The 238,032-nt window shown below is 34.7% G+C and overlaps 13 protein-coding genes and 1 pseudogene across 27 annotated transcripts; 6 read left to right on the top strand and 8 right to left on the bottom strand.

Moving 5' to 3' along the window:
* Positions 1-40: 40 nt before the first annotated feature.
* Positions 41-1,955, bottom strand: LOC131673805 (GATA zinc finger domain-containing protein 14-like; the record flags this gene model as incomplete). Its single annotated transcript, XM_058952100.1, has 3 exons — positions 1,835-1,955; positions 1,682-1,744; positions 41-1,600 (listed from the first exon to the last, which is right to left on the bottom strand). Coding segments are annotated over exons 1-3 (1,674 nt in total), but the record flags the coding sequence as incomplete, so codon positions are not given.
* Positions 1,956-2,428: 473 nt separating this feature from the next.
* Positions 2,429-14,905, bottom strand: LOC131673800 (putative uncharacterized protein DDB_G0282133). Of its 2 annotated transcripts, XM_058952092.1 has the most exons (9): positions 14,768-14,905; positions 12,200-14,016; positions 11,691-11,922; positions 11,523-11,578; positions 11,210-11,382; positions 10,908-11,095; positions 5,769-5,864; positions 3,063-3,265; positions 2,429-2,512 (listed from the first exon to the last, which is right to left on the bottom strand). In XM_058952092.1, the coding sequence occupies exons 1-9, from the start codon at positions 14,796-14,798 to the stop codon at positions 2,492-2,494; spliced, it is 2,817 nt and encodes a 938-aa protein (XP_058808075.1). In that variant the 5' UTR covers positions 14,799-14,905; the 3' UTR covers positions 2,429-2,491. The 2 variants fall into 2 exon arrangements, with proteins under 2 accessions (XP_058808075.1, XP_058808076.1); XM_058952093.1 differs by lacking the exon at positions 5,769-5,864.
* A 34,389-nt stretch (positions 14,906-49,294) lies between these two features.
* Positions 49,295-116,120, top strand: LOC131673802 (trace amine-associated receptor 9-like). Of its 2 annotated transcripts, none has more exons than XM_058952098.1 (8): positions 49,295-49,588; positions 52,789-52,914; positions 90,169-90,285; positions 95,155-95,294; positions 95,893-96,040; positions 108,315-108,569; positions 110,505-110,604; positions 111,394-116,120. In XM_058952098.1, exons 1-8 carry the CDS (start codon positions 49,361-49,363, stop codon positions 111,507-111,509), a joined length of 1,230 nt encoding a protein of 409 aa, XP_058808081.1. In that variant the 5' UTR covers positions 49,295-49,360; the 3' UTR covers positions 111,510-116,120. The 2 variants fall into 2 exon arrangements, with proteins under 2 accessions (XP_058808081.1, XP_058808079.1); XM_058952096.1 differs by having other exon boundaries at positions 95,140-95,294.
* LOC131673801 (uncharacterized) lies at positions 65,662-67,975 on the bottom strand. 2 transcript variants are annotated; one of them, XM_058952095.1, is made up of 4 exons: positions 67,829-67,975; positions 66,890-67,614; positions 66,291-66,804; positions 65,662-66,187 (listed from the first exon to the last, which is right to left on the bottom strand). In XM_058952095.1, exons 2-4 carry the CDS (start codon positions 67,590-67,592, stop codon positions 66,142-66,144), a joined length of 1,263 nt encoding a protein of 420 aa, XP_058808078.1. In that variant the 5' UTR covers positions 67,593-67,614; positions 67,829-67,975; the 3' UTR covers positions 65,662-66,141. The 2 variants fall into 2 exon arrangements, with proteins under 2 accessions (XP_058808078.1, XP_058808077.1); XM_058952094.1 differs by having other exon boundaries at positions 67,834-67,975.
* Positions 116,121-119,129: 3,009 nt separating the features above from the next.
* Positions 119,130-121,382, top strand: LOC131673811 (syntaxin-8-like). Its single transcript, XM_058952114.1, has 6 exons — positions 119,130-119,593; positions 119,665-119,735; positions 119,809-120,003; positions 120,378-120,640; positions 120,706-120,798; positions 120,897-121,382. Exons 2-6 carry the CDS (start codon positions 119,701-119,703, stop codon positions 121,055-121,057), a joined length of 747 nt encoding a protein of 248 aa, XP_058808097.1. The 5' UTR covers positions 119,130-119,593; positions 119,665-119,700; the 3' UTR covers positions 121,058-121,382.
* A 99-nt stretch (positions 121,383-121,481) lies between these two features.
* Positions 121,482-125,051, bottom strand: LOC131673810 (uncharacterized). Its single transcript, XM_058952113.1, has 9 exons — positions 124,880-125,051; positions 124,320-124,486; positions 123,697-124,239; positions 123,396-123,632; positions 123,199-123,325; positions 122,742-123,126; positions 122,396-122,676; positions 122,191-122,322; positions 121,482-122,121 (listed from the first exon to the last, which is right to left on the bottom strand). The coding sequence occupies exons 1-9, from the start codon at positions 124,969-124,971 to the stop codon at positions 121,908-121,910; spliced, it is 2,178 nt and encodes a 725-aa protein (XP_058808096.1). The 5' UTR covers positions 124,972-125,051; the 3' UTR covers positions 121,482-121,907.
* A 519-nt stretch (positions 125,052-125,570) lies between these two features.
* LOC131673809 (protein mothers against dpp-like) lies at positions 125,571-131,104 on the bottom strand. Of its 4 annotated transcripts, XM_058952110.1 has the most exons (5): positions 131,006-131,104; positions 130,900-130,934; positions 127,947-128,099; positions 126,596-127,769; positions 125,571-126,524 (listed from the first exon to the last, which is right to left on the bottom strand). In XM_058952110.1, the coding sequence occupies exons 3-5, from the start codon at positions 128,035-128,037 to the stop codon at positions 126,365-126,367; spliced, it is 1,425 nt and encodes a 474-aa protein (XP_058808093.1). In that variant the 5' UTR covers positions 128,038-128,099; positions 130,900-130,934; positions 131,006-131,104; the 3' UTR covers positions 125,571-126,364. The 4 variants fall into 4 exon arrangements, with proteins under 4 accessions (XP_058808093.1, XP_058808095.1, XP_058808092.1 ...); XM_058952112.1 differs by having other exon boundaries at positions 130,905-131,057; XM_058952109.1 differs by lacking the exons at positions 130,900-130,934; positions 131,006-131,104 and adding an exon at positions 128,565-129,015.
* Positions 131,105-131,187: 83 nt separating this feature from the next.
* Positions 131,188-134,608, top strand: LOC131673808 (ADP-dependent glucokinase-like). Its single transcript, XM_058952108.1, has 5 exons — positions 131,188-131,307; positions 131,649-131,990; positions 132,111-132,398; positions 132,469-133,054; positions 133,437-134,608. The coding sequence occupies exons 2-5, from the start codon at positions 131,662-131,664 to the stop codon at positions 133,677-133,679; spliced, it is 1,446 nt and encodes a 481-aa protein (XP_058808091.1). The 5' UTR covers positions 131,188-131,307; positions 131,649-131,661; the 3' UTR covers positions 133,680-134,608.
* Positions 134,609-136,025: 1,417 nt separating this feature from the next.
* On the bottom strand, positions 136,026-144,373 carry LOC131673806 (zinc finger matrin-type protein CG9776-like). 6 transcript variants are annotated; one of them, XM_058952107.1, is made up of 14 exons: positions 144,142-144,373; positions 143,388-143,680; positions 143,165-143,314; positions 142,475-142,676; positions 142,001-142,179; positions 141,386-141,706; positions 140,736-140,841; positions 139,620-139,738; positions 138,981-139,350; positions 138,330-138,753; positions 137,688-138,043; positions 137,197-137,606; positions 136,971-137,118; positions 136,026-136,898 (listed from the first exon to the last, which is right to left on the bottom strand). In XM_058952107.1, the coding sequence occupies exons 2-14, from the start codon at positions 143,658-143,660 to the stop codon at positions 136,666-136,668; spliced, it is 3,291 nt and encodes a 1,096-aa protein (XP_058808090.1). In that variant the 5' UTR covers positions 143,661-143,680; positions 144,142-144,373; the 3' UTR covers positions 136,026-136,665. The 6 variants fall into 6 exon arrangements, with proteins under 6 accessions (XP_058808090.1, XP_058808085.1, XP_058808089.1 ...); XM_058952102.1 differs by having other exon boundaries at positions 136,026-137,118; XM_058952106.1 differs by having other exon boundaries at positions 136,026-137,118; positions 142,001-142,170.
* A 1,162-nt stretch (positions 144,374-145,535) lies between these two features.
* Positions 145,536-166,469, top strand: LOC131673804 (protein stoned-B-like). The gene is made up of 16 exons (XM_058952099.1): positions 145,536-145,708; positions 151,331-151,690; positions 151,742-153,871; positions 153,904-154,248; positions 154,357-154,960; positions 155,201-155,495; positions 155,909-156,090; positions 156,160-156,331; positions 156,399-156,606; positions 156,681-157,175; positions 158,091-158,325; positions 158,392-158,560; positions 158,636-158,750; positions 158,864-159,182; positions 159,784-159,994; positions 161,465-166,469. The coding sequence occupies exons 2-16, from the start codon at positions 151,361-151,363 to the stop codon at positions 161,622-161,624; spliced, it is 5,970 nt and encodes a 1,989-aa protein (XP_058808082.1). The 5' UTR covers positions 145,536-145,708; positions 151,331-151,360; the 3' UTR covers positions 161,625-166,469.
* A 1,990-nt stretch (positions 166,470-168,459) lies between these two features.
* LOC131673812 (tubulin-specific chaperone cofactor E-like protein) lies at positions 168,460-190,761 on the top strand. Its single transcript, XM_058952115.1, has 8 exons — positions 168,460-168,729; positions 185,542-185,928; positions 186,496-186,904; positions 186,967-187,202; positions 187,639-187,808; positions 188,037-188,145; positions 188,223-188,327; positions 188,496-190,761. Exons 2-8 carry the CDS (start codon positions 185,554-185,556, stop codon positions 188,649-188,651), a joined length of 1,560 nt encoding a protein of 519 aa, XP_058808098.1. The 5' UTR covers positions 168,460-168,729; positions 185,542-185,553; the 3' UTR covers positions 188,652-190,761.
* A 3,861-nt stretch (positions 190,762-194,622) lies between these two features.
* Positions 194,623-225,743, top strand: LOC131673798 (uncharacterized). Of its 4 annotated transcripts, none has more exons than XM_058952087.1 (14): positions 194,623-194,822; positions 204,118-204,187; positions 209,869-209,983; positions 211,480-211,669; positions 212,776-213,118; positions 213,184-213,487; positions 213,745-213,987; positions 216,246-216,587; positions 216,648-216,905; positions 217,526-217,692; positions 218,389-218,847; positions 218,914-219,355; positions 220,576-220,796; positions 222,555-225,743. In XM_058952087.1, the coding sequence occupies exons 3-14, from the start codon at positions 209,894-209,896 to the stop codon at positions 222,706-222,708; spliced, it is 3,213 nt and encodes a 1,070-aa protein (XP_058808070.1). In that variant the 5' UTR covers positions 194,623-194,822; positions 204,118-204,187; positions 209,869-209,893; the 3' UTR covers positions 222,709-225,743. The 4 variants fall into 4 exon arrangements, with proteins under 4 accessions (XP_058808070.1, XP_058808072.1, XP_058808069.1 ...); XM_058952089.1 differs by lacking the exon at positions 204,118-204,187 and adding an exon at positions 222,205-222,224 and having other exon boundaries at positions 222,555-225,742; XM_058952086.1 differs by lacking the exon at positions 204,118-204,187 and having other exon boundaries at positions 222,555-225,742.
* Positions 225,744-227,294: 1,551 nt separating this feature from the next.
* Positions 227,295-228,057, bottom strand: LOC131673799 (uncharacterized). The gene is made up of 3 exons (XM_058952091.1): positions 227,914-228,057; positions 227,622-227,709; positions 227,295-227,551 (listed from the first exon to the last, which is right to left on the bottom strand). The coding sequence occupies exons 1-3, from the start codon at positions 228,036-228,038 to the stop codon at positions 227,354-227,356; spliced, it is 411 nt and encodes a 136-aa protein (XP_058808074.1). The 5' UTR covers positions 228,039-228,057; the 3' UTR covers positions 227,295-227,353.
* Positions 228,058-229,140: 1,083 nt separating this feature from the next.
* On the bottom strand, positions 229,141-231,677 carry LOC131673803 (uncharacterized; annotated as a pseudogene).
* Between the last annotated feature and the right edge of the window lie 6,355 nt (positions 231,678-238,032).

Genomic DNA, 238,032 nt, shown 5'->3' with positions numbered 1-238,032 from the left:
TAAGTGTTTGATGAATGCCATCATGGACATTATGGCCAACATTATCAACTACGTTTTTCAATGCATGAAGCCTGTCATGAATTTGCTCATGGATATTATGGCCAACATTACCGATTACATTTTTTAAATCATGAACTCTGTCATGAATGCCATCATGGACTTCATGGGCAACATTATGAACTGCGTCACCAACTTTATGAATTCTTTCATGAATGCCATCGTGGATTTGATGGCCAACATTATGAACTGCGTTACCGACTTCATGAATTCGTTTATGAATGTTATCATGGACATTATGACCAACATTATCGTTTTCATGACTATCGGTGTGTTGCATATTATTCGGTGAATTGTTATTTCCAGATAAGATGATTGATCCATCGGGAAGAACATTTCCAATCTGACTGGCAGTGTTAAATCCATTATTAATGCCAGCCTGAACTGTAGGGCGAATAGTACCAACTACGTATCCTAAATCATTAATTCCTTTTTGAATCCAAGGTTGGACTTGATGGCCAACATTATTGATTCCCCTATTAGCTGTGTCTTCTGCCACATTCGGTAAGTTGCTGTTTCCAGATAAGATGATTGATCCATCAGGAAGAACATTTCCAATCTGACCGGCAGTGTTAATTCCGTTCTTAATGCCATCCTGAACCGTATGGCCAACATTACCAACTACGTTTCCTAACTCATTAATTCCTTTTTGAATCCCAGTTTGGACTTGATGACCAACATTATTGATTCCACTATTAGCCGTGTCTTCCGCCACATTCCGTAAGTTGCTGTTTCCAGATAAGATGATTGATCCATCGGGAAGAACATTTCCAATCTGACTGGCAGTGTTAAATCCATTATTAATGCCAGCCTGAACTGTAGGGCGAATAGTATTAACTACGTATCCTAAATCATTAATTCCTTTTTGAATCCCAGCTTGGACTTGATAACCAACATTATTGATTCCACTATTAGCGGCGTATCTTGCGTCGTTCAATAAGTTACTGCCTCCAGATATGACGAGAGATCCATCGGGAAGAACGTTTCCTATCTGATTAGCAGTGTTAATTCCGTTTTTAATGGCACCCTGCACTTTAGGAGTAAGGTTATCAACTATATCTTCTAACTTATTAATTCCTTTTGGACTGACACTTTGGACTTGATGGTTACCATTATTGGTTCCACTACTATCGATGTCTCTTACGGCAATCAATAATTTATTGTCTTGAGATGCACTGTGTGAGCTATCGGGAATAACATCTCCAGTCTGACCGTTTATATTATTCTGCACATTAGAGCCAATCGATCGACTCGACCGTTTTTGTACAGCGTCGAGTTGATTGTTCAAATACTCATGAACTTTGGTCAAGTCCTTGATGGATTTTTTGAGAGCTGTTACTTGATATTCGGTGATCGTATCGGCAAGCTTTACATTGAATTCCTCAAATTTATCTTTGCTTTGTCCGCATAATTTCTGGCCTTGGTCTGTAAAATTGCAAATATCATTGTGAGCCGTTTTGAATGGCTTTTCCAAATCTTCACTGGCATTCTTTACAGTTTGGCCAACTTTATTAAACCAATCAAGTTGAGCATCAAGTTTTGGCTGAAAATATATTAGATTTCATTATTATATTCAACTAAATTTATGATTGTTTTTTTTTCTATATCGAAAGAGTAATCTTACGCTGTTTACTTCGACGTTGAGATCTCTCGAATTTTCATCATTTTCCTCAGCTTTTGAACTAGCCTAACAAAATTTGAATAACGAATGAAAATTACTACATATAAAATAATAAATGCAATAAATACGCATAAGTTCTAATTGTGAAATGCTTACCAACAGGCAGGAGCTACCGAAGAGAGCAAAGATGAAAATTTTACCTAACATCTTGAAGAAATTTCGTTTGTCAACTGACAATCACATAGTATGATCCGTATTATATACCCCAAGAATCACTCGTTACACGTATTTCGGTTATTTGCACAAGATAAAAATAGGCTACATTATGCTTCACTTGTATTTGTCTTGTAGTATGAAAAATTATTTGATTCTGTCCCAAGAAATAACGCGCGAATGATATATTTCACGCTCCGACGCGATAAGACGAGGGAATATATAATGAATATTGATTTTGCACATTTGAGTTTTGTCTAGGAAAAACTATAAGTTTTCCAGTTGATATTTTTGACGAAAAGAAATAGTTTGAATGTTATATAATAAATCTGAGCATAGAATGTCAACTAATGAAACCAAAGTTAGAAATAGCCAGATCATCGTCAGAGAAAAGATTATCTATTTCTGCGAAAACATTAACCTGCTATAAGTCAATGGTAGATTGTATAGTATTTCATCATACGTTATACGATTACTCGGATAATACGCTTTCCAGATACACTTGAATAAATTTACTTCTTACTGCGTAGCATGATTATCTTAAGAAGTTTTCTTGGCATGATTATTTTCTATTTTACGTGATTCTCATTACTTCGAATATTATTGAGTTATTTTTATTATCTGAAAATTTATGAAAAAATATGAAAAAAAACGATTCTATTAGCAGATGATTGGCGCGTGAACTAGATCTGAAAAGGTGCTTTCTGTATTAGATATAACGAATCAATTGTCAATTTTTTTTAGAACGTTTGCCATACTTGTGTCAATAGACATTAGCATTTTAAAGAGATATATTATTTTCTTTTTTTCTATACGACAATTTTCTGCTTTTTAATAGTTAAGCATGTTTTGTTTACATTGATCAATCAAATAAATGAAAGTGAAAACGAGACTATCTTGAAGTCTATGTGTAAACAAGGCACATGACATCGAAAAATCAACTCAGCATTTATCGCGCTCACATATTGCGTATTTGAGTTTGTAACTTTTTTGATTTGTTCTACTATCTGTTATCAATTCAGATTGGAAAACACTACCAGGCGTTTTAATATGAAACACGCGTGGTCTTTCCGTTCAAAGTCACGTCAAGTGATATTCAAAATATGAAATTTCTCAAAAACGCAATGAATAAAAGCCTAATCATATGATTTTTTAAAGACTATATACTTACCCTATCGAGTCTGAGTGCCAGATGAAGTCCCGTAGGATCGAGTACAGCACATAGTGAACGATCTTCATGGCCACAGTCACGTTGTGCTCGTTCGAGATCACGACGTATATCATCGGTCTCACGGCCCAACTCAGCTGCAAATTCACGTGCACGATCCGCTCGCTTCAGCAAACCGTCCGTCTTGTATGCTAATTCTTGCGAACCTAAAATAATCCACGACGTTAATTTATTCAAAATGAACAGCAAAATTATGGACAAAGCCGTGGAAAGTTTACCCGTCAAGCAAAAGAAAGCAAAGAAAATTCCATTGGACAAGCCCGAAGCAACGTTTGTTAAAGTAAATTTGAACTTGCCAAGAAACTTTTCTGTACTTAATAATCGCCTGTGTATATAAATGAAAAGACGTGAAAAATGTTAAACTTAACATCGGCTATACAACGTAAAAGAGGTGGGCAGCCTTGATATTGCGTCGAGGGTCAACGAAATTGCCGCGGGGTGCTCAATCGAGTTTCGCTCGCGTTTGCGAGCATTAATCAATCGTTAGTTATATCTTGGACGGCGTTTTTTTTTTAATTACAAATGTTACACGCAGTTTGATAAAGTTTAATGACTAGTCACGGAAGTCGTTTCATAGTAAAACATACTGGGCTTATTTAATCATCAACATTCAAAACGTCTTGAATTGATATTATTATTCATAATGTCAAAATGCTACAAGGAGGGAATTCGTTGACCGTAGGAGCTTGAAATATTTGAAAACTGTTGTATCGCTAAATTAACAATTCCAGTACGTCTCGAAACTTTTCAGAAAGAAATTTAATAAGCACCGAATTCTCAGCTCTCACTCATAATTATCGAACAAACGGAAAAGCTCAAATTTCATTCGCTCCAAAACAATAAAACAACAATCCATGCAAAACGCAACACATTGATGTGAAATTCAAATCAATGTGAAATGGGTAAGTAAAGTTAGCGAAAAGAAATAAACAGCGGCAAAGCCCTGGGGCGCACAGATGAAAAGGAAAAGAAAGAAATTTTGAGTCTAGTGCACACCGAAGCGGAAAGCTCTGGCTCTATCACGGCGTTCAGCGCTAATTCACTTAATATTCAGTTAGTAACTCAGCGGGGCTCCGGAACTAAGTGAGCTGACGATCGAGCAGACCACTGGCCGTATAGCACCCATGCATAGTCAAGTTGACTAGAGGATTTTTATTGTGATAGAAATTTAAGCTGATATTTTTAAAATTTTTTTATAGAGTAAAAATTTCGTTTTAATTAAAGGATGAAATTTTTTCCAAGGCAAAGATCTCTTTACTGCAAATGAAAAAATGGACTTATCATGAGTTATAAACATTGCTCAAATGATAAATTTTTGTCTTGAATTGCAATTGAAAAAAAGGTTATTCAATTGGAATGATAATTTAAGAACCTCACTCGAAATGCGTAAGCGTAAACTCGCAAATCATCTAAGAATAGACTAATTTAATAATAATTTACAAAAAGCATACAACGAGTGATCTCACAGAAAATATTTTACTGTATTTAACTAAATTATACATTGATGTAACTAATTATAATTATTGATGTAACCTAATTAATTGAACTGCCATAAACGTAATTTACAGAAACTTGCTTCGACATCCACTGATGCAAAATAGTTGTTTTGACCTCTAATGACGGATTGTCAAACGAACGTTCAAAGGCGCCAGTTAAACTAAAGATATATCTTCTTACGCGGTAAATAACGGCTTTCTTTTTAATCAAACTAATTTTGTAGCCTTTGTGCATTGCGATATACAGTAAGAGGTGATGCTAAAGAAATCTAACGCAACTGTGTCTAAATGAATTCTTCAGAAATCGTAACAAATTAGTTCCAGTTTCAGCTGAAGCCAACGGCTCGAAGAAAATTACGTCGCACGACTTTAAGAAAGAGAATGGAGAATATTACGGAACTTGGAAAAATTCCGTCAAATGTATAAAAGCAGTGGTGCAGTAGCAGCAGTGGCGTCGAGGAAATAAATCACGCGCGAGGGAATATTCGACTAGTTGGAAGTTTCTCAGTGGCTCGACAGCTCGAAAACGCAAACGCCGCCGAACTTTTCATACTCGCAGGAATATGTCACACGTACTGTCATCTGGCTATTTGATTTTTCGATACGCGCAAGTAAATCGTTTTATTTTATATACAGGATTCTCTCTCTCTCTCTCTCTCTCTTGAGCTTTCTGCTTTGAATGATTGAATAGTAGGGTTTGCATGAATATTTAACATTTAGACAACTTCTGGTCGGAATATTCAATTCGGATTTAAAGTTGATGGCAGAAGCGTATATTCGCTTATAAAATAATTCAGAAGGGGTGATAAAGACACGCATTTGTGAAAATCGTTGATGCGAAAGATGCAAGATCAATTATAATACAATTAGCTGCTAAATTTTTCATCGAATATCAGTATCAATGATTGAAATTTCGTTGAATGCAATCCACGTAAATTAATTAGAAACGTATTTATATCTTGATCTCTCAAAGCTTTCCTTCGAGTATTTTTCTCTTGCATCACATTCCATTCAAAAATAAAAGAAATCTCTGCACAAATTGAGTGGCAATAATAACTCGCCGTGGAAAATAACAGTAAATTAGATTTTAAAAGGCGGGCACGTGAATAAAAAGGCGCTTAATAGGCGACTTTATAATGCGGAAAAGGCTTACTGTTAGCAACGTCCATTAGCGCCTCGAGCGCGATGTCCACTCCAGTCTCCTGTGACAGTTGCACTTGCACTGGCTTACCCAGCAATTCCTCAACGTCTGTAAATAAACAATATTCAGACGATAATTTTTAAACCATGGTACATTGAAGATTTAATTTCTCTTTTGAAAAGCTTAACAAAACGAAGGGCAATAGGAAGAAATTTGCTATGTCACGCTTATTACTTTTGCGTTAGAAACGTGACTAGCAACTTTTACTCTGTTGTACCATCTTTCGCTACACGGTATTTGCATAGATCATATTTACGAGCGAAAATTCAAGTCATTATCAACATTGATATTTGATAGTCCAAAAATTCTCAATTTTTCTTACGCGTATATAAATTATTTAGTTAAAGTTATCCAGTAGCTGAGTCAGCTTCATTGTCTATCACAGTAAAATAGAAAAAAGAAAAAGAATAAAAACTTTCCATCGTGCCACGCAATAGCGTCACCGTAGTCTTGCCAATCGTGACCTACATTAGACGCAAGCCTACAAGCATGGTATGCTCGTATTTAACCGGACGTTCATTAGACGCTCACATGTGGGTATATATATATATATATATATGGATTAGTTTCGACGTGCGAGTTGATGGAGGGTAGTCCACTTTTTCAGCCTGCAAGCTCGGATTTCCAATTATCGAAATTAAGCGAGGTCAAGAGAGCTGATCGAATTTTTGGTCATTAAAACTTGGAGATTCGATAGTTTTACCAAAAGTGATGGATTATCGAGAAAGACTTGTTATAGATAAGTTTGATTTGCGATTACTATTTTTTTTTGTAGTTTGGATCAGTTTCATTTTGGTTCAAGTTCCCATTAATCAGTTATGTGAAATGAAGTTGATGTACGCCGATTATGTTTCAAAGTACTTTTCCAATCTCATTATTAATGTAAGTAATATACATCTTTACATTGATAAATTGTTGAAAGACCGACAAGTTAAAAATAAATCGATCGACTCTTATCATGATATTCTACTCTTTATCCCCAATGAATGACGAAAGAGAGAGCCAGACAGAGAGACAGAGAGAGAGAGAGAGAGAGAGAGAGAGAGAGAGAGACAGAGACAGAGAGAGACAGAGAGAGAGAGAGAGCAAGAGGCGTAAACCGAGGAACAACGAGTGGCATTAAGCGAGGTAGGCAATTGAGGTGTCGGATTCCCTCTCCTCTCTTCGCTCTCTCAGCGATCGATCGATCGAATTGCCTGAACAATTTCGATTACGCGTTCCTCACTCGCCGGAATTTCTCGCGGTTCGCATCCTAATGGATTCGATGCATGTTGTGTTTCCAAAGCGTTCGCTAACTATCCAACGCGTGGTTTTGCGATGATTTATGAATGATTTTCTTTTCACTTACGTGGATTACTGCTGCTGCGTGGCTACAAGATTTTCAAGGTAATAGCCGAATTTTGGAATGTTTGTTCGCATTATTGAATATGTACTTTTAAGTATTTTTATTATTTTGTTTTTGTCGATACGACCAAAACTCGATTCCCGTTAAAATATAAAAAGTCAATGAGTTTGTTTGCATACAAAATGAAGTAATTAAAAAGACCGCAATTAAATTATTGCTAATGAGATTCGAGGCCAAACTAAAAGTAAAGTTTTCATGATATGGGGTCTCGCGTATCGTGGCCAATTAACCTAATAAACTATCGGTTGGAAATGCAAGGGCGATTGCATAAATCAGCGAGATACCAAGCCAGAGAGGGGGGGGGGGGAGAGAAAGAGAAAATGCTCTCTAATCTCCGTAGCCTTGAACCACTAACGAAAGACGCTAGTTCAAGTTGATGATGCATGCGCAACGCCCAGATTACATAGCTTGTTGTTCATCGAAGGTTTCGTTTTAGAACCGAAGGTTAATTCAAACTCTCTTAAACTTTGATCGGCTGGGTCAAGTGCTTCTATTATTTTTTATTTTATTTTTACGCTTCTAGTTGAAGTTATTAATACTAAGAAATTGGTTTGTTAAATTAATTTTTTGTTCAATAAAAAAAAAATAATTTATCAAAGTAGATCATTTCCGGCTATTTAATACATTTTTTCGATATGATATCATGCGAAAATGCGAAGTCTATGTGTACACACAGGAAAATTTTTTATCGGCTTCACGCTGTTTACTTAGAATGATTGATTGATCATCAAATTGTATATCAATATAAACATTTGTTCGACAGTCAATTTTTCGTCTCGTCCATTGACAGTTCCTGTCACATACATGTCAAATTTTCTTATTTTATTTACCAAATCTATGGTTCAATACACTCTACGTATAGAGTATTCATCATTCGAAATTGACAAGGAATGCTAATAAAAGCGTTAAATGCAAACGTGAATTTTCAATTAATAATACCGATAAATAATTGTGTAAAAAAATCTATAGAAATAGAAATTTTCAGAAACAATTAAAACCAATTAAAAAATGTGTGATAATTTTCGAAGAAAAACAAACTGCAAATTGTGGACAGTTTTATTGAACAAAAAACGTAATGATAAATGAGAAATACAAATTTTTATTTTAAGAATGAAACATTCTTTTTATAATTTTCAATCTTTCGAAGTAAAACAAAGTTCTTTGAATTATTTCTTATTTTTCATAGCCAGAAGATTTTTAGAATTTTCGGAAACATCAGTTTGCTTGACGGACATCACCTTTGATTTTTCAGGAATGAAGCAAAACAAACAATGTCACCCACCCTCTACCAAAAGTAATCGCGAGCTATTTGAATTTGCCTCCGTAGATTAATTCTCCGAGCGAACTGCAGATAGAAACATAATATCCCTCCCTCCACCTGAAAGCGGAAGCTGTCTCAATTTCGAGAGTACTCAGCGCGCGCGCGCGAAAGATCAATAACCTAAAGGTCGGGGAATGTAAGACTCGAAATATCTCGCGCGAGCACACGAAGGGTAGGAGTCTAGCGTCGTGTAATCCGATTTGCCCGTAAGGTAGTAGCCTACGGGCCACTTCTGTCTCTCTCTCCTCTCTCTCGCAAGCTTTCCAAATCAACTCGGACTGCTTAGTGTGTTAGCTCGGACATCACGTATAAAAGTTGAATTTCATGGGGGTGTGGAGACGCATCAGGATTTATTTTATTGCACAATCATTTTGGATTGCTAACGTGACATATTGGATAAATATTAAGATGTTCGAAATGTACGAGGGTAACATGATACAAAAGTCTCGACGCTATACATTTAATCGACTTGTATCTTGAATATTTTTTTTTAGCTAAACAAGTTTGATGAGGCATTTGAATAATAATTTATAAAACAAACTATCAAACAATAACAAAAAAAGTCAAAATGTTTTCGGCAACAGAACACCTGTTCACGGTCGTACGAATTTAACATTCCATAAACAGCTGAGACCGAGGGAAAGAGAGATAGAGAGGGTCCTTGCATTTTCCATCGTGACCAAGTTAACAAACAAGTGAAAAGTGCGAGCAAGCAAGCGCTACACGTGCAATTGGCTTCCGCCGCCTTTTCTTACGAGTTTCAACTTCTTTTCTTGCTCTCCACGGCGCACCAGTTGTAAAGGGAAAAGAAAAAAACGAAACAAAGAAAGGGAGAGAGAATGGCTTCTCTTTCTCTTTTGTGCTACGTGATTTTGGCTTAGTTGGCTTGCAATTAAAGTGCCGAGAGTGATCGAGTGCGGTGTTTTGTTAGTTTTCTTTTTTTTTTTACCGTCATTGCAGTTTGGATTAGAATGATGACAAGCAGAAGATACATTTTAAGATCTACTGTATGAATAGATAATAAATTAAATTAATAATCTATTTTAATTCGAATTTTCTGACCTTCGTAAATTATTTATTTATTCGTCAAGAGTTTTGAATGTTGAGCAGAAGATTTTAAATCTTGATGATTTTACATACTTTTGAACAAGTATGAAGAACAACTTTACTAACTTTATTTTAATGGAACTAAAAACCTTTGTAATCACTGTCTTTTCCGTGCTAGCGAAACCATAATTCAACAGATTTATAAATTAAATAAATTAAATTTTTTCCTTATTTTCAATAGGCGGTCAGTAACATGTTAATTTCAGCTTCGCTAAGCAAAAAATAGTATACGACCCATGGCCACGATATTAGTGAGCTCATAGCTCGGTTTTGCCTCGGGTGCTAATTTACACACGCTATGGAATTGCCAAATACCTTCGTGGCTATGGGTTATAATCTACTATTTATTTGTCCAGTGAGACCGAAACTAACACGTTACCAACCGAGCCGCAGCCGGGAAACGCTATTTTCGGGCCGTAGATAAAAAAATAGTATGTGAAACATTTCGACTCAGTTTTCAATGCTTACATGCAATGGACTTACCAATACTCTCCTGCCCTAAGTACGTAATTTACTATATTTTAAAAACTGCGTTTGCAACTCTTGTTTTTAAATTAAAATCTTTCTGCTTTCGTCGCAAGGTTATGTACGTTATGTCAGTTGTATCAAAAAATTTTCTGACCGATTAAAAGATTCAACAAAACACGCGAATTCTTTCTTGCCATTGCGATGGAAGAATCAAACAAAGATCTCATTCCAACGCCTCACTTTTGTAGTCGTGTTTCGAATTATTTACGCGTCGCATAAATTGGACAGTTTGTAGCCGCAACTTTGTATAGTTCGACGCTCGGTTGCACTTTTCTCTGGCGCAACTTTTGCGCGGCTTAGCTACTACAGCACGAGTAGTAAAAGTAACCGGAAAAGTCCTTTTACGCGGCCATGGAAGTTCCGACAGTTGGAATACTTTTTGCTCACGAACGCTTGCATTTCAAAAGAATCTCAAATGAGTTGCGTAAACGAGCATTTTTGCCAAATATAGTTGTTGAAATGGACGAAATTTCTATGATTTTTCACATGTACTATTACGTTTTTTCTACTCAAACATTGTTTTATGTCTATTAAAAATTAACATAACCAAAGCTTTTTGGTGACTGACTATTTACTTTCTAATGAAACTACTTTGAAATGTCAAAGATATAAAAATTTATTTATGTCACCGATGAAAATAAAATGCATGCCAATCAAATATCAATTCAAAAATCACGAAACCCGATGGATTAGAATAGAACCGAGAACTGAAAAAAGTAGAAAAACTCACTATCGAGATCAGCAAGTATGGCTTCGCTGGCGACATCAAGGCTACGCGTAAGACACTTTCTCAGTTGGCCAGCAGTGCCTGCGTGATAGTCTCTGAGATCCTGTATCACTGCTTCCACTGTCTTGGGAATCGTCTTTATACCTATGCTCACCTCCTCGTTACAGACTAGCATTGTTACCGCGCACACTCTGCAATCGGTTATGCAATCTTCATATTTTTCACATGATGCTCAAAATTATGAGATAGGTAAAGCGAAAACTTTATAGATGTGAACGATGGAATAAGGAAAAGCAATCGCTTACAGAATCGTTAAAGTGTATAAACAGAGGAAGAATGTCATTGATCTACGGCGTTTACGCCTATAATTGTAACGGCTTGACCGACAGCATAACCAGAATTCAGTGCTGGGCACAATGAGCATTAAAATGATCATCATAACTATAACAGCGATGAAAAGGATTTCCAGATATATCATCTGTAAAAAATTATTGCAACCATTACATTTTTATAATGTTTTAAAAATCCGACTGAAGTTAGTTTTATATTCAGTCAAAGACTGAGTTATAAAGAAAATTACAGAATAATGGAAAAGTAAAAAGGAATTTTTATAATCACCTGTCCAATTAACGTTGATACCCTTATTTTACCCTCTATAGAGTCTTTCAGAATATCTTTGATTCATATAAATGAAGATGTTTGGATTCCCATATAATAATTAAAAAGAAGTGTTAATCAAAGAAAATTATAAATTAATAAAGTGTTAATTGAAATTCTATCAACTACCTATTGGAACATCTTTTGGTTGAATGAAAGATAGAAAATAACGTAGAAAATCAAAGACAAATATTCCTTTGTCAAGATGAAGTGTGGCCATTCTGTATCTTTCAATACCTGTTTTATTCGGAAAGATTAGTTTAGGTCTGTTTTCTTCCCAGTCTCTTAAAACCGTGAAAGTCATCAAATGTGATATATTTGATTCTTTTCGAGGTTCTATGGTTGTGTAATCATCCGTTATCTACCAAAAGAAATTTGTTTGATGTAAGTTCAATATTCTTAAATACTACGTGAAGTATCATTTTTTTTACTTTTTTTTTCATAAAATAAAAATCTTCGTATTTCTCTATCAATTGTCATTTTACACACATAACCGCTAAACTTTCTAGCTAGTTTTCTTTAAGCAGGCTCGATACAAAATAAATACTCTAATATTTTTTAAACTCACTAGTATTGAATAATAAAAGGCTCGAAAACAGTTGTTAGATCTATTTTAAATTATAGTCTAGGTAATATACCTTTTCATCTGGATATTTATCATAGTTTAGATCCTTGACTTTGGGCACGACATGTAGATCATCATCTCTGTACCGATTTGGTATATGGCTACTAATTTTCCTGTTATAATTCCTGTCGCTCAGACGTTCATCGGGATGGAGATTACTTCCAAGTCGTCGTTCAGGTAAAGGATCACTGTGTGGTCCAAAATCTCGATTACTTGCTGGTTGATTAGAATGTAATTTCTCATGATGATCTCTTGGAGGTAATTTACTTGCACTTGCGTCACTTGTATGTTTTTCCGAATATATATCATCTGAATGTTCTTTTAGAGGATGCTGGTCGAAATTTAAGTCATCATTATGTTCATCAGGTAAAATCCTGTCCCGATAGTTAGTATATTTATCATTGTTCGTACGTCTATCAGAATTTTGGTCTTTATAGTCTCTATCAAACGATGAATAATAAGGATCTTTATAGTAGTTTGGATGTGAATGTTCATCATCATGAAGATCTTTAAAATGTCTTTTAGAATTTTGATCAATTGGATTTTGTTCAGAACGTGTGTCATGCATGTGATGATAGTCTATTGGATCATTTAATTTATGGTCTACTAAGCTTTTTACTGGATGTAAATCCTCGACACGTTTATCAATACTTCCTCTAGTTTCATCATGACCAACATTTTTGTTTTCATTAAAATTGTTGGCGTAATTTTCAGTTCCATGTTGTTCCAAAGGTTGAACTTCCAAACTTTTATCAATGACTTCCATTATTTTATCATCAGGGTTTCTATTTGAGTTTGTATTTAAAGGATAGACATTCAAATTTTCATCTGAATTACTTGTTTCAAGGTCAAGACCAGTAATTTGGTCGTGATCATTTTTTGTTTTATTATTATCCAAATGACGACTTTGAGGCCGGCTTTGTATATTTTTGTTTTGATTGTCATTGTCCATTCCTAAACCGCGATCAGTATTGAAACGATTCAATAGATGATTTTGTTCATTTTTTTCTCGATTAATATTCGATCGTTGATAATCAATCTTTTTATCATCATTGAAATGAGTTTTTAAATAATCCCATTCATTCTTTCGATCAATATTTATGTTATCGTGATCAAAATTCGCTTTCAGAGTATGATCTTCATCAAAACGATTCCGTGGACGAGTCCGTTCATATTTTTCTAGGTTATAGTTTTCACGAACGTTTTCGAAATCCGTTTTTGAAATCGAAACATGATCATCATAAGGGTTTAATGGATGATCACGTATATCTTTCCCTTGGTCATTATGTTCAGTACTAAGATCATATCTTCGGTTTTCATTTAAGTAATGGCTTGATGGATCAAACTTTACTCTGTCATTATTACCATTCACGTAATCAAGTCTATCATCTCCCTTTGAGCTATAATCGTCATTTGGGTAGCTATTCGCTGAATGACGCTGATTATTTTTAGTTTGCTCTCGCCTGAAATAATCACCACTGGCTCCTGTAAGAAACCTTCGATCATGATCTAGATGTCGACTTGACGCATGACCTTGAGAATCTTTATTCTGATTGTTATCTACATTATCATTTTGACTCGCTACTTTGGGAAGCTCATATCGTCGATTTATTTTACTACCCCCAGAATAACTATCATAACGACGATCACTTGAAAATCTATTAAATCTCTGCTGCTCCTCTTTCGGCTTGTTATTGGCTGCTTCATCGACACGGCTGGCATTTGTTGGATGAAAACTGACGAAACCATCGGTTGTCGTGCAGTTCAACGTAGAGGTTACGGCATCCTCCGATGATGCTGGACTCAATGATGACACCAACACAGCGAGACCTGTTAATAAAAGACATTTTAAATGTTTATTATTGATTTATTGTTCAAGTATCGCCGAGACGATGTGAAGCCTCAGAAAATCATCATTCAGGTCGAAGAAGCAGTTTGTACGCGATCTAGTTCAACATCGCATATTACCGGTCAGGTTTAACGGTATAGTCACTGCACAGTGCAATATTTACAATACTATATATGTATTCCATAATCCCTGCCTGGAATGAAAATGTAGGCTCTGTTGAGCTATACAGATTTCAGTTTCCTTTCGCATGTTTTCACGATTTATTGATCCGTCGGATGTTCTTAAAATGGAATCCGATAAATTCAAAACAATATTGAGTTACGAAGCATCGCATACCATTTTTTATATTATTTATAATATACATTGATTATTTTTAAATCGAAAAAAGTAGTTCTGGAAAAAGTGTATAAAAAGTATATTCTTCAACTCTTTACTATAAAAAGTCTGCTAAAGTCATAAGTTTTAAGGTTTCAAGATAAATTCACATATTAGGTTAATATTTATTTTTGTTATCGCAAAGTTATTTTAGTATTGAACGGCCAAGTATCGATTCCAGAATTTATGAAATGCATGCATATTGTAAAAAGTTCCAGTGAGTCATAGAAAAATTATTGAAACTTACAAGCTTGCTTTATAAAACAATTGGTAATTGTAATTACCGACTCCCACTAAAAAAACTGCATCACCATTCAAATTTTAAATGAAACAGTGATATTCAAAATGACTAATTACCAGCAAGATGTAGTAAGCGAATGAGCCTCATGCCTCACCAGCTAACGATGAGGCCGCTAAGCAGCCAAAACAGCACGAAGAAGAGGAGCAGTGCCACGCAAACGATTGACCGCGGAATTGTCGCGGGTGCGATGTAGCGGAGCAGCAGCCGCACACTACAAGTTATCTCCCAACTCGTCGTTTCGCTTCGAGAAGGCTTCCGCACGAAACCTTGCAAGCTCACACCGTCGTGTTGTCGAACTCCCTCAACCCCCTCCACCCACTACCCGCCTCCTCACTTTTCTAACGCTATCTGGGTTAAAACGACGTTGTAATGTTGCTTGGGGGAGCAGCTGCGTGCGATTTCGTCGAATTCCAATTTGATGATTGAGGTTACTATGAGTCGCGAATCACTTACACTAATACAAGTTATTTTAATTGTATAAAGCTGAGCGGCTCCGCGAATTGCTTTGCGTAGGATGAGAATTATGGGACATTTATTTCGAGCGTCTCGATAAGCATTCAGCTATAGAGTAGGAATGTTCGACGAAAGAATAGAACTACTTTTGCGCATGAATCGACCGTCTGTATGAAGCGTTCCAACTGGTTACCTAATCAAAGATATAAAAAGGTTTTATCGATTTGGATTAGGATTAGTAAAGTCTAATTCGTGGGTACAACTTTATCCTTTCTCATCCTAAGCCTATGACGAGCAAGCTTAATATACTTATATAATAAACTTTGCATTAAACTTTATATATTGACAATTTCAGTGCAAAAAATTATAAGAAATAATTCGCCAGAATGACAAAAGCAAATGAAAAATTATGCAAATAACGAACGAATACTTTATTAACTAAAAATAATTCTTCATTTACAATTCATTAATTTACAAAAGAATCTACACACGCCAACAATTAGTTATTAATAAACTGGCACTCTGACCGTCATTAAAATGCTGATTCGTTAAACTACCGAAATTCCGTGCCTTGTCAAAAAGCACATCACGAGCAAGGAAAATCTCATTCCCGTATGCAAAGAGGTTTTGGAAAACGCTCGACGTCACGCGACAGAAATACATACGGCCGTAAAACATCTCTCCCGCGCGTCCTCGTCAATTACGATAGTTAATGACGGATGTGCGGCAGAACAAGCAGCATGAAAATAATTACAGGAGTGAACCGATAGGGAGACACTTTAAAAGCCGCACAGAGCGGCACTAGAGAGTCAAGTATTAGTTTGAGTCGATCGATAGCCTTGCGGAGTCTGCATTTTAGTCTTGGTACACACGTGTACGTACATCAGCAAGGCCTTTGTTTGCGACACGACTGAGGCAAGCCTGCGTGCCCGCTACTTTTGTTGCTTTGTCGGTTTTGGCTGGCGGCAAGGCAATATTTTTGTTTTCCGCGCGCGTTGGCAGATTTCTACTCGCGATGGGATTAACCGCGCGATAACTACGTTGAGTCAGATCAAATCTAACGGAAGCAATAGAATTTGGGATCAATATCAACGGCATTTTGAATTTTCCGTGCGATTTGTCAACACTTCGTCACTGACTGGAGAGTAGTTTTATATTGCGTAACTCTAACTCGAGCGAAAGGCTTATTTCGGCAAACTATCGAAAAATATTTTGAGCGCAAAAGTATCTCGACGCAATCAACTATCTCTGGAGCAGCGAGTGCGAGTGGTATTATAGATGCAAACGAGGCGACTGGCTTTGGGCTTATTCGAAATCAGCGCACGGCTTTATCGGGAGAGAGCTCGCAAGGGGGGTATATAACTTGCACATACACACACCAACTCGCGAGCTTAAGGCGACGATTAGCTTTGCTACAGACGAGCGAGCCTATTATGCGCTCGCTCTTGCCGTGCCCATATTATGTGCAAACGCCCGACTGAGATCGTTTCGCTTTTTTCAAATAAAGCGTCTTTTTATCAGTGAAAATCCTTCGAACGAAAATTTTATATCGATATTGTCAACATGGATAAACACAAATGTTCACTATTCTTTTTATGAATTTAGAGCTCCTTTCGTCCATTCCGAAAAAAATTGTCAACTCTCCAAGTTTTACCGCAGCGTATACTGCTGCACAAATGCATAATTTTTTTTCCCCTTGTAACGTTAGTACAGAGAAAATTTAATGTAAGTAGATGGTAATGTAAACAAAGTTTTTATCCTAGATTATTTTTTGAACTCGTATGTTTTTGATTAAATTAAATTATTCATTTCGAGTTATTAGATTCTGTCCTCGAGGTAAACAATCAACTTTAATAATGTTTACTTTTATAATCACGCAATAAAACACTTAAAAACTTTTACAAGGTCTCGCGAAAAAAAACTGAACAATATATCTGAATAATTTATTATAAATTAACATTATTTGCTCAATTCGTATGGCTGATCTTGTTAGGTACATATCACTAATTTGCGTTAATGATTAATTGTAACGTTGCATGGTGATCAACATATTTTCTGATGAATCGATGCACACACTCTCGTGAAAGATATCGTTGTCTCGTTAAACAATACATAAGCGATTTAATCGTGTAAATACGCACCAAGTTTATTACCGATAATTATGCGGTTAGATGGTTTATTGTTGACGGCAAACTTATGGCTCCACAAATCGGACTGAATAATTGGCTTAAGCCGTTTAACGCGCTTAATCTATGATTTTTGTTACTCTGAATTTTATCATTTTAATAATCATTCTTTTTTGGTGATAAACTTTTATTTGAATTTCAACGATTGAAAATAAGTAAAATTGTGTATAAAAACGGCAATAAAATTAATCTACAGAGAAGAAAAATTTAATTTTGACTTTTAAAAAATTTACATATCTATCGAAAACCTATCCGAACGGATTTTTCCAAGCTTAGATTCAATTGATTCCAGATATAAAAAAAGAAAGCGATTCACGAGCATCATTTTTTTCAAAGTCAATCTCCGAAAAGTCGATCGTGCATATATACGAGTAATTTTCTAGAACCTTTTATTTATCGCCCTAATATAAATTTTTTTTTAATTTTAAAGCATACTTAAATAACTTCGTTTTTTCATCTTTACAGTCAATGAGAAAAAGGAAACCATCGTAGTTACCTAATATTTTGAAATATAATTTTTTTACAGTTCAATAAACAAAATAAACATGGATCATAATAACATCTTTTGTAATTAACAAAAGAATCTGTATGTATATTCATATAACCAATATAATCCATATAATAACAATTTATCGCGATATATTGTAGCTACTTTACTATTAATATAATTAAATTTCCGATAAAAAATAGCCTGTAATTAAAAATTGAAAATAAAATTGAATCACAATTTTCATTATAATAAAAAAGAAAAAATTTATTAAGTAATAAATAATCATTCAATTTTACTAGCATAATTTTAAATATTAGAACAAAAAATTATGGCTATATAAGTTGACAAAAACATTATATTGTATAAAGAAAAGATAATTTATAATCAATAATTATGACTGTGAATGGTAAAATCAAAAGTTATATAAAAGTACTCATATAATGTTGTTGAAAAATGTTCACGAAAGGTTCACTAAAAAGCCGCTTACGATTCTCGTCGTGCCCGCACACCAAAATGAATCTCTTCAGCTTGCGAGTTTTATATACGTACGTTTTTTGATTTATATTAAAACGCAGGAACTCATGAAACTGTTGGTGATGTTTTTATAAAGAAATAAAGGGAATTTCCAGGGGGGGGGGAGAAAATACATTAAAATTATTTAGCAAATGTTTATTGTTTTATCATTATAAATAATAAATAAATAATTATACTTATATAACTTCGAAAAACTAACAGAGAATCAGATCAGTGGTAAAAATTACGCTGTATTTAACAAATGATGTATTTCAGTTACCCGTAAATCTGAATTAAGCAAAGATATGAATTCAAATGAAAATAACTGTGAAGGGGAGTTGAGCAGAAGATCAAGATTGCACGTCGGAACTGCATCACGATAATATAAGATGCACAGCTTAAAGGATCTTCAGCTATCTTTCCACCCACACGTTTGGAGGAATGTCTCCCACGAGAGTATTTCCACTTTCTGCGAAACTCAATATCTAATCCATACGAATTTGCAATGAATCTTGTTTTTACTTTTTTTTGCGTCGAAAATTTATAGTTTTGGCAAAAAAAAAAACAAAACAAAAAAATAATACAAATGGAATTGGCAATATATTCGAGTTGAGACACTTGACTTGAGAGGAGGGTTGCACATACAGGACGCGCTTGCTTGCGCGTGCGACTCGCCACCCCCGCTTCTAAAGAGCTGGGACTCGACTAGGCGCCACTGCCGCGTGAGAGTAGAGTCAGTGCGTCGTCAGCCTCCGACAACGCTGCGCCGCGATTTAAACGCTGCCAACAAACACCCCGTTCGTCTTCTTTTACCACGATCGTAGGGGGAATATAACTTTATATATGGTTTTCGCTCGTTGGTGTGTACGAAGAGAAATAATAAAATAAACGAATGTTTTTTTTATATATTGTGATTTATAAAAAATTGTTTGAGTGCGGATATTTACCTTTAAATCCTGTGCTTGACATTTTTTGAGATGATATTATAGTGAGGAAGATGATAATCTTGCATAGACTATTGTACAAGAAGTAAGATTTTTTCGGTTACTCGAATAAAAATTATATGAAAATTATTCAAATTTATCATTAAAAAATATTATTGTAATTAAAAATCGATGTGTAAGTTCGTTTTATCAATCAACATAAGAAATAATAAATAATGAATTGATCATTAGTATTAATTGAAATACAATGTCTTGTAATAAGTAAATATTATACGGATAAACTTTTATACAAATGATAACTCTTGAACGAGAGGGCGAAGCATTGGGAGCGAAGAAATCTCTCGACTGAATTTGAAAGTCCCATCGAGGGGATCTCGGAATCACTTATTCAAACAGTTTACAAGGGAATAAATGTAGTGATCTCAAATTAATGGGGCATTACGGAAGTAGTCGTAAAAAGACAGGTGCTTTCCCGAGGATGATCGCTGATAAATTTTATAGCCACGATTTCGTCGAGTTTTATTGCGCTAAGCTGCTCTTCTTCGTCGCCGTAAGATTTCCTGAAAATCGGCTGCAAAAAAAAAGAAAACGCGCGTTTTCACAAAGCCTCTAATTATATTATGTATGCGGAATAGTGAAGCGGGTACGGCATGAATTTTTCCTAGCGAGGCCAACGGGCAGACAATTTGACTCGAGTTCCAAGTTGGAAAACTTGCAATGCTGTTGATACCCCTATCGACGAGTGCTCTTAATTACTCGATACTTTGATGGCATCCTGACATTTGCCACAAAATTTTTAAGTGGCTCTTTATTCCCATCAATCTTAATTAGGCCGTGCTTTATTTCAACGACTGTTTTTCATCTTCGCTCGCATGAACATTTTTTTTCGAGAGACGCCAGTGAATAAAAATTATTCTTTCTTAGTTGTTGATCTATTTTCTACACATCTTATACATTTTTGATAATCAAAAATATCCAAAAAAACGAACTTGAAAATGTGAGCTTAATAATATTTCTTGCGGGCTTTACGAAACTTCCGAATTTTCTATTTTTTTTTTTTAATTGAGAGTTTCATTACTTTTGCATATAATTCCGTAGAGTCTCATTAGACGTTCGTGTACTTGAGAGATGAACAAGATGATGAGCACGAGAAAAAGATCATATTGCTGCTTTTTCAAATTATGAAGTTTTTGGATGGTTTCCTAATTTTCTTTTGTTTGTATTAATATAAAAGATATTAGGTTGACTTTGATTATAAAATATATGTTCAGTTGAATTCGTAAATATTTAATACGAAAATAAATTATAAAATAAAATCGTCTTAGGAACCAAATTAATGTCACTTTATAAAAACATATAAAGTTTTTTTTTAAATTTATAATCTCTTTGCTACAAATGAAAAACAGCGAACAAATTAGCAATAACATTTTGATGAAATTCTCTTAAACTTCCACGTAATCTCAACTCCCATTTGCACGCACGTAAAGTTCTTAGTGGGCTCATTAGAACGTCTTCTGGATTTCTGCCTTCGACTCTACAGGCAAAATCAAATTGGCCGCTTTCGTCATCGCCGTTGACGTATTTTATTGAGAATACGCGGTCTTTGGATTTCTTCGTGCACGGATAAGTCACGATGATTGAATTTCACCAGTCCCCCGGAAAATCTTCGCTTGAGCGATTGCGCATACGTGCTACCGATTATTTTTTATTGTTTGTGAATGAAAGGATGCTTCGAAGTTTAGGGCTCATAATGAATATACAGAGCACAATGGGACGACCGAAGAATTTACATGTGCATGCCGCGCGGCTTCGAAACTTTGTGGAGAATGCCAAGTTTCAAAATAACATAGAAACAATATGATATCCTACTGCAAGTTGTGTGTAGTTTGAATGTGCGTGAAATTGTATAGTTGTGAATTGCAGCTTTATGATCTGTTTAACTTCGCACTTCTTGGTTAAGGCTATAACTTAACGTTTTCATTAGAAGGTGAATTCGTGTAAAAGTATCGTTTTATTTGCCTCCGTTTTTGTCTTGGTCTGTTTATACATAATTGTCGATTTTAGCAATTTTTGTATTATCTGTAAACTAAATATTGTTGTGATTATTTTGATTTTTACTAACCTCCGAGTTTGTGGTGAATAATTTTTTAAATTAGAGGATAATTTATAATTATAAGTGAATAAATAGTGAGTATATCAATACAATTAGCACAAAAAAATTGCTCAAAGAAAACATTGAAGATTTAGATTTTGCATGTATATGCTTTAGTGGTTTCATTGACCAGGATTAAAAGGTTGGTAAACGATTTATACTTTACCCGCACATGCGGTCAGATATGCACATGGTAATTAATTTTATTACCTGAACTTTTCTCTTATCTCTTTTGCTTATCACATTGTTAATCAATACCAGACTTTTCTCACGCTACTCAGACTTATCCGAACAAACCGTATAATATTTCATATCACCATAATGTCAAATTACATAATACTCCGCATGCAATTAACCGAGCGGTTAACCCGATTGACATCTCCACGAGTCAAGTTTACAAAGTCGAGAATTTTTCATTACCGAGTTACAAAAAAAAGAGCAGCAGTTCAGTCAGTCGGTAAATTGACGCCGCAATGTGTGACTTCAATGTTCATGGTGCAAAATGGGTTTAATCGACGAAAAAGAGAAAAAAAAAACAGATTCCAGAAACAAATGGGAGTATCGCTGCCGTATTCGCGTGAATTTAATATGAATGCACGGGCGAGAACGATAAGGCTGAATATAGGCGCGTGCGCGCGCGCGCGAGTGTATATAAGGCAATAATGGAGAACGAAAAACAGGCTTGTATCTTTTTTTGTTTGGAAGATTCTTACGCTTTCTGTAGTGAATATTGAGGAATTCGAAAACAGGAGATTATTGGAAACGTTCTTTATTCAAGCAGTAAATGGATAACGGTATATCACGAAATACAAGATGTCGATATGATATTTAAATTTTGTATTTTGCGACCGGGGTTCACGCCCAAAAATGGACTTTTGAATTTGTGACTATATCAATTTTTTTTCATAGTATACTGAAAAAATTGATATTAAATGGCATATTCTTTATAAAACAACATATTCTTCTTTCTAATTACTCGTTTAATTTCAACCTAATTCACCTTTCACTATAAGATTATTTGAATTCAAAAGAATCTGTACAAGATCTGTTAAATCTTTTCTTTAATGAGAGAAAACAATGAAACGGTAATGACTTAATTGAAAAAGCCAAAAAGGAAATTTGAATTGCTTGAAAGAATAAACGAAACGTCCGTCCGAGCGTAGGCGGATGCAGTTTCAGTTGACACCTTCATTATACTGCAAGGCTCTTTTCTTCCTTTTCCTCTCGGGAAAATTGGTTTAGGTTTTTGCTGGGTTTAAAGTACGAATTTGCAAAGACAAGGGTTTTTTGTTAGAAGGACGATCTCCTTTCTTTTCATGACAATACAGAAGATGTTAATTTGGAAATGAAGTATCCTTGATTACAATTGTATAAAATGATTGTAAAAACTTAATTTGTTGTTTTTATAATAACAAATTAATGACGTTGACACGAAATATACAAAACTAATGATCTTTTAGATGTAAATTTCCGTAAAGGTTCTCTTGTTAATAAAAATCATATTGTATTAAATTGATTTCAATATATGTAATTAAACATTAAAAAAAAATATTTTAGCGTGAATACTTATACACAATTTCATTTATTGAGGCTTCATGATGCTTCGACCGGATAATGCTTTCAAAGTGACCAAACCTGTTTTTGTTACATGAGACAAAAAATTGATGATTCCCTTACAAGTGTTACTTAATGATATTTAAAAGTGGCCGGGAGTGGGAAACGTTACATGAATTTTAACAAAACACGATCGATTTTATTCAGATTTGCAAAAATAAATCATAAATAAATGTCGTTATTGAAGGTTGCAACTAACGCTATATTTCTTTTGTAGGCTTTTTGTTAAAAATACAAATGAATACGCCTTACACAACAGTGAATGTTTTTCAATACGCAAGATAAAAGTACCAAAAGTCACAAAGAGTTACTTCATTTTGTGCATAAAAACATGAATTATAATCGTATAGACAGTCTACAACATGATTGCTGACAAGTAAAAAATAAATATCTGATAACGCCTTGCGTGTATGTGAATCCGACAAAACGAGCGTACTTGAAAATCAAGTGCGGCCGGCTCTCTTTATATGCCGACCGCTTCCTACTTTCACTTTTCAGCTTGGCGCTCGGTAGTTCGCTCGCTCTGTTTTTCTCCTTTCTTTTTTTCTTTTTTTGTTTGGTAAACGATGCATTAATTTACGCCAGCGTAAAACAAAGAGCAACCACGAGTGCAGTTAATTGAAAATCGATTTTGCGGACGTTTTGGGATTCATTAAGTGAAATGCGAGCTTTCGGTTGCTTGGCCATTGCGAAAATTGTATGAGGGAGAAAAAACAGATTGTGCCGGAAGACAATATGTTTCAGTAGATATTCAAAGTTCGAACATGAATGATGGTTAAACAAGCTTGTAAACTAGTTATTTTTTTTTATCATTATAAAGTTTATATGGATATCGCTTTATTCTTAGACATGATAATTTGGAGTATCTATTAGCTCATCACAGCTTATAGATTGAAGTTTCATATTACTGACTTCTTAAGTAGATTCAGCTTTCTTAAAGTTTTCGAAAGATCTAACAGGTATAAGAAGTTGAGATATCAACTAATATTAAACTTATACATAGTTTAACATGAATATCGTAATTCCTAAATATTTATTTTTTAAATTCATTTTTCTTGTTTTATTGTAAGAGAATGGATTTGCCAAGGTCAGAATTACTTTCATATAATTCAGATCAAAATTTTCTCTCTTTTCGCAACATGAGTTGAATTCAGAACAAGTTTGCAAGCTCAGAAGTTATGTAATATTATATTCTTTTAAAATGCATTCGTTTGCCATTTGTTACACAACCATAATTAATATATATATTTTTTGCATCTATTACTTTTCAGCATGGAATAAATTTGGCATACGCTCTTTTGATTTATTTTTCACCAAAACAAAATTATACATTTCGCTAAACCAAATTAAATAATTTTGTTTTCGCAGAATAGGTTTCATTTCCAACTAAAAATTATGTAGAGAAATTAACAACCATAAAATTTTTGTAGTTAGCTTTATTCATTAAAACATATTTGATTTAGTAAAGCAGAAAATTTAAATAGGTCAGCTGAACTGGCATGGAATGAACAACTACACAATTGAAGTCATTCGCTTGCATGAAAAACATTTTTTAAATAAATGTAATTCATTTCTACAAATTGTCATTGAATGACACACAATTGAAGAGAGCGTGCATTATCTATAAAATAAGATCACTTAAACACCATTTCATCGCACATTACATTTTTTCATTAAATTTAATGATTATTTGAGAAGTAATCGTTCCCTACAGAATTCCGAAAACCATTGAGCAAGCCAGGATAATTATAGTGGTGGTAGGTTAGGTAATTTCAGTAATGTATCCATAGAGTGTAGTTATGATTAGTTATATGGTACATATAGCGATATAAATTTCAAAGATTTGTAGTGCACCGTTTAAATTTGATAAGAATGAATCTCAAATGTAAGACTCTAAATCACAGAACAAAATGTTGCTTTAATTTTACAAATGGTGAAAATACGTATTAATTCAGATTAATACGTATTTTCACCATTTGTAAAATAATTTAGAGATGGATATTTAGAGGCATGAATATTTTCATAGAAATACTTTACTTAATGCTTTTATGTGACCAAGATTATTATAATTACCGTATTTTCTTTGAAAAATTTTCACTTTTAAAACTATAAATATAACTTATACAACATTTCTTTTCTTGTCAGAAATTATATAATACGAAAGGCCCGTATCAGTAATAAATAAAATCGTCATTTGAAATGTAAATAAACTCATCGATTGAAATACAAATTCATATCAAATTAATATATTTAATTACCCTAGTTCGTGTCAGTGGCAAATCGACTTGAAAGATTAAATATTATCGCAAAATATCAATCAATACACGTAACGAATGAAACCTACCAAAAAGCAACATTCAATTACCTCATCGCGTATCGTTGTCCTTTTTATCTTTATTGAATATGAATCCAACTTGTGTAATAAGCCAACGAACGCGTAAGCACAATCGCGTGCTCTCATTTTTGTCGAGAAAGTCGATCTCACCCAATAAGATGCACCCGAGAATAATCACAACTACCTCATCGACAGAGAAAAAAAATCGTATAAAAGCCGTGGCTTCGCACTCCGACAGCATCAGTTTCGCATCTCGTTGCAATCAAGAAACAACGCGCAGTCGCCATGTATAAGCTTGCGATCCTTTTGGTCACTGTGGCTGCGGCCAAGGCTGGGTTCCTACACGGCAACGACCACGGCGGTGCTCTGGTAGAGGAATCCTTCGCTGCGCCAGCCTTCACGCCGGCTGCCTTGCCGCTATCGGCAGTTCCCGCACCAGTCTACGGTCCACCGTTGAGAGCTGCGGCTCCGATTTCATTTGGGGCACCGATTGCATTCCCCGCACCGTCTTACGCTGCTCCCATTGTCAAGGCTCCATCTTACGCTTCTCCAATCGCATTGCCTGCGCCAACTTACGGAGCATCAGCGCCGATTTTCAGACCTTCTCTGGCTGCCGCTGTTCCGGCTCCAATTTATGGTGCACCTGCTGCATTGCCTATTAATACAGGCTTGAATAGCTGGTAGATCTCTTAGTCTAGTCAAATCGTCATGTACATTTATTCGCTTTTAATGCGTAATTAAAATGAACGAGTTTGAAGTGTAGTTAACGCGAAAATTGTGTTATCAATGAGGATGATCTTTCAATAAAATTTGCATTTATTTTATTTAAATTTGTATTTATTCCATTTTGTTTTCTTTTCATTCTTCTTTTGAAAAATTTCAAGCGTAAAGATTAATCTGTCTAATAAGAAGTGTTGAATACATAATTCAAAGTTTTGTGAGACAATTTCTGTATCTGTGTATCTACATTGGCCTATCCCAACTGTGCAAAGATTAAGAATTCAATTAGGAAGCTGACTTGTGTGTATCAAACTCATAAAAGCATTTTTTAACAAAAATTTATCGAAGCTATATTTTTAAAAATATTACACTTAACAAATAAATTGAAAATAAAGATTCAGCTGTTTTTTCCGTTGGAATTATTTTTTCACTTAGTTAAGTGACCATGATTAATATATATGAAAAAATCCGTTATCTATAGCGGTATTTATTCGGTATTGAATATCAAAACTGTGCCTCGAGGAAATATATAAGTATATTATAACAATTCAAGATTATAATTGATTTCTTCCGTTGTTCCATTTCACTGTAATTGGTTGCGATGGTTCTTTGGTTGAAGAAATGATTGGAACTGATACCGACGACTTTATACAGATTCGGTTAAAAGATTAAAATGCGTATTCAGAAGAATTGCATAATGTGAAATTTGACGATGGGACGGCGGGGAACATAATGGAAATCACAGCGATGGTCGATAATATGCTTTCGGGATTTCGCCAATCGAACCAAATGAAAGTCATTCTGGATGTGATTCATCCATTTCGAGAGTCTGTACACTTTCGCTTTTTTGATCTGCTATACGATTGCAGGATACATCGAATCGCATGTGTAAAAATTGGATTGCATTCGTAGCCTTGCACGCCCAAAGAGGAGACATTTACTCTTGCTTTTTTGTCTTCATTGTCTTTCTTTGTTTGTATACGGTTTTGTTGACCTTCGCCTCGCATCAGCAAGTGAAAACTATTTATTCAAACACTTGTATAAAAGCTTACCACTGGACCAGCATTAGTTGCCGTCTATTTCAGTTCGAAGAAACATCGAAAGCCATGTTCCAATTTGTAATTTTGTTCGTCTGCTTGGCCGCTGTACAAGCTTAGTTTTAACGCCTTTGGCGACTGCGGCTCCAGCACCTACCGTTCGTCCAGTTCCCCCGGTGGCTACTGCACCGATCGCTCGCCCCGCTGTTGTGGTTGCTCCAGCTCCAATCTCATCCGCTCGTCCAATCAACGGCGTTGCATGGTCAACTTCGATGCTGACTTAGGATTATTGTCACATCTACTCAGTACCTGCATACCTATACGTAGGGCTTTTGGAATTAAAATGAAGATTGCTCTGTATTTGACATACCAGGCTGGTATTTGTGGAATTATAAAAATCAAGCAATTACTTTAATTATCTCAAGTAATCTATACCTTGACTTTTGACAGCGTTTCGTTGATTTGTTTTCCAACCTCATCAGGTTCAACTGAAGAATTTTTCAAGATTAGTTGCGCTGGATTTGACGAGGTTGGAAGACAAACCAGCGAAACACTATCAACATTAAATTGAGCGGAGATAGTTTTTATTTAGAGTATTTGGGTGTCACTCTCTTATTTCTTTGCTCTAGAATTTTGCAAGATTTAATATGATCGAGAGTAATCATATACAACTAAACTCAACTTTATATTACAGTAGAGCTACTTATGGAACAGAATTCTTTCTTTGGATTACCATTTACACTGTTTCATGCAATCTGAAAAAAAATTGAAACTTATAATATACAATATGAAAATTTTAATGCTTATTTTTTATTTAATTTATTTAGATGTTGCAAAATATATAACAGCATATAACAATATATTTAGCAACATCTAAATAACAGTCAAACAAATATTTTGTTGGTATTGATGTCATAAACAGACATCAGACATCAGATATATATTAAAAAAGTACGATAAGAAGAGTGGTTTAGGTAATAACTTGGCACAAAATTTATTGAGTGATATTGAAAATTTATTATTAAATTTTTATAGTTTTACTGATACCAGACTAGTGTACAAAATGTAGAAAGAATACTAAGATGACATGATTAGATTTTCATGTATATGGCTTGTAGGTACTGAATAGAGTTAACAAAACAAAATTCTAAGCTTTTAATATTAAAATTCAGTATCCATTTCAACTGTTACGCATAGCGTAAAATTAGAAAATCTTATTCGGGATATTTAGATTTAATATCCGTATCCGTATCCGTATCCATATCCGCAAGCACCAAAAGCACATGGGCTCCTGAGGATGGGTGCGGATGACAAGACTGGAGCTGGGGCAGCAGCTAAGAAAGGAGCAGAGCGGATGATCGGTGCCGGTGCCAGAAGAGGAGCCGAGCGGATGATTGGTGCTGGTGCCAAAAGAGGAGCCGAGCGGTAGATCGTGCTAGTAGTGATGACTGGAGATTCACGGATGATTGTCGTTGGGGCCAAAGCTGGCAACGGTGCTGAGATGGCTAATGGAGCAGCAGTACCAGCCAAGAAACCTGGTTTCGGCTCAGCATAGACGACAGCCATGCAGGCGAACAATACTGCAAACTTGAACATGATTATGAGTTGTTGCGATGATTCTCTTACTAAAGTAAGATCGAAACTGATGCCGTATCGTTGTATGTTGACAGCTTTTATACAGAACAGTGGGTACACTGCTATTCGCGTACGCTCGACGGTAAATCCTGTTTGCTGGGTGGGGAGATGGGCGTGGATGTCAGATGTTCTGTAGGATAAACTGGATAAACTGGTCGATATAATAATACTATTGCATTCTAATATGAATTTTTTTGATATCGATGTCCTTGATTATTATCAGAAATTTAAGCTTTGTCAAAAGTCGAAAATCCGCAAAATTTTGCTAAAGTAAATCCTATTCAAACAAAATCACTGATATGGAACAATCTGCTTAGCAACCGAATAGTCAATTTTATAATATAAACAAGTGGGTTTCAGTAAATGAATCTTTTACGAAAGGGTTTCTCATTTAGAAAAGATTTGTAATAATGCCATTCCTTTACTGATAAATTTTTCTTCGATGTCCTTCACTTTAATTCTTTAAATTATCGTATATGAACTAGTGAATTTTATATTTTATATCTTTTTGATAAAAAATATTGATTTCAATCTTTAGGTAGATCTGTTGTTTTCACGGTTTTTTACATAAACGTAAAATTTTGAATACGCAAGTCTCCGATTCCAAGGTCATCTATTGTTTGTCAAACTCCAAAGAAAGTACAAACTTTTTCAAAACTTTTTATTTTGTATTTCAAAACATCATATAAATGTTCTAACTACTCAATAAGTAGCAAAATAGTTTGCGGACATTTTACAGTTAGGTGTTTTTTCATGCAAAATTGACAGAATTCCGCCAGTCAAAGATTATAACCAAAGTTCCAAGAGCAATTTTCAAAAATGTTAAATAAAACTTTCTACATCAATATTAGAATAATTCGTCACAATCAAAAAGTCAAGAGTAAGAAAGTGCCAGCAGAAAATAAATTCAATTTTAAAAAAAATATTTTTTCGAGGGTCATACATTATTATAAATTATTTTTCAAAAGTTTTGAAGATTCAAATTTTCATTGCGTTTTGAAAAATTCTACATTTTCATAGATGCAGTTATATTTTGAACAAATCCAATAATTGAAAATTATTTTCACCAGAAAATATAACAAAAACAGAATATATAATATAAATACTATATGCATTATACGTAATCTAAATATAACGATTATCGACGAGATTCGTTGTACAAACCGTATACAATTCTTTCACGTTACAACTCCACCATCATTTAAGCCATCATTGACCTTCATATACGTAAAAAGCACGCCTTCTCCTGCCCTGTACGAAAGCAGGTACTTTCGGATTATGCAATTCCTCTGCAAAGTTTCGACCGACTCATCCGGGATATAAGGCGCCTGGCCTTGCAGCTATTTTGTATAAAAGCTACGAGCTCACATCCCATCGACATCAGTTTCGATTTTGCTCTAGTAAGAGAATCATCGCAGCAATTTGCAACCATGTTCAAACTCACAGTATTGTTCGTCTGCATGGCCGCCGTCTATGCTGAGCCGAAACCAGGTTTCTTGGCTGGCGCCACTGCTCCATTGGCCATCGCAGCCCCATTACCAGTTGCTACTCCTCTGCTAACATCAGCACCAATCATCCGCTCAGCTCCTCTTCTGGCATCAGCACCAATTTTTCGCTCTGCTCCTCTCTTGGCTGCTGCCCCAGCTCCACTCTTCACTTCCGCGCCCATCCTCAGGAACCCATGTGCTTTCGGTGCTTGTGGGTACGGATATGGATACGCATATTAAATTTTAATTTGCCAAACGAGAAGATCTTATCATTGTTCACGTTCAAACTATCATAGACCTGTGAAGATTTGTAATACAAAAGTAGGATAATACATGCGTTAATTGCAATGTACTATATTTTGGATTGGTATCAATATAAATGGAAAATTTTCGAAATAAATCCTTAATTTTATAGTAACTTATGTTTTATTTATTATATTCAACCTACCAATCTACTTTTAATTAGTAGACATTCTGAATTCTTCTGATAGCTACATCAAATTCTTTAATTTATGTAAGTAATGAAAACACTTTAATTTATGTACTGTAATTTTTTCCATTACTATTTACTTAACTGTAGTCTCAATCAAACTGTTTCATTACAATACATAAAAATAAAATCTAGGTAATATTTCGTACTTTGAGGTTTTATTACCTTTTAGTTTGTTTTACTATCGAGACTTATGAATAAATTTATAATTAAGTTTAGAAATATGTTACCGAAGTTAGTCATGTAATATTAAGATTAATATGAAAAAAAATTTCAGTTTTAAATTCTAATAACATACATAGTATGAAGTATTTAGAATAAATAATTGTTTCATGTGACATTTAGCTTAAAAATTGTCCCAACTTCAATAGAATTGTTCCAACAATTCGTCAAATGTAAGACATTTTCTGCATCACTGTAGCCACAACTGTGCAAAACTAATGGAAAAATATTTCGACATTTTTAATGTCACTTATTGCACGTATACAACGATAAAATTTATATATAAGAATTTTCTTTGGCCTAACCAATTGTACAGTATACAAAATTAATATTTATCTTTTTTTAGCACAATGTCTTATGAGCTATTGTTTATCCATTGAAATAATTCGATTCATATAATATTCAGTATTTCGTAACAAAATTTTTCTTTGAGTATATTGTCTGATTTTTACTATTTATAAAAGATCTATATAATTTTAATTTTATCACAAATTTATGCACAATAAGATGTCAAAAATATAATTGAATGCTTTAACTTAATTTTTTTTCGTAAACTTGAAAGCAATAAACTTGAAAAAGTTTACATTCATAATTAAACGTGTTTTTTTGAACTACTACGATATTTTTACGTAATAATAAAAACTATATAAATTGATTTGGTGGCCAATTGTTTAAGCTATAAAAACTAATGGAATTGAATTTTACTACATATTCGAACATTGATGATGGACAATAAAAACACATTATTTTATTTTAATTTATCATTACACATAAAGTAATATTCAAATTTAAAAAATCACGGAATAGATCATTATAGATATAATTAATTTTATACTGGATTTATATGTTGTTCAAGAAATTTCTTAATTTTTGAGCTTTACCTAGACGGCCTATTCAATTATTTGACGAAAAAAAATGCCCCCCGTCATGCCTTTCTATAACCTTAAGAAGCTTCTTAATCGCATCGAACGCTTTCATGAGTCTTATACTAGATTTATGATTCCGGATCATTTCTGCACCTGCTCATCGTATATAAGCAGTGATTTATTGAAGCTTCGAAATCAGTTTCGAACATCCTCGTACAATAGAACAATCGTAGAAATCGTGTTTAAGTTCGTAACACTGTTGGCCTGCTTAGGTATTGTCTATACAGTTCCTAAACCAGAATTTTGGGCCGCTGAACCTTTGCCCATCTCAGGCTCATTGTTAACACCCGCATCAATCATGCGCTCGACTCCTTTGTTGGCACCTGCACCAATCATTCGTATGGCTTCAATTTTTGCTGAACCAGCACCGATCATTCGTACTACCTCGTTCGTCCGTTGATACATTGAGTCTCCTTTTATCAGCTTCGTGCCTCTGTTAAATTGGACAATATTATCTAATATTCAGATTATTTGATTTTTCATCGGAGTTGGATCATAAATAAATAAATAAATGTTATATTTTACATGACAAAAATTTTGGAATTATTATTAGCACTCGTTAATCCTTTCTGTGTCTAATATTTAATAAAAGTCATTTAAAAAATTTGGAAAATCTAACCATAATCTTTATAATCTTTGCAATAAAATTATCGCGTAATCTTTATCTCAACTCAATGAACATATGATTTCTATTTTAAAGTTTTTTTTAAATTTTTAAAAAATATATAAAAATAACAATCTAATTTACCATCACAGTTTTCCATTTGTAGATAGATTATAACGACAGAATAATTGGGTTATAAGCAACAGTGAAACAAGCATCAATAATCAAAATTTATATAGACGATCATGTTATGATTTATTTTTTGGTCTATTACACATTCTGGACGATGAGTTTGAAAGGGTGCTTGCTTCAATGTCACGCTCCTTTAATAATTTTCTTTTTTCGTTTCCGATTCCAAGGATATGTAGCTACTGTATCGATTTGTGTCTTTCGGAAATTTATACCATATAAGAGTACCCGACATGAGTGAACGGCAAACTCGTTCTTTAGGAAAATCGGAAAAACTTATTGTTTATTTATTGGCATTAGTTTTTATAATTTATCAGTAATAATAGTCTTTAAGATTTTTAACACGCTCTTCTTCAATTTTATTTCAAATCATTCACACATAACATAACTCGAAGACTGTTGAATCCAATGTTATTATAAGGTCAAAGATCTCCACGTGTATTAAATTTAAAAAAAACTTTCAATATGTATAAAAATCGACATTTAATACTCTTACGTCATTCGTACCACACAAAAGTCAAACGTACAAATCTTTGTTACGTATTTGTCGAATATCACTAACACACATATCTCGGACAATGAAGTTTTTATAATTTATATTTGCTCCTTATTTCAAAACTACATTATTACCTTTGCAAAGGATATTTGAACGTGGTAAAAATGCATTTCGGTACCGGGATCGAAGGTTAACCTGCGGGGAATCGTTTCCGCGATCCAGCGAACAGTAGCTGCAGCGAAACAAGGTCGCGCCAGCAGTACGTTGATCGCGGAATCGTTCAAGGTTGTTCGCTCGCGATCACTGCGAAAGTTAATTTCTTGCGCCAGCCTGCAATGATCGTTCAGTATAATGTCCGATTATGCAGTTGCGTTTTGCACCTTCGGTATGCGCGCATGGAGACGAGTGTGATTATGGAGTGACGCGAGTGTTATCTTTTTTTCTTTTGTGCGAGAGAGCCCGAGTTTCAATGCTGCGTCTTGAGCGCAGTCAAGAACGAGGCTGACTGACGTTCGCGCGAAAATTTCGCTTGATCCTCTCGTTGTTCAGCGCCGTGCATCTGAAACGAAAACATGCACAGCCACCGCAGCAAAACGTCACGATCCACTTAGCAATTCGTACGCGGCTTCAACGACGAATGATATAAAATCTCGGTCTCGATGCGAAGTGCTACGCCAAGCCAAAGCTAACAAAACATCTCGTGGGTTTGGAAAAGAGGGAAAGGACAAGCTCGGTGGATAGCGGAGTAAAAAGGGAGCTTTAAATCGCTCCGCCATGCGTATACAGTGTCGGCTCCGCACGGACATTACTCGATAATTTATATGGCTCGGGGGTGCGAGCAAAAAACTAGCGACCTATTTTTTGACAACTAATTTTCATGCCCTCTATTCTATCTTCTTTTGGCCGTCTCTCTTGGTGCGTATGTTAATCGAAGACGGTTTTGATTCTTTTATTTATTGGGTAAGGGGGGGGGGGGTGCACAAATGATACATGCGCTGGCTCTGTTTTGGATTTGTAGTGGTAGAATGGGAAACAGTTGTGTGTGTGTGTATGTACCGTGAAATTTAAATCCCCCGACGTAGGAAGTGCGGCCTCGCTTGAACGATGTAGCGAAAATATCGCGGAATTATTGAGACCTTTCTCTCTGTGTTTCTCATGTCACGGATGTGTTCTTGTTTCTTCTTTTTTTCTGTACGTTGTGAGTTATTGTGTGTACTAGTTGCAAAAACGACGATCACAAAATAACTATATCTTTAAATTTTCATGTTGAAATTCAAACCGAATTTTTCAGAGTAAAATCGCGAACTTTCCTTTTCGTGAAATTGAAATACCCACAGTATATAAGTGGAACACATATTTAATGCGTTCGTATTGGCGTTTTAATAATTCATGAGGTTAAAAAGAGAATTTGCATGAAGAGCTTTTTCGCACGTTCTCGTATTGTAAAAGAAAAAAAAAGCAGAGACCGTTCTATTATCCGACAAATGGGTAGAGTTTTTAAGACCTCGCATGAATTGACCATGAGTTTAAATCATATCTGCCGTTTCATCGCGTATCTATGCATACAAAAAAGAATGCAGTGGACTTATATATGATTTACAATCTTTATCGAACGAGGAAAATTTTTTATAGCGATAAAGGGAAATTGTAGAAACTTCGATATCAAAGGAAAACATTATGATGGCTCTTTGTAAAAAGGTATTCTATTCAGTGTTACGGTTGAACCTTTAATAAATTCTTTGAAAATAATCAAGTATCCAATAAAAAACAAATATTACGTGTCCAATAAAAATTTTAATTGAAACTCCATTGGATATTGTTTTCTAGTGCTAAACATTTTTTTCTGCATCATACCGACTTGATAAAAAATTCATTAACTGCTTCTCATCGCCAAGAGAAAATAGGAAGCAAAGAGCTTCTTCAAAGTTAATTACAAGCATTTAATGTGAAATTACAGCGTTCGGTCTTGGAAATCCGTAATTGGACTGGTAAACAAGAGCTTGAAAGTAACTTGCTCTCAAGAATCTAAGAGTGAGCAACTCTCAGTAGCGCGCCGTCAAACTGTTGATCGTGTCCCCTGCGGCTAGTGGCTAATCCTTGTGTAATCGGTCAAAGTCCTCAAGTCTCCTAATCTCCACACTTTCGTGTACTTCCAGATTAGAAGTCAATTCTCAGGCTTTCATGTGTCTTGATTGAGATTTGAAATTTTAGAAAGATTTCGGTAATTGTTCTGTGCTAAGAATGTTATATCTAATGCGATATTCTACTTTTCTACTGTAGTTTAGTGTCAGTCGTGACAATAAATTTTTTTTAAATTAACAACTTTTCTCCTAAAGCTAGCTTGTGAAAGATATTTTATTTGAAAATATCGATTTTCATAAGACAATGATCGATTTGGCGGACGCATTATTAAAACCATTAGGTTTACGATTCATGTAACATTAACCAACATTATGCACTCTTCTGTGACAAATTCATTAACAACTCAAATGGCAATAAATCATAAGTCTACATATGAATATGCACACGAAAAAAAATTCTCAAGTAGAAAGAGATAGTTTCTTTTTATTCGAGCACAAAAAAATCTCAAGATCTATAAGAAAATTACTATGAAATCTGCAAAATATTTGGAAAATCTTTCAAGCAGTGTACCTTACATCATTTTTATTGAATTCAAAAAAGTTCGAGTATGATTTTGAATTATCATGAACTATAAAGAATACTGCAAGTGTGAGGGATGAAAATCAAAGGCACTGCATCTATTGTCCTCGTGTCAAATTGAAAAAGCGTGCGTCTCGAAGGAGAGGTAGCGTCGCAAAGAAAATTGAAGAAAAGATATAGGGTCGGTTCCCTTGAGTTCTAGGTTTTCTTACAATTCACAAGTGACGACGAGTTTATTGCCGCACAGGGGACGCACATCGAGATTCGATACTTGACCCGTAACATTGCAAAATCTTTTTGTATCGCAACATCACGGTTTTCTCCGAATCCCTATTTTTCTTGAACAATTTTTACATAATTAAAAATTTCATTTATGGAATATTTCACTCAGAGCTCTTATTTCGAAGATTTAATACGTTTTTCCCGTGATAGGGAAAAAAGTACCCTACATGTAAAAAAATTGATTTACGAGAACAATTGTCGCGACCTCATTCTCTAAATTGTCGCGTAAATCGAGGAGCGTAGAAGAGATAAAGCTTCCAAATTTCTGTAGCTATAGCTCACAAAGTATTTTATTTTTTAACGACAGTTTCAAACTTCTTATTTGTTAAAATCACTATTTAACTTTTTCTGAATGGTAGTGATTGTCACATCGGCTATCTCTCTCTCTCTCTCTCTCTCTCTCTCTCTCTCTCTCTCTCTCTCTCTCTCTCTTATATTTAATATATTTAAATATTTAAATTTTGAAAGGATAAAATATGAAATATATATTTTTCTTTTCATTCGCTTTTCATACTTCAAAATACATACATAATTCTCAAAAAATCGATGACTTGCATGAATCATAATCTTCCATTCAATAAAGATATTATTCAAACACTTCAGGGCTTTTTCACAACGCTCATGCTTTTGTAAATATACTTAACCTAATATAAACTGTAAACATCCAATTAACCAACTGAAAGAAAGAATCACAAACCTTGACAAAAATGTATAATAGCTTGTATTAATCCATAAAATAAACGTATTCCTATATTATCATCATCTAAACAATAAAAAAATAACTTAATGTTGACCATAACTCGTCATCATTGGCCTTGCACATTAAACCGGTCATGCAACAATTTTATTAATTAGAGCCACTTATAGTAATGTACAATTAGTCGCGGCTCTTTTGCATTTAGGATCGTGTCTAATGTCATAAGTGTAATTGAAGGTCTGAAGGACAACCACAAATAGAAGGGAAAAAAAACAATTAAAATAAGTAAGAGGATCTTTAATGCAAATGCAGTTATTTATTGAAAGCCTCGAGTGCTGAGATAATTGTTAGCAAGTTCATTTATGACGATCTATGTTTTTTGCATAAAAATATCTCTAAACCATTGTACTTGAAACTTCAATGCTATTTTTTTTTGTATAATATATTTATATTTTTATCAGTAATGATATATCTCTAAATATCATTATAATTTATTTATACGACAAAAATAAGGAATTTTCAAATAAAAAAATGTGCATAAATTTCGCGATACTGTAAATTTATAACTATTTGCATTATATGTTGTAAGAGTTAGATTACCAAACTTTTGTAACAATACCATGAATAACTTTTTATTTATTAGTTAATCAATATTGTGAAAATTTTATAATATTATAATATATAGCATTTCATGAAACATAAAAAACAAATTTTTTCAAATAAGAAAATAATTCTTGTTTTTGAATTTTTTCTGACAGTTTTCTTTTCACCATTTCATTTGAAAAATTTTCTAAGTAGTTTGCATTATCGAATGAACCTCTCATTTCGTAGAAACTGGCTTATTTTTCCGACCGAGCGAATAATTATCTCACAAAATTTTATGTGCCAATATCGAGGTAAATGCACAAATTCAGCTAAATTTTTCTTTCTCGCTTGGCACGAAAAAGCTTGACGCTGCTGGTCGCAGGTTCAAAGCCGTCGATGTACTTTCGGTAATTACATTAGCGGAAATTTACGTTATTGATTTAATATCTCAATTAGCAGCTGAGCGTAACCGATTGAATTACGCGTGGTAATGCCTGTTAACGCTGATCGCCAACGTCTCTCGCCACCCGCACCTATAATCTATTGAAAAATGTGCGGAGCATAAATTTTAATAAAGCTATCATAAATTTCTCGTAGAGCTCGTGTCCTTCATAAATTTTCAATGTTTGAAAATTACACGAAAGATTTGGCCACTTTGAATACACTTGCTAAACTTGCCTATTGATTTTAGAGTTGACTATTAATATTATTTTATTATCTCGCTAAATCCTGAAACTGCACTGATAAAAATATTATCGCTGTTTTGTTCAATGTAACGATTTTTTTCAATGAAATGCTGTCATCAATAAACGTTGGACTGTAATATTAGGATCAATAATTACAATGTACATATATCTCAAAATCAAAATCAATCGTACAATTAACATAATTAGTAAGGAATGTAAATAGACTATATTCTTTTAAAAAATTATTTAATTGCATAGAAATGAGAGTTGAATGTGAAAATCTAACGTTAAGGCAGTATAAACTTCAGGATATCGCGTGCGCATTAATCGAACGCGAAGAGAGGGACAGAGGTAGGAGCCTATTAGACATATGGCTAAACTCATTGGAGCTTTAGCGAGATCGCTCGTGCTCCCAGTCTCTCGCAATCTCCGCGCCGCGAATGAGAGACCGCAGTCTTGATTGGCCTCGGCCATTGTGTGTGCTCTCTCTCTCTCTCACACACACACACACATACACACGTATACACACTCACATAGCGTGAATTTCGTTTTCGTGCCAATCCTGCTGAATATATTACTGCACAAAATTGTCGTAAAGCAAATTGCGTTTTGATTCTCTAACGAGTGTATTTGGATGGTATAGAGAAGTTTTTTCGGTCAGCTAACGATATTCAGTCGAATGGGAAATGTCACATTGACTTAAAAGGATTACACAGGGAAAAGGCTGAAAAAAAGAAATATTGCTTTCATACTGAATATCTGTTAAATGTCAATAAGAAGCTCCTTTCACAATGGCCCATCAATATCTAGTAAGTGGCAGTCGACGTGACAAGCGTCAATCAGCAAAAATTGAACTTTTCTGACACTAAAAATGAAATCGAGGCCCCCTCTTTCACTTGGAATTTGACGACGGTTTGACAGGCGCACGCTCATAAAAGAAAATGGAAACCATCGACGACGTTATCGTGGCTTTTCAACCAAATTGTCTCGTAATTTTACTACGGAAACTTCATTACAGCACGGAAACTTGTTGGCTTATTCGATTACAGATAAAGGTGTAAAATTTTTTTTTATCGCTGTCCATCATTGCAAATTTTAAGTAGCTGCAAGTATCGTTAATGAAGGATTGCGTAATTCATAATTGAAATCCGAGTGGATTTTTTAACAATAAAATTCAACAACTTATTATTGTACTGTTTTATATTATAATATTACAAAAACTAAAAACATATTCTTTTCACTACTATTACTTGCTTTACAAACAGCCAAAATTCTTTTGATCGCCAAAGAAAATCTGGCAAGTGCGAAGATTTTTAAAAGGAAAGGGTGTGAGGCGAAACTTTGTCTCGCTGCCTTATTGAACGTTTGGAAACGATGTATAACAGCTAGTCTAACTTGGGTCGTAAGAATGTCACACGATATATTGTCGCACGTTCTGGGAAAATTCATATTAAGATCTATTATTGAAAACATTTTTATCGAATTTTACTAAAGTTTGAATTTAAGTAATTTTACAAATTTTTAATTACGAACAATTTGTGTTTCCAAAAAAATGTTCGTATAGCAAAACAGTGAGTTTGTAAGAAAAAACATGGTTGTCGAAAAAAAGGTATAAACTTCCATTCACACGTTAGACGAGCCAGATTGAATTAATTATCCTCGAAAGTTGAAGTTAACTGTTTGGCTGCCGTCTTTGAAAAGCTTTAAGCGTAGAATGTAATAAAGTTCCACCCGGTTCTAAGGGTTTCTGAGACTTGACTTTAAATTTTAGAGCTTAAGTTTCCGACGCACCGGCTGCTGATAATGGAATTCACGATCAAAGGACATTAAAATCTAACGATGCACTAGAAACTTACATTTTCCGAAACAAAGAATTCTTCGCTCCAACATCTGCGGAAAACTTCCAAAATATTTGAGCATAAAGCATCTCTTTCAATGAATAATAAAAAAAAATCAAATGAAAGACAATTGTCGCACTTGAAATATATCAACGAATTACTCGAGCCGATAACCACGACCATCCGTTCTCGATTAGAGAGAGATGGAGAGAGGGGGAGAGAGAGATGGAGAGAGAGAGAGAGAGAGAGAGAGGGAGAGTACGCTTTTATGTACCTGCCTGTTTGCAAGCCCGAGAGGGCTTAACGAATTTATCAAGTCTCCCCGAATTTTTCTTCCACTTGTTTACTATTGACGCTCACGCGCACACGCTACATGAAATATCGCTCTCAAGCACCGAAAAAATTTTTGTTTATTTGGGAAGAGGGGGGAAGGGAAGAGAGAGGAAGAGGATCGAAAAACGAATAAGTCTTTTTAATTGTTTTTCTACTGTTATGTTCGTTTATATCTTCATTTTTAGAACGTGAATATATACATTGGAAAATGGTGATAGGAATTGTTATTGTCAATGTTTGCCGCTGCTGTAAAATAATTGAATCGTTTTTTAAATCGTTCAATATTCGACAAAAATGATTCACTGCAAGTTATCATTTCATGCGTGAATAAAAGATGCACTAAGTGAAATTAAAAAGATTTCCTTTAAAACGTATGTATATTTATCTTTTAAATATACACGCTCGCTTTGATTTCCGCAAAGAACATCTATATTTCGCGAGTATGCTGATTCTCGTAGAAATTCCAGTGTAACGCTCGCGGAATTCCTTCACAAAAAAGAGAGAGAGAAAGAGAGAGAGAGAGAGAGAGAGAGAGAGAAAACACGTATTCTCTATTCGAGAGTATTGTAATCGAAAGAAAGGAAAAGGACATGAAGAGAATTCCCACCAAAATCACGGAAAGTTAACGTAAAAGAAACACGCATAGAGAAGACTACAATAAAAAAAAGAGAAGCAAATGCCGCGGACGAAAAAGTTCTGCTGGCGGCCGCAGACGGTTTTACGAGTGCGAATTCACCTTTTACGACGCCCCCATACCGAACGAAAAGGAAACTGGCCTCAGGCTCTTTTCATTCTACACCGAGAGCTATGAATTCACACGTGCACACAGAGATCCGCTGCTAGTAGTGGTTTTTTGTTCGTTGTTGATTTTTTATTTGCTCTGAAAATCGAGAGTTATTTGCGCGACCTATTGTCGTTTGCATTATACACATCGTGTGAATAATCGCAGCGCTATTCCGAGAGGCCAGTTTGACCCACCTAATAGTATATCGCAGATTTGGTCAGGCGGAATGAAATTGAGAATATTAATGAGATTTACTTTGATTAATTGAGTTATTGAAGTTTATCAATATTACGTCATTCAGCACAAAAATTTTCGAAGGATTTAATCTTCAATATCTTACTTATTTTCTTATGACGAATTAAAATTATTTAATTACAAATTTGTCTGTCAAATTCCAAGTTAATTTTTCAGAAAAACTATTGAATGTAATCAAATATTTAATTAAAACGAAACATTATGAATTTGCTATTTTTTTTTAATTTCAAGTGAAAAGTTCAATACAAAATTAAAAACAACTTCAACACCTCAGCGAATATTAACAGTTAAAAAAACTTGCGAGACGTATAATCGTGTTAAACACTTGGCAAAACTTTCTTTGTTCTCGAAATTTAAAGGTTCGCATACTTTCAACGTGAGCTTCAAATACTCTCTTGCCTCGAGGCACTTGGCCATTATCCTCTCGTTCTCTTTGCGTATGGGTGTTTTCTCGGGATCAATGCCCCGAAAATAAATTATGCTTGCGATAACTCTTGAATCAGAATGTTTAGCACGTGAAACTTTACGTGCTTGTGCGTTTGTTTGTAAAATTTGTATTTATCGCTGTCCCCGAAACTTATTTATTGTCTTTATTTACATGTAATGTAAAGTTACATAATAGTAATCTTTTATATTGTAACATTATTACATTTATTGGACATAAAAAAATTTGATAAAGCTACATTTCGAAAATTGTATGCTATATGTATCTATGTATTTTTATATACAACAACAAAAAAACCGAAAAAAAACATTTTTCATTATCCATAAAATACTCATTCTTAGGTTGAGATTTACCATAACACCACCAAAAGAGATAAGCCATGTGCATCTCAAGGCATCTCACCACAAGAGAAAAAGAAGAAAACTTTCAGGAGCCTCTTTTTCATTCAAGCGAATATCCCGCAAAGTTTACCCATGAGACTCTTACCACAAGCGGCGAAAGTGTAACGTCGTATCTCACTAATGCCTGCAAGAGTTGCTGATTCAAGTTCAACATACGTTTTCTTCGCTAACTTTCTTTTCTCTCTTTAGGTAATTCCTTTGAATTCTCTCTTCACCTTTTACACATTACTCGATAAAATGGAACGCATTCACGTCGATTTTCATACGCTAATCCCTCGTATGCTTTAGCCTCTTTGAGTAAGCAAAACCTATCCAGAAAATATCATATTGAAGCTCTTTCACTTCCAATCGAATGATGTACCAATCGGAATTTTCGGGCTTTGCACGGACGAATTTTTTGTTCAGGTGGAAAGGCGCAAACTTTAAAAACCTTTCATTCTCTTTTTGTATCATCTACTATTTCATACGTGTTTGACAGGAATATGTTTCTACAGTTAACAATTCGTTATTCTACGGTTTTATAGAGTTTGTTAAAAGGAGTAATAAAAAAGAAAATATTTTCCGATGTAAAATCGATGTACACGTAAATCCAAGTTCCAAGAAAAGCAAAAAACTATGAAAAAAACTAATGAATTTCGAAGTGGATTTTTTCGTAACAATGTCGTTAACTACCATAGCCATACACTGTAGATTGTTATGTATCCATAAAAATATAAAATGTCATTTTCTATGAAATGGAAAATTTCAAAGTTTTATGAAACACAAAATGTTTACTTTCATCTATAAAATACATTTGTTTCTATAAAATTTTGTTTGTTTAAAGAAATTTGAAACAAACTGACATCTAATAATATAATTTCTTTAAAAACATAATAAACATTTAATAAAATCACAATATCAATTCCAAAACTCTGAAACAATGCCATGAACCTCGCATAACAAAGCCCTTTCACGATCCCAAATACATGACTCCTCGTAACTTTACTGAAGCCTAAGCGCGGCGTTGACTTACCATAATGAGTAGCAATCGTCTGCAGGGTAAGGCGCGTGCCAGGTTACAAGCTATCAACCTCCTCCCATTTTCTCTCTCATGCACGCACACCTGCGAGTCGAAAAAGTGTACTTGGTATGTATGAGATCCCTTTGCTGATAGTTGCATGCGAAACCGCAACGCTTTAAGCAAGCTCCACTGAATTCCACTTGTCACTCGCATGCTTGACTGAGTCGGTGAGTCGCTTGCGCTTTATCTCAAGTTCCCAGGTTGATTTACTTTTATTGCAAGTTTAGAATATTTTTGAAATTTAATGAGAAACGTTCAATAATATTTATATAGAATGAAATGCGATAGGTGCTTCAATTTTTTTAGCACTTGGAAAGGCATACAATATATCTACGTTAAGCGTTAAAAAGTTACTTTAGACGAGTGACCTTATACCTTGTCAATACTATATTAAGTGTAACTTATAGCTAGCGTCATACGATTCCAGCGGGGTCCATTTATTTCTTTAAAATCGTCAGTCATTTGTAAATATCCCACGAAACTTGATTATCAATGGCAAATCATCTGTTACCTATGGCCTCAAAAGTAAGTTGGATCTTTTAGTCTGAGCTACAAACTATCGCGCATCTTTCATCTTTACCGTCGGATCTAAGTCGAATTTATCGTCACGAATTTATCCTCCGAGATATCCGTTCGTCACTTTCTGTGCAGAGCTCCATTCTTACTTGGCTCGAATTTTTTCTCTTTTTTTCTCTTTTTCTCTGGGCGCATACTAACGCGCTACTTCGCTTTTCCTCCTTTATCTTGTTTCGAATAGAGTGTGCGCGCGCAATCTGCGAAGAAAAGTGGGCGTTGCTCGCAAAGAAAAAGGGAGACAAAGGCAAGGAGAGGATCAGATTTATGCCCTGGTTGCAATTGCTAAGAGAGCGAAATTTTTGACGCTGAGACTTCATTTTTTTCTCTTTTACTTTGGTAATCAATACGCCCGATTTTCTGCTGATTCGGCTGGAAATTTGGCATTTATTTAGTTTGAGATTCTAATGGCGTTGATATCTGATTTTGACGTTGAAAAAGAAAGAATGGTGGATGAACCTTCACGAACGATTCGAAAGAGAAATTTGGTAAAATTGTATGTACAAAATGATGAAGTGTATACCATAAAAATTAATAATTTATAATTTTTTTGTTACCAGTGAATTCCTGATCATGCATTATCAAAAACCCTTACAGGAAAAGGGTGAGGCTTTGTGTTCAAATTTGTAAATGAAAACTAATTTTGAAAGGAAGCGAAAAATAATTTTTTGTTAATTATCAACGCGACTTCCCTCTCCCAAGAAATTATGCTCTCGGAATTAAAAGTCTTGAAAGTTGTAAGCTTAAAAGCTTTGATACTGTAATTGCAGAGATTTTTCGTCAAGCCCATTGCGTGTTTTAGCTGGACGTACTTGGAAAGTTTCTAGTATGTTTGTCTAGCTTTGAGGTCTTAAAAATTCTAACTTCATTTGGCCAAAAGGGAGTCACGTGACAGGCATCTAGTTGACGACAGTTGATCAAGAGTTTAGGGCAAGCTTAGTCTTACAACATTAAAAGCTTCTTGAAAGCTTTAATTATTGAGAAAATCATTCTTAATCGAAAATATTAAACTTGCATCAAGCAACTTCTATTCCGCAAAGCTCTTTCTGCACAATACAGCCTTGCAAATACACTCCCCTGTGAAAAAGGAGAAGAGGAATCTCCTTTACCTCGCTGCTCCGGTAGTTCAAGCTTCTTCCTGCGGCTTGGGCGAGCCGTCGAAAGTTCTTCAGAGTATATGGTCTGCTACACATACATATATAGCCGCGAGGCGATTGCTTTGCTCTTTTTTTCAACCGTCGTCGCGGTGTCGAACTGTTTGCTGTTTGCTCGTCTATAGTAATACATATACACACAGCCGTCGGCGCTTTTTTCTAGCGCGCAAAAGAGCTTGTTTGTCGGACTCGTATGACCTCGAGACTTCTTGTGTAATACGACCGGTTTATTCATAGCAGGTAGGACAGACTGATACGTTGGAGTTTACGGATTTCGAATGGAATTTTTGTTTTTTGAATAGTAAATTTGACAGAAAAGTGTATTAAGGGTTTTGAACTAAATTAATGCTTGATTACTGATTGTTGAGTAACTTTTTTGAAACTTTAAAAATCAAAATTCGAATGTATAACGTAAATTCTAAAAAATATAAACTACTTGAAATAATCATAAAACATTATAAAAAATTTAATATACAATTTTATTATCTACAATGTATTAAATTTTGAAAAATACAAACAGTTATTTAAACAATCGGTTTCCATTAGTTCCAAGCTGGTTGAGCAGTACACCCCCGAAAAATAACGAGTCTATCACCGACTGTACGAGCATTGCGAGAGGGTTCTCTCAATACACAGCATAGATCGCGCGAGGGTGGGTAAGAAAGTGCAAGTAGCGCTGGATGAATCAGCCGTAATGGTCACCACGTGTACAGAGGGTTAAAGCGGAGCTATCACGTGTTGCAAGGACGTGTAGTCTCTATAAGCAATTGCTATGCCCATCGCGCGCAGCCCGTTCAACAATGAGATCGCTTTCGGACGCGCGTGCACGTGCCTTATCGGTCTTTCACCGCAAGAGACTCAAGTGTTCCTCGCTTCTTTCCCTTGCTGCCCCGTCCTCCCGTGCACCGAGGATTTGAATTGTTCGCCAAGGCCCACTTATTCTTCCGTCGTCTGTTCCGGCTAATTTTGCCGTTGTGTCTGTATATTCGAATGTTTTCTTAATGTTTTGAAGAAATTTTTATTTTTTGTTAGCTTATTCATGATTTTGCTTACATGACATTGGAATGACTCACACGTGAAACTTATTTATTTATTTATTTAGTTTTATTTCGATGTTGCGAATTTATTTTTAATAAAATAATTTTTCAAACGTCGAAGTGCTGAATTTTATATGTGCATAGAGTACCATAGAAACTGTATTAAATTTTATGACAAGTAGAAGAGCTAACGTACAATTTACTAGAAGAACGTATGAATTAGTATTGAGATTTTAAATTATGTTAATAACCATTTTGATCTTCAGCGTAATTTTAAAGGAATCATTTTTATTTCCGCAAACTTACATTACACGAGAAAATTGAATTTATTCGAATGTAATCATACAAATGTATCACAAAATGGCGTAGCTCACTTGCAAACAATTTTTTAATTTTAAAAATGAATAAATAAAAAAAACAGTTCAGATAGCTCGAAACCTTCAATCTACGACACGTCACCTTGAAACGAGGTATTTCTCGCTAGCATTTATAGATAGACTAGAGAACGCATAATACCATTTATTGCACAGAATAGCCAAAGAAGCAGAGTAGTCTCTCTTTTTTTTAGAGAGAGAGAGAGAGAGAGAGAGAGGAAGACGGTAGGGAGGTTGAAACTTCTTAAATCGCTTGGACTAAGCCGACTTTATCCCGCCCTAGTGTGTATATGCCTTCTTCTTCTTCTTTCTTTGTTTCTTTGTCTCTCTAGATTCCTTTCAGCTACTGCGCCCAGGGATTTTAACTCCATGCACACCCAAGCCGCTTTTCAACTGACTGCACGAGACACGTAATCTTGCATATGAGATGCTTCGGCTATGTCGTTCGAGTTTTCCTCTCTATTGTTGGTTGTTTTTCAAATTTGATGACAATGAAATACGAATAGGAAAATTTACAGTCAAAAATTTGCAAAGTGCGATCTCTCATAAACGGCTTTTTATTGATTTTCGAATTTAATTGAATCGTTTATTTTCATGTATGCTTCTACAATTGTAAGCCTGAAAGTTACAGTAAATAACTAAAAACGCTTCCAACTTATACTTAACTCATTTATATTTATCAAAAATACTATTAATAAAAAAATTTTCTAGTTCGTTACGTTACACGAATTTTTCTTCAGCTGTTTGTAAGCTTTTAAAATATTTAAAGTAAATAACGTAAAATTTATAGAGTATCAGAAAAACGTAAAAAAAGAATATCAGGAAAAAGATTTCTCAATAACATCTCGATAAATAAAAAAAAAATTTTAGTTAGAATTTTCAGATTTAGGATATAAAAAAAAGGAAATTAAAAGGAATAAAGAAAATAATATTCGTTAAAAATAATTCAAAAATTCTAAAAAGTATGAATGAGTGTTATTAAAACGATTACCATTGCAACAAACGAAAATAAAGTCATGTGATTTAGAAAATCTGTAGGATGTTTTTTAATGATTATCTTAAAGAATTTCCATAGAAAGCTATTATGAATATATCTTGTTATCATCGATGACGCAAAAATATTCATTTCTTTCAAAATTATAAGCTCAGAAATCATTACCCGAAATTGTCCAATTTCCCACTGGTCATAATACTTTGTCGAATGTCATGGCTTTAACTTAACCGAAATCCATTTTATCAAACACACTACCATTAGAGAACCCAGTCCAACCACTTTGAGAATCATTCGTTGTCTAGCTCTCTCAATTAAAAACCTAAATCTTCATTAAGCCGTCATTATCCAAGGCGCATTGGGGTGAAAAAATTAACGAGACAAAAGTGAATGGAGAACCCGATTAAATCGAATGGTAGACGAAAAAAAAATATCAAAGAGAGAAACCGTGGTTGGCTGGTGGTGCTGCCGGTCACGTTTTAATTGTACGCTCCGCCGAAAGACGCTAAGGACTTCGTTAACTACCCTCTCATTATGCAGGAGACTTTTCTTTTATTTTCTCTCGTTCTCGATTAATAGCAACGCGCTGCCTCGCGTTAATTTTCGTAGCTGCACTTTTGGTTCCGTACGAATAATTATTGAGTGCTGACGGTATGTGGTTGGCATGTGTTGGTTTGCCGCAATGCATCTTCCCTTTTTTTTCTCGTTCCGATACTTTCTTCCTCTCTTTGTCCCAATGTTGTTTGGTATAGATTGTTTTGTTTCTTTCGATAATTTTGCATCTTTGATGCTATTCAGCTGAAATGAATAGACAGTTTGCAACTTAATTGGAAAAATCAATTCATTGTTATTATTTTTTTATGTATAAACATTTGTATTATTGTAACAAAAGGTTTTGCATTCAAAAATTAGCTAGAATCATCGAAAAATCTGATGATCTTTCGGTATAATAAGGTAGGGAAACCCGTAATTAAGGAGCGAAACCGAGTCACAAAAGCTGTCGATGAAAGTCGATAAGTCGCTTCGTCTTTGCGAGTAGTAGTAAAGCTCCGTATCTCGTCAGACGTTACGACATCTAATCCTTGGCGCTTCTTGCTTACAGATTATCCGTCGTGGAGCAGACGCGTTAAAGGATGCTGCAGCGGATCAGTGACATTGACGCGACGACTAAAAGGTCAACGAAATCGAACCCTCTAAGGGTTGCTGGACCAAAAGGGCGAAGCTGAGAAATTGACGGAACGAAAAATAGAAAGGAGACCATCGGGGCGAGTGGCAAAAAGCACAGCTCCGCATTCGGTGAGTCATAGAAAATAAACGAGTAAATACTCAAGATTATCAGCGTTTTCTTTCGCACTCCAGAAAGATTTTTGTCCTATTGACGATTTTCATCTTCATAAAAGATTTATCGTTCACATTTGATAATTTTAATATTTGGCTTGGGAAATGTTATAAAATTAATTTTATTATTATTATTATTGAAACTCACGTGCAATGGTCCAGAAGTATACTTACATTTGCCATAATATTAATTTTTTAACTAAAAAATAATGCTTATTTGCGTTACAATCTTAATGATGACTTCTTTGAATCCAAGAAAATTTCGATAAAATAACCTAATAACCCAAAACTTTGAGAAAAAATTTAGCTCGAGTGATGAAATAAAAAACGCGCTAAAAATGAGAACGATTATTTTTCATTTGAAGAGCGCTTTCTGGTTTCTTAGTTTGAGTAGTGTACAGTTTGAGCACCTATATTCCGCTCGATTCAAAATCATAAAAGAAATGCTCTTCCTTCCGTCACAGCACTTCATTTATCCATGATCCCCTTGCACTTAATCGAGTGTAAACAAAGTCGTAGTACCAGCATTTTCCTTTTGAACAGCAGCGGCGACGATGCGCACGGGGCGTGAAGGTCGATTGCGTGGAGGCGGCAACCGTAGTAGGCAAAGCAGCAGCGGCAGGAAAAGGAGGGGCGCCCAAGGAGCGCTCTGTCGCAGGAGGATGATAGATCACAAGCAGCACATCTTGGTGGCGCCGGCACTGAGCAACAGCAGCTGCTGGCGCAATTTGCCCGGTGGTCATTTCGAGGCGCACTGGCAGAACCCTGGCGTCTATGAGATCGTGCGCGCCACTCTCGTGCTCGGCCTTAGCCTCGGTATACTCTTCGCTAATCTACTCGTCATTTGCGTCATCAATAGTCGGAGGTATCACAAGTACATACACGCGCAGGTGAGTTTTCTAATTTGCGGGCAAATGCTGATTTTGATAATGGTGCAAAAATCATGATGCAAAGCGCGATCGAACGTCCGACTGCTGGTCAATTTTTAGCGCGCCCGTGTAAGCCGCTGCTCACGCGAAACAGCAAAGCGCACGCTGGAACTTAACGAATCCGTTTGCTCCATCTCCACGATTAAGAAATGGTGCGATGAAAGAGAAGCCGAATGATCGATGGGCTGCCGTGAAAACATTTCTCGCGCGGTTCGCCGCGTAGTCGACGCAGTCTTGTTTTTAAACGCGCGAACCGAGCGCGTCCGCGATACGAACCGTTCAGGTCGCCGTGGCGATGAGGCAGACGTGTAAGTCTCGGAATCAGCTATACCTATCGCGTGAAGCGCCAACTCCAAAAGCGATTCGCGAGTTTTCGTCTCGAGTTGCGTACTCATAGAACCGACCTTCGTAGAATTAAATCGCCCGGGTGAGAGGAGGCAGCATTCGCTGTATACTTTGCTTTTAGCGCGAGGGCGGGAAAAAGGAGAGAGAGAGAGAGAAAGCCAACTTGGAGAGCTGCTGCGCTGATTCGATAAAGGCTGGAACGCACGGCCGTGAGTGCCTGTCGTAGGTCGTTTCGCTGTATTTCATAATTACGCCGTCCTGGTACAGCTCTCACCCTATCGGCTAAACACGTATGAATCGGTTAGCATGGGATTACGCAAGTGCAAGAAAGTGAGTCGCGCGTGTATTGTTACGTTTGCATGGCAGAGCACACGAGAAAATATACTTAACGGCCATTACCTTTATATTGCGAAAGGAACATTTTTCGATAATTGCACTTAATTGACCTTTCAAACTCTGATTCCTCATGTATTTTTCGTTGTTATACTACCTCGCGTGAGCTAAAAAATCATTGGACCTATTAAATTTACGCTCGTTTGAAAGAAAACCTCGTGATCGAGACGACTCGGTGATAACGGAGCTCGGAGCCAATGTGGTCTGGTTCATCATCGAATTTTCATAATTTTCATAATTTTCATAGCGTCTGCATGCATGTACGTATAAAGGCACGTTTTATCTTAGTACGTGCTGCAGCGTTGTCGAATTTCATGAATATGCGAATCTCTAACGTTTCTATACTAAACGCATCCAAATGCATAGACACACATACACACTTGAAGCTTGTTCGTTCACCCGTGTGAGATCGCGTCTTCGTTATATACGCCAAGCGTTACAATAACTTTATGTAGATTTCTAATGAGCCTCGTACCTATTCCCTAGCTACGCTACTAGCTATTTCATACGTTTTCGCCAACTTGACACGATGTAGATTTTGATGGCAAATAGAGCCTGCAAATGTGGGGCTTTGTCAATGACGAATATTCATGCGAGTAATTTTCTGAAATTCTGCTTCTCTAAAAATTCATGCAGTATAATACATGTAAGTAATAGATTGAAACTGAATATTTTAGAAAATTCCTAGACTTTCCGTTATCAAACAATGAAGTTTACGTTATCTTAGATCTCAAACCGCTTACTTGAAGGCGTCACTGACGCTGACACGCGTCTGGCAGTCTATCTCGAGGCAAGATCGTCGACGTCAATCCGCGTACCTACATGCTCATATGCTCTATAAATCGTTTCTTAATATCTTTCAAATCGGGAGATGTGTTAAGGCTTTAGCTTGGGCTTTATACTCGAGATTACAAGTCAGCAACGGCATCTCAAAGTCTCATTTTCTGGTAATACATGAAATTTTCCACCGAATCTTGAATATTTATAGCACATTATTAAATATTACAATCTTGTTTGTCGGAAACGCGAACTTGCCCAAAACTGAACTTGTAACTGTACAACTAGTAATATCTGTATATAGTCAAACACGTGTATGTCCAAAATTGCTTCACCTTGTAAGTTGTTTTGAGTCGATCGAAATTAGTTGACATGTTGAGAGCGACCTGATTTAAACATGGCTCATATTTTTTATTTATTTATTTTTTCAAATTTCTAAAAAAAATCATTATTAATCGTGCAAAAACTGTTTCAGCAACGAATCGTTTTGAAAATATGTTAGGGACTAGGAGAGCTGAAATGATAGTAGAAAATATGTATATTTTTGTGTGATTAAATTTTTTTTTATTGAAATTCTATAGAAATTTTATAGAAACCCCATTGGAGAAAGTTTGGCAAATACCAACATCCAACAAACAAACTAAACTACAAACAAAATACAAACGAAAAGACTAAACGGCTATAATACTCGAAAGCGATTTATCTATCTCCATAGACGATGCGCAATTTAGTGCCCAACTTGGCTGACATAGTAACTTATTTCCGTCTTTACCGGGGTACTACTCTATTTGGGCCTAGATGCGCGCGCATAGGTCACGCACCCAGATGCTTCCTGATCCTTCTTCCCACTAGCTTTCTTGCTCGTCAGCATACCAGACCAAGGATCAGTCTTGCAGTTCCTCCATCTCGTACCTGGCTGAACTGCAATTCCCAAAAGCAGAACTTCTAGCGAGGTCTAACAGCTTTCAGGAGCTTACTCCTGGAGCTGGCGGCTTCACGACCACGACAATGCCTTTGCGCTCGTGCACGTTCGTTTGAGTCTTAAACCACGAGAGAAAGAAAATCGGAACTTTAAAAATGAAAACAATGCATTATTCACGTAAAGCTATTGAAATAGTCGAGTCACTTATCTTTATTTTTAGTCATGTAACGCACGCTAATATTCATTGAATATAACTATCGCAACTTAAAACGAGAAAACATCTCGACGCAAAACACGGAGACGGGCAGGCGCGAAGAAAATACAGTGTTCGATTAGGCACGTAAAAACGGCGTATTAGATGTTCATTGAATATTTGCCAATGGTCATTTGAAAATCTTTGACGAACTATTGAAAATCGAGAAATTATATTACAACCCTGCACATGCTAATGTAAATAAACATTAAATTCTAGATAAAATATTGGTACTATTATTCCGAAGGATCAATATTGATATTTGTATCGTGCAGACATTACAAACCTTGTAAGATATTATGGAAGAACGTCCATCATTTTGATTTTATAGTTATCGTTGTATTGATTATCTAAATTTTTAATTTGGAAAGTTAAAATAATAAAAATAAAGACTTTTGCACCATTTTCTATATTCTAAAACTTCCCTTCAATAGCATGTAGACATAAATGTTGTAATTCTGTTATATTCAGCCAAGGTACCTGCTAACAAGCTTGGCGAGCAACGATTTAGCGATTGGGTTACTGGTCACGCCCTTTGGCTTCATACCTGCAGTCTACAGCTGTTGGCCCTACGGCGAACTCGTCTGTCAAATTCAGGTTAGCGTTAGTGTACTTTTAAGAATTATTTTGCATGACTGATGAACGTAGACCATCAATATGAGGATTAGAAATAATGATTTTTCAATTATTGTTGAATTTGAAAAAAAAAAATTATCCTCTCACAACTGAACGATCAACATTCACAAAGTTTTTCAAGCGAAAAAAAAGCAACGATTTTCTATCAAAGACAAAAAAAAACAGCATTATCAGAATCTAAGGTAAAGAGGTGCAAAGAAGGCGTCTTCCTTTCAAGCCATCGGAGAAAAAAAAAGACAGCGCGTTAGCTTTCTCTCTCTCAAGAGAAATCTTAATTCAATCTCGACGTCGAGGCCGAGCAACCTCGTTAATTCCCGCCAATAACTCTTTCATTGGGCTAATAAACCAAGTCGGGCGTTTCATCTTACTTTTTCCAACCGACGACATGCTCTCTTGGCTCTTGAAGTGTAGCAGCGAGTTTTTCTTCTCGTTACAACTTTTCTTGTTTCCTCTCTCCCTCTCCTCGTCTTCCCTTGCTTTTGTTCTTGCAACTCCGAATGTATTCCGTTCTTCCCGTTTTTTTTTCTCCTACGCGCCCATACTTTATTTATAATTAAATGGCTTGCATGTACCTCCGCTCGAGTGCTCGTTCTGTTTTTTTTTTTCATTTCCATTTGTAAAATTTGCACAAGTTCCTACGAGCTTTCATAATATATTCAATATGAAATTCATCTAAAAAACAAATGATGCTATCATTTAATCAGCTCAATATTATCATGAAGAATTTTCATGAAATAATTTTCTAGATTCTATTCGTCTGACTGACCAAATAAAAAGAAAAACAAACAAAGGATCAACACATTAAAGCGCAAGTAGCATCGCGTAATCTTCAGATGCTCTCGTTTATTTTTTATTTTTCTTGCCTGGCTGACTCTTAATTCGACTCCTAATTTACCGTCGTCGCGAGCAACGAGTTTCGCGCCGGGTCGGAAATTGCCGTCAGGTGCTCGGGCCACTTCCGGCTGCGCGTTATCGAGTTCCTGGCGATAATCTCTCTCTCTCTCTCTCTCTCTCTTTCTCTCTCTCTCTCTTTTTCTCTCTTCTGATTTGTGACTCAACGGTCTTCTTACCTATATTTCACCATTTCTGGCTTTAGCCAGTGGAGGCGTTTAGGGTCAGAAACTAGCTGTGGCGCATTAATTTATTTTAACGATGGCTTTTATTTATGATTCGAATATTCTCTCCACTACCACTGACCTAAGATCTATGTCTCCTTTTACGAATGCATCGTGTAATGATTTACTCCTTGAAGTTTCGGTACAAGATTTCTTTTTACAATAGCGGTTGCTGGAAGCAAGCCAATGATTGTGCTTTCGTTCTTATATTCTTGATCATTTGAATGGAGATTTTTTTTAATTCTTATCTTCGCTCACATTATTTTTATGCATTAATAGGATGTTTGTTGTCGAAAATATATCTTTCAATAATATTGCTACAGCGAGGGTTGACTTTGATGTGAGAAATCGATGAGATTATTCGCGTGCCATGTGTGTAAGCAACATTAAATACCTATCGAATTTTGGCCCGAAATTAAACAAAAATTGAAAAATATACTTTTGTTTAGTAAATAAATATTGAAAAAATTAAAGTTTCAATAAAGTATTCAATACTAAGCAGCATTCCTTTCAATTTAAGTCTCATGAGATACAAAATAGACCTGGTAATGAATGCAATCAAATTTCGCGCGTTCAAAAAAATGTTGCTCCAAAACTCTCAAAGCAAGAAATGACTAAGCTTTCACGCCGAGAAAGTAATAGATACCACAGCGTGAATTCTACCGACATTGTTTGCACTTGTGGTATGCAAACAAGTTATTAGCCCTTTTAATAATGCAGTCTACGAAAGCGAGTTTTTCCTTTCTCTCTTTTCGTCGACTCGATGCTCAATGAATGCCGAATGAGGCAGCCTAAGGCTTTTGTTCTTTAGCAGTGCCGTGCTATGTTCGAAGAATTTCTGAAGGAATGTCGAGGAGAATCTCGATTTCACTAGGGGTGCGGAGAGTTTTAATGAAATTATTAAATTGTTTTGTTTCACAATGCAGCTGTTGAATATTTTATTCTATTTGAATATTTCGAAGCTATTCTTTGTAAAGTAACAAATGTCAACTTTCATTCAATGTAAAATGCAATTTTTCGTTATGAATGTAAAAATGACGCAATTTAACAAACTTTGTTCGACTCGGAGTCAGAGTTTTCTTCATTTAACATAATTTTTTAATTCTAAGTATTCTTAGCTTTAATGTATATCTTAATAATGCAATATGAAAACATATTAAAAGTTTTGAACATGATTATATCTATAGAACGCAAATTTGATGTATCTCTCGCTTCATTACGTGGAATGGAATGTGTTGTAATAGAGTATAATAGTTACAAAATTGTTCGGGGAGATATCGGAATTAAATTTTTTCGTTTTTTAATCGATTATATTATTTGTTAATGTCTGAAAAATATATTTCAATCTGATTTGTACTATTTAGGGCGAGATAAAGTGGAAATAAGTGATTTAGAACAATGAACTTGGTACTAAGTAAAAACAACTGATTGGAAATAAATTGAATAACAAAATTTACCGTAAACGTGAGATTGCAAACTATCGAGTGCAGGGATGACCGATCTGGTTGAACGTCAGAACCCGTCTGTCTTCAGCCCTATGTGTGTCCACGGAAAGAGGCGTCGCGACCTAAAGGCCCCAAATTTTCGTGTCCCACTAAGCATTTTCGCGCGGTCTATAAGTCTGGCGACACGACTTCGACGGCGGTTCACTTCCTGCCTTGTTCGATAGAAGGAAACGGAAATCTGTGATCCTCTCGTCGTTTCTTTTGTTTTTCAAATGAAGCTGTGTGTTACGGGTTGCTCTTGATTACATAAGAGCTTACTTACGAGTCTGAGGGCGGTGATAGCGAACTTGAGATGTGCTTTTACCCGTGTGAATCCCCCGGAGACGCACCCAGAGCGTCTCTACTGAATACGCCCGTGGCAATCATCTTCGTCGCCAATACTCGTTGCTGGCCGTATTTTTCCGTTTACAAACTTATCGCTGCGCCGTGTTGCTCCGCACACTCGCACTCTGCTTCAACTCGCCGCGCGATATTCGCGTAATTTCTGATTGGACTGTGACTACGAATCGCTCATACACTCGTTTGGCGCTTTGCGCGCCGAGCGCAGACCGTCTGATTTTCATTGTCGGAGAGGCAAGTATGTAGTGAAACAGGAGGCGCACACGTGTACGCCGATTTGCCCGAAGCTGCCTGATCCCTTTCCTGTGCTCAAGCGATAAGATCTCCTCGATAGCGCGTCGTCGACTGCTGGCCGAGGGACACTTCGGTTATCCGTTCTCTTTATCCGTTTTTGTTTTTTCTTTTCTTTTTTGTTTCACGCGTGATGGATCGACTAGCATGACAAACATAATCACTCCACGTGCCTTGATATTCGAGGCTTTCATGTGCTTATAAAGATTATCTCGCTCATTGACTGAACGTTCGGAACAAATAGATTATTACATTTTAGTGCGCTTCTGTACATAAATATTATTTTTTCTACAAAAAGTCATTTCGATTGAATAAAATTATTTTTTTTAATTCTTCATTAAATATAGCATTATTCAAACTGATTGAATGCAAAAAATGTATACTATTCAAATAACTCTACAGCCCGCAAATAAACGGTAACGCGTCCAATTACAGGTTACTATGAAGAAAAGCTTTATCGATAAGAGTTGACTCGTGCTCGAGTGGATATTTTACCGAGGTAGCCGCAACCAAGGTCAATACACTAGCGGTTGTCCGTGAAAATAAAAACGTTTGATCTTAGGGATAGAAGGTCAAGAAGACAAGATGCGATCGTTTTTTTTATTTATAGGGCATTGATGATCGAAGCTTTCGATAAATTAGTTCACACTGCTGATGTTTTTCTTCCTTGTTCTTTGCTTGACACTCTACTTGATTGAATACTTGATCGGATTTTGTATTCTATCTTCTATGTTTAGGCTCTGTAACTGTAAAAACATTTGAGCATCTATCGTTCTTTTTCACGTTTAATTTGGAAGTTAACGATTAAAGTATTATTGCGTTTGGATTTTATGAGTTGCGCTGCACGAATTTGTAAATTGTCAAAATTAAAAAAATATTCAACACAATTACGTTGAAAAGTCTGCTGACTATTTCCTGCGGTCGTAACCTCTATCAGCTTTTACTGCAAAAAAAGAACGGTCATATCAGTGTGACACGAGATTCGCGTAAAATTTTAGAACCTATAATTTTTTTGTTTTTCGGTGAGGCGTACATTGATTTTAATCATGATGTTTTACTCTCCGTAAATTACGTGCCTTTGTCGACATTTACGTCGGATGCGATGATTTTTTTTCTTCTACAGTTGGTTGTAAAGCTGAGAAAAGATTGATTTACGAGTTAAATCGCGTTTTATAGTCTTTTTTTATAGTTTTTAATCGGCGGCGGTGGAACATATGTACCGCAGAGAAAAGAATACATTTTGCAGGTTGGAATCGTAGTAAAAAAGCTGAGAAAATGACGATGGTAAAAAGCAATAATTAGGATGATAAAAATGAAAATATGAAATGGTACTTTTGAGGATTTTTATTGTAGTGAAGAGAAGTGTCGACAGGACAACAGACTACACTGCGTGAAATGAAGTCGCTGCAAATACATGGACGCATAAAGGAAGCGTGATGGTCCATTAAAACCGAACACTCCTCGTTAGCATAAACCGCAACGCGATGGTACAACTTTGGCTCGTCGTTCAAGCAAACACACGGACACTCGAGAAGTTTTGCCAGCGATTAGCGGGAGCAGCATCGAAAGATCCCTCCCTCCCGCGTGCGGGTGTGGCTTTAATTGAATGATGCTCGCTGAAGCGATAAAGCGCGGATCACACGTGCTGCGCGGCTGTAAAGTAACCGAGGGCGCTGTATTAATATGCACGACAGGTGTACGCAAGCGTTGCTCTTCCCCCCACGCTTACGTTTTGTTTATTAATGGCAAGCAAGCAAGCTCTTAATTAAGGAAGTTTGTGTTGCGCCGAGATATTATATCGCAGCTGGTAATTGCCTGTGGTGCGTTCAGTATTGTTCACATTTATTTGCGAATTATGAGTATTAAATAAGTGTTAATCACGGAGATTTTACGAATAATGGCAAAAGTTATTTCAAATCAAATTTTAAATCTCATTTTTTCAAGTCCTCTATTCTTTATCAATATGATTATGTCATGATTATGTCATTCATCTGTATTCCAGATAACTTTCCTTATTCTCACGTTGAATTTCATCGACTTCTATTATTTTGATATATTCATTTCCGCCTATACATTGCCGGTGATCTACTTTGCCCCCCCCCGGCAAAATTAGTAAAAACTTTAAAGTTCAATGTCTCTGGTAAAAATTAACGTACAGAGTCGCTCAGGGGCGCATTTGAAAGGTTTTTCCAGAACTTTCAAATGATATGACTCATGGATGCCATCAATTGTTTTTTAATTTTTTACAAGTAATAATTCAACATTGAAAATTTGGAAAATTTTTTGTTAAGTTTGAAAATATGCCAAATCTGGGAAAAAATCTTACAAAAATTTGAGTTAGAGCATCTTTTAGCTTTGATTAAGCTCTAATTGAATCACTGGTCAAAAAATTATTTTCGTCAAAACCGACGCGCGCACGGGCATTTTTTCCGGGAAGTAACAGTTTTTTTAAACATTTTTTTATCTCCGTAAATTCTAAAAACTTAAAAAAATATATAGGAGAAAAAATGTTTATTTTTACAAGTGAAATACTGCACTATTTTCTTTAAATTTTTTCGAAAAATAATTTTTGACGATTTAAAAAAAATTTTTTTCGCACTGGTACGCCAAAAAGATGAAAAACTACATCAAATTTTTTTTTTCACTCATTCAATATTATTCCATAATAAATATCATTAATTTTGCTAAAAAAAGAGAAAAATTTTTCTAAAACAAAAAAAAAGAAAATTCATTTTTTTGAAAAATTCATGACATTTATTATGGAATAATAGTAAATGTGTGAAAAAAAATTTGATGTAGTTTTTCATCTTTTTGGCGTACCAATTGAGAAAAAAAAATAGTGCAGTATTCCACTTGCAAAAATAAACATTTTTTCTCCTATATATTTTTTTGAATTTTTAGAATTTATGGTGATAAAAAATGTTTAAAAAAACTGTCACTTGCTGAAAAAAATGCCTGTGCGCGCGTCGGTTTTGACGAAAATTATTTTTTGACTAGTGATTCAATTAGAGCTTGATCAAAGCTAAAAAATACTCTAACTCAAATTTTTGTAAGATTTTTTTTCTAGATATGGCAAATTTTCAAAGTTAGCAAAAAATTTTCCGAATTTTTTATGTTGAATTATTACTCGCAAAAAATTAAAAAACAATCATTGGCATCCATGAGTCATACCATTAGATTCTCAAATAACATTTGTAAACACTCTAAAAGCATAATTCCTTGCTTTCGTCCTCTGAAATAGATACACGTGATTCAATTCGAAATATAAATATGCCGAGAATTCTCATCGCATTGATCAATATACTTTAGACACGTAGATGTCAAAAGGATATACTCGTCACTGCCATCAGTAAATTATGTTCGTGACATGTGCGCTTCAGGTGTGCCAGTCCCTGGGCTGAAAGATTCGTGCAGATGAGACTTATCCTAAACAATAATTCTCAACTCTCCTTCTTCGGCACGTACGGGGAAACCCGCAACTTTCTCTCTGGCCAGATGTACACAATACCAGGTAGAGGAACGATGCGCTATTTAGAGCGTGTTTAGGTAGCCTGCTATCTTTGAAGGATGGCTTCCCTTTCTAGCCACTCTGATTGGTTCCCCTCCGTCGAGGCCTAATTAGTCAAGGGTGTTTCCTTCGTCTTTTCTCGATGAAAATTGCTGAACGAGTTTGTCTTTAGCTACTACTCGCGATAAGCGATGTCGCTGCGTGTAAGGATCAAGTGCTTGCTTGTGAGTATGAGTGAGTGTTTGGCGGTGTGATCACCGCTTAATCGGATCCGACCAACGACGCAAGGGCTATTCGGCGACACGGGCCTAGCTGAGGATAGGTGCGATATCCCCAGATGTGTCTCTACCTCTTGAGCAACGCTGTCACCTTGGACAGAGCGGTTCACCTCGTCTATAAGGCCAAGGTAATAAGGTCTGTGCCCTTTTTAAAACGTTGGTGCTACGTAGCCCTAGGAAACATCTTCCTTTCGCACAGTGAGTACAAGCGGCGTCGTCGTAGCAAGCGAGCGACGTATAACGAACTATCGTATAGTGTAAGTAATTTTGTACGCGTACCCTGAATGGCTTTTCCCCCAACTGTGACTGGGGTTATTTTAATGTCGGCTAGGTCTCTCGCTTTCTGTAATTAAACTAAATCAAACTAAAGGCGTTCTTCTGATTGTAATCCACACATTCCCCTCTTTAATTAAATTAGATTTTTTTCTTCTTTTTTCTTTCCTTGTTTATTAATTACGAACAATTAAAACAAATTATGTAATTTAGCTTGCTTGACATGCTTGTAGGACGTTGACCACGTGCTTTTTTTTGCCTCGGATGTCGAATTGTACGCATCTCATGGTTTCGCATGTTGTCACGCGATCGTGAGTGATCGGAACTGGCGATATCAAGTCGCTCGTTATGTTCGACAAGGTCCTTATTTCACCTGCGGAATTATCAAAAAAGCTTGGTAGATATTATCTTGTTTCTGTTGGCAAGGTGCGAGTTTGGCACGAGCAAAAGCTTTCGAATCTGAATAATCTTGGCGCTTGAAATGTAAGCAGCCTTACCTCTGCCATTGACTTGGTAAACTGCAAGTGAGCGAGTTGCGATATTTCCATCGACGACGATATAACCGCCTACGGACTGAGCCAAACTCACAGACCGACAGTCATCATGCACGATCCATTCGTGTTGTTCTCTCACCACGTATCCCCCTTCATCGAAAGCCATCGTGTAAGCTTTCTCTTGGCACATCGCGCTACGGCCAATAATTATTCACAGCAATCTCGAAACTCGTTTCGTTGGCGACAATCGCACGCGCGATCATCGTCGTCACGTCATCGCTGATCTGTGCTACGTGCAATTGGCATGAGTTCAAGTTCAGAATAGCGAATCTCTTATGTTTTTCGACTTGGTATATCAAAACAATGTTGTCAGTGCCGAAAATGCGCAACTCAAGTACTTCACCTTTGTCAAAGTTGAAGCTGCAGGAGCGCAGGTGTCTTGCGCTGTCGAGAAAAGATTGCCGCTCAATTCTCTTGGAAGAAAGTGCAGTGCCGATCATGGCAGTAACCGAATACTAATAGCGGACTATCTTCATATAGATTGAACAGTCTTTCCTTCAAGAGCTTGATTTAGATGTATCGAGTAGCTATTCGATGTGTCGATTGCTCTTGAGCTCGTAATGGAACTCAGTAGCAAAAGCATTGCTTCTTTCCGAAGTAATATCGCGATGGATGTTTCTTTTTATTCACTTATCGAAAAAAGATTTCTGCCGTAGAAATTGACAATTTTCTGAAATTACTTTAGAGAATACAAGTTTTCTTATTTTAAGAAATGTTTAATTAAAAACTTCATTTTATGTGAAATAATGATTGTTATTGAATCAATAGCATATTTCAAGTCAGACTAGAGAACTTTTTAAAATGTTTGCTTCTTTACTTTTTACATTTAAATAATCGAAAACGAACTGTAGAAAACATTTTTTTTATTTCGTAGCCGTGATATTTATAAAAAGTTCATTCTTATCTAATTGATTAAAAGTTAAAAAGAATTAATTAAACTCGCAGTCGATCTGGAAATAAAAGTTGACCTTCCAGCAAGTGAACGCAACTAAAGCAATACAAGAAATCATATAAGAAATATTCATCAGTTTCGTAATAAGAGATAATTCATAAATCTAAAGAAAGCGTCGGTAATTCAAATAAAAGTTTGATTGATTGAAAGCTATTGAAAGCTGGAAATCACAACAAGTCTTCACGAACATTCCAACTTGTCATTTGACCATTTTAGATAAGATTACTTAAAATATAAAACAATAACTGCTATTGCTCGATTTATTTTGTAGTGTAAAGTGTATTGTATTGTTGCAGCATTATATAGAGTATTATGAATCCCCAAATTAAACATAGTACATTGATGATGTAATGCGAATGATATAAGAAGAGCAGAATTTTCCTTTTTCTTATAAAATTCCTATCATAAGTATTAGAAATTTCTGCCAGCAAGATAAATCACACTTACTTACAAGGTGTGTCGTTGGGACATAAATCGGAAAAGCAATGATTCCATCCATACTTCAAGAAAAAATGTAAGCTTTCTATTACAAATCCATCTCTTTGTGTACAGATTCAACTTTCAATAACATTATTTCCAACATATTTTCCCGTAGTGTCAAATTTCCATATGTTACTAGCAAAGCGGTAAGTTGGGATACATTTCTTTATTTTATCATCACGAGAATCGGTAGTTAACACTAAAAAAATCGTCTCTCGACAAGTTGAAAATATTTAACAAATGTATAAGATTAGCGAGATTTAGCACCTTTTCGATCTTAATATTACCATCAAGGTCAAATTATATGTAAGTGATGTTTCCGATAACCGTGTAGAAAACTGTCAATAATTGATGCGTTCACTTTATTTGCTTTTTCAATCTGTTATCGATAGCTGAAAACTCTCTTATCATATCAGATCTAAAATTCGAATTGAGTTAATGATTCATTGTATTTAAAAAAAATAATTTGTCTAAGCTTGCAGTCATTATCAATCAAGTAAAACCAAAGTGTTTTATTCATCGGACGAGTAAAATCGATTGCCTAGTAATCCTTGCTCGGAGATTTTGATAAAGCAGTGAAGTTATATGGTGTACCTATCCAATTTCTAATGTTTACAACATTTTCACTCAAATCTCACGTACGAGAAAATTGGCATTCAAAGCTCATCGAATCATGAACTATGATATCAATCGTTTCGTTATCAGCTCCCGACATGTATGAAGATTTAATATCCAAATCACCAACCTTTATATAGGCAGTCTACAGTTCACGAAATTCATTATTACACACCAGTCTTTGTCGTGTTCATTACTCCATTTCAGTAGAGCTTTTTTACTGTCAATTGCGAGAAGACGGTCGGAAGGTCGGATGCAATTTCTCCTAGTGCCAGAGAAATAATAACGGCAATATTGCAGAAAAGCAAATTGTGTTGATCATTCAATTTTTTAGAATTTAGTCTATCAGTTTCTAGCAGTAGACAAGCTGTGCATTCATTAGCTAGGGATTCAGTTTGTTCCAAAATATCATATACGAGGTTTCAATCGATAAAACTACCATTTCCTTTTGGTATCAGATTACTATGTCTTTGGAAAGCATGATGCACAAAATAATTTTTAAAACCGCTAACGTGAATTACAGTTACGCGTGAAATTTCAATAGCGATTATTTCTTTGATTACAACCAGTTTACTTACGTATTTCTGAAATCACGATTATAAATAAGAATTTCGTAAAAATTAGATTTTATTTAAATAGATAAATTGATTAATAAAAAATGTACAAGAGCGTAAAGCAAAGAGGCTACGTTTCTTACTCTTATCTGATAAAATGATTTAAAGTTCATACTCCGCAACGAAAGAAAAATGTTTAGTTTCATGCGATCAGATAATGCTCACGCTATACGTATGCTCTAAAAATTCTAATAAAACTTACCTACCATTCACTTCAACTCAACATATATATAAATATTTAATGACGATTTGCGCTAAGGTCTTTATCCGTCGGTGTACGATTACATTCGTGCAAGAGAGAAGATACTAGTTCTATGAACGCAATTACTGTGCACTGATGATTGAAATAAGATGGTTTCATTGTTGATCTTCATCTGACCAGCCAGTCGTGACTGTTAAAATAACTTTTCATCGCAAACATTCATCGCACTAGGTATAATTTATTCAATAAATGAGTTTATAAAATTAATAAGAATTTCACAAAAAAATACGATATTTTTTTCACGCAATCTCATCAAATGAGGTCCAAACGTGACAGACAAATAACTTAAATTATCATCTGCTTATCATAAATACACATAACGTATATTAGGACACATATTAGAGAAGCAAAATTCCTGTTTTTCATTCACGTGAAAGTATTATGTACTAATGATAAACCCACGACTAGAACAAATGAACGTACTGATACTTATATAAACAACAATTCATCTTTAGCATCTAAATACCAGTAATATCAATTTACATAAGAGCGTAAGTAATATTCGATTCTGTCGTATAGCAAACTGTCAGCAGTTGATATGTCAATGAAACATCAATAGCTTCTTCTAATCTATGATTGTTAGCCGGAAACACCTTTATCACATCTATCTCGCCTGAAATAGAAGCATTATTATCAATTGATGCATAAAAAATTTCATAATTTATTTTTATTTTTCACCCTTTTCGTTAACTTTGTAAACGCGAAGTGTTTTATTTAATTGCTCAGTGTAATCAACTGCTAGATGATTTTTATTTTTCGACCGCATCAAAGAAATTATATTGTATGGAATCTTCAATCATTCTTTCATGTCTTCCATAACATTACCATCGAGAACTAATGTACATTTACAAACAGTCGACCTACGCCGAAAACTCTGAATTTTTCATGATGATATCAATTGAATTTTCGTTAGTTCCTGTTACGTACGAAGACTGAATCTTAAAGTCGTCGACCCTGAGGTAGATGGCACTATAGTTGGAAAAATCAACTATTGCATATCGACTACTATCATTTTTATTTTTCCACTTTAAAAGCCCTTTTCCAACCTTGAATGCGTAAAAATCAAAGTCATGGCCGACTTTCCCACGACTTTCGGTAGAAAAAAGAGCTATGTTGCATAACAGTAAATGCTCGCCTTGTTTACTTAATAGCTTGTTAGTTTTTAATGCAAGAGAATATTTGCGTTCATCAGCTGTTGGTTCAATTTGATCACAAGTGCTGTAAATTAAACCTGGAGCATTGGAAATAACTCGATCTCGAGAAAAGTTACTTCGTTTTTCTAACATGTGAGGAATAGGAGTTAAATTGAAGCCGCTGGCACTGACTATGATCGAGATTATCAATACAACAGCTTCAGTAAACTTACCGAATGAACACTTGAGATGTTCATGTACAACTGATGCACTGATCAGTTGTAACTAAATATATCGTATGGATAGTTTACAGTGATTTGCATTCTGCAATGCTTTTCTGCTGGTTATTAATTGGTAGAAGCAAAGAAAAACGCATCGATCTCATGGATTGAATTTATCTACGTGTAACTTTCTCAATAGTAAAGTTATTTTTTATTCTTACAAACTCGTTCTGATCATTATTTGACAGGAAATGTGGTAGTAATTTAATTGAGATTAGAAAAAGATCACAGTTTAATACAAGTGAGCAGAGGATACACATGACACACTTATGAATGCATGTATCGCGTCGATCAATGACAATTATGCAAGTAATAAAAAATGATTACGTGTTACCGATTGTACGATGCAGCCCTACTAGCGGTTAAATACAGAACTGACTTAGATCATTAGTGGCTTGAAACTCAATAATAGTGAAGTTATTTCTATTACTGAATAAAAATTATAGTCGTTGAAACAATGCTAGGGTAATTTTTTTTTGTTTAGTGTGCAATGTAATAAAAATAAGCATTTATCATTTCAATGAACTTTATCATAATTAGCTAAGAGTTGATTATTGTTTGTTTCAGGTTAGAAGACATTATATTTGGAATGACCATTGATTGTGTAAGTGTTTTACAGCTTTTCATAAAACTGATTTTACAGCATTCATTAGCATGTTGTTTATTTAAATGAAGTATATAAAAATATTTTAATCACTCTTGCTAAGATTATAAAGTTATTAAAAAATTTTATTTGTCATTCTTTATTAAAATTGAACAAAAAATATAAATATACTGCCATATGTAATGAAAAAAATTATATAAATTAATTATAAAAGCTCAACGGCGACGATAGAGATTCTTTGGTTCCTTGTGCAATATAAATTTTCATACCTACAATTTATTTGCGTCTGAATGTTCTAACACATGATATATTTCCTAATTATAGAAATTTTCTTTCATGTATGAAATATAATAATGTGTGAATTTTCAAACGCATTATTTCAGATTATGCCAGCCAAAATCTCCGATATATTCCCCTGCGTATCGTATCGCTGAAATTCGATCGTAATAACATAAATAAACATTTAGAAATAAGAAAAGAAGTAACAGAATAATTTTACACTCTACATAAATAACAGTAATAACATAATTCACCCGCTTAAATCTTTCTTCGTGAAACAATTCACTTCGACGCTCACTCGGCCATCTGTTCCTCGATAATCGCACACATAAGATAAACAAATATTTTTGTTTTCATTTCTGACGAAATGAATGGCATCCAAATTGAACCTGTCACCACATTTCAATTGTGCTATTTCCAATGATTTTAGGATTTGCGTCACTGGATCGAAAATTCTGAGCGAAAAATATTTTTCATCGCCGGTCAGACATTCTTCGACAAAATCAATCTTTGAACAATTGATGGTGAGTAATAGAAAGCCACCATCGGGAAGATTGAATACTTTAGCGGAATGCAAGTATGTGAAATCTATTGGCTTGAAATTTGTCTCAATCTTCAATGCACCATGGTGATCAAATTGCCCGCACGTTAAATTTGAATAGTTCAAGGCACATACGGTTAGAAGTTTGTGAGTTGACGATACTGTTATCTTATTGGATTGTGGGTGAAGATTTCCTGCCGGATATTCCTTAAGTATTTTAACTAGACCTTTATCAAGCATAACAACGAAAAAAGTCTTAGCGATTAGCGAGAATTTCATATAGTTCCATTTGTAACTAACTGTCGTACTTACCATTACTGTCGACTTTGTACACTCGAACAAATGTTTTGTTTATGACAGAGTTCGTATCAACAACCAAACGTTTTCCACTAGCAATATGAACGATATCAATAATATCGTTATATTCGTCAACCCAATTGGTAGGATTTTGAATAACGTTGCCGTTCACGTCTACAATCATTCGGCACCACTTTGCACGCAAACAAGGACTTTCTTTTCTATTATCTTGCACAATGACGTCAAAAGTGCCATTGAAAGGTGCGCTTATTTTATTCAAACTGACTTTCCAGTCATCGTGGATCTTCGGATATACGACTCTACAATCTGAAAAATTAACAATGGCAAATCTGTTGTAACGACTTAAGAATTGTAAGATAACTGTATTTTCGTCGAGGGCGTAAATATTTTTGACTCTGTTCACGGGCATACTACTGGACCTGATAGTAATATCACAAAAACGCAAATGGTCGTACGAATCAGGTGGTTCGTTGGTTTCAACGATCAGAGTACAACTACAATCGTAGCTCGTCTCATTGTTGTCGCATACACCGTATACTAATCGTGAACTCGGCTGTTCGTGTGTATCTTGAAAGAGCTCCGTTGAGAATGGCAATATGTGCGTTATCGTTTGCACTTTGATACATGAGATTTCTATCACTTGCGATACGATCAAGACGGAGACCAATATTAGCATTATTTTTTCACTCGTCTTCATCCTACTTGTTTTTTTCGTAATACTGAAAAAGAAAGTTTTTGTAATAAATAGCTCCGAAAGCAATAAAAAGAATTATTGTCACAAATAAATTAAATCCGGTTAGATAATATAAGACATTGAAATGGTGTTATTGTTCTGTCTGTGTACGTAGGAACGAACAAAAATCAGCTGCCGATAAAAATCTACAACATATAGCGAACGTATCGTTTGCAAACAAATTTAAAAAAAAAACATACATTACCAAATGTAATTTGATTGCGTTTTTCCGTCCAAACCTGCTTATTTCGCGGATTGGATAAAATAATATCTAATGAAAATACACGTGCTCGCTTCTGAATTACCCTCTGACTCCGACACTAGCAGCCCACGCTTCGTTTTCCCACTGCGACCTCTGACGTTACAAGGGTTGAGGCCCCTTTTCAGGTACTCATATCTGCGCGCGCACATCTTTATTAACCGGTAAATTTAAACTTTCATTCTTGCAATGTATCAAAGTTAATATCGATTTTTTAATAGCGTTAATGTAAGTGTGTAAAACAGTGCTGTATATTCATTTGATTACGAAATTATTTATGTCTAAGTCAACCAATAATTAAACTTACCAAAATTCAAACACCCACGATGCAATGATAATAATATAATTTATTTTTAAAAATATTCTAGATAAAATGTACTTGTTGAAGTAAATTTGACGAAAAAAATACAATGTGCACTAGCGTGAATAGAAAACGTCTTGAGATAAGATAAAAGAGATTCAACGTTCAGATACAGCAGAATAACAAATAATTATTGAGAGAACAATCACTTCTCTCTCCATCGTGGGTGGAAAACCTCTACACGTTGTCAGTGAACAGAGCATACAACTTATAACTACTTTGTTTTTTTCTTCGTTCTTATCCCATTCATTTCCAGAACGGAAAATAGATAAGCATTACGTAAATATGTGACCGAGAAAGTAGAATATTATTACGACGTTATCATTGATTGAAATATTTCCATATATATAAGAATACGATGCTTTGATGAATTTTCCCATTAAAATAAATTTGACATACAAGAGAAAAGAAGTAATTATTAATACAACGTGACTGAATTGTAGTATATTGCAAAGAAAGAAATTTAATATTTTCTTACCTGATTGCACTAAAGAAAACCTTAATATTTTTCTCTTCACCTCATATGAGTAATAATTATTGTCTGATAATTTTTGATTATACCGACATCAATTTTATAACCTTCTAAAGCTTTGGAGGTGAAGTTATAAATGCGTGGATGGTTTAAGTTACTCGATGTGTGGGTCGTTAAAGCGATAGAACGTTCACGAAGATAAGTTCCTTGAAGATAAATTCACACTTGCGTCGATTTATCTTCAACACGATACTGATTACAAAACTCGAAGAGGACTCAGCTCCAATTGTATTGCTGACAAAGTTTTGAAAAGAACAGTGTTGGAACAAGTCTTATGCTAATCACTCAAAAGGAATTTTCAGGTGTGATCGATTACATTTAAGTAACGATATTAGTAAGTAAGTTATATATAAGTAACGAGATGGATCGATTATCACTCATCCGTTATATCCTCTAAGCGAACGTACATCGTATCTTCAGGAAGAGTTTCAATTTTTGCATGCTTCTTGATTCAAATTATACGTTTTTTTCAATTACACACTTGAAATGCGCGCGCCGTCGGCGGAAAGCAGAGCGCGAGAGTATAATGTAGGTCGACGGACAGTAAGCGAACGAACGAGAAGAGAGAAAGCTTGGTGGGCGAGTCGAGAGTGTGTGCCGGCCATCTTGAGGTTCGGCGAAAATCAGAATGCTGCAGATCGGGCAAACGGGATCTGTTGCGCTCGATCACCGTAGGGAAGTAACCGAGCAGCGTTATAAGTGAAGAGAGAACTAGTTTGGCGCGCACGTGCTTCCTATGATCGGACGGCTCCGGACAATCGACGGCAAAGGAGCGTCGGATCGTAAGCACACCCAGCCAACAGCCAGCAGGGTACCTCGTTAGACAGCCATTACCCCAGTGAGCGTTAACCAACATCTCGGTGTGCTCGACTACCCGCCAGCGGCGCACTTAAATCATCACCCCGACGCGCCTTGTTGTCAACAGCTGCGGCTCATCGTCTACGCTATCATCGCCGACGATGAGTTCTCTCTCTCCCCTGTATCAGGTCTGCGTTTGGATGCCATCGTTTGGTAGAGCGCTTGGTGAGCATGAGTGCTGTCAAGCCGCTATAATCTACAAATGGACCGGTACTTCTTTTACTGCGTTGGGCGCAACCGTTGGGAAGTTGATTTGCCAACGGTCGCACATATACTCAATACGACGCAAATGAACGCGGTTTGATTTTTATTTCAGTGAGTATTGCAGCGGTCTGCCAATTTTTGATAAAAACATGAAGCATAAGTCGAGTTTTTATCGAAAACAAATTGATTATAATTCTTGTGTCGACCTCGTTCACTGTTCGTCTCTTCACCTGCATGAGGTTAGAGCAATCTCTTCACCTTCCTTCCCAGAGCAATAAAAAAAGTTTGTAACGAAGGAGAGAAAGAGAGAGAAAGAAGTCGTGGACTAGTCGAAATCCAGCAAATACGGCTTAACTGTTGAAGCTAAGCAAACGTTAAGGTTAACTTCATCAGTTGTTTTTCTCTTATCACATCGCACAACAAGCACAGTATTTTCTTTTCAATTACGAAGGAATTTAAAAATCAATGCACACATTTAACTAACTAATTCATTTTTTAGATTATAACTGTCCTTCTGTCCAGGTTAACTTTTTTTACAAAAAGAAGTTTATTTACTTTATTTGCATAGAACTTCATACCGTTTCAATCATTCCACGATATTTGTCAAGAAACCGCCACTTCGAAGATTGTGCTTTTCAATAAATATAAGAATTTTAATTCAGTAAAATGCACATTCATTTCTAACTTCAATATGCCATTCGAATCTCATTGCCCACAATTTACATCCAAATTAATTTGCAGAAAAAACTGTTAATTGATGAGATATCACTGAGACTGATAAATTATTATTTTCAGGGTCATCTATTTTCTTGCGAAAGCTCTGATGCTTTTCATTGAATCTGTTATCTACACTCATTTATCAATTGACATTTTATATATTTAATATTTTTAATAATCAGCAATCGTATTTCGTTCTTACACTTTTACGTATAAAAATACGTTTGAAGGTAGCTCTATTATTCAAAATCATGGACTGATGCAGAAGTTAAGTTAACGAATCTACATAGCTAATTACGATATCATCTTCAAGCCACTTCTTTGATCATCTATATAATGATATCTTCCGAGTTAATTTTTGCATCCTTCAGAGCCACTATAAATTTGAAACTTATTGTGGCTGTTAAGGATGATATCAAAAGCATTATTAATAACAGGGTATATCTTAAATCTATAAATATTAAATGATCAAATAAATCAATCGACCTCTTTTTAATAAAATTTCTAGATTTTACTGGAACCTTACAGGGTTTCCCCGAGTTATCTTTCATATGGATAAAGCAAACCCAGGAAACTAAATCTGGACTAAAAAGGATGCATAATCATTCTATAAAAATCTGCTGGGATAGTCATGAGATTTTGAATAGAGTTCTATGCAGGCGGAAGATGTAGTATATGCAGCGATATTATTATCTACGAGATTCATAATTTTTCCGGGAATATATCGTTTGATCTTCTGTGGATTTTACAAGAAGACAGCGAGATGTTCTTAACTGTGAGAAAAGTATAAAAATAAATAAATTATATTATAAGAAAATTCATTTTCGATTTGTATTTTGTAATTTTCCAATTTCGATACAGTCGATCGTACTTTATTAAAAATTACGGTTAGCATGACGATTATACTTGTCCAAATGAAACTGTACTAAATACAAGACCATAGATAACAATGGTCTTGGCATATAATCAGCGAGGCAAACGCGTATTGTACATTGCGACACAACTTTTTGTCATTACAAGAAAAGTACCTTGTTTGTAACTGTATACAACATTACATTAACTTAAAATGCACCAGCAATGTCAACTTTTATTGACATTAAATATTTTATATTGAGTATCATCTGAACAACAGCATACAGAAACAAATAGGATTCAATTTCATTGGGAAATTTATACATTCGATTTTTAATATTTTATTAAAATTTGACGTATCTTTTATATTCCACTTTATTTGTTAATTAAATATTACTTTGCAGAATCTCGTTTTCGTTCTACTATATAAATATTGTGCAGATATTATACTTTCTAAATTATCAATATTTACTCAAATTAATTTACTGATTCAAATCAACGTAATAAAACTTTGAAATTTATTTTTTAATAAGTTAAACTCTATGAATTGATTTTATATTGAGGTTCTTTTATATCGATACAATTTACGTGAATAGTAAATTTACCTTATTTATAAACAAGTTGGCTTCTTACGACCTCAAGATAATTGATTTCTAATTATACTTTAATAGTTAATACCACTGCATTTTCTATTAGGTCACTCAATGTATTACAATTTGAAATTCTTCGACTTTGTAACAAATGAGTATACTTCACTACAAAATCCATAGATAAAAGATAGGTAATAATCTCCATTTTCTTGTTGAAAAAATCGTTACACAAAGGAATTTTTGCGAGAGCTTCATACTTTAATAAATTATGTCATTTTCAACTGTCCCAATTCTTGTCCAATAGAGCTAATTTTTTCAACAAGTAATATTTGTTACACTCATTGTAAATAGTATAATCAATGATAGATGATAATCAATACAAACATAATTACTAGAAATAATCTACCATTAGATAAATTCTGTTCAAGTGAAGATGGTCGTTGACTGACTTTACATCTTCGCCAAGCTGGATTAAAGTTAATCGGTTTTGTACGAGGAAAATAGGATGAACTTTTTTCGGTTTTGATTTTACAGGAATAGATGTAATGACCACTAGATTTTTTATGTTTAAAAATACACTTCATTTCTTTATTTACCAGAAATCGCTATCATGAAAACAAACAACATCAAGTACGGCACTTTCATTTCGTTGCGTCGCATACGATAAGCACATTCCATCTTCGTTATTTACAAAGAAATGTAGTAGCTTGGGATCAACTCGATTTGGTTTTATGCATTCGAACTTTCCAAATTTATTTCCAATAGCATCAATTTTATAAACAAAAAACGAATCTTTCACTTCAGAACAATTCTTTTGATGTTGTTCCAAGCATTCAACGATTACCAATAAGAAGCCACCATTAGGCAAATTGTGAATATTCAAGGATTGTACATCTAAATGTTTGTGGATGGGTAAAGTTACCTCGAAACTTTTATTACCATCTAACTCGAATTGTCCACAGGTTAAAGATGCATTAAGTGCGGAGCAAGTAGTTAGAAGGTGGTATGTTGTTGACACTATCAAACGATTATAATTTATTGTATGATGAGGTTTATGTAGCGGTTTTATCCACAAATGTTTGATCAAACCTGAAGTTTATTTTATAATTACTGGTTGAAGAATATAATTTTTATCTGCTATTTGTTTAAAATTCAACTCACCCTTCTCATCAACAGCGTAAATGCGAGCCAGAGATTGATCAAGTTCGTCAACGACTAGTCGTCCTAAAATTGGTGTGTGCATAGTTGCAATTAAATTGGCAAGTCCATCAAACCACTTTGTAGTTTTAGTAATCATGTTTCCCTCAGTATCAACTACTGTTTTACATGGTGCTTCAATAGTACAAAAATTATCTCCATCTGTGGTAATAATATCAAACAAATCATTAAAAGGAGCAGTAACGATAGCATTTTTGGGTTCGATATCCATCTTCACAGGCACAGCTCGACAGTTATCAAAATGAAGAACAAAGAATTTAAAGGACTTTGCGTTCTCTAATGTCAGAACGGCTTTATTTTTGTTTATTGCTACAACACTTTGAGCATTATATTCATCTTGTGTATCGACATTATCCAGGTGAAGTATAAAATGACAAAATCGTTGGTGATCTGGTGAAGTAATAGGTTCGACATTTTCTAAACCGAACGTGCAGTGATCTTGGAGTTTATTTCCATATGTTTTCATTTCAAAACAAGTTCCGTAGACCTGACCTGGATTAGTTATAAATTTTGTATCTTGAATGAATTCTCCAGTTTTTAATTGATGTTTTAAAGTTTTAACTTTAAATCCATCTACTGTTGCGATGAATAAAAACAGTGTCACCAATCCAGCTAATACTCTCATAGTTTTTTTTCAGGTATCATATATTTATAAGTTTAATTTATGAAAACAAAAGTTATGTTAATAAAAAATAAATTTCGAAATTTATTAAATTATTTTCATTATAATACGCCAATATAAAATTTAAGTGTAAAATTTAAGTGTCAAACCTTGACTGACGAATATTAAAACTAGAAACGATCAGCAATCACGGATGTCTTATCGGAGCTTCCACAGTATGATGTCTTTTTTAATACAAAACATAATTAATTTAATAGGCAGTGACATCATTCGCTTGCAAGTTTTATCGAGAGATAATAAGGTCTTATCACCGACACAGTTATTCAAATTAAATAAATGACGTAACATTTTTTAGGTACGAGAATGGATGCGTGAATATACTGTTATTGAAATAAATAGTGAATTTATATAAGAAACAACATAATTTTTACTTTTCTTACTTTTACAAAAATGTGAAATATTGAATTTTCAAGGTATCAATTAAAATAAATACACATCGTATTCATTACAGACATAGATAACTCTATAGTGGATATTGCGATTTCAAATGTTCTATCAACTTTACATGTTCTGCAAATGAATGTATTAAAAAGTTTGATGTGATAACAAAAATATTTTGATTATGTATAATATATATGTTTATCATACACAAGTACATTTGTCAAAATATTTAGATTTTTTCAGTAAAAATCACAACTTGGTTTTTGAAAATGCCGTAATTATACTACTAAAATGATTTATAAAAATATACTAGCAAAATCAGCATCTTCGAAATATATACATTTTCATAAATGATACCATTATAAAATGTACGATAACTTTATAAATTAGTAAGACACATTTTGTGTCGTTCATTACATAAAAATACAATTATTTCGCTTTGATATGTTACTAATTTGTAGTATTCAATGACCCTAATTTTCTTCCAACATTGTCTAAATTCTTTACGAACATATGACTATTATTTTTTTCACACTTGTTTTACATTATTCTCTGTATAACATAAGATAATTACTAATATGAAACTTTCATCTAGTAAATTATGAACTTTCGAAGTATATATTAAGACAATTTTGTCGTGTTTCCAAACTTCAATAATCTCACTGTCTTCGTGAAATCAACCATACGTGCCCCATAATAAGCTTATCTTCAATATCAAAAATCAATCTGCAATACTTTGACTACAATACACAGATGTTTTTGCTTCTTTCGTCACAATAATATCAAATATATCATCTTCTGAAGCTACCACTCTTGGATATTTAAATTTCATTGTTACCTCAACAGATTCACAATGGGCAAAATGTAATATATAATATGCTTTTTATTCTTTATATACATAGTTAGAAAAACTTCGTTCTTATCTATATCAGATATTTTTAGTGGGATATAGTAATTTTTCTCATAGTAGTCAACAGAATTTATCAAAGTGAAATTATGAATTCGGAAGTAATTTTTCGAATAGACATCTTCACTGGTTTCCATGGTGAAAATTTATCTTGAATTAAATGCCGTTTATTTTCCATCTGACTTTCTTGATCGGTTAAGATGCGATTTTCTAGTAATGAAAAGCTGTGAAAAATGACGTTTAATATTACAACAAGCATTAAAGCTTTATCTTGAGTTAATTTTATATTAAATGGATTCATTAACTAATTTTTTGATTTTAAACAATCGACATATATTTTTCATAAAGACTGTAGCATCGCTATACATTCCAATATCAGTTTATTACAGCGTTTGGATAATAGTATCCAATATATTTTTATAACAACTTATTTGAAAAAAAAAATAGTATAATTTTAAAGTATGGTAAAACCCATGGTATTCTATATTAAGTAATAATTATATTTACTGATCATTGAAAGCTACTGATACGAAATGTTTGTGATTCCATTATCTCGACCTTAATGGGGTTTGAATTATCAAGTGGAACAAGATGTGACGTTATACTAATTATGAATTTGTCTATTTTATATGGTATATTAGAAGTCGGAAAATGATAGCTGTTCCATTAACGGACATCGAAAATCTCTAAGGGTAAGTAAGACCAATATACGACGCGTACATATGAAAACTGAAGTTTAATTTCAAATATAATTTTAATAAAATCGTTATGTAATTATTACTATATATTATATTATTATACTTTACATTATGTAATTATTTGCAAATTAAATAAAATTAAAATTTAAGACAGAATAAATATTAAATGATATAAATGAAAGAATGGATAATTTTTAAAATTAAATTAGCTAATTTTAAAAATTAGCGTAATTGAAAACTATTATAAACCTTATTGCTCGTACAATTATGTTCAAATACAAATGTACGTTCTTTAACTTGTATAATAATTGTATATGCGATTTATTCAACTAAATAAATTAATGTATTTTCTACCAATAAATAAAAATATTTAAATTATATTTGATTTGGTCTGAGTATTATTGTAATAATTAACATCGTAACAATTTAGTATAAATCATAAATACTATATAAACTATGACATTCAAAAAATGTATTAAAATCTTCATCAGTATAGCAGAAAATAGTAATCAGAGTGTTATCCATATCTGAACCTTTCAACCACTCAACACATAAGGTAAGATATTCATATCTTCATTCTCATAGAAATGCAATTTATCTGAAAAAACTCTGACTAGTTTATTAACCTTTATTGTATCAAGTTACTTGCCTTGAGAATCAATTTTAGATAGAATTGGTTGCTATCTCTTACACAAAATTCGTATCACTGAATTAATTCGTACTGACTGGTTTTATTCGTTTCTACATATAACCTGTGAATGATTCTGGAACTTGATTGTTTTTCTTGCAACTATTGAAGGATAAACATGATTAGAAACAAATCTCAACCATCGAATTATTATGCTATTAGACCTTAAATCTCTTAGCGTTGATAATACTGATAGTGCATTAACATGCAATATCTTGCAAGCTAATAATAGCAGGATAATTGATGTTTTGTAAGACATGATTTACTCGTTGATTTTATAATAGCTGTTAACATAATACTAAAATCCTAAATGAGTTTCTTTTTCTGTATTTTTGATAATCATAGCAGAAGATAGATATGGAAATTAATAATATTTAATGTATGTATTATCAGGTTTTAAAGTTGATTGGTAATATAAATATTTGTCTTTTCTTTGTCAAACAATTCGTAGTATTAAATTAAAACCACCTCCAGGGAGATTATAAATTCCGTGTATGGTATGCTCTTTAGTTAGATGAAGAATGTGTATTTCAAACTCCATATCATCGTTCTAATTTAATTAAACGCAAATATATATTGTAGAATCATTGTTCGTATCAGCACAAGCGGTTAGTAATTTATGCTTTGGAGATACCATCATAATGCTGCCTATCGGAATTGGATAACGTGTGACTAAAACCTTCATTTAACCTGTTTTATCAACTGTTTTAACAGCAGGTAGAAAGAGGAGTATAGGCTATAATCTGCGCGACAATATGCGAGGGTTAATAAATTTTCGAAGACTCGTAAAGAATCATCTATGGGACACGCGGAGATGACGAATATGAAGGGCAGAAGAGGGAGTCGTGAAGGAGAAATCCGTAATATATTTTTCTTTCCTTTTTTTTCTTTTCAAGACTCAACTATGCATATATATTATTAACTTTAAGACAATTATTATAACACTTATAGATGATTGTTTTTGACCCTATATATTTGCTGGATTACAAAAATTACGATTTTATGTTAAATAGTAATTGAATATATTTCCGGGATTTGCAAATACAGAATTTTAATAGGTTACTTGATATCATTATTTCAAGTTGAAGTAATTTATAAAAACTATTAAAACTGTAATGTATAAAAAAAGATTGTAATTTGCACAGATGCTTCGTTAAGAGTTGAGAGTGGTGTTAAAATTTTGACTATATAGTGTATATGTAATTGAGAAAATATCATATCTCTCATCAAAGAGTCTACCGTATCATATCGAAATTACAATTTTCCTCACAAAACATTAACATATTTCTCATCCATAAACTAATCCAATAGAGCCATTCATAAAAATTATTCATCGTGTTATAAAATTAATCTTTATATACAATAATTTTTTAACAACAGTTCTATCAAAAAAATTTGTTCTCAAAGTGAAATATATAAATTATCACTACTTTTAATAATATTTCTCCTGAAAAATTCATACTTTATACAAGAGCCTTTGAAAAAATGACGAAAACAAATCAAACAATCGAATGAAAAAAATACATCCTTTTATGTTATAGGCATCTCTTGCGGTTATGCGACTGAATGGATCGGACAAGTGAAGACGGCATTGAAATGCCCACATATATCAAACACACGGACGCGAAAGGAAGGCTCGGTTATAATTTATCGTGCGAAATGGTTTGATAAGGGCGTATATCGAGAATAAACTACAGGGAGGCCATTGCACTAAGCTCAAAAGTGTCTCCAAAACCAACGAACTAGAAATAATTTCTGAATTTTTCAGTTGATCCTATTCAACAATCAGCATTTCTCGGAGCACCAATTTCTTGATATAAAAAATTTTTATATAACTCATAAACCAATAACCGAACTTTTTAAAAATTTTATATTTTTGTATTTTTTATATATTCAGTTGATCTTATTGAACAACTAGCATTATTCGGAGCAATAATTTCTGATAAAAGAAATTTTTATATAATCTATATAACCCATATATTCCAATAACTCATATAACTCAATAACCCGAAACCAATAACCTAACTTTTTACAAATACCTAGATTTTTGTACGCGACACAAAAAATCTATAACCAAACTTTATATTTGTGAAGATCATAATATACATACTGATGCCTTGAGAAACACATCCTGCGTTGCATTCTTTGAGATCGCACGTGTATCCATAAACTATAAGAAAGATAAATAAAAATAAAAATAAACATTTACGTGAAGATAAATTACTTTGAAAAAAGAATGTTATAGTTTCCAAATTTCAATCATCAATTAGCTTCAGTTATCTTATTATTTACGTCATTTAAAGATAGCTAGATTGACGTCTTAACAAAATTACGATATTAAACAAATATGCGTATAATTTAGCAATTTTTAACGTAGTCATTTCGAATAGCTAGTCATACGAAATAATAAACATTAAGTTCAGATAACTAATATTATAATTGCAGTTGCATAGTAAATTATTATTAATCTATTTATAAATTATAAGAAAATTCAAAAAGTTTGCTTTTTTAAATGTTATATGTAAATTAAGGACGCTTTGCAATACAAATCAGAACTATTACGGTTATACTTAATACAAAAATCATAATTATCTTATCTTTGAGAGTAACGACTGCAATAACGAGCAGAAGAAAAGCAAGGAATTTCATATTTGTAAATTTGATATCTGTTTTATACGAGTTAACTTCGTAACAAACTGACTCGTTATGATCAACGTAAACCAAGTTTGGCTTTTATATAGTATTGGAACTATGATCGTATAATTTAGTATAAGCGTTGCTATGTGCATCGTTTAATACATGATCGACAGATGAAACTTTTGCATTAGAAATAAGATTTTCCTTCTTCGTGATAAAAATTATAAACTATTTCCTCTAGCGCTTCAAGGAAATTCAAGATTTTTTTGCACATATACCAATGTGCGGATTGTGCAGTTGTGTGATTGCAATGGTTTCCACATTATAGCGTTCTCCTATATTCCTGAGATATACATTAATTTCCAACTTGAAGTCTTTTGAATATGTGAATATAATAATAATGCAATAACTAGTTGAAAATTATTTTATACAAATATCATATTATTTCTTTAAAACATTTTTTCATACTTTTTCTTATTTGTACTTGGTTATATAGAGATTTTCAAATAAGTATAAAAAGAAAAACATGAGCAATTAGAAATAAATTCCTGCAAATTTTTAAATGCTAAAAAAATATTTTTAGAAAATTCAGTCATGTTCAATATCGGGAAAAACCTTATTTATAATTTAGATATGGTTTTCCAAGAAAACAAAGAAAGTTGTTTGATAATGATAAACACGACAAAATTATCGCAAGCAATGCGTAATGAAAAGCTTAAAAAAATTTAATTTTCAACTTATCGATTCCAATGATTGTTGTGATGAGAAAGATAACGATCAATTATTATAAATGATATTATAAATTATAATTATAAAATAATTATAAAATTTAAAGACACCGAATGATAACTTTAACCAGAAAAATTGTTACAATTAATCGATGTCGGTCTAATCATTATAATCTCAATCCGTCTCTAGCTAGAATGAATTTAGTTGCTGAACCCAATTGTTCTGATCAAGAATTCATTCAGGACCTAGACCACATTATTTGGCAATGCTCGCTCTTAAATAACCAGCGCTCACTGCTGATTTCCAATATTACAAAATTAGGTTTACAACTCCCAATGAAAACATCACTAGTTCTACTGGAACCTAATATCCCAGCAGCTAAGTTCATCCTAGAATTTTTTAACAAATGTAATATAAAATTGTAATATAAATTATAATGTATAAAATGTAATATAAATTAATTAAGTAATTCCGTTATTAAATAATTTTGTATAGCAAATAAATCTTTATGAAGATTTAAAGCTTGATAATAAAAAAAAACCAGAAAAAAACACAGCTCTATCATTAATTACCGATGTTTACATTTTTTCTTTTACAGGAAAACTTTGAGCTACTTTGTTTATGTGCACTCGACCAATCCATACAAGGAAAATAATTTACCTAGGCTATGATAGGAGAAGGAAATACTTTGAATCTTTGACTGCTTACTGCATTACGTATGAAAACAGTTACTATTTTTACGAAATATTTTAAATATCAGTTTCGCATTTTAAGTGTAACTTTAATAATGAGCAATCTTAAAAATAAATAATCATTTTATCTATTGCGTATTATGTTTGTCTCATCATCAATGAGAATATTTTCTTAAACTTCGTGGAAAATTAAATCTATATCGCAATTAAGGATTTTGTATACACTAAATCATAATTATGAATTAATTCTTTCCTTTCAACTTCAGTAATACACTAAATTTATTTTCTGATTATTAAAGCTCCTTTATTCTAATGTTATCAGAAGTCACTGCATTAGCGAGATAAAAACAAAGAAAAACTGCGTCAAAGCGTTCGGCATATTTTGGTTATAAAATTTTCAGTAAGTTGTTACTTTATTTATGGTGATAGTAAATTTTAAATACGTGTACTCTCCTCTGCTGGTCTTCAAGAAAGTAGTGAAAATCGTCATTAAGAAAATGAAGTATGTTACAGGAACCTATCTTATCGATTTTGTTATTCTTTTTCAATTTTAAACTATTTGTAAATATCTGACCCAACTCCCTTTTTTTAAGGAAAGAAATCGCACCAGATATTCAGAAAAAGTTGAAAATTGAAACAGAATAACCAAAACCTACGAAGATATCCTTAAAACTGCAGTGCTATGGGCCGTAACGTATTTTATACGGTCTCCTGTGGCTCCGTGATCTTTTTAATAAATGAATGGTTGGTTTAAGTAATTAGAAGGAGGGAGTTATGGATTTGAGAAATAGTGCAATCACGCAACTACATTATGCACAGTTTAGTTGTAAACAATATTAAATTTTATTTCGCAGAAGAGAACATTAGAGGAAATAATCTGTAATGTTTATCAAACAAAAGAAAAATTTCATTTTTCTTAGTCAACAAATTTTTGCTTAATAATATCATACGCGGAAAGTTGCATAGACTAGCTTATACTAAATAGTGCGATTGCAGTCATTACTGTCGAAGGTAAGGTGTTTATAATTTTTTCATTAAATATAGTTATAACAAGAAATCTTCTTTCATTACATATATTTAACAATTCTGATGTGCATTACAGCATTAAATGTGACATTAGTACAAACCAAATCTTTTATGTAACAAAAGCACGTTGAGTCAACATTTATTTTATTATTATTATTATTAATTTATAATTAGTTATTGAAAATATTGATATGAATCATTGCTTTGCAATTGTTCGTCAATTTAAATGCATCGTAAATTTGCTCTAAGTTAGACATAAATTTGGATAGGTTTGGCCTTGCTTTCGTGGCAAAAAAAATGAAATGTAAAGAGATGACTGTTAATTCATTTTTGACAACTATACAATATTTTTTTCTCAAATTGTATAAAATATAACATTACTTTATTTTACGTAGATGATTGATTAAATTCATGTTCATCTTTATTACAGTTTACGGCTACACATGTGATCCGAAAGAGTGCAACGCAGGATGTGTTTCTCGTGGCAACCAGTACGGATATTGTGATCTCCCAACGCTATGTATGTGCGTTGCAAAGGGCTAAATATCAGCTAAATATTATATTTAATAGTTTATTCAGTTATGATCAAATATATATCCAAATCTTCAAAATTAAACTTAACAGATGTAGCCTCTTACTGTATACTGTAGAAAAATGTAGATAATGCCTTGCATTAAATTTATTAAATACTGTGTAACGCAGCCAAATGTCTATGATAAATTTCAACTTTTCGAGAAGTCTTAAATTAATGTATAAGCAGTTTTACTATTTTAGTCATTTCGCAAAGATGAAATCGAGTGAAATTAAATAATAACAAATAAGCTATTGCTAATGAAAATTGTGTTTATCAATAACAACATGAATTAATTTGCATTCATTTAAATATCTAATAATCTCATTAGCTTTGGCTAATCTTTTATAATTTTCCGTTATTGCATATCATTTAGATTGTAAACATTTTTATTGTACGTACAATATCAAGAGAACAGTCTCGTGAGTCAGTTTACAGAAGTAAGTTTTCATCAATTTACAGAAGTAATTATATAAGTATCTTATAATTTACAAATGCAAGCTCTAATCTTTATTCATTGCCGAAAAAATGAATTTTATCTTGAACTTCATCTTTAATGCACTGCCGCTGTGTTATTCTTATATACTCGAGCGTCGACTAAGCTCAATTAAAAAAACACCTTCTTAATATTTCAAAATATATTAACTGTAGTGTATAGACAGTAGCCGTCGACTTTTTGAATTTTTCCACGACATCCATAAATTTCGTGCTACGTCATTTTGTTTCAGTAAAATATTACGTATACACGGCATTAAAAAGTCTATTCAGTCTATATATCATCGCAGCCATTTAAAATACATTTAAAAAATTTTAATTGATGTACGTCCTTCAAATCACACGGTAAATTCTTTATTTTGCAAGCACACGATATCCAGATTCAATTGGCCATTATTATCGAATCCATCCGCTAAATACGGTTATGAAAAACACAAAAAAACACATTTTCTTGACTGACAAAAAAATGAAGTCTTTCTAGAACGGCGTTTCCCTTAAATTGTGTTATTTCAAGTGTTCTACTACATTGTCCAGAAGAATCTATTTTCTTCACAAATATGTTTTCTCGGCTATACTGACAATCATTTTCCGTGTTATTCAAACACTCGGTATACAGTAGCATTATTCCACCTTCTGGTAAATTTAATTAAACACTTTCATCGAATGCAGATGAGTAACGTAGACTATGGTCAGATTTGTTTCGAGCACAAGAAAACCCATAAAGTCAAATTACCCGCACGTTATATTTAAATTAACAGCGGCACAGGCAGTTAAAAGCTGATGCGTCGTCGAAGCTGTTATTTTATAACCAGTTGAAGCGTCGTAGTCAGTTGGATATGATTTCAAGGTCGCAATATCTCCTAGAAATGAAATAAACACCTCTTTCCAATTTGCCAATCATTATTTGTTGTCTATTCACCATTGTCACCAACAGCCGAAATCTGCATTGCGGGATCTAAAAACGTCGACGGTGTACTGACCAACAAACGACCTCTGACCGATGACTACATCGCGGCATACTCATTTCGATAATAACGAGGCCATTTGTGTGCTTTCAAGATCACGCTACCATTGAAATCCATTATCAATCGACAGTCGGAAAAACATTTCTCATTGTCATCAATTCCAATCAAATCAAAAATATTGTTGAGTGGCGCGAGAACTCTTACGGATGACAAATCGTTACTTAAATCGACGCTTTGACTATGGCAATCGGAAAAGCGCAAGAAAGTCAGACTAGACGAACTATACTCTTTCGGTAATATCACAGCTGTGTCGTCGTCCAAAGTTACGACATTTCGTTGAAAGGTATGGCCAGAACTTTGTCTTTTCACCGAGACGGAACATAAATGTATGTGTTCGGGTTTAGCTACTGCTTTTTCGGTTTCCATGAACATTTTGCAAGTGAATATATCGAAAGAACTTGAATTCAAATTGCACACATAGTAAACAAGGCTTGGATTGGCATAATTAGTTTTGTCACTGATTAGAACTGAATCTGGTTTGATACTTCAACCGAAATCCACATGTTGCGTCATTCTTGTAAATCTCATACCGATTATCACACTGCTGAGTTGCGCTATGATACACACAATTAGAATTGTTTTGTACATTTTGCCGATTCACGTAATTTTATGAGTTGTTTAAACACCGATGAAGTGATTCAAACTAACTTTGCGATAACAGAATCTGTTTGTTATATTGAGCAATGTATAATACAAAAATGCTTACGTTTCGGAAAGCTTAAAGGGAAAAATCTTGTCAATGATAAACTAAGGCACGTTCTTATCAGGTCAATGACTTATGAATAGATTGATATGAGTACAACTGTGACCTATATGGCGATATACATATTGTAAAAACAATGTACCTTATTTACGATTTGAATTTTGTAATAATTTTGAAAGATGCCTTTATGACCCGATTAATAGAATGAAAAATGAAGTATTTAAAATTTAATTATAGATTTTCATGATTACAATAACGGCTATTAGATAAAAAATAATTAAGTATTATTTCAAAGTATAGTCACAGAAATAATATTCACATTGAAATTAAAAAAAATTAAAGTAGTTGGTAATACAAATTATCAATGAGATCAGCGAGTTTTTTACACCTTGCATTTATTCACTACTACCAACTTCTATCACTTTTATAAGAATTTCCTTTTTTTTTAAACAAATAATTTTTAGAATAACTTTTGCATGTTCATCGAATTTTGAATTTTTATAATGTGGTTGAGAAAAACAATATTCTCTTCTTTTGTTGATAAAGAAATGGATTTTTTTATAACATCACCGCCTGTAAATTGCATTAGTCTTAAGACCTTGAATTGCTGTCCCAAAAAGTTCACTTTAGTTACGTATACATCAATAAAATAACTAGGATATCGATTCGTAACACTAGATGCAGGATACAAACAATTGGTATATAATAAAAGAAAACCACTCTCAGGTAAATTGAAAATTGTCATACTATGAAGACATGCTGGTCCGTCAACATCTACAGCGACTTCAAATTTTAATTTACCTTCGAAATTGAATTGAAAACAGGTTGCTATGAAATTAACCACAGAGCAGATAGTTAGCAGCTGATGTGTCAATGAGTATGCTATACCATTTTTCAAATTGTACTGAGAATCTACCGGATATTCCTTTAGAACGGTGATGTCTCGTAAAAAAGTTATATTTCAGCATTTTGCAATAAACATCGATTTGTTACGAATATTTGTAACCTCTTTCAACAAATACACTTTTCAACATACGTAAGATGTTTACTTGTTTGAAGAATCAATCAAACTAATTTCTGTTACCAGATGCTTGGTATTTTACAGACTTGAGATAAAAATATTCCCAATGATTTAGGGAAACCGAATATAATCACTAGCGATTAAATGCTGGCGACAAATTTATCAGAATCATGACGTTGTATTTTGCGATAACAAAATTTCAAATCTCGTGCATTTCTGCTCCTAATTTCTTCTTCGATTTCTCGACTCACATAAGCACAAACGTCAAGTTAGAAGCAGCGACGTGGTTAGCCGCTCGCACATGCTGTTCACTCGCTCTCTTTTACTCGGCGTTCATCTAGCCAGTAACAGCTCTTCTCTTCGCCCTCAGCATCACCGGCTTGCAAGAACGCCAAGTGTCAGCTATAACGATTCCAAGGTCGTCCACCATCGCTGTTCAGCCATGTTCGCCTGAGCAACGGCTCGCAACGTTGCCAGCACGACTTCGGATCTACCACGGCATCGAGTGCATCAAGATTGAGGCGTCGTCGATCGTCGCATCGAGGAAGCCTCGACGTCGCATGATTAAACCAGCAGGGACTCCACAATCGTCCAGCGTTCGCTCCCTACCGATTATTCGTAACGCCTTGCAACCGCTTTGATCGTCAGGAAAAATTTTATAACTTAAAAATTATTACTCAGAAACGTGGACAAGTTGCGTGAATCTAATATCAAATCTTAGAATTGTTCAAAGTGCAAGCTAAAGATTGATGGTTTACGATATTTCACGAGTTTCCGAATATAGAACGTTACTAAGAAAAATGTAACGATACGATCGTACGATTAATGTTAAAATGTAAACTACTTCGTGAATAAACACGATTCATGAGAGCTATTCAATTGTTTGCGCCTTTATTCCTGCACGTTGTTCCTTGATCCCTCATTTCGGGTACATTATTGTAACCTTTTATTCATTCATAGTTCCGATTATATTAATTATCATCTGCGTATTCTCTAAATCCCCTTTTGTTATCATGTATACATACAACATTTAACTGTTGATTTTTGCAGATAGCAATCAGGCAAGTCAAAAATAATCCAATAAGGTATCGACTATTTGTAATTGTATATAAGCAACGAATGACGAGTGTAATCTATGATTGAAAAGTGACGGTTTTTTTATTTCATAACACTATTGTTTGGTAACTTCATCAAAATTATTACTATTAATCAAACTATTTAGTTATGCAACAACTTCATTTCCATCCTAGACAACCCCGACAAACTCTAACGAAAAGCCTAACTTGACTCAAAACTTTGGGAACCTAGTACGAGCCAGAGTTGAAAAAAAGATGCATAAAAAGCGAGATACATGCAAAAGCATAATTCACTTTCGGGAAGGGCGAGCTGCGTAACACATCCGATTATCTGCGGTGGTGTGGCGTCTCGCGCGCGCGCTCGGAGACTGGCGACGCCGATAACCAGGTGAAGGTCCCGCCGCGTAGTAGAAAGGAGGCCGTATAGCCAAAAGCGTAACCTCCCGACGATGCGGCGGCGGATTATCCAGTTGCTTTTTTTTTATCGTCTCTCGTGTTTGCAACTGGCCCTATGCCAAAACAGTTGCCATGGTAACCTACCTTAAATCTTTCTCTCTACTACTCTCCTGTGCTGTTCAAACCTTTCGAGTGGACGCCTGCGTTGGGGACGCTGGATTTTTGTACGTTTAATGATTTCTCATTCTGCGAATGAAGTAGCTACAGTGAAGAGAGATTTGATTACATGAATTATGAAGTGTCTTATCGTTGATTATACTATTTTTTGCTAGAATATAAAATGAATTTTAGGTAGTTTGAGGTACAATAAATTCTCGGAATGATCATTTTGTCTAAATTTATCGTAATAAAAGAAAAGAAATTTCAATCCATTGACTGAAATTTTAGTCAAATAAAAACTCTATTTTTATTTTTATATTTTTTCCAAATATTTATTCATATAGTTAATGAATGTATGATGTATAAATAAATTACTAAGTGGTTGTTATGGGAATGGAATAATGAACAACGTTAGAACAATAGATTAGTAATTTATGTTAATTGAGTACATTATTTATTCGGCTCCTATAACATTTTTATTAATTTTTCATAAAAATTATTAGACAAATTTTCTTCTAAATACTGGAGAGAAAGAAGTCACTTTTAACACCCATTATCGTAAAGAATTTAAATAAAAATATTTTATTTCTCCAAAAGAATACAATAATATCGAAAGTGTAACTCCAATTTTTTTTAAATAAAAGCACATTGCTCTATACCTAAATTCCTATTAAAAAAACAACCAATTGTCTTGGAATGAAAATAAGTTCACATTAAAAAGCCATTTGTGTCCTTGCCGCCACTAATCAGCACTACAGCGCGTTAGAATTTTCTAAACTAGACGGAAGCCCTTTGGAACAAACAAAAAATAGAAGTTAAGTGCGCGGAGTTTAGTTTTGTTTTTAGTCGGAGAAATATGGTAATGCGCGCTCGTGTGTTTTGCACCCGTTGAATGCGGCACGTCGCGGATTAATCTTCTGAATTTAGTAGATCTCGAGGATTAAGTCTCGTTGATGCGAGTGTCCTGAACTTAAATGGCCTTATCTACCGTAGTGAGTATGCTAAGGTTTATTACGACTGAATGTTAAGTTTGTGATGCTGTTAAGGTTCCTATTTTGTCAAGTTTCTTAAGGCATTAGCAATTTAACAATGAAATATTTTTGTTCTAACTAAACACACTAAAAGCATTCGAGTAAAGAGGTTTGGGAATTCAGAAGTGTACAAACATATGGGTTACGTCACAATTATTCAAGAACTAGATATGGAAAAAATACGTTAACGGATTTTCTTAGCAACGCTTCTTTCTGCAAAAATGAGCTAAGGATCAGTAGTATCTAACAAGTTTTCCCACAGTCAACATTAAGGCAATTTTTTTCGTAATGAAATTTAATAAAACCCTAAATAAAATGTTTGTATTCATATTTCACAATAGTTAACAAAGACATACAGTATAATGATGGTAACGCAAAGACAATGTTCATTAATTTACTCTAGTTGGCAGATAAACGTGTTAAAAATGCATACTTGGACTTTTCATTGAATGTACACGTAGACAGAAATACAAAGTGACTTGACGTTCAATAAAAAGAAAAAATCGGCGAGATAGGATAGGAAAAAGCCGTACGGATATAAGGGAAGCGTAGGCATGCGAGATATTTCTATTTATGCGCTATCACGTGAGTACGTGTACGTCTGCTCGCAAACACAAGCGCTCTAGGCGTGAAAAAAAATCGATACACGAGCGCGTGTTGGACAATTGGAAGAGCAAAAAGTTGATTCTTCTTTTGTGTCAACTTGCAGTCAATGCATTCGTGCGACCTGTATCGTTCATTGAAGTGATTTTGAAAAGAAACACGAGTCTGATTTATTATTTTTTTTTTTGTTTTTCGCCGCTCTACGGCAAACCCGCGCGAGAGTAACTGTAAGAAACCTTTTACTCGACGAAAAGCTAAGCGGTTTTTACGTTTGGAACGTGCGCCAACATCGTACGGTGATATAACTATAATTTCAGATCTTCCACAAAGTAAGTGCCGCCAGTGCGAGTAGCAAACAAAAAAACCAAACGCGTGGCGCGTCCGAGCCCAAAAGAAAGCGCCTTGGACGAATTCAAACGGAGCCCAAAGCGTGAAAAATAACTTTTTGATCGTGGCAATATAAATGTCGTACGATCGATCGATCGGGCGTGCGCGAGCTTCAACAAGTTGACCGACAGCGAAAAATAATTCCCCTCTCGCGACGACGTGGGCCATTAATCTAAGGGGATTTTACGCGATCGCGACGGCGCGAACAAAAAATTTTTACGGACGTCGTTACGCCGACTGTTTTAACATCGTTATCTGACGACGAGCTGAGAAAAAACAGTTTTTCGACGGTTCATTATTTTCCCCGAAGTACGGAAAAGTCCATTTTTTTTACGCCTCTCGTAAAAGCCGCATGTGTGTTTTTTTTTCAGAACGTACCCCAAACTGCAAGAATATCTCAGATTCAAAATGGCAACGTTCGAAAGACGGCCTGGCGAGAAGGGTTCTCGAATAGGAAATGGAGAAAGCGTATAGAGTCTGGGTGTGGGTTAAATTATTGCACGGAAATCGGTTATCGCACGCAAGCGATTCATTATGCGACCCGTCATCCGAACTTCGCGCTCGTTTCCTCTACGTAACTTCTCGCTGAAACCCTTTTGCTGCCAAACTTCACTGATGAAACAAAATTTTTATTTCGTAAAAATGACGCCTACACAATACCGATTTTTTGTTTTGTTTTTAATACCGATAGGCGGAAATTTATATTGATAGAGCTTATATCGCGCGACGTAAATCCCCGTCAAACATGATGACTTTGCTCGGTGGCGGAGCATACGAGACTTTATTACAGCATTTTTACGAAGACATTTATTACCAATCATTACGAATAGCGTACTTTCATCGCGAAGAACTCGCCTATAATCGCAAATAATCAAAGTGCATAAACGACCTCATTAACCCATAGCGAATCTATATAACGCGGAATCCATATCGTCTCGCTGCCCCCTCAACAGAACTCAATTAATCCTCTCTTCAACTATGATGGCGATAATCATAATAATCTCTATATACGGCGATTGAAATGAGGCTCTGTGTGTTGCAGGCATTACTGAGGGGTGCACTGACCCAGCAGAGTGCTGTGATCCTAGTTTGCATGGCCATCGACAGATATATGTGCATGCTACATCCACAGCGGTACTTCCGTAAGTCTTCGAAAAAGGTAAGTCTTTGTATCGAGGCACGTTAAACATGCTTCATATTTTCCATCGTTCATTCATTGGATGGTGTGCGAAACGCCTTGTTTGGTTGATATCAGTTCCTTTTTCTGTTGTTCGATAGCGAAGCCAAAACTGTGGTTTATAGGTCACGATTTAATCGTTGATGGTTTTTGCAGGGAAATTTACGACCGCTCCCCTTCAATTTTTATCGAAAACTCGAGACAACAAAGTTTTTAAATGAATTGTTTTACTATTTGTGTTCGAAAACACGTGAATGTATTTTTTACACCCTGTCAATATTATAATTTATTTGCTGCTCAAAGAGGTTAAGATTAAAAAATATTTTCCAACTATGTGTTACAATACAAGACCAAATTGACAATGAATAGCCTGTACTTTTTCAGGCAATAAATCAGTTTACCAAACCACGCGCGCATATAAACCTCTCTACAATGATTAAAAGTTACATAATGCAATGCCAAGTCATTGTTTACGCACGAAATGAAACACGAGCTGCGAGTGTCCCTTGCATAATTAACGTTTCAATCAAGTTTTCGCGTAGCGAATTGGCTCGGAATCAAGTTAAACAGCGTGAAATTTTGAGTTACATATATATGCTTCTGTCACTTCTTTTTGTTTTTGCGTACACTGATGCGATTTTATTTAAATCTAACTATTATAAATAATTGAAATGTTTAAAAGTGGTTGAGTTGATTAAGAAATGACACGAAATCGTAAATAAACTGAAATATTTAAAAAAATTTTTATTTTCAGAGTTTGTTATCGTCAGAATTTTTTAATTTTGTACTTGAAGAAATTAACTAAACCAAAAATCTCAAGTTTATAAAACTGATATATATGAAAATTTTGTATAACCAATAACTAGTTAAGATAAAATTCAATTTTCCACAAATATCTTCAATAATTTACAATGTTTCAACATTATCTGCTTCGGCCTTGTAAATGAAAAAACTGGAAAACATTAACGTTAGAAATAAAAGAAATTATTTAAATTTTAAAAATAGCTTAGAGAAATGATTTCTCTTTCAAGCCTGTCCATTCGCATTTACAGAAAAGGACCTATTTCATAATTAACATCACTTTTTCATTTTACTTACCAAACATCTTTATCACTGACAAAAATATATGTCGCGTCACCAATAACAATCGAACAAATAACACACCCCTTTATCTCCCGCTAATATTTCAAGCCAACTTAGCTTTTATCGGTAAGGACATAACACAAAATGCAAATTTGCCAAGAGTCGAATTCAGGGCGTGAAATATTGACGCGATTATCTCGATAGCTAAGACGAAAATCCAGTTATACAACTCTATCTCTCTCTCTCTCTCTCACTCACTCACTGTTAGGAGACAAAGGCGAGCCTAGCGAATTATCAGCGTGGAGCGTATTCACTCATTAGCTATCAAGCCACGCGCACGTCTTGCGACGTATCCCATTACGTATTAGCTTCTATCAAGGCTTTTGGTAATTGAGATGGCATACGTAATTCAAAGTTTTTTCTTGCCAGACTGCATTTACCTCGACCAAAGTTTTATAACGAAAATGTTCTCGTTTCATATAAATGAAAATGAAATCCACAATCTTTTTCCACAGTTTAATTACTTCGTTATCGGCATCGCAAAGCTCCAATATTTCAGTAGAAAAGGCCACTCTCGCAAGCCTGAGAATTTGATACGGTTCTATTCTCTGGCGACGATTCAATTCTCACGTGGGCGAACGTTGTTTATCCCTTCATACGCGTCAGATTAGTCAGTTGGATTTTTCGTTCGGAGCCAGTTCCTTTTGCTTTTTTCTTTTTCGAATTGGAAGGCAATCTTGATGGATTAAATATTTCTGTTGCGTAGATAGCAGATTATTGAAATCTGACTGATGAGATTATTGTGATATTATATCAAAGAATCAAGTTTCTTTTGAATGGTTTTTAATAAAATATCAGATTTTCGAAGGTAGACCATCCTCATTCAAAACTAACAACCTTTGATCAATAAATGGGACAGCCATGTAACCCAAAGTTCTGATTTATACAAATCATCTTTGCAGTTCCACAAGCTCTGCATAGTTGTTGGACTTTGATTGAACAGTATTCTCAAGTATCTAATTGTAACTTTGTTCATTATACTCGGTATAGTCCGACTAGTAATAACTGTTCTATACATAAATGTGTAGCACACGCGTATAATGTTAACGCTTCCATTGAAAAATATAATTTCTGAATGACAAACACTTGAATGAAAACCAGCGCGTTTCTTTTTTTTTCTGGAAAATTCTTCGTTAATCACATGTACAATGCCACGCCGTTACACTTTCGTCCTTTGGCGAGCATTTGACAACAGCTTTTATGGTCCGACGGGTCTTTCTCACACAGTCTGCCAACTCTCTCTCGCTCTCGCCTTATTTCGTGTCCGCTTGAATCGTAGCTCGACAGTCTTACGAGCCTTGAATTCCTTGTGCCCAGGAAATTGTCTGGTTAGATGTTTCAAGTATGGGTGTGGTCGCCTGAAATTGTTTCGTTCTTAATTTTTTTTGTTATTTATGATAATTGAAGATTCTACTTTGATGTACTTCTAATTATAAGTTTCATTAAATATTCATTGGAATGTTTAAGTGGTTCTTCTTGTTTAATTAGTTAAGCTGGAATACTTATTGTGCAAATTGTACAAAATTTCCAATGTGTTTTTTTGTCGCAAATTGAATAAGAAAACTTGCCAGTAAATAAAATTTTTTTAAAGTAGAATTTCTGGCATTTTACAAAGTTATTTCTAAATCAGTTGTACTTCATATCAAGACATAGGAGTAGTAAAGTTTCTCTACTGAAATAAAATTTTCTCATCTAAGAAATATGAGTTAAGTTTTTTCAGCAAAACTTAATATGTTTGAAATGTTCAAAATTACAAAACTAAATGGAGTTTAAAAAATCTCTATTGATTTTATCATATGTTAGTCACACAAAATATGGCGGAGACGTGAGCAAAAGAAAACCGAGCAGGTAAGCCCCTTGTTTTTGGAAACTTTCCAGAAGTGCACGTGAATACACCCAAATGCAAAGGATAAGCGAGGTCAGTTGAGAAAAGATTAAATAGTGTGAAAAAAGTTTATATATGGCTTGCATTATATTTTTAATATGAATTATAGTGAGTTAGACGTTAAAAGGAATAATTCGCAAAATCCACCGACAATAAACATTAGGCAACTAACTCTTTCTTTCTTTCACATTCAATGCCACTTGTTCCGAAAAGATAATTTTCACGTTCGTGAACGAGCAAACACTGAGAAGAATGATGTTTCGCTTTAAATCGTGCGTTGAACTCATCACTGGAAGCGACATGACTCTCTTTCAAACGCACCACACAATTTCCAGTTGAGCGTTTGAATGCAAAACAGAACAAGTTAAATCGCTTAACCGAAGCATGTGAGACCCTGAACGAGTTCTAAAGTCTTTTTCTTTTAAAAAATAAATTAGATTGTTGTTATTGCGTACAACCCATAAAGCATACAATAATAAATAAATTCGAAACATAAATAAATCACAACTGTCACATATAATCTTCACCGCAAAAATGGGAATGACTAAAAACGAGGGTACTCAACGAACAAAAATAGTGCATGAATAAATCGGCAGAATTGCGAGCGAGAGAGAGAGAGAGAGAGAGAGAGAGAGAGAGAGAGAGAGAGAGAGAGAGAGAGAGAGAGAGAGAGAGAGAGAGGGAGGGAGAGAGAAGTGGCTATGCGGCTGACATTCTCAGGCTACACGAGCACTGCATTCCCTCTCTCTCTCTCTTTCTCTCCTCCCCTTTTAATGACCGGACGTTCGTGCGCGTGGGATGGCAAACGGTGAGTTTTGATGGGCGCGATGTCCGCTTTTACGGTTACGCCGATGATCGGCTGTGATTTGTTTGGGACGAAGGCTGTTTACTACGGTAAATGCTAGTTTTATTTTTAACCAAACTTGATTTTGTGGTGTACTTAATTGAATTTGAATCTAAGCGTATAATTTACTGTGTTGAAGATGTACAAGTTGTTTTCAATTTTTGAGTTTCAAAATATCACAAACCTTTCAAATTTCATCTAAAAATTTTGAAGTTTATCAACGGTGTTTCGATCGGTATTAAATACGACTTCGCTGGATTTCTACTAGAAAAGAATAGCCATTTAGATAAGATATTGCTCATTGCCCGACTGAACACGCACTACACTACTTGCCGAACGACCGCACACGATGGAAAAAAAAAACAAATGCTACGGCGATTTATTAGGGTTAGCCAATGTTTTCGTTTTCTAACAATCTGTTCGTGGCTATATGTTTTTTACTCTTTCGTTTTCACTCTTATCACTTTGATTGGATTTTCTGCTCTACTCCCAACTAACATCCAGTAGATTTGCGCACCAGTGAGTTTTGGCTATCGATGGCTAGAAACAAAAAAAATTCGAATTTTCGTTATATTGATCCACTCAAATACAAAAAATCTGAGCCATTATACTATTACATCAAAATAAAATCGAAGCTATTAATGGTATTTCTTCATTTTATCTACGTACATGCATTTATTTCTCAAAATATAAACTAATGTGAAAGTCTATGTATTACATAGTCGAAATTTTGAAAAGTAGTATATATCAAAAATTGGTCAGACGACTCTGTCAGTTTAATAAAATAGAATCGCCCAAAAATAAAAGAAATTCAATGATTTTTCAACTCAAAAAAACCTGAACCTTACAAGGCGTCTACACATCGATAGTTCACGTAGACCATGTGCTGTTATAATTTTTTTATGCCGCTTGCTTCTCTCACACTGCGCTCGCTTGGCAACGTCGCTCGCTCTCTCACGAGCAGTATTACATGCGGCAGGGCTGCGTGGCGATAATGTCGACTACGTGGATTGCCAGCGTGGCTATATTTGGCAGCCTGGTGCTGCCTAAAGGTGGCTACTACTTCAATGACACTGGTTTACTTGCTTGCGAGCCTTTTTTTGACAAAGCGTCGTTTAGGTAATGTAGTTATTTACTTTGTTTAACGCTAAGAAAAAAAGTATTTGGATGAAAAATAAGATAATGTAATTAATTCTCGTCAAGATATTTATCAACTATTAACAAATAATTATTTAATATTGATGAATAATTTTTCAATTATCAATGAATGTTTATAGAACATAAAAGATAATTTCATTTGTAATTTGGCAAATGTGAAATTATGAAGTAACTCGATAGAGATTTTACCTAAAACATTGCACAAATAATTCTATTTTACAGACTTAATAAACTTCCTGTATTCGGAAGTGTTTTTAACAAAACGTTTATTTGATGTAGAGTAATTTTTATTAAATAAGTGTTATAAACATAAAATGCAAATTAAATAAACATTTTTTTTTAAATCTTTCAATCTTTGGTTATACACATTTCGTGTTAAATAATTTAGATGGTTTAAAAACTTGAAATTAACGTTCAAGATAATAAAAATGCAAAATATAAGTAACCAACGAAAAGAAAAAAAAGTGCATACTAAAGTTATTGATAAGTGTAAAACACTGAGAAAGTAAAGTTAAAAAAAAAGAATTTGAGCTCGAACGCTGCTCGCTGAATTTTTCAGGATACTGGCGTGCTGCTGCTTCTATTTCCCGACGACGATGGCCCTGATGTACTTCTACGGCTCGGCCTTTCACGTGAACAAACTCCGCCTGAAGAGGGTAGTTTGCGTCAACACACCCGAAGTCGTTGGCGCCGGCCACATCGAGCGGGTAAGCATACAACGCTTTCCTTTTTTAATTGACCTACTCGCGCTCTCTCACTCACTCTCTCGCGCCATCCCAAATCGTCAAAGTGAATGTTTAACAGTCTCAAGATGAGCTGGATTTTTCCTGCACTGTTTCAGGTAATAACCGCGAGACGCTTAAAATGTTCATCTTTATCAAAGTTACGTATAGTCATCATTCGACTCACTGTTATTTGGAATCTCCATTCAGCGAAATTTTACGCGATATGCGAGTATTTGCTAAGAAACCGAATTGAAAACGTAATTGAATACTCTATCACCAGTCGTAAAACTCAAGCAAGTCAATAAAAAGCGTACGTAACCTCGTCAATTACTGTAGACAGTCTCGCTATACGACAGAGTGCGCATTCATAATCCCACCTTTGCATCAACGATAATTGAAGCCATTGCCGCGACTGAGGTCTGTGTAATTAGCCCGAGGCTTACACCGAGCTTTTCCGCGTTAAAAAAGAAAATTAAGTGCGGAGATGTGTACATGTAGCTCGAGGCTGATGTAATGACATTTTTCTATACGATGAAGAGAGAATAATGTGACTCTTAGTTATCTTAGTAAGCTATGTGCTACAGTTTTACGGAGGTTGTACTTCAAACTTATTAAAAAATGGAGCTTCTTTCAAAGGAATAGTAAACTTTGAATAGATCGACATTTCTTTTATTTTTCAACCGGCTTGTCGATAAAACGATGTATCTTGTCAAATTTACGTGAGCGCTGGAAAGCTTGCCAAACTTTTCACTATTGACTAGAACTTTGAAAGTTCGGTGTAGATGTAGACTTTATTTCCAACGGACTTTGACTTCCAGTAACCTGCAGTTCTATTTTATGACAGTTAATCATCAAAATGTCAATTATCGCTGACTTTAAATACTCTGGAGTAGATACTTTTTTATAATTAACAATGTGAAACTTTTGACCATGAAAAGTTAATTAAGTGCAAAGTAAACTTCATATCTTACCGAGTTGAAAGTCAATCATAACTTATTGTGTACCGAATTCATCCAATTTTAAAGCTAGTTTCTATGCTGTGGAAAATTACATAAAAGTACAGCATAGTCTACGTTGACGGTAGTTTATTGTTGGCTCGGTAGACAGAAGAATATCGATTAGTTGATTCAGGGAAGTGAAAAATATCAAATTTTAAATCGAAATACTAATTGAAACAAAAGGTGATTTTAAAACTTACAAAATACGAAATAGCAAATCTAAAAGCTGTCCATCACTCCGCGTCACGTAATCCTCTTTCATACTATAATCAAAAGCGCAAACTCCATTTTATTGTGAAACAAAGTTCGCGAATCCCCATCGAAAGATATCTATATATTTTGTTCGCAAGACAAATAAGTAACGACGAGTCAAAAATTCCAATAAGTCTGGCTACATTTGTCCGCAACTTCACTTCTTAATGGTACTTCGTATTCCTCTTCGTTTTCCGAGCGGTAATACGATTTTTCCTTAGCGGAGGATGCCTTCAGTTTTCGTTCGATTTTCTTTCCCCCCTCCTCCAACTTGGAGAGCTTCACTATTCTGCTGCTCGAGTTTTTTAATTAAATACTCGGTAAAAGTTTCTCTCTCTCTCTCTATTAATCACGCCGAATTGATAGGAAATCAAAATGATTTTCGAATTCATCTGACACGAAAAATATTGCAAAACCTTTCTGAAGAAAAAAAAATTATTTTTTATTACGACTATCTATATGAATAAAACAAATCTTGTACGAAAAGTCAAGTTGTAATAGGAAGACAAATGTACTTTTATCGCACGACTTCTATTGGCGTATAAGCTTGTTATATTTCAATATTGTTGGAGCTACACACAGAAAGACATCGCATACCGACAACAATTTTCCATACGCTGAAACATGCACAGACACATACGCGCGTCTCTTCTATATCTCTCTCTTACCTTTAAAGTTTCCCGAAAGCGGAAACTGATATTGACATTTCTCCCTCGACCTTACTGAAATGTTAGACAAGATAAACAATCAAGCTCACTTTGATATGGCACGTACGTGTGTGGGGCACTATTGACAGAATGGCCTTGTTCCTCGTGAATGTAATGCGATTGAAAAATTGCATGCCAAGTTAGGCAAAATTAATGTTTTTTATTTTCATCCTTCCCAGTGTTGGGAAGAAATTTTAATTATATATTTTTACTGGATATGACCTTCCTCGTTACCCGCTGGTTTTGAAAAGATAAATACACGACTTCTAAAGCAAACACTCGACATTTGAAATATTCACTCGACAAACTCAGAGTCACTTGAAACAACGACTAAATACTTGACAAACGTCGATAATAATCTCACACAATCGCCAAGAAAGTCCACAGGCAGATACACACACGAGATAATACCCCGACATAATACTCGCCCTAGTTTTTTCTTTTTTTCGGGCGAGCGATATTTTCCTTAGCGGGTGGCCCACTTAGCCAGCGATCCGCTGCGCGTGAACGATAATCCACCCAAAAATGCGCTTGCTGGCCAAAGGGAAAGAACAAAAAAAAAGCAAACGAAATCAGTTAACTGGAAGATGTTGAGAAGTTACGAGCTCTCCTATAGTGAAAGTTAATTTGTGAGGTTTGATCGGGATAACTTTATAGAGGGAGATAGCTCTCTTTTATCTTTTCGGTGGACTGAAAGTTTTTTTTTCAGTTAGCCCTTTCTCTGTTTCTATGGAGCGGAAAGTTTTTTTTTAGATAAGATGGAGTTTAAATTTGTCAGTGGATATGTAACTGATTCTATTGTTGAAGCGAAGATTATGCGAACTGTATTTAGCAATTTAAAATTCTTTCTTCATTTACCTATCTACAATTGTGAAGGTAATTAAGGAATACATTTTCGTACAAACCGAACTACTCTGAATTAGCAATATTACCAACTTGTTCGATAATTACAAACTTTGTACTGAGTTCCAAACTTCTATAATTATTGAAATAATTTTCAAAAAGCAAAAAACTAGAGATTTCATCGAAAATAAAAAATAATAAAAGATCATTTCGAAAGTTCAGTCAGCGAAAAAGCTCGAGACGATTAACATCCAATATCCTTGTAATACTGTCTATATTGGGTGCGAGGAATACCCGACGGCAAAAGCGAGTAGTCGAGTGCGAGTTTCGCGAACAAGGCCGGAAGTGCACTTTTACTCGCGTGTCGGATACGTTGGAGTTTTGCTGTACGTTCTCGAAACGATTTCTGAAAATTTTCGAGCGCTGAAGTTGGCTTGGTTTTTTGTTTATTTGAAATCCAAAATTTTTGAATGGCCGTTGTTGGTAATTTGTTTTTAAGTTATCGAGATGAAATGTGCATCGAAGCGAACAGTCATAAATGTGCTCGAATTTGACAAACACCCCGACTGAAATAAAAAGCAAAAATAACGCCATCGAGTTTGCTTCAATCCATTTTAACGAAGCTGCATTATCCACGCATTCTTTTAATCCTCTATTTATTCTTCCTTCTTGTTCGTTCTCTACGCTGTCCTTTGTTCTTCGTGAGAGTTGCGTTCTCGTTTTCAAAGTTTCTGTTTGTCTTCGCTCGCGCTCGTCGGGACTGCTACGTCGCCGCGCTTCATCGCCTTTTATTTTTGCCTGCACTGTTCTGCTATTCGTTTCGTCGGAGTCTCTCCGCTAATTCGGTTCTATGGCCTCATAATGTTTGCAAATGTATGCGTGGCAAAGCTGCTTTTTTAAAGGGAAATTAATTTTCTTCAAGGATACATTGACAATAGACATTATTCAAACGTATTCTAACGTTGAGAAACCTTTTTAAAAATACATCAACGGAAATTTTCACAAAACATATAAAAAAAAGTTGGAATTTTGCCAACAAAATCACAAGTAACAAAGCGTGAATATACTTTTGTTCTAAAACGCATCGCTTCACTCGCGATTTTCCAGCAAATCTTTTTCTGTCTTCGAGCGCTGTCGGCGAGTTTTTCTTTCGTTTTCCATTCAAGCGAGTCTTGCCCGCGCGCACTTAACCCACTTTGCCGTTCGCTCGCAAGTTAACGAGCCGTGGTCAATTTCCAAGGCAGCCGATCGCACCCACCTCGCGGAAATTGTTGAACGAATGAAAAACTTTTTACACACGCTTCGCGATAATCAGTCCTGTTGTTTCCACAAGGTTGACTCCTTACCAAAAGTAAATACCAGTAAATGACTTATTTGGCAATGGAACATTATCAATTTTACTTTCTTTAAACACGATGTTATTCATAAGTACACAAGTGTATAATTTCTAGTCATCGCTGAGAGAAATTTATATATATAATAAGAATTTCAATAGTAATATTTAGTAGTTAAAATTGATAGATCGCCGTCCAAATTGCAAGTCACATAAAAATTTATTATTATTTACATGGCAATTTTTTCAAACTATAGTCACTTGTTATTTCACAGAATGTAGTCGAAATGCTCACTTTGCGTTATACACAATAATTATTTGAAGAATTCAAACAATGAGCCTGTGATGATTTTGCAAAGTTGCGAATTAGAAAGAAAGTTGATTTTAGTGAAATCAATTTTTACATTACTTGAAAATCTTCATGTATTTTCAGAAACGCGATCATTGAACGAGCATAATTCCTGCATAAAGCTTTTTCTTTGTTTTTGAATATCGAAAATATAGTTTTTTTTTAATTTTATGTATTAGTCGTTCCGAAAAACAATCACTAGATCAACAACAACAAAGAAATAATCTAGATATCAGAACATAAATTTCAGTATATGTAGTAAAGTTTCAGTACGAACGTTTTTAAAGATTTTCTAAATTATTAAATATATTTATTAGGCAATAGATATGATTACATGTTGGATTTAGGAAAGAATAATCTAAAATCTAAGAAAATGAAAAGGTTACGATTAGAACAAATCGGTTCAGTAAATGCTTCGTCTAATGTCGATAAAAAAGTTACCAAACCAACAGAAATTTGGAAATACTTTTTCAATAATACATCTTTTCATGGAGTAAGATATTGGTTAGACGATAATTTTTCACGGTTCGAGCGGATGTTTTGGAAAGTTATTAGTTTGCTTGGATTCGCTACTGCAATATACATTATTTACATATTATATGGGAAATTTCAAGTAAATTTTTATTACACGATGAAAACTTATTGTACAGCAGTAATAATTAATTTTTACCAAGGCTAGGAAAACAGATATAATAATTGACAAGCTCCAAACTCATTCTTATGAAGTTCCATTTCCAAGCGTTACAATTTGTCCTCCAATTCAACCAACTATTGAAGACATTGATAGAATTGTTGAAGTACACTTTTTGAACAGCACTGAGAAGGAAAAAAGTGTTATTAAACAAATTGTTCCAAAAATGTTTAATTCGTCAATTGAATATTATAACAACCTTGACTACATTTTTGAAAATTTGGATTTGGGACAAATAACGGGTAAGTGAAAAAGCTTCGTTAGATTTTTATTTGTATAACGAGTCTTAAATTTACAGCCGACTTAAATTTAAATGGAAGTTTACTTAAATTTTTGCCAAATTGCAAAGATATTTTTTTTCACTGTATATGGGATTTAGAGAAGATAAATTGTTGCGATCATCTTCACATTCAAACAACTAATTTTGGATATTGTTTTTCATTCAATTCACAAACGTCAATAAATGTGTCGAATTCACAACCTAAAAGGGCATCTTCAACGGGACCGAAAAGTGGATTACAAATTACTATGAAATCACCTTTGTTTGGTAAATTAACTTGTAAATTAACCATCACAAACAATATATTCAATTTTTCAGTAAAGATTATTATGAAGTAATTTTGAAGCACGACTTTACGATCATATGTCGGGCAAACAGATTAAAAAGTGATAAAATTAATTTACAGTAAAAAGACAAATTCCACTAATTATACAAGATCCATTCACATGGCCGCGTTCTGGACTTTATGTAAATCTTGATAATCAGTATGAAATATCCGTCAAATTTTCATCTCTTCATTCTGCACATAACGTATTACAATTAGAAAATATTTCTAATCCACCATGCAAGTATAACAATGGAACATATAGATTGATCAATTGTCAAGATGATTGTTTTAGGAAACATTTTATAAAACGATGTGGGTGCATACTAACTCGTTTTTTTGACCGTAAGAAAACAATATTTTATTATCCAAGTACAAATGTACCAAACACGAATCAAAATTATTTACTTTTTAATGATTGTCTAGACGAGTCAAATAAATGTAAGATAAAAGATGTCGAATGTATTTCGTGGATTATTAGTAATTATAACACTTTTATCAATTACTCTTGAACGAAACGATCTCTTTCAATTATTAATATTCCCGTTATAGGAAATATGCCGAAATATCGGACAAAATATGCACAGTTCAAGGACATAGATTGTAAATGTGCAGAAGATTGCGAATATAACAAATACGTTATTTCCATGATTGATCGACCAGATACAAAAAATACCCTTTCCTTAGATATATACTTTGACAGAAAGGCCGGAATTCGATACAAAAGAATAATCATTGTGTCAAACCTAGATATGATAGGTAAAAATTAAGACTTCTATTTCAAGTTAGTTATCGACAAATAAATTAATTAAAATACATGTTTTAATAGTTCAATTTGGCGGTATCTTCGCATTATTCGTTGGTGGATCTTTACTTGCTCTCATGGAGTTTGTACATGCATTCTTAAAAATCATTTTTTTTTGGATTCATCGATTTTATAAACTAAAATTTTTAAAGTAGCATTGTCTTCTTTACTCAAATGTACTTACACAGTAGTTACAGTTCGACTAGATTCTATTGCATATACGTATTCAGTACAAGCGACTTACACAAGTGGGTTTACAAAGCAATTTATTCACTTTGCAATTTTCGAGCAATTACAAGCTATCAAGACAGTTATTTTGTAATGATTTAATTTCAACAAACCTTAGATTTTGTGATAAATTTCAAAATTTTATGTCGCAGTTGGCAATCATAATTATATAGACAAGCATCTGCCACACCACTACTACTAACCATCGTTTCTGCATAGTTTGCTACTCTTCTGACATGTCTGTCCGATAAAAATATTGCTGCTGTAAAACTCATTTATTCTATGCAGATCAAAAAATGAAAAAATTGGTCTTGACAGATTTTTTTAACAAAAAGAATAAAAATAATTTGGAGGAAAAAGTAACAAAACCGAAAGATATTTGGAAATATTTTTGTCAAAACTCGTCTTTTCATGGAATAAAATACTGCTTAGATAATCAACTATCACTAATCGATCATATAGTATGGTTAATAGTTTTCTTAGGAGGATTCGTTTCGGCGACCTATATTATTTACTTACTATACGGCAATTATCAAGTAATTATCGGTAACGTAAATTTCACATAATTTTTTTTATATAATTAGTTTCTTTTTAATTCAAGAATAGAAAGATTAATGTTGTCATTGACGAGCTTCAAGCCAATCTGTCAACAGTTCCATTTCCGAGCATCACAATTTGCCCAATTAATAAAGCCAGCGACAAATACATAAATGCAACTGTAGAGGAACTATTACCACATAATACTGAAAAGTTCAAGAACATTGTTAAAGAAATACTTTATCACATATCTGATATAAACATAGCAAAATTTGATCTTTTTGAATTCAATTTCACAAATTTAGAACTGGAAGAGATGAGTGGTAAGATGGAATGTAATTAACACGTAGAGGACCACATGACTCATATCGGTTATATCTTCTATTTATTTTTTTTCCATATTTGATTTATGATGAAATCAACTCAAATTGTAAAAAACACTATTTTACTAATACATTATAAAGATAAGTATTCAAAAAATATTTCGTCTATGAGACTGTTTTTATAAATTGAAAGCTTATCAAACAACACTTCAAACACGACAAACTTTTAAAAGTAGATAAAATTCATTATCATCCTTAACGTGTTTATTCATCTAGTTTTCAAGTAAAACATCAAATAATTTTTTTTATGTCAAAGTAAATTTGACACAAGCGATGATTTTGATGACACCAAAATGCAACGAAATTTTATACAACTGCACTTTCGGTTACAAGAAAGAAAATTGCTGCGACATATTTGATCTTGAAAAAACGTATTACGGATTTTGCTATTCGTTCAATTCGAAAACTGCAGAAAATAGCTCAATAACTCACTCAGAGCCCAAAAAAGTTCACTTTTCTGAATCTAAGAGCGGATTGACAGTCACTCTTAAATCACCTATGTTTGGTAAAGTATTTTTATTATATAAAGTATTTTATAATTCATACAGATATTAGACAATAAAAAATAATGCATTTATTTGAGTATTAGACAATATACGAGCAGATTTAATGATAGAAGATTCGTATGAGATCCCAACGAAAGGTGATATCATTAGTTTTGGTCGTCACTATGAAATTCCCCTAAGATTTATTTCAATTTATGCGGAACCCGATGTTTTAAAATTAGAAGATCTTCCGAATGCACCATGTAAATATACAAATGGGACTTACAGAATGAGTAATTGCAGAGATCGCCAATTTCTGAAATATATTCAAATTCATTGCAATTGTACACCAACAGCATTTTTTGACAGTAAGCATGCAATTCGTGTTTTGTTTCCATCGATAGCAACTTTTAATTGAAACAAATTGTAGAACGTTCGGGCGATGCACGTGAATGGGAATTAAAAGATTTGAAATGTATTACAGAATTCATTGGTAGGTATCTGCTGATATAAAAATTTTCTAACTAAAATATCAAAATAGATAATATACCGACAAGCGTATTTTTTGTTGTTTTAATTGGCTAAATACAAATCCGTTGACAGATTTGCTTCACCATTCTCCAATTTTTTCAAATCGTGAAAAATTCTAGATTCAAAACAACAGAAATCTAACAAATCTAATTTTTTAAACACGGTGATAAATAGACGAATCTGGAGGGTGATAGAGCAATTTTGATTTTCGATTTTGATTCAGCGGGTCAAAATTCCGGGGAACGGATACGCGGCATGCCTAAGTTAGAGGCTTTTGTTTCTTGCACGTGCCAATTTTATTATTTGGATTCTAGGTAATATCAAGAAATTTATGTATCAGCATTCTGATGTCCCGGGAACAAATTGGAACTGTCCAGTCAGCTGTGCAAATAATAAGTACAATTATTTCATGATTGATCATATTGCTAAAAATGATACACTGTCTTTGGACATACACTTTGACAGTAGGACTGGAATTCGATACAAAAGAATAATTGTGGTGGATGATTTCGATATGCTGGGTAACATCTTGACATTATCAATTTGAATCTTATTGTTGTTGTTTTATAATGTTTGTTATTTTAGTTCAATTTGGAGGAATTTTTGGGTTATTCGTTGGTGGTTCACTTCTTACTCTCATGGAAATTGTACATACTTTATTCAAAAGTATCTGTTTCTGGATTTATTACTTTTTCAAGCAGACTTTTAGAAAAAATAAAATCAAAGTCAACCACAATGTTTCCATCATACCGTTTACGCATTAAATTAAGAAAAGTTCTACAACGGAAGTAATTGTCAACATTGCATATACTTTTATTCGAAAAAATTGTTTTATTCTAATTACGATAGTAATAAGAAAGTGCTAATGTATAATAATCTTTTTCAACATTCTTGTGCACTAATTTATAAAGTATGTATCTCCCGCAATATCAACTGCACTATGTCTGAAAATAATTAATAAACTATAGAACTCATTAAATTGATTCTGATTAATATTTCATTTATTTGCCTCAATCATAATCACATTACAACTGCTTTCCGCAATCGACTAATGCAAATCACAAGAAACTCATTATTAAGATCATAACGAGATCAACAAGTAGTCGAGGAAAGAGAAACCAGTAAGTTACCTATCAAAATGTCAAACTTTTTTATGAAGAAAAAAAATCCAAGCACAAAGCTGCAGATGGTTACAAAAGAACGCGACATTTTGCGATTTCTTTCAAGCATCTCGCGACTTTCATCCATTCTCGATAACAACTTTCTTTTAGGGTAATTGGCTCGGAGACGTCATTCAAGTGCGAGTAAACCTATAAGGCTGATTATTCAGAAAGTTTTAACTTTATATTGAAGTCTTTTTGTCCGAACATTGGATTAAAAAAAATTGTATTTCTACAAATACGAACAATATAAAAATGAGCTCAAGCAAGTATTCTCATATCAACAAATTTTATCGTGCAGAAATTACATGCACTCGACGTATTCATGATCACATATAACGAAAAGCAAAAGTCGGAAAGCAAATAAAAGTAAAAAAACAGCTCTAACAAACGCCTGTACCTAACAATATTCATAATGACACATTCATTCCTCTCGAGGAGTCAAGTCCTCGCGAAATTAATTAGAGGTGCACTCTCTCGCAAATTGAAAGATGAGAAACTAAGGGAGAGAGGGAGGGAGGGAGGGAGAAAGAGAGATAGAGAGAGAGAGCAAAAAAATCATCGAGGATGAATTTCTCTGTGATCGATAGAAAACCGAGGGATAACATTGACATATATTCCCGAGCTCAAAATGAATAAAAAAAATGAGAGCGAGTTTAATATTTGCACATCGAAGATGCCGACTTCATGAACTCTACGACTTGTTTATTTCTTTTCTTTCTTCTTGATACTTCCTTCATTTCGTATTTTGTGAGTAAGTAAAACTTTTTTTTGCATTCAAGAATTACACAATCTCGACAGTCACGAAACGAAAAGCAACTTAGATGTACAGCTAAGAATATTTTTTATTTTAAGAGTAATAAAAAATTTCATGAATGTTCACTTTGGCAACATGTTTGTTGCTTACACTGGTTTAATTAAAGATAACTTGATATTACAGCTCCATAATGAATTTGGAGTAATTTTAATTAAAAATATTTAAGCTATTTTTACTCTATTATAAACATATCAAATTGAAAAGTGTTCAATATCAAGGCAGGTATTTTTTAAAACTACTAAACAAACTTATTATTATGTATTTTGTACATAAAACTATATTTAATTTTGAAAGCTACAACACGTGAACAACTAAAATTGTAATTATAATGAATGTTTTTAACCTAATCTAGAAATATCTAGAAAACCTTTTAATTTTATTGAAAAACCCCCGAATACAGATAGTATATCAACGTAACGAAATGAAAAAAAAATAGAATCGACGAGTGCACTTTTCATGTTAAGATTAATCCCAACAGCGCTCAGCTAAATATTCTGTAAAAAGGAGTTTATAGCTTGAAAAGCTATGTCGGCATCTATAGTGCTGGTAAAAAGCTAGATGAAACGTTTTTCTTACGTAAAAATCATTCAAACCTGTCGCATAAATTGATTGATTTATGATTTTAACAAAATATCTTTCCTTTTAATTATTTTTCAAAGGGTTAAAAACATGTCTTTTTAACGAGACGCTCAATCAACATTACCTAAGCCACGTTCTAATTAAAACAAGTAACACACGACAAGCATGGGAATTCCAACAATATAAAATACGTTCAATTAACCGAACAAAATCAGCAAAGCTGGCAAGTGTAATACTCTCCTAAATCCCTCTTGAGATACATAATCTTCACGATGAAACGCGTAACGCGGATGCGACTCTATTAGCTCTAAAACGATGTTAAATCCTTTACGGACTTTCATCAGTGGCTTCAGTGGCTTTCCCTTTTTTCCCTATCTTCGCTAAACAAAGCTTCGCTTTACAAGGATGAAAGAGTTTTACTCTACCACCAGCGTCAGCTAAAAAAGACGAAAAAGTAAAAGAAGTAGTGTAAGCCCTTAGTGGCTGTAAAAGAGGCATGGTTAACGCAGATGCTAAGTTTGACGGTAAAAGGATTATATATACGGGGAAGGTCTCTGTTCTTTTGCCTTCTTTTTTTTTTTTTTGAGGATGCTGCACTCTTCAAAAGTAGTCTTTCTGCCATTCTTCCCGTGTAATCTGCATTTGAGAGTGAGAGAGAGAGAGAGAGAGAGTGAAGTGACCATACTACCTGAAAGCGTTGCATATTGCTTTGGTTTTAATTTGCGTCGGATGCTCCTTCAATTTTATTTATGTACGAAACTACGATTGTGTTTCGGGTAAACGCTTGATTCACCGCTCAACTCGAGCGAATCTCCAATTAATCAAGCACTCAGTTGCTGCGTCTTTTCATACGCGAGCACGGACTGCCGTGAAGGTGCCAAAATTCGGACGTACGTTAACAATCAACGGAGCGTGCATGTGCGTGCTTTTGTCAACTTGATGAAATGTTGCAGTTAATGTTGCACGAGCGCCAACTGTCGACCGCTGCCTCGAGGACAATGGCCGCGATGAGCCTTGGCTTTATCGTGATGGTCACACCTTGGACGATTCAGGAAGTGGTTGCCGCTTGCACAGGAAGCAAACCGCCGGCCTTCCTTGACTTCATTGCTACTTGGCTCTCGCTATCCAACAGCTTTTGGAATCCCTTCCTCTACTGGCTCCTCAACAATCACTTTCGTAGAATCTCCCGCGAGATTATTTACACTAGGGTAAGCTCAATTTTCATTGCTTATTATCAACGAAGCACGTCAAAGGAAACATGTTTCTAGTTATAGAAAGAACTTTTGGTTCCTATCGCATTTACTATTAAAGTAATTCATCAATGCTGCATTTTCTGAGAAAATTTGTAGTAGATAAAAATTTTGTTTTTGCAATTATGTAATCAAGAAATATTTTCTACGTTGAAAAATATTTTTACAAGAATGAAACAAGGTTCATAAACTTTTTTGCTCTTTCTTGATATAATTAAATTCAAATAACTTCAGTTTTATCGTTACTTTAAGCTTACATACAATGAGAAACGATTTTCTTCACAAGAAAAAAGCTAGGTGCAATTTACAACGCGGCAATTAGCATCTCGATGGCAAAAAATAAAACAATTGATACGAAGGGAACGAGTAAGGGATAGGAAACGATGAAGGGGAAAAACGGAGAAAAAACTACTCTTCGCAGAGGGTAAACGCTGTTACAGTTGTTCGGTAATGAAATTTTTTTCAACGTCGTTCTCAACTCGCTTTTTTACCCTGCTCTGTTACGATATCCAACGGAGCAACGCTACTAATCTTACTGAAAAAAATAATTTAGGAAAAACCTCACTTGATAAGAAACAATAACGAAAAATTACATATATACGGGATTTAAAAATTGTTGTCAATGAAAAAATAACCGAGATTTACGAGATGAAAGAAAAAGAGTACGCAAAGACCTTGCGAGAAAAAAAAAAAGAATTAACAAGCCATTGACGGGGAAAAAGAACAAAACGAGAGAGGCTCGAGACGGAAAATCCAAGTGAGCGTTCGAGTGTTCGAGTAGGTGGAGGATTAAAGTTCGACACGCCAAGACTAGAGTTCTTTTTCCTCAATGGAGGAAAAAGAATACGAAAAGGGGGAGGGTAACCGTGAAAAGTCGGTCGTCTATATAGATATAAAACTCGTTGAGACATTTGTCGCGTAGAATTGAAAAGAAGCACTTCCGTATTTTTAAAAAAGTTAATTGTTTTGTTACATTTTTATGCTTGTTCGGCAAACGTTATTTTATCGAGTAGAATTATGATTGGGTGACCACATGGAACATTTGGGTCGGTTTTTGTCGTTGATAGCTCGATAAATCAATTTATATTTTTTCTCAGGCCACTTCTAACATCATAAAAAAATCAACATCAGTATCTCTTTAAAAGCCCTCGAAAAGGTATCAAATGCCTATAAAACTAAACGACACTCTACAGAACGCGACGCCACGCAAGTAAGACTACAGAGTAAAAAAAAAGACGAAATAACGGCGTTTTCCCTATTTAGTGTGGAAGAGATAGACTTTTTCGCGTCTTGCAACCGCGACTTTACACCTCATGAATTTTCTGAAAAGCGCATCGTTAGCCCGTAAATCTTTGATTACGCGAGCCGTCCTTGTTTACCCAGGAAAAGGTCCCAGAGATAGAGATATTAGCGAGTCATTGTTGGAAATTTAAAGCGAAACGAGACTCGAGACCAAATAATGGGAATAATAGGTTATTCTGACTTTTCTGTTTCTCTCTATTTTTCTCATGAAGCTCTGATAAACTCTCATGATTTCATGTATAGGATTTTCTCGTGATAAGGAGAGAATAAAAAATAAGAAGAATGTTATTACAGAGTACTCAGTGGATTTTCATTTTTTCATTGTATTGTAATGCAAGTAAGATTTTTTACGTGGGTTTCAACCTAAAATTAATTATGTCTTATAAATGTATTAGTTAATAACTATCAGAACTGATTGAACTTTATTGATTATATTTACTACGTTACATAAAAATAATAAGCAATATAACAAAAATGCAATTAGGTTATCGTAAATAATTGGAAACATAAAATACAGCATTTCGCTACAATTGAAAATTAACAAAATATATTTTATATCCATTCCATATAACTTTACACTTTATGTTATAGTTATTGTGCAGACCAAAGCCGATGGGGCCGAAGCAGCATTGCTGCGCAACGAGCACTGCTGGTTTCGACGTTTGCAGTATTGGTGGGTTGGACTTGTCAGGTAAAGCCAAAAACATAATTTAATTTTAACTCAGGCAACATTAATTGAAGGTGGCCTGAACGTTTTACAATCACCAACGTTAGGCAAATTACAGATGATTAATACGAGGACAACAAATATTTACTGAACGCAGACGATAGATCCCGGAAATTAATTCATCAGTTTGTGATTATTTTCCAAAGGGCTACTATTGCAAATCGATTAGTTGAAAACCGATACACGTCAAACTTGACGATTATTTCATTCATTTTCAATTGCGTGATGTTTACGAGCAGTGTACATTTTAATTAGACAAGAAATTAAAAAATAACTGTTGATCGACTAAACATAGTCTTGATCTACTACAAAATTGTTGTTCCGCATCTAAGACCTACTATTCAGTAGAGTCAATGAATGAAAAATATTTTTTTACTCTTCCATATGAAACTTAGAAGACTAAAAAAAAACTTATCAAAATTTCCAATCTGACAAAACTGAGGGTTCTCTGCTTACATCTTTTAAATTGTGCGATTTATAAAAAGTCAATGTAGTTACTTTAACTTATAGTAGTCGTATGTGTAGTCAGCCGTTTTGATGGATCACTGGAAAGAATCCAATAGATCATAGGTCTCACTAAATCGGCATATCTTCTACTCATAATTCAAAATTCTATCCAACTTTTAGATTATTCAGAATACGATAATTTTTTTAAAACTTTCAAAATACTTACTAACAAGAAATTGAACTTCATAATCACTGAAAGTTCTTTTGGTCACCTGAACAATTTAAAAATAAACGTAACGTTTTTAGGTCTCGAGCGTTATTCAATGGACCGTTGTTCCCTGGCTCATTGTTCGAATCTTTCACTGGCAACAACACCTCCAGTTCCATGGGAAATGACACCAGGTGGTGTATTGATTACGTGAGGACGGGACGCCGCCACGCAAACGGACTCGCCGCTGGAGGAATTAGCGGCCGAGGACGATGTCAGTTAGTACAGCGTGGCGGCGCTGCCAGGCTGTGAGGATCTCGTAATGCAAGCACTCGTCGGCAGACGACAACAGAGAGACAGCCGTCGTCGTCGGCATCATCGTCGACACCGGCAGGAACAGCAACGTCCACGAAGGAATGTCAGATCATTTAGAGCCGCATGGGTATCTGGTGAACAACGACTCGTTGTTCTTGGATGGGGTCATGCCGATTGTTTGGCTTTTCTTCTGGTACGCAATGGTGCTGCATACGCCTGCGTTTTTTCTAGAGGGCGCCATGGTGCTGCCGCCACCATTGAACGGTTATCGTGAATCGTTATACTTGCCAGCGGCACGGTTATCGTGCAGCTTTAGACGTTCATGTGTTGCAATTCTGTTATTTTTTAATATAAGTATGTACTTTGTTACTTGAAGTTGGTTGTTGTGGTGAGTTCAATTTTCAAGTTTGATTGCTGTTGAGAATATGGTTGATTAAGCGTTAGAAAAATAACACTAGGTAAATGAGACTGGCAAAAGTCAAATGTTTAACTTCCTTCATTCTAAGATTTTAAGGAACATTTTTTGCAAGTGCGAGCTGGAAATTATAAAAATATATTGTTTTGTAAATTAAAAGATTTATTATTAAAATTGTTTGATCGAGCTTAGTTATTTTAATAAACTAATAAAATATGACTTGCGGATTCGATTTTTAATCCAAGTAAACTCGATGAAAATTTGATTGGTCGATCAAAAAATTTACTGAGTAGAAAAATTTGATCTCAATTAAGGAAACAATAACTACTTACTATATATGCAATATCAGGAAAAGAAGCGAATAGAGGCATCTACAATTCGAAATTGTTTTTCATAACGTAAAGATTCCATTAGAATTCAATGGAGATTGAGATCGATAAACATAAATGTCAAGCAATTTAATAGTCTATAATAATAAAAAATAATTTGAATTAAATTTTATATAGAAGAAAACACTTAGATAATCATATATCATGGTTGCCATTTCACTGTATTTAATAAAAAGAAATCAAAAGATTGTGTCTTAATTCATAATCAATGTTTTTTTTCAATTTTTGAAAGATAATAAGCACTTTTTTATTTTCTGAAAATAGCAGAACAAACTAACATATTTTTCTATTTGTCTGATAAGATATCCATTATTCAAATATATTAAACATTATATTCTATGATTAAAGCATACTTTTAAATATTGCGTTACGCATATCATTGTAAAGGTTCATATAACACATAACTTATTCTAAATATATTGTGAAAAATTAAATTAAGTATTTGGTAATGAAAGGTTAATGTATGTTGAAGCTATTCATTCAGTTGGAATTAATGTTGAACATTAATATTGTTAATCACAAATGAGAAAAGAAGAAATGCGCTGGACGATGTTTGTAAAATTATAATCGTATGATAACGAATATGTGAATCTCATTGATTAATTGGCGATTTTTTCGCCGTATTAGAAACATTTACCATGTGTCGAAGCAATATTTGCTTATTTGCACCGGTACAAAGCATAATGAATTATTTTGATTACATGCTAATGAGTAATTATAATCGCAATTATTGTCGTAATTTTTACAATTGAATAAAAATGTCATAAAAGTCACAATAAAAAACCACATAAGGGGTAGTTTTAATTTGGTTATTCAACGTGAAATTTTAAAACCGTGTTAATTAGAAATAATAATTTTTTTCAATAAAAGTTGCACTTGTAAATAATAAAGTTCACGTATGCGTCACTGCCCCTTTGATATAACTCCTTTGGAAATCATAAATTTTGCCATTTATTAAAAAAAAAAGAATATGAACAAATTCTACATATATTTCAGCACGAACGTATGAAAATGATTTTTTGTAAGATAGCGACACAATAAATGAAATAAACATAACTAGCCGATGAAAATACAATTAATTATTATATATAGATATATTAAAACGAAGCACGATTGAGCATGAGTAAATAAATATATGTAAGTATGATATGGAATAATTAAAAAATTAATCATTAATGAATTGATTATTAAGTAAGAAACATTTTTTTTAGAACAAGCGTTGAAATATGCCTTAACATGGAAACTAAAAATAATGAGATTTTGAACTTTGAAATGCAACAAATTGGGTACAGATAGAATTGTAAAGATGTTTGTAGAATAAAAATTTTAAACAGAAAACTCCTTTGTATTGAGTAAATAATCAACATTTCAGAATTTAAAATGTTACTGTTTTTGAACTTAAGGCGATCGCCGAAATTTACTTCTGCTTCCATTTTAGTTGTAAACATTAGTCATTTTTACTTTTGTATTATTATTTCCAAATAAGCTTGTACAATACAAAGATATCTCAATAATTTTAACTGTAGTTCAAAATCATGTAAAATAAAAATTAAGTAGAAAATTTATAGTTATGAAAATGCGATTGATCTTTGGTAATTTTATTGATTTGTTTGATAAAATTTTTTGTCAAATCTTTATAAATCATAACTTGAAACTTTTATGTTGTTATAACTACTATACACTATCAATTTTCGTGTTTCTTATTAAGGTAAATCCAGGCAAAGAGCATCTCGTGCGTAAAACGAATCAGTCCGATAATTATATAGATAGCGCGCTGGGCGTTGCTTACAGTATTGTAATGTAATGGTACCTACTATATGCCATACTTAATTTATTTCTCTGAGTGTACTGTGAGAAGTGATTGTCGATATACATATTTCCAAGCATAATCTTTTGATTTTAACAGGCATGTATGTCGTTCTATTTTTAGATTATGACTAGTGAATGAACGCGGAAACAATTTTTATATTTCAATTTCCATTGTATTATTAGAATCCTCATTGAATTTGGATATTCATTGATTATTTTATTAATGAAGTGAGTTAAAGTGAAACTTTTACTTCCGAGCAAAACGAATCATGGGAAAAAAGATGATCCGTTTTGCCCAACTTGAAAAATTCGGCTTCTTTTATTATTGTATGTATATTTCAAGGATTAATTTTGTTTACAGAATGATTTACACGTATAAACGAAAAACAGTTCATGCTAGTTGGTTGGAGGATACCGTTCACCACTTGGCACGACATATTTTGATAGATAGTGTTCGTAAAAAAAAGGGTAATTTAAAATAGTTTTCAACGAAGAGCAAGACGAAGAACTTTATAAATACATAAAGAAATGGATTTGTTATTTTTCCGATGTGACCTGAATTAAATTTCAAAAACTTGCATATAATTATACGGAGGCATGCAAAGTTAAGCGTCCATTCAAAAATGAAATTGCTGATGATGATTGGTGTATTAGTTTTAAAAAACGGAACTCTGAAATTACTCTCTGCAATCCAAAATCTCTTGCTCTAGCTAGGGGTTTTAATTGATCACAAGTTGAAAATTTTTAATTTTTACTATGGGTGATAATTAAAGAAAAATCTATCGATGGTACAATGATTTATAACAAGAATAAAAGAGGAAACCGTTCAACTAGTAATAAAACACCTGAAATGTTAACAGTAAAGAGAATAAAGCAAGTAGATTTTACCACCACATCATCCTTGCACGAAAGAGAATGCAAAATCGTTTATTAGATGATGTTCCTGCTGGCTCTAGAGGTTACGTCAGTGGTAGCGGTTGGGTGAACGGACCAATCTTTTTTTGAATAGCTTAAGTTTTTTGCTATAAATGTTCGTCTAAACGAAAATCATATAACTTTATTATCCTTTGCGCTACATACAAGAAATAAGATCAACCATTAGATGTTTCCGCGTAGGGACCTATCAAAAAGTTCTTTGAAGAAGAAGTATAGATAAATTTCAAAAAACCATCTTGGAATGACGATCATCTAGAATGATATGTTCAAACTATTTAATGGAGCTTATGTGCGAGGAGTAACCGTTCAAGGTACTATAAAAGGTTTTCTTAAGCCAAGAATTTGGTAATATGATACTAATGTCTTCAATGATGAATAGTATGCTCTTACTAATCTCACGAATCGTACTTTAGATTAAAAAGAAAAATCAACAGATTTTGTTGTAAATAAATTAGATTCTCATGTTGACTTGCCTGTTAATATTCATTTTGAAATATTAGTTTCATCTAAGATCAGACCAATACCATCAAAACAGCGAAAGCAAATAAAAAATAAGTATAAAAGTGAAGTTGAATTTGATGCTCTGAAAAAGAGAGTTAAAAGAGATAAAAAAGTGTTATTGTTCATTTTGCAACAAGAAATACAAGGATGGATCCCCCAAAAGTAGATCCAATTTTATCAATGTTCTAATTGAGTACACGAAGACGGCGTCGAACATTTCTATTGTGATAATTGTAATTCTTATATATAAGTTTTTTTAGTTAATATTAATTATATATTGTTCATGTTAGCTTATGTAATTATAGAGCTTACAAAAGCTGTTAGAAATGATTTATTTATTGTAATTCATTTTGCCCGACCATATTTTAGTCCGAGCAAAAAGGATCACGTTTCTGTACATTTATTTAAATAACTGTTATTGTTTTCTTTTCCAAGTTAACTATTGTGTTATGTAATACAAATGCCATAATATATAAATAAATTATGACATATTGAAATATGTTAAAATTAGGTTGCTTTTATATCAATTGTCCCTCACCAATCCGTTTTGCCCAGAATTCCCCTATCAAAATATTTTCGGTGCATCATTGTTATGTTAACAGTAAATTATAACTACAATTTTTTTTTACAATTTTTCGCGAATTCGTTCACAGTTGATCAAATTTATACACTTGTTAAATTTCTGATATTGTAGTAATATTTTTATTATAGGTGTAATAAGCAATAGTTGTAATTTTTACAATTATATAAAAATATCATAAATATCATGATAAGGAAGCCAGGAGTAGTTTTAATGTGTTGCATAACACGAATATTTTATTGTAAAACATATTGTGATGTTTTACGCGAGATAAAATTGAATAATTTACTTTCCACTGAGAGGATTTTAGTAAATTTTTATTTCGTTGAAATAAAATAGCTGATAATTAAAAAAAGCGGTTAATTAATAGAAGAAAAATAAAAAAAGTTACTCTTTAACAAACCAAGCGTATGCTAACAAACCAGATTAGATCAGATCAATCAGCAGATCATGTGCCATCAAATAAAATTTGAGAAAACATAATAAAAATAAACGTGTAAAAGTAATATCAAAGCTCAGCAAATCATAAAAATGAGCTGCAACGCGTGAAATCGAAACGAGCGAAATTTGCGCACAATAGCGTATAAACCATGTGCACACATACGCCCACCATCAACATGAACTGCCAAATGCCTGTTGCATGTGTAACTAAGTATACTTGAAGGATTCCGCGTGGAAATATTATTAGTTATTTTCCAACGTAGATATAGGGCTTTCAAATATCGATTCAAAATATTTCAAATTTGTTCTTAATTAATTATCTTTTAAAATAATTTTCAAATTATCATTATTTCTTAAATGTGATTACTTTCATTTTTATTATTTTAGAATAAAAGCTTACCAACTACTAAAACCAAATACTTACCGTCAATGATTTTTAAACAAATAATACAATCCTCCATATACGTTAAACGTGTGGTCCTACATTTCTATATTATAATGATTGAAGAGAGAAGAAAAGAGTAATGGTGTTCGCAACCACAGCGAAAATGACAAGTGCAAAGCGCAAGTGCGCGCATATACAATAAATAACACACACGCACGCACACAGACTCACACATACACATGTACGCAAATAGTGATCTCATGATAACTTAACATAGACGAATGGTAAGAGCTCAGCGTTAATATTGTTTGACCTATATTTTTAATAATTCCGTCTGATTTATTTATATTATTGTCCGGACATACGAAATATAATTGTATTTGTATTTAGAATACATTTTTTGTGCAAGCGAGATGTGCTAAATGCGTGTGAGAGAAGGGTGTGTATTATCGATTGTTGTAATTATATGTGGCAACCATGTGAGATTGGCTCGACGTTGATGCTGACTTTTCGGTTAATTTGTATCGCTCTATCCCTATACGTCGATTTGTAATTACGCTTGAACAATGGCGTTGATTACTGCCGCTTTCATATTACAAATTTATTACACTACTGCGCTGCTATCAATGTCAATTGTTTTAATTGCAGAACGTCGACTTGAAAAGTCAATTTCAATGTTGAGTTTTGAAAAAAAAATGCGAGTACGTATGTGATGTTAAGACCGAATTGTAACTTACTGTCGGCATGCATGTATATAAGCTTAGTTATGACAATTAAATTAATTTATTGATTAAACCCGTCGTTTCTTTGTTATTTAATCCTTCCTGAAAGTTTTAAAAACGTAACTAATTGAAATCCAAAATTGAAATAATATTAATATTCTATGCTAATTAGCGGATTTTCAAATGAACACTTACCCGTTTGCAATACTAATAAATACATATTGAATGAATAAATATACGTTATGATAATTGATTATGAGAACAATAAATTTTAGTTTGCAAAATCACATTTATAATTTAGAATTATATCCATGAATATCTAACTTAATCAATGAAAAAATATTCTCTTATAATCCATATCAAAATATAAGATTACTTAAATGCATTCATTGAACAATAAAATTCCTATTCTATCAATAACTCAAGAAAGATAAAAAATGATAGTTCTAAATTAGATGGCGGTGGGTCTCTGACTAAAAGTACTGAAACGTCGATAAGCCCATACTCAGGCATGAATATGAATCCACCTATTATTAATTAAATTAAGTATTGTGACCATATCTAATCAAAAATTAATTACACTTTTAATATAAACTGCTCAGATATTATTTCGCGACCTACGAAATTTAAAATCCAAATTATTTTCGACGATTGAGCATCGATTGATCGATAATTGATAGCATCAAATGAGCTTTTTCTGGCAAGTTGTGAAGTGGTGTGGGCACAACTTGCCAAAATAAATCCTCAGCTTAATTTCGGTTCATATGATCGATGTTCCATTCTCGAAAATAAATGGAATTTTAAACTTCGCGGGTCGCGAACAATTGTCCAGGCAGAGTGTATATACACACGCATGCACATACACACACACACACACACACTGTAAAAAAATACATTTGTATAATAAGTATCTAATAGTAAAATTGGAACTGATGTCTAACTCTGAGTGTAGTACTTTTACTAGTCTCATACTAGTAAAATTATAAATTCTAGTAAATTTACAATTCATCTTGTAAAATTACTTCTCTGAGACTAGTAATTTAACGATAACCGAAATCTTAGCTTTTTTTATAAAAATACTAGCTAATAACTATAAAACTTACTAGCTGCTAGCGATTTCACTGCTCTCAGAATAGGTCCGTTTCGTGTCCAATATTCTCATACTAGTGATTTTACAAAAGTATTATTTTACAGTATTGCCCGGACATTAATTCGCAACCCGCGAAGTTCAAATTCCAATTATTCTCAACGATGGAGCATCGATGACATCAAATGGATTTTTTCTGGCTAATTATAAAATTGCGTGGGGATAAGTTGCCAAAATCGCTCTTAACCTAACGTTGATTAATGTCACAAATGCTCCATCTAATCGTCAAAAATTTATCCACATAAACTTACGAGTCATAACCACTTGTGACATCATTCTTGATTTGGATTATTTCTTCACATGAATAAGTACAAGTACGTGTATAAAAAAATATATACACATCAGGCATCATAATCGTGAAACCTTGTGATTTCGGAGCATACTACTTATTTTAGCTTCTAATATAAAACGTATTTAGTCCATAATGAAACTTAGTGCTCCATAATTCACTTTTCCTCTCGAGAACATGTGATGAGCTAACAAAATAGTGCGTCAACGCAAGCGTTTGCGCTTTGACAGCACTGCTCTCATCTAACTACGAAAGAAAGAAACAAAAAGAAAGACGTTTTAGATCTAAACGGCGTGTATGAATCAACAGCGTGGTTGAATTTTTAGTCACACGAAAGAGCACATAAGAAATATAACATTTAATAAGAAGGTACGTCGATTTCAATTAACTGAAGTTTTTTTCTCGACAAGATTCATTTATATCAGCATTGATTTTACCAGTTTAATCGAGTTAGCAGTTTTTGAAGCATAACGAAGATGACTCTTGTTTACATTGATGGCAATGATCCATGGTAGTGTACTCACAATGAGATTATTTACTTTTTGCTTTGATTGTGGATAGTATTTTTTTGCTTTCACATATAGGCTCAACGAATATGAGGCCTGCGATAACTTGTTCAGGGAGATTATGGAGCAGCTGACTCTGAGGAATAAAGAATCAAGAGTGTCTCAGACTTATGCCAGTCTCTCTGCACAAATTCGTATAAGATTAAACCAGTATAGTAGTCAAATAAGAAAACTAAAAGGAAAAGTTAATGAAGCTTTTAGACAGCGAATTATGTATCCTTAAAATTGTATGTTTTTAAAGATTTTAATTGTAAAACTAGATGTGATCTGTGATGTTATTCACAGCTTTAAAATTCAATATTAGGTTGAAAAAGAATACATATGACATAAGAAGTAAAATGAGTCATGATAATTTACATTCTTCAATGTCAATTATTTATCAAGTTTCATCAAATGAATTTCATAGATTGATTTATATTATTACAATATTCTGAAATTGCAATATTCTTATATTCATGAAAGACAGAAATTAATTACAACCATTTCCTTGATTATTGATTTATTGATAAACCATTACATTTAATTAATAAAATTAATTAAAAAATTAATATATTCACATACTTTCCTTACATCCAAATCCTTAATAGTACAACAGAAGAAGCAGAAAGGAGAAATAGACAAATAGAACAACTTATGAGCCGAGAAATTCAAATTCAAAAACTTATGGATTCAAAAATGAACGAATTAGCACAGTCAAGATCAAGATTATTCGGCAATCCATCAACTTCTGCCTTTGCAGATGGTGGAACCACCAATTGGGGTATTGACGACAATGAGGAACCTCTTATTGACATTGGTGATCGACCTAGTGTTTCTGACTTGAAAGCTCAAAAACAGCATTTGCTTCAGCGTAAGTTAGAATTATATTTTTTATATTTGCTAGCAAAGTTTTAATGTGTATTAATGTAATTTCAGAGCAAGAAGAAGGCTTGGAGCAACTTTCTAAAATAATTTCGAGGCAAAAGCAGATTGCACAAACTATACATACAGAAGTGGATTATCATAATGGTAAAATACTTCCTCTATGATTTCTTAAAAAATTATATATTTATATTGACATATTTATTAACTTTTTACCTAATGATGATTTGCTTTTTGTATTTTAGAAATAATTGATGATCTAGCGGACCATATGGATAGAACGGATCAACGTCTGATTGAGGGAAGTCGCGAAGTCCGAACAGTTAGTCGGAAAGACAGAGTATGGCCTTACTGGCTCATCATTATTATACTCTTTATCATTATAATTGCTTGTGCGTTAGCTTGAAAATAACGTACTTGTATTAGGATTATTGACAGATTGACAGATTTTTATTATATGTAATAATTATTCGTACTGCATTTCACCCTTCACTAATACCTTTATCTGTGATGAAATTTTGTAAATACAGAATCTTATAGTATTTTCATATTTTTCTCATGTTCTGCGAAGGCTCGCAAAAACGTTGCAATAATTGGTGTAATCATTGTCATAAAATTATTAATTATTAATTGTAAAGCGTACTAAACTGTTATCGATTTTGTTCATCGTCATGGTGGAAACAAAAGCTGGAAGTTTTGTAAAAATTTATCATTAAAAACATTTAAAATCATTAATCTCGAAATTATTTGCTTGAAGTAGATTTTATGAATTTGTAAATAAATTTTGTAAGTTTTTAAATGAAAGAAACAAATTTATCTTAACGTCTAATGAAGTTTATAATAAATAGGTATATAATTTTCGTGATTATTAAAGTAAAAAATTGCTTCTAATGTGATGGAAATGATTGTTACTCAAGAAATTTTGGTAAACCAATGAAAAAATACAATAATTACAGTATCGATACGTTTTATATTTACAATGTGTATTCTTACATAAATTAAATTGGTGATTTAACATGAAGCATACAACAGTATCATTGTCAAAGCTTCTAGTCGCAAAAAAATCTCAATCCTTTACAACAGATTTTCTCGTGTAAGACAATCAATATTATCATACAGTTTTACTCGTACTAAAAAATTAACTTCCGTCCGTCGAATCCCAATAAAATGTCCATACCATCAACAACAAAAAATACTACTCTCTGTCTATCACAATTTCCGATTATTTAGGTTCAACGAATTCCCTTCATGATAATTTAGTTAAGGTTGAGGCTTTTCAGAAGAGCTTTTAAGCTTGGATCTCTGCCACGAAATCGTCTGAAAACTTCGCTCGAATGTACGCTACCACCCAACGATAAAAATGTTTCTTTATAACGCTTGGCAATTTTCCGTTGATGTTCTTCATCGCCAACTGGTGCTTCTTGAAAAGCACTGTATACGTCCGCGGCAAGCATTCGCGACCACAGTTCACTAAAATTGAAATTTTAGATATTAGTTATGTACTTTGGTTAATTTCAATTTATAATTTAGGACACAAACCTGTAATACGCAGCACCCATATTGTCAACAAATATCCCATCCCATGAACATACATGAGAATCTTTTTTATCTTCGGGGAAAACAAAATGTCTCTTCCAACACCTCTTCATGATCCATTCCCATGGCCGCATTCTGTGATTTTATTTCGAATATCAGTAATACTTATAAAATATATCAAAAACTACTTATTTCAAAATCAACTCACATCACATGCAAATCAAGATCGAATTTAGAAAGGTACAATTCCTTGCACAAATTATATCCAGACATATGAGTACGCGATTGACGTAAATTTTGTATAGTGTCATCATCGAGGGATTCACCCGTTTCACGGTGACAACTAATTTGTTTTAACACGTCAGGTTCATAAGCCCAATGAGCCAATACATTTTTACTTGTGCCATATGCGTCCCATTCGACATTCGAAAGTCCCGCAGTTTCTGACGATTTTGTCGTTGTCAAAATCTGCTGCAGCATATGACCAAACTGCAATAAATTACAAAATAATAAATCATGGTTCTTAATTATAAAGTAAAAAATAATCTTCTTACATTTCCAAACAATGCCTGCACAGCGTTGAAAGTGAGCATCGACGGTTTGCCATCCTTAGGCGGTTGGAAATTGAACACAATCGACGTGAGAGGTATATTACCACTGATTTCACTTTTATTTCTGATAAGTAGCACCCAACCTGAATGCCTATTGACTGAAAGCTTTTCTTCGCCACGTGCGTATGGATCAAAATAAAAACTACCTCTAGGCTCAGTAGAGGATATGTCGAGATCGTAAACGTCAAAAAAACGTACATCCTTATGCCACACATCCACCTTTTGCCGCTCAACTATCTCCACATTAAATAAATTCTTTAGTAAGTTAAACAAACCTTCCATAACTTTTGGTAAAGGAAAGTATTCTTTTAAGATTTCGTCGTCGTAGCTGAAAATTTGTATTTAAATTAAATTTATATTTATTTTGAAAAATATACTAAATACAAGGATATGGTCTTACTTGTATAACGATCGTTTTTGCTTTCTGATCCAGTATGGTACGTCCCATTGTTCCATGTGGCCGTCGAAACCACGTTCTTTGGCAAAGGCTGTGAGCTCGTTGATTTCTTCTTCTTGTCGTGGAAACGCTGTTTAATAATCAGTTTATTAATTTTATTCATTCATGTACTTTCCTGTGACATAAGTTATTAAACGTACCTGATTGTAAGAGAGTATCCAGAAATTCGTAAACTGTTTCCAAGCTTCCAGCCATTTTAGTTGACATACTCATGTCAGCAAAACTTTTGAACCCCAAGTATTTTGCCATTTCATGTCTGTCATTAGTTATTCCACTTACAAGGGAACTAGTTTCCAACATATGATCTCCATAACCTGAGCACCTTAAAACTTTTGCCCTCCAGAGATTCCACCTTGATGCAGAATCTGGACAATATTCTGTAAGACCAAGAAAAGTATTGTTCAATATAATGTATAATTATCATACATTTTACTAATTTACCCATAAATGTTTGGAAAATTTGAGGATTAAGTGTAATTATCCAGGGCCCAACTTCATATTGTGTTGGGTCAACAGCAACAAGTTTTAAAAATTCATCTGGAAAACCTTTCATTTTGTTGGCATCTGTGATTTTTTGTTTGACCAGCTTCGTTGCATATTGAACTTTCTGTCGGAACTCGTCGCTTCTTCTGTTAATTCTTTTAAGGCATTCTTGAAAAAAGTAATAATCTTTACTTTTCAAATCTAGTCCATTTAATTTACCCTCCAGTAAAAATTTTGTCAAAATACGCTTTTGTTCTTCTGTCCAGTTCTGGTCACCTTTTTCATTATGTTTCTTACATGCTTGATAAATTGGTTTACTGTTATACTTTTGACAAATTGCTAACCATGCCCTTTTTTGAATGTGCAGATAGTTTTGTGTTGGCATGAGTGATTGATTTCCAAAATATAAAATCTTTGAAACACCCCAAGTAGTTTGTAGAGGCATTTCAAACTTTTCGATTGGCTCCAACACATCACTAAATATGTTGATATTTTCTGGTTCTAAAAAATATAAGACAGCAAATTATATTTTATGTTTAACTAAAAAATTAATTAATTGAAATCATTCGTGCAATCCTTACCTGCACATTCCTTTTCTATGGACTTCAATCCTTGTTCAAATTCAATACTTTGCTTCCCTACAGCTGCTATACATTTTTCAATTGTTACTTTATTGAATTCAGGAAGTAAAGTTTCTTCTTTCAGTAAAGGATTTTTTTCTGGTAAATCTTCACCAATTTCAGGTAAGCTAAATAAAATGAAAAAACAATTTATAAGAAACTTGTAAGCTTTGAAAATAGAATTTAAGATGTTTGACAATAATGCCTCTAAGCATAATAATAGAAATATGTAGCAGTATCTATCTTTAATTAGTTTGAAAATTAATTATATAGAAGAAAAATCTATTATGATTGTGTGAAGGTATGATCATTTATATCCTTATACACTACAAAAAAATATGTCCAAAAAATGGTTACTAAGTTGAAAATGAAAAATTTAACATTTTTATCGTTTTCTACAAAAATTATGAAAATTGTCATCAACATTTGAGATGATGAGAAATTACATTGTTTTAATTAACATTATAAAATAGCTTTGTAATAAAAGTGAAATTGATTTAACCTCAAAATAATGAACTTACAGAACGTAAAAACCGCTATCACTTCGACGTGGAGTTTTTAAGAGATTAGTTCGTATGGAAAAGATCCTCCTTGCACAGAAGAGGGCCGTCATAATGTATCGCTACGATGAAACTAAACTAAATAAACTTCAACTATTTACATACATTTTTCAACATGCGATCGTCTGCAGCAAGAAACCTCGCTGCAAGCATGATACAATGTATATAGGTTTGGGTTGCTCATTCATTCGGTCATTTAAACATTGGAATTATGACCGTCATTAGGAATTTTTGAAGTTTGCGGTTTTGCATGGTTGTCGGGAAAGAATGAAGATGAAATGTAGTGTATTATATTTTTAAATATAAATTATATGTAAATAAAATTATACACTTTATAGATAGATAGACATTGTATTCAGAATTCCAGATGCGATTTAAGATTATTATGAAAAAAAATGATTATAATATAACAAAATTATTATAATGAAATGTACGATGCAATGTAAAACATGAAAATATTCTATTCAAATAAGATGATTAAGGTACTTTGCTAAAGTGACTATGAAATGGTTGATTACTTTTTATTTAAAAAAAGAATTTTAATCTTGTTCTTGAAACAATAAAATGTAGGATTCTTAAATCTTAAGGACTGGAACTTACCGAAAGTAAAAATCTTTGATGTTTTTGTATATACATATAATATATATTTATTTCTCAATGAAAAAAAAAATCTCTTACAAATATAATTATAACAAAGTCCATAATTAATATTTTTTTAATTCTTTTTCGAAATTTTCAATGTATAGATATTCGTATATCTGTAAAAATATATCGAACGTCCGCTTAAAATTATTATCGATATGTTATTATTCTATTCAAGGCACGAGACCATTGACGTTTATTCTGTACATAAGTAAAATAATTTATATACGTGTACGTACTATTTTAAACTGATTGCCTCTTATACGCTGTTAAACTTACGTTCTAACAGAAGAAGTCACTGTAAAATAATTGTCAATTAGAAGACTACAATATATTGCAAGTACATTTTTTATATAATCAAATTGATATCACAAATAACAATCAAATCTTTAAAGATTTCTCAATAACATTTCATAATGACTTCTAAACTTTCGCTAAAAAAACGTAATTACTTTATAATTCACTAATCAACTGTACAACAACTAAATTTTAATTTGAGAGTATTTACCGGCGTGAAATGTTCAAAGAACAACTACAAATTTTATTTTGTTTGTACGGCAACAAAACGCATCCAAATAAATGTTAATCCTAGCGTTAAGCACAACATAAGTAATCTTACGTGTTTTAAAAATTCCAAGTCTTTTTAAAATCAGTACATTTTAAGCTCATTTTATCAAATATTGCACTGTAAAAAAGTATATGCATCAATTAAAAGCTATACATCGTTCTACGTAAATATGGCATCTTGATTATCCTTTTTCATCGTATACAAAAGTTTCTCGGTAAGTATACGGTATGTTTTTTTTACGAAACCGAGCTGATGGCGTTGTGCGGCGTACCCATACGAGTAAGAACATTATCTAGCCATTGTAGAGGTCCATTTAAGTGCATTTCAATCCAGCATGGTGTTGAAGTTACATCTTGGCGGTGATACTCAGCTCCCCATCCTTTTACAAAAGACATTCTGCAACAGATTCATTTACATTAAAAATTTCTCACTGTCAATTGATTAATCATTGCAAAATTACAATTTACCTAATTGTGCACATCTTTGTAAGTTCGTAGACGGCTTCAAAACCATGACACACACTTTGTGCTAAAAGATCAGCAAATAGTTGATTGTCGAAGATTTTGAGCGAGCAAGTAGGTGGTATCTTGATAACAGTACTCAAGTGAAAACCGCGTTGATGATTACAATTCCTAGACTGTACAAAAATTGCCGAATCAGAGTTACACTCAGCAAACAGAGCACCTCCAACATAATGCAGTTGCACTCCTTTCCCAATATGTCTTCTCGTGTTCTCGATCGTGGAATTACGATTAACGTTAGATAACTGTCCCAAGCAAAATCTGGCAGAATTATTACGAGGATCGGTAAAACCATCAACTATGACCGAAGGTGACTGACAGTGAAATACTTCGCCTACCCGACAATTAAGTTCATAGTAGGCAATGGAAGCCCAATATCTTGGTTCCTGATAAGGCACTGGAGCAACATCCTGATTGTTACTGATATCCATAGCCATCATAGAATTAGGTGACGGCGATTGTCCATACTGAGAGCCATCTTCTGATGGAGAATAAGCAGGTGGTGGAGTTTCAGAAAGGCCATTATTGGCTCCATAAGGATTATGGCTATGATTATTTGCTGTGTTGATTGGGCTTGATACTGAACCATACGAAGAAACTGGTGAACTACCACTACCATCCATACTACTTGGACTGTTTCCCAGACCAGTGTTGAAGTCATTAGAATAGTATGACATATTCTGTGGCATAGCTGATTCACTGTGCTGCTGAAAAGTCATTGGCAATCTGCCAGGTGCAAACTCTGAGTGTCTAGGTACAAGAACAGGAGGCAGCACTGGACTCTCAACACGTTTGTAATGATATGGATTGATGCACACCTCTTTTTGTTTGGCTGAAAATGGATATTGACACATTTCTAGAGGTTTCAATTCGTGATGGGATTGCAAATCTGGCCATCTCCACACTCTGCAGTAGATCACGTGAGGTAGACCTTTGCGATGTGATACCTGTAATCTTCCATCAAGACTCCTGGGGATAGTTATACATTTACTTGGTGTTCCTGGATTACTAACAGCTCTTTCAAGCTCCTCAAAAGCACCTTTCTTCTTTTTTAGCTTTTTTACCAAAGATTCTACTGCTTTTTCAGCCCACTTTTCATCTTCGTCACCTTGCTTCCAACCTAGAAATGAATGTTTTTATTTACATATTAAAATTTAACAAAGTCATTATTAATTATTGTGATTTATCTCATAAATATTAAAAAATTTATTAGGTGTATATAGGGTAATAATGGATTGTCTGCTGAAAAACTTGGTGGAATACAAATATACAAATAGAAATAAAGTTTTAAATTTACCTAAAAGTTTCTTGACAGCTGGACTGGTGAACGAGAACAAATTATTGAGCGAGGCCATAGGGCCTGATCTCGAGGATCTTTCCTCGTCCATGATTGCGCCGATTTTTCGTTGTTATCGCCTCCCGTGATCCAGTGTTCTGTTCTACGACTTCACTGAGTGAAACAAACAAATAAAATAGACACTGATAAGTTCGTGATTGACAGAGAACAGAAGGCAACAACTTTCTTCAACACACGCGCGCAGGGTGATACTTTTCTAAAAATAGTCGAAGAGGACGAATGCTAAGATGGCGAATTAATAGTTTCTGATTTTTTTTGCTTATATATACATCGCATCGTCGTGAGATTCTAAGAGAAGAAATATTAAACAGCAGACAAAAAGCTTATCGCGATTGCGACAGAGCGCGCGCGGAAAAATCGGAGCGCGCGCTTTTTTTACGCCTCTCTTTGTCTCACTCTCACTCTCTAACGTCGTCGTCTAATCTTAAGAAAGACAGAGAGAATGAGAGGCTTTGATTTGTTCTCGACTCCGAAGCTGTTTATTGGGCGTATTGAAATGCCTTTACGTATTGCTGTCATGATTGCTGTTACAAAATCATATACGAGAAACACACGCACGGATTTACATGTATTTGCATAAGAATTTTGTTGAAGTTTCCGTGATCGTTCATTTCATGCCGTGTATAGCTGCAAAATAAGCTTCTTTCTGGTAGTCAAAGTTTTATTTGTAATCTGATAGCTCGCCTGATAAAAAAAACGAAGACACGCTTTGGTATTAATGTACCACACGTATTTTATCTTAACACTTGTCGAATAACTAAAAAAATTTTAAATCATCAAATGTTTGCCATACAGTAAGACACGAAAATTACATTACACACAAACTTTTTTAAAAGAATAAAAACAAAAAGGACAAAAAAAGTAGACTCGAATAACAGGCCAGCAGCAGTAACACGACGAACGTAATATACTTCTGAGAAATCAAGAGGAGAGTTTCTCGAGTGGATCTCTCGAAAAATCGGCTGCCCACTCCGCAGCACTTCTGAGCGGCAACTGACGCGCGCGCGAGAGACTCAGAAGCTGGCGCCGTTCGGGCGGCACCAGTTTATACGTTGCTTGCTTGCTGTCGGGTGGGAGAAGGGACGCCCTTGAGAAAGAAAGAGAAGAATCAAGGCGCAGGTAGATGGAATGCTTATATATATCCCTCTCGGTTCTTTAACGCAGGTGAAATTTTTGAAAGAGAGAGAACGTGAGTATAGTGAAACTGATGCTCCCTACAGTGAGATTATTATGCTACGTTCGCCCTTTGTCTGCGCTTTTAAGAGTTTTCCGACCATGCGAGGAATTCGAACGAATGCTGCTGCTGAGGCATTATGCAAGTCGCGCACAAATGCGTGTGATGTGCGTTGGTTCAGTGGCGAGATCGGTTTTCAGGTATAGGTACTTATAACCGTGACGCACGAGAGGTGATACGATTAATAAAGATGATGATATTTCCTTCTTCTCTTTTTTCTTATTGGTAGAAACTCGTTTCGATCTTATATTGGCTGCGATCAGCGAGATGGAAAATGTTGATGTGCAAGTTAGTGATTTATTCTGAACGATAATATTAAATTACCTATATATATATATATATATATAGGAATAGACATTCGTAGATTTTAGAGTTGATTTGCTTCAAACAAACTATTTTTATGGATAAATATCAGAACATATATACTATACGGCGTGCTAAAAACCTGTTTTCACGTCTATACGCATCACAAGTTCCATTCATCTCGTAAATTACCCCCGAAAACCGTCATATTCGAAGCTCTATTACACTTTATAAAACGATATAACCTCGCAAATACCAAGAAAAAAGCGGAGCCACGCGACAACACGGTTGTGCAAGGGTGAGAAAGCGGAAATCCGGGCGGTATGGTTATCATCGGAAGACGCCCTATAAAGGGAGGACAAGCGGAGAGAGACGACACACCGCATGTAAGCATCTGGTGACCATCAGGCCCCAAGGGCGCAAGATCTCTGTGGTTTCACAATGTGGGGCGCATAAGAGAAAGCCATGAAGTCTTCGAATGGCTTTATCAAGATTGAGGATTATAACACTTTAATTGTGTTATTGCTCGCTTATTTGAGAACCGTAAAAATCAAAATTATTTGCTTGATTTATTTCAAATAGTTCGCTAAGTATTTCGTTATATTTTTCAAAGATTGAAGAAAGATAATAACACGGCTGTAGATAAAAATGAATAATCTCTATCATACTTGTTTAATTACTGTGAAAGTAGTCAATCCGTGTCAAAAAGAACTTCGAGAAGAAATCCAAAGATATCCTTAATTTTTTATTCCTCTACGCTAATTGTAAATAAAATACAACTATAAATACCCGGAGAAATGATAAAAACACAAGGAAAAGTGTGTCAGTTGGTACAGTAAATATTTTAATAATACGAGCACTCTGACTCAAAACATATAAGGAAAAAGTAAAGCCTACAATAAATGGAGACCCTATATCTCATCCCCTGTATGCACTGTTATGTAAACATGTTCTCACGCGTGGTGTGTGATAATTATAAATAATTTCGGCGACGACGTCGCTATTTTTTGCTGTCCAGAATATAGTCCGACCTACTACTTGAAAAACCTTTAACGATCAATTTCCTTTTATCATCGCGAACAAGAGAAAAACATCGAAAATAACACACATGTACCAGCGAGAGACGAGAGATGCCAAAGATGAATACTACTCAATCAATTCATCTATGGAAATGCATCATTTGTTTTTTGAGGTTATATTTACACGACGACATATTCAGAACATCAATACTCTCTATAAATATAGCCGAGCAAGAAAAGTTCTATTCTCCAAAAAAAATATACGGCACTCATACTGATGAGCAATGCTACACCTACTTGTTAATATATCTAGAAAGAAGTACGAGAAAAAACTTACCTAACCTCAAACTCCTGTCTGTTATACAGCGTCAACTTGAAAAACAGAAAATAAAGTACACTTGACTTGGAAAAGTAATAAAAATTAGCTACGCAAAACTACACACTTGCGATCCAGTGAAGCAGATAGGCTATCTTATATACGTCACGCGGATGACATTGCGTTGTCCTGCTCAGCTGTTGCTCTTACGTACAATACATACGCGAACACACCGCTATAGCAATAGCGCCATCATGTCGTTACTCGCCGACCGTTGTGGTCGTGAGTCGTGACGCCAGAGTCCGGCTCGTGGCTCTAGTGTGTCGTCTTGTGTCGCTGTAGGAACTCGGACCGCTTAACCTCCTCCTCCCTTTCTCCTTACTCCCCGAAAGCCCGAAAACTACTAAGCTTGCACCCCACTACGAAAAGGTGGGATATACATTTTTTCTTTAACTGATATTCAACTGCTTTGTTAAGAAAAAGGCACTACATATGTTCGTAGAAAGTACAGTATTTTAGGTCTGGCGTGAATTGCAATTTTGTTTGATGAATAATTAGTCAACAAACTTTGATAGCCAATTTCGATGATTTATCCATTAAAACATTTATCTAAAAAATTTTTAATGTTTAAGTTGAAAACTATAGCAATTAATAACAAACAATTATAAATTTTCCTAACAATTAAAATAAAGTAGATAACTTGTTGCAAATACTTTGATATACATTCTAGCAATCAATATAACTGCATAAAGTTTATAAAAATTTTACAGATCAAGTACAAAAATGGGCTACAGCAAACTGAAATTGGGGACATTCTTGGCAGTATTGGCTGTTCTTTTGGCCCTCTATTTTAGAAATTCAGATAATATACTGCAAAAGAAATTACATTCGGTACTTAAGGCATTAGAGAATTTGGAGAAAAAACATGTGATTCACCCAAGGCCAAGAGTTGCAATTGGATATGGTATTTGTACTGATGTATATATAGAAGCAAATAACCTATTAGAATACAATGAAGATATTGGAGAACCACAGCACTACAATGAAATTAATAATAAAGAAGAGTTACTGAAAAGTTTTGCTTATTATTTCAGACATGGAGCTGCTGCTGAGTAAGTATATTTTTAATACTTTGCAGTTTTGAGTTTCTTCATAAGTACAAATCCTTATTTCATGAGTCAATTATTTATAAAATTATTTATTCAAACAGCTCATTCTTTCCAATATTGCAGACGCTATATGTCCAATGATACCCTATTTGATAATCTTGTGGCAGCGGCCCGTTCATATCCGTCCTCATACACAACCATCGGTGGCAATGCTGCCCTTATGGCTATGAGATTGGTTCGTGAAGGTTGCGATGTTGTTTTGGCTGCAAGAATGACTCACTCGTTGTTACAAATGATTCCTGAGGCTATAACTGTCGTCGGTGGTAAAGCTAAGCGGGATGATATTCACCTAGTTCTAGAGTACAAGAGAGGAGAAACTTGGGGTCCTTACACTACTGGTCGTGCAAATAGGTGATTTTCATTTATAGTAATAGAAGTGAAAACAGGGTTGGATATGTTTATTACTGAATATAATTTGCAGATACATTATACACAATGACAAATTAAATCCAGAAGCCAGTGGATTGGAAGAGTTGGAAAAGATTCTTCCTGAATTCAACCCACACCTTTTAATTATTAGTGGACTTCAGATGATGGACAATTATCCTTTCAAGCAGGGCGAGAGAGCATCCAGACTACAAAAAGTACATGAACAGATGATCAAACAACCGAAATCTATGAAAATACATTTTGAATTAGCATCCTATGCAGGAGAAGAGTTGGTGATGGAATTGAATAAGCTTATCATCCCATATGCTGACAGCTTAGGCATGAATGAACAAGAAATAGCAAATCTCTACAATTCTATGTACTACGGAAACATCTCATTAGTAGCTGATTCAACTCCAAGGGTAGCTGTTGTTCTTGATCAGATGAGAGCACTATTCAAATTGATTAGGTCAAGAGGTGATGGAATAAATAAAGCAAGACCATTGACTAGGATTCATGTTCATACTCTGGCTTATCAAGCTATATTGACTGTGAAAGATTCAATTTGGAAAAATACCATGGCTGCTGCTGCCAAAGCATCTTTAACTGCTCATCGACATGTCTGTAGTGTCAGTGAGGTAAGCTGAGTTTTTGTACAGCTGCCGACTAATTTCTCATCATCTATCGGTATCAGTAATCTAACAAAGACGACGACGCGACACCCAGTTATCGTGCTTCTCATGTTAATGTCAAACAATTAAATCTCAAATTAACTACCTGAATACAACACGCGGAGTCAATTTATTTACAGATAACTTTGTAATGATTTATTTACGAATAAAAAAAACCAGATTCAACAGATTTCGTCATTTAAAAAATATTAGCAAAATTTCACGTATAAAACTCATACAAGTAACATTATCAAAATTCATAATTTATTTTTAAAAAAGTACTCGTCGATCTCAATAATTTACTTCATCTTAGAATCTAAAAAAATAATGCGGAAATTAAAAATTACAGATCGACCTCCAGAAAGCAACGTTAATAATGGACGACAGCTTCACTACATCCATATTATCAGGAACGAGAATCCCATTGAACGTCGACAAGCCAGTAGCCTGTTGGAACGAAGTATTCCATGTTGGTGGTCGTCGAATTCCCGTTGATATATGCGTTGCTCCTGTTCTTGTCTGCACTGAAGCTAGTCAGACTGCTGGAGGTGGTGATAATATCTCCAGTGCCGGTCTTGCACTTCAAATTTAGAACTATGTGAGAACATTTTTAGTTTGAGAACGTTGATGAAAAAATGCTAACTTTTTTTCATTTTTGTATGTCTGTTGGCAATTACAATGTTTCTGAAAGTATATGAGATTTAATCAGTGTTCTCAAGCTCATATTATAAGATGAAAGACACAATTTTTCGAAGAACTAGTTTCTTTTTTGTACTTTCGACGACGAAACTTTCGGTTGAGAACATTCAATTTTGATATATTACTGTACAATGACACTTTGAACGTTGTGCTTAACGAAGAATACTTACACTAGAGAAGTTTCTACTCGAACTCATTGAACCAAAAACTTGATATTTGCCATAAGAAATAACGTTTTAATTATGATTGCTTCATTGGTTGATTAGAGTAGATCTTGTTCTTTTGAAAGTCTATGTTCATTCAATTGAATGAAATTTTTACTTAAAATATAATACACATTAATATAATACACATTATTGGCACTTTTGCTTTTAGTGTACCTTGAAAATCGAAATATTTTTTTTGCTGTTAATTATTGTCACTCATTGCTGTTATTTCAAAAACTACGTTCATGTGTTTAATTTTTACTTTAATCAATATCTACATATGGAATCTGAAGATACTTAACACCAAGTAACTATAAATTAGTACTCGAAATACCAAATTATTATACAGGGTGGCCCATTTTAAGTGATCCACTCAGATATCTAGATTGGAGTGAGTTTTATCGAAAAAAGTTTCAGACAAAAGTTACTCAACTTTGAAGGGGCCATGTTTCTATGACCTTGGATTTGACCTTGGAGGTCATGTTCAAGGTCATTTCAAGGTCAACTTTGTTTTTTTAAATAGGAACCCCCATTTTTGACCCCGGATTCGGAAAGAGCGGGAAATTTTACGTCCAAAACGGTATTTTTAAATTTTTTTTCATGGCCTAGAGAAGGTCGATTTAAGGTCAAATGCTTGAAAAACTGCCTAAAAGCGTTTTTTTAATTTTTAAGATATCGAAAAATGACCTCTACAAAATTTGTTCAGAATAGAGTGGGTCACCCAATGCACCAAAAACCTTTGACCTTTAACCTCATTTTGAAGGTCATTTCAAGGTCGAAGTGTTTTTTGTAATGGAAACCCCTCTTTTTGACCCCGGATTCGCACATAGCGCGAAACTCAACACAATACCTTATCCAAACGTCGGATTTCGCGCTATGTGCGTATCCGGGGTTAAAAAGAGGGATTTCCATTACAAAAAACACTTCGACCTTGAAATGACCTTCAAAATGAGGTTAAAGGTCAAAGGTTTTTGGTGCATTGGGTGGCCCAGTCTATTCTGAACAAATTTTGTAGAGGTCATTTTTCGATATCTTAAAAATTAAAAAAACGCTTTTAGGCAGTTTTTCAAACATTTGACCTTAAATCGACCTTCTCTAGGCCATGAAAAAAAATTTAAAAATACCGTTTTGGACGTAAAATTTCCCGCTCTTTCCGAATCCGGGGTCAAAAATGGGGGTTCCTATTTAAAAAAACAAAGTTGACCTTGAAATGACCTTGAACATGACCTCCAAGGTCAAATCCAAGGTCATAGAAACATGGCCCCCTCAAAGTTGAGGAACTTTTGTCTGAAACTTTTTTCGATAAAACTCACTCCAATCTAGATATCTGAGTGGATCACTTAAAATGGGCCACCTTGTATATACTATTTTAAACTTTAAACCAGATAATGTTAGTTAGAATTAAGAAAACTTAAGCAATGGAAGATGGTAAAAGAATAGTAAAAGTGCCAATTTTATTGTTTGTAAGTGCTCGATGTAGTTTTGACATGGTTTTCTGCGCGGCCTCTGTAAAACACTTTGCCATATAGGAGACTTGTAGGTACCAAAATAGATTCCAACACAGCAGCATTTCCTTGTAATCCATTCCTTTCTTTCTATTCCCACACCGACTGATTGTGATGCGCCTATAATAAATGCAGCGCGTTATAGCATTTAAAAGACATTATTTTGCGCGACAAAAAAAGAAATTATATACATGTTTATTAGCCTAAAACCTAAGAATGGAGTGAGTGTTTTATTCAAATATGATTTTTGTAATTACAAGTATTTAGAGTATTCAAGTGTTCTGTACAAATGAAGGTATATACAAACATATAATTTTGTAATATTTTCTGTTCCTTTTTTTTAGAATTTTAGTAGCATTCCATTTTCAGAATTGTTTTAATGATACGATTTGTAATGCTAAAAGACTTTGCAAAGCTTCAATAATGTACTTCAATGCAAAACAAGAAAAGGATTGTTATAGCAGGTTAAGAATAAGGTAAAATTAAAAAAAAATCTTATCCAAATGGTTGTATCGCTTATTTCTGTATTTATATATTTATATCTTGTGTTTCAATCCTGAACAAGATTCATTACAAAATAACAATAAGAGCCACAATTTCGCCCATATAATAGGTCCATTCGAAAAACGTCCACTTTGTGTCAGACATTGTTATCTTATCGTTATAGCTCAAAATGAATTGTATTTTAACTTTTACATCCGCATCAATTAAATTTTAAAAAATACTATTCTGATACGTGCAATAAAGAACATTGACATGAAAAACGTCTCGCGAACTAACATCTGTACAAATGAGAAGAGATAGAGAGAGAAAATTTAAGGCAGAATGCAATTAAAAGCAAAGATAATTTCGTCTGAAACACAAAAAAAACTACAAACTACATACACTGCATTTCTTACGTAAACACTAATTCTTCCATGATATTAAAAAAGTCTATAAACTTTGTTTTTTTTTCACCACTTCCAAATGCACGACGTCGCTGTTAAAATTTTCGTTCGTTTGCAAAGTTCGACATGACTTGAAACTGTACCAAATTACTTACTTATTCGTTTAATTATTAATTATTAAACAATTTCTAATTATTAGAAAAATTGGTTAAATAAAGTCAAATTCCCCTGGAATGTACTTTCGCCCTTCGCAAACAAACGAAAACCGTGTAGACGTTCCTTTACAGGATGGTATCACCTTCGTCAATACCAAGCATCTTAAGGTCGTCAGGTCCCGCAGATTCATCAGGTTCTTGTTGGGTAATTTCCGGTGGTGGTTGGTCCATGTAGTCAGGGCCGTAACCAACACATCCCAACATGCTGTACATCGAGCCGTACATTATCGACGTCTCTTGAGCCTCTCGAGCTGCTTGTTCAGCAGCTAATCGTGCAGCTTTTTCTTCTGGCGTCTCTTCTTTAGGGAAAATTATGTCGAGAGCTTCTTGTAAGTCTACTGGTAATGGAGCACCATCAGCACGTTTCTCACCTTCCACAGCTGCGACTGGTTCTTCGGTTGCCATGACCGATGGCATTTCCGATGTGACTGGAATTGTAGGTGGTGGTGCACTGTACATGTTTGGTGGGGGTATTTGCATCTGATGCATGTACGGCATTGATTGCATCGTCGGTGGTGGCTATGGATAAAATTAAATCGTTTCAAAGTACTATATTTGATATCTCATAAGCAAATGTAGAATCAATTCGACATTTACCTGATTAGTAGGATGTAAAAATGTATTTGCAACTCCAGTGACGAACGGTGGAGGTGGACCTTGCGGTGTAAATGACGTTGGTAATGGATCTGCCTTTGGTGGATATCCGGGTGGAGGTAGACTGGTATTTGGAATTACTGGTGGTGGTTTGCTTAAATCGGTGTTAGGTACTACCTCCTTGATAGGATCGACGTTTTGCTCAATTACAGTATCTTCTGATTGATCTTCAATTTCCATATCAACAGGTTCAGCTGTCGACATGCCGTTTGACTTCTCATCATCTTTTTTGTTCTTGTCATTTTTTTCATTCAAGATTGGTGGTGGTGGAGCTACGAGGATTTTCATCTGACCTTTTGGTTGAGTAGTTGGTAAAACGACTGGTGTGGCAAGCTTTGGCACGTGTACTACACCTAAAAATTTAAATAATATTATGAGTTTTACGTAAAAATAACAAATAAATTAAAATAGCAACGATATATGTTGTCATTTACCAGGTGGATTAATGATATCACTGGGCACTTTAGGAGTATCTTCAAATTTGCTTTGAGCATATGGCAATGGTGCCACTTCCTTTTCGGGCAGCTTTGGATCGTCTTTCTTCTTGAACAACGGCAATCTCCCAATAAATGGTAACTTACCTTTCATTACTTGCGATTGCCCTTTCTTGGAGTTGGAATTACTTGAATCTTTCTTAGATTTGTCGTTACTTTTTTTCTCGTCGTTCGAGTCGTCATCACCACGACGTTTGTTGCCGTATTTATCGAAGCCACGCTTTGGACTATATTCGCGACTATGGCGAGGTGAATCTGAACCTCTATACCTGCCACTCCTACTGTCGTAGTATTCTCTGCGAAAGGTTAAATAAAAAGCTTTATAAAGACGATACTTAATGTAAGAAATAAATTAATTTTAATCTTAAGTTAAAGTGAGATTTTTGTTTAGTTTTAATAAAGTAAAGTGAGACAAGCTTTGATTTGACAAACGAGTAGAACAAAATGAAAAAGAATGAAAAAATCGAATTCTCTGTTTTGTTTGGAAATAAATAAAATCTTTATTTGAGTGTAGTTAGTTAACAAAATTGAAAAAATTACAAAAGCTCATGTCACACCCTCTCAATATTTCTTCTCTCTCACCTATCGCGTCCACCACGACGACGATCGTCACGATAGCGGTCGTCCCTGTAGCTACGCTTGTAGTCATCATCACGTTTATCCCATTTGCCACCGTATTCGCGTCTGTCGTCTTTGTACTTATCGGTACTTCGGCTACTATCCCTCTCGTCATCCTTATCTTTATCGGTCTTTACTGGTTGCACTTGTTGTTTTGTCCAAAAACCCATATGTGGCTTTGGTATGTCTTCGGGTGGTTTGACCGGTGCCACAGGAACTGGTTGAGGAGCGACTTTGGATTCTTCATCTTTTTTGATCCAGAAAGGTTTTGATGGTTCTTTTGGACCCCAAGCTTGCAATTCTCCATCAGTGTTGTCGGATAGTTTGCTGTCTTCCGGTTTCGGTTTCAGCTTGTTATGATGGTTATCTGATGGAAGGTTAACTGAGCCTGTAAATATTTGAAATTTTTGTCACACGTTAATTTCACAAATGAATTTAGTTCCTAAATCCACATTGTTCAATTATTCAATAGCTTAAAAGTTTTTCAATAACAATATACTCTTAAAGTAATTACAAACTTATCCTATGAAATTAATTTTCGATATATAATATTTTGCTTATTTTTGACGTCAATGAAAGTTCGGTATTAATAGATAACATTTGGAATGTACGTACCTTTGTATTCATACATGTCTACCTCATGATGATGCGCCACCTGATTTGAGCTCTTTCCTTTATTCCTCATGGCTACTCGAATACTCTTGGATGGATCATCTACCATCGAAGGCCCATTGCCGTTGTTCGTGTCAGATTCATTGCTGTCGGTGTCACTGGACGATTCCGAGTTGCTACTTTTTGTCTTGCGTTTTTTTGATTTTTTCTTGTTTTTCTTTGCCTTCTTCGACTTTTTAGGCTTAGCTACTGGAACTTCCTCTTTTTGTTTCTGGATCTCCATTTGAATTTGCTTATTCTTCTCATCAGAGAAAGCTTTTTCACGGTCAGCCATCCAATCCGTTTCCCAGTGTGGATTTTGTTCTACAAATCGCTGTACAAAAATAATAATGTATATTAAATATATGTTTTTATTAAAACTTATTCGTGCAAATTGTTACAAGCACTCACAAGTCATAGCAATGAATAGTTATTTAATATTTAATATTAAAGAAAATATTAGAAAATGAAAAGTAGAATACTTTTCAATCATTCATCAATTTAAAAAACGTTGTTCGCCTTTTGTAAAAAAATTACAATAAAATAATTCTTTTATACAAAAATATGTTTTTTTCTTTGGATAAAAATAGCAAAACTATTTACACTGTAGTTCTCGGAATGTCGACGAGACTTCAAGTGCAGACTGGCACAATGAAGATCACCGATCCAAGCGTTGCAAAGTCTGCAATACCATGCGGTAGCCGGGCTGAAGAACTGCAAGCCTGCGGAAAAAATCATAAAAGGACCACGGTTAAGCAAATTAACAGGAAAATTTATTACATTTATGAATCATAATGTTATTTATCAAGTTTCATGTAGACAATGACCTTGTGCTCATCTCGCGCATAATCACAGACTGAAAGCAAAGGATGATTTTTTTTTCGTTAAAAGATAGATTGCCGGTGGATATTTTACTTATAGAGCTAGAAAAATATAATTAATATATATAGGTGACGTCCATGCTCTGCGAGAAATGTTCCTTAAAAAAGGTCGTAAAATTACAGGGATGGCGTGGAAAAATACTTCTTTATTTGGTTTATTGTATACATATTTTTTTACAAGCAATAAATAGCTATTCATATTCGAAAACTTAAATAAAAAAATAGTATAAAAATATATGTATTAATTTTTATGTAATACATAAATCGGAGCACTGATACAATTGAAGCATCGCTAGCAATGTATACACACGCCACATGCGTCTATTATATCTTCTTTGATAAGCACTCATCACTTCAATTTTTTTTTTTTTTTTTTCACAACTACGATGTTAAACACAAATCGAATTTAAAATGGAATTTTAAATAAGCACTGTACATAAAAAGAGAATCACTCACGAGTACCAAGAATATTCACTTGTTTCCGCACTTTTATACTTCTCTTAACCGAACACTTCTAATACTCTTCTGGCAAGTATCAATAAATACTTTTTGAAGCCTTTTCGTACAGCTATATTTAGGGAAAGTAAATAAACAAATAAACAAACATATGTAAGTCCGACAATCGTTCAACACCCAAAGGACAGTGAAGAATGTAAAAAATCGCACCTGTATTTGTGTAAAAGTACATGGTAATGATCTAATAATTCCGCTGGCATATATTTATTTTTTAATGTCTTCAATACATACCGGGTACACGCGACAGTGTCGGTGCGAACTCTACGGAATGTTTCTATATAATTAGTTAAGAGAATATGATTATTCATTGGTATGTTCGTACCTTTAATTGGTGTTCTTTTCGTCGGCAGTCCTGGATAAAATGGCACTTCCTTCTCCGGTCCTCCGTGCTTGTCATCGTGCCATGGCATATCGACTATCTTACGCTCCTGAAACAGAAAATAAATTTATAGTAATATTGTGCTCCTTTCAATTACGTTAAGCAATAAACATTTATCTTTTACATATTTAACAAAACTTTCTTCAAAAATGAAATTAATGAAACTTGAATAAAGTTTCAGTCGACACTAAGTCATCTAGTAAATGTTCATGCTTTGCTTTTAATTTCACGAACATTTTGTTCAATTTAACCCAATCGTTGTTGTTGTAAAATCTACACGAAGAGGTGGTGACTTATACGTATACATTACTTCTTTGAACAATTATTCATTTACGGTCTAATGTTTCGAAAGGAGAAATAAAGCCGTGAAACACGAAAATTACTGATAGACAAATAAAATAGATTATTTGAAATGAGGATCACGTTCCATTTATTCGCATCGATTCAATATCTTAGAAACATGATAATAATAATACGAACAACTTAAAAAAAAAGCCCATTTGCAGTCGATGAAAATAAAATTTTCAACGTTACTGATACATTAAAATCAACTATATATATTGATTGTTAGTAATGAAGAGAATTCAACTTACCAAGCAAGTTTCTTTATGCTCATTGCAATGAAGATGATTTAAATATTCTTTAGCAGTTTTCGGAAAGATGTCACAAGTTTTGCACCAGTGCATTTCCGGATCATAATGAACGAAGTTGTAAGCTGGTCTCTCATCTTCTTTATCTTCGGAGCGTGGTGATTCGGCAATCTTTTTAGCGTCCTCTTTTGGACTTTTTGATCGATTAACTGCGTCAGGTTTGTACTTGACTTTCAAATCATCAACAGTAACTTTGTCGCCGATTATTCCAGTTAACATGTCGATTACGTTGTGTATGGATTTCATTTTATTTTGAATCTCGACCTGTGAAACAAGATCATATTCGATACTAGAACATGTTTCTCTCGGGAAATGCGAATAAAAAAAAGTATTTTTAAAATTCGAATAAACCAACTGTCTACCTTTTGCGACTCTGTTCTACCATATTGTATGTAAGCACGAGTTGCGCACAAACAATATATGTATTTTTTAACGAGCTATTATAAGTTATATTGCAACCTTTCAAGAACTAAAATTATTTTCGAACATTGAAAAGTATTAAAAAATATCGATGTTTTTTCTGGCATGAATGATAATATGTTGAAAATGGTAACGAACCTGTAGTTTTTGATTCTCCTTGATGATACGATTGTTTTCCCTTCCACCCTCGTTATCGATCTCCTCGTACTGCTTGCGTAAAATTTCCAATTCCCTCTGTAGCCTCACCGTCTTCTTCAGATACTCTTCACGTTGTTTTGCTAGCGTGGCTTTCTGCTGCTTTAACTCGGCTGCAATTGCTGTTTGTTATAGAGCATGTATTAATTATATAAGCATTACTGCATGCGGGTTTGAAAAGAGCAGCTACTACTTTTTTTCATACATTTAATTTTTCAATCGGAAATGAATTATTTTGAATGTATTTAAAAATAAGGACTTAGCAATAACTATTCAAGTTAACTACTTGTAACTGTCAATACATAACATCCATAATCTAGCCAAAGAATAAATACTCAGGGAACAAAAAATTCATAATACATGAAAAAAAAAAGCAGCTACTACGATAAAAAATGAAAAACTTCATAAACGACGCACCTTCTTTCTTGGCTTCCTCGGGTCTACCAGTGGCAGCAAGTAGTGCCTGTGCGGCAGCCACTGTTGGATCGACGACTCTTTGTTGTTGCGTTGGTGCCACAGCGGCAGCAGCAGCCGCTGCCGCTTGAGCTGCAACTGCTGCTGCTTGTTGTTGGGTGCTATAGGGCATATTGCCTTGCCAGTTTGCTGGTGGCGGATAGTCCTGCGAATTAATGGCAAATACTTCGCTCAATCTTGTCCTACTCTTACACCAGTATATATACAAGAAAGTACAATAACGACAGTAGCCCGAGAATCTTTTCTTTTTTTCGGTTTCGATATGACTTTCTTGGCTTTTCTTACCTTTTGCTGCTTGTTTTTATTCAATGCAATTTCATTTATCTTATCTGATATTTCATCATATTTCTATGTAAAAAAAGAGTGAAGTGGATTTTTGACGACTGTATATACTTACACTCTTGAACACTTAAACAATGTCTATACCAAACTTGCTGTGCAACTTTTGTTTTTTGAAAATAAACTTAAATGTTCTTTTTTTGTGTGTGACCTATTAATTGTAAAACACTACCAACAATAATGAACAGGAACATTATGATAGAGTTGAAGCAGAGAAGATCATGCGTTGATACTCCAATTTTCCTGGTTAAGAATTGAAATTGAAAATCGTTCTAGAACAAAACTTCAACTTACATTTCTGTAGCCTGTAGGTGCTTGAGGTTGATAATTGGCTGCATTGTATTCCGGATAGGCTGCATTATAGTTGTAATTGTAGTTTCCATAGCCTTGGCCATATGGAATTGGTGGTGGTGGTTGACTGGTATTTGGTGGTGGAGGAGCTTGCTATAAGAAATAATTATGTTACACGACAAAAATTCCATTTAAAAATATCTATACACAAAAGTTACCAACTAACATTGTATCGAGCAATCACTGGTGGTGGATAACTGGTATTAGGTGGATTGGAAGCTTTGTTAGAGGGCATAGTAGATTTCCAGTCACTTTCTTTGGAGTTTTCTTTTCTCCTAGATATCATTTCTCTCTCACTAGATCTTGAACGTGATCTAGACCTTCTATATCGTCTCCTCGGTGATGGAGATCTGTCATACTTTTTGGATCGTCTTCTCAATCCATCAGATTCTTCACTTGGACTCCGAGGTCCTCTCCTTCTTGACTCAGATTCCATCATTTTGTAAACTTATTGTTTAACTAAACAAAAGAAAAATGTCAATCACTCAACAATTTGCTGTACCATTTCAGCATTAGAGCAAAAGGAGTGTCGGAAATAGGCGTACAATTGGTGCCAAACAATGATTAGGCTACAATTATCAGTGTAGCCGGCCATTATATGACATCTAAAGCTAGTAAATAATTCAGGCACATGCAACAAAACAATCGATGTACTATTAATTCTAAAAAAACTAACGAGGTTATCGCTCTGAACGAAGAAAATTGAATTATCTGCAAAGCGACGAAATCGAATCAATGAAGGTCAATTATCTTACTCTACCGAGAAAAAGATAGATGAAAGTAGCGTCGGCCATTGAAATCGAGTCGAGTGGAACTAAAATCACCATCGTACGCGTGCGTTGTGCGCGCGCCGGGCGACAGAAGTCCACCATTTCTTCAACGGACATTAACCTTCATTATTAAACTTTTTGGAGACTTACTTTGCGTGATGAAATTATACAGCAATTCCACATGAAGTGCGTTTGAATTAAAACTTTTCGGCACTTAATAAATCGTCGTCGCTTAATGATTACGGATAAAATATGTAACGAGCGAATGTCGAACGCTTCGAACGTGTAAAGCCAGAAGTATTTTAACACAGCCAGCTACGTGCTTCTAGCTACCACCTTTTCATCTCTGCTCGTGTCCCGAGTCCCGACGAAATTGCTTGGCTTGTTCCTTTTTTCTGTTAGCAGCGATACTGACGCATGCGCGTTAGGGACAATGGGAAAAAAGATGGTTATAGATGGCACTGGAAAAGCAAAATTTGTTTGTATCGACGATTTTTTAAATTTGAATTTTTTAGATAAGAACACTTTTTTTAACAAAACATTTATCAATGGTGTTTATTAATTAATATTAAAAACTAAATTTCCCAAGATTAATTAATGCACGATCAAACTAAATGTATCTCATATGTCCAATTATTTTCTTTTTTAACTGTGAATTAAAAAAATTTATTAGTTTCTGCCATCTGCTCCAGAATACGAAAGCTACGCGACTAATATGACTTTGATAAAGCAATGAAGGCTTTCTAAATAAAGAGACATAAGACGTCGAACAACGAACATCGGACGAGTACTAAGATTATCAAGTTAAAAAATAAATTGTTGTTTAACATCTGGGTGTTTCGGTGATTGCGCAGGATGTGAGTATCATAAAAAATATAGAATCATACTGTACTAACATTATTAGTACATAATATATCATTTGACTATCTTTTCTCGCCATGATAAACATCTGATGGCCGATGTCCGACGTCTTGTTTTGTAAAAAGTCGTTATAAATAAAAAGTTTTCAATATTGTATAAAATGATTATCTCAAAAAAAGAAATATTTTATTATTATTATTTTATTATTTTACATTATTTTACAGCACCAAAAAACTTTATTATTTAAAAAATTCTCAAAATTTGGTGCATTTTTAAAGAAAATTTATACAGATAAACATTTTTCTTAAATTTTTTCGTTAAAATATTAAAAAGAAAATATACTAATTATTTCGATTGTGTTTACTTAGAATAAAGTAATAATTCAATAAACTCGAAAGTAGAAAAAAAGCAAATTTATAGGGGCAAAACAATGTAGGATTTGCACACTCGCCCAAAGCAAAAATCTCACATTCGATTGTCCCTCGCAGTGAGAAGTGATGATCCTGACCCCCCTCCTTACCCCACCTTTACAAGCCCAAGCAAGATATAAGCCGCTGGCGCAGCTCAGAGGGAGGGTGGGTGGTTATGATAAAGCGCGCCGACGCAAAGGATATGGCACATGCGCCGTTCCGCACTGTACTAGCTCCCCGTTGCGTTTTAGTAAAGTCGATCGATGCTGGAAATAGCGCACGGCGACCTACGGATAGCTGCTGCTCTGCCTCTCTCGTTCTCGTCTTTTTTAAGTTGCATTTTATTCGGCTCGACGGGAATTCGCTACAACGAGGGGCTGTGCGTTTTAATCACCGTGGTGACATGACGCGGAAAAAATGCTCGGCTGGTTAATGGCCCGACAATCGTAAGTACATTTCAATACGTACGTAGAGAAGCATGCCGCTCTTTAGGTGGTGAACGAGTGAGAGATGATCGATGCCCACCATGTAGTCAAAGAGATTTGCATGTGCGCGCTTTCTCTCTCTTTCTCCACCAAGCATAGTCGACTGCTAAAACTGGCTGAGAATACAACTGTGTTTTGTGTGTGGCAGGTGAGACTGCAATCAAGGTCGATCATTCTTTTTTTCTAATTCCTGTGCGGATGCTGAATGTTAATTGTTGCGGGATATGTGCGTGGCCTTGAAGTTTGCTCCTGAAAGAGCGTGCGACATTCTTATTTTTGGCAATGATGGACTTGTGCACGTGAAGTTTGGCGAATTATTTTTTATTCCGCGATTTGAGTGTAAAAACTTTCTCGCTATTATGCACGCAAATAGCCTAACCCTATTAGAAGATCGCATGAAAGGAAAAAGCTTTCGAGACATTGACTTGGAGTTATTTAAAAGAAATCATGCTCGCGGCGAATAATTTCATGGTGCGTGAAAAGTCTCCAATGGGTAATCGAATGAGCGAATGGACAATTATTGAGCCGTGCACTTCGGTATAGTTTTCCGTTCGAGTAACATTAAAATTTTTTTTTTTCAATCATCGACTTTTCACTTGGCAGAAAGTCGATCCAATGAGAAGACTTGATAAGCAATCGCGCTAGCAAGTTCCTTATGAGCTTCTGCGCTTTCCTTCCTTTCGTCGTTTCTGCCGCGCGTTCAAATTGAAATTTTCCATTGAGACTTGAGATTGCTTCTTCTCTCTTGGCTTTAATTCTCTTCAAGTGGCGCTTCATGGCAACCGCTCGAGGTGATTTGCGCAATGACACCAACAGAAAGAAAAAGTTATCTTCGATCATTGTTACATCTACTCATTTTCCGTTAGGACCCTGTTACTTGTAGCAATCTGTTGATCTTTACTGAAAAACTTTGATATACTGCGGATTTTTCGCGTGTTGAAATTTTACTCGCTAAGAATAAGACTTTCCTTTCTTTGCTCAACACTTTTCAAGGGGGGCAGGAGGGAGGAGTACCTTAGTTATAACTCTGGCTGGATTTCATTAGTTCGTTTGCTGTGCACATAACGCAGCTGAAACGCTCACAGCTTTTCATTAATCAACGCTTCGCGAGCAAATATAGAACAAAATGCTTCGAAATAAAAACAAAATGCGTGCATAATGAAAACCTCGCGTGCATAAAAATATAAAAGTTTTTTAGTGTTATTATACACTCCCTCATCTATTATTAGATTTGTTGGTACTTAAAGGCTCCTCGTTTGGCATGCAGGACAATTGCCTACCAATTTATTCGCCACAAGCACTATGCGCACCGCGGGCTTTCGCGCGGAGTTATTCATTCTCACGTGCTGGAATAGGAATGAAAAAGGTATCAAGCCTAATCGTCACGGAGCAGTGGAACAACGTGGCCGGCGTGCGTTGCGCAGGCACGCATCGAAAGCGAGAGTAAAGGAGGAAGGGAAGGGGGAGGGTGAATTGCGAGGGCCACTCCTTCTCCCCCCCCCCTCCGGCCCCCTCCCTTATTTTAGCTCCCGCACACGACACTTTCGTTTCGGCCGAAGACGAGGATCGATCGTCTCCCCGCAGGCGTTCTGCTGCTTCTGCTGCTGCTGAGTGTAAACGAGAAATTTTATTGTATGTGTTTCCTACTTTGTCGATAATATGAAAATTTCGAGGTCTTTTTCTCCTGTTGGATTGTGGATTTGTTGTTATTGCTAATCGATTCCTCGTTGTAGATATGAGGTTTTGTTTTTATCCTTGGATTTATTTTATCTCAATTGAGTCTCGCTGAAAAAAGATTATATGGGCTAGCTAGATAAACGCTGCGAATTGACGATGTGAAAGTGTACCGATGAAATTTCTTTTTTCTGAGTGTTGAATGAAAGAATTCAGTGTTTGTACATTATTGTCAATATTGTTGTATGTGTAACCAAACGCACGTACACTCGTAGTTTGAATTGTCCTTTGTTCTATTTATAAAATCCAATCAAACAAATATCGTATTTCCATAAACATAACAAATATTCAATAAAAACCGGGCTATTACGACCTTTTGAATAAATTTCTATGATAAAAAAGATAGTCCATTATACGAACCCCTTAAACTTAATTTTATGACCGTGAATTAACAGAACATCGCGCAGTAAATTCCAAAATAAAATCTTATCAGTCTTGCAAATATCTCGCTCGTCGAAGAAAAAGTACATCTCAATCTCAAAAAACGCGCCGTAACGTTTTAAGAGTCTCTCGACTAACGAACTCTAATTAACCAAACTACCATCGCACGACGACGATAGTGAAGTGGCATTATCACTTGTGCACTCGCAAAAATTGTATCAGAAGAATATCACACGAATGCTTTGGTTTTACAGATCTTGTGAATATCAGAAATAACGATAAAGGAGTGCTGTTCTTACGCGACACGCTTAATAGTTCATGTTTCTTGCGGAAATTAAATTATTCTCGCGCGTGCGAAAAGATTGTTTTGTGTGCTAATTAGATGGATTCACTGAATTTTTTGTTATAAATGCAAGATAGGTGCAAGACACCACGGCGTTTGATGTAATGCTGAATAGGATGTACTAACTCTATAACTCTTTGTTAACTGTCACGGTCATTATTTGGTCTAGTAACGTGAATGAACAGTTCAGTTTGAGCTTAAATTATAAATTTAACTCAGCTGAATGTAAAATGAATTTCTGTTGGTATCAGTGATCATCTGATTCTTACACTAACTTTCGAAATTTTTTACGCAAACGCTTTAAAAAAAATTATATCATCACATTTCGATGGAGACAATGCAATTGAAAGAATTTTCATTTATCCTACCTCGATCACTGTATCCGATATAAAAAAATTAAGCAGACTTTCTCAATACTTCGTCGAACATTAGTAAGTAGTCAAACTTACGCACTCTAAAAAAACGGTAAATGAATTCTCGTTCACCAAAAACGAATGTTTGTCGCCATAATAATCCCCTCGTTGTACCTACAGTCATGGCCTTGAGCTTGCTAAAAGCGCACCTGAGCGTGAACCCTTGTATATTTGACAAGACAATCCCCACCCCCAACAAAAAAATACTTAAGGAGAGGGAGAAATAGAAACGAGCTGTCCCGACCGGTTTCCTAGGGGTGGCGCGCTCGTGGGTAGCTATGCGGCCTAATCGATATGAGTGTGCAACGACGCCCACCTGATCTTTTCTCTCTTGGGCTTCAACAATCCACTCTCCCCTACCCCCGAATTATTTTATTGATGAGTATGCGCACATGTGTGTTGCTCTCCTTTTTTTAGTTTTTCTCGGCGATGCGAGATTTTTTTGTGATATTTGATGTAGAGAATTGTTGAAAAACATTCGGCAAAAAAAAGAGCTTTTATAAGCATTGGACATAGTATTGTAATACAATTAACGTAATCTGATAATTAATAGAAACAGCGAAAACAGCATACTTTAACATATATAATTAATTGGTTTCAAGCTTCTTGGAAAGTTTCTATATCGAAATATGTAATAATTAAAATTTGCAATAAAATTCGAACTACAGCTGATTTCTAAATGATATTTCAATGTATAAAAAAAATATTCTATCATTTCTTTTTTTTCAAGAACCAAGTAAGCGAGTGAATATATAATCACTGTAATGAGAGTTAGGTCAAATTTAATAATCGACTCTTCGATTTCACTACGTATTATAGTTCTCTAACCATACGACTTGACTCTCTTTTGTTCTCTCTTTTCCTCTCTCAAAGGACAAGTGCAACGACACATGACGGGTATGGGCGATCAATCGCACTGTATACTCTTTTTTTCTCTTAGATTACGCTTCTAAAGCCCGCATCAATCAATTAGAATGTCATGTACGTGCAACGGAAATTACAACATCGCAGCTGAGTAAATAAATAATCGACAAAGTTATTTCCATCCTTTTTTTAAAAAAGATCTTTACGTCGGTGGGGGTTAATTATTGATTTAAATACTGCAGTGAGCCTTCTTCTAACAATCGATATTCTCCTCTTTATATACACATACCTACCTGCTTTTCTATCTTTGTTCTCTCTCTCTCTCTCTCTTTCTCTCTCTCTCTCTTTCTCTCTCTCTCTCTCTTTCTCTCTCTCATACGCTCTTTTTCTCTCTTTCAGTCGATTTGCAATACATTAGCATTGATTTATTGAAAGTGTTTATGTGGACTTTGAGTTTTTTTTACACTTGTTAGCGTCGCGTGGCTTTATTTTTCTGTATGACGTATTTTCCAATTCGATATTACGTATGGATGAGCAGAACGTTTGCGATTGATTTTTTTTTATTTCTTTGTGCCTTAAAGCTTATAGCAAAAATAGACTTGCAGTGTACTAGGGATGAACGGTGATTTGATAGAAAGATGAATCGCTTTCTTCGTACATCCGATATAAACGTTTAACTTCGTAGAGTAAATGTTGAACGTTCACAATACTTTACTTTTTGATTACACATGAACTTTACGTATTTTTAGTTTTACTTCTTCAAATTCATTTACATACCTAAACCGAAGACTAAAAGACAAATAAGGTAAAAATAACGCGAAGAAACTGTAGAGAAAACAAATGCCCCAAAGTGATTATACCGAGAGTGTGTTAACGAAAAATGTAATAGTAGTATTGTGGACACCACGTGTAGAGAGAAATGGAATCGAGACTATCCTTCTGTCCGATCAGTTTGGCATCGAGTCAAGTTTACACTGACATATATTCCGCGTGTGGCTTTACTTTCACGATTATTGATTGAAATTTACTTTGCCGCAAGGTGAGCCATTGCTCAGGGTCCCTGAGCAATGGCTGAGTGTAAATATAAAAAATTGAATGTTACATTGAATATTCATGTACACATTGTAAGTTGCATGACAATTGCTTTCATTAAGATTGTTAAATGAAAACCCCGAAATGTTGTCGAAAGATGATGATCGCCTTAACATTATATTATTCCCGTAGGAAATGTTAGAGCAGTAGTAATATTTAAAAAAAAACGTAGAAAGTCGGCGCAATATTCGCAAAAACCCAAATGAGACAAGTAAGGCCAAATAAGTTTTAATTAATCATACAGAAAAAAACTTACTTGAATCTAACTGATGGTGTGCTTATGCTTGTTCCTGTAATTTTGATCCTGTAAAAGTTGTTTAACTAAACTGTACTATTGTAAAATAATATCTGAATGCTTGATATTATGTTTGCTTGGAAGTTGCTAGCAAACCAATTTGCTAGGATAACTTCTTGCACTTTTATCGTATGCCAAGAGAAAAAATTTGATATGCCCTTAACCTTTTCTATTCTAATTGCTTTAACCAGAAAATAATTATTTTTAATAAAAGATAATCAATAAAAAAATGAACTATTTAAAAAAATTTATAATATATCATGAATAATATGTTATAAAAAAGCTGTTGTCAACATTTCCGTAAACTAATTATAATAATATATAACGTGTTTGTGATATTTTTCAATATTTAAATTTAAAAAATTGATTAGCTAGATTCAAAAAAAAGTTTATTTTCTTTTTACTAATTCACTAACCGAAACGTATATTCAAATAAAAATATCTTATGTAATAATTTACAGAGGCCTCCACACCACGTTAGCTCTTAGAGGATGCACAAGCTAGCTAAGGGCCTGAAAAAAAAGAAAAAGCAGAAGAAGGGCAAGAAGGGAGAGGACGACGAGGAGTTCGATCCAGAGGAGCTTGAGCGTTACAGACGCGAACGAGCGGAGGCCCAACAAAAGCAAGCCGAGGAAGCAAGCACCACTGAGGCTGCTACTGCTGCAACCGGTAACGACGAGTGGAAGAAATTCCAGGCACTCACATCGGGTATCGACTCAGTTCTCAAAAAGACTCAAGACGACTTAGATCGTATCAAGTCAACCTCGTTCTTCCAACGCAAGGCGCCGGAGCCCGAACCTGATCCTGAGGAATCACCCGAGGTTATTGCCAAGAAACAAGAATTAGCCAAACGTTACGCTGGTTTTGACGAGCAAGGTAATCCCATCGAAGTCAAAGACGAACCCGAGGAGGAAACAGTTAAACCTCTACCCGTGACCGAGGATGGTATTGTAGAAGTACCTGACGACGACGAGTTCGAGGAAGAAGATGATATCTTCGACACAGATTACATTGAGACACTCCAAAAAGTTGTTCAGGAGGTCCAATTAGCATACATTCCAGAAAGTCCTACAGAGGAAGAATTAGGTGACGATCCTTTCGATACTAGCAACGCAGATAAAGTACTCAAGACTGTCGACAAGAAGGGCAGAAAAGTAGTTAGTTTGGGCAATGCTGTTGAAGTACTTGCTGGACGCGTTGATTATCAGAGTACCTGTAAAATTGGACGTAATAGACCACGAATAAATAGAGATCTCTTATTAGAAAGCTTTGACGCTGACGCAGAGCCTATACCTTCAAATAATACAGAAACAGAACCTATTGAAGTTGAAAAAACATTATTAGACGACGACAGTGATTTGCCTGACATTCCAATAGACTTAACTCAACTTCCACCAGTATCGCCTAGACCTATCACACCTGCAGCAAACGAAGAAACTGATAACGATTTGAACAAACCGTTGGACATATCTGAATTTGAAAGCTTCAAAGACAAGACACTATTGGACGAAGTTCCAACATTAGACGACGACGAATTCGATTTAACTGCCCCAGACGAGACAGTCGTTTTAGAAGAACCTGAGGATCCATTTGCTGCTAAGGAACCGGAGGATCTTGGTTTCCAGGAAGAGATAATTGAAGCTTGTTTCGAAGCTGCGAGTATCATCAACGAAGACGATCCCTTTGACACTACTATCGCAGCGAACATCTTACCTGGCAAAACAGAACTCAAATTTATTGAGAAAGAACTCGAACAGGTTCCCATATCTGAAGTATCGATATCTCTTACAGATCCTAGTGGATTGAAATGTGATTATGAAACTGGATTATTAAAGAATCAATCAAATAGTCTTAGTGTTACAAAGAAAGACTTACTAGGAGGTTCAGCCACAGATTTAAGTCAGTTAGCAGATAAACCTATCAAACCAGTTGAGGAGATCTCATACGTCGATCCATTTGATACCTCAAATATCCAAGAATTACCTCCGGGAAGAACAGAACTCAAAGTTCTTGAAAAAGAACTTTTAGGTGAAAAGAAAACACCGACGCTAGACGATCTAGAAGACGACGATTTTGATCCTAGAGCAGAGGAAAAGAAAGCAGCACCACCGATAAGACCACCACCGATTACTCCTAAGGTTCCTGTTGCCGTACAAGCTGACGAAGAAGTTCCAAGAATTAGTGGTAGAAAACCATCCAGACCAGAAGCTCTTGACATTGCTCCGAAGATAGTTGCCTTTAATATACCAACACCTAAACCAGATCTTCTAGCATCTAGTGAAGAAGAAAAAGCATTACCAAGTAAACCTCTAACACCTTATTATCCTCAAAAATCGATCGAAGAAGTCCTTCCAACAGAAGACGAAGTAGACGGTTCTGACATCGATCCTTTCGATACAAGTTTTGTAGCAAATACTGCACCTGGAAAAACAGAATTGAAAATTATTGAATCGGAACTTTTAGCTGAGGAATCTGTTATTGGAATTTCACATAGTGTCAGTGATCAAGATTTAGAGTCAAGAGATAAACCACTTCCGCAAAATCGTAGGCAAAGTGACTTTGGTACCGTGACAGGTCGACCTCAAATTATCAAAAGCTCTGAGGTTATAGAATCGCTTATAAATAAAAGAAAAGCACTTGACAAGAGGCAAGATAGTATTTTAGACACCGACGTTGAAGTTGCAGGTGAACCTTTAGCTCCAAACGTCAAACCGAGTACGATCGAAGAAGAAGTTGAACTCTCTTACAAAGATCCCTTTGACACATCTATTGCGGAGAATATTTTGCCAGGAAAAGCTGAATTGAAAATTCTTGAGAACGAATTGAGTCAGATTCCGGAACCAGAACCAGTTAAACCACATCCAGTTATCGAACTCGTCGCAAAGAAACTCTATTCTGTCGACGAAGATCCAGATTTCGATCCTAGAGCTGAAGAGAAAGATATATTGTGTCAGGATATCGGAGAAGCACCCGCTGATAAAATTCTCACACCAATCCAGGACTAAGTGAAAAAAAAACTGTGTGAATTGTTGAACTAAATTTCTCGTTAAAAATGGATTCCAAAGGAGGGAATCCATTTCTTATGGACGATTATTCCGCCGGAGCAGAAGCAGGACCACCTACATCAAATCCCTTCCTACAGGATTTTGGCGATCCTAATCCGGTTTCTACCAATACTGATGCCAATCCATTCTTAAGTTTTGTGGCTGATACATCGTATCAAGCTTCTGCTACTGACTATACAAATCCATTTGCTTCATTCGGTGCTCCTGAAGCAGCAGCTGTACCTGGACCCGAACAAAATATTTTTATCACACCCGAAGTGGCATCTGTACCACCTACGACAACGGTGAATATCTTCGAAGAATCATCAGTCCAGGTAAATTTGTCAATTCTAACCCGAACCCTATAGATGTTTTTATTAATAATTTTTTTATTATTATTCCATTAAACAATTAATTATAAAAATCAATGCAACTTATAACAGGTAACAAGTCCACCACAATCAATACATGATACGTCACCACCAAACAAACCATCACGTCCGCTACCACCACCGAGACCAGGCGCACCACCACCCCCGCCGCGCAACACAAAAGATCTGATCCTATCGGTGACGGGAGCTATGGACGAGACCTCGAATCAGATGCTGGATCGGTTGCAAGCAACACGAACGCCGAGTCCAACGCTGATGCACTCGCCGTCACCAACGCCGGAGCACAGCTTCGCCGACCTCCTCGACGTTGATGGCAGCGTGCCGGATCTCGTGCATGACGTTACATCCAAACAACAACCATCATCTGCCACACAAGATATGCTGGGTTTGTTCGATGCGCCGGCACCACCGTCAACTGATCAGCAACCTGTAGTCAATGCTAACTTTACAACTGGGTTAACGGAGACACAAGGCCAAGTGGAAATGACGGTGGCGTCGTCGACATCGGATGAGATACCAGCTACGGACGCGCCGCCCTTAACGTCGGTGTTGTCGGATAATCCGTTCTCCGATGTCGGACCGACGGAGGGTCATGTCGATCTTGGTCTCGTTCAAGATAAAAGGCCTTCCCTCACAAGTGGATCACCAGTTGCTGGTTTGTATGATTTTGTTGACTAGCCATTTTACCCACATCACTACTAGTTTAACTCTACGGAATATATATGAAACTTTTTTAAGTTATTAAAATTATTACTAAATAAAGGGTCTACTACAAATTAGGAAGCTAAAATTAATCACTAAATTTTATTTTTTAATGCTTAAAAAATCTTGATCATTAGCTATTTATATGCTTTTAAGTCACAATTACAACTAATTTATCCTTATTGAAATTTAGCAGAAGCCGTTGCAATGGAAATGCCAGAAGTAATACCTACAGCCGTAGTTGAGCCAACGGTACAAGAACAAGTTCCGTCATCTGGTTATTTCAACGATTTGTCAACAACAGACACCTTCCAAACGCCGGGTCCTCCGCCGAAACCACCAAAACCAGCACCACCACCACCTCCAACTCGTGGTGCTAATGCCAGCACCGGTGGTAGCGGCTTTGCTGACCTTTTTGGTGCTCCTGCACAAAATGTTGCACCGGTTAGCCCTATCACAGCTACTGAATTTCCTGTCGTTGGATACGGGTAAGAATGCACAAAGATATTTTTTGTTTGATCTTCAAATTATAAGTTGTTCAGAACGTCAAAAGTGCTATTTTGATCATTATTTATTAATATAAATTAAATTAAAGTAAATTAAAGTATTTGTATAATTTTTATATAAATTTGTATAATACAAATAGTGGATTTTCAGGGCAAATTAAAATGTAAATTACATTGGCGTTATTCGTATACGAGTAATTAAGATTATGAGCTTTTTAATTGCTTACGTAGTTGATGATGTAGTGAGATGAAAGTTACCCTAAGTATAAAAGTTCTGGTTTTAATTAAATAAAATAAGTTGAAATCCTTTTATATTTAGTGAGACTATAATTATAATACTTTAAGTTATTATATTTAAATTATTACATAAAAAAATTTTACATTTTCATTCATAGGGCAGAAAACTCGACTTTTGAAACAACAACACAATCCGCCGAGAACACAAGTGACGCCTTCGATGCATTCGCATCCAAATTCGATAAAGCAGCAGAGTCTACGAGTACTGGAGCTGATCCATTTTATGATCCATTCACTGGTGGATCGGCCGGTCATACAGCCATGGATACAAGTAGCGATGGTGATTTACTTCAATCTTTAGATTTTGTTGTAATAAATTTAATTATTACTTCTCGTTTGTGATTTTTAGTTTGGGGTGATTCATCGGCAGTGTCAAAATCAGGGCCAGTGTCTGGCTTCGACGATGAAGATGGCGCAGGTTTTGATTCGTTTCTCAGCATGACTGCACCACCACCAGACGTTACACCCAGGAGACATTCACGTGACTCCGACGAGGGTCCTGACTTCACTATCCACATCAAGTAAGAGTTCTGCTTTTTGCAATTTGAAATTTAACAATTGTCTGAAATTAATTTTTGTAAATTGTAGGCCAAAAGAAGGCGGCGATCAATATGGAATGGTCGAAGGAGGTCCAGTGCCTGTTTTAGCACCACCACCTAAGAGCCCGATGAATGCTGCCTATGCTGATAGCTCACCACGATTCAATCCTTTTGACAAAACTGGTTTCGCTGTTCAAGATGCTGCATTGCCAACCGAAGGTGCTCTACCATCGGAATTGACTAGAACAGATTCTCAAGTGAGTACTTTTTCTGTAAACATTTTTTCCATAACTACGTTAAACTGTGAAATAAAAAAAAATTATTTTTGAAGGAAACACCACCAACACCATTGTTCGACGAAGATTTAAGTCAACCGCTCGAGGATTTTCCACGCATCCATTACGATGGTGAAAGTTGGGAGATGCAGTTACGTATGCCAATCAAAAAGAAAATCACTGGACAACGTTTCTGGAAGAAGATCTTCGTAACCCTCGTTTATCAAGGCGACAATCCAATTTTACAAATCTTTAATAACAAGGGTGACAAGGATCCATTTCAAGAATTGCCGTTGCTGGCTTGCTACTCGGTCTCAGAAATTGCGGCCCAGCAGTATGACCAGTACGGCAAGATATTCACCGTGAAACTACAGTATATATTCTACAAAGAAAGACCAGGCGTTAGACCTGGTCAAGTCACTAAAGCTGGTAGAATTACCGATAAACTCAGTCAGTTCGCTGCTTATGCTATTCAAGGAGATTATCAAGGTGTTAAGGAGTTTGGTAGTGATTTGAAGAAACTTGGATTGCCTGTTGAACATGCTCCTCAGGTATGGTTTCGATGTTCATTAGCTATTTATTATTTCTCTCTGTTCTCACGCGTTTTCAAGTTCAGCAAAGATTTAAACCTTTGTATTTGAAGATGAGCGGCATTTTTTTTCTTTTTCGCTACACAATTATTTTTGAATATTGCATGTAGAATTTTCGAATAAAAATGATTGTGGTAATAAGATTGTTAAAGACAAAAATGATTTTATGCTTTCTTCAAATTGCTTGGATTCGTTACCAAAAAATTTTTTTGAAAGTTGATTGATTTAATTTTTTTTTATGGTAACGTCCTCAAGTATTTATCTTTATGGATGTTTCTGATATGACTTCGAAGAGACTCTCTTACGTGGACAATGTTCCATGCAAAAAAGCCTCCTGGTCGTCATATTGGCCAAACAATTCCATTGAATTCATGGCTTTAATCTTGTTTAACTTGACAAACGTTTATTATATGTGTAATCCACACTTTTATCCTCTCTCTCAAGTGACTAACATTATTGATACGCAGTCAGCGATATATTACTTTCATTTTCTAGCTTGAAAGTAAGTAAACTGAGATTGAAAAAAAAGATCAAAATCATCATGTCGTGCTCAAAGCTTAGTCTTTTTCTTTAATTTTTTCCTTCATAGATTTTGAATTTGGCTAGCAAAGCTTAGTCCATAAAACTTTTTGTTTGATTGTTCAAAATAATTTCACAACAGAATGAATCATTAAACTTGCACAATGTGTTTTGATTACACATCATCATCGTCGTGTGCAAGATGCTTAAAGCATTCACTCAGTTAATGAAAAAGCAATAATATTATACATTTTCAATATATTCATTGCTTTCTTATCGATAATCTATTCATTCATTTTAGCATTCACTCTTAATTAAATAAAAAAAATGTCACTATCTACACGCCTTTCTTCGCAGATGTCACAGTTGTTTAAACTGGGGTCCATGAGTTATGAGGATCTCAAACAATTCTCAGTAACGATCGAGGAAGCCTTGTTCCGATTGAACGTCCATCGTGATCGAGCTTTAACGTACAAAATGGAAGAAGTTCAAATTAGCGTCGTCGACGAAATTTATGTCGAACAGAACTGGGAAGGACATGTAGAGAAACAAATCGCGAGAGTTAGATTGTTCTTCCTTGGATTTTTGTCTGGTAAATTGTTGTTTTAAAAGAATAAGCTAAATCTAACAACATAATTATTAAACCATTGGATTTCAGGTATGCCTGACGTGGAATTAGGAGTAAATGATATCCGAAGACAGGGAAAAGAAGTTGTCGGCAGGCACGACATCATTCCCGTAGCAACCGAAGAGTGGATTAGACTTGAGAATGTTGAATTTCATTCGTGCATACAACAGGATGAGTTTGAGAAAACGAAAATTATTAAGTATGTTTAATTAATACATATATAGTCTAACTTCTGTTAATAATACTAACGGGTTCTTTTACTAAAAAAACAAAGATTTAAACCACCGGATGCATGTTACATCGAGTTGTTGAGGTTCCGTGTGAGGCCACCAAAAAATCGTGAATTGCCGTTACAACTGAAAGCTGTTATGTGTGTCACTGGTAACAAGGTAACTAATAAAATCACCGATTCATTCAATATTCCAAGCTCACTAAATAATAACTTTATCAATTAGATTCCAACCAAAATTCTAATTTATTTTTGTAATACAATGACGTACAGGTCGAACTGCGTGCCGACATTCTCGTGCCAGGCTTTGCATCTCGCAAACTCGGTCGAGTCCCATGCGAAGACGTAATGGTTCGATTTCCTATACCTGAATGTTGGATCTACTTATTCCGTGTTGAGAAACATTTTAGATATGGTTCGGTCAAATCGGCACATAGGCGCACCGGTAAAGTTAAAGGCATTGAACGTATTCTTGGTGCTATGGAAACGTTAGATTCGCAACTTATGGAGACAACTTCTGGACAAGCCAAGTATGAACATCAACATAGAGCTATTGTTTGGAGAATGCCAAGGTTACCTAAGGAAGGACAGGGTAAGTCTTTGTTAAATAATTAAGTAGATTTTTATTGAATTTTGAATTAAATCTTGAAGAAATCTTTTATACAATACAATTACATTAACAATTTTTTTAATGATATAGAATTTTGACAACTGTTTAAGCTAAACAGGGACATTTATCGTATAGAACACAAAGTCCACAGTTGTATAGTAGGTTCCCTATTTAGGTCATCGAATAAAGATTCGCGCGTGCGTTCATTGCATAGATTTCCTATAATGAGTTAGCGATAAGCAGACGGCAATGAGATGCTCAGATAGAATTTTCAAGTTGCGAGCGAATATTGATCAATAACAACAGAGGCGAGCTTGTTTTACTGATTGTCCTACTTTTTTCTTTGTGCTCTGAAACTTTCAATTTAATTTCCCTTGTAAGCTCAGGGTGTGGTTAGCTTGTTAATTATAGTGACGGGTACTATCATTCGTCATAATTTTCATTCATTTTTTTGCTATTTAATTTCCATTACTCATATGACGCTTCGAAAACCGCGATTTATCACAAAATACAATCTCGCATAACATATACCCTAACTTTTCTAAAAAAAGAAACTTGATAAAAAAACTTGGTGTATCTCCAGGCGCTTACACAACTCACCAGCTGGTTTGTCGTATGAACCTGACCTCGTACGACCAGATTCCGGAGAAGCTTGCCGAGTATTGCTATGTTGAGTTTACAATGCCGGCAACGCAAGTCTCACACACGACTGCACGCAGTGTCAGCTTCCAGAATTACGACGGTGATGAGCCGCCTGAGAAATATGTGAGAAATCTATCGCGTCACGAGTACAGGTAAACCTCTTTCTTCCTGCGATTATCTTCAAAAGGATTGCACCTTTTTTTGTAATTGTGTGAGCTTATTCGGAAACTAGCAATTGAATTGACGAACGAAAAACAACGATGTGTGTATGTGTGCGTGTGTGTGTTCATATGAAAATAGTCATTAGGCTCTTAATCAGAAATGCAATATCTTAAATAAAATTACGATAAAAGCAATACTTATGATTTATGGTACCCGTGAGAGTAATTTATAATCTCATGTGATGCATTTTCTATCACAAATAATTATGAGCAGTTGTAAATACTCACACAAAACTGAATCTCCATAATCTTCACTAATGCATTCGATATTTTTACGTTTTTCATAATATTTTTACCTAAAAGTGATTCGTGACTTTCGTAAAGAAATAACATGTGAGTGCAACACAATTTAAAAATCTTGAATATGAAAATTAAAAAATCTTAGTAAAATTGTTTTTTAATATCGTTACGCATTGTCACATAGTTATATAATTTTTTTTCTTTCTAATGGTTAAACATAAGTTCAAATAACATATCACATATAAAAAAATTGAAATATTAAAATTATAAATATTTTATTTTTCTATAAATTTTACAAAGGTGTAAAGAAAAATTATGAATCAGTCCTGATTTTTTAAGTGAAAAACAACATTGAATGCGTAAAATGTTTATGAAATGGTAAAGGTGATTTTTTTATATATTTAAAAGTTTTGAAAAATCGTAAAATTTTTCATGATACTCTTAAAGAAGTAAACCCTCACGGTTGATAGATTATGAAATATTTTCGTCTTTCATGTATAGTTACAAATATAGAAATATATAATATAAGTATAAATATTTAAAAAAATTAATCAGCTATAGTCTATGCAAATATCGTTTTTTATATTCAATATTAATAAAATACATCTTTAATTCAACCAACTTTCCACTATTAAAATGAATAAAACACAAGAAACACACACACATACACACAACATTTTCTTATTCAACTGTAAAGATTTTCGCGACAATTGAGACGTAAATCCATAAATGCCATTAAAAAAAGCATCCACTTCCGACGCTCATTAATTGTAGAAACGATGGCCTCAAGCGCAACTATGCATAAATTTCAAAGTAAACGCTTGTAAAGTGCAACGCAACCAAAGCGAAGAAAAAATATTATGTATAGATGGCATACTTGTGAAAGTTTTTAGACTTTCGAGAAACCTTTGACTGATTTAACGTGTCTGGCTTTTGCGCAATAAAATCTGTGCATGCGCATCATGATTAGCTAACGTGATAGAGTACGAAAAAACTTTATAATACATATCTACACGCTTAAATTTTGAGTTGAAGGTCTTGAAAACAATATAAATTGGTGATTCGAATGCAAAGCTCGCTATGTGTAATAAATTCTTTGATGCAATCATTGTGCTGCGTGACAACTAATAATAATCAGAGTGATTAATTGTTTCTTCGTAGAGTTGGAATCGAGCATACGGTAGGGGAAGGTCCAGGTGCATATGTAGCAGCAACGTCGATATCGACGCCAAAGAAAACGGCAACGATACCAGAATCAGGCGGTGAGTCGCACGACGAATCGACCGAACACGCGGCATCCGACTCAGACTCGTCCGATTAAATATCATCACTTGAAGATTCCGCAAGTATATGTTAATAAAGTTGTCTACTTGGAAGATCGAGCATGTTTTCAATTTCGGGGAAAGTTTGATTTGTTGGCAAGAACGTTTGGTAAACAAGATTTTTTCTCTTTTTCCATATAAGTATAAATACAGTATGTGTTATTGTCACAAAGGAAAAAAAAACCTAAAATAAAACAAAACAACGTTAGTGTTGTATGAATAACATTCAAATTCTCCAATGATGAAGAGAACAGCCAAGTCAATTGAAGAAGAAACTCAGTTTTCCTCCTCAATCACGCCTTCTTTCGTCAAATTGAACTTTCTTCGATGTAATTGGTTCATCATTCACGCAGACAACGAAAGCATCCATGACAACAAATCGTTCGTTATATTGTAGTGAATTTCCGCTTTGACAAAAATCTTATGTAGCGGTAAAATAAATTTTGTTTTTCTCGTCGCTGTAGTTATATACAATGAGGTGCATTCGTTGTTCATTCCTCAGTTTTAGAAGAAGCTATAATCCCCTCCCCTTGAGCTGTGAATTGACAACGACGCGAGAGTCAGAAACAAAAAAGTAGTTACTTATATACATTCCAAGGGATATAAGCGATTGTACGTGCCTCGTTGATTCGCAAGGACAATACAAACGGAACACATACATACAGATACACATAGATTTTTCGTTTCTGCGTTCGTTCTGCAATTATTGTTGCACCTGATGAGACTGTCTCGATTTTCGAACTCACGCGCATTCCTATATAAACGTATATATCTCGCTTAGAGTTCCTCTAAATAGCCCACCGAATAGAGAATCATCAATCATCGAACTTGCCTTTGACGTTTTAAAATTTACCCGAGAAACAATGTATATTATAAATGAATTTAACAAACAAAGTCTACTGTGTAGCCTCATGTTGTTGTTGTTTCAATATATATAAATAACTCTATATATATATATATATATATATATATATATATATATATATATAGAGAGATCACGCTTGCCATAGTGTTATAACATTCCTGAAAAAAAATGAACAAAAAAAAAATAACAAGTAAAAGTTGTTGTTGAGTCGTACTTGTATTCTTGTCTTGAAGTATGTTGCGAGAGTGCCACGTATGTTTTTAATTTTTGTTTGCGGTGCCTAGGTGTCTTGTGTGAGAATCCCCCGATATAAAAGAAATTATAATCTTTTTAGCATTTAAGGAGTGGACGTAACTTTCACCTATCTTATAATAATCGAAAGAGCCTAAATCATTTTGTTGACAAAAAAACGATAATATCTAACCCTAAGCAATATTTTTCATACATGATGACCGATTGAAACCTTTCGAAAATTAAACTTAAAATTAGTTTATTTAAGCTCTTTCTTTCGATCTGTGTATCATTAGATTCGAGCGAAAGTAATCAATTTAGTCGTATGAGCTTCTTTTCTTTTAATAATTATTTTTGTTTTTCCCAATTATTCTCGCGTCAGATGCGCTGAGTACGACGCTAAATACACAGCTAAACCAAATACTAGTCATTTAAGCAGATCGTTAGCCAAGTAAGTTAAAATATACGACGCGACAGCAGCGTCGCACCTCAACAGTACTTAAAACAAATAAATAAAATAATGCGCTTCTAGATATCCCCCTCCTCTCCCCCTTTCACATATCTCAATGCGTTGCATATATGTGTAAAAATTGTAGTTGTTTAAGGATGATAATCATGTAAGTTTCATTTATGAAGTTAGTTTGATTTTGACGTTTTTCGTCTCGTTCCTGAACAACAAAAAGGGAAGAGAAAGAAGAGTAAGCTTCTAGTCACATTTATCGCGAATATCGATGAACCTCGTCGTATAACGCGAATAAAGTCCTTAGCTCGTAAGAATATAGATTGTAAGGTAGAGTTAATAGACTTTTTTTTATTCACCAGTTGATTTTTGTTTTTTTTTACAAGGCATCTTTGTTATCGTTTTGAAAGATTTTTTTATTTGTTCTTTTATATTCATTGCTTTTGCAGATTCTGTGTGCCATAGAACCAAGCGATTTGTTTAAATAAAAGTATTTTTAGTGAGTAATATAGATTCTTATCGAACATAATTGTGATAATTAGATAAGCATAAATTCAGTTGAACTTCAATTGTTGCAATAATTAAGTAAGTAAGATTATTAATTGTGCATTTATTTTGCAGTGCATACAAGTGGTCATAAATTGTAATTCCAAAACTTAGGAATTTGATTCGTTCCGTCTTCTAGATAATATTAGACGTTATAAATTTTCAGACGAATAACGGAACATTTTTTCTTTAGGCCAGAAAAACGTAACGCGTATAAAATATATATTTAGATTCATAATAACACATATAAAATTAGAAATACATAGTGAAACCTAGTCCTCCGTCGTAGCCAAAACATGTAACACGTGCATAATCCTCGGCCATATACATCGTTATACATGTAAAAAGAAGTAACACGTTAGTTTTGTTTTCACATGAAAACACTTGAAATCGGGTCAGTCTTGTAGCTTCAAGCAATACAGAGACTTTATTTTGCTACGTGATTTACGGGATTGTTGAAAATGTTGAAAAACGAAGAAAATAAATCTGCCTCTGGAATATTTTTATATGTGAATGACGAAAAAACAAATATGAAAAACTCAGCCTTATTATGTTTTTGTAATATCGTTTTTTGCTTTGTTCTTGGATTCTCTACTTATTTTGTTCAAAAAATAATATATGCAACAATAAAAACCTTAAGAAGTATTATCAATTTTTTAAAACAATGTTTATTGATAAGCTGTGAAGTTGTTTTTTTGTACAAATTACTTTTATTCGAAAATGATGCAAAGTAAGATGTAATAATGAAAAGCTCTATGAAAGGAGTTTTTTAACGAAAACTTGCGAATATAAAAAATGCGAGTATTCAGCTTGTGATCTCAGTACCGTAATCGTGCACATGTAATTGCAAAATGAACATACAAATAATAAAAAGATATGTCTCATCTGTGGACAAATGGTAATGGATAATAATTAAATATATACTAATCATATTAATAAGGCGCGTCGAGAAAGACAAAAAAAAATGTATGACCACCACAATAGTAATAAAAATTCATAAGTTGAACCTATATCCACTAAAAAATGTAAGTCTAATTTACATAAATTGTATGAAATTATAGTGGAATTACCCAAAGTAACTTTAGGGTAAAATAAAATTGCGACGTGTTTTGATGATAGTTTCCGAACAAAAAGAGTGAAAGCATCCGGTCGATCAGAAAACTCTTTGAGCATAGCAAAAAAATGCAAAACTTATACGATATATACATAATGTAAATTACATTAGATTTTAAGAATAAATCCTCACTTGTGACTTAACGTTACACAATTGACAACAGCAATGAAAGTAACGGCAGATGCTTAAAATTATTACACGCAAATAACTAAACAGATAAAAGCATACATACACATATACACACCAAAGAATAAGACATTGATAATGTTATCGTATATTAATCAATGAGAGCCAACGGTGGAGTTCTGTAAAGTGTTACCGAACAATTTTAAGAACGCGTATAATATAAAATCTCTTTTCTGGTGAGAGTATAACGAGACGCAGCATGTCCCTCTTCATCCTCCTCCGCATTATAAGTCGTGTGACGAAAGAATGTGCAGCTATGTGCATGTCACGGGAAGATCATAAGTTAAAGAAACATCTGTTACGACAAATTGCACTATAATTAGATGAATCCAATAAACAATTGTAACAAATCTGAAGTTAAATTGCAGAATTAAGATATATATAAATAAAGTTTCATGATGTACCTAAACAAACTTATAATCAAATCTTGTCTGTTCAAAAATAACGTTGACGAAGGAGAAAATTTTTTTTTTTTTCAATGTACAACGGTTTGGTTGTTTGTGGGTGTGTATATACTACGGCGTAGTTAGAACACAAGAAATGCTACTTTGATAAACAAAAATAAAATATATATAAACATATATATACCCTGGGCGCTGCGCTTCGGCTAATTTTCTTTCATTTCTTTTTTTTTTTTTAGTTGCCAATGAAAAACCTCGATTCTATAATACTGTTGTGTTGTCTGGTCGTATATATTCTACATAATGTACTGAGGTTCGTTTTTATTCGAGAAAACGACCAAGTTTATGAATATATCAATGCATTGGCACACATTCTAGGACAAGAAAGTACCACCACAAGAAAAATCCTTTATATATACCTATACATATTCAATTAACAACATGTAAACTAATAATGAGTATCAATTTCACTAACTATAAAGTTTCAATAAGTAACAAAAAATGATTCAAGCGACACGCATACAATCTATAAGAATGAAATATTCGCAAAAAGTTATAAATATCTTGTGTACGGTGAAAATGGAGGTCGCAACCTCATCAAGTTGTATATCGATTTAACGGTGTGTAATGTATATCATGTTTGCTCGACGTACACATTAGTTAAAAAAAAATAATTCCAAAAGTTAAGATTAATTATTATTCAAAAAGTTATATAAAAATGAAGCCTGTACATGTATCATGGAAACCCTAGCTCTATATACTCCATTTTTGTTTTTTTCTGTGCGTAATGATGATGACAGAGAGAAAGAATGTAACGATGTAGAGTTGATGATGACAATGTATTCTTGTGTATGTATCATATGGCAAAAAGAATTATATGCATAACGGTTTAGCGAGTATTATGCAAAATAAAAAAAATACCAAGGAAACAAAGAGATAAAATAAATAACAAAAGCAGGAGCAGCGAATGATGAACCACTGTTAGCTGAAGAAAACCATCGATAAATTCTATGTATCGATAAATAATATAAAATTGTTTAAGTGATAATGAGTTTTCATTTTGTGCCCTGATAATAAATTTATTGTCTTGCGATCGATTTCAGTTTCGTCCTTCGATATACATAACGACAGATTATTCTGATTCAACTTCTATTCAGCAACTTTTCTTCGAACTGCAAAAAATGTTGATGAATAATAAAAGAATAGCGATGGAATATTTACATCAGTCCAGGCTTTCAAAATTATAAACCACTTTATAACCTCGAGCTCTTGACAACAATCGAAAAATTTCTCATTGATCCTTCAACAACCTACCAAAAAAAAATCTACCAAACAAAGATCTACGAAACACCATCGGTCGTCGATTCTTCCGTAAGTACATTTTACTACATTTACTCATCGTCAGCTGCAATCGCGCTCGAACCAAGTCTTATCAAGTTCAAGCCCGTAAAGAGCGTCGACGAAGGAGAGTCTCATTAGCTTTTATTTGACCTTCCGCTCCCTCGAAACGCACACTTCCCCATCATCGGCGGTCTTACCTTGAACGTGCGCGCGCGCCGACAATTTGATTATTTTTGCCGCGTGATTGGCGAGTCTACGCTTGCCTAGGCTAGCTCCTATTGCAAACGCAATCGTGTACGAATACTTTCATCCTGAACCACGCATCTCTCTCTCTCTCTTTCTATCTCGCTTGGCCACAATAACTCAACATTAATTCGCCACGAGTGAGAAGGAGAGTGGCGCGAGCATGGTATTGTATTCAAATGTCATGGCTACGCGTGCTTGCGATCGAGTGAGAAGAAACCAGCGCGCGATGTACCTTATAAACGTCAAAACCCACTTCCCATCGCATTGTCATCGACGCACGCACTCGTCTATCAATGTCACGCAATGAACCGTACGATTCGCGCGCGCCCCTTTTCATAAACATTTTCCGTCATTTTTTGCACACGCGAGCTTTCATCGCGACGGGCTTATCTAGGCCGCGCGCGTTGCATTTCTTAAATTGAGCTTTCAGAGGCACTAGCCGTGTACAGGGTGCACTGACTTGCGAGCCAAGCGCGGTCGATAAGCACCTACATCCAACGTGAACAACATTACGTGTCGAGCCACGTTTCCTCTATCGAAAAAGCTGCTACGCGCGCGCGCCAATTGAATTTTTCACACAAGTCCGAGCGGTGAATCAACGCGGGACGGAACTAGGAAACTGCGGTAACACACATCTGCAAGGTGTGCAATCGTACTTGACGATCGTCGATCCAATCGAGATAAGAGACAGATTTGTTTGTTCTCCCGGCTCGCTAACTCCACTTTGTTGTCGAATGCTAAATACCTGCTTTGTTATTCATTTGACCTTTTCCCCGATCAAGCGTGCGTGAGTATTTCAAGTTTGACAATTAAACAGTACTTTAAAGCCTTTGTTTCGTGAATTAAATTACATCAGTTGAATTTACAATCGAAAAACCAACGATGTCTCTCTCAAGCGAACGACTTGAGTCGAATGATCACGGTGTAAAATATATCACGGCGACTTTCCGCAAACCCAACTAATTGTAAGTGGAAATTCAGCATTACACGAAACAGTTACCATAATTAAAGCTGTCACTCGCACAAGAAACCCTAACGTGATAAATTAATCGTTCACCTTTTCTTTACGACTCCGACTTTGTAGTAGATCTTGACAACGATCTTGACATCTCGCCAATTTGTATGCACGAATAATAATTTTACGAGCCTCCTCTCTCCCTCTTGCAAAGCTCCTCGACGAGGAGAAAAACGCAAGTAGCGCGAAACTCGAACGCGTTCAAATGCCCCCAAACGGCAAAATCCCTTTTTAAAAAAAAAAGCGTTAACAAAAGAAGCAAAACAAAGGTGTCGACCAAGCATAACGCGCGCGCGTAAGAGAGAGAGGCAGTCGGTCGATCGACAGCCGCAGCAGTGTCCTTCTCTTTCTCCCGTTCCCCCTACCAGGCACCTTCCTCCTATATTTCGCGTCGAGGTGCAGCGTAGCAGTCAGCGTGCAGCAGGCAGCGCCGCGCTCAGCTGTTTGCTGTTTACTAGCGTCAAACAAAGGCACTCAGTCGAGTGCTGGACGCCGCAGTGCGCGCTTTTGCTCGCGTTCGCTCGAGAAATTACCTAATTTCCCCTTTCCCTCGTCGTGTCATCGATGTGCGCTGAATAGTGAACACGAGTGCGACTGTACAAGTGGCATAGTGGCATTTCTTTTTTTTTTCTTTTGGTTGTCGTCCAGTGTGTTCCACCGTATACAGGCAGAGGCCTTTGCTGCGCAACAGCCAACACAGTGAGTAGCTTTTCTGCGCCGTTCTCTTTGTATATATGTGTGCAGAGGGAAAAACTGGTTATTCGTCTATTTTTTTTCTGTCGCTGTCGCTTATCTCGCGTGAGCACGCGTGATAATCAGCGAAGCAAATTTTCAATTCGTTTTGCGTCGAAATGAAACGGTCCGCCTGAGGCAGTATGTTTGGACTCGGGTACGGTGCAACTTATCGATTGGCACTGTACCGCGCAAAGGCGCTTTTCTTCTAGTGCTTTTCCCGACAAGAAAACACCGATTGGTCGTGGCGAATTTGCAGTTGGAAAAATTAGGGACCTCAACAAAAATAATTTTGTCGAGGAAACTTGGACGAACGTAATGAAAAGTCATTAAAAGACGATTGACATAGATCGCAGGGAGGAAGTTGATAATGGCACACGCACGCAAGCAAGTCAAGTTCAAGATAATTTAATAACAAGCAGTGGCGTGGGAAAAAGCGCAGACGTAACGGTGTCGCGAGATAAGTTTTGCAAAACCTCGCTCGATACATTGTTGTGTGCTTTTTCACGCTGACATTTGCACAAGAAGCGTTGCGCAAAGTTGCACGTATAGTCTTGTCCACACCCTGTCTTTCTCTCGATTCTTTTCCGCGGAGAGACAAATATATAGGGCTATACGCGCGCAAGCTTTCAAGAGAGGCCCTGACCTCATTCACCTCGCGTTGCCAGCGCCGTGCGCATCCCATTTTATTATACACCTACCCGGCAAAACAGATAACTACCACCGGAAAGCTTATTTCAGTGGTGATGGGTTTAGATTATACTTTTTTTTTTAAGGCTGACCTGCGTGATGGGCTTCATTTTTGTGTGGAGCGAACGTGTAATGGATAATTCGTTTGAAATTATATCTTAGATAGCGAAGTAACGATATACTATTAGAACTTGATTTGTTTTATACAAAACTATAACATCAATCTTTCGAAAATATATTTTTCAAGTGATGAAAGTACATCACGAGAAACACTTTGAAATACATCTTGCGTCTGTGAATCATCATCGTGCGAAAACTATGGAAGTAATTCAAACCGTCAATTTAACATGTTGAACAGTGCAGCTCATAGATATACATTGCACTTGCGGAAGCAGTCGACTGATCAATTGGCAAGTAACTACGATTTTACGTAACGAGCAATGTCCGAGCGACGAAAGTCGCGTACATCTATTTTCGCGCGCTCCGTTTTTAAAAACACGGAGCTTTTCCTTCAAGGTTACAAGCAAATGTCTGACCGACAAAATTTTTTTTTTCCTTACGTCATGCTTGTCATCGTTTTAGATACACGTGCTCGTCTTTCCGATCAAACATTGATTCCGACTCCTATTTATTTGTTTGATGTCAAACATTGCTTCAAGGCTGCTGCTGGTTGTCAAATAATTGCGCGTAACGATGTTCTCTATTTTTAGTTCTTTTGCTATTTAGTTTTGAAATTTTCTTCCTTGTAATCGCGTGTATTTTAAAATTGAAACGATGTCTAAGGTAGTTTATTGATAGCTCGATATCAATTATACATTTTTGTTACCCAATGTTACTCTTTCGCAACGAAAACACCATAATTAATACCAGCCGAAAAGTATGTTCGTCGACCGTCACTTTCAGCACGATCAATCAGTTTTATCATACGAAAAAATACATACACACGTGATATACATTAATTGCCATCACGTGTAAGCTTATATCTCTTGTTGTTTGGGTTCGTTAAACTCAGACGGTGTGTTAGTTTTTTTCTTCGTTTGAATTTACAAGACTTTCCAAAGGATACTCATACATACAGGTGGCATTGGCCCTACCTTTGCATACTCCACCGTCTCTTTTTGCTTCTTTTTTCTTTTCGCTCGAGGTCATTTTCTTTTTCGTATCATGGTTGTCTTATTGTACGATATCGAGTGGTTTTAATGTTATTATATCGGACAATTTCATATACTCTAAATTTAATTTATTTGAACTTACGTTATTTGCATATAATTATATTTCATTTATATTGCTTACCGACATTCATTTATAATCCACTCATTGTATTCAATCTAAGTAATTCTACGAAAGGCAGTGCCTCGCAGAGTCGTTGAGATGGTGTCGATTTATCTCTTTGTGCCCTACAGTCCACTCTACTAGTTTACGCGTTTCTCGTGGTCTCCTCATGGTTAAAATGTGTTACCCCGACGGCGCATAAGCCACACAACTGAGCCACGATCACGTTATCGTGACTATCGCCTATGTTTTGGTTCGACACTCGTCTCATTTTTCCGCTTTTCTTTTTTTTATTGCTTTTAAGATGAAGAGTGACGAAAGTGGCAAGAGTCGGCGGTCAGTTTGCTGAGAGCCTTCGACGAGCTTGTACGCTCTCAGTTGTATCCTCCGTCAATTCATGAAATTAAACCTGATCATTCTGTCTTTAAATTCATCAAATTTTCCTATCAAATCACCTTTTGTACTGAATTAATTTTCATACGAAAAGCACAGACACTGTGCCAAAGAAACACTTATCGTGCGCACATATATCACAATAATTTGAAGAGATGATTTACGTTGTGAGAAATAGAATAAAATGCGTATGACAACAAAATTTATAATGTCTACGAAAACTTTCCAAGGTTAAACATTATTTAACGCTTCGTTTATTTAGCGGAAACGACAAATTCGTTTTTTTTGGTTTTCACTGGATTATTGATAAGAAATTGCGCTGTTGTCGAACTGATAGCAAACAATTGTTGAATTACTCGCCATTTTGTTTTTCTGCACTTAGTTATTGCGTTTCAAATTGCGCTTTCGTAACAAGTAAAACACGCTGTTATCAAAGTAAACATTTTGAAAAAACGAATGGATTTATAAACATACCGTAAATGCAAAAGTGAATACTTATTTTTGCACGCTTTCTCACCGTATTATCGATTTGATAGTCGCTAGTCACGAGTGCATATATACGCGAGCAGAACTAGTTACATTTGGATTCTCGATAGCACATTACAAAGTTTCTTGGCGATCGTTGATAAGACAATATTGTAAGTATTTAAATTTGCACTGGCAATTGTGTCTGTTAGTTTTATTAGCTTACACTTAACGTGTAAATCGATCTATAGTTATTAAAGAAATATAATCTTTAAAGATTAGATTGTAGAATTGCGCACTTGTACTCGTAGTGATAAGAGTTGAATTAAATGATAAGATTGTTAAATGCATCTCCAATTTACATAAGAGACACTTTAATGTTATTGGTAGAAGAAAAAAAAATCTATCTTTTGTCATTCTAATGCGCTTGTAGAGCTCTTTTTGAAAATAAATTTACATAAATCAGCAGTATATCTGCGTCTTGAAGAAAAATACGAAAGCTGAAAAAGCGTCAAGCCGCGGCTGCGTTATGAGTTTCTTGCCCTGCATTTTTTCTAGGCATCCGCGTGTATCGGAAACGTTTTGTTCATCTCGCACGCAGACTTAAAACTTTCCGTTTTTGCTTTTGTCAGCATGATTGTAATTGCATTGCGTGGAGATAACGAGCGTGGTTTTTTTTATTGTGTCAAGTATATGGCAGTGTGAATCATTAAAAGTTGATTTGTTTGAACGATCAATTTCATTTATTTTTTGCCTAACGTCGTGTTTGTAGGTAAGATTTCTAGGCTGAACTTTTTCCTCAATGTTTACTTTCAATAAGCCTCTTACTTCCATTTCGTTTATTTAAAGCCCAATCGAATACTTGAACGAGAAAATCCCCCCTCGACCTCGTGCATAAAGGCATTTCGAAAACTGCGCACGAAAGATAAAGAGATCCAAAGCGACTTGTATTATAGGTAGACGCACGTTTCACGACTATTGCGTCTTGTGTATATATGGAAATCGGAGAAGGGTAACGACAATTCAGTGCCCGTGGGCACGTGCTTCACGAAACAAATAACAAAAGTAAATCCAGCGCGTGTGAATCTCACTGAACGTGCCGAATCATTCGTTATTATTTTTTCGAACATTCGCTCAATAAACTGCGAGCAATGTTTGAAAAAGGGGCAGTCCTTGAACGGGTCGTAAATTTCACAAAACGCTGTTAGTCGGAAGATCGAAGTATAAAAGCGTTGCGCGTTTGATATAATATATACATATATATTTTCCTCTGGAGACACTTCCACGATTTGTTTATGTAACGTCCGCATTTCTTGCTCAAGTGTTAGCCATAATTTTCCGGAGTGAATATACATATGTACATTGGACTCGCGCATTCGTTGATTGCTTTTTACCTCGCTGAAAATAGAACGCGCCATTGGAATTGCCCCGCGGTGAGATTGGGGATTTCACTTCTGCCGATTGACTTTACGAGCGCGCATTGTCAAATGGTAAAAGGATTTTACTTTCTATGAACATCCATCCTTATCAGCTCCATCTTTGGGCCTGCAGTGACAAAGCTTCGGCACCGCTAACATTTGTTACTAATACTCTGTGTTTTAACAAAAATCGCGAGTGTGCTCGATAAATCAACGCCGCGCGAAAGTAAAAAGATTTAGTATTGTACGTGTAATGTCGTCAGCGCGTTGAATTGCGCAACAAGTTTTTCGAGCTGCCCGGGGCAACGAATGCTGTACAAGTCAAATAGCCTGCCTGTGTGTACAATTCAAGATCAGTCGCAGGCGCGAACGAATTGCATGAAAATCGGTAGTAGAATCAGCTGCGTAAATTCCAGATGGCGCCAATTGGAAATATAAAGCGTAGTAAGCAAGCGGCAGCGCGAGACAGTCGACGATTTCGAAAGGGAGAACTGGAAAACTGAAGTGAACGCGCGCCGCGCGCTCGCTATCGGTGTGTCTAATATCGAGTTATATAGATAGCAACAGCGCCATGTATATATAGATTGATCGCGTCGATTACGAAATTTTCAATGAATAAAAGGTTTTTTTTGATAATTCCTCCTTGCAGTCGATGTTTATGTTGTTTAGAAATGTATTACTATTTCCGTAGTCATTCAAATTAATTTGCTCTGATCTTGTTTTGTAATCACGACGTATTTATTCAATATATGTTATCAAGACAACGTTGATGGTAGTTGTTTAAAATACTTAACAGAGGTTTGTGCAGCGTTTTAACGTTATGCAAGCTTAAATGTGAATCGATTGAAAATGCTGCCATTATCTTACTGAATTCGAATGGATTGAAGGAAATTGTGTAAGATAGATACAACTATTTCATCAGTCGTTTTATAGAATTAGAGTAGTCATCTTGGAGTGAAATAATGTTTCATAAATTATTACGACATTTATTACGACAATCGAAAACGTAAATGTATTAGTTTAACTTTTTTTACTTCGTTTGAGTTTTTGTCATAGTTTCAATACAGCATGTTATCGTCCATTATGGTGTTTGTTTATATTTTGATCATTTTCCTAATTTTTAATTTTATATAATTTTCACTGTTGAGGTTCTAATTGGAACTAATTTGAGGTTGTCCAAAATGTCAACCTTTACATGTACATTTTTCAGAATTTCAACCGAACTATACGAAAGGAAGTATAACTTATCAAAAAAACTATAACGTTAGTTTACTTATACCATTGATTCAAATTTCGATAATTTTTGTGGTTCCGGCTAACTGAAGTACTGAACTACTGAAAAATAGTTATAGGTTATTCAAAAATCTTAATTTTAACATGTTTTAAAATGAATGAAATTATTATTTATAAATAACTTAATTTAAAGTATCATTTATTGAAACAGTTTTAATGTCATTTATTTCATTCTATATTCTATTTTGAGGTTATATTGGAAACCAGATCGAGTTTATTCAGAAACTTAACCTCAAATTCAAAATATTAAAAAAATTAAACTAAACAAAAGTATCAACGATTGCAGTATATTGATTCAAAATTATTTAAAACAAAAAAAATGTATGTATGCATGTACATATATATAAATGAGAAATATATTATATAAATATCCTAAGTATGACAATTTGTAATATAAAAGCAAGACAAACAGATCGATCGACACCTAGAATCAAACAATAATCATTCAGCTATTTTTACGGATATTCCTTATATATCGAAGGCTTAACTTGGACTCGTAAGAAATAATGCGATCAGCAAGAAAAACAACGTCGACAAACGAGGCCTATAAACGTAGGAGCTCGCAGTTGACCAAAAGAAGCGAGCGAAGGGAGGAAAAAAGGGACAAAGGATGTATGTTGTATAGTATACAGGCATGCATATATATATATACAGGAGGGAGAGCACGCGTTATATGTACAGTTTCACAGGTTCACCGGCGATGCGAGACCACGCGTCGATCTCGCCCGACGAACAAAGACCGCGAGAGTGATGCTCACTGGTACGTCATTTTTCCTCTTTTTCCCACCTTGATTGTCGTATTTTCTAATTGGATTTTATTCCTACAGTACTTTACCACAGAAATTTGCTTTTTGATAAATTGTGCATGTCGGAGCACTGATATAAAAGCATTAAATAAAAACTGTAAACTTGATACAAAATGACACTTATCCAGTTGAGAAAACCAAGATAGCGACAATTTTCATCTTTAAGAAAGCTTATTTCATTATTTTAATTTGTTGTTGCACGTGTAAAATGATAACATACCTATTCGCTGAGAAAAACAAGCCATATGCTCAATAAAAGTGAGAAAAAAAAAGAAATAAAAACGCTACAAATAAGCACAAAGTTAATTGAATGAATAATGCACAAGCGTCTGGCGTGTGTCAGAAGTATGAACTGGAAGTGGAAGGCGTGTGTATATAAATAAAATTGAATGCGTACCCCCCACCCCTTTCTCTCTCTCTCATTCTCGCAGTTGTTGGCTAATTTGCATGAATTTCGATGATAATCGACGCGACTCTTTTTGAATTCGCAATTAGGCGATTCATTTTTCTTCGTTTATCTTTGAGTTGCTGACACTTTGGAAGCGGAAAAGTATGTTTTCCCAATTGTCACGGGAAATTTTTTAAACAGAATTTCATTTATTCTCTCGACAGTTAGGTATCAACTTACTAAAGAAAGTGATAATAAATTATCAACTCAATAATTTCTAGTCACTGAGAAATATCGCACAAAAACGACGAAAAGACAGTTAAATTTTGCAACCGCGATCGTACAATGAAAACGCAACTACGCTCACAAACACTACCGCGAAACATCCCGCAAAAGTTCAATGCTCTAAGTATGTGTACAACCAACCTTTGCCATATAATAGCACTAAAAATAATCATACCTGCGTGTATTGAAGGGAGATGAGTCACACAGCATTAGTGAAAAAAATCATCGTGCAAGCCAGTCGATCGGCTCAAGGCCGTCGCGTCTTATACTCGAATAGTCGTGTGGCACACGTATGTATACACACACAGATACAAGCACACTGCTATTGTGTTCTAGCGATAAGCTATGCAATAAAAAAAGGGAAGCTAATGAGTTGGATCCGTTTAATAGATGAATGAAGGGTTGTTTTTGATTATCTTGGTAATGTTTCATTGTTCGATTGTGATGAATATGTTTGAATTTTCATCTGCTTTATAATTGACCAATCAATTTATTGATTGACGTGATTTCTTGAAAATAACTAATTTTTTTTCTTTCTGATTCAGGTAAGTGCTTGTAGATTTCCTCGATATACGTAAGTTTACGAACAATTGATCATCATCATTCACAACCAAAAATAATGAAGTCTTGTAATTTACGCTCGTGTCTTGTGTGCAGCACACGTCCTTCGTAAAATACAGCGAGTGCTAATTGCGTAAAAGTCGAAGAAGTTAAAGTTTGTAAAGTGGTGAAAGGAGGTTCAGTTATGTGCAGGATGTTTTTTAGTTTTGTTGTTCGGAACATAAAGTTGAAAATGAATGCTGGCTTTATTTTGAAAAAAAAATCAGCGACTGATGGCGAAAAGTCAACTTCTCGTAAGACTGGTTTGAAAATTTCGAATTTTCCTGTTGTGTTCGCGAAACTCGTTTTCGACTTCCACAATAATCAACGGAAACTTGAAACACCGAGCTAAAGTTAACGCTGCCTACGTTTTCTTGGTCTTAGATCATATGAACGCCCTATGATTGTCTCGCATTCGCAAGACCTATATTCCGATTTTCCTCAATAAATATAGCTAAATTCACCGAAAAGCTAAATGTAGAGTCCGCGCTAGTTTGTCAATTCTGCAAATTAAGAATTCATTTTTTCATTGGATCGACGCGGTTAGACCTCAATTTATCGTCGAGGTGAAAATGAGAAACAGAAGGAAAAAAAATTGTAACGGATGAAATGAAACCTGCAATGTGCATGCGCGGAACAAGGCAGATATATGGGAAAGAATGTAGATCGCCCGAGCGCGCGCATCGAAATAGAAAGTAAAATGAGAATATGAAGGTAGAAAAAAAATAAAAATAATGGCTAGTTATCTTTGCTACTTACTAACCCGTGATGAGTCATGAAATTTTATATTAGTTATTTGGAAAATACTTTTCTTCTTTGCCGAAATTGGGACGATATAGACAATGTAAAATCAGCGAGAATATGTGAAACTGCACAGTAGATTCTTTTGAAGTATCATCATGAACTGCAAAATTGTTTTTTCTTAATGTTGCTACGTTCCTTTTAAAAATTTCATTAATCAAGAAAAATGTTCCTTAAATAAGAAATTTGTTTCGTCAATCACGCGACTAAGGAAGTTTTGCTCTCTGATAATTATTATTACTATACATTTTATAACAAAAAACTTTCTAAAGAGCGTTCAAAGTGGCTATACCGTATGAAAAACTATTTTACAATAATTTTCTGAAAACAAAAATTATCCCAAACCAGAACAAAAAATCAAACAGAAAAAAAAAACACGATCATCGTATGTAAGCGGGGCAGCGAGCCAAACACGTGCAATTCAATTCGCACTAGCTGACATTTCGCAAGCTTGACCACCGGTTCATCACTACGCGTGTGTGTATATATTTATAGAGCCAATGTAGAGCGAACTCCCGTAGCGTGAGCTTGCGCGCGCGAAAGCCACTTTTATGACGCGATCGACGAAAGTTAAGCCCACGTCGGATCGAATGACGAAAGCTTCAAAGAAGACCGGAATAAGGAGCACGTTTATTGTCTTTCATTGCGAGGCCTCTAGATACGGATTCTGAATATACATATGCAGTTTGCTTTTTTTTACGATCGGACCATAAATGTGAAGCTTTTATATCAGATGATTTGGAAGATCGTTCGAAGTGTGGATAGGGACGGGAAAGTTAAGCGAATTAAGAGCACCGAAAACTTTACTGAGCATAGTAATATTAGTTTAGAACTAATGAAATAAAATATTTCGATGAAATTGTAATTTTGATCATGTGGAACTTTTCTTTAATGTATTAAAACTTATTATTTTAGGATTAAGAAATGATTGCTTTGGTATTTTTGTTAAAGTTACAAAAGTATCTAACATTTAATTGCAGTAGTTTTTATTGTAGTTACTTGAAAAGTTCAATTCTAATGTCCTAAAAGATGCTAATGATGAAAAAAGTCAATCTATAGTCAATATGTATATATAATTTGTAAAAGATAAATTGTCCTTATATTTTATCTATGAAAAATAATGCAATGAATGCACTCACCATAAATTATTATTTCCCTCGGGTAGACATTAAAAATAAAGTGAATGTCTCAAAACTACAAATATAACAATTAAAAACGAATATTTAGACGCATATTCATTCAGAATGGCGATTGAACGCGATATATTAATTAATCTTAGAATTGCGATCATCATCGATTGAGTTTCAAGAACTCTGCGGTTAAAAGCCTTGGCCAGAAGAAAGACGAGATTAGAAAGGGAAGCTCTTAGCATGGTGACGATAATGTAGGTTAAGCAAAAAAACACACCCTAATCCTTTTTGTCGGTTTGGCGTTGAGCAACTTTGAACTCGAGTTTCTTTTTTAATATTCGAATACGTCGTTGACGATAGTTCTATTTACGTAAAAAATGGTTCACGTCTCGGACGTATAACGCAAGTGAAAGTAGAATCATCAACTGTGAATTTTTTTTTCTAGAGGTTATTGGAAATTATCGTAGTCACACGTAATGAACCATCGAGGAACATAATTAAGATTGATTGTTTTGGCGTTCGTTAGTAACGTGTAATTAAATTCATAAATTTAATCGAAAAGAAGCATTTTAATGAGTTTTGATAAGGCTTTTAATGGCACATTGATTTTAATCAAGGGGATCCTTTGATTACATTAAGATTTTTTCTTTTAAAAATAGAAATTGAGCGCTGAAAATACTGTTTAGTCATACGCTTGTAGATCGCCTCAATCGCGCAAGCAACTAACCGTGATCATTGAAAAATTTACCGGTTCGTGTTTTTTTTTCCTTTTTGTGTCTATGAGAAATTTCTCTTCAAGTAAAGAAAACCCGGAACTGAATGATCAATTTTGTTATTGGTTCTTATAAATCAGAGGCTATTTTTCTTTAATTTGTTTTTAATAGTAGCTATTGTGAATTTCATCACTCATAAAACGATTCTATAAACCACAAAATAACAATAAATCCTTCATGATGGAAATGAAAGTAGAAGCCACCTCTAAAGAGTTTGTAACATCGATATACTTACTTATTCATGATATACGTATTCTTCGAATGAAAGATGGTCGAACGGCCACACAACAATCGGTATTTTATTTCCGCTAGCGCATGTACGCAAATGAACAAAAAGTAACGTGTATCGCGCATCGAATTAAGTTTTCCCACTAGGGAATCCCTCGAACCGTAACAAAGTCATAGCATCTGTTCGCCCCGTGCAAAAACAAGTAAATAATAATAAAAATACTGCACCTGCGCGATGTAACTCAGGCGTGACATTCAAACAAATTTTCTCCGTTCTATCACTCGACGGACAAAATACACAATTCTCATTAATACATTATGCGGCATCGACACGTGCACTATTACAAAGCAAGTGGAAGTTGGGATTGATTGGAGGGATTCAGAGTCGAGAAAGCGCGAAGATCTGGAATTTATTAGCTACAATTTGTGATGTATTGCCTTGTTAAATGTTGGTAAATTGCTTTCAAAAACGAATGACTTTAGCGCGCTGTTTGTTTATTTCAGAACTGAAGTGAATTTTAGGTAATGGAATATCTAGTTATACATGAAACTATATGAACTCGAGGTTGAGGATTTTTTGAGATATGTACGTATCAACTGAATAATATAAAGTGTATGTCAGTAAATACCTAATGTAAAAGTCGTTCTACGATTTATTCAAGTTTCATATGAAAAAATTTCATATGAAATTTCAAATGTGTAACAATGAAATTTTATATTAATCAGCTGAATAGAATGACAACAAGATTTCGCCGATAAGAGAAATGAAAATTGAAGTATTAACAAAAGAACATCAAAAATATCGATGAGTACGCGATTCCCAAACGAAATTTTGCAAGAGTCCATGAAAACTCGAATCATCGCGAAAGAAATTTCCCTTTCAACTTGGGATAAGTAACACTTCGCTTCTTTTTTCTCAGCCTTGGCGTACGTTACGTTACGTTCTATATTTACAAGCTTAAACAGGCGCTCGCGTTGTGTTAGTGTGTGCCCAATAGTAAGAGTGTCTTCGTATATAATGAAGTATGAGGCCTCGGCTTTCTTCTCGCTTTTCTCGCTGTGCGCATCCGTCACACGTTTCGCGTAATAATTCGGCCATAAAGCCCTTGCTACAATTGGATTCTAGGTCGCTGCGACTGCTACTCCGGTTCCATCTGGCGCAGGGTCAAGGCAACATAATTTTCCGGATTTAGATTCCCGTGTAGTATCTACGCGCGTGTGTTCCCATTAATTAAGTGGATCGCGAATCGTTAAGATTACTATCGATAATCGATTGTTGTATACACGGAATGTAATGTAACAATTTGTATTCGGTTTTTTCTCTTCTTTTCATTATGACATCGTTGCCCATAAAGATGGAATCAATATGATTATGTTCGATCGTAATTATATTGTACTATGATCATTTCTATTCTAGTCAATTTTGTTGATCATTAGCAAACGGAGCTTCAACGGTTTCATAAGAAATTTATTCTTTTCAAGTTTTCTTACATTTTTTCGGGAATAAGACTCTTTCAATAATGAAAGTTGATGTTATAATATTAATGCACTATTATTTCCAAAGAAGTGTTTCGCGTAAGGCGAAATCATCCCATATAAGATTGTTCGATGGTTAAATATAAACCTAGTAGCATATTGACTAACAATAATCTAAGTATCAGTTGCTAACTTTTCCCATCGTACTTCGACTTTCAACGAATCTCACGCCCACAAAAGCGTACCGACCGTCGATAAAATCGGTCAAAAAATCGACATTCGATCCTCCTTCTTCACCCTATCATTTACAAATAATAACAATGATAAAGTCTACACTCATCGAAGTAGTGCATAAGTATAAGTTATCTATCGCAAAGATCGAGGATACACACACACACCCACACACACACACAATGTGCGACGACGACTTTCGCGTGCTTAGTTGCTGCTGTAGTTGCCAGGGTAAGCAAGAGCCTTAGAGAAAGTTAATTTCGCATGGCCGTTGAACCGATCGCGGATTACGTAGGAGAGTAGATGCCTGTGTGCGCGCGCTAGTTGGTGGACGACACACGTGCATGCACACTCGCTTAGTTGATGCTATATAATGGTACCGTGTACACTCGCACGTTCGGCACGGCGATTGTAATGGGCCACTTTAGGATATCTAGCGGACGGCGAGGGTTATTGAGGCTAGTTTCGAGAAAGAGCTATTGTTGGTTTTTTTTTCTTATAATTACCATCGTTATTTTATGTATTAGTATTTTTCGTGGAAGTTCGCGGTAATGAATTTTCTTTTTTATTGAAGTTATTTATATTTAGTTTTATTATGAATCGTGGTATTTCAATTGAAATGTTGAGTGTAAATTGATTTTGACGTGAAAATGATGAATAATAGAATGGATTTTTATAGTGTCAATATCAATTTTTATCGTTATTGCTCAGACATCAATAGATATGCTTTCTATTAAAAATGCTTACTCTCAAAAAACAGTTGTCGTACAACAAAATAGAATATTTTCACCAAAAACAAATTTCTTGTTTTGAGAAAAATTGATTTGAATGTACAACATTTGAGAACTTTCTTCAAAAGTGTAAAGGTGTAATTTCACACACTAATCACCGATTTTAATTTTTAAGTTAATCTACGATAATTTTCACTTGCAAATGCCAAAAGTAAAATCTGCGCTTTAAGTTCTAAGTGCTCTATTTACTTTACTATGAAACTTTGATTTTAGAACTTATCGTAATCATACCATCAACATCATAATAATTTAAATGTTGTATTTAAACAATGACTATTCTTATCCAAACATTTCAACCTCGTTTAAATATAAATAAAATCGTTTAAAAAGTTAAATAAAATCCATTTCATGCAACATTCATTCCAAGACGATTTGTAGGTATGTTGTAACCACCGCCGTATCCATGGCAACAAAAGAGATCCATAGATCTCTCGGTAAATTCGAATCCACATCGACGAGGAAACATCGCACATAATCAAGAAATCGTGCTTCGTACGAATTTTCACTCACTTATCGCGTGCAGCTCGCGTGTCTGTGTGTATAGATCTCCCGCGGATTTGTCTGACGCAAGCATGCAACTACAACCTGCATGAGATATTGTTTACTCTAAAATGAAAATAAAAGAAAAGAATGTTGTTTCTGGAGGATGACACTTTTTTTTTAAAAAAAGAGTCACTAACGGCTCTTGCTAGGCCGCAAAACAAAAGCCTAGAAAGACACAGTGAGAGGTCTATCTGGGTCTCCAAGCACTTATGCATGCTTCAACAGCAGAGCCGCGCGGATCTAATCATCCGCGAGTGCCGCCCGCGCAAAAGCGACTATTGCGTCTCCCTGTTCCGCGTGATACTTTTTAAAACTCTTCAACTCTTCTTTTGTAGACGAATGTGGTTTGAGGTTAGTAAAGATGTTTCTTCTTGTCATTTATTGGATTACCTTCTAGACGATATTCATTTTAGCAGTTGCTTTTTATGCAGTAAATCCAAGCGGTTTACGAGAAACATGATACAATAAATTTATGTGATGCGTCAATTTGTCCCGATTAAATGATTGCTAATTAGTTTTCGGAACCAAACCTACGTTACTTTTGAATGTTGAATTTAAAACATGGTTATACAAACTAGACTATGCGTGACAATACCGCTTTAAAAGGAATATAAATGATACAGCTCGATCAAAAAAAAACGTTAGTTTATTAATGCGTATTGAAATAAATGATATTATTTCGGTTGTAATTATAATTTTGGCTGAGACTTGTGAAAACTTAAACAAAAGAAATCATTAGGAAAACGCAAATGTGTACATAAAGGATGTCCGGGCTCTCACTGAAAGAAAAATTGAGTGCGTCTGCAATAACAGATGCACGAGGTACTAGAATCTGGTCTGACCATATTCGCTATCTGTAAGGTCGCGCTCATTGACTTTTTGCCGCTTGGAAAACCGGTCGTCGACTGCAAAAACGTCCGCAAACGCTTTACGTACTCTCGCTCTGTACTCCATTGCGCGCCCACGCCGTTGTACATGTATATATATCTGCGTATTGCAAGTACAAGAATTTGAAGAAAACGACAAGTTCTAAAATCAAAGCTTCATAGTAAAGTAAATAGTGGGGCACTTAAAGCTTAAAGTGTAGATTTAACTTTTGGCATTTGCAAGTGAAAATTTTCGTAGAATAACTTGAATCGGTGACTAATGCGTGAAATGGCATGTTTACACTTTTTTTTCCATTGAATTGGCACCTTGATAATGTTCATTTTTGGTCGGCGAAGGTCTTGCGGGGCGAACAAAGGACTTTGAGCTACAATTTATTTCGAATTGAAAGGTACCAACAATGTTTTATCGAAAAAGTGAATTTTCATATCATCTCTATATGACAAAATATATAAAAAGTCATTCACTGTTACAATAATTTTTACAATTTATTGAACGAAAGCCTCACGAGATAAAAATTTTCGCTCGCCAAAAATTAAAAACGTCATTCTCATGAAAAACTATCCAATCGCGTCCAGCCGACCATGAGCAATAATAAAAAGAAACAGTGAAACTTTCTTGCATCTCCTCGGTATCACTGAAAAGCAGTTAATAGAATACATAGAAACTCAAAGGGACTCGCGATATAAATCGTCTCTACTGCATGAAGAGAAAAACGAAAAAAAGAGTATCGGTGAGGAAACAAAAGAGAACGTATGAATACAGGACACGCTGTGCTTGCTGCCGCGCACAGTAGTGAGAGCAGCAGCAGCAGCACACAATTTGTAATATCGCTGCTGCGGCGCGCTCAGCGCAGAGAGAAAACGTGCAGCAGCGCGCGAGCTAGAGAGTTTTGTTTTCCGGTTGGTCGTGGAAAAAAAAGTCACCGCGCGCTTGATGTGTGTGTTTAAAAGCTGCAGCAGGATATTTCGCAACTCGTCACTCTTCTCTTTATTTCTCTTTTGCTTTCGTTGAGTAACGTTCGTGAAAATTCTTCCCTGCACTCCGTGCGCGGGGACTCGCTTCAAACTCTCGTCCCGCACTCGTCGCATCGAAAAATCAAGTCAGATACCTGTGCGAGAAAGTAATTCAGCCTCGCGTAGACGTTGGCGCTCGAGCGGAGCGAGGGTAGAGAGACCTAACGTCGAAATGTACTATGTATTATTTTTGTAAATTATTGAAAGATTTTGATCTCGAGTGTATGTGATTTATGTAAGATGTAGGTGGTTACTCTTTGAGATTGCAACTGGATATGCGCTTACTGTTTTCGCGATAAGATCGAAATAGGCGGAACGGGTATCTCAGGATATTTTTTCACGGATGCGTCGAAGAAAATGATCGTGTGTGTTTTGGCTATATTTATAGATAAATTTATCAGGCTGTATTGTTCGTGATGTTTTTTGCGTTGAACGACTTAACTTAAACAAGCGGTATTATTGCGTGGAGGTAATTGATAAAGAACGTTTAAGCTACATTTATATTTAAACCATCAATTAATATATAAGCATGTCAATCCAACGAGCTCTAAAAAGAAGTTTTACTTGCGGTTCGAGTATTACCGATCAAGAAAGGCCATTACAATATGGCATAAAATCGTGATTGGAATTCGCATCTTCACCGATAGAAACATAAAAGCAACTGGCGCGTTACACAATTTCAATCAGTGAGATTTGCATCTGAGCAAACAATGCGCAACGAAAAAGCCGCCATTCTCGATAAATCTTTTTTACATTTTAAGATATACACACATGTATATCGAAGTACTTTCAGAAGACGAGCAACATCAGCATATTGCACAAAGATTGAATAATCCATCAAACGCAAATGGACGCGCGTTCGAATTGCCGTTTGATTGTTAGTGAGTAATCGGCGCTTGTTCCCCATTTCGATTCAACACCCAAGCAAAAATCAATCTCCGTTAATGCCTTTGCTGCGATATATGAGTTGAGCTAGAAAAAAAATACTTTTAAATTCTAATCTACTTACTTGAATAGTTGCACTGCCTATCATTTATTTATTTCAGCGCTATCGTTAGTTTTTAAATTGTATAGTATCTCAAGTTCAGTGAGACAATTACTTTAACATTTGTTTTCACAGTGTTCAACGAAGATTTTCTTACAGATTTTTCTTTAATTTACACCGAGCGAACGTGATAAATTCTGCTATTACATCTATTATTTACAATCTAACCAATGCATAAAAGAAAAAGATTTGTTTAAAGTGTAAAAGTCATGAAATTAAAAAAATATAAAGTGAAATTTGTTGTTTCCAGAATGCAGTGAAGATGCCGTCATTGCTAGAAGCGTTGGAGCTGAAGTACGGCGACACAGCGCCGTCCGAGTGCTGCCTTACCGACGACGAACAGGAACCACCGCAATTGAGTGGTTCACCGCGCAGCGCTGCCCTATCAGTCAGCATTTTCATCCCAAAAAAGTCACCAAGACACACGGTGCCAGCTCTCCTCGTATTGCAAGACTGTGACATCGAGTGTGCGGGTGGAGATGATGAGAAGTTACGCAACAAATGTCGCAATGTCGAAGAACTCGATTTAGCTCAGAATAAACTCTCTAAGTGGGATGAAGTTTTCGGAATTCTAAGGCATATGCCGAAAATCAAATTCGTCAACTTGAGCTTCAACAGTTTGCCAGAAGCGCTTGAGGTAAGGATGAATGCTTCATAGGACATTTGGTTTCTCTTTCTTCTCAAAGTTTTTCGTGATTTTGGATTGTTTACTAATCAAGTTACGAAATTGACGTTACTATAATGCTGGGAATTCAAGTTGATTACTAGTGAGTAAAGCGCAAATTATTAAGGAAATCTCATATCAAATGTTGCCAAATATGAGGATAAACAATGGATATTTATCTTATTTTGGGAATATTGGATTATATCATTCATACTATTGTCTAATTTTCTATGAATCCATAATAATAAACGGAAAAAATAAATGATCCAAAAATATTTTTACACAGCATGTACAAACCTTCACTGAAATATTTGTGAAAAGCATTTTATACGTTTGATCTCCTAAGATTTAACCATGTGCACCCAAGAAGTTTGAAACTCCAAAACCGAAAAGTTTGCCAAGCTTTACTACTTTTTCAATTCGCGCTCAATGATTCCGTCTATGCCAGACATTCCTACGACTTCCTAAGCGCGTACACGGGCTTCTTATTCGTACGATCTCAATTCATAACTTTTCAGACTCTTTCTTCTTCTTCCACAGATAAAAGACGGTAAATATGACGCACTACGCAATCTGGTATTAAACGGCACGAGAGTATCTTGGTCGACAGTGCAAGGTTTGGTACGTCTGCTGCGTAACCTCGAGGAATTACACTTATCACTCAACGAGTACAAGACAGTTGATTTAGGATGTGAGAAGCCAGAAAATCGTAATCATACTCTTAGGAGGCTTCATTTCACCGGCAATCCAGTGGAGTTTTGGAGCGAAATATCCAAACTCGGTTTTGCTTTTCCGGCGTTAGAAAGCCTTGTACTGGCTGAATGTCCGATTAGATCACTTGATAATGAGGAAAAACAGGGTCTTGAAAACACGGAAAATGAGGATACGGAAAATATGAATCATATTGTTGAGAGAAATGGTGGAATGCAAAGGGTTGAAAACGGCAAAGGTGAATAATTCAAAATGAAATGACCACTTCTTCATGTGACCATTAATGTCTTGTTTTCTCAGTTACAGGCAATCGTAATTTCGAAGAGGATGACATGATGCCTAATTATCTCAACGGAACTGAATCGACGTGCGAAGCCGACGACTGTATGAAAGCTAATGCAGCTCATGATCCCTTTAGATTGCTTAGGTTTCTTAACGTTAATGGCACATTACTCTCGACGTGGGATGACATCGATAAACTCGCTCGTTTTCCTCAACTCAAATCCCTTAGGATTCAAGGCTGCCCGCTCTTCGAGGTATACGATGGTTTTGTTTTGTAGCTGGCGTGAGATACTCATAGAACGGTTCATGAGATGCTTTCTCTAAAATTATCGAAAATTAACAAACTAAAGTTACTTAATAGTAACTCTGCGTAACTTTTGGCTGTGATACTTGGATCATTCGTGTCTAACCCTTAGACTTTACATATTTTTATAAAAAATATTTGATTTCAATAAAATCAATAAATTTTTGCCTAAACTATGCAAATAAGCTTAATCAATATTGGATCAATAAACGTTAAAGACAAACTACAATTTGTAGCATTGTCAATCAAAAGCAGTTATCACAACGTCAGGTCTTTCTAAGGTCGTTAATAAGGTTCATTTCTATCGTAAAGAGCTTTACAACCTTGATCCGTCGGTACAATAGAAAATCTGAAGTGAAATTCCTTTTCTATTTGCTATTTGACAGAGCCCACGCGAATACACAGAGCACGAACGACGTCAGTTGCTGATAGCGCGTCTACCCAACGTGGAGACCCTGAACGGTGGAGGCGTCATTTCGTCGCAAGAGCGCGAGGACGCTGAAAGAGCCTTCATACGCTACTACATGGATAAACCGGAACCCGAACGGCCCGAAAGGTCAGCCTCCAATTTCTCTCTCGTTTTTCCTTATTTGTCGTGTGACTTTTTGATTTTTGCATGCGTTGATCTACGACATTGTGAAGGTTTCCTTTTCTAGCATAAATGTCGACCAGAACCATATTATTTTGTTGAAAAACAGTCATTTTTTATTGCTACTCTTTATTGACTATCATACTGCGATATAGTTATTCCTCCATTGATTGTTATTAAATATTTAATTTACAGGTACACGGAGTTGGTTGGCATCCATGGAAAACTAGATCCGCTCGTAAACGTCGATTTGACGCCAGAAAAGAGGGTCAAAGTTAAATTTAGCTATGGTGACCTAGTCGAGGTATGACTTTCCTCTCTGCTTGGCATTTCTGTTGTTTTGTTATTGAATTTTTTTTTATTGACGAATTGATTTTACAGGTGAGGTCGGTGGACGTTTACAGAACGGTGTTCGAACTGAAAACTAAATTAGAATCAATGGTGAAAATTCCTGCAAATCGCATGAGGCTATTCTACATCGACCAGGTTTGCATTTGCATTATAACTTCTTTAAAAACCATACTACTCTTTCGAAAAACATGTTGCATAATCTTGATTAGAGACTTGATATATAATATACCATTTAGAATTAATATTAAAAAGCATATGTTCATTAAAATAAAAATGTCTAAGTCTAACATTTTATTTCTACAGGAACTGCGATCTCAGTACGGTCCAGAAGAGATGCTGTATCCAAATAAGCAACTCTATCGATATAACATCCGAAACGGCGACGAGATAATAATTGACAGTAAAGTTAATCGTTATGTGTCCTCGTCGACGACTCAGCAGTCTTCCATGCGTTCCTGAGTCGTCGTCACGGATATCGACGACTGTGTCAGCGCGTCAAACTAAGTGATGATTTTTTATATCTGCTTATCATTTTTTCATAAGTATTAACCTTCGTAGCGCTCGATTTTTCAAGGGCTAATTTAAATAAAAATGCCGTCCGGTGATTTTGACCGGTCAGGTTGTCAAATCAAAAAAGAACAACAAAAGTAATCCGTGTAACCCGCAGGTGCAAAGAAAAAGAGAATTATTTTTTTAAGTGCGAGTAATTGGATTTGTAAGAAGGATAAGAATGAAAATTTACCTATGTGTGTATGTTCACTATACGCAGAAATCTATTAATTTGCTGTTCTAAATGAATATGGCGTAGCAATGTTTTTTTTCTGTGATAGTGTTCAGAGGTAAAATTCATGCAATTGCATGCAATCGGAGTTATTGCGATTCTTCTTGTACAGATCTGAATGACGAATGAATATCGATGTCACTTATTTTGTTCGTGATATAATATCATTATTGTCTTTTGTTCATAAGTTCGGCTGAACAGAGGAAATTATATGCATCGATAGTTTTTTCTTTCCGCCGCGCTAAAAGTTGTTAGTTGTCACTGAGTACTTACAACTACTATAATGTTTATTATCGCTATAGGGTTAATATTATTTAACAGAAAATGATGGTAAAATCTAAGAATGTTAGTTTGTATTTACAATCAATGAAATACGTATTTGTAGTCAATTAACAATGCAGACATTCAACGAATTTGAAAAGGAATATTATGTGTATTCAATTAAGGGCATTCTCAAAAAAACAAAAAAATTATTTTTAACACTCAGAAACTAAAACGTGGATTGACAGAATAGCCTTGAAGAGTCATTTTCTAGTGCCTGCAAAAATAGCGTTAAGTAAATTTTGGAGCGAGCAAGTTTCAAATCTTCACCGCTATTAAAAAAACAATGCCGAAGAGACGAATACTCCGAAATCTTCTTAAGCTTCCACACTTATACGTGTACACTTCTTTTTGTAACACTGCCCTGTGTAAATATTTCTCGTGATTCTACATACTCGTATCTTTTTTTCTTGGCAAACCAAACAACAAGACAACTGTGTAACAAAAAGAAACTTCTCTAGTCTCGATATGATTTTTTTTCTTCTTGATAAATCAAAATTTTTTACACTTTCCGAAATTTACTGAAAGTTACAAAATGCGAAATAAAAGTAAAATAAATAAATCAGAAGCAAGACTACGGACGCTGCTTTAACAAATGCGCTGGTACAAGAAAAGAAGAGAACGATGATTTTCCGTACTACTGTTAGGGAATTTCAAGAGTAAGGTGAAAAAGAAAATTAACTAAACAAAAAAGAGACAAATTGTTAGTATCGTATAAAACTTGGTGCGATCTCGTTGTGTAGATTTTGTTACTTTGCTTTTTGTTAGTCTTTTTTGTACTTATAAAAATAATATTTTGTCAATATACTTTTATATTATACCTTCAAAAAATCAAGACATCTGAACTTATCAACAATAAACTGCCATTGTGCGTTCTCTAATATCCAGCTATTTGTCAAATATCCATATACGTGATTTTTACGACAAGATATTACTTTTACAAGTAGTCCGTGTATATAGATAATTCACTTACTTTATTGTTATATTCTTTATTTTCTTGATGTTTTTGATTTAAAAAAAGAAATGTTTTATATCTATTGGAATGAATAAAATTTTCGTTTGAATGAGCATTTTCATTTTGTCGAAAATGATCTGTTTGAATTCGTGACTTTATGTGATCGAGTAAGAAAGTGTTAATCGAGCGACGAATAACTGTGTACAAAAAATAAATCATAATAAGAAAAAACCTGTATGATTAACTGCCGCATAAGAGAATTACTGTCATCTTCATTGCGATTAATTTTTTTCTCTCTTTTTTTATTGAACTATATATGATAAATAACAGTGATGCTTTTTACATATTGTAAAATATTTATATATTTTAATTGAAGCTACAAGAGATAAGCTTCTTTGTAGTTTGATTTTACTTGGAAGAAGATTCTTTTGATGTATTTATTGAGCTCTTCCATTATCAATTTATTAAGTTAAGTGTGATCCTATTAAGTGATAAAAAAAAAGTTAAATAAAGTGGCTTAAACATTTAATACAGTGAAATTCATTTAAACTTCACATACTTTTTATTATTTGTTTAATAAAAATTTTCTCTTTTTATTATTATTATAATTAGAACTTAATTATTGAATATGATCTAAAAGAAATTGTCATAAAAATTGACATTAGCAAGTGAACAATCAGTTTGCTACTGAAGAAATTGAAATTCTATAAACTATTAATAATTACATCAATATTAATATATTAACACAGAAAGCTTCTATAATGAAAAAGTTCGATTACGCCATTTAAAAATGAGAAATATTATTTTTAATAGATCGAACAAAAATATTAAATAATGGATGACGAGAAAAAATTATTAATCAAAAAGTCATTGATTAACAATTCATTTTTTATAAACTATATATATATATCTAAGTGAAACTTAATTAGTAACCGCATAATTCATTGAAATTTAATATTAAACTGTTTATAAATAATTGAAGTCTGAATGGCTCATTAATCGATCCTATTAGCGTGTCCAAGATCAATATAGATCAATAGTTTTGTTTAAAGACATCCTTGCAAAATATTTGCTAACTGATTTTAAGTTTAAATTTTCTAATCACAAAGTTTCAAAAGAATATTTTTTACCGTGTAGCAGCAAAGAGTATTAGTATGGACTCATGATCAACCCTAGAGATATTCAGATGAAAACAAAGTTCTACTAAGTTTTAATTAGTTGCATCTTGGGAAAGTTATCTATAAGACGTTAGAGTCAATTTCTGTAATTCCGAAAATAACATTTAAAATTCTTGATTCTGGTTTATGAAAAGCCTATTTCAATGCTCTCTTGCAGAGTGTAAGTACATCATTGTTGCATCATCGCGCCTGATGCAAAGCCTCCATAAAAGCGCGAATTAATTGGCGATTTTAATTTAGATCGTCCTTTACCAGTTCCAATTTGTCGATTAATTGAATTTTAATTAATCCCGTAGATCGTCACATGACCGCGCTACTGACACTTACTTCGAAAGTAATTTTATTTAGTTTAATTACTTGAAAAGTTCAAATATTTCTTAATAGACACCTGCAGACGTTTTGATCGATCTCTTTATGTCAGTATAACTTCCCGATTGAATATTGTGAATTACATGAGTATAGAAATGTAGTTTGTTAATTTTTGAAAATCTTAGTAACATGCAAATTAACCGGATGAATCATAGGATATGGCTTAAATCTATCTAAACATAAATTTTATATTCTATGCAGCGAAATTTTGACGCTAAAACTTTTTAAATAAAAAATTTACCCTTGTTTCAAACTAAAATTCGTATAGTTACGTTTCACAAATAATCCTAAAATCAACTCTTTTATCTAATTGAGCAAACATGTGCATTCGAATGTCCGTGTATTTTCGTTGATTCGATTCCAATGCAAGCAGCAATTACGTAAAGTGAAATTTCGCTCTTTCAGTCCAATGATAACATGTTCTCAATAAATCTCTCATCTCAAGGTACCATATTGTCAGTACAAGAATAATGTTTCGTATCGATAGAATTATACGAAAAAACCTCATTTAGCTTCAACATTCAGTTTTGGCGCATGAATCGAAACTCTCTCTCCCTCTCTCTACCTCTATATATAACTTCTTGTAGCTAAGTTGCGGCGTATTGAATTAACTAACCGATCTTCCCCTCTTTTGAACGTATAAACTGCGATTCAAGCCCAAACGCGTATATAGCTTGTAATTTTACTATTTGATTTAGTATTAACTCAGGCTTTTATGCTTTAGATTGAGGTGTTTTTATTTTTCTTTGTAAATTAGTTAGTAATTTATGGGCTCAATTTTTCTTTAAAAGTGAGAATGACATCGATATTTTTTTTTTTGGAATCAGATTGCCCAAAATTAATGCTCTTCAATATAAAATATTGATAATGTCTTACTTTAAATTCCATTTATATTTTTCGAATATCAACTAACATTAAACTAGTGGTCTGAAATTTTTTGAGAAAATCGAAACGTTCTACTCGTACTGAGTAATTTTGATATAGTCTAATTAAAAATAAGTCTATTAAAAACTTCCTATGTATAATATTATGAATTAAGACGTTTCTTTTGTTACATTATCTTAAAAGTTTCAAATTTAATATCATTTCCAAAATCAAGTACCAATTAAAACCACACACCACTATGCAATTCAACCTACTCCATTCATATGCTAACTTTGTTGCCCTTAGTTGGGAGAATTCCTGGAACCAGCCAGCGAATAGGGTTAATCTTGCAAATCATTGGGTTCCATTATCAACAGGGGAACGCATGCCTAAACAAGCATCCACACACACTCACACACACACAACTCGACCAAACACAGACGAAATTAGAACAGGCGAGCGGGTGCGCGTTCAATCCTTAACGCTCGTCTTGTTCAAACAAAAGCCCCGCAAACGATAAACCAACTAAACTGCGCTACTTCAAACTGTGTCTTTTTTTTCTCTCATGTTTGGCTCGTTACGATTTGTTGAACGATTGAGCTGACACTGTTCACTTATTGAGATAATACATTTGATAATCCAAGCACAATTAATAAGATTTTTGAAAAACAACTACTAAATCAAGCTCAGCGTTTGCTATTTTCTTTTTGAAAATTGAAAATTCTATCGTAGTTCTATAGGAATCGTTATGCCACCTGTAAAATTATACATCTGCGCGTGCGGAGTTAAAGAAAAATAGTAAATAAGATCATTTTTATTCAGATAATTTGAACGGCAGAAATACTGGTTGAAATTTCAAAGTAGATTTTCGTGGAAGAAAGAAAATGAGGAAGATGATACTAAGCGGATTTCGAGTTGCAGTATTTTTTACTTCAAACTTACGCACCTCGCGAAAATAATTCTTGACGTAACAATCGTTATCCTGGAAAATAGAAAAGAAGAAAAATGTTTTTTTTTCTCCCCCCCCCCCCCCCCCCTCTGTCTCCCTCTCTCTCTCTGCTTCGCAATTAACCACAAGCTACAATAATAAATCGCCGACACACGAGAAATATTGGATACGCCTGTGTGCGTGGTGGCTCATTTAAAATGCGAGTGGAATAGCCGAGGGGAGAAAGCGAAAAAACGCTCGTACGCATACATACATGCACATATTCTATGCTCCTCGGCCCCTCTTTCTCGATTATCGTAGCTTGGAGTCAGCATGTAGACGATCGATGCTAAGGCCATGTATTTTTCTTTTCATTTGGAGATCGTTCCTGCCTTATTTAAATAATGGATAAATGATAATTTAATTAGCTTATCGTTTTTAATGCATTATGGTGAAAAAATTATATTCTTAGTCGTTAAAAAGGAAAGGTGAATTGTAAAGACGAAAAGAACAGTGAGCTAATAAAGTCACGGATAAGTTGAATGAGAAGAAGCTAAGTTGAGTGTTTACGCGAGACTCGCGAGAAAATACGGTAATTAGTAGTCAAAGTTTAAGTAAATTTTACACGCACGAGTGCTAGTCGCGTCGAAGTAACTTCGATGATCGAGAATTAATTACGAGTATCTGTCATTAAATGTGTTCGTAATTAATTGTAAGGTTTGGGAAAGAACATGAGAGGACAAATAATCAACGAAAGAATCGATCGCAATTTATTTTGCAAATTGCAATCAATTATTACCAAGGTCAGAACCAAGACTAGTAATTCGTAAAATCCACTGCCGTTCAAAGCAGCGCCCAACACTTTGCCTGCCAATAAGACTATCGCAAGCTCGTTCACGCGCGATCCCCTCAACGAGTGGCGCCGTCTATGCTTCGCTCACGCAGGCCGAGCCAAAAGCTTGTGTGTATGATACTGGGGAGCTTCGAACTCGGCCAAGCAAAGCAAGCGAGCAAGCAGTCGCCGCTGCGTCGTCGCCAGCGGCGTACGTGTGCGTGCGCTCCGATGAGCAAACGACAAAAAGGGAAAAACAGTTGTTGTGTTAAAACCGCGAGAGAGGAAGAGATAGATCGGTGTATTGTTGCGTGATGGTGTGATCCATTCGCTTTGTTCTTCGGTTCTTTTCAATTTTGCCGCGGAGGGCATGGCGAATCGTAGGTGACATCGGGAAGCCATGTAAGTGAAAAAAAAAAAAAACAAATTCACGCTTCGTAGAGAGAACAACATAACGAAGTGCAGGAAGACCATGTTGTCTCTAAACAACTCTCCCGTGTGACGGTCACGAGACTGGGAAAGGTTAATTTTGTTGATGTATTTCGTAATGGCTTGCGTAAGAAAAAAAGTACACGTGGATGGCGAGAACGAGAAGTTTATTGTTCTTTTTTTTTTGTTATTTTTACACTCGTATTGAAAATTTTGAGAGATGAGTGTGGAGCTTGTACAACTGGCGAAAATAGCTACCTACAAACAGAGTAAAAATTCGAAATATCATTTGCTTGGGTGCTGGATCGACGTTGTACAATAATGTACTCGGCAAACTCGTGCTTCCCGATTAAAAATCGAAGAAGTCAAGTGTATATTCTTTACCTTAAAAAATTATCAACTATGGTGAAACAATCTACAGATACACAAGCTATTTTACCGCAAAAAAAGCACGCGAGGCTTATTGTACAGTGACGGTCAGACAGAGAGAGAGAGAGAGAGAGAGAGTGAGTGAGAGAGAGAGAGCGAGAAAGAGAGAGACAGTAAAGGGAAAAGAGGGGAACCTCACCCCTACAAGCGGAGCACTGACTCTCTCTCTCTCCGACCTCGTCCTCGTCAGGGGTGCAGTTTTCGACCTCGTGCCGCCGATCGATCGCTCGAGACGCGCCGCTTTCTCTCTCGTGTTGTACGTGTCTGCGGCCTTTTTTCTTGTTTCTCCATAAGGGATATAACGTTGTCTTGGGTGTGCGCGCGCGCGTGTGTATGTACGTGTGTTCGTTCATGTGTGCACCGCGTGAAGTTTCTTTTTTGATGAAAGTTTAGGCTCGCAAGATAAACTCGCGCCAAAGGCGATCGATTGCAGTCTTGGTTGCTAGAGAACTTCTGTTCGTTTGATAAGATTGAAGGTTGATGAATTTGCCGTATGAGTTATAGAATTTTAAGATGAAGAAATTGCGAGATTATTGATGTGTAAAGCATCGTAACAATTCGGATGAGTCGCGGATTAATTTGCATCAATTACAATTGTGCAATCTGTCGATTTTCGGTTTCAATAATTACTTTTTATTCGGCTCTCAATTAATGTATAACCATACTATCGTCTACGTACGTGATTCAATTTCTAACAATTCCATAAAATAAAACGATCAATTTCCCTTTACGTATATAAATGATGCTGCACGCACTTCTTTACGAGAACCTCGACAAACTATTATTAGGATAGATTCCATCGCTGTGCGTCCTTAATATAACTGTATTTATGGAACAACAACGTTGAACGGAAAGTCGATATTTTCTCTTAAAGGGAAGTAAAAATGTAGCAATGTTGTAATCGCGCCGTTAGAGCAATGAGTTCAATGAGTTGATAAAACTTATATGTACGTGAAACATGAGATTTACTTTGTAGGGTCGGTAGACCCTAAAATATTTTTTCTTTCCATGTCTGTGTAGTATATTACTTTTTAAACATTGAAAAATATTATCTTAAAATGTTTCTTGCGTGAAAATGGACTTAGTTACTGCCGTTATATACCTTTGGGCGTTTTAACACTTTTTTTTCGTACAAAGACTAAAAATATGTAGGCGGAGTGCTTTGAAAGCTGTGTGATGAAGATTACTTTTTTTCAGCGAGTAGCAGGTTTGCGACGCGGGTCATAAAAAAATAGAGAGTGTAAGGAAACATTGAGTATTTGCGATTGTAGGTGGGAAGATAAATATCCTAGTAGATTAATGACTCAAAGTAGATCAATGACCGCTGAAACATAAATCATATGATTTAATTATGCAACACGCACAACCAAACTTTAATACACCCACAAAAGTTCGTTGACTTGCCACCTTTCGATTCTCGAGTATTAAGCACGATACATATTTCATCCTCCTAAAAATGTGTGTCCCGAAATTCATGTATACGTGTATTGATCTGCGACCTGCAATACATCCATTTCTTTTTCCGTTCATTATCGATTGCTATGTAAAATATTCAAAATTTGCTATAACGAAGATGCTGCTAAATCCTTCTAAATCTGACATTGCCACTGAGGATTTTAGCCTTTTGATCGAATTTTATATAGGTCAAGAGCTTCCGATACTTTGATTAATGGGCCAAAAATGTATATTTTGATGTTCAATTTAGATTCGTATATATATATATTATTCTTCACCAATTCGCAGTTAATGGATTCATTGTCAGAAATTTTCTAAAGTTTATGCGCTTTTGTTTATGTTATCTCGATATATAATAGCATGTATTTCGTAAAGTTGCGATAGCAATCTGCATTATTTTTTGATCGCTTAGAGATATACTTTACATTTTCATGAAACACACTCAAGCATACTCTTATCATAAATATATCTTTATTAGCTTAATTGAGATGAAAAGTAAAAGACATTTAAGAATTTGAATATATTATATTCATTAAATTTAATGAAATGTAATGCAATTTCATAAGGCATTTGGAAAAAACTATTTTCATCAAAAATGGCATATGAGAAGCCTTTTATCGAGAGAAAGCCTTCAAACACCTTTTTCACTAGAATTTTCCAATAAAATTGAAATTGATGAAATTTAGAACACGTTTTTCATGCCGAAACATTTATAATGTCAGACCATTTAACAATCCAACTATCATTCGTCTTGTCAATAATTTAAGTCGCACATACGAGAAAAATCGTAAACATCATCTAAAATTACCCTAATAATTATATTACATGCCTACATGAAATTTTCAAGGGAGCAGAAATTCAAATAAATTTAATAAATTACATAGATTTTTCAGACGGTGGTAAATAAAATTTTAAGGAAAATCGTCACAACATTTTTAAACGGCTGATATACCGCGAGGTACCCGTGAAGTACACTTCCATAAATATTACCACAACATATATAAAGCCGCAGGCTCGCGAACTCTTTTTTGTCGAGAGTGCGTCTTTGAAGACATTTTTTAATAATGTCTCCTTTGGAGATTAGAGATTACGAAGCCTCAAAGTCATACGCTTGGAGGCAAGATTTAGCACAGGAAATTTTGCTCTCGCTCGCTCAAGCAGTCAGTTTTATGACAGCGGAAGATGTAACTTGAACTCACTCTCTACTGTGCCGCTTTATTGATACTTGTTGGTGAAATTTCTTTTCTGAGAAATTTTCGTATTGGTTATTTTAAAAATCTTTTTTATTTTGATGTATTTGAATGAATTATATGAGCTTTTTTAAGCAATTCAGGTTAGGAGAGTGAACCATTCTTTCAGTATACATTAACGCTGTTTGGATGACTTTTCAATACCAATAAATTAGTAACATGTGACGGCTTTGAAACAGAATACTTCATTCTTCAATTAATATCGTACATGTAAAATTGAAAAACTTTTTAGTTAAAACTAAATCGTACTTGTTTTATTTAGATCCACTGTTTCATCAATACTGCTTTTATTTGATAAAAAAACATTTTAATAATATAGGTAACAATATCAGTTGAATATGACAATTGACACGACAAAAAATATCTGAAAACACTTAAATCCATTTAGATTTATTTAAAGATGTGATTCTTTTTGCTCGACGTCTACATTTTTTTCTACTCGTTTGTATCTGTGTTCCAGAAAATCATTACATGGGCAAAAATAACGACCGCGCTTATTTTTCTTTCAAGCAAGAGAGAAAGAGAAAGATAAATCTTTGACGGCCGCTAAGTGTCAAAGTCGTCACTATGTCGTGGCGCGTTGCATGAATATAGGTGACAATAGATGAGACAAATGAACGAGTCAGTTGTTGTGAATGCTACTTTGATTTTTTCAAATGAGATTTCATTTTATTTATAACAATTTTTTTATATTTATCGAATTTTAATCATTTTTTACGTAAATGACGAAAATAATTAAAATCCGATCTGAAAAGAAAGACGATTTTACGCAAAGTTTGTAGAATTCACATTTGTGTTAATTCAAGTTTTGCATTTATAGATTTACAAGTTAAATCTCCAATTATTTTTAACTAACATGATGTACAACTTAGTATTTTTGAAATTTCAAAAGACAATGTAGCTACATTATTTCAAGTTAAAAATAATGCAATGTCTTCATTATATATTTTAGCAAGTTCGCGTTATTTGTGTTGTGTAACCTCGTTTAATAAGCCTGTTTTCTAAAAAAAAGTATTTTTATATATATATTTAATTTTTTCCATCTACGATGACACTGTTACCTAATAATTGTCACTCGAATAATTAGCTTTTTAACGTTGTCGCGTACAACGGAATACACCAATTATTTAGCGGCAAAGAGGAAAAGAAAAAGTTACCCAACTCAACAGATCATTCTTAGTCTGGTTAGTGCGATTGATGTACAATTTGTTTTCAAAGACGCCTCGAGCGCCCATCGAATTTCCAGGAAAGCTGCATTTGAAGCACGAGCGCGCGGCTCGTTTTTATCCACCGATAAATCCTGTGACCTACAAGTGCCGAGAAAAACTTTTATACCTGTCGCCGTAAAGTCGATAGTTAAAGACCAATGAGAAAAAATAAAAACAATCTTTTTCGATGGCATTAGTTATTAATATTTTTTTCACATCTCGTTTTTCCTAAGGAAAAAAACTAGAACGCGCGTGATTATAATATTGCAACGAGGCAGATGAATACACACATATCCACGTGAATGTTTCTCATTTTTTTTTTTACACTGGAGACTTTTCAGATGACTCATCGGCTCATAAAAGATGTTGTCCTGTTTAATTATTCACAGACAGATGAATAATCTTGTTATAAGTATAAAGTTTTTATATGAAATACTTCTTAGGCATTGAACAGTACACTTTCCCAAAAATATTTAGCAAATCATGTATTACAGAAAAAGTTATACTTGGACTACCCTCCAAGAAAAAAATGTTAGCAAACCGTCCCCCAAAAGTCTTAGTAGTCTCTTCCGTATAAAACAACGCACTTTCCCCTCGTAATAGAGGCAAAAAAGAGAGAAAACAAAGTATTCCGGAACAGTAAGCTCGCAAAAAAGTAGGCGTAGATAAAGTTGCGGCGTGAGAGGGCGTCAAATAAGAAGAACGTGCGAGATTACGACGATAAATTTTTTCTAGTAGACCCTTGGCGTATTTTTTTTTCCATGCTAGAGTAAGTTTAGTATGTCTGGAAGTGATGTGACTGAAGAATTTTTTTTTTTCGTAGTTTTTCTTTATTGATTTGATTGAAAATTCGTTATAACCACATGGATGAATAAATTAAAGTGAAAAAAATTCTGTGTAACTTGATTTTCATCAATAGGGTTTCGCCTGAAAATGGCTTTCTTGAAAAGGTTCTTGCCGAGATATTCTCCATTGACTAGTGTACATTAGAAAATCATACAATTCTCATATATTTAACTAAAAGTTTTTAAATAATGTGCTTTCTTAAAATATACAGTAAGCGACACAGAAATATTTTGTCAGTTACGCGCAATCTCGTTGATCGAATGGCTATGTAATAATAAAATACAAATACTATTGAAAATTGTCCTTCGCGTTTCGCGAGCGCGTGTCACACATTTTATAACCCACTGATTTCAACGTCAAAAATGTGTTCACCCTCTTTGATACTTTTTTGAATAAAAACAATTATAGCAGCGAAAACTGCTGCGACCTCTTGAATGTCAAAAAATGGAATAGTCGTATGACCTATATCAGGGATAAAGTTGGATGTTGCTTGCTCGAGAGGCACCATGTAGCCTAGTTGAAAGGTGACAGACGTAATCAGTATTGTTAACACGTTACAATCGTCTGCGTTCCTTTTTCAACTAACATTTTTATAATAGTTATTTATTTCCAACTGATCACGTATTGTGTTAAGAATACGGCTTCAGTATAATTATGCAGTATTGTGATAAAGTGATCTAATTTCCACAATGTTGAAATCACCGTCCGATATGGGTGTAAATTTTGAAAGTACTATTATAATGTGTCTCTTGTAGTCTTTCATTGATCCACCTAAAAACAATTCTCTCTAATTACACAATGTAAAAATTCAAAGGTCATCAGCGTTTATAGTAATTTGTTTCTTTCTTTGCTATCTTTTCTTTTTGTTTATGTGTAGAATGATCCATTCTCTTCAATGAGTATAATGTTGAAATTTATTAAAGATAATTATTACATTTTGTCGAAAAAGTTTTTCAAATATGACAATTCACACATTCATTATTAGTTGGAGCTGTTGTTGCATTGAACCGGCCACTGATACGATCAATGTGATCTCAATTTACATGTACAGATCTCGCGTATTCCTGCTGCCAAAGTCTGCAATTGAATTTCTGCCATTGTAGTCTCATACATCATAGAATTCAGGAAGATCATTATTTTTTCTGGAATTGAGGATTTTATAATGAAGTATCAACGTTCACAAAGTATGAATTTTGAAAACTAAGAAATGAATTGTCAAGCAGATGTGCGTTATATAGCTAGTAAAATTGTGCAAATGTAGTCTTCACATTCTCGTAGCTGGTTGCCGTTGGTACGTTCGTAACTGAATATTCGTTAATATTAGCGGATTTCGTTATTTACGTATGAATTATTATTATAAGCACATGAAAAATCTTTTTTTAGTAAAATCATAATTACTTCAACGAAGAGTAGACTATACGGCCTCTCGTTAATTTCATGATCATTAATATTCTGTTAATTAACATTTTATTTTTTCAAAAAAGTTTTGCAAATTTAATGCAAGCTTCCTCTTTAATATGACAGTATTCCAACGTGAAACATTAATCGAAAACCACGAAATATATTGGCTCATATTCTCCAACTTGTCAAGAAGTAATACTTGAGAAAAAATGAAACGCTTTCTCTGTTTTTGTGGCGAAAGTTATTAGACAGCAGCATGTATCAACTTGAAAAAATATTATTAAAGTCGTAACCAACTGTATAAAAAGTTTTAAATACATGGTGGTGTTAATTGAGTTGTAAATTTTTTATGCAACAATGTAAGTTTGTGAGTTTACAAAATTTTCGATTTCAACTGAGTTTTTATAAATAAATTTAAGGTTGGAAAATATCCAGAGTAACGAACGTTCCGAATTATGTTATCGAACGTAATATAAAAAGTATAAATTATTCACTTTATTATTGTCATAAAATAAGTGAAACTTTAAAAGATACTACAATTTTCTTCATATCAGAGCTTATTTTTTAAACAGTTTTTAGTTCAAGTCTATTATACAAAATGCATTTATATTTTACATAATAAAGCAAAATCAGAATTGAAATTATGCATGCGAGTATAAAAAAATCATTTATAATACTGTGGCATACGCGTATTGAAAAAAAAAATCGTTTTCTAGCGCGAAACTTAAGTATACCTTTAGTTGTTATAAGAATAGTTTATAATATCAGAGAATATGTGCGATGAAATATTTACTTTTAAACGATAATTTTCTCTTCTTCACTTGTAATTGCAGATACAAAAGACTTTTTAACGAGGGAATTTCATTTAGCTCTTAATTATGCCTTATATTTCACTAAAGAATTCCCTCCATTGCTTGCTGCATAACTTTGAATAATTTGCTTAAATTAAATATCCTAGCCAGAGTATGTTCCACCATTAACTAAGGGGTCATTCAAATTTCTTTTATATAAATGATCCATATATGTATATTTTCACGCGGTTTAAATAGATAATTGTATAAGAAAGACTATATTTTCAATCTAAGTAATAATCGTTTGTGAATCTAATAATATACTGTTAGCCAGCTTACTTGATTTTCCTATATCATTAGTAGCTTTAAAAGTCTGTTTTATGATATCATAAATAGTAGACATATGCAGTGGGCATGGCGATTATGAGATAATCTGTACACGTTAAAATTGCTAGTGGTTGCATAATGACTATAACGCGGAATATTGTTCCACAAAATTACAATAAGTTAATCTCGTATAAGAAAGTCAAATACTTCGGGAGTCAAAATATTTTCATGAGATTTTTTCTAACTTTATTTATTAGTTAATAAGCTTCATCAAAATACGATAAGTTCACATACTAAATAAGTTTCCTTGTTTCCTTTGATTAATTTCATGTTTGACGAGTACTTCTTTTATTGATATCAAACGATATAACAACTATTATTAATAAATAAAATCGATATGTAAGGAGAAAAATGTAAATAAAAATTCTGGCTGAGTTTCATCAAGATTTTATAATTTTTTCTTTCAACGTTTGTTTCATTTGATTTCAACAATTTACTTGTAAAATAAGTTATTCGTTGAATAATCCATTTCATTATTTCGGATAAGTCACGCATGTGCTGTTGATAATCTCTTATAATTTGTTTTATTCGTCAAGTTTTGCTATAGTTACTATACAAAAACAAATCCATAAATCCTTTTCATTACTTTATACATAATTCTGTTGTATTGCAGGGTAACTTCAATCAGAAGTTTCTGTATTTTCGAAATTTCAATAAGAGTATTGAGTTGCGCTTTTCAAGTGTACCAGTTAGCTTATCCTGCACAACAAAATCTCTTTGGCGAAAACTACTGTGATGGATATAAAATACCCGAATTTTATTTGAATAAAATTCAACTGGAAGTTCTTTGAAGTGTATTTCAGTGGTCTTCAGCTCAAGAATACGTGACATTTTCTATTCACGTGCTATTCAAACAATAGAGTAGGAAATATAAGCGTATAAATCGCGCTTGAACAAAAAAAAATTATTCCCCCCCCCCCCCCCCCAAATATTATATTTAGTCATCTAAAATTAACTTCATTTCACTCCTGAAGAAACAAAAATTATTCATTTCACATCGTACTTTCATAATCCAATCGAGTCAACTAATGACTAATAAGGTTTGACCAAAGTCTTTTAGTATCGGGTGCGTGGAGAAAGGTTAATTTCGAATGTGCATAAATCGATTGGTGGAGTGAGTTTAGCCGCAGCCAAGCGGGAGCGATACCTAGTTGTGCACACAATCCCAACCCCTTACCCGTTGATTTCTTTTTTTGCACATTTGACTGGAAATTTGGGCGGAGTGAAATCGCGTGTTCGTAGCTCGATAAACGACTGGATTTTTTTCTCTGGGAAATGCTTTTACCCCCTTGTTTCCATGAATATTTCATGCAGGTAACAAGCTTTCCGTCGATAATTATGATTACATTGTTTGAAATATTTGAGAAGAAACATAATATCTTATCGAATTCTAACTTTATTAACGGAACTATAATGAACAGAGTTTTTTTTTTATTATACATAGTCTAGCATTTTATTTTAAAAGTTTCTGTAACTCGATTATTTTATCTTCTTCTTTCAGTTACTTGGCACTTCTTTTCTCTTCTTTACAGAACACAACGCTTTATTTATTGGGGCAAATGCTTTCAAATGTAAGTAATTTAAAAAAAAAGTATCAAACACTTTTCTTAACATTCAATGATACTGCATTGAAGTACGTTCGATTCATATATTACAGAAGAAAAGCTGCTTTGACATAATTTTTCTCCTGTATCTCCAAGATATTTCTCACCAACAATGGCAAATGTTATTAAGTTCGATAAATCCTCTTAGTGAAAAGTTTTCTCGAAGGCATTTTTCGCTGCAATTGCGAAATGTAAAAGCGTGCATCGCGTTCAAAACCCATAAGCGAAACTTACATTCGACCGTTCTATACCTCTGACACACGAAAAAGTGCGTTTGAAAAAATCATGCAAATTGCCCTCGCAGTACACGTTCGATCGTGCACGAAAAAAGCAAAATAATAATTCAGCGTGCGCTATCTCGCATTTCCTTTCAGAAGCTTCTTCCATCCCTTCCTCATTACTTAGCCATCCATTCTCGCACAAACAAAGGTGCAAAGTGAGATATATATATATTCGAGTGACTTATAGGAGGAGAGAAGGCGTCGGCCTTTCATCTCTTGCTCTCCTGTGCTTGCGTGTCCCAGTTATCGACGTGTCGGTCCCCGGCTTGGTGTGCATACGATGCTCGATAATTCAGTTGCGATGTACATGCAACCTCTATAGGTATACGCGATTGAAATGCTAGGTCACGTGTATGCCTATGATTTCACATCGTTATGGCGATTTACCATGTCTAACGAGATTTTATTGAAAAATCGTTAGGCGAAGAATGCGGCCGGGAAAGGATTTTTCTTTTAATATAAACGTCTAGCAACTTGGTGTCTTGTTGAAAATTTAGCGTTGGCTGTAAGCGCAGTAATAAGATTTTTTCCGCTTGTATGAAAAGTGTCGCTTCCTTTATTAAGCGTAAATAATTGTGTGTTCTTAAAAAAGGAAATTAATGTGAGACACAATGTTCGGAATTAGAAAGAAAGGCGGAAATCAAGACTCGAATGTTTTTAAATACGAATCGTGTGCCGTTATTAAAAATTTAAGTTAATAAATGTGCAAAAGTATTTATAATGAATTGCGTTCAAGAAAACAATTGTGGAGAACCTAATTACACAAGCAGTAGAGTCGTCAAAGCCCGCAATGGAACAAAACCTCTAATTTCACTGAACAATACAATTCAACTATGTACGAAAAAGGAATTAAAAATTAGTTCGAACAAGAAAAGCAGAGTAGGGTTAGCCGTAAGAAAGAAGTTCTAGCTGAAATAAAAGTAAATAAAAAACTGTGTTATGACTTAAATTCTTTTTTGTTATTAAAAGGGTTCACTAAGCTCTCTCTCTCTCTCTCTCTTCATCTCACATTGAAATTTTAAGGACAAGCAAAAGAGCTGTTTCATTGTAGTGAACCGCATCTGTGGAGGGTGGAAAACACTAAATTATAAATGGAAATGTTATCTATAGCGCTACTTTCTTTCAACCACATAAACCTTTCTGTGGGAATAAATAAACTTCCATTATTTAGCGCCATATAAATCTTATATGCAAGGGAAAAGGAAATCGAAGTACTGTGTCAAAGAGAAAAGGCATCACACACTGAGTGATCACTACACCCAAGCTAAAAAGACGCAAAAGCCGCACGCTATTGGCACGATTCCATCGACGACAGAGCTAAGTTCTTGATTTCACTCTCTTTCTCCACCCATTTGATATTACGTTGCTATATAGAGAAGGTTACAGGAAAATTCTTGCGTACGACGACACATTCTTACGTATAGATATAGCATGTGATTTTGAATGGTCGGCTTGTGAAGATTCGCTCCATACAGTGTGTACTCCGATATTGTTCGCTCTCTCTCTCTCTCTTTCTCTCTAGTTTCATAAAATTTCTATAGCGTGTTTCCGCTATGGTTATTCTCACCCCCCCCCCCCCCCCCCGCTTTTTATGATTGTTATTGTAATTTCGATATGGCTTCTCTCTGTGCATACTATTGTGAAATACATACGTTTAGATAGTTTTTGTTTTTTCTATATTTGAACTATTGAGACATGGTAATATTATGCAAATTAACAATAGGAATGTTATATGGAACGTAATAACCTTATTCTGCAGTAATTTTTATTAAACTAATAATACACTCAATACACTTTGGAGTGGAATAATATTGTTTGATACGTGTTTTAATAAAATAATGTGAATTTTTTACGAAAATAATGAAACATTATAGGAATAAAATATTTGGCAAAGCAAAATTTAAAATAAGTGAAACGACGAATATTTCAGTTAACAATGAAAATATCGTTTTCCGGTAATAAAAAAGAACATATTTAACAAAGTATCAAATAAAAAATATCCGGAAATAGTTAGTCCTTGAATGAAAATTCTCATGTAACTCACTGCAAAAAAAAAAAAAACTTAGTATTCCACGCGCTATAGACTTGCAAAATATTTGTCACGCATTTCTTTTCAAAACCAGCAGCATTTCACTCCATTCGTCTATTGAAATGAATTCACGTGGAAAAAAGAATCTCTCTGACAAAAAAAATCGTAAAACGGGCCCTTTTCATGTGACTATATAGTTGAGAATTTGGGTCAACGTTCAAGTCCTTGAAAGCTTGTGCACTTACGTAAAAGTCGCGTCGTCGCTTAGACTTTAATTAGACCGAAGCAGAGCTTTTCCGTACTTGTGTGTTGTGTTAGAGCCAGTTTTTGTCTTCTCAAGCTCATATATGACAAGATGAAAAGATTTGAGTGAGTCGACATATATTCGCGTGATTTCTATCTTACGCGAGCTTTCATATATTTTTCTCTTCTAATAATAATTACTGTTGTGTGCAAAGAAAATCCAATGACGTTTGCAATTGTAGTTTCATTTCATCTTGTGAACGAAGGTAATTTTTCTTGACAAACAAAATTTAGATTTGCCCGAGTGTTATTTGGAATTGCAATTAGTTATTTGGAAGACCACTTTGATACAACGTTGCGCGCTTGTTTTAATTAGTTTCTCCGTTGCTGCTTATAATTTCCTGCATATCGATTTCATTCGCTCGACGTAGCAGCAACACTCATACTCAAGTTTTATGAATTTAATTTTCCATTTCACGAAGCACTATTGTGATTTGGAGTAAATTGAGTATTTGGCACATTCACAAATTACTTACATCTATACGAACTATACGAATTAAACTGCGCAAACTCTCTCGTTCTCGCACCGAGACTAAACTCGTTTCATTTCATTGGAGCACGTGGCGAAGAGTTGACTACAAGTTCAATCCTTGAGCTTGCGAAGTCGATAATTAATTAAAAGTTAGAAAAAGAAATTAGCAATCTCTTGATCATTGGAACAGCGTGTTTGGAATAGTGGACGGATGTGTTAGTTTCTTTTTTTAACTTTACGAGTAATAGTGTATTGATTCTTAGATGGTATCAATCTAACCTTTTATGATCTTGACTGATAGTTGTTTATTGTTGTATTTACATTGTACGTATTTTAACTGTAGTAATAGCAAAACATGCAATTATTGATTTGCTTAAAATATATAAAGTAAAAAGTTATAATTTTTTTTATACCAATTACTTCACTTCTTACTTTTTCAGTATTATTATTCAATTGTACTCTTATTCACTTTTAACAAGGTTCTTGCTATTTATTTAATCGACGGATTTCTTTTCTTTAACAAATAATTTTGGAGTAAAAATTTAAGTAATTTTTATAGCGATAATTCTTTTGAATATACTTAATTTGAATATACTCGATTCAAATAAAACTTGTTCCAATGTTTGATTAACATAGATTTTTCATAATAATAGATGAATAATTAAATACTTTAGACAACCTTTCATATATAATTCGCTAACTACAGAGACATTCAAATTATTTATCAATTCACGTTTTATATTAAAAAATGCCATGAGATCTTTTCAGTATGAAAAATGTGGTAACTTAATTTTCATTCATCAATAAACTAGTAAGTTTTTGTATTAAAAAATTAATTTTCTATCAATTTTTCAGTAGTATCTCTGAACTATAAAAATGTAATTAGTTTTTCTAAATTCATTAACATGTAATTGAATTACAAACCACCAATCAGGACTACAACAATATAAGTCAAATGAAGCTGTAAATAATAATAAAAATCAATTCATAACACCTATTTAATACATCTAAAGCACGCCAACGAAAGAATTGAATTCAATCGATTGGCCTTAATGAACGAGAGCGAGAGCTCGAAGCTCTTTGCGCGAGTGATTAGCTTCAGCTTTCTTGATTAGCAGTATATAAAGATACCAGATTACGTGCGAGCTGCGTTCTCTTGTCTGAAGATAAAAAAGGATACAATGAAGGCTCCGATTATTTCCTAAGGGTTTTAATTCGGACTGTTACGCCAATTAATTTTTATGATTATATTTCTTCTCAGAGGAAACTATGTTACGCGAGAGGAATCGCTTATTCAAAATCACGCCAGGTAAAATTTATCGTCTAACAAATACAATCTTGTTATAAACTTTGCTTAATAAACGAACGTCACTCTTCATTTTTCCAAACAGACATAAAAGCGAAAAAAATGAAATACGTGAAACCAAAAAAGAATTTATTATTGTATCAAAATGACGTAGAAAAGCGTAAAGGAGCAGATAACCTCCGTGTCGTTTGATTTATCTTACTTCTCGTAGAATAAGCTCTCAGTAGCGGTAGATCTAAAGAATATAAAAAAATGTTCCTTTAAGAAACTTGAAAGCAAGTTTTAAACTAGTTTAAGAACGAATGATGAAGAGGTACGCTAGTATGCAATTGACTCCGCCATTCATTCGCCTTCTTTTACCATAATACTTTTTGTCTAAAGAGAGTTCTCTGAAGATATTCGGCAGGAAGATTTTTAACTGTACTTGTCGTTGCCTGTCTTTCTCTCGCGGCTGATATCGATTTGATAGAAGTCTATGTTGATGGAAAGAAAGTAGGAGAGAAAGAGAGAGAGTACCAAACCTAAAAGTCTCGACGCCGTGGAAAATACCTGAATTTTATATTAATTTCAAATAAAGTCTCAGCGCAGACGCGGATGTGTGTATTTTTTTATGTAATTTGAGATAGTAGAAAAACTCTCTCTCTCTCTCTCTCTTTCTCTCTCTCTCGGGTATATGTTAGATAGAACTAGCGAATTTACACGCTATCAATGAATTAAAGTGTTGTCTTTGGCCTAGTGATCGAACTCACACGATCACGCGTTTTTTGCACGCAATTTTCGATGCGATTGTGAACATATTTAATGATATTGTGAATATCAATTACTTCGTATATTAGTGAATGGAATAACTTACGATATTATAATTAGTAACTTTACACCTACGTACCGTTAAAAAATCACGTTTTGTTTCCCCGAATAGTTAATTGTATATCAAAAAAATCTTTTTCGATGTTGTATTTCTTAACAACATTTTTTTTTAATGAAACAAATTGTTCTGAAATTTATTTTGTAAGTTTGTTGAATTTACGAATGTTTATTTTCTCTGATTAAAAAAAGCGTCTTCTTTTATAGATGTTGTTCTTTTGTGTTAATCGATATGACAATCGTATCTCTTAATGATTCATAATTGATTCTACGACTGAAAGTAAAGACAATTAAATTGCAGAACCTTTCCCAGTAATCTATCGTTTACATTCTTAAAAATGACTAATCCAACAATGTATGTATTTAATTTATATTTGATATTTCTATTTGCAGCGGTGAGAAGTATTAGAGAGGCAAAATGGCTTCGGGCTTTCCAAGCTCTCATCAGAGAAAGCTTGGCCCGGCGCCGTTTGCATCGTTCGAGGACCTCTCAGACGAGCACGAGAACGTAAGTCACGTCAAACTAGTGTGTAGACTTTACTATCTATTGTTGTCAGGCATGCAAATGCCCTGACGCCAGGGGGATTATACGACCCCAGGGTTTGGTTTCTCAACGGAATCAGATATTTTTCTTTCTTTTGTTACAAGTCAGCATCCTTTTTTATTTTATTAAATAAAATTTAATGAGTAATCCTTTTGTAGCAAAAAGCAAGATCTGTGAAAATCGAGCACGAGGTAAAATGCTATATCATGAATAATGAGTAATGTAACACCAACAAAACTTTCGAAAAATTTATGTCAGTTCGCTTGGTGAAGGTGAAGTTCTTTTTAGAAAATTAAACAACGATAGTACCAAATTCGATTTTTACTTGAACAGTTTATCAGTTATAAGCGCTTGCTCTTTGTAATAAAATAAATGGAATATTGTGAAAAAATGTATGGACCTACTCAATCGAGACGACCAATTTAAAAAGAGAAAAAATTCCCATTTCTAGAAAAATCTTTCATTTAACACTCAAGAAAGATGAGGTGGAAAAGTCGATACGGAAACTGCCAAAGAAAGAAAACACATACGAAGGAGAAAAACGTGGGGAAAAGTAATTTTTAAAGAGGGTCATTGAAAGTCGTTACATACACACACTTTCCCCGTGGGTGGCTATTTAAACTTTTATCCAAAGTGACGGTACAACTTTCCGAAATAAAATCGATAACATTCAATTCTATTTTTCTAGAAGAAACTTTAAATCACGCTAATCGAAATACATCACTTATCATCGACGTTGACCCTCTTGAAGTTTTAATAATCCTGATGACGACACACTGACCTCACTTGCAAAATTACTGTTTGCACTTAATATAAATGTGTTTGTATAACTTGATCAATCGTTTCGTCGCTATCTACAGATTTTCTCTTTCGATTAATAAATATATAATTAATTTTTTAATGAGAACTCCTTTGCTCAATTGTAGCTCCTTCCAGCTGTCGCGAAAGATAATATGGCTGGATGAAACGAGAATGTATATAATGGAGTCACGATGAAATTACTTGTGATTTTCTCCATCATGTTGTGAGAATATAAGCGACTAGCCTTGCTGTATAAAATGACTGAAGGAATCTCAAAATTAACTAATCTATGAAAAAGAAGTTTCATTGAAAAATTTTATGTATTAACTTTCTGTAAACGAATGAAATAGAGAGCTTCAGAGTTCAATTGTTTATTCTACTTTTTGAAAAAAGTGTACCTAAAAAATGCATCACCCAGAAATGTACCTGTAAGCATTTAAAATTCAAAGAAAAAAAACTAACTCGATTACTTTGGTCTGACAGCGCAGCATCCTCGGCCAGAAGAAAAATCATTAAATTATTAATAACCGCATCGTCGCAGATGAAAGTCCTTCGACTTGTGCGTCTATAATTGTCCGCGTCTCGCGCTTGCGCATTCGTATAGCACACAAAGTATTTGTGTAACAGTATGCGTGTAATTTATCCAGTTTTCTTTGTAGGGCGGCGGAGAGGCAGCTCAGGTAGCGCGAATGCCGGGCATAGTAGAGGTGACGACGCCAGTGACACCGGCGAACACGCTTAAAACACCAAGTACGCCGCGCATCGATATCAGTCGTGCGAGCAGTTCCTCTCATCACGAGGAAGACAGTAATTCGCACGAGTCCACACCCGAGAAGGAATTACTCGCCGGTGAGTTTTATATGATGCACATTGTAACTTAACTGTTGAGTGTCACGTGCAGTTGTTGTTGAGTGCGGTTATAATATGGACAATCAAAAGTGATTCACTGACTGAATCATGCCAGGTGAGTACGTTTTCGAGATTTTTCGAGCTTCATTTTCACTTTCGATTAATTATCCTTTTAATTGTAATTCAGATTTATCAAGACATAGCATGTAATTTGAATAGTTTTTCACAGTGCCAACTTTTTAGTTAACCAAACTTTTAGTTTGAAAAGTAGATCAAGACATTTAGGTCAGGATGAATTTCAGATTGGTTCAATAGTTTTGCAATTAAATTTCGTATAGCTGGCCTATTTTCTACGTGTACATTATAATGCGACTTGTAGCTTGTAAAGTTCTTCCGCTCGCATTGCCTACTTCATTTTTCTTTTTTTTTTCATCAATGTATCCTTGAAATAAATATTCTTCAATTTTAGTCGTTTTGATAAATCAATAACTTACACTCGTAAGATCTGTTTCAAAGGATAGGAAAAAATGAAGTTCAGTTCCTGCATAAAAATATCTATTGTAGACACGTGGGAAGACAGAAATATATCTTATAAATTCTGCAACTTCATCACACTTATTTACATCCATTTTGTCACTCGCCTAAACTTCTATGATGTTATAACTCGAGACATTTTGCGTTACAGCTTTAAGCCATTAACACTTTTTTCAGAGTTTACTTAACTTCTGTAATTTCATTGGCGCAACTTTGGCAAAATTCAATTATAAACACGTGCGTGCACGACGATGAACCAATCAGCGACATTTTCCCACACAATCGATAAGCTGTTCTCTCGAATTTTAGTCACTTTTATTAGAAATAAAAAAGTTAATATCGATTGAGTTACGTCATATCTAACTAATTGATGTTCATGCTGCGAAGTTAATAAAGGAACTTTTTATCGATTATTATTAAAAGCTTCATTGTTATTGATCTAAAGGTAGCGGAGAATTCGTTGAAATTTTTTTCGAATAGTTTATAAAAGTAAATTACTTGTAAATTTTGATCCAATGAAAACTTCGACAGAACCAAATTCTTTTTTTTTTAATTTGAAAATCTATGTTCAGGTACACCACCCCCAGAAGGATGTACACTTCAACTGGGTTACAAAGAGGACGTGAACGATTTACGTTCATCCACGGAAGAATTAGATCTTCAAGACCCAGTCCACCAGCAGGATTTAAAGCGAGAGGCCAAGCGAGCACGTCGACGAGCGAAAGATTTTCACGACGGTACGCAATCCGAGCATGGAATTAGTATCAAAGTGTCAGGCGATCGCGAGCGCAAGGATAGTAATTGTAGCGAGATAATATTGCTGAACATCAGTGGAAGAACATCGAGATTGTCGTCAGTTGGGAGTCAGGGTTCCGGTGTATCTGGTGGGCTATCAGTCTCAGCAGCCTCGTCCAGGTAAAACTTTGAATCTCTCATGTTCGATGAAAAGGAAAACTGAGCGTTCGATTCGTATCTGTCAGATCTCCAAGTCCACACAAATGTCTGCTGGAGACGTCGTTCTGCGGTAGTGTGTCGACCCTCGCGAGTACGTTAATCGAACCGTCCAAACCAGAGACGGATGACTTGGCAAAGTTACTTTTGCAACGAGAAGAGGATTCAACGCGTGCTATGATACCCGAAAGCGTTCGTGTACCTGTGGTCGGTGGTAATCTGAAACCTGACCAATTGGATATGCCACGTAGACTTGGTCGCGAGGAGCGCAAGGAGATCTTCAAACGCGAGGTCGAAATCACCAAGAAGGTACTCAAGAGAGTCAACATTGAGGTGAGCAAGCGAATGCGTGCTGTGTATTGCGCTATTGATTTTCCTACTGTCGAGAAATGTGATTTTGTCGACTTATTTGATGGATTTTATTCAGTACATTAATTCCTGCAAATGGTAGAATATTCAGGTTTTTGACAGGCTAATATTTTGCACAATAATTACGTTGATAAATTGAATGTGGAATGTGTAAACGGAGCTTTGAGAAAACGAATTTATCATCCGCAAGCAGAAATATTTTTTTGTTTTACGTGTCACAGGTGCCAATAATAAAGCTGCCGAAAGAGCCTGATGATGACTCGATACAAAAGCCAGCGACACTGGATTTGAACGACAGACGTAAGAGATCGCTAAGTTCAGCATCAACGTCATCTCGCGGTGGTGGCACTCTCGAGACCCCAAAGCAAAGTCAGCGTCATCAAAAGGTCCGTGATCTCGAGGGTTCGAGGACACCGAGTCCGTCTTCCGTCTCAAGAAAAAGTAGCTTTACATCGCTCTTCAAGGTACATATGTCCAACTGAGCAGATATATAAATATATAAATATTTCGCATACCCGTGGAAATTTAAAAATCTGATGTACCTGATATACATATATTGTTTTCAAAATCTTATAACATTGTATACTTGAAAGCCTTTTTCCCTATTATGCCCGATGTATTATTTTAGATCAAACTTTTCGATTGTTATCATATCGCTTATATGATAGTAAAATCCGTTGTTTATCACTTTTAAAAAAAGCTCTTCTTTGATTTTTTTTAAATGGAAGAGTCGAGAATATAATAGATATTATTATCTAATGAAAGATGTATCGTACAAAATTATGGTGCATTATAATACTTATTAAATATCTCTAAATATACAATTGTCAATGTTATTTTTGAGTGATATTCGCTATTTTCTATTAAAAATAAAATAGAAAACAATGTGTAATAATGCATAATGTGCAATAAAACTACAGAAAAAATTTAATAATGACATTTTACAAACATTTTAAAAATTTCGTTACTCCCTCACTTGATAAATTTCTGAAAAAATTCCAAAGGTAAGCATCATGATTAGCTTACTTATCAGATTTCAAGTAAAAGCGCTTGTTCATCGAAACCCCCTTAAGCTTTCCTCATCATAAATTATCATATTAACAATAATGAAAATCGAGAGGCAATATATCTTTTTGATTTGTTTTTAACAATAAGAGAGTTACATAGTATTGATAAAACCATCGTAGTGAGATTGCATATCAACAATTATGTCGTTGAATAGAATATATGCTTTTTGATCATTGATTAACGTTTTACAATTAAAATATTCATGAGTACTTTGCAGTATGAATAAAGAAACTAATAGAATTTGAGAGTCACACTACATCAATCGAATGATCAGTTTACTTTTGAGAAAATTTATTTTATTTTCTAACGATAATATCATTCATACAAGTACTGGAGATTTGGAAACCCCCTATTGCATATCAACATTTTTTATGTGAAATTTATGTAAAAGTGTTCGTATAAATACAACGTATGCTTTTGTATTATGTCTATGAACATGGCGTTTAAATTTTATACCTCCATTTTTTACACAAATTTCATGGAAAATCGTTGCTCTGGAGTGAAAAAAATTTAAACCCACGTTGAATTACGTGTTTGTGAAAATTTTTTTGATGATTCTTCAATTTTCGATCGGCTAAATCGGAATGTCATAATTATAGTTGTCCAATCTTTTATTAGAATTCTTTACTTCAAAGTATATCTGAGTAAAATAATAGTTTTTTGCACATGTAGAATCAAACACCGTAGCCATATATATGATAAGCTTCGATCACAGATTACAATTCAAATAAACAAAAAAAACCATTTGTTAGTCATTAGTGCGCATCTATGTGTTAGTGCACACTGTCTTTATTGTAAATTGTTACCTAGATATACGTTTGCGGTTTAAACATTGTAATATTGACGCATTCAGGACTGTAATATACATTAATCGATAACCTATTTCGAAACTTTTTTTAAAATGCCACTGCAATCCGTCAACTTTTTTCCAATTTCACAAAGTTCTATGCAACAGCAACTTATAAGGATATATCAAGAGATCGATCATTGAAGAATCCCTTTTGCATAGCTTACTCTTATTGTGACGAGGCTATCTCGACTAGCAATTATTTTGACATGGTAAATTTGATGTCTATATCAGATATATAGATTTTAAACGGATCAATAAATGTCATGTCTATCGAGTACTTTCGTTATTAGGTCGACTCGGAAATCATGATACTTACTTAAAAATTAATCGTAGTAAAGATAATAAAAGCTTGCAAAGTCATTTGATTAAGCTGTCAATCATGTGAATTAATTAAATTTTAAAAAGCATTGAACTTTTTTATCGGAATAATCTTGAACTTTATATCGGATTCAAGCATTTCGGAATTTTACGATAACTAGACGCATAACTTTAGCTGTACTCGGATTACCGTATTATCAACACATAACATATTAGTAATTGGAACATGTAAAAACTTTCACCATGCAATAGTTAAAATCACACTGCGAGCTCTATACAAGCAAAGCCATACTGATTTAAAATCAATATTAAACATCTGGGCAATACTCTTGGCTATCCGTCATGTAAATGAAATTTTAATATTTCGAATAGTAGTCGATACAGCTGACGTTACTTTTCTTATATCTCCTTTCTCCAAACTACTCACACACACACATACACACACAAAGACTAACTTAATTTTCTACGTTGAAACAAAAAAAAAAGGGTCGAGCGGATGGAGCAAGTATTCAGAGCCAAGAATCACCAACGACTAGTTCGCGACGTACAAGTTTGGCAAGTCGATTGAAAGACACCGCCGATATTCTACGTAGCAGATCGAAAAGTCGAGAACGTGGCGACAAGTCACCAGGTGCTAGACGATCCAGTCGTGGTAGTGGTGTTTTCTCGTCGACGTTGAGTTTATTTAAGAAGAGGGAGAGAAAGAAGAGTGGAAGTAGTATTGGCACGCCGGACACTTTGGATCGATCCAGAGAGAATTTGGATGGGATTGGACATGATTATAATAATAGTTATAGTCTGACTAGTTATTATAGCCAACAGCAAACAGTAAGTTGAACATTAAAATTGTTAAGTTCATATTTTTGCAATCGTCCAAAAATATTACAGCCGAGGAAAAAGAACGAGGGCGACGTGATCTTCATAAGTCTGTACGGTGAGAACGACGAGTTTAGGTATAAAGATGAAACACCAGTGGACAGCACGTTACCTCCGGAGAGTATTACCTCGATACCTCTCGAGAGTGAACATCATCAGCAGCAGCATGAACAGCAACATCAATGTGAGAAATATGACGCGTCGAGTCCGCAACAAACTTCCGTTAATATCGTCTGTACTGATGCGACGATCGAACATCATCGCAGATCGGTGAGTATTTTTATGGTCAAATTACATATTAATATAAATACGTTCTCGATCACTACGGAAAAAATATATTAATATAAGGCATTTTTATTCTTAAAATGTAATGCAACATTAATTAATTACATAATAACGTAATTTTCTTTTATTTTCATATATTTTTTTAAAACGCAAGTAATTTATTCTTTCGGATTAAAAGTTTTTTTTTTACATCAAGAAATAATATTGAAATGAAGAGTTCAATATCTAATAGTTCTAAATCTAATACAAATTTTAAGAAATTATTTCTGCTCGAAATAAAAAATTTCTAAAAATAAGAAATTTTTGCTTCTTTGTTTCTTAAATTGACAAAAACTGATATTCAACACTGATACGTTGAAACTTTTTGAATATGAAGCAATATAATAAAAGTAGTACAAATATAAATTAGAGAGATATTTCATTTGCATCCAATAAGCCGATCATTCCAATCCTTACTTGAGCTTAAAAATAATATTGAATGTACTTTACGTTGCACTGATTAAATAAATAGGTCGCGTCGTAAGTAGCATAAGCACACGATATAGCCAGACACGCGAAAAACTCAATAAATAAGACCTAATTTATTTACGTTTGCATTTTGTCAGAGAATAAGAGATAGAAATAGTAAAGATAGCGCAAGAATCTCGTCGTCATCGGGTGAAAGCCCGAAAATACCGGAAAGCCGCTCGAGGGACTCGCACATATCAAGGAGCGAGTCGAGGGATTCGAAAGTCTTAGCTGATGATAGGTACGACGTCACTACTGTTACAGGGTAAGTCTCTCATTCTCTCCTTCTCTCTTATAATGAAAACATCACCGAGGCGAGTAAATACAGCTCGATAAATAGGCTTCTCAGTTCTGAAACTTGTACCTCTCTCTCAAAAGTGATATTGATGGGAGTCGAGTTTCGCGCATTGTGTACGAGTGCATCGGAATTATTAAGAAAGTACCAGCGCGAGTTCAAAAGTTCTCCCTAACTTTGCAAGCGGTGCCGAATGGCATATTACTTTTTGCATGCATATACAACTTGCAGCATAAAGGTTATACACTTTTTTTCCCAAACGTTCGTAATTCCTTCAAAATGCGCCACGTCGATATGTACAAATTTTCTCTATGCATTATTTGTTCTGTACATTTTGAACTTGATGGGAATCTTGACATACATATACGTGTATATGGAAATAAATGTACATTTTAATATAATGAAGCCGTTTAAAATAGAATTTGTTAGATTCTTTCGCTACTTCAAATAGCAGGGAAATATATTGCAAAGAAAAACATATAAATTCCTTATTTTATTATAAGTGTCTATAGGGTATACACATTGAACGGGATAAATTGAAATTCTTTTGTGCGAATTTTTCGCTGTTTGCATAGTATAAGTGCTATATATAGAGAGGAATATTTGAATACAAAGGAAATGCTTAACAGAGTCAGTTATCAAATTAATAAGGAAATAAAATTACAGTCATCAAACGCCATCGGATGAACAAACCCAACGTCTTTCAACCAGTTCATCACGCGACTCAATTGGTCGTAAACCTGACATCCCAAAACCAAAGCGCAAGAAGAAGCCAACCACACGACCGCCGCCACCTCCAGTTGATCAATTAACATCCACTACCACGAACAAACCAGAACTGAACGGTAAAATTCCAGTAGCACCAAGTCCTGTAAGCTGCGAACAATTGCAGCAACAGCAACATGACAGTTCGGAATCGGAAAGAGACTCAGAAACTGACTTTGTGAAAAGTAAAACCGTGGAAAAAGAAGTTGTTGCCGAGGAGTTGCCAGATGAGAGAAAAGGTCTTTGCTACGAGGAAAGTTTCGAGGAAGATTTACCCTACGTGCCCACAACGTTACCTCTTGAGAAGAGTGTAGCCATTCCAATACTGCCCATCAAGCAGCGTGTCATCCAGGAAGTCAGGTTAGCCTTTCAAAACGCAGAAATTCAAACTTTGCATTTCTCATTTCTTATTTTGATTGATAACAGAACGACGCCGATCGAAAGGCCACGTTCCACGACACCAATCAATCCAACGCTGCTTGACGAGTTCGTCCACACTTCGTCGTCGTCTCACGATGAGCAACAACGTCGCGTAGAAAAGATGCGGATATCGTTGCCACGCGACAGTGACGTGAGAGTTAAATCACCGCATCGTCCATTAACTGCTCAACACAGTTTCAGCGAGTTTGCCGGTCGTGTGCCAAGACTGAGTCGCGCCTTGAGTTTGACTAAGTCGCCAAGCCCACCTCCACCATTGCCACCACGAGCACCCACAACGGTGCTCACCACAGTGGCAACCAGGCCGCAAAACTGGATTAATTTCGAGGAAATACCCGAAAAGAGAAAAGCACCCAAGAGGATACAGACCATTCCGAGGCTTGAGGGTGAGCCTGGACATTCGCAGACTACTGCGACTACTACTGCCACGGTGAGATTTAACTCTATTTTCTCTTCTTATAGTTTTTTTTCCATTTCAAAGCTTAAGATTTGATATTTTAAGTTATAATACAATGAATAACACTAAAGCTAAACTATATTTTGATGATAATTATGATTGATGTCTAGAGACTAGTGACAGGTTGGGTAAACGAATAGAAATGCTTTAATAATGGCGTTTTTAAAAAGGTGAAATGACGATACTTTGACAATAAAAATAGTCAGAATTGATATATACGATTTTAAACATTTTTCGTAACTGAAATTATAAGGATTTTGAAAATAGGGGTTTATACCATTGACGAATATTATTTCTTTTTCTGAATGGCAATCAATTGAGTATTTTGTACGTCTCAATTGCTTACTCGAAAGCGTATAATCCATTTGAAATGCTATACTATTAGCGCATCAAATATCAAAAAGTTCGGAAAACCTTTGAAATTTGAACAAACATTTTATGAACGATGTTTAAATTAACTGCCTTTTCTACCTTCAAATCCAGTTCATTTAGTGAAATAACAATTGTTTCCTCACTTGAATATCTAGTAATTGTATTTATCATTTACCGATCCGAAAGTTTTGTGGGTCAGAGCATCTAAACTCGATGGCAGTAGCATTTGGCGTATAGAGAATCAATATAGGAAACTAGTTTTGTAAAAGATGACCTATGCTGAAACCGCAGATTAACTTGTGCCGATTCCAACGAGATTAATCTTCTCTGCAATGATAGAGGAAAATCGAGTAAAACTGATTTATAATTTTGCAACTGCTTTACACGAAGTTTTGGAAACAATTCGAGTTTTATTATTGAATGAATTTCGAAGTGAACTTTACGTGGTACCTATAGAATTGATCACGAGTTACTGAAATGTAAGCAAGCTATGAATTTGTTAATTAATCACAAGATAATCATTGTTTAGCCTCGTCTCTTGTAGTAAAAATCGCGGTAGCTTACCATACAATTCCTAATGTAACAATTCAATAGATCTTATACACTGTAAATTGATTACCTGTACGCATAGACTAATGCTGACTCTTTTGTTGACACAGTCATTGATGAATAGATTTAGTCGGAGCTATATATAATATGGTTCATATTTATAAATCATTCTGTGGATTTCTTTCGTAAAATAATCCTCTAATTTCTTATATCTCATTAAATATAGACACATGGATCATACGCGTTTCTTTAAAAGTGGCTTTCAATTGCAGGGCCAATATAGTTACGTTCAGCCTGAAGAATGTCGTTGCGAATGTCACGAAGAATCGCGACGAGCTTCATTGCATGGTCCACGGCAATCATCGTCTTCATCGACTGGTGGTAGTGGTAGTAAAAACGGCATGTGCAACGGCGAAAATTGTCAAAAAACAAGAGCTATCGAACTACCAACTGAATCAGCAGCGGTTTCGGGCGACAGGTCCAGTGTTGTCAGGTAACGAGCACGCAACGGGTCTCGAACCATTTTTCACTTCGCGGGGAAAGTTCTTTCTGTATTTTTGGTGCAATTCCTCCTTGTGATTCTCTCTTTCTCTCTCTCTTTCTCTCTCTCTCTCTCACACACATTTTAGTGCATATGTATAGACAATTTATTTGTGCATCTCATTTTTATTCTATGTAGTTTCGATTTTGATTGCTCTAAGGATTGTTCAAAAGGTTTTTGAAGAAAATATATATTTATTTTTGTTACATATTATTTGATTTACCAATTCCTTAAATTGTCAACAAAAAATATTTTATAAAGTATGTTTTGAAATCGGATTCATACGATATTTGTACATAAATTTATTAAGCATTTCTGAATGTTTAGAAATCACAGAATCATTTTTTGATGCAGCTAAACGATTAGAATTCTTAGAGCGTCAAATCGTGATCCATCATCTTTTTTCTCTTCAATCAACGTAGAAAACTTAGAAAAAAAGCATTGTAAAATAAGTTCATAAAAATTTCTTGTTCATTTAAAAAAATCTCTTGCCTAAGATTTTCCAATAAAATGTGAAAATGAATTCTATCAAAATATCAATCCTGTTCAATTTTAAGTTTATCATTTAACCATCAGTCATATAAATGTTATTTAATTGTATACAATATCTTCAAAGTAGTTACTATTGTACATAACAAAACAATAAATATGTGTTTGTAAAAAATGTTATTCAAGTGTCTCCGACAGAAAATGCCCCATTTACGTGACATTCAAGAAGAAACTTGTGAAATACATTTTTATTTTTGAAAATTCCAGAAAGATAAGATAAATCAAACAAAAGAAATTGCTTTCATATACGTGACTCAATCAAGATTTTATTTTCAAACGAATTGAAAGACTTTTGTTATGCGTGGAAAAATACAGCACTTGTGAAGATTCGAAAGTATGTTTAGCACGAGTGATATAACAGTAAAACAAACGGACTTGATACTGTAATATCAAGGATTTGTTCCAGTAATTTATTTTTAAATAGTGATGTAGATTATTTCACATAGCGAATTCGATTTTTGTAAAAGTAACACGTCATATTGCATGAAATTTGATGAAGTGAAGATTCACACATGTGACCGCATAGTAAAATAAAGTTCTTTTACAATATTGTTTTTTTATCAGAATCGAAAAGTAAAAAAATCCGACGGATTTATTGAGAGGCACTAAAAAACGAACTGTAAAAGAAGGTAATACAAGACGTGACACACTGAACAGAGAATGCCAACGACGTACAGTTTGTTGAATGTTATTCTCTTTTCAACGGAATCAAACAAAAAAATCCTTGTTCATCGGTAGTGTTTTATTTTATATTTAAAGTACTGCTCAGTCTAAACGAGAAATTTTTTCTTGTTGCATATATTAACTAAAGGAGAACCCCGCCTTCTCATTGTAAGTAACCGAAACAAAATAATCTTTCGTTAGTGAAACCAAAAAAGCATTCATCATCCATCAAAATAAATACAAAGCATCGAACCGACGCAACCACTTCATCGACATGCATGCACTTATAGAAGACTAGAAATTAATAAACAAAAGAAAAACGTTCGCAAAGGATATCAAATGACAGATCGCAATCATCATATGCATAATTTTGAAAACTTTCTCACTGAAAAATGGAGAAGGTCCCTTGCCAATGTTTGACATAGCGCGAAAAGTGAATGGGTTGCATGAGACAGTTACGAGTATAGCCGATTTAGAAATTTGTTTCTTTATTTCCAGTGATAACAGCTCGGAGGAGTGCAGCGAACACAGCAAATACACGACAACGGGACGCCACAGATCGGACAGTCGACCATTTGCAATGGACCTCGACGTGAGCAGCAACCGGTCTAGTATCATATCTCAAGACGAGACTGAAGACGACGAGCATTGACAAAGACGAGATCAATATAGAATTCCTAAATTCGAGAAACGTTTCGTTTTAATTATGATGATTATTTTTGGCGGCCAAGCGTGGATTTTGAAAGCAGTGGAATATTTTACAATATTAATGTAACTATCATTATGAAAAAATATTTAAGAATGTTTTGACCACGTCAAAATAAGCACCATCTCATACAGTAACTAAAAATTCATTTAACTTTCTGAAATTTAGAAAAATACGTTATATATAAACGACTGACCAATGAATTGATTTACGATTGTACATGATTACAATTAATTTGCATTGCTAAAAATATTGTAATATAATCCAATTAAAATCTTGATATTAACGAAAGTCGAATAAGTTTCTTGAATTTATGAATTTTTAGTATGTTGTTAATAATTGTAACTCGGATTTATAACTGAAAACACAGTCTGAAAAAAACAAAAGAACCCAAACATTTTAGAAATGTTTTACAATGTTTCTTGATTATACGATTTTGACGGTGTGTCCATTCATTATCAGTATTAAATATGAAATCAAATTGCTAGCTTTCGTGATGTCCGAAAAATCTAAAATCATTCGATTGTTAGTCGCAATACTGAAAAAAATGTAATTTTTAGGACTTGCGAATCGTTATTTTTTAGAGTTCGATGCGCTCATGGTGAAAATTTGTTTTTCCATTGTTGAAAAAGATTGTTAAATTTCTAATGTTGTAGTTTGGTACAGTTTCCAAAAATCATAAAGCATTGATCTATCAAAAAATACTGTACAAATAAAATGAATCGTCTTAAACTTGCCATCATCATATAAGTGTATCTGTCAAATTCTTTTCTCCGTATATGCGTTACTTGCATGACGAGTTTAATTTCCGAATTGAAAAAAACTGTAAAAATAAGAACACGAATAACCAATGGAAATGCGAATGTTAAAAAATGCCACACCATAGAAATATATAACTGACGTGAAAAATTTATCTGAAACTTGACCGCACATCGCTACTAGTTAAATATTCTATGACTAAAAGTGTAGTGTTATATATCGATAAGGTTATTAAGAAAAAATGAATTATTGTATAAGTTAAAAAAAGATCATTATTTTAATAATTTTTTGCTGTTGTTACTCCCGCAATGTGTATATACATACATGGATTATATAACGACGTGACACTGCAAACTCATACACACACATGCGCACACAAAACATATATATAATGGACTGACTTGCTATTATTGAACGTGAAAGAAACCTTACTAAAGAGACAAAGACAGAGTTTTAACATACAAGTACATAATATATTAAATATTAGGTAAACAAGCGAACCCTTATGCGATTATTTTCATCTTCTTTATTTGTAAATAGTCAATAACGGAAAATTCAAAATTGCATACAAACAGAAGATGAGAGAGACACACATTTTTCTTCTCCCTTTTTTGAAAATATTTTTATCTGAGAACTTTGTGAGCCATTAAAGTCAATTCTTTTTTTAGAACAATAGATAGATAAGATTTTAATAATTTTTTTCATACCTACCTTACATATACAATTGAACTATGTAATAAAATGATTAATATGATTAGTACACATATTCGATAAATTTAGATTACCGGAGCGCATTTAAAAAATAATCGAATTAACGTTTAGAAAATATGACACAAAAAATCAATCAAATCACCGTCTAAATGAAAAAATGCCGTTGAGTAAATGATTATAATAAATCTTAAATGTCACTCAATTTAGATATCATCTATATCATTGAAACTAACTTACAAATTGTTATAAAAAGCATAATAATGAAACTGTAAATTCCTTTTAGTATAAATCATTGTTAAATATTATGAGCCGAGAACTAGGAAGACTATAGTACAGAAAATTTGTATAAAATTCTTGGTTAGTTGTTACATCTACATCAGTTTTACTAAAGCCAAAAGGAATAAAAAACGCTTTTATAAAAATTTACAACTGAATACGTTTCAGATTTATCTCGATGATTTTACCTGCTTTTATAAAATTATGTAAAAAAGTTATTATAAAAAAGGTACACGTTACCATTTCCGCTATAAACTCAACGGCATGTTTTCAATATTTCATTTTTGGTCATCTTGGCCTTTAATTGTTGATAAAAATAAAAAAATCGGAAACTCGTATTAGAATAAACAGATGAGCATTTTTTCCAAAAATGGTTAAAACTCATTAGCTCAGTTATGGGCACCAACGAGAAACTACTGTGTTCAAACAATCTTCATGTAACAAAAAATGTCTAGACGTATCATAATAAAATGTGACTAGTCCTTCATTCTTAATCTTAATATATCACTGAACAATACCAGGTCAGATAAGTTGACCTTTTTATCTTAGCTTTCTATAACATTTAGTAAAAAAGTTAAAACAGTTCAAAATTTTCATTATTTTATATCGACTGGGTAATAAAATTTTCTTTATATATTCTATTGTAAGAGCAATATTAGTGATCGAAATTTTAATATAGTGTTTCGCTATTTGATCATTAGATTTTTACTGTATTATTATATTATCTCAATTAGTTTTACCACACTTCGGAATAAGACAAGACTGCCGGTAAAACAGTTACGTTATACTGAAAAAAATTTTTGAACTATATAAATCTACGCTAATCTCGAAGCGCATAAAACAATGATCTGAAATACATTTTTTATAAGTATTGGGTAGAAGTACAATTTCTTCGGATGATCTGTATAGTTTAAAAACAGTCGACTTTCTCTATGCAACGATGCTTCAGTGTAATGCGTAATCAATCCCATTTAGAATGCTTTGTAAAACGTGATTAGTTTTTTCGTAACGAGCGGTGTGTAATATTAATTGCTTGGACTGATAAACCTGTACAGATTAACTGTTCATACACATATAAAATCGATTTATTAAAGTATTCGTATAGAAATGTTTCATATAAATGATTAAATTTACTTGAGTAATAGACTACTTGAAATATCTTTACGTAATTTTACTCTATGACAAGAGACATTTTTTAGCTTAAGTCTTGAACATTATGAAAAAGTTAATTTTTATTCCCATACAATATGTAACAAATATTTTTTTCGTTAAAGAAGAAAAAGATTCATGTAAAATTTAATATTAAGATTTAAGGTAATTTTGATATAGCAAGTAAAATATCAAAAATCTTTAGATTTTTGCCAATAAATTATCATTTTGGAAATGAAACATTACAACCATTCATGTATAATTTAGGAAATAACGTAATATGTAAGATTGTGAGTTGAGTCTAAAGTTGATTTATAGTTATGTATCCAGCAAGAAGTAACGATAAAATAAGAGATGACAAATATTCACGTGTTACTTTGCTTGCTCTACTGGCAATATGAAACTAATCAGAACTGGTTTTATTATTGCATCTCGCAATTTATCAAAAACAAACTTAATTTATTGATAAAAGCAAAAGTGTCGCCAGTATTAGACGTAAAAGCAACCGAAAGATCTTGAAACAGAATGGATAAAGATGTTATAAGCAAAATTTTCAATATAACATAAATCAAAATGTTGTTGAAAATTTATTCGAAATAATATTCAAGTTATGAGAACCAATAAAATATCCAGTTTATGGAAAGTCTCTTAAAAGGATATGTTCGTAAGAAGAAAGAAAATGTAAATAGTGTATTGCGCTTGGTTAGTCCGTACACAACAACAAAAATTAAAAAGTGGCACGCGAGATGGTATGAGAAATTATAGTGAGAGAGAGAGAGAGAGAAAGGAGATATGACTCTCAAGGGATTTTATTGCTGTTGCATTTTAACTATAGAAAGCGAAAGAAGGGAAAAGTGGTCATAAAAAGTTAGCTTAAAGTAGTTTGAGTAGATGTTGATGTGTGTCCACTTGCAGTGGAATACAGGAAGAGAAATGAAGAATAAAAGCAAATGCTGTTATAGTAGTAAAAAGAAAAAATATATCGACTAATTTTTAACTATTCTGCCTCAAAGTGTATCATCCCGATTCTCCTCGCACGATGGCGAATGAGTTGTCGTTCGAAAAAAATAAAATACAAATATATATTACGATAAGAAACTCAGAAAATTATCATCGTATTTTAGCAAAGACTTTTCTAACCCTTTTTTAGGATTCAACAAAAAAATCACACGCTATGAAATACATATATAAACGTACTCGAAAAACGCGTGAAAGAAACCCATGCGTCTGTTGTTCCTCGACCACTTCGCTAGGGCATTTTTTTGTAGATGACAAACTCAAGCGACGCATCTCTATACGTTGAAAAAAAAGTCTCTTATTTAATACAAATAGCGAAAAAAGCATAGCGGAACGACTTAAAAACCACAAAAACCCTTAGCAATATACGCGAGCGTTCATGATTATTTTTAAGGCGCATAAGATGCTATTTGAGATAAATGATTAAAAAAACAAATGGAGAATATTTAAGTGTTTCTAATGTTATGTACATACGACTATTTGTGAGAGGAAGGAAAATACAGTTTCGAATACTAATAAACATTATATACGACTCGTTCGACGACCTCATGTTCGAAAAAAAAAGAAAATAAAATGTTTATGTGTTTTAAATGGCTGTGCTTTATTTCTTCATTCAGTCATTTCGTGCTTTTCAAATTCTAGAATAAATTAAATAAATAATAAATACTAATTCATATTTTCACTTGGTTGATTTAATTTTAACGTAAGATATATCTTTTTTTCCATCCTTTTTCATTGAATCTCTCAATGTGCCTTTCTCAATGGATTGATCGTTATCAAATCTGGATGTTAATGAAATGGGTTGTTGATCTTCGCGCAAAAATATCGTTGATTGTGCTGTTGTTGTTTCGGTTGCATTGTTTTCCATCAAAGATTGCTACAAAGTACCGCATACAAGTTCAAAACTAGGATTTTATATTATTTTTAATAATATATCTATTAAAAACCTGCATAACGTTGATCAGAAATAAGAATGCTAGAAGAGTCAATGCACTCAAAGCTGCTCCTCCGCCTCCTCCACCTTTACCTTTTGACCTAAAATATTTTTCCGATAATCACTCAAACGTCAATGTTTTGCATAATTGATTATAATTGATCTGTTAAACGTGACAAATTCGTAGCTAGTGAATTTAATGTAATAGAAAGAAATAATAAAATCATGTAGTTACTATTTCCCATCAGTTTATAAAATTAAAAGATCGATAGTCACGAATAGCCTCAATAAAATTGGCAATTTACCCATGCCATCCATGATCATGATAACTCTCTCCATGATAACGATCCATAATCCCATAATGCGTATGATGGCTCACAGGTGGTTCTTTATGAAAAGCACCAAAGTTCAGCAGCGACTTAAAAGTCATGTCGCAGTATTCGGAGATGTCGTCGCCTTGAAATCCAACGAAAGACTGCCCAGAAATTGTTTGCCTTTTCTGCGTTACGAGCCTTTCGCTCGTATAATTATCACGCCTCGTGATCATGTCGCGCGACAGCAACTCAACGTGTAGCGCGTATAATTGACGCCGGATGCAATGCACAATTTAACCTGACGCTTGAAAAGCAGCTCTGCGTAATTACAGTGAAATCACGGAAGGTCATAACGGTAGATACACGCGATGTGATGAATAAGGGGCTGGCAAATTAACAAACGGTATATTTGTAATAATAATTTGTTTTGTTTTTATTTAAATGCTCGTTGTTTTTAAATTAGAGAATCATACCTCAACACATACATACAAAAGAAGTAAACCTAGTACATGATATAATAATCATAGTAATAATATCGTGAGCTGAATTGTATAAACATCTTTGCCTAAATTCAGCTTGTGCGCAAATTGCCATTGACGAACAAATTACGCCTATATACATGAACGATGAGTAATAGGTCATTTATTAGTGGAATATTGAATAGAGCAGAATGGAGAAGTGGTCAAAGACAAAAAGAAAAGAAAAAAATAAATAACTGCGGGTGGTGGAAAATTCGTGTGTATGGATCGTCATTATCACATATATAAATAGCAGTAGTGATTGCAGAATATTGAAGAATAAGAATATAGGAAACACGGGCCCATCAAAGCTTCGCTAAAGAACCTACGCTTCGCATATCGACATAATAAATAGTAATTAAATAATTGATAATAAACGTTCGTTATTTTGCTCCCTTCTGTTTTAAAAGACAATCGTCGACACTTGGGTGATATTGTATAATTTATATAAGAGGACGAGACGCGGCCACCTAAGTCTCGAGTCACGTTCAGTCTACTTTTACGGAAGATTCGCAATCACTTTTTTTTCTCAGCACAAGAAAAAGTGAACTTCCTGCAAATTACGCTTGCCTTGGGGCTGAAATACATCAAATCGTCTAGGTAAATAATGTTCGTCTCGTCGATAGAGAAACGGTAGATAAGAAACAGGAGACAGCGTCCGTTATTTTAAATTCGAGTCCAGAAGAAGTCTGCTTTTCGGTTAGTTGATTGTTGTTGTTGTTTTTCTTTCAAACGGCGTTGCATCGAGGAACAGCGTTCTGCAATCTTCACCGGAACGGCCACGTCTTCCTGCCTCGTACAACGCTTCGAAACCTACTCCGCTTAGCCTCTGAAGAAGGTAACTCGTTGCGTACCTGTAAGCATCGTTGGGCTTAGCTTCTGTTCCTCGTGGGTTTCGAGGAGGAGCGAGAAGGAAGAGGAATACGTACGACCCAAGTTGGCAGAAGATAGTGGCTGTGCCTTGGGAGTCGGCAGCACACTCAGCACTCGCTTCGCAGAGTGCGCGCTCAGCACAACCTCTCTGACCTTCTTCCTCCTCGGCGCGGCCCACATTGCTGAAGGATTTCATCGATCTCATGTATCCCTGTGGCGGATACAAATTACCAATTATTTCCGTTCGAAATGCCTTTTGCAGGGATTCCCGAAGAATGCTATGTAATATGTCGACTTCGAGCTTTGGATGATGGAGAATAGTGACACACTAACATTTTTTTCCCGACGCTTGGCAAATCGTCAGAGAGAAAATATTCTTAAATCCTCGATAAAATTCAAGGCGAAACCAAGCGCACTCCTCAAATAAAAAGACAAGCATTTATGAGAATAAGCAACATCATTACCTTGAGCATGGAAATAGATGCTACGGCGGCATCGGAGACAGTGTCCTTCTTGCCGAGCGAGCGAGCTTGAAGCGAGCGATGGGAGAAGGACGTCTTCAGGGCATCCAATAGATTGATGACGATATTGATGAACTGCTTGGACAAAATCAAGCCACTTAGGAACGATATCTTATGGATCTACCATCATCTCGAGATGGGATTTCCCACTTGTGTTTAAATTGTATGTTTTTTCGTTAGTTATCTAAATTCTACTGATACTTCATGCGAGAGAGCTTATAATTCAAAGTCAATAGATCCATTGAATGCATTTATAAAAATTGAGAGAACAATGTTGCAGCTTGCAGAATCATTTATTAATAACAAAAAAAAACTTGATTCGTCGAAAAGATTATAAAGGGAAATTAGGTCAAGTCAACTTGGGACAAATTCCCATTAGTCAACGCAGAGAGAACAATGGCAAACGAATTCCGGAAGGGTCCAACATCTCTCTCTCTCTCTCTTTCTCTCTTTCTCCCTCTGTTTTGCATCTGTATTCTCTTACATAGAGAAAAGACCGCTTCAAAGGCCGCCGGCACGTATATTACAAAAGGCGTGAGCTGCATTACAGAATGCGCGCGCATTGTATGTGGATTGGTTGTGTGTATGTGTGTTTGGTGTTGTGTGTGTGTGGGTCTGCGCGCGCGCGCGTGTGTACTCGTCTACTGACCTCACTCGCCTGGCCGGCTATCATAGACACCTGTTCCGGATTCCTGCCCTGTCCCAGAAACGCGCCCAGCACCGCTGTCAATAATCCCTAATATGTGCGGAAATTCATATCCAGTCTAATGTATTAATGTCATATTTACAATGTGGAATAATTTGAAAAACTATTTTTTTTAATATTTAAATCACAAGGTATTTTCAAAACAATTTATTGAATATCTAGCTAATTTAAAAATAGTTTTTCAAGTGTTCGACTATATATACATAGTTTATTGCAATCTATCAGTTGTTCATGAGCTCTGTAATTGCTATCATTTTCTAATAAGTTTCTAATCTTTTTCCAACTATTATATCTCAGAGGAGTCTTAATTGATACTCAAAATTGATATAATAGTTCTACAAGTTAATGATCTACTATAAAAATATATATAGATAGAAATGAGTATTGGCGTGCAAAAGCTAAAATAAAAACAGCACTTAAGGCAACGGAGCAAAAAAAGAATGATTTTATATAAATTTTTGATGACGACAATGGCGCCAATAGCCAAGTATAATATGTACAATCAAAGAAATTCTAATTACGTGTAGAAACAATACAGCAAGAAAAGATAGAAGCTCAAGGGTGAAAATAAGAAATATAAAACTAGATGATCTGTGCATTAATGAGAAAGAAGCATTTGTAACCTGCATAGGACTGCTGTTCTGATTGTCGACCTGTCGATGCCATCAACCTGCTGTTGAGGCCCACCAAGGAAAGCGGTAAGTACGCGAAGACCAACGGATAAAAGATTAGTCCACGGGCTGGCAGGCACACCCGTCGTCTATTTCGTTCTTACTGGGACTGGCGATTGCGGCATCTGACCCAGTATCATCTGCATCAACATACTTAAGATGTTTGACCACGTGAAGCCACCGCCGTTACCCTCCTACGTAAAAATGAATATACTTGATGAGACCTTATGAAGAGAATTTAGTTAAAAAGCGCATGCCAAGACAACTTTCTTACAGCGATCGAGTGGTGCTGATGTCGTCGATGTCATCCAAAGCTACTTTCTTCATTGCGTTTGGGTTTCTCGGCAAATTTCCTAGATGCCTCGTCGATTTGTTGCTGGAGAGCAACTTGTGGCAAGGCGAATGCTTGGCACATTACCAATGCCACCATGCACAGCCCAAAGTACGTTTGCTCTGCATGTTTGTGCTGAGATAATAATATTATCATTTATTATTTTTTCATTCAAAATGCGATAGTAATTGTTTTGGGAGCTCTATTTTTAAATAGTTTTCGTAGTAAAACAATTAAAATTGAATGCATTCGGAAAAGTAATCATTGTTAAGGTTCCTGCAACTTATATTCACTCTTATCTCATCGCCAACGTTCCTTAAATACTTAATGTCATGGAATATTTTATCAACCCTAATAGACGTATGAATTTCATAAGCGAGTCGACGCTGACATTCTCGATTCTCAATTGTAGATTACAGACAAACTCTCGAAAACGCTTTCTCGCATTATTTCTTGTCGCGTGTGTTCCATAGTGCTGCCCCGATAACCGCGCGCTTAAAAATTGTGTCCCCTCTGAAAGGAACTTTCCCCCCGCCTCTTGCGCATGAAATTTCGTGGCTTACTAGACCGCAGCCAGGATGAAAGTGTTACGCATTATTTTCTTTCGCGTGTGCACGCTTTTCACGTCGATTGGGTGGCACCGTTAGCTAAACAGTTAATGTATTGCCAGGTAAAAGTTTCAGAAAATTTTCTTCAATTGTTCATTCCCGATTGTGTTTCAACAATTTATGAAGTATTTATATCATTACACAACTAATAATAGATATGAAAATATTTCTGAAACTTAATGAAAAGCGAAAGTAACGAAGGTATTTAAATAAATGCGAAAGATATTCTGTAAAAAAGTTTCAACTTTCTAAGAAAATATTGTTTATTCTCAAAGATAATGAAAAGGATGACCTATCACTTTAGTGATTGTATCTTCAGGACAGTTAAAGAATTTCTGGGACGATAATCAACAAAAGACCCTGAACGTGAAAGTAGGCTGAGACGTTAAAAAAAGAAGTTTTTTTCATAGAAACGTTTAGTGCAATATCATGGTCAATGCATAAGTAATCAACTAGTAATAACATACTGCGGACATACTTTTCTATCGCGGAAAATGAGTTTATTGTTGTTTATCGAAATTGCATTTACTTTTTCCTCTGTTACGTGCCAGGAAAGTATTAGCGAAAATATTTTCGAAACTACACAAAAAAAGTTAGATATTTCAACTAAAATGTTCTATTCACGTAATAGAAATATTTTATATAACGAACCCGTAAGAAGTAAATCATACAAAAATTACACTATTTTTTAAAAAATGTTAACAAACTATATATTAAATGGCTAAATCATTCAAAAATTACAAATTTTGAACAAACCATTGTAATCATTAAACAAAATAGAATCGACAATCTAGCACTTTCCACACACACCCAGATAAAAGTATAGTGTATATCGAATGGTCGCACGCGTACACTGAAGATATATGTTGACAGGTGCGAGCAAGCGAAAGAAGTGTACATCGAAGCCTGACCATGAAAGTAGGTCGCGCGCACGAGCGGAGAGGAGGCGGTCTCGTTAGCCCACTCCCAATCGGCTTAAGTTTCTTGACCCCGACGTTCGAAGCGTGCGCCTGCACCGTTACTCTTCTCCACGAAAACGCGGTCGCGACCTACTCACGCTAAACGATCGGGATATTGTTTATCAATCTTTTTCCTTTTTAACGGCTTTTGGAAATTGTTTGGGAAAGCTGCCAGAGAATTGTTTCTTCTATATCTGGGTTGGCGTGAGTTCGTAATTGATCGTAATTCCAAATAGTCAATTTGGGCCAAAAGTCTTTCTTAATGACCATTGAGCGTATGCTACAGAAATAATCGATCAGTAATTGATAGTGTATACCATAATGCTAATTGAATTGACCAATTAACTTTTTATATCTTTAATTTAATTACGTTCGTCACTCATTTATTTAAATAGATCGTATTGATTTAATCACTTTTGTGACGACACATTTTACTGTTCGTGGAGCAGAAAATTTGTGAGACGCAACTATTTTTTGTGACTTTCTAATCAATTATTAAAATCGCTCGAATTATAAACTTCAAAGTTATTCAAGCACATTATTATAATCGGACAGTGCATAAATTGCATCAAGTGCCTTATTAGCAGAGTGAAAATTAGAGCTGAAATATTATCAGATTTCGTCACAATACGCACTAACACAATCACTAACAAAATTAAAAAATAATTTAAAATCTCGTCCTCGCCCTAACAGGTAAAAATATTCTCGTCACCCACACTTGAAAATCGCAATTGAAAAAAAAATCACTGCACTCGCACTCTTAAATTAAAAATAAGATAATGAGAAAAACTCACTTTTTTATTTTAGATTTCGTTAAAAATATCTATAAGCCGTGTGCGTATGTCTGGGACAATACTTCGCTTCTGCAAGAGGATCGAGTGGCGCGGGTCTTCTTATAGCCATTGCTGGGCCTTAGGGAGGTGGAACTTAACCGTTCGCTTCTTCGTCGCAGTCGTCGTCGTGGTCGCAAGGGCCTTGCGAGGAATTCCTTCAGCCAACAGCACGCACTTTTCTCACTCGCTGTTTTGCAAGCGATGATCGTCCTTTTTCGAGATGTTCTATTATTCCTTTTGTTGTGACCGGATAATGCTTGTTTTCTAAGCTAACGTTGCGTTGGTTTAGTCGAATTACTGAGTGTTTACCAGTGTTCTCTTCCTTTTTTATAATTGGAAGGGTTCTTCTTTTATAGTGGATAATTTCCATGATTGCACGAGATTGTAATAAGTTTCTTATGTAACCCACGTTCTTACAAATTTGGGGGACTTATCGAGCATCTTCTTAATTGACAATGTATTATGCAACACAAAAACATGTTGTAAAGCTATGGTTTCACGACTAGAGAATTGAAATAAACTTCAATGAATTCAATAGCATTATTGAAAAAATTCAATAATAACACGTTTAATACTTTATTCAATATCATTATATTTTCTCCATCATTTTCCCCCGAGAACTTTTCAACGTGAAGTGTGAATTTAGTATCATCAATCAATTATCTTCATTTTCCATCACTTTACTGCACCTCACATTTGGAATAACGGACTGAATTAATCAATATGAAAAAAGCTCAATGTCTAAGAGGGTTTACCCGCATCCAGAAATCAGCCAATCACATGGTCACCGGAAATTTCCAGATTTCTCTCGAGCAAAGAAGCCTCCTTGACTCTCGTCGTGAGAAAATAAAAGCGGTAAGGTGTCAGTGATCCACGCACGCGTGCGCTTTACTTTCTTCTCTCTCTCTCTCTCTCTACTCTCTCTGTCTCTCTCTCTCTCTTTCTCTGGCGTTTCGCAGTAAACAATGCACGTGTCCTAACTCTCTCGTGCATTTTTCTCGCTAGAAATGAGTTTTCTGGAACGGTTTATTTTTTCATTTCCTTCCTATTAGCTTATTTCATTTACTTGGTGATGAGTTGAACGTTTTACCGTTGCCGCGTACGCGTGCAGCCTTTGATTTTCTTTTTATAATGAAGTTTGTATTTATGTAGCTTTGAAAAAATGTGTTTGAGCAAAATAGGATGGGTTCTGTTTGGTATGTAAATTGTAGATAGGGATAATGCTGAGTCTCTCCATAGCATGGAGATTGTTTTGTATGGTTGATGATTTATTATGAATGATGCGTTGCATAATATTATCGATTTCATTCAAATACATTTTTCAATTTTAAGTTCATTTTTCAAATTATATGCGCTGCTTTTGAACGCAGCCTCATTCTAATGCCATCTTGATTGTCGATATTACTTGAAAAAATTGAAAAATTAATATATAGAAAGAACCAATAAAATTAATGCCAATTGGTTCAAACTCTCTACGAATGTAGTAGTCGAGAAAGCAAATGAAAATTATACTTGTTTATCTAAGAAAAAAAAAAGAAAACCACTAAAAACTGTCACATTTTATTCACCCGCTGAATCATTTATTGGGAATAAATTGTGCAATAAAGCAAAAGAATTTGTCCTACTTGAAGTTCAATAAATCACAAAAGATTATTACGCTCAAGTTTCCTGTTCCAAATCTCTCTGCAACATTTTCGCGTTACTTATGAAACCGGGCAGAAGAGAAAGAAGCGCCACTTCTTCGTAGAAACATAAAGCGAACAGACACTGTATAAAAGGTAAGTGCAGCGACGTTCGCGGTTACGGTCCGCGTGATAATTGCGGATTCTCTTTCTCTCCTCGTCGCGACTATACGCTTCGCAAGCGTGACGCGCCCTCATTAGTGCGAGCTTGAATTTGCACTGCAGCGCAGCGAAAGGAGAGAGAGAGAAAAGCGAGGCGCGTACGTGATTCGTTCTCTTCCGAGTTATTTTGAACTTTCGTGATTTTAACGACGATTCTTGAAAAACAAACATGACAACTGATCTGCCAAGCGAAAAGCAGCACAATTTCGTTCAACAGTTGGATTTACTGTTTCAAAGACAAGTGAGATTCTCCGTCTCACACGCTCACTTAGTGATCAGATACTTATAAATTTACGCGCAGTACTACTTTCAACGCTTAGTTGTTGTTTAATGAGATCGCTGTGTTCACACCACACCACACACACACACACACACACACACACACCACACACACACACCACACTCACACACACACACACACCACACACACACACACACACACCACACACACACACACACACACAACACCACACACACACACACACACACACACACACACACACACACCACACACAAGCTACGACAAAATATGAGACTTTTAACAAGTCCCAGTTGTACACTTTTACATCGAGAACGAAGTTCCACGTACGCTTCATTATTCGCAGGTAATGAGTTGGATGGATATAATTCTTTTCAATTTTACTGTTAATATCCTACATTACGAATGAATTTGAAAAATGTGTATTGCGTGTCGTACACTTATTGAACTTTTTCGATTCGCACCTGTGGTCAATAAATTTTTAGTTGAGTGATTGTAATTGTAACGTTATACGCCACATCAAAATTGTCGAGTTTATAAAATTTAAATTAGAGATAATAAATTCACGTAGCCCTCTCGCTTGGAACGTTATAAGAGTACAAGGTGTTATGAGTAATATCTCTTTAAAGTATCGTCATGATTGAGTTTCATGTGTGTGTTATACACTGAAAAGAAATTGGAGATCCTCTTTGAGCGCAAAAAATGGTATTGGAAAAGCACGCCGTTTACAGGTGTAAAGCAAACGAACAAACATATCCTAATACCTGATATTTTGTAAGCAGCAACATTTTACACCTGCAAAGAAAAGGTCTTCGAGACAGAAATATCAACATTGCTGTCTCAAAAGCTGGCCTACTTCACTTAGCTTTACGGTAATTTCTGATCTTATTCAGAGGGAGAAAAAGATACATCATAACTGTTCGTTAGCGGGATGCTGCGTGCGTGCATATGTGCCCGCCTCATAGAAGGATCTCGCGAAATCGCTCTCTCACTTCGCTTTTTTTCTCGAACGAGGAAATGCGCTTCACAGAAAAATATCTTTTTTTACTTCCTAAGGTTGAAAAGCATCGTGCAGCCTGTCATTAGTTGAGAATCTTCGAGCGTGTGATTATGGGTTTTATACGTACAATAAATATATACTGTACAAGGTTTTGAACGAAGTGGAAGATTTTGATCAGATTTTTTTTTCAGTATTGAAGAGCTATGCTGTACAGGTAGAAAGTAATGTAGTAATTCAATGTAGACACAAGTATCTTTACACTCACAGTTCAAATTGAATTTTAATTCGTGATCGAAGTTCAGTAAAGCATTGAATAACGCAAACACATGAAAAAATAAACAGTAAATCAGAACGCTTAGATCGCAATCGCCACAACAACTTCAACAGCATGCGTACTCAATAACCCATGTCCAGTCGAACAATTCATCACTGATATCGGACCTCATTTGCCAATATGGCATTTCGATTACTTGCGGCCGCCATGAGACCAAAACACGCGGGTATTGGAATAACGGGATGTATTACAACGGCCTTCATCAAGTACAAGAATTAATCTTGTGAGAAAATTTCCAAGATTATGCGTCTCGGTTTGTGACTTATATTCTTTGTGTCACGATTAGGTTTTAGTTAGGCATTTTGTACAGATCTGCTGATAAGAACGAGAAGATTGAGCTACGATTCGAAGGATTTTGATTAATTAAAAATCTGAATTATTTTTCAGCTTTAATTTTTATAATCATCTCGTGTCCCCAGAAAATTATAACATACGACCTATGGATGCAAACAACGGAAAATATTGTCACGACCCTCCTTATAAAGAAGAGGTATCGAGTTCAACCTGCAATTCTTTGATTTGTTAGAAAAATATATACACGTACACCCATAAGACAAGAAACAGAGCAGATCGTCGCCGCTCGCACATTTAATACGAAAGACTCAGAGCGTAAGAAAGCATGCCATGAAGAGAATGATATACGACGGTGGTAT

Source organism: Phymastichus coffea, unplaced genomic scaffold (assembly GCF_024137745.1).
Source record: "Phymastichus coffea isolate CEN01 unplaced genomic scaffold, Cenicafe_Pcof_1.1 PCOF00199, whole genome shotgun sequence".
NCBI lineage: Eukaryota > Metazoa > Arthropoda > Insecta > Hymenoptera > Eulophidae > Phymastichus > Phymastichus coffea.
This window is presented reverse-complemented; position numbering and strand designations above follow the sequence as displayed.

What these genes read in the sequence shown, in the direction of transcription:
- LOC131673809 (XM_058952110.1), bottom strand. Translation starts at nt 128,037, where the DNA reads ATGGACGAGGAAAGATCCTCGAGATCAGGCCCTATGGCCTCGCTCAAT. An exon ending in AGCTGTCAAGAAACTTTTAG is followed by an intron (nt 127,770 to 127,946) that starts GTAAATTTAAAA and finishes ATTCATTTCTAG; the next exon opens with GTTGGAAGCAAGGTGACGAA. An exon ending in ACAAAGATGTGCACAATTAG is followed by an intron (nt 126,525 to 126,595) that starts GTAAATTGTAAT and finishes AATCTGTTGCAG; the next exon opens with AATGTCTTTTGTAAAAGGAT.
- LOC131673802 (XM_058952096.1), top strand. Translation starts at nt 49,361, where the DNA reads ATGATAGATCACAAGCAGCACATCTTGGTGGCGCCGGCACTGAGCAAC. An exon ending in TTTGACAAAGCGTCGTTTAG is followed by an intron (nt 95,295 to 95,892) that starts GTAATGTAGTTA and finishes TGAATTTTTCAG; the next exon opens with GATACTGGCGTGCTGCTGCT. An exon ending in TGGTGGGTTGGACTTGTCAG is followed by an intron (nt 110,605 to 111,393) that starts GTAAAGCCAAAA and finishes TAACGTTTTTAG; the next exon opens with GTCTCGAGCGTTATTCAATG.
- LOC131673811 (XM_058952114.1), top strand. Translation starts at nt 119,701, where the DNA reads ATGACTCTTGTTTACATTGATGGCAATGATCCATG. An exon ending in ATTGATGGCAATGATCCATG is followed by an intron (nt 119,736 to 119,808) that starts GTAGTGTACTCA and finishes TTTCACATATAG; the next exon opens with GCTCAACGAATATGAGGCCT. An exon ending in AAAACAGCATTTGCTTCAGC is followed by an intron (nt 120,641 to 120,705) that starts GTAAGTTAGAAT and finishes ATGTAATTTCAG; the next exon opens with AGCAAGAAGAAGGCTTGGAG.
- LOC131673808 (XM_058952108.1), top strand. Translation starts at nt 131,662, where the DNA reads ATGGGCTACAGCAAACTGAAATTGGGGACATTCTTGGCAGTATTGGCT. An exon ending in AGACATGGAGCTGCTGCTGA is followed by an intron (nt 131,991 to 132,110) that starts GTAAGTATATTT and finishes CCAATATTGCAG; the next exon opens with ACGCTATATGTCCAATGATA. An exon ending in ACTACTGGTCGTGCAAATAG is followed by an intron (nt 132,399 to 132,468) that starts GTGATTTTCATT and finishes TATAATTTGCAG; the next exon opens with ATACATTATACACAATGACA.
- LOC131673804 (XM_058952099.1), top strand. Translation starts at nt 151,361, where the DNA reads ATGCACAAGCTAGCTAAGGGCCTGAAAAAAAAGAAAAAGCAGAAGAAG. An exon ending in TTTCCTGTCGTTGGATACGG is followed by an intron (nt 155,496 to 155,908) that starts GTAAGAATGCAC and finishes TTTCATTCATAG; the next exon opens with GGCAGAAAACTCGACTTTTG. An exon ending in GAGAAAACGAAAATTATTAA is followed by an intron (nt 158,561 to 158,635) that starts GTATGTTTAATT and finishes AAAAAAACAAAG; the next exon opens with ATTTAAACCACCGGATGCAT.
- LOC131673799 (XM_058952091.1), bottom strand. Translation starts at nt 228,038, where the DNA reads ATGACTTTTAAGTCGCTGCTGAACTTTGGTGCTTTTCATAAAGAACCA. An exon ending in CATGATCATGGATGGCATGG is followed by an intron (nt 227,710 to 227,913) that starts GTAAATTGCCAA and finishes AAAATATTTTAG; the next exon opens with GTCAAAAGGTAAAGGTGGAG. An exon ending in TTCTGATCAACGTTATGCAG is followed by an intron (nt 227,552 to 227,621) that starts GTTTTTAATAGA and finishes GGTACTTTGTAG; the next exon opens with CAATCTTTGATGGAAAACAA.
- LOC131673800 (XM_058952092.1), bottom strand. Translation starts at nt 14,798, where the DNA reads ATGAGGCTCATTCGCTTACTACATCTTGCTG. An exon ending in TCGCTTACTACATCTTGCTG is followed by an intron (nt 14,017 to 14,767) that starts GTAATTAGTCAT and finishes TTTTATTAACAG; the next exon opens with GTCTCGCTGTGTTGGTGTCA. An exon ending in ACCAAAAGATGTTCCAATAG is followed by an intron (nt 11,579 to 11,690) that starts GTAGTTGATAGA and finishes TATGAATCAAAG; the next exon opens with ATATTCTGAAAGACTCTATA.
- LOC131673810 (XM_058952113.1), bottom strand. Translation starts at nt 124,971, where the DNA reads ATGACGGCCCTCTTCTGTGCAAGGAGGATCTTTTCCATACGAACTAAT. An exon ending in AATTTTCCAAACATTTATGG is followed by an intron (nt 123,633 to 123,696) that starts GTAAATTAGTAA and finishes TTGGTCTTACAG; the next exon opens with AATATTGTCCAGATTCTGCA. An exon ending in GATCTTGATTTGCATGTGAT is followed by an intron (nt 122,323 to 122,395) that starts GTGAGTTGATTT and finishes ATAAAATCACAG; the next exon opens with AATGCGGCCATGGGAATGGA.
- LOC131673801 (XM_058952095.1), bottom strand. Translation starts at nt 67,592, where the DNA reads ATGAAGACGAGTGAAAAAATAATGCTAATATTGGTCTCCGTCTTGATC. An exon ending in GTACAAAGTCGACAGTAATG is followed by an intron (nt 66,805 to 66,889) that starts GTAAGTACGACA and finishes TGCTTGATAAAG; the next exon opens with GTCTAGTTAAAATACTTAAG. An exon ending in ACGAAGAAAGATTTAAGCGG is followed by an intron (nt 66,188 to 66,290) that starts GTGAATTATGTT and finishes ATCGAATTTCAG; the next exon opens with CGATACGATACGCAGGGGAA.
- LOC131673812 (XM_058952115.1), top strand. Translation starts at nt 185,554, where the DNA reads ATGCCGTCATTGCTAGAAGCGTTGGAGCTGAAGTACGGCGACACAGCG. An exon ending in GAACCCGAACGGCCCGAAAG is followed by an intron (nt 187,809 to 188,036) that starts GTCAGCCTCCAA and finishes TTTAATTTACAG; the next exon opens with GTACACGGAGTTGGTTGGCA. An exon ending in GGCTATTCTACATCGACCAG is followed by an intron (nt 188,328 to 188,495) that starts GTTTGCATTTGC and finishes TTATTTCTACAG; the next exon opens with GAACTGCGATCTCAGTACGG.
- LOC131673798 (XM_058952087.1), top strand. Translation starts at nt 209,894, where the DNA reads ATGGCTTCGGGCTTTCCAAGCTCTCATCAGAGAAAGCTTGGCCCGGCG. An exon ending in CGTGTCATCCAGGAAGTCAG is followed by an intron (nt 218,848 to 218,913) that starts GTTAGCCTTTCA and finishes GATTGATAACAG; the next exon opens with AACGACGCCGATCGAAAGGC. An exon ending in CTGCGACTACTACTGCCACG is followed by an intron (nt 219,356 to 220,575) that starts GTGAGATTTAAC and finishes TTTCAATTGCAG; the next exon opens with GGCCAATATAGTTACGTTCA.
- LOC131673806 (XM_058952102.1), bottom strand. Translation starts at nt 143,660, where the DNA reads ATGATGGAATCTGAGTCAAGAAGGAGAGGACCTCGGAGTCCAAGTGAA. An exon ending in CGAGGAAGCCAAGAAAGAAG is followed by an intron (nt 142,180 to 142,474) that starts GTGCGTCGTTTA and finishes TATAACAAACAG; the next exon opens with CAATTGCAGCCGAGTTAAAG. An exon ending in AGACATGTATGAATACAAAG is followed by an intron (nt 138,754 to 138,980) that starts GTACGTACATTC and finishes AAATATTTACAG; the next exon opens with GCTCAGTTAACCTTCCATCA.